The sequence below is a fragment of the Martes martes genome (assembly GCF_963455335.1).
Source record: "Martes martes genome assembly, chromosome: 9".
NCBI lineage: Eukaryota > Metazoa > Chordata > Mammalia > Carnivora > Mustelidae > Martes > Martes martes.
The window spans coordinates 115021763-115310120 of NC_137896.1; the positions used below are offsets into that span (position 1 = coordinate 115021763).

Sequence of the window (288358 nt, forward strand, 5' to 3'; positions counted from 1 at the left end):
AACTCTGGAGAGGCATGCTGGGGGGCAGGAAATACAGCATGGCCCAGAACTTCAAGGCCAAGCTGGAGCAGTCTGGACCTCTCCCAGGAAGCTTCACTTTCAGTCTTTAGTGGCTCGAGGAAGTAGAAGGGGGAAGAAAGCAGGACCGAGGCAGCTTTCTGGTCCTCCTGGGGCTGCCCTGCAGGCTTTGCTCTCTTACAAAGGGAAGTTGGCCAATGTGGAATACCTTCTCCCTTGTACTGCTCCAAGCCTGCCCAGAGTTTCCGACATCCTGGCTATGGCGTGTTAGCAGCCCCTCATCCCCGGGCATCTACCAGCAACGGAGGAGGTGGAGAACGGCTGTGGGTGTGAAGGCAGACTGCCTTCACCTGGGTCTGCACAAAGCTGATGTTTGCCACATAGCAGGGAGTTATTTGGGTGGCTGGGAAATTGGGCGAAGTCACCAGGCCACAGAATACCTAAGGGAGAGAGCTCAGAGCGCCTTGGGCAGAGGCTGGGGGGACGTGGGGTGCTGGTGTTCCTTTTTATATGGAAAAGAGAGGCCTCAGCCCAGTGGCCTCCCCTGAGTGGATAAGCTGCTCACCCCAGTTCCACTCTTAAACCCCTAGAGCCCACCCTTCATACAGGGCCAGTGCGACCTCTATTTAAAACATAAACCAGACCACGTTACTCCCCACGCCACTCTCCAGGGCACACACGATATGTCAGGGCATCTTACGCTGTGGCCTGCAAAGCCCATGTGAAGTGGCCTTACCTCCCACTCCCCCCACCCCCTACCGCCTTCTACACTGCACAGTTTTGTGCACAGTTTCTGGCCCCTGGGCCCCCCGGCCCCCAGCCCAGAGCAGACTTAGCAAATGCAGGGTGATGTGGGGAGTGAGCACATAGGCCTGAGCTGCTGACTGTGTCATGTCTGCCCCCTCCCTCTTTTCTTTTCCTCCGGCTCTATTGGAATGTTTGATCGTACAATGAAAATACAACACATGTAGGTTGAAGGTGTACAACATATGATTAGACACGCGTGTATATTGCAGGACAATGACCACAGGAGGTGAGTTAACACCTTCCTCCCTTCACACGACTGATTCTGCGTGATGTGAATTTACCATCTACTCTCTCAACAACTCTGAACTATATAACGTGGCGTTGTTCATTATTATCACCACGCTGCCCATCAGAGCCCCAGAAGTTATTTATCTTATGGCCAGGAGTTTGTACCCCTTGAACCAACGTCCCCCTAGGTCCCCTGCCGCCAGCCCCTGGCAACCACCATTCGAGTCTTGATTTCTATGAGTTCAGCTTTTTAGATTCTGCATATAAGTGCGATCATACTGTATTTGTCTGTCTCTGTCTGACTTATTTCACTTAGTGTGATGGTCTTCAGTTTCATCCATGTTGAAAATGGCAGGATTTGTTTCTTCCTTATGTCCGGGTAAATTCCACTATAGATACACCACATGTCCTGTACTTGTCCACCCACCGATGGCGTTCTGTACCCATTCACTCATCAACGGATACTTGAGCGGCTCTCACCTCTTGGCGAGTGTGAATAATGCTGCCGTGAATAGAAACTATCCATCCAGGAGCGAGTGTGGGTATCTATTCGAGACGGTGTTTCTATTTCCTTTGGATATAGATCTAGAAGTGAGAATGCAAATTCAAATGGTAATTCTATTTTAAATTTTTTGAAGACCCTCCCCCCCATACTGTTTCACACAGTGGCTGCGCCAACCTACACGCCCAGCAAGGGGTCCCTTTCCTGCATAGCCTCACCAGTACTCGTCGGCTCTTGTCTTCATGGCGACAGCCGCTCTGACAGGTGTGAGGGGGTATCTCACTGTGGTTTTGATTTGCATTTCCCTGACGAGGAGTGAGATCAAGCAGTTCTTCATTACCTGTGGGCCGTCCGTATGTCTTCTGTGGAAAAAGGTGTATTCAGGTCCTCCGCTCATTTTTAGTCAGATTGGGCTGGGGGGTTTGTTTTGTTTTGCTGTTGGCTTTGCATAAGTTCCTTGTATATTTTGCTGATGTAACCCCTTGTCAGGTAGATAGTTTATTTTCTCCCATTCAGGAGGTTGCCTTTTTCTTTTGATGATTTCCTTTGGCAGAAGCCCCTTAATCTTTTCCAACCCCTTCCTTCTGAGCAAAGGGACCTGACCTTGGGGACGTCCGGTTCTCCACTATTCTGTGACTAGTTTTGACCAAACTCCCACTCACTCTTCCCAGCATCTAGAAGCTCTTAGAGGGGCTCATCCTGCCCATTCTCTTTCATAATGCAGAGAGCGTTTGAGCGCTAGAGCCGGAAAGTGAGTCAGCCAGCGTGAGGGAGAGGCAAAGCTGCCCTTGGCCTTGGCTGCCGCCTGGAGGGCCTCTCCCCGAGCCGCCCCCTGGGCTGTGGGGCCTGGGCTGCAAGATCCGGGGAGCAGCCGCTCGTCCTCCCCGGGCCCCCTGCCAGGCTGGGACCCCGCATGGGCCGCAGTCTGGCCTCTGCGTGGCCTGATTGCTGCCAAGACTGCCTCTTGGCTGACCCTGAACCCTGCTGCCACCTGGGGCCTCTGCCAACATCTCGACTCAGCCCCAAGGAGGGCGGCATTACCGTCCCAGGAGCAAGAGGGGAGCAGGAGGGAAGCTGAGGAGGATGTTGGAGAGGGGAGGGCAGCTGAGCAACCTGTGCGGGGGGCCGGGGGGGCAGAGATGGTGGTTCCAGGGAGCAGTTCAGAGCCAACAGGAGAGAGGGTTCGGGGGGGGATCAAGCAGGGGCCCTGGAGCCAATCCGCCAAGGCTTCCAACCCCAGCGAGTCACTCAGGGACCTTGGCCAACTCACTTAGCCCGTCTGAACTCCTGTCCTCCCCGGCAATGGCACTTACACTGGAAAGCCAGTGCGGCACAGGTAACTGAGGCTGCGGGAGATTATCTGGGGAGCTGTGCTTTGCCCCTGGTGAAATCCCCTTCCAGGCTGACTCCCAGGGCGGCTCCGTGAGGAGCTCTGTCCAAAGGGACTGGCCCCGGGTGGTGCAGATGGAGGTCTGCCAAGCTCATCCCCCTGGAACATTCTCCGTAGGATCCAACCACCATGCCGGGAGCAAGCGTAGGCAAGCGTGCAGAGAGGCCCACGTGAAGAAGAGTCAAGATCCTGACCAACAACCCCCCCAGGCTCCCAGCCAGGAGCCAGCCCCATGCACCACCTGCCAGCCATGGGACTGAGTCCCCATGAACACCACGTGAGGCCGAAGAAATGCCTAGGCCGCCCACGGAATCAGGAGAGAGGATATACGTGTCGTGTCTAGGGCTGGGGAGGTTCATTGTACAGCAAACACCCAAACATCATCTCGTGGAGTTGCAGCGAGGCCAGCAAGTAGACAGCAAGCGCTCCATAAATGTCGCTGTATCAGTACCGGGGCCTGATCCTAACAAGCCATAAAGCGTGAACGCTTCCTGCTCTCCACACACAGACGCCAACAAGCAGCAGGCCTGATCGTTGGCAGTTTGCAAAGCCCTTTGAGTCTCAGACTCGATCCACATCATGGCAACACGAGTACCAACGGGATGACGGGCCGGGCCCAGGGGGACTGAGCTCCTGCGGGGCTGAGCCGGGGCCGAAACTCAGTCTCGCTGTTCCAAGCACAGCGCCATTTAACACAAGAACTTCCTCACAGGCGGCGGCAACAGGTTTTGGAATGAGAGACAACAGCACAGAGGTTTAGCAGTTCCCCAGAGAAAGCAGACCTGGGACCGCCTCCTCACCTGGGACCGCCCCCTCACCAGGTGGCCTGCAGCAAAATACTGAAGGCCAGCCTGGGTCCCACGTCTGGGAGACGGAAGTAATGCGCGTGGCCTGGCCTTCCTCCACCGAGGAACGCCGTGAGAATCCAATCAAAGAACAGGTGAGAAGGGGTGATGGTTTTTCCGCAGTTTCTGTAGAATTCTTTGACGGGTTCTGGTTCCTTCTTATCATTACAGTGGTCCTGCATCTCTCACAGGACCATTTGGGGTGCCCACTAGGCCTATACGCCATGCCCTCGGAGTGCTTGGAGTCTGGAAAATTCCGACCCCTGCTGGTGGCTGGAGAAGGGTGCTGTTGGCCTCAGTCACTGACTGGGCCCAGTTCTGGCCCTGGGCCCTAAGCAGGAGGAACGGTGGGCAGAAGCTGTCCTTTGTTCCTCCTGATAACATCCCATTTGGACAGGTGCAGGCCACATTCCAGACTACTAACCCTTGACCTCGTTTTCATCCAGTCAAGGAAGAGGACTCACTGGCCCGGCCTCCCCCACCCTCACTATTTTCCTTCCTGGTCTCAGTGGGAAGATTGCAGGGGGACGCCTGGGTGGCTCAGTTGGTTAAGCGGCTGCCTTCGGCTCAGGTCATGATCCCAGCATCCTGGGATCAAGTCCCACATCGGGCTCCTTGCTCAGCGGGGAGCCTGCTTCTCCCTCTGCCACTCTCTCTGTGCGCGCTCTCTCTCTCTCTCTCTGACAAATAAATAAATAAAATCTTAAAAAAAAAAAAAAAAAGACTGCGGGGATGTTTCCTCAAAAGTGAATGGGGCGCTCATGGCTTGGTTGAAGGTGAAAACCCGAGGACATGTCAGGCCTCAGCATGTCTGCGTCAAGACCAAAAGGGCACAAATGGATGGGCCGTGTGGCTATCTGGGGAAAGCGCTGTCTTGGAAGCAGGAGCCAGAAAGAACCACGCCTCCTCTAGCTCCCCCTCTGCTTACCATCTCCCAACACCAGAGCGCAGTCATCGAACTCAAGAACCGGACGTGGCTGCGAGGACATGAACGGGTTCACAGAACACATTCAGAATCGGCCGGGATCTGAGTCACGATCCCAACTTGCGTTCCGTTGTCTCTAGTTCCCCAATCTGCAGCCACTTTTTCGGTCTTGTCTCTTGTGACCTTGACAGTGGCCAGTGAGTTCGTAAAATGTCTCTCACTCTGAGGCTGTCTCCAGTTTGCTCGTGACTAGACTAAGGTTGTGCGTTTGTGGCAAACACGAGGCGGTCCCTTTCTCGGGGGGTGCATGAGATCAGTCCGTCTCAGGCCGGGTGATGGGAACCTAGGTCCCCTGGCTAAGGTGAGGTTTTCTGGACTTTTCTGCTACAAAGTCACTACTTTCCCTCTGTAATTACTGTCATATGGGGAGAGACCGTTAGGATCTACAGATTGTCCGTTTCTCATCACGGACGTTCTACACACTAATACCCATCAGGGAGCCTTACCTGTAGCAATGACTACAGTGTTTGCCAGATGGTGAATTGTTCTTCCCAACATCTCTTCCACATTTACTCATTGGAATGCTACTGTAAGGTCGCGATGCCTGCTCTCCTATGCACGTGTTTGATTATTTATTTATCCCAAGATGAACTTGAGGGTGTAACTTGACTCTGTGGGTTATCACCCTTTCCTCTCGGTTTCTCTGTTGCTCGAATCGCTCAGGCTTTGATGTCTGGGTGCTCTGAGGGGTCGGCCCCCCTGTGCTTTCACCTGCCACATGGGAGCGTGTGGCGGACGTCCTGGTGTCATTGTTCGGGGATGGGGCCTGGCTTTCCGACGTTCTTGCTGCTCTCCAGGTGGTCCCACCGTGCCGCCTGGGTTGAGACCCGCTGACGGAGGGCGAGGCCTCATCCGCCAAGGAGGAAGCTACGGCTCCGAGCGGGGAAAGCACTTGCTCAGAGTTAAGCCGTTGAGTCGGGGGGCCCTTGGGACCACAGGCCTGGGTTTGCCCACTCCTCCCTGGCAGCCAAATCCCATGCCAGAGCAACCAGACGTCCTGGACAATGGTGCTTATAGCCGGGGACCCCGTCCGTCCTTTCAGAGAGTCCATGGGGTCAGAGCAGAGTTACTCCCTGTCTGCCCTGCCCCCCGGTCGGGTGCCATCGTGGAGCAGCGCTAAGACACTCTTCACCTTCCTCGCTCCCGCTCTTGCCCACACACGCGAGTGTGCCTCGGGGCTTCCCAGAGACTACACGGCAGGGGCTATTCAACAGGCTGACTACAGCCGCAGATGGGGAAATTCAGTCTTCTGTGAGGCCGGGCATGAAGGAGATTCGAACAATAAAACAACACCGCACTTCTCACTAATTTCTGTTTTGGAAAATATAGCTATCTGTCATAAGAAATGCATTATATGGGTTTATTGCGTTAACGAATGAATACGTCTTAAGTATCTGTCACGGTAACTATTGATAGAGCTCATGCAAAGGACTTTGGGCTTATCAGTAATTTTTGAGTGTAAAGAGGCCCCAGAACCAAAATGGTGTTCGAGAGTATTCTAGAAATGGTTTTCTACTTTTCTAGAATATTCCAGTCCCATGGGATATAACATTTAAAAAAAAAAAAAAAAGGCCTACCCCCTACCACCGTCAAATTCTCTAAGCACTGGTGGGTTGTCAAAGCGCTCTCTCGTCCCCTGCCTCACCACGGTGTCAGTGACGAGGGCCCTTCTCTGTGACTTCCACAGCTTACCAGAACACCCACAAGCAAAGGGCAGCACGCCTCACATGTTGTGAAATTGATGGAGATTTCAAAAATAAATGACAATTTTATGTTTATGAAAAATAGTAGATAACTAAAATACCGGCTAATGCAGGGAGAACGGAGACATCCAGCTGGAAGCCCGAGTCCTCCTTAACTGCCCCGTGCTCTGACAGGTGGATGCAGTGGGCACTGGGGAGCATGCGGTGTCTTAGCCCCAAGGTTTCAAGAGGCAGTGATCCCAGTGCAGACCACAAGAGCGTTCTGAGTGCAAAGGATTTGGGGGGAGGAGGTGTTGGAGCACACGGGGTGTGTGTCGGTGCCAAGATCCAGTCTCTGCCTTCAGGCACACGTGGTGTCCGGGGAGACGGAAGGGGTGAGGCTCTCAGAACGGCGTGGTGATGCTACAGGGCTGCAGAGACCCTCCGTGAGAGAAGGTGCTCATGTCTCAGCTGGGACTTTCTGCAGGGCCACAGGCCTAGGAGAGCAGGCCTCCCGGTCTGCCTTCTGGGTCTCCTGGCTGTGCATGAAAACCACCCAGGGAAGCTTAACCCAGCGCTGATGCCCGTGCCGGACCCATGATGGGGAGGACTGGCTGCTTGTAGTTTTTAAAAAAGCATCTGGTGCTTTCCGTGTGCAGCCAGGGCCGAGGACCATGATTCGAATTTTCCTGGGTTTGCTTATGGCCTCCAGCAAGGACTGGCCGCATCATTCACAGGGCCCAGTGCAAACGGAAAATGTGAGGCCCCTTGTTCAGAAAACTATGAAGGGCTTCCAGATGGTGACAGCAGAGCAGCGAACCAAGTGTGGGACCCTCCCGAGCCCAGGAGTCCCTGCAGATGTCCCAGGGGTGCACGTCTGTGAAGCCACACCTGTCTCTGCCTGTTACTGCCCTAACCACTTCCTCAGAGGGACCCACAGCTGACTTGCCCTCCTCGGTGACAGTCCCTGAGAAGAATCCGGGGCTGGTTCTTCAAGGCAGCGGGCCCTCCGGTCCCGTGTAGCCTCAGAACAAATGAAGTCATCTCCAAAGCCGGAGGCAGGCAGAGGAGTGCGGGCTCTGTGTTCGCCCACTCTCCTTCTCAGAATGACCTCACTCTTCCTCAAAGCCCCATGTGTGCCGGCATCTGGCTGCAGGCCCAGCCACGCAGCTGTCACTGTGCGCTCACACCCTCTGAGCCGTCCGGCCCCGTCCTTGGCCCCCTCCCCGGACCCACTCCCTGGAACCGAGTCTGCTGCGGATTTCCCGGCAAGGGCCGGCCACCGATGGCTAGGTCCCAGGGTGCAGAGACGGAGAGGCGATGGGCTCTTTTTCTAGCAGGATGGAGAATTCCCAGTGTGGGCCGTGGCTGTCATTTCACCCCAGTTTCTGGAAACTGAACCACCGGCTGCCGTGGGAATCAGCTCCTTAGCCCCAGGCGGCGGACGGAGCGCTCACGGGGCTGGAGCCTTCCGTTGGCCGCCTGTGCTCAGGGAGCCTCCGGTCCTGTCTGTGCCCAAACTGGCACCAGGGACAGGGCCAGGCCTGGGACAGGGATGCCTTCTCTTATTTACCCTCTTCGTTTTTGTCTGGTTGGCTTCACACCTGGAACGTGGTGCTTCATAAACAGTGGTTTTGGGAAAGGAAAGAAAGCAAACATGCATGTGGTCAGGAAGGGCAAAGAAAAAAGCTTATTTATCTTGGCTCCCTCCCCAGTCCTAAGCCTGGGCTCTACATCCAGTAAGTAGTTAATAAATAATGACTGAACTAAATCACCTCATAAATCATCCCAGATTTCCGGAACATCTAAGACCAAATGCTCATTGTTTGGAGGAGGGCACTGGGGCCTCGAGAGTGGACGCACTCAGTCTGAGCTCGAAAAAGGCGGATGCACTCATTTCAGGCACCTGGGGTGCTTTGGCATCTCCTAATTTTCAGTCTGCACACCTGATTAAATCCAGTCTCGGGGGCGGGGCCCGGCGACAAGTATTAAAGCTGCACTGACGATCCAGGTAATGTGGTTGGAGAGCCCTGGTTGCAGAGGCAGAGGCTGTGCCTGGGGACCCCACCAGAGGGAGCACTGTCCGTGCGCCTGCATGCCCCAGGGAGTGGGGGTGCCTGGGAGGCCCCTGCAAGGGGATTTCCAGGGAAAGTTAGCAGGTGAATATCTTGAGGCAGAAGAGCTGGGTATATTAGTGCATATTCATCTCGTGTCTACCTAGCGTTTTGCTGGAAGGCCCAGGACAGGCTGAGGGGCAGCAACTTGCCCTGGGACCAGCCCTGAGCCTTAGAGTAGGGGATCTGCTGAGAGCCCCACTGCTGTGAAGAAGCTTGTACTACCTCGGGCCCCTGCACGACTCGTGCTGCCTTCTTCCAACCAGTCAAGGGAGCTGAGACATGGATGGATTTCTTGAGGTGGCTTGTCTAGCAGCCATTTCTTTTAATAGTCTATTATTCAAAGTGGACACAATTTAGAGAGACCAGAATGATGCACGCTCATACACCAATCACGAGATATATGACCGTCCTCTCAGGGCTCTGCTGATCCATTCATCATTAATTCATTCCTATTTCCAGTTCAAATTTAGAATGATGGGGATTTTAGTGAAATTTAAAATTTTTTAGAAATATTTATGTATTTGACAGACAGAGATCACAAGTAGGCAGAGAGGCAGGCAGAGAGAGAGGAGGAAGCAGGCTCCCTGCTGAGCAGAGATCCCGATGTGGAGCTCGATCCCAGGACCCTGAGACCATGACCTGAGCCAAAGGCAGAGGCTTATCAAACTGAGCCACCCAGACACCCCTAAAATTTTTATATTTATATATTTTTTTCTTTACAATGAAAATCTTGCTTCCTAACAACAACATAATTGTATGATTTATTTTAAAATAAATGCAATAACTTCAGGAAATAAGTATCATTACTACCAATACGACAACAAAAACAATCTGAGATTTTTTTGTAATTCTTTTTGTCCCTCGGATATATGCCATTAAGGATATACCCTATTACCTGAAGTAATTCCTCTCTGCAAAATTAACACACAAACTCAATATGCTATGTTCATTTGCTTCATGTTCCTTTTGATTTTTAGAAATTGCTTTCTTATGTTTTAATTTAATTTTATAATTATGTAAGACATCAACTTAGTTCCCAAGTCAAGCATACCGTATAAGATAAGATTTAGTAGAGAAGTCTAGGGTCTTACCCATCGTGTTCCCGCCCTCCTTCTGTACTTTGCCATTTTACTTCTGTGATTTATATTTTTAAATTATTTAGTAACTTGTTTTTAATGTCAGCATATGTGTGTGTATCTGTGTGGCCTCACCTTCTTCAATAAAAAGCAACATAACTATACGCATTGATCTCTACCTTTCTTTTTTCACTTAACATACTGTTCTAGAGAAAAGTCCCCTGTTGGTGTCTGTTGATGTTCATCATGCTGTCCTATAGCTCCCAAGAACTCAGTCATGTCATCACGTTCTACTCAGTCATTCCCTACTGTGGGCATCTAGGTCATTTCCAGTATTTTATTCTTACAAATGGAGCCACCATGAAGAGTTTTGTGCGTGCATCTTACCATTCCTCTTGGCCAGTATTTTGGGAATCAATTTCTCAAAGTGGGATTGTGGGACAAGGGTAAGTGCGTGATCATTATGTTAGACACTGGCAAAGTTTCCTCCACAGGTGTAGTTGGAGGAAGATAAGAGTAATTGAACATCTTCCTAAGGATGTTATAAGTTTCTCCTTGGAAGAGTTAACATGCTAATCTATTTTGGTAAATCATATCCTCAATCAAAATGAGTTGACTCTTGCTAAAAAAAAAAAAAAAAAAGTGGACAGGTTTGCATTTCAATTTTTTTGTTGTTATTTTAAGTTTGTAAATTTGTGCACCCAGCTTTAGTTTAGAACAGGATCCTTTCTGAATGACTTCCGAGGAATCACCAGTCAGAATTTATTGTGCAAGAAGAATGGTTAAGGTGATGGGCTAAAGCTGTTTGGGATAAGAGAAATGTGAAGCATCCTTATCTTGGCTTTCCAGAAGCTTACACTCCTGCTGAGGTGATCAGGCTGAAAAATAACATAACATAAGATAGGCTGTAATGTAGTCAAGCGTGAGTTGCCGAGAAATGTCTCTGTGGCGGGAGGACATGTCAAGCTAGACTGATTGGGGAACACTGCAGAGAAGAAATGGGATTTGACTGGCCGTGGGCTGGGGACAGAAGCACCTCTCGCATGAGAGGGCTCTGTGCAAAGCTGGGAGGGGGTGAGGCACTCGTGACGTGTGGGCAGCCAGGTTCATTCTTGTGAAAATGTTCACGCCTGGGGACCTGCTGGCTGGGTTGGGAGGAATTGGGAGAGGCTGTTTGGCAATCAGCCGGAAGCCACAGGGGGCTGTGAGGCACAGGTTCCGTGGTCAAACGGGGTTGGGTGTTCTGAGGGGGACGTGAGGAGAACTTGGAACAGGGAGAGTGGGTAGCGGCTCCCCAGGCTTGCCCGATCTAGTGCACCAGGAAGGAAGGGCACGCACGGAGGCAGGCGAGGGAGGGATGAGTCACTGCAGGTGAGGGGCAGAGCCGGGAGACAGAGGGATGGCAGAGCTGCAGGCTGATACGTCAGCAGATCTTGATGGAAGGACATCAGCAGATCTTGATGGAAGGACAACGTCAACACTGTCTTGCTTGTGTCTGGGTACTCTGAGTGGAAGTGGTGACTGGAGAATTCAGTTGGACCCGCTGTTGATGAGATGGTCTATGCACTGCTATGGAGAACACCAGGGTTCCCAAATACCCCCTAGGGTTGATAGAGAAGGGTCCCTCAGGGCAGGGCTTGGAACCCTGTCTTGAAACCATGTGGGAGGTTGAGGTGGACATCCCGCCATCCAGCATCATTCCATCCTATTCTCTGTAACAGTCCTCTTCAAATCTGTCCCTCCTCGACACAGGTCCTGGGGACCAGGGACCAAATTCCAACCCTGCTCCAGGAGGCGGCCAACAACCAGGGACACGACCCACATAGTATTTCTGGGCAAGTAAGTGGTTCAGGAATGAGCACCGACCCCTGGTTTGGGATATTTTTTTGAGCCACTGGGGCAACAGTCCCCTTCCTTGGCTCTTTCCCACTGGGGTTGCAGCTGAGAGGGTCTAGTGATGGAGGAACCGCAGGCATCAAGTCATTATGGGCACCTGTGGAACAGGTCAAACACAGCCAGGACAGCATAGGTTGCCTCTTTGTAATTTAAAAATGTTTTGGGATGAAGAATGCATTGCACAAGTGTAGGTAAGCTATGCACATTCCAGGGCTGGCTAGCTGGCATTTGAAATGCCTCATTGGAAAGCCACACTTCACAGGGAGTTGCTTAAACCCTTTATAAAATTAATCAGTGACATGAGCAATGTGGGAGATAGTGGGCTTCTACAGACTATGCTCTCCTCTCTCCCCTTCACATAAACTGAGTATAGAAATCCCACCAGCCTCCTGGCCCGGTCTTTGAGGCCAGCCCTCATCCTGGGCTCCTCAGGCCTTGTGTGCCCCTTTCCCAGAAAATGAAATTGTGGGCTCCTCTCAGAGTGGATCTTTCAAGCAAAGTGCTTGTTGTAGAAACTGAAGACAGAGTGGGGAGCATGGGAGAACATACAGATAGGTTCTGCAGGGGAGGAAAGATAATTTCTCTGTACCCTTCTGAGTTCTTGGTTGAGATTCTGGTAATAAAAGATTAACAAGAGGAAGACAATCAGAAATGTATTAACATGTATCCGCCACGTATACGTGGAGATATAGCCAAGGAAAAACGAGTAACTTCCAGAGGTGGCTTAGAATTCAGGACTAGAGAGCACCCTCCCTGGGAAGGTGGAGGTGGAGGGAGGCCTCTTAGGGGAGAGTAAATGACTTCGAGGAAAGATGAACTGGCCCTTAGAATAGCTGGGAAGCATGATGCTTTGTGACCACCTTTATGTGGGTGTGGTGGTCATTTTTGTCCTCTCTCCTATGACAGGAGTCCATCCTTGCTGGTTGATGCAACTCCCAGGGAAGGGATTTATGGCCACTGAGTTCTTTTTTTTTTAAACATTTTTTAAAATTTTGAAGTCAATTAATTAAAATATAATGTATTACGGGTTTCAGAGGTACAGGTCTGTGATTCATCAGTCTTCTGTAACACTCAGTGCTCATTAAATCACATGCTCTCCTTACTGTCCATCACCCAGTTACCCCATCCCTCCACCTCTCTCCCCTCCAGGAACCCCTCAGTTTGTTTACTATGATTAAGAGTCTCTTATGCTTTGTCTCCCTCTCTAGTTTCATCTTGTTTTTTCTCTTCTTCCACTATGATCCTCTGCTTTGTTTCTTAAATTCCACATAACAGTGCATTCATATGCTAATTGTCTTTCTCTGATTGGTTTATTTTGCTCAGCATAATATGACCAGTGAGTCTTTTTGGAGAACTGGTCAGCAGGCAGATGAGGACAGTTCACAGAAAGCCTTTCCCTCCAACTGCTGCTTTTCAAGTGCCTACAGCTCAAAGCCGTCAATATACCAAAGTGGCCTATTTTGGGTGGCACGTGCTTAACTAGTCATATTTTGGGGAGGCATATTCTGCTACCCTTCAGTTCCGTGATTCTCAAGTGCATGTGTGTGTGTTTGCTAAGCACATTTTCATGCATTTGTCAAGCTTTGTTAAAAGATGTGCTTTCACGGTTACATACTCCCTGACGGTGATGGGGGATGCACAGTCCCATTTACCTCTTGCAGCTAGTAGTGCTGGTGTTTGGCATTACAACCCCACAAGTGTGAGACCAAACTGCCCTCAGGGCTTAATTGACAGAAATGTTAGAAAACCAAGTTCTGATGAATTCACTGAAGCCTGAATTCAACTATGGACCCTAGAGTTTTCCAGTTAAGGAAGCAGTGTATTCTCTTTTTGTGTGGGCATTTGTCTTTTTTTCTTAAATACCTATGAAAGATTCCTAACTAATGAGCTCTTCCTTGATGCTATATTACCATAAGGCTGGAACAAGGTGGGAAAACACAGTAGCACTCACTCATTCCGGCAGAACCAGAAACAGGATACACGGGCAAACTTGATCTGATTTATTCCACGTTATTCTGGATGTAAATTACAGGTAACACTCATAAACATACTAGTGGACATTGAAAACTAAGGCCATTCTGTGAGTTATTTTTAAAACTTGTTTTGTACATAGTCTTTTAAAAAATAAATTACCAAAACCAAGATTCTCTTCTGAAATAAAAGCTTAAGGTTGGTACGAGACAACTTCTGGGCCATCTCCAATCTGAAGCTCATTGCGTGACAAGACCGTGTTTGTTTGCTACAGCATAAATAATAGCTCTAAGGCAAAGGCTACCTCAGCATCAAGCTCTCCTCTCCAGATGTCCCCACAAAATAGTGTTTACCACAGTGACCAGTGTTTACAAACCATTTTCCTCCCAGTGAGTAGCAAAAAGAGACTTTTACCTAAGAAACACATTGTAGAATTCTCGGAACAAGAAAAAGAAAGGGACCCATAACTAAGGCACTGAAAGCACGTTATTTATATAAAGAAATGTAAACAATTTAATACCAACAGGCTCCCTCCATTAGAGTCTCTATTACAAAAGTGCACAGGGGCATCGCAGTCAGGCCGAGAGCCTGCAGGCCGGGTGCAATGGGCACTTCACCCCTTCTGCAGAATTCGCAGAATTCTGGCCACCAAAGTCCAGCTCCCAGTGTGGTGCTGAGAAGTAACTAATGTCAAAGTGACACAAGCGGAAGCTGGTATTTCTTCCTAATCTGTGTGTTAGTAGTGTTGCAAACAAGGAAGGGTTTTAATAGGAGTTTGAAATTACAGGCTGTTTAACGTTTTCTTCTGGTCTTTTACCACATTCGCCCACTGGTTTGTATAGTGACTTTGGCCTCTTATCAGAGCTTTCTGGTGGTAAAACCTGGGACCTCATCAGCACCCTTCCTCGTAGTTTACTATTTTAAGTATAATGGTTCACGTCCCATGCAAACCACATTTGCTTTGTTTAAAACGTTTCAGAATGGTAAAGACCGAACAGTTGGACAGACGGTACTATAAACGTTTCACAGCCCACGACTAAGCTGATCTTCAAAGGACCGAAAGAGCGTTCAATGGGAAGAGAGTGGCTAGACTCAGAGGACTGACAGCTGCTCTGAGTCCAGAGTGATGAGGTGGGAAGGGGCGGAGGGCTCATTCCTGAGGCCAATCACAACACTGAAGTTAATTTTTACTTGACCTTTTTTTAACCAATTTACAAAGCTCTAAGTTCCAAATCCTTCACTATTTCTTTAAATTTCTTCTCTTAAAAAAGCCAAATATGTAGGAACAAAGAATTACAACTTTATAAGAAGCCTTACTGTGAAAACACAAGACCCCAAAAAACAAAACCAGAAAATAAAACAGAAAGAAGCAACTTCTTTCTCTTTGAAGTTATCGTTTCTGATTCAGAGAGCAGGTACGATGTCTGTACTCCCCAGTGTGGGTGCGTATGAATTTTGGGTAGTAAAACAAAGTTTGCATTATCTTAAACATGTCTTTATGATCCAAAGAAAACATTTTCTTAGAGGAAAGGAAAGAGCTTTCCTCTTGTACAGGCTTCACGCCATCCTCTAGAGGTTACACCACAAACAAGGAGCCGGGGAGCTGGAGGGCGCGCGGCTGGGTGGGCTACAGTACAAACACGTGTGGGGTAGAAGACGGAGCTCTTCTCTTGCCCAGGACAAATGCAGGGCTAATTGTAAAACTGTGTTTCCAAATATAATCAAGAGGAGGTCTAAGAGAAAACTAAATTAGAAACCTCTTTTATTAGGACCAAAAAAAAAAGGTTAAAAAAGAAAAACACCTTAAAAACCATGGGATTAAACAGCTGGGTCTGGAGCAGATGTGCACAGTAAGTAATTAGCGGCTCCAGGCAGGAAGGAAAAGGGCCTGGGGGTGTGGTTAAATATAGGCTGGTGCGTGCGCACGCACTCCTCAGTCCCCCTCCAGCAAAAGTGGTGTCAACGGTGTTCTGCAAGCAACCCGGTCCTTCTCCTCGGTAAGTTCGACTCACAACGTGCTTACCTTTCATGGCAACGCATGTTTCCATTGTTGGGTACAAGTCACCGCTGAGCAAAAATGGGCTGTAGTTAAGAAGGCATTCATGCCAAAACAGTACATAAAGCAGTAGCGTTTGAGGCCGGTGGGAGGCAGGAGGAAAGCGGGCAGGTCTGCGAGCAGCTCGAGATTTCTCACTGCCTCATGTTTTCTGCTGCTCTGACCAGCGTCCCTATCCTATGACAAAAACAGTTGGGCCCAGCTCCAGCAGGGTGGAGACAAGGACCACGCATCCCTTCTGCCGCAGAAGGAGACTGGTGCTGTTGGTTTGCTGGAATTCCCGTGGACTCCAAGCGCCAGGAATATTTAGGCAAACGACTGGCCAAAAGTCGATTTAAATTTTAGTACTCAAACAGGCAGCCTGGGACTGAAAAATGAGAGCGAGAGCCCTCATTATCATTAAAAAGGGGTTCATTTTCCTGTTATCAGAAATCCATCAGGGCTGCGAAGGCGGAACCGAGGCTGAGCCATGACCGCCCGGGCTGCACACGCTGTTGCTTTAATGCAGATGCCAGATACCCGTGCACGTACAGAAAAGTACAGTATCCTTCCTTTTGGGGGCAGGTTTAAAGAACTATTTCAACAGACACAACTTCAAGAGGTTCTGACCGCAGTGACAGACCCTTCCACGCATTCCTTTAGAAAGGTGAGTGCCTTGATGTCACAGAAAAAGCTACCCCTGCCGATGAGTGTCAAGGAAACCAGCTCGGAGCACGCAAGAGTAAGTAGAAGGGAACAACTGAACAGTCTTCATTCCTATCTGTACAAATCCAAACTCCGTTTCCAAGCGGAGAGCCTGTGGTTGCTCCCTGAGAAATGTCCAGGTCTTACTATCCATGGGAAGAAAGGGCACAGGCAGTCTTCTGGTGTCTAGGTGAGTGCGAGGCTAAACGTCAAGGTTTTATGAATGAAGGGCTTCCCAGCAAAATGGTTGGTTGGCTGAAGGACGTGGGGTTTCTGTTTTCTGGCCTTAGGAAAGAATGCAATGGTTTGACTGGCATAGAAATGAGCCGGGGGACAGTGCTGGGGGAGGGAACCCAGAGGAAGGGCTCTCACCTCCAGTGTCAAGTGCCAGCCCTTGTTCTGAGCCCCACATCTGCCTCTTGTCTCTGGAGTTTGTTAGGAAATAGGACTGAGCCTGTAGGAAAATCTTGTGTGTCCCTTGTCTGCTAACAGCCTAGTGGCTGCTTTAGGGACACTCTGGCCCGAGTTATTTTATAGTGATAGCTCCCTGCTAGGCGTATTGAAATTACATTCAGAGAGTTAAAAAAAAAAAAAAAAAAAAGTGTGCAGCAATTTCCCCACAAAACTAAGTGCAAAGTATCTTTAACAAATAAGGATGGTAGTAGAAATATTTGACATAGTCATGCAAAAACGGATCTCCGTTTACAAAGGCTCGACACATTTCCAAAATATCCCATTGGTCGTTAACACTGTGAACCTTATGATCTCACTCATGTTTCTTTACATTTAAATGTGGCTGTTTGTGAAAAAACCGGTAACATGCAAGTTCAACCATCTCCAGTCCGCCAAATATTCTCTCTAGCAGCACAAAGAGAGCCATGGTGATTATAAAATACCACCGAACAGGATGGTACAGATATATGAGGAGGCACATTGCAGGGCTGAACAGGGTCCAGTAAAGTATGGAGAGCAATTTGAGCACAAGGACCCTGAGCTCAGACTTGCAAGGTGGAATTACAGTCTGTCCCGTAAACTGAAAATTCTTCTGCCCTTGATAGAAGGCACGAAGCCTCTCTTCCTTTTCCTCCCAGCGCCGGTGGCACCAGAGCTGCAGGTCCTCCCTGGACACGGGGAGGGCATCTACCGGGTAGCGGTGCACGTGGAAGTGAATCTCCTTGGGGAAGTCCCCGAGGACGAGATGCTTCTCTGTCTGAGGAATGTTGTGAGGGTACGCCACCGTGATGTCGTGGACCGCGTCGAGGTTCTTACCTAGGTTTTGGAAAAGATAAAAAATACAGACAGAGTAATGATCAATGCGGGGCAGTAAGGCTGATTCAAACGACAAGGGAGAACCAAAACCAGGAAAAAAATCAGGACAGAGTGAGCCACGGTTAACAAACAAGGGCTATACACACTAGCGTTCCTAGATTTTTGGGTCAGATTTACCTGTCATTTTTAGTTTTTTTATTTGCTGCTAATCACCACAAAGACTTTCAGAAAGAAATTATTTTCACTCTCTATAGAAACAGTAACCTGTAAACAGTAAACAGGTTTGAGATAGAAATAATTTTTTTTCATTTAAATTCACTTTAATCAACATGGTTTCAGAGGTAGAATTTAGATTTGTCAGTTGCATGCAACACCCAGTGCTCTTTCCACCAAGTGCCCTCCTTAATGCTCATCACCCACCTCCCCGCCAGCAACCCTCAGTTTGTTTCCTAGAGTCAAGAGTCTCTTATGGTTTGCCTCCCACTCTGTTTCTATTTTTTCCTTCCCATTCTTAATTCCATATATTAGCGGAATCATATGATATTGGTCTTTCTCTGACTTATTTCACTTAGCATAATACCCTCTAGTTCCAGCCACGTTGTTGCAAATGGCAAGATTTCATTCTTTTTGATGGCAGAGTAATATTTCATTGTATGTATATACACATCTTCTTTATCCATTCCTCTGTTGATGGGCATCTGGGTTTCTTCCATAGTTTGGCTGCTGTGGACACTGCTATAAACACTGGGGTGTATGTGCTTCTTCGAATCACTTTGCATCCTTTAGATAAGTCCCTAATAGTGCATCTGCTGGGGATTAGGGTAGTTCTATTTTTAACTTTCTGGGGAACCTCCATACTGTTTTCCAGAGCGGCTGTACCAGTTCGCATACCCACCAAAAGCACAAGAGGGTTCCCTTTTCTCTGCATCCTCGCCAATGACTGTTGTTTCCTCAGTTAATTTTAGCCATTCTGACTGCTGTGAGGTGACATCTCATTGTGGTTTTGATTTGTATTTCCCTGATGCTGAGTGATGTTGAACATTTTTTTTTTTTCATGTGTCTGGTGGTCATTTGTATGTCTTCTTTGGAGAAATGTCTGTTCATGCCTTCTGCCTATTTCTTGCTGGATTTTTTTTTTTTTTGGTTCTGGGTGTTGAGTTCGGTAAGTTCTTTAAAGATTTTGGATGCTAACCTTTTATCTGATAAGACATTTGCAAATATCTTCTCCCATTCTGTTGGTTGTCTCTTAGTTTTGTCGACTATTTCCTTTGCTGTACAAAAGATTTTTATCTTGATGAAGTCCCAATAGTTCATTTTTGTTTTTGTTTCCCTTGTCTTTGAAGATGTGTCTACTAAGAGGTTGCTGTGGTCGAAGTCAGAGAGATTGTTGCCTGTGTTTTTCCCTAGGATTCTGATGGATTTCTGTCTCACATTTAGGTCTTTCACCCACTTTGGGTTTATTTTTGTGTGTGGTGTAAAGGAAAGGGTCCAGTTTCATTCTTCTGCATGTGGCTGTCCAATTTTCCCAACACCATTTGTTGAAAAGACTGTCTTTTTTTCCACTGGACATTCTTTCCTGCTTTGTCGAAGATTAGTTGACCATAGAGTTGAGGGTCTGTTTCTGGAGACTCTTTCCAGTCCCACTGATCTGTTTTTGTGCCAGTACCATGCTGTCTTGATGATTACAGCTTTGTCATAGAGCTTGAAGTCCGGAATTGTGATGCCACCAGCTTTGGTTTTCTTTTTCAACATTCCTTTGGCTTTTCTGGTTCCGTGCAAATTTTAGGACTATTTCTTCTTGCTCTATTGAAAAATGCTGATGGTATTTTGATAGCGATTACATCGAATGTGTAGATTGCTCTGGGTAGCATAGACATTTTCACAGTATTTGTTTTTCCAATCCATGAGCACGGGATATTTTTCCATTTCTTTGTGTCTTCCTCAATTTCTTTCATGAGTGTTCTACCGTTTTCAGAGTACAGATCCTCTGCCTCTTTGGTTAGGTGGGCTGTGTTCCTTTTTTAATGTTCTTTAAGTCTTCTGTAAATGTCCACTGTCTGTCTCCTTTACTCTGTGATTTACTTCAGTCCAAGTTTCAATTGGGTTTCATAGCTATCTTATAAATATAATCAGCCCTTGGCAAGGACTGTAGTCTGAGAAATGAAAATACCTGTGTCAACAAGGCTAAGATTCAGAATTGAAGGGACAGTCTCATTGGGAAGCTGAGCATTGTATATGAGAGAGGAAATGGCTGAAAGGTCCGTGAGGGACGGCTGTGGTGGAGGTGGATCTGAAGGCCTTGAAGAAAGGCGAGGCTAGGCTCTCTGATTCCAGCAGGGAGTCCACTTTGTCTCACAGTGGAGGAAATGTCACTTCCTGTCACTTGTCATGCCTCTTTACCTCTTAGAACTGAGTGCTCGTTCCACTTACTTTCAAAACTCCCCTGCAAGCAACATTTCTGCTTCACGTTTTGCCCAGACCCCTCTCTGAAAGGGCTGCTGGTCTCATCAGACTCACTGGTCCACAGCCTGGGATCAAGCCCTTCCCCTGGCAGCTCTCCCCACCCTCCTCCTTGGTCACCCCACCTGTGGCACAGCTCCTCCTGAGCAGCTGCTCATGTGAGCCAGCCTTCTTCCACAGGTGCTGCTCAGTGCTCACCAACTGCTATCAAAAAGGCTAGAGCTGGGGCGCCTGGGTGGCTCAGTGGGTTAAAGCCTCTGCCTTCGGCTCAGGTCATGATCTCAGGGTCCTGGGATCGAGCCCCACATCGGGCTCTCTGCTCCGCGGGAAGCCTGCTTCCTCCTCTCTCTCTGCCTGCCTCTCTGCCTACTTGTGTTCTCTGTCTGTCAAATAAATAAAATCTTAAAAAAAAAAAAAAAAAAGGCTAGAGCTAGGGCGCCTAGGTGGCTCAGTGGGTTAAGCCTCTGCCTTCGACTCAGGGTCCTGGGATCAAGTCCCGCATCAGGCTCTCTGCTTGGCAGGGAGCCTGCTTCCTCCTCTCTCTCTCTCTCTGCCTGACTCTGCCTAGTATGTGATCTCACTCTGTCGAATAAATGAATAGACTCTTAAAAAAAAAAAAAAGGCTAGAGCTATACTAGTAAGAAGCTAAACTTTCACTTTCTACTTTCTTCTGGACAACCCATAGGGAAGGGTGTATGTGCAATCATATGTCTGTTGAGGATATAAATGGCAACGTTTGAGACCATGTCCGTATCACTTACAGAAATGTTCCTAAGTGAAAAATTCCAGAAACACTGCTCTGTGGAGCACGGAGGGCTGTGGAAGCAGACTGCCCACATTCAAATCCTAGGTCCTGGGGTGCCTGGGTGGCTCAGTGGGTTGAAGCATCTGCCTTAAGCTTAGGTCATGATCCCAGGGTCCTGGGATCGAGGGTCTCTATTCGGCAGGGAGTCTGCTTCCTCTTCTCTCTCTGCCTGCCTCTCTGCCTACTTCTGATCTCTGTCTGTCAAATAAATAAATAAAATCTTTAAAAAAGAAAAAAATCCTAGGTCCTGCCTCTTACTGACCGACTAACTGGTCTCTGTCGCTTGCTTGGTTCCTGTATCTAAACTACCTCACAGAGGTGTTGGGGCATTAAATGAGAAAATACACATAAAAACACGTAAAATAGGGTCTGAGACATAGTAAGTACTCAATAAATGTTGGCTGCTAACATAGCTTACTGAATCGTAACACCAGCATTGTTGGGTTCTAATCTGTCCCTCTAACTTTAGCTCCTGTGAGCCCACCGGTGCCAGCACAGTATCTGTGGGGACTGCACTCACATTCCCTCTCTATACTACTCTCCAGGGTATTATTAGCCTGAGCCCCCATGACGCCAGTGAGGGACCTCATGCCTTCTACACAAGACAGCTACTCAAATTACTGTTTCACAAAATTGCCAAGAATATTATCTTTGCCTCAAATATACAGCCTGTTGTTTCCCTGAAATCTTTTCTCTCCACTCTCTTCAAAGTCTATCTCCAGAGTCAAGGAGATTGCATTCTAAGAAGAGCTTTCTTCAAGTATCCAGGCCCAGAGTGGTCTTGCCCCCTGACATGCTCAGGACATATATTCTGTGTGCTTGTTTGGGTACTCCTCTGCCATCCTGTCCTCGATTACTGAAAGCTCATGGAAACCCAGTCTCCCAGGGCATCATAAGTACCAGAAAGGGAAAGGACCATGTTTCTGCTTTAGATCTTTAGTACCTAGCACAATGCCTTGCGCTTAAAACAGGTTCCAGAAATGCTTGCTTGACCAAAATTTTTACGGTCTGATATCCTCTCACATAAAAATACAGGAGGGAATTATGCCTTCTACATGAGGTTGTCATAACAACACAGTGAACTAATATACATAAAGCCCTTTGCATAGTGCCGGGCAAAAAGAAAGTTCTTAATGTTAGCATGACTACAACTTCTACATACCGTTAGTAAGACTTAACAACTGCATGGGAATTTTTTTTTTTTTTTTAACTTGTGTGCTACAGATTCTTGGTTCTGAAAGAATTACAACAATCTTGGGTAATGGGGTGTCACCTTAAAAAAGGCAATATTCCAAGAGATTTCCAATAAATTGCTTTTTTTGGAATTTGGAACTTTGGACTAACAGAACTCAGCATAACTAAAATACTACTTATATTACAAATAAGAGCAACACTATAATGTGAGAAACTAAAGGCAATGAAGTGAGAAAGGAAGAACTGGGGAGGGGAAGGAGAGACAGCTTGTTGCTCATCGCCCTGAGCCGTACTGTATCCTTAAGTATTAGAGGGACTAAGAAATGCATTCAGGCCAGAGCAAGAGAGGAGGAAAGGGACAAAGGCTTTTATGCCCTGAGGTATCGTGATACTTGTAAACTTTATATTAAGTTTCTTGTCTCCAGACAACCCAAAGCCACACAGAACTCTTTATTGCTAATAAAGGAGCTCACTTTTCACATCACCCTCTCAAGACCTCCTGGCCCATGGCCTCTAGCCTAGAGGAGCAAACTACCAGAAAGTCAGTTTGCTCTCAGAAGGTAACAGGTAAAGGTGAGCAGGGCTTGCTTCGTTCCCAAGTGACAGTACTGAAATGGATACTCCGAAGTTGAAATGTGCCTTTATTCCATTAACCAGCTTTTAAGAGGGCTAAAATAATGTAATAACAGAATAAGAAAAGAGAAGTTCCTTCAAGGACACAGGATTTATAGCCTTGACATCTTTCGGTATGAAAACAACATCCTTTAAAATATGCAAATTGAGATGGCTGCCATAAGTAAAAGCCTTTTTTTAAAAAAGATCTCCTTTTTACACAGTTGAGATTACAAATCTTGACGTTATTTAGCCACCTGTCATCTGCCTCTGTGGTGCTTAGAAAATGATCTGCTCCTGATTCTCTGTCTTCTGGAAAGTTTCAAACTTTATTATTATGTTAAACTACCACTATGTTAGAACAACCACACTCATGTGGGCCCACAGAGGTTTCTTTTCTCCCGCTGGAAGAACAGGACAAACACTCACTTCACATCTTAATTTTTAGTCTAAGACTGAGACTAGGGGAATTTTTAATGTCAGGTTTAAGTAACGAACAGAGGCTTTAAAAGATATGACTGGAATTTACAAATGTAATATGCAGAAGGGAGGGTTTCCAAGCACATCAGGTCGAGCCCATGATTATTACAAGAGTCCGATTTCAATAGGAAAAGCACACTGGGAGTGGGAGAGAACCAATTCTTGACACATTTGTATGTTTCAAAGGAAAGAACTGGGTGAAGAAATCCTGGTTTGCCCACAGCTGCTAAAGAGCACACATCCAATTATATAGTTCAGTGTCAGAATAACCAAAAATTTTTTCTTTTTCACCCACAGTAGTCTTAAATTTCCATTTTCAACTCTATTTTCTTTCCCCACTCTATAATAAAATATACACGAAATGCACAAAAATATAATTTATTTTGGATTTCAACTTTAATACCTTAAAAAATTAAAAATATACATAGGCCTATTTTCTATTAGCCAGATCTAAAGCCATCAGTCTAACTGCATATATTGGAGGGTTTTAAATAGTTTGTCATCTAAGATGCATTTTTGTTAAAAGAAAATGCTGAGGCTGCTGGATTTGTGCAGTTTTTCAGATTTAAAAAAAATACACCAAGACGATAAAAGTTGGACTTAGTAACTCAACAGTCACTCACTGTCACTTTAACACTGACCTATACTAGAACCTGGCTAATACTAAGCACGACAAATTGGCACTGGTCAGTACACTTTGAAGCATGGTTTGGAATGGACAGATAGAGGTATTTTTTTCCCTACATATATCTAAAAGAAAGACCTCTTTCTGCTTCAAAATAAAAGGGCATGCATGAATCACTTAAAATCAGCTGGTATTAGGACTCAGAACCATTTTCGTAGGGAAAGAACTGCTTCCTACTGAGAATGTTATTCATCTGTCTTTGCGTATAGGTTGAGTACGTATTTAAGAAATGGAAAGTAGAGACAGACTGCTGCTGGTCCTGCCCCGCATCAGCTCTCTGACCTTAACATTTTCACCACAAGCCTCATCTATATATGCAGATAGTAACACTACCTACCCTCCCAGGGTTTTGTGAGGATCAACTAGGGGAAGGGCTGTAAAAATGCTCAGAGAAGTGCCTGGTGTATGGTGTGTGCTCTGATTCTTGCTCTTACTCCTCTGGGTGGGAGATCCCCTATAGTGCCTGTAGGGAGGTGAGGTTTACGCTGCTACGCTTGACCTTCCTTCTGTCTCTGGGCTTCCTCTTTCTCTGGCGAAGACTGTCTGCTGTGGCACACCTTGTGGTGTATTCTCTGACTGCACTCACGCCTCTCCCATAGCATGGAAGCAAAGCATTGAGGAGACTGGCCTTGCCTCTAGGGGTAGGCCCTGATTCATGACCCGATATGCATTTCTCTCCGCCCCTACCAACTCATCCTTAGACATTTTCAGTTAGGTGTAGATATTAATCCTTGGATGGCATTCAGAATTGGAAGGTGATGATCTGTGCTCTAGGGCTGTTGGTCTCCTGTCCCATCTTGCTTTTATTTTTTAAAAAAGTCAGAATTAGTACTTCCACTTTTTCTAAGAAGGAACCATCCTGTGCTTAAAACTCAACTTTTTGTTTGTGAACAGTCTTGCTTATCCACCCTGCATTTGGTTCTTACAGGTAATTTCCGGGACCTATATTTTCACATTCCTATCCTAAATCTGTTGAACTTTTGGTGTTTTGTATGAATGCAGGTATCTTTTCAGTTCTGAAAATCTCTCTTCTGAGGGGCACCGATTCTCTGAGGCTTCAAAATAAGCTTCTAGATAAAATGAAAACATGTTCACATTTTCTGCAATTTGCAGTATGGGTGTATTAATAGATCAAAGGCAAGATCAGAATAGTATATACTTGTTGAGGCCACGTATACGTGTATGTATACACACACATACACATATAAAACATGTCTTGAAAAAGAGATCGATAAACTTTTAACAAATTGGACCATGTTATACGTACTCTTTTATAACTTGTTTTTTTCATGTATCTTTCCATAAATGCCATTAAAGATTTTCTAAAATGTCACTTTATGGATGCATAATGTTTGCTTATATAGAACTCTTAAAAATTCCTTTGTTATTTAAGATGTTTCCACACAAACAACATTTAAATCGATCTATTTGTAACTAATGATAGTGGTTTGTCTAGGATAAATTCCAATAAACTGAATTGCTGGACCCGAAGATATGCAAACCACAACTGACTTTGGCTACATAAAGGAAACTGCCCCCTGGGATGAAATTTGAACACAAGAAATGTATGACACGGCTTTCTTTTCACACTTACTAATGCTTGGTGTTATAATTTTCTATATTGTTGCCAAAGTATACCATTTTTGTTTTAATCTGTAGGACTTTGATTAGCTATATAAACCTACTAGAAGTATATATTGGTTAGATTGCCTCATCTGTTTTTGAAAATTCAGTTTTTTCATCTTACGGTTGGTAAGAACTCTACCCTCTGCCATATGTTCTGTATCTTCCGCAGTGATTTTATCAGCTGGTCACTAGTGTTTCCCTGGCCACAGTGAACGGATTTTGTTGGATCTGCTGCTCTGTGAAAGCAGCTTCCTTTCTCCTATCCAGTCCCTACATGCTGTTCCTCTCTTTTTAGTCAGTTTGCAAAGCTCCTTTATCATGAATTACTAATCCTCTATATTTTTTGTCATAAATGTTCATAAATCCATGACCTATTGTCTTTATTTATGGCATCTTGTCCAACATTTGCGTGTGTGTCTCTATGTATCTATACAAGTTCATTTCTTTTGCTATTATAGCCTTTGGATGCCTATTTTTATCTCCTCCTGCCTCTAGATTATACTTTTTATTTTTCTGCAAGATGGAGAACATCTTCCCATTTAACTTTATAAGTTAATTTTCTTTCGGTAGATGTCAGTTTTTCTAGCATCCTTTATTACACGACTCCTTTTTTCTCCACAGTTCTGAAATACCAACTCGGTCACACATCAAATTCTCAAATACAGAAACACCCAGTTTCCCTTCTCCCTTCTGTTCCACTTAACCTGTATAGATTCCTGCTCCAAGGCCATACTGATGTCCTAAATGACTTATACCTGGTAAAACAAATCTGCCTGTTTCCTTTTTCATACTATACTTGACTCCTGCTGGCAACGATGTTTTCAAGATAAACTTAAGAGCATTAATTCAATTCTAAAATAACCACCCTTCCAACTTACTCTGAAATTGCATTTGCATTATATTTACGTTGTAACTTTGAAAGATTAGACGTTGTTCTATTGTCTTTTCCTCTAAGAAAAAAGTATGCTTTTCCGTTTGCTCAAACCTTATTTTATGTCTTTCAATAAGATTTTAGTTTTCTTCACACAGCTTCTGTGACTTCTTTTTAAAATTTATTCCTAAATAATTTAAGAATTTTTGCCATTATTGTGAATGGAACATTTATTCTTACTTCTGCTTTTAAGCAATCACTGCTTCAGTAGAGAAAAAATTTGTTTGCTGAATATTTGTATGTAGTCATCTGAACACACTAAATTTGGTTGTTTCTTTTTGACTTTTTAGATTTTCTATCAGCAGCAAAAAAATTTTATGTTCAACTTTCTCCTCTTTAAGGTAGTCTTTTCTTACTGCTTTCACTAGCATTTACTTTTACAAAAAAGGACAGTGGGTTTAGGTCTTCAGTAGGAGAACATTCCTGTTGAGTTTTGGTATGACAGTAGTCTCTTTTATTAATTTTTATTAGTAATGGCTCAGTTTATCAAGTATCTTTTCAGCATCTACGGATAAGATCAAACAAAAATTTGTTAAAGCAAAAACTGGTCAAACATCTTTATGAGCCAAAGTCATAAATGTAAAAGGAAAAACAGAAATGCAAAGAGAATTTAAAAAATTATCGTGTAGGCTTTTGTGCCTTTCATAAGAGGTCACCAGTAATAATCAATTACATAAAAGAACTGAATAACTACTGATAAATGTGATTTTAAAAGATTATATAGATCTATAAGTCTTTCAAAAATACCTCAGATGGGGTAGTATCCATGGAACACTGACAAATACTTGATTATTGGTGACAATATTTAGACACATTTTGTAAAAGTTAAGATATTATAATCCACATTCTCACATCATAAATCCCATATATATGTATCTCCCACTTTAGCAGAACACTTTTAGATAACCCTTGATGAAAGGTGAAATCAATAAGAAAATTATGAACTACTTTTAAAAGAATGAAAAATGGAATCAATGGGACAGAGTGAAGGCTATACTCAAATAATAAATGCTTCCTTACGAAAGAGGAAAAACGAAAAAGAAAAAGAAATTACTAATCTTGGAAATGGTGGGGGGTGGGGAGAATCCAAAGGGAAATAGAGGGGAAAAAATACAGATAAAAAGCAATAATTAATGGAACAAAACTAAGAAATAGTGAAAATAAATAAGTATAAAAGCTAGTTATTTGATGAGATCAATAAAATACTAAACTCTACGAATGTGATTAAGGGAAAAAGAGCATGTGTATTTAAGATGACAGCAAAGGAAACAATCAAATACAGAAGAGATTAAAAGAACGATGTGAATCAACACATGATAAAACTGCATAGATTTGCATACTATAGACACAAACTAGAGTATGCATGTGCAAATGTACTATGCTTGATAGTATAATACAGTGTTGGATAAAATTTTGTGTTCAATTAAAAAAATCATCAAATAGCATTATCAAGTCAACTTTCACCAGAAATGCAAACTATAACGTCATTACTGTGTAAGCGGCACAAAGGGCACAGGTGCTAGTTTTATAGGCAGCCCGACCTAGCAGCTGGCCTCACGTGCCATGCCTCCTTAATCACAGGGATTTTAGTGCAGAATTACAAAGCAAAAACAGACAGCAAGGAACAAAACAAAACAATGTGCTATGAAATAAAGTGACAAGAATCCTAGTTACAAATTCATTCCAGGACCTATTAAGCATGACTGTCACTTATACTTGCGCATCTGTAGATTGTGTTATTGATGACATGAACTTATTTTGCCTAATCTTTGAAAAATCCATACTCTGTCCATTATTCTTCAAAAGAAAAACATGTGCTAAAATAATGAGAAAAGACATTCAAAATGCAATGGGAAAAACAAGAGCAATAACAAAATACAATTTGTCACTGCTGAACTCAACAAATTTGTTTACATGTTCCAAAACCGCAGGACATGAATCAGTAACAGATTAAAAGATCCAAGGTGTCAGCACATGCACATCTACTAATTTGCTGGTCTTCAAATTAAATGAGACCAGAGATCACACATTATTAGTCTCTACGTTCTGATACTAGGATTGAAGAGGACTGATAATGCACTTGGATGTTACTGTTTACTGAGTGCCTACTAAGCGCCAGGCATGTTTAATTCAATGAGTTCTGTTTTGAGCACATACTCTCTATATCAGACACAGCTGTAGGCTTTGGGGTTACAATGGTGAACGAGAAGATCTCTGCCCTGGTAGAGCTTATCAGGATACAGTCACTTTACTATGATCTTTACAACCCTTGTGATTTTATCCCTCTTTTATAAAGAGCTGTGGAGACTGAGGCACAGAGAAGTTAAGTCACTTGCTGAAGATCACAGTTAATCAGCAATCAGTTGTGTTTAACTCAAAGCCTTTCCGCTACCCTACTCTACCTTCTAAGGACTGCATATTAAAAACAGGAACTACAGAGTCAGCCTGACCTGGTTTTATACCTAGGCACAGCTACTTATTAACCAAATCCCTTAACCTCCGTGGGCCTCAGGTTCCTTAGCTTCAGTCTGGGAACAAGGCTTCCCCTGGAGAGTTAGTGGTAACAGGAGGAGATGTGTTGGTCAGCAGTTTATAAAGGGAATCTACTGTACTCAGTAATGAAACCAATACTAAGCAAATGAAAGATCTTCAAGTTTTATTCAAGTTTCTTTTAATATTGCACTACTTTCATCTTTTAAGTACACCCTACACATGTTCTGATTAAGAGTTTTGTTATGGTTTTATTCAAAGTATAAACGACTAGATCTTCTGTGAAATTGTTATGCACTCCTGATGGCCCTAATCACAAGCCAGGCCCTACCAGCCACTTTGCAGCAGCTCTCGTAACTACAACAGAGTTATCTAAGTGACAATCCTGTAAATCTTTAAAAATTATGCAAATGACAATACAGCTCAACTTGGGAGAAAAAAATAAAGATGCCCACAAAGCCGAGGACAGTGTTACTCCTCTCCATCTTTATTGTGTAGGTGACTTTGCCCAGAACAGAGTCTTCTCCGCAATTTCATCCTTTTCTCCTCTGAGAGACAAAGTCTGGCTGAGGACAGGGTATTATTAACGGGGTGAGGGCAAGCTGCTGTGTGCAAGAGCGAGACAAACCGTAGAAGGTGACGGTCTTTGGTTGCAGCAGAATTCTGTCCTTTCCCCACCCTGGGCTCTGTGTCGGGAGCCACACGGGTCCGTCAGAAGTGGCTGCGAAACCACCTTAGGCTCGTGCCACTCTCCTCAGATGATCCAAGAACGAAATTACCTCATTTTTAACCCCCAGGAATCCGAATTCCCACTCAGTAAGCCTGACTTCAGTCTAAGGTTTAGGGATCGGAGTAAAACAAGGCTTCCCGGATCAACCGGGAGTGATCCAACCGCAGCTGTATGCACACCACAGCAGGGGCTTATTAAACCGCAAGACCCCCCGGGTGATGGAAAGCATTTCTGAGCACAGGGCTATGCCTGTGCCCACTTCGTTCCACCACTTGCTCCTACTGTATTCTCCCAAATTACCCGATTAAGTATTCCACTAAGGAATATATTTTAGGGCTCCGTGCTTTTCAGTACAAATAATCATAATGTGTTCTTTCTTGTCCTTGTAATTTAACAAGTCCTGTAAGCTAAAGTATAAAGCAGGGCGGTGGTGCTGGTGGTGAAGAAAACGGATCTATATGGGGAACACTTGGGGTGTCTGGGTGGCTTAATTGGTGAAGCATCTGACTCTGGGTTTCAGCTCAGGTCATGAATACGGGGTTGTGAGATCGAGCCCTCTGTCGGGCTCTGTGCTGGGCGTGGGGCCTGCTTACGATTCTCCATCCTTCTCTCTCTGCCCCTCCCTCCCCTCAAAAAAATATGAGATATACTCAAAACTTCAAAAGATAAATTCTCAAACACAGGCCTTCTGTATGCCCAGTTCCTCACTTGTGCAAAGGGTGCCACTACTGGGATGTAGGGATTAGCTTACAGGACTGTACTTCTCTACCAAGAGGATAAAGAATCCGGCTGTGTGTAGCTCAACCAAAGAACAGAAGTCTCCGGTTCTTCCAAGATGGCAAAAGAACAGTAGACTCCATTCTTATACAGTATATGGAGTATCTTCTGAAGTTTAAAAGAAAATAGCAAAAAGTAAATAGATTTTATGTAGTTCAGAAGGTGAACTACTGATAACACTGTCTACCATTTTCATACTTCTGGCCGAAAGAGGTTAAATTTATTTTTCCTTTTGGCACACATTGTCTTCCTTTTTGTACTTTCTTTTTTAATTGTATGTGGATAAAGCTCAGAGACAGATGGTAACATTACGCAGAACTGGACACTAACCCAAGTACTCTATGCCTTTTTAAATGATCAGAATACCGTATCAGTGGCCGTCTACATCTACAGACTTATATTCTTGGTCTTGAGTAACTGCAGCCTGCTGGGTGCTCTGCCAGGGAGAAAACTCATTTGCTTGCATCCCACGGAGTCTACTAGAATCAAGTACTGATTGGGGAAGGGAATATTCCATGTAACAATGTTCTTTCTCTGTATTTTAGCCTTAGATGAGAGAGATCAAAGCTTCTTCTAAATATTCTCCAAATTTCAACCAGAACTTCCTTAGTGTTGACCAAATTCTCGAAACCATACTCTACTCTCTAAAGCATCAGTGAATACTGGGGGCAGGGAAGAGATATTAAGAAATCTTAAGATACTAAGCAGTGAATTTATTTGCTAGTAAGTTTTGCAGAGCTTCCTCTGAAAGCAGAGGTCAGGGATGATAATCAAGCCCAGTTGTTTAGTAAATAACGACCACATTTGAGCAGCAGAGGGGTAGAATCAGGACTGGGCACCAATAAGGTAAATCCAGTATTAAGCAGATGCTTTCTTTGGAAACAGTCATCAGGAGACAGGAAGCAGAGGGAAGGAGAAAACGGATTCCACCTAGGGATCCTATGATTCCTATGAATCAGCACAAAAACAGTCACTGGAACTATAATTGGACTTTCTGTTTAAGTCCGTTACAAACACACTCATCACCAGGGAAATGCAAGTCAAAACTACAATGAGATTTTTACCTCACACAGGTGGAAATGGCTGAAATAAAAAATAGAAGCAACAAGTACTAGTGAAGATGTAGAAAAAAAGGAACTCTCACGCTCTGACGGTGGGAACATAAATTGGTGCAGCCACTGTGGAAAACAGTATGAAGGCTCCTCAAAAAATCAAAAATAGAAACATCATATGATCCAGTAATTCCACTACTGGATATTTACCCAGAGAAAGTGAAAACACTAATTTAGAATGCTATATGCACCTCTGTTTATTGCAGTATTATATACAAGGGCCAAGATATGGGAGCAACCAAAGTGTCCATCAATAGATGAATGAATAAAGATGTAGTGCATTTACATACACAAGGGAATATTATTCAGCCATAAATATGAGATCTTGCCATTTACGATAACATGGATGGACCCAGAGTATGTTAAGTGAAATAAATCAAAGAAAAATATATGACTTCACTTTTATGTGGACTCTAAAAAAACAAAAACAAGTGAATAAAGAAACAAACAAACAAAAAGAAACATACCCATAAACACAGAACTATTGATTACCAGAGGGGACAGGAGTAGAGGATGGCAAAATGGGTGAAGGCAACTGGACGACAGACTTCCAGGTATGAAATGAATCAAGTCATGGGAATAAAAGGTGCCGCCCAGGGAATATCGTCAGTGGTACCGTAAGAGAATTGTAGGGTGACAGGCCGTAGTTACACTTGTGAGCACAGCATAAGGCAGAGCTGTAGATCACTGCTTATACACCTGAAACTGACCTAACATTATGTGTCGACTATACTTCAATAAAAATAAAGTTTATAAGGAGAGTCAACATCTGGATAAACATCTACCAATTCTGAACTTTAAACTGGGAGAAAAACAATATATGAGGGAAGCAAATAAATATATGTAGTGGGATGAACAGTGTCGTCCTGAAAACTCAGATCCAGCAGAACTCCAAGCATAACCTCATTTGGAAATAGGGTCATGGCATCTTGGCAGATGTAATTAAGGACTGAGATGAGATCATACTGGATTCAGACGAGACTTAAGCCCAATGGGAATGCCTTTAGAGACAGAAAAGGAGATATGGAGAAGATTTTCATAAGAAGATGGAGGCAGAGATGGAGTTATGTAACCACAGGCCAAGGAGCACCAGCCGGCACAAAGAAAGCTGGCAGGTGCAAGGAAGAATTCTCCTGCAGAGCTCTGAGCGAGGAGTGGCCCTGCCAGCACTTGATTCTGGGTTTCAGGCTTCCAGAACTGTGAGACAATAAGTTTCAGGTTTATTTAAGCCACGGCGTTTGTGTGATTTTATTAATGGCAGCCTAGGAAACTAATATATAGTATACATTAAGAAATATCAAATGTCAAGGATTATTTTTTCTTTTAAAGTTTTATTTTTATTTAAGTAATCTCTATACCCAATGACCCCCAGATCAAGAGTCACATGCTTCTCTGACTGAGCCAGGTGCCCTTGTTTTTTCTTTTCTTTCTTTTAAGTCTTCATTTTGGGAAAGAAAAAACTTTTCTCTGAAGTTTCAAGTTCTGAGTTATGAAGTAGCATTTTGAAAACAAAAAGCAAAGTCACCTGTTAGAAACAGCTTCATGGAAAAGGAAGACTTTATTTTCTAAATTTGTCTGAATAGATTGACTGCAGGCTCCGATAGAGAATGCAGAGTTAAAATTGTATGGCACTTCCCTTACAAACTGCAGAGATGCGTTCCTTAGTCAAGGAAGAGAGGCTATGGCAATGGTTCTCCGCCTCTAGTGTAAGAATCACGTGGGGAACCAGGTGAAAATGAAGAGTCCTAGGCTTCTTTCCCTAAGATTGTCATTTAGCGTGTATGGGTGAGATCAAGAAATCCACATTTTAACAGGCACCCCAGGAGAGTCTGATCTGATGGAGAGGCTTGGAGGACCTCACTCAGGAAACACAGGGTTATAGGAATGATTCTAAGCAGAGGCGGCCATGGGAATTGTGTTTAAGACCCGGGTTCTAGAATCAGGTAAGACTGTGGGTTCTTTGTCTAATTACACTGCTTGTTAAACATGTGGTCTTGGAAACATACACTACCTCTGGGAGAATTATTTGAGGTCATCCTTAGTAAGTGATTAGTGAATGTTGTCTATTTCAGTTATTTTTAAATTAAGGTGAAATAGTTTGCTCTAATTCACATTACACAGTGACTTACTTATAACAGTAACTGCCTTGTGTCCCTATAGGAGGAGATTTGATTAGGGTATTGAAAAGAGTTTATTCCTCCTTTGGGGTACTGAAGAAAGATCTTGCTGGATGATTTCAGATAATTAGTGGACAGCGAGAGGGCACAAAATGACTGGGATTGGGCAGAAAAAATTTTAAAGAAAGAGAGGAAGAAAGCAAAGACCAGCTCTGCCAACACTGCAACTTTGCCTGAAAACTCTGGTGGCTCCTAAGTTTACCAAAGAAAATCCTTTCTCAATGCATCTGACCCAATGAGGCTGGCGGGACTAGAGAGAGTGGCCTGCCTGACCTCTAATTCAGCCTGGTTTCTCAGTCAATCCCAATACCTTCACATACCAGGAAAAAAAAAAAAAAGGAATTTTTTAAAAGCTACTCACACATCTTTAGTTATTAGGGAAATACAAATTAAAACCACAATAAAATACCACAGCACATTTATTAGAATGGCCAGAATTAAAAAGGGTTTTTGGTAAGGTTTTGGTGAGGGTGCCAAATAACGAGCTCTCCGGTACCACTGATGGGAATGGAGGAGAGTATGGCCACTTGGGAAGAGAGTCTGGCAGGGCCCTAACCATCACACTCCTTCTAACCAGGGAAACATAAGCCCACACAAAATTTTTTTTAAAGATTTTTGTTTATTTGACAGATAGAGATACTGAAAGAGAGAGAGGGAGAGAGAGCATGTGCACAAGCAGGGAGAGCTGCAGGGAGAGGGAGAAGGAGAAGCAGGTTCCTTACTGAGCAGGAAGCCCAATGCAGGGCTCGATTCCAGGACCTCAGGATTGTGACTTGAGCCAAAAGCAGATGCTTAAACGACTGAGCCACCCAGGTGCCCCTGCCCACACAAATTCTTATACACAAATGTTCATAGCAATTTTATACATAATATTCTAAAACTGGGGAAAAACCCCAAATGTCTGTCAGTCCATGAATGGGTAAACAAACTGTGGTATAGTCCATATAGCAGAATACCACTCAGCCGTAAAAAGGGATAAATTGATAAATGCCAAGTGAAAGAAGCCAGACACAGGAGACTACATACTACTTAATTCCACTTATATAAAAATCTAGAAAAGGCAAAACCAGTGATAGAAATCAGATAAGCAGTTTCCAGCAACTAGGGTTCAGGGCAGATGTCTAACTGTAAAGTGGGGAGGGCATATGAAAGAATTTGGGGGGTATTGGAATGTTCTAAAATTTGACTATAATGGTAGTTATGTTACTGCATTTATCTAATGCATCTAATTGTACGCTTAAACTGTGTTTGCATTTTACAGCAAGTAAACTGTACCTCTAAAAGCTGTTATTTTTTAAAGCTTCTCAAATATGTGCCCTAAAAAATACTGAAAAGTGATAATGTCATAAATTTGTAATATCTGCTAAAGTCTAAACAGAGCTTTATTTAGGCTAGTTGGATTCTAATCAAAGTGTTAGAAAACAAAGTATTTAAAGTTTGAAACACATCCAAAATTTATTCTCATGTGCTAATTTTTAATGTTGTTGGTTTTTTTTTGGTATTAGCATTTTGTTGGAAGCAGGACATTTTCCTATTCATTCAAATGAACATTAACATATCCATATGCTTTGCATTATTGTTTTGTACCACTTTTTCCTTTCCTGGCTAATACAAGATATAATTTCCTAATAAAAAGATTACTTTAAGTGCAACCTGACATTTTAAAATTCCTGCCACCCTAATTTCTTTCAGGTCCACAAATAATACCTAATGTGTTTTCTTGCTGCTATCCAGAAAGGAAAAAGATCAAATCAACACGCCTCTGAAAAAATCACAAATAATTCAATTAGGATTGACAAAGAAAAGAATAAAGATAAGACAAATGGAAGACAATGTGTCTTGAGAGCAATATTTTAGAAGCAGATATCTCTAATTCATTAGATTACTACAACAAGTTTACCAGATGAAACACACACACACACACACACACACACACACACACACACACACACACACACACCCACCCCCATCCTTGTACCTTTCAATATTATAGTAACAGTATAGCATCTAATCTGCTTAATAGCTCAGATTTTGGAGGATATACTTCTGCTTTTAACACTATGACAAACTTATAAAACACTTGGGAACTAGTTTAACATATCCCCTGTAACCTCCCCCCTCCCCAAATACTCCCTCCTCCACCATCCAAAACAACAGTCCCTTCAATCCCACAGCAACTCAATAGCAGTGTTATCTCTTGGCTGTGCACACGGTATGACACCTGTGTCAAAATGACCTTGCGTAGCTTCGAGAACTCTTGCACACAGTGGCTATGAATGAGGCTGGGCCTGGGCGGGCTGCGAAGAAGGTTCCTACTCTGTAACTAGCGCCCTTCCCTCCTCCACGACACAGGGAAGGTCTCCTTTCAGTCCTTTACACAATGATTAATGACTGATTACATTTTATTATGAGTAGATTTTAAGTCTTAACCATTCAATTAAGTCTTCAGACCTAGCCAGAAAGCAATCTGATTTTGTCCCCCTGATATTTAATTCACCATTCTTGCCCTGGTAAATATTCTCCACTGTATCACCACAAAGCAAAAATTGAAATGGAACTGGGATGCTCCGTTTCTAAAGTTTTATCTCCTTTCACTTCACCCATTTCTGTAACCCCTCAGGCTGCTGAAGGCTTTTGAGTTTGCTGCCTCCTGCTTCATCCAGAAATTCACTTGAGCCTATTAGGTCCATGTTTCAGTGGGCTCATTTTATTTGATTTTTGGCTGGGAACAGAGACTAGTGGAAGTCTTTGGTAGATGACTGATTACTGGCCAGAACTGGGCCCCCAGTACTGCTTGGCAATCCTATGTGTTTCCACAGACCACTCTACCTGCCCAGATTTGAGTGTTTAATGCCTTTGCTTTTCTCTCAAACTTCCATTACTTCCTCACCATCTCTCATTCTCATCCTATTTCTCTGAAAACAAGTAAGAAACTTCCACAGGCTCTTACCACTCTATCTACCCACCGACTTGCACTAAGTCCATGTACTTACTTTGCCTTTTGTTTGTATGGATGATGACACTTGGGTTTAGGCCCAATCCCTTCCCCTATATGCTTGTTCTTATCCTCTCTTGTCTACTCGATGATACTGCTCCAGCAAACTCCCCTCTCTTCTACATCAATTTCTCCTTTAATCAGTCATTCCTTTCTTATTAGGAAACTCATAATTTCTCCCATAATTCACTCCATGTACATCTCTTCCCAGCTACTGCTCATTTCTCTGCTCACCTACACAGCTAAGTTTCTTCTTGTCTATACTCACTGTCTTCAACCCTTCTCTCTCATTCCTCTCTTAAACCCAAGCCAGTTCAGCTTCTGCTCTCACCACTTCACCAAAACCGTTCTCATCAAGGTCACTGGTGGCCTTCATAGAACCAAATCCAATGAGTTTCTCCCTCCTTGAAAGACCTCTTTAATTGGCTTCCTGCCCAAATTACTCTTGGCACCTTTCCAGCCTCACTGGCCACTCTCTAGTCTCGTGCAGGCTGATCTCTAAATACGGGAGTGCCTCAGGGCTTGGGTTTTACTTTTTTCTCCACACTCTTTTCCTAGGTGACTTACAGCTTTAAATTCCAAATGTGTATGATGCCTCCTGAATCTCTATCTCCGGCCTGTCTCCCTCCCTTGCACTCACATCTTGGACTACTAACTTCACATCTCTTCTTGAGTATCTATTTAGTATCTCAAATCTACTGGGGCCTAAACCGAACTTCTCCCTGGTCTTTCCCCCAAACCTGTGCTTCCCAAAGTCCTTGCCTCAAGGGCAAAGCTGTCCTTCCTCCAGTTCAGGCCATCATCCCTGCAGTCATCCTCGTTTCCTCCCTTAAGCTCCACACCCAATGCATCAGAAAGTCCTGTTGGTTCTATCTTAAAATATACCCAGGACCCAGCCAATTCCTATCACCTTACCAACTTTATCTCAAGCCACTGCCTCCCTCACAGTGGCTTACTGCAATAACCCTTTTAATTGGTTTCTGTTTGCCCATTCTCCCTCCTACAGACTTTTTTCAACATAATGGTAGAAAACAGAGTAATCCTTTTATAATGTTAGTCCCTACATTCTAACCCCCTTCCTCCCCTTGCCCCAAAGGCTGACCACCTCACCCAGAGAGAACATCCAAGTCCTTACCATGCTCCATGCTCCACAAAGCTGTACACTCCCTGGTCACCTGTTACTTTTCTGGCCCTCCTTTTCTATGACAATGTACCTGCCTCCCTCTGCTCCAGCCACACTGAGTTTTGTGTCCTTCTTTGAACATACCAGGCACACTCCCATCTCAAGACCTATGCTGTTCTTGTACCTGAGATGTTCTTCTGTTAAATTCACCTTTTCAGGGAGGACCACATACCCCACTGAAAATGGCAGTCTTTCAGGGCGCCCGGGTGGCTCAGTTGGTTAAGTGGCCAAATCTTGATTTTGGCTCAGGTCATGATCTCAGGGTTCTAGAATGGAGCCCTGCATTGGGCTCCATGCTCAGTGGGGAGTCTGCTTGAAATTCTCTCTCCCTCTCTGGCAGCTTTCTGCTTCGAAGAGGCCTGAGACTAGAACCTTTGCTCACAAGTACAGGAGAGGGGCACTGAGGGACCACGGCTGGAGAGTATTGTGACTGATGGTCCTCCAAACCCCAGGCGAGCAGGCATACGGGAATCTGCTTCTGTTCTTCTGCAAATGCCAGACATTGTTAGGCCTCAGACACTCTGTGTTCCAGCCATCCTCTACCTCTGTGCAACAAATGCTATCTTATCGTTAAAGCACTGATGTTCCTGAGTTCGTCATGAGTTATTGGACAGATCTCATTATCATGAGATAATGAAAGGTTTCAAGTGATATACTGGGAAGTCAAGGTCATGAGTGTGGTAATAATAGGCCAAGGGAGAAAAGTGACCAACAGCAGGACTCATACAGGGTGCCACAAGGATAGGAACCTAGGGAGTCTATCCAGTGTGGACAGGTGCCGACTGCACATTTGAAGATCTGAGGGAGTTTGCTACACTCCCTCTCCCACTACCTTCAAACCCCAGATAAATATTTTCTAGCTGATGGCATATTTGACCATATTAAATACATACTGTTTTTAAACTGAAATTCTTTCCCGAAATTTGGAATGCAGTGCTGAGTGCTTTCTGTATCATTTCTCTCTTATAACAAAAGACCCTTCATTAGGCATGCTGGAATGCCGACTCTTCATTAAATGAGGTGTTATCGTAGAAGTATTTGCTTCCTAGTCAATTCTCAAAATAGGTCTTGAAATAGAAGCACCAACCTCCTCAAAGCCATGTAATTCTCGACTATCGTTCTTCTTTCTGTCCGTGAGAAACATGGGGTTCCCACGAGCTTGAGAACTCCGAGAGCCGGCAATTCCCTCGGTGCTGATGTTCTCCTGAACTAGTACTTGCTGCCTTACTTAGAGGGTGCTCTGTTTCTACTTTGACTGTTTCTGGGGGTGGGGTGGGGTGGGGTACTTTGCAAATGACCAGAGTATTTCAGCAGTTACCGTTTATCATTCCATTGGTTCACGTGGTCTGCTGAACGGTGCATCAACCGCCTCCCTCCGCTGACTCAGACGAGCGGACCCCCTTGCGGCTGCTGAGCGACTCACAGCTGTTTAAACCACGCCCAGACTCTGTGAAGACTCTTAGCCAGACTTGGTCTGAGAGCCCACAGCTTCCAGTCCTGACTCCAAAGCACCTCCCATCATCCTTCGCCCTACTGACTTGGGTTCCTCCTTGCCACTATTTATAAATGGGGGAAGAGCTCAGTGGGGCAGAGTGAGGGGAGCAGGAGGGGAGGAATCAACCACTCTGTCAGGATACTGAGGGCTGAAGGAACAGGCTGGTTTTTGGGACCTCAGAAAGCTCAGGGTGTGGAATGTCTGTCTTTCCTCTCATGGCACTCCCTCCCCCCCTCCAGTGACACTGGGTACACACACATTCTCTTTCACTCTCTGCTACCCCAGCCCAGGATTTCCAAAAACTGGAATGAAATTGTGATCAGAATGATTCATTTAGTTTGGGGGCACCTGGGTGGCTCAGTGGTTAAGCATCTGCCTTTGGCTCAGGGTAGTGATCCCTGGGTCCTGGGATCAAGTCCTACATCAGGCTCCCTGCTGAGTTGGGAGCCTGCTTTTCCCTCTCCCACTTCCCCTGCTTGTGTTCCCTCTCTCACTTTGTCTCTGTCAAAAAAAAAAATAAAATAAACAAAATCTTTAAAAAAAAAAAATCACTTAGTTTGCTTCATAATGGACTTTCTTGATAACATCAAAAGAGACCATATTTTCAAGATTTTTTTTTTTTTTTTGACAGCAATGAATTAGATTCTATGCTTTGGCTCCCCCTGATTAGTTCCTATATCTGTAATCCTATTCACATGCAGACAACAGTGCAGGCTTTTTCCTGCTCACATACCAGGGAAGGAGGAAGAAGTAGAATAACACAAATAAAGATAAGTTAGACAAAGGGATCAGAAGAAAAAGGTTAAAAGTGTAAGAGTGAGTGATGAGGTTATACTTGAATAAAGTATGGGGGAATGTTGGAGGAAAATCGTTAAAAAGAAAAGCCCCAAACAAAACTAAATTCAAAATTAATATCTATTAAATATCCTTCATTGAAAACTAGAGGAAAAGCTGAAGAAAGGTAAAAGGTGAGGAAGCGGTAAGAAGTCCAAGTAGTTAAAACAAGTTGCATTCAAGGCCATGTCCACCTTCATTAAGGGTACATATCAATGGTCTGCCTGTTTCTAATTAGTTACCCTGAAGTTCTGGTAAAACAGAAAAGGTACATTTGATATGTTTAACCAGCTACTTGGCGTGAAAATTGATTCCCAAACCTAAGTAACACAACAGTGTCCTAAGTCTAAGCTCAATATTTTAATACAAAATAGAATCAGTGTACTATTTTCAGTGGTCGCCCATTACCGCACTTGTGACACACAAAAATTTATTAGCAGGGACATCAGACCTAGGTGGACAGAACAAATCAAACAGCAAGGCCTTAAATACTTTGAAAGATCTGTGAACATCAAGATGATCTTAATATTCCTAATCCTCTCGTGTTAAAAACAATTTCCACCAGACCCCGATACACAAGTGGATAAATCACATTAAATTAAATCAGTCTGTACTTGGGAAGCTATCTTAATCAGAAAGAGATTTAATGAAAAGCCTTAGCTTAGATGAATACTCTAATTATTACAGGCTAATATTTGCCCACAAAGAAGAATTTGTTTCAGGATTAGTCAGAGACCAGGAGAAGCCAGAGACACCAATTCAATAATGGCATGCCTAATTCAATGATAATGGAATCCTAATTATAATGTATTGTTTTCCCTTGCACATGATTTATTTACCACAACTGCTTTTCGCTTGGTTCATTAAGGAAAACTAAATAAAATGCAATTACTAAAAATAAAGGAGAAGAAAAAAGAATTGGCAAATTAAAACTTTTTTAATATGGAGAAACTGAGATGTAACAAAAAAGTATAATGGTGGAAAAATCCTGCCACAGAAGATATGGCTATATTCAGTCAGTGCGTGTTGACAGTGTATATTCGTGCTCTGTCCTTTGTCAGTCAGTCCCTGCCTATATATGCTTAAGGTTCTTTTAAGGAGACACACACCCGTCAAAAGTACTGATGTAAAGTCCAGTGGTTACAGATTCTATGCTAGCTACAACTACGATAGGAGGTGCAAAGATGTGTAAGCAATCCTTGCCTTTTGCAAGTTTATAATCTAGATGGAATATGTCAAAGCACGTGAAAAGTTAAGTAACAACACAGGAAATAAAAGTTAATACAAGGGGGTGCGAGGGTAGGTCAGTCAGTTAAGTGGCTGCCTTTGACCCAGGTCATGATCTTGGGGTCCTGGGATCAAGAACTACCTTGGGCTCCCTGCTTGGCAGAGAGTCTGCTTCTGCCTCCCCACCACCCCCACCACCTGCTTGTGCAAGCTCTCTCTCCCCCAAATAACATTTTTTGTATTAAAATAAAAGTTGGGGTGCCTGGGTGGCTCAGTGGGTTAAAGCCTCAGGTCATGATCCCAGAGTCCTGGGATCGAGCCCCTCATTGGGCTCTCTGCTCAGTGGGGAGCCTGCTTCCTCCTCTCTCTCTCTGCCCGCCTCTCTGCCTACTTGTGATCTGTCTGTCAAATAAATAAATAAATTTTTTTTTAAAAGTTAATGTAAAATTTTAACAGAAGTGAAGTGAGGGTAACAGGAAAGGAACACTGCGAGTTCAGAGGACAAGATCACTGTGGGCTGAAATGCCTAAACAGTGAAAGCAAGGAGGCTATTCTGGTTTAATACATGCATAAACTAGTTCCTTGAGAAGAAACAGGGCCTTTAATATGGAAAATACTTTCTAAAAGAATCAATTAGTTAGGAAAAAACAAACACCAGATATCTCTTTAAAAGGGACAAACTTATGCAACAGAATAAAGTTCAAAGCCACTCTGATGGATGTGTGGGATCTTACACGCCAAAGGTGACATCATAAAGCAATGGGGGAAAGACCCACTGCTTAATGCCTGGTGCTGGAGAAAAACAGAACTGGGTCCTCACCACCAACTATGGAAGTTTCAAGATGGATGGAAACTACATGTAAAAGGTAGTTCCGTAATTAACAGAACAGAGCCTGTTTTTATCAGAAATATAAAAGGTAGTTTTATAATTAATAGACTAGAGACTGTTTTTCTGATAAGTAGTGATGAAGGTTTTCTTAAACTTCAAGAGCATAACTTATAAGGTAAAAAAATTATGATTTTGATTACATTAAGAATTTCTGTCCAATGAATATGTAACTGGAAACATATTTGCAGTGTCTTAACACGGGATTAATATCTAGAACATAAGAATTAGGTACAAATCAGTAAATCACTATGGTAATCTAAAAACAGGAGTTATAAACCTAGAAGAGGAAACCCAGAAACATAATAGGCACATGAAAATCCTCGGTAATCCAATAAAAGCAAATCAAACAACAGGATACCCACTTTACACATATTCAACTGTCAAAAAAGAGAAAGCTGAGTAAAACCAAATGTCTGCAGGAGTCCGAGCAGACGGGCACGCTCACAAAGATGGCCAGCAGGAGTTCAGAGGGCAGGAACCCATCAAGTTGGAGAGCAATCTGGAGCTAGCCGAATTAAAGTCTCACAGTCCTAGGACTCAGCAATTCCACTCCTGGGCATCTGTTCCTAGAGAAATCCCCACAGGGGCATCTAAGAGAGCCTTTATAAGATACTGCAGTGCTCTTGTATGGTGAGAACCGGGGGCTCCCTGGGGGTATGCCTTTGGGATTCTCGTAAATGAGATGTGCAAAGGGCATGCCATGGAGGAGGTGGCCAAGGATTAGACACACACATAGCAACATGAATGTGTTTTAAAAGCAAAATGCTAAGTGAAAAAAAAAAAAAAAGAAACCGAATGAAGTTTAGAAGCATCCTTAAAAATGTAGGAACTTAAAACAAAGTTACAGAAACATTTAGAAGCAAAAGGTACAAATGAAATATACCAGGATGATTGCCTAAGGAGTGCATGAAGAAGAAATGGGAGTAGGGTACAGGGATAAAGTGGAATAAATTACAACAAAAGAGAAGCTTTGCCCAAGACCAATATTATCCTCATAAACTGAGTATGAGTCATCTGAACCTGAGGTCTTCATTAAGTAATACAAATCTTAAACAGTTAACAAATACTAGAAAATACAAATCTGGCCCTTTAAAATACCACCACCCCCAAATCTTTAAACCAGCTACCCTATCCAATTAAATAACAGCAAAACATTTTTGAAGTAGAATTTAAAAGGTCAAGACTCACTGCCATGGAATGCTCTAATTTTAATACACATCATGGGAGGGGGAGGAGGGGATGGTTTGTCTTGGCGGGTAAAACCTGTTCTGAACTGGAATACTACAAATTCTGAGAACAAGATTATTCAGATCTCTTTGGTTTTTATGTGTATCATTTTATTTTCTGGTTGTGGGTCAAATGAAACCTGTCAAAAAAAATTTTAAATTTAGGAACAGCTTTGCTGTGACTGCTCAGCTTCTCTTAATCCTCCGGTATAAATCTAAAACAGATCTTTACTTGAGCTATGCGAATCTGCAAAGGATTTATACTATAAGGGTCCGTTATCTTGCTTTTCTTTTTTTTTATTTTGAATTAATTTCAAGCTTATAAAAGATATTGTGAAATACTAAAAAGACTTCCAGTGAACCTGACCTTATACACCTTCTATATGTTAACATCTTCTACAACCATAATACAATTAAGCAAAATTTTGAGACTTTACCATTAGGTAATCTAGAGGTCAAATTTTATTCAAGTTTTGCCCGCTGTTCCACTATTGTCCTTCTCCTGCCTAAGGATCCAATCCAGGAACCCATGTTGGTAGTTATTCTGTGGACTTTGGCTCAGTTTGGTTTGTCTGATGTTTCCTTGTGACTAAATCGAAGTTATGCTTTTCAGCATGAATACTTCAGATGTGATGATGTGCTCTTCTCAGTGAATCATGTCAGGATCCATTATCTTTTCAATAAAACCGTTACAACTCAGGATAGGCAACATCCACCTCTTACACACTGCCATGGTCTGTGTTAATAATCACAACATTCAAAGACCATGCTTCATTTCCCCACAGTCCTCTCATCTCCGGGATTTCATGATATTGTATATATTATATTGTCCTCCTTGTCTAAACCCCACAGCTCTTTCTTTACGAGGCCTTCTCTCATAGCCATGTAGCATTCTTCTAGTTTATACTAAGGGTTTATTCAAAACCAGAGGTCTTAGATTAGGCAATCTACTCCATAAGGTCAGGCTGAATGTCTTTCTCATCTTGTATTCTCCACATTGCTTTGAACATACTCTTCATACAAATACCTGTGAGAAAAACGGTTCCTCTGTATTACAAAGACTTTAAAAAAACAAAAAACAAAAACCCTACTGAATGCCAAGTGGTATGCTGGGTACTTTACCGTATTATTCAACAGTCATAATAACGCCATGTAGTGGGTCTTGAGACTCAGGTTACCCAAGTAATTTGTCCAAGGTTACAAAGCCAGTAAGGAACAAGATGATGGCTCTAACCTAGGTCAGTCTGATTCTAAAGCCCCGAGGTTGGGGTTAAGAGTCTAATATTGGGAGACGGCTGAGAATTTCTCATTGTCAGTTTGGTGAACAGAAGATGTGAGAGATTAAGTAAACTTTCAAATAGGCTTAGAGTTGGCTGAATAAAAGAACTATGTTTAGGGGCGCCTGGGTGGCTCAGTCGGTTAAGCATCTGCTTTCAGCTCAGGTCCTGATCCCGGGGTTGTGGGACTGAGTTCTGTGCTGGGCTCCCTGCAAGGGGAATCTGCTTCTCCCTCTTCCTCTACCCCCACCCCCACTCATGTTCTCGCTCGATGTCTCTCTCAAATCAAGAAAAAACTTAAAAAATTACATTTAGAAGCTAGGTTTTCTGCCTCCCAGCTGTAGTTAGAGCTTCCCACTGCATAAAAGGACCGGAGTGAAGGCCCCCAAATTGTATTTTGGTATTCTCAATAAGCACAGGTTTTAAAATCTGAAGGAATACAATTGGTCTTTACATTATCTTTTAAAAAGTCTCTTAAAATGTTAAGTTTGGCAGCAAAAGCCCTTTAAACAAACTTAAATATCTTAATTTTATTACATAGCAAATATAACTGAAATTCTTTCCATTTCTGAAACCTATTACAAACAAAACATCAATTAAGCAACATTTACCCACAGCAGAAAAAACACACTGTTCTAATTGAGAATGTGTCTAATGGAAAAGGACAGGGCTATGGTAATGCTTTCTTGCATGCGGTACTGAAATGGCCAAGTTTTCCATTACTCTTCTAGGTCTGATTATGAATACCTAATTCAACTTGAAAGAATAATGGGCTCACATGTTAAGTTTTTAAATGCTTTCTTCATGGACCTGTAATAAAGTGAGAAATGGTACGGTCTATCACATTCCTAGGGTGAAACAGGGTTAGCTTTTATTTCGGTGAATTTACTTTGCTTGGAGTAAATTTGTTACTTACTTTACTAAAAGGAGGTTTATTCATATTATCTTTTCCCTCCAGCCTGACAGAGAAAACTACAAGTTTATAAGTGAGGAGGGTGACTATATAAGTGAATATTCTCTTGTGGTTCATTTTCCTGGTCTAGAGTTTTATCTTTATGGTGCTATTACCATCCATCATTCTCATGAAAATCCGTGACTCTTGGGCCAACATTTCCTTTTCTCTCTGCAGACCTAGCAACAGCACTACTTTCCTGTAGTTCTGTGACAGCTGGCTCAGCTGGTGTCACAGTATGACTTCAGGTCTCTCTGACCTGACTCACTCCAAGACCCTCCCAGATGTAGCCTCCACACCTTTCTTCACCTTTCAGATGTGTAGGTACAAAACTGTTGTCCACCCTGTGAAAGTTAGGCAAACCAAATGGAGAGCAGAAGTACAGTCAGTAAGAGTCGCTCAGAAGCACTAGCTTGCACATTTAAAATGAAGGCTAAACTTGGGCTCTGGTATATCTGTCAGTCGAGAAAAACAGTTCATTTTTTTGGCCTTATACAGTGCTGTGGGTGCAGCTTTTAGAGACTCACCGTGTGTGTGTGTGTGTGTGTGTGTGTGTGTGTGTGTGTGTGTGTGGCGGGGGGGGGGGGTGTACTGCCCTAAATTGCAAGGTCAAAGTTCATTTCAAAGTCAAACTAAGCTGTCCCTGTTCTAGGGCGGGGGAGGGGCTAAGAAAACATCATTCCTGATGCTATTAGTGTTTAGAATGGCTTAAGGCACCTGGGTGGCTCAGTGGGTCAAGCCTCTCTGCCTTCAGCTCAGGTCGTGATCTCAAGGTCCTGGGATCAAGTCCCGCATCGGGCTCTCTGCTCAGAGGGGAGCCTGCTTCCCCCTCTCTCTCTGCCTGCCTCTCTGCCTACGTGTGATCTCTGTCAAATAAATAAATAAAATCTTAAAAAAAAAAAAAAGTAGCCCTTCAATAGATGACTGGCTAAAGAAATGTGGTATATATACACAATGGAATATTACTCAGCCATCAGAAGGGATGAATACCCACCATTTGCATTAACAACTGGAGGGGACTATGCTAGGTGAAATAAGTCAAGCAGAGAAAGACAATTATCGTATGGTTTCACTCATATGTGGAACATAAGGAATAGCACAGAGGACCATAGGGGAAGGGAGCAAAAACTGAATGGGAAGAAATCAGGGAGGGAGACAAACCATGAGAGACTCTGGACTTGGAACCAAACTGAGGGTTAGAGAAGCAAGGGAGGTGAAGGGGTGGGGTAACCAGGTGATGGGTATTAAGGGCAAGTGTGGTGATGAGCCTTGGTGGTTATATATAACTAATGAAATGTTGAACACTATATCAAAAATTACTGATATACTACTATATGCTGGCTAACTGAACAAAATAAAAATAAATGCCAACTTGCCAAATGGCATATAAATGTAAAAAAACTGAAAAAATAAAATCTTAAGCAAAAAAAAAAAAAAAAAAGGTAGCCCTCCAATCAGCTCTCCACCACTATAAATACACCTAAGTGAGAATTAACACAGGAGACTTCCAAAATTGTCACAGAGCATAGGAATTCATCACTGGGTCATATAGAAGCAGGAAACATTTAATCTTATAGTTTATTTTCAAACTCACCAACTAGTCAGAAATTCCTCAAGAGTAATGTCTGCATATTTGAATGCCTTTAGTTGTCAGATATCACTTAGTGCAATGCTATCTCATTATAGACATTCAATAAATATTTGTTGAATGAGTGGATAACTGTTACAATTGGCTTAAAAAATTGTCTCAGTCTTAACTTCATTTTCACTGAAGTATAAAATGAAAGAAGTTAAATTATATCTTAAAATAGTGGCTTTAAATTCATGGCCTGGATGTCCCAGTCATCTGGGACAATCACTGATAATGATGGCAGATGGACCAAAAAACTGGGTATACTCACTTTTCTTACTGCATTTGAATTATAAACCCAGTTGTATTTGATCCTTAGTCATGTACCTGAGAAAAGAGTTGCATGAGCCACTCATCCAAGAAACACAGAGGGGAATGTCACTTGCTAAACTCCTATTTTAGAAAGTAACTAGGGGAGATCTGTTTATAGCCAGTAAGTAGCCAACAGCTCTGGACTGATGACTGGGGTCACCCTTCATCTTACAAAGCTTGAGGACAGTGTGATTTCAGGACCCTCCAGGAATCCGGGACATTTTAAGTAAAACTTGAAGTAATTTAGAAACTCTTGATCAAAATAAATCCCTATCCTCCATGCCTAATGATAAGCACCATGTCTGCATGGTGGCCGTGGCGGAAGTTGAGGACACCTGAGGGCTAACTATAATCTCACTGGGTCATTATTAATGGAACAGATGATCATAGGTATGGCTGGGCTAAGAAGGACTTAATTCCATTCAACTGGCCTTCAACAAGACACATTTTTGGCATTCATCAAAAGGAGAAGATGAACTAGTCTTTGGTTTTCTACATTAAATCTTCATGGGCCACCTCCTAGAACACTTCTAGCTTGAGAGGCTGTTAAGAATGGTGGCACTGCTGAGAGAAATGAAGAAGATGGGACGAAAGTAAGGAGTTTGGCATTAGATAGAGTTGAGGTGATAGCGACATATCTAAATAAAAATTATCCAGTCCACTTACTGGAGACACAAGAAAGTCAGACCCAGGAGACTGTTTAGCAAGAGGTGTAAATTTGGAAATAGTTAGCAAACAGGTAATGGTGGCAGTCACAAGCATGGAGGTATATTCTATGGGAGATACTATAATGAGAGAAGAGCTGAAGCGGACATAACTTCAGTGGATGGTTTTTCCACTGGAGACCAGAAAAGGAAACGAAAACAGCAAAAGAGGCCTAAACGGATAAAACTGTTAGGAGGAAAATCAGCAAGATGTAAAGGTATTGGCAGGTAGGTGAAAGAAAGGTCCAACATACTCTGAAGGTCTACGCTGTAACTGGTTTAGGGGCACTGATTGGGAGATCCTTAGTTTGTGTCAGGGCAGCAGTGCATTCTAGGTTTTCTTTCTTTTTTCTTTTCCCTTAAGATTTTAAAAAAAATTTATTCATTTGAGAGAGCGAGAGCGAGTGCACAAATGAAGGGGGGAGAGGCAGAAAGAAGCAGACAGTTTGCTAAGTGGGGAGCCTGATGAGGGGCTCAATCCCAGGACCCCGGGATCACAACCTGACCTGAAGGCAGATAACCCAGCTGACTGAATCAGCCAGGTGCCCCTAGGTTATCTCCTTTGACTAATGTCCTCTGGTATGAAATCATTTAGAATTCAAGATTCTGAACATGGTATTTAAATTGGCACTTTCAAAACATAAAAAATAATTTAGAGGACTTCACATGACATAAAAGATTTTGTTCATCAATTTCTGGAACTATCCAGATTCATTCTCATCATTCACTAAAACCACTACTATACCTTTTCTCTCTAAAGGTGAAGCTTTGGGGCACCTAGGTGGCACAGTCTGTAAACCAAGTGACTTCTGGTTTTGGCTCAGGTTGTGAACTTGGGTCAGGCAGGCTCTGTGCTCAGCGAGGAGTCTGTTTGGGACTCTCTCTCCCTCTCCCTCTGCTCCTCCCCCACCCCAAATAAATAAATCTTTAAAAAAAGTAAAGGTGGAGCTTTAGAACTATTGGGGAAAAAAGAGATGTATATTTCACTCATAAAAGTAGGAATTATGTCACTGATAAAGAAAACAGCTTTCAGAATTATTTTAAAATAAATTTTGCTAGGCTGAAATGGTCTTAAACATCTAAATATTGTAGATATTTGAACATTTTTTGGAGGCCAAAGCAATTCCTAAGAATAGCAATACACTGAGAAATATGGAGAAATAAATATACCAAAATGCGACATGTAAATTGGTCTACTTTAGAATAAATCTGCATATAGAGTCCTGCAGTGGTACATTTTACAAAGGGAATTAAAGCCATGAAATTAACATTTTAATGAAGCAGACAGACTATTGACGTCAAGACTACTCACTGATTGCAGCTTCCAGGTGGTCTAATGAGATGAAAATGAAGTTTATACCTTCCGCTAGTCTAGGCTAGAGCTGTTTGGAGATTATGATTGAATTTAAATTAGAAAATACTGCTGTGTGCAAACATGTTTAGGCTAGCAAGTAGTCTCTGCAAACCTTGGCACCACAAGTGCTTAATTTAAAATACTTAAGAATACACACATACACACACACACACACACACACACACACACACACAGACATAACTTTTTCTAAGAACTGTCCTCAAACCCATGGGAAGTGACTATACTTTGGAAAACATTAGAACAGTTTTATCAGAATGATTCCTCTAAATTGTGTTATAGGGCTACAAAATGCAAGAATGAAAAGGGAGCTGAGCAGTCCTCTAATGTAACCTCCCACCTCTGTATGAACATTTCAAGCACAGAGACACCCCAAGGCAGGCTTTTTCACTGCAGGCAGCTCTAATTTGTAGAAATGCTCTCATTATGTGGGGAAATTTGAGGCTGAAACTGATGCCCCTGGGACTCCCACTCTTTAGTTTCGGTTTTGTCCTATGAAAAACAACAGTTGTGATACTGTTAGACTTCGTGCATAATAATCCTTTGAATATTTAAAGTGGGTCAGCCAATTCCACCTGTTTGTGTAGCCTGTAGGCTAGTAAGAATGGTTTTCCCCATTTTTAAATGGCTGGGAAAAAAAAACCCAATATATTTTATGGCACATGAAAGCTATATGAAATTCAAATTTCAGTGTCCATAAATAAAAGTTTTACTGAAACACAGACCCAACTTCTTCATTTGCACTGCAATGAATTCATATTTACTATCTGGCTCTCTATGGAAAAGTCTGCCAAATCTTCTCTTAGTCTTCTCTAAGAAGTCATAGTTATAAAAAACATAGGAAAGATTTCCAGACTACTGGATAAATTCCAGTCTGTCCTTGTACCCTCCAGGTTGCTGGGGCCTGGGAAGAAGGAGCTGAAGGGTCATGCTGTCACAGTGCTCTGTCTAGGCCAGGGCTGGTCATATGGCCCTGACTAGCCAGAGGGTGCTCAGACATCTATATGCTTCCATTTGCCCAGGAAGAGAGAAGACAGCAACTGATGAGTATTAGTTATGTCTGCTGTGGCTTCTAATCAACACAGGAAGCAATCACCTGCCTGATGCTTCTAATATGTAATGTCACTCTCCAAAGATAGGCATTTCCAACACTTTAAGCTTTTCTTCCTCAGGTTTACCTTCATATGGCTAAATGCTTATAATGACATTTTTTTTTTTTTTCAGTCTTCCTGTTATCAACTTCTTACTGGGAAAATAGGGATTTTGCTATCATAGCATTTTCTCCCCATAACTCCCTCCATGGCCCCAATATAGTTAATCATCATTCTTGGTAAGGTTAGTATTTAGTCTTTATATAATGAGACAGAGATTCAGTGTAGTTGTTAGTGACTATTACGTTTCTTTCTTGCACTACTAATCGTTTTCCCTGGAGTTTAATAATGTCTTCCAATTTTCTCTTTGCTTACTCTTCTAGAAACCTGCCACTAGTTTATTCCCAAACTCAGCGAGAAGCACAAATCTCTTTCTAGAACATTCATACACATCAGACAATCTAGCAGTTTCATCTTACTGGAGATGTTCTTCCTGGTACCTTCCATGTGGACCCTGCTCTGATCAGGAGTACAGCCCACAAGGCCTCTTGCAAAGCCTTCATCCTGGAGAACCCCTTCCTATACTATTTGCCTGGTTTCCCAAACCCACTATCTTCATCTTTTTTACTTTACTTGCTGGAACACCTCCTTCAGTAGCCCTCTAAAAAAGGTGCATGAGAGGTAAATTTTGAGATCTTGAATGTTCAAAAATGATCCTTCTGTTTTCACACTTGGTTGAGGATTTAGATATATCAGAATTCTTAGTTGGAAACCATTTTCCTTCAATAAAAAATTGAAGGACTTCCTCCACTTTTTCCACCAGTGTTGCTTTGGACAACGTGATGCCATTCTGATTTCTGATCTTTTGAAAGTTATTTCTCTCCTTTGGAAGCTTATAGGATCTTTGTTTTATTGCAAGTGTTCTGAAATTTAATACTATGATTATGTGTTGTGGTACGTCTTTTTCTTTTCATTGTATTGTGTACTCACTGGGCTTTCTCCATCTAGACCGTCACGTTTAAAATATTCGGGATCAATTCTCAAATAATTTCTTTGATAATTTCCTGTGGCAAAGACTGCAACATTCAGGAAACAATATTTGGAGTGATTAGTCTGTGCCAAGTACTATTTCTTACATACTTTGTTTCTTCTGTATTTTGCATGACATATTAACGTTAAGCTTCTTAAATATATTTTATTTTTTTAAATTTATTTATTTGACAGAGATCACAAGTAAGGAGAGAGGCAGGCAGAGAGAGAGGAAGGGAAGCAGGCTCCCTGCTGAGCAGAGAGCCCCATGTGGGGCTTGATCCCAGGACCCTGGAATCATGACCTGAGCCAAAGGCAGAGGCTTTAACTCACTGAGCCACCCAGGCACCCCTAAATATATTTTATTTTATTGAGGCAGCACAGTAAATGTTAGGTAAAGCTTTATTATTCCCATTTACCAATGATATGTTAAATAAATCACCAGAGTCACACGGCTAGGAAGATATGAAATTGCAATTCTCACCCAATTCTTTCCTTACTGAAATGCTCTCAATTATTATGTTTGACTGTCTCTGAAAGAAAGAAGGACAGTCTCTATTTCTAGAAACCTCATCTTTCTCTAAATTTTGTGATCAATCTAAAGACAAGAAATGGGAGACCAGGGCTGACCTTACACACTGAGTGAGTACGGCTGGAAGAGCACCACTCAAGGATCAACAGGTGTCAAAGCTCCCGAGTCGACAGCCATGATGCTTAAACTTTACACCACTCTTTTATTTCAGAGCATTAAAATAAAAGAGGCCTCTGTTACTGAAAGTGTATAATAATACATAGGACCCAAAAGACAGGCTTTTAGAAGGAATAGGTGATTAGATGAACTGGTCTGAAAAAACTTTTGAAGAGACAGAACTGATTCTTTTGGATAAGTCCAGAGGGCAGAACGATCCACGGTGCATGTGTCCAGGTAGAAGCCTCAGATGGCCAAAGGGATGGCAGGATCTCCGTCAAGGATGTGGAGTACAGAAACAGTAGGCGATACCCTCTGAGACAAATCTCAGCTCTTTATTTTACCAAAGGCTGGCTTTATGACATAACTTCTCAAGGCTCTCTTTAACTGTCAGAGTTGAAATGCTTCGGACCTGGCTGCCTGCAGAAGGAGTGAACTCTAGACTCTTCTGAAGGGAACTTTCCAAGCTGCTGGTAAGGTCCAGTAAGATCTACGGTACCAGGAAGTGTCCAGGGTCTCACAGGCTCAGCAGTCTGCTCTGCTGCACTATTAACACAGCTGCAAGGATGATCTCTCTCTAGCACTTACCAGCCCATTACTTCCTGGCCAAAGCCCTACAGGTCATCCACTTATCTGTTTGATGAACTCTAACTACCACAGCCTAGCACTGGAAATCCTTTTGAGAAAGAAGCTGGGTGGATGACAACCAACCAGTTCACTTGACCTAAAGAGAGGCCTGCCAGGTGCCTCCTGTCCCCATCACTTCTAGTCACCCTAACAGGCCACTGCTGGCATAGGCCCAAATTTGTCTTGTTCTCAGCTTCATGCTATTGCTTTCTCCTGTATTTAAAAGAATTTATATAGTTAAACGATCACTTTAAACATCAACTGAATTGTACTATTTACAAAGCACTTATACGTAACATTTGTAACATGCTGGTATGTCTCTGCCACTGCATTAAAAAAAAAAACAAGCCAAATAACAAATGCTTCATTAAAATGTATTATATATATAAAATATAAAAATTCTGTATCTGCTAACTTTGGGATATGCTTGCACCACTGATCATGATTAATAGGTCTGTGTTAGACTAGTCCTATTCATGTGAATACTGAAAAGTATTTGCTTGTGGGAATTAACTAGCCTACATGGGATTAAACCCACAATCTTGTTCTTATTGGTCTTTAACCCAAAGAATATACTGAAGCAAAGCTGGTGTTCCTCTTTGCTTGTTTTACCACTTCGACAATTATCTTCACTCACAGAGCAATTACGTGTTGAAAAGTCACCCAGAAACACTGTAACAGTTCTTGGAACATAGTAAAAATATTTGAAAAGTGATAGCATACCATATTCAAACTCAGAATCCCAAAATTCAGGTTCTCTTCTGGAAAACTATGCAGACCTATGTGAAACCTTTGGTATAACTATCACCTTAATATAGATAAATAAGCCTTTCTAACATACTATTTTTCAATGTACCTCTTAAAGGTGAAAGCTCAAACTAGCTGGGTCCTCGTGGATGCTGATTAAGAATGAAATGGGGTAGATGGGATCAGAATGGCACTGCAAACAAGGGCAAATGTTCTGGATGGGAAAGGGCACAGTACGTTCAGGACACACTGAGAATCCAAGCTGAGCAGAGCAGGGAGATAGGGTGGCGGCATCTTTGTGGCTCAAGATAGTCCTGGTACATAATTACTCAATATATTCGTGATTTGAAGGAATGGCTGAAGCTTGAGAGAAGAAACCTTCTGGGTCTATTATAAAAACCAGAAATAAGGTAGGCCTGAGAGAAAGAAAAGGAATGGGAAAGCTGACAAGAAGGGGAAAGGTCAGAGGGCTGTTATACACCAGTAATAAAGTATCACACAGAACAGTGTCTAGAAAGGAAATAAGTAAAAGATGAAAGAAATTCTGGGATAACAAATGAGTGTACACCACACAACACAAAGAAAACTGATTCTCTTTAAGTTTCGGAGAATAAAAGGAACATAGTAAACCTCTTATTTTTTAAAAAATGCAATGAATAAAACTGAAGAAACATAAAAAAGGACAAAAGATCAAGGCAAACCAATAAAATCTATAGGCAGTCAATTCTGAAAACTAGCATAATCAAGGTGATAGCCTTTAGGTTCATGATTTACGGAGGAAATATAGATTATATAATGTTTCTTTTATGCTTGATTAAAATATTGGAGGATTATAACAAGATTCCTATATAGTATAAACTTTGTAGGCAAATTTTAAAATATCCAGTAAAATTTGCTTCATTGCTTTTTTCCCCCAAGGGAAGCATTAATTATATACTGTTTCATTTCAATTAAAATAAAATTCCTGAGACAGAGTAGAAAGAAAAGGAGAGATCACAGTTTTATATACTGTGCTGAGAAGCAAGAGACCTTCCCACATGATGATTAATCCAGGAGAAATAATTGGCCACTTTGGTGGGAACTCTGGTGAATGTGTGCATTCACCCACACATACACACACGATCAAAGGAAATTAGTAAATAAGGCTAAATGAAACAGCAGTACAGCCTGATCAAATCAAGGAAAAAAGTAAGCCAGAAAAAGGAATTCATAAAAGAGCACTAATCAGCGATTACACTCAACTAACCAAGTGTCTATAAGATTATCTAACACATGTGATCAAGCAGAGGGAGATGTTTGGGGTAGCGTATTGATGGTGCCATATGGATGTTCACTGTAAACTTTTCTGGAACTGTGCATGTTTGAAATCCGTCATAATAAAACGCTGGAGCAAAACCAACTAGGTGAATCTGCAGGACTATCTGAATTCAGAGGGGGAAAAAGTGTATTCTGGCAAGAACAAGTTTATGAAAGTTTTGATTATTTTCCCTTAATGTTTATTAGAATAACACATATGAATAGATTAAAATATCATATAGTACAGTAAGGCTTATAATGAAAAGCATTAGACCTCTACTGTACTCCTGAATTCCAAGTCCTAAAGACACCAGTGTGAAACTATAAAAATTTCATAAAAAATATAAAACCTGTATTACATTTCTTATATAAGTTGTTTTGAAAATGAGTACGTGTGGTGAATAAAACGGAGAGTTCACAGAATTATAAAAACTTTAGAATTAAAATTTTACACATTCTGATGAAAACTCATGGGAAGTTGTCTTCTAAAATGTCAGAGAAATGTCTTCAGCATATAACTGGAGGGAGTGAAAAATCACAGGGAACCTACTATGGCAGGAGTTTCTTAGTGGGGCTTATTCCTTAGGCAAGAGAAAGAAGAAAACTAAGTTGATTAAGAAGCCATAGAATGACTTCAACATTGAAACCTGAACATTTACATCATTACCCAACCTACTGATTAAAAGCCCAGCCTGAGTGAAATACTACATGAGAGGAATGGACTGGTATATTTTCTTGAAATTAGATTCAAGCAAAATTTCCCACTATCTAACTAGATAGATGCCAGGATCAATCCCAGGTAAATATAAGGTCGATATGCCATTTTGCCAGATTTTGAAAAAGTTTTCACATGGACTCTGCAGACTTAATACTAAGATTTAAGTAGTATGCCCAATTCCTTATTAGCTAGTCGGGGTCACTCTTTTAAAAAGTGAGGTTAAGTTCTAATTCATTTATTCTGCCAATAATCAAAATGAACAATTTACCAACCACAGAAGAAATATTTTCTGGAATGTGACTAATTCACTGAAGTTTCAGTATAATATTCTCTTGATAGTTTTTAAGCTTAGACTTACTGCATTTTGCCTTCAATAATTTAAAAAACTGGAAATAGCAATGGATCTCTTGGCTATTATAAGAGCCGAAAGAGTTCAAGAAGATAGCAAAGTGGATGGGCAGGCAGAGAGACTAATACGCATTAAATAACATCAACAGCAGCCCAGGAGATCCAAAATGGATTCCAGCTTTATTGATTTTTTTCTTAGTCTAGTCCAACTCTGCCATATAAAAACACACATCATTTTAGTATTAAGTGTCAAATAACCATAATTTTCAAATAACAAATATAGCTGACCAGGAAAAATTTCCTAGAGACTTGAACATTACCTTAAAATATTTTGGCAATGTAGAATCATAGAAAGGGCAACATTAAAACAAAAATGAGCATTAAGTAGTAAATGTAATTCTTTCTGCTTAAAGGAATAGTAGGTTTAGTTTATCATTTAGTTGCATCTCCCAAAAAGTGGACTTTCAAGTGTTGAGAATGATTTCTGTATAGTAACAGTTTAATAATATATATCTACTAAAATCCTTATAGGTAAAGCATTCATTGGTGGTTAATTTCATTGTAAATACTGAATATTGAAGGGATATACAGAATTAATGATCCATATGTCAGAATATACAGATCTACTGGATTTCACTTTAAATTATGAAAGTCCTTCAACTAAGCATTTATTTTATAACCACTCAACACCAAGGATAAGGAGTTCAAAATCTCTTTATTTTGGATTAACTGGGAAGATATGGAACTATTTTCTGGTTCAGACTTCTTCAAAAATGGCATTTTTGTTGCTTCAAGTGTATTTTGTTAAAGGAAACTGCAAGTATCAGGCTGGCATATGATAGTTCCTATTGGATGTACTTAAACAAAGAAGCAACTCTTTTATTATCATTGTAATCAATGCAGTAACTGAATATAATCAAATGAGTGCTATTAAAATGTCTGAAATGGATTAAACAATCATCCAGCAGTTTTATTCACACTGTTCTCTGCTTGGCAACCTCCCCCACCATACATGAAATAAGTGATTTATTTCAGACCTGTTCTATAAACAACATAATTCATTCTGAATTGAGAAAGTCACATTAATAGGGCTCCACCATACATGAATACAACTATTAAGCCAGGAAAGAAAAATGTTCTTATCAATCAACTTCATTATTTAACATTCCTTTCTACTAATGGGTTTTGGTTCATTTTTTTGATGTTCCATCAAGGTGCATGGTGGAATATGGGAGAGGGATTGGAAGAGGGGAAGAAGAGTAGACCGTATCCATTCATCCACATTTATGGAACACTTGATAGATGCTAAGCGTTGTGCTAGGAGCTGGGATCACTGAGATAAATGATAACTCCCATGATAACAGTCCAGTAAAAGAGATAGGCATGGAAATAAACAAATTACCATCCTACTGATGTAAGAACATATGAGCTACAGAGACATTTGAAGAAAGGAATGAGTAACTATGGTGGAGGGGGTATGGCAGGGAAATTTCTAAGAAGGGCAGCAGCCAAGCCCCATTTTCATGGTGTATAGGTATTAACCTCTAGACTACAGGGAGTATTTCAGGCCAAAAAAAGGTGAAATGCTATACAGTATTATTAATTGCTCACATGTTTGTTTCCCTTAATAGCCTGTGGGCTTTAAGCTATTAGGGAAAACAAGTCTACGTTTTACTATTATAGTTTCAGGGCCTAGTTATAGCAGGTGCTTAATGAAATTTTTGTAGGATTATTTCTTCTATCAGTTACCATAACATTCCAAGCAAAACACATGAATTATAAAACATTTGTTTTCAACATTGGTAGACAATGATAACCTAAATTTAAAAACTGAAGAAATATACTATTTAACTTCATGTGGTAAAAATAGTTCCAAAAGGACTTCCATCTGTTGACCTTAGAGGATGCAACACAAATATTCTACTTCTTAACTTCAATGCTAAACTCAAAGCTGAGCAGCTGAAATTTGTACTTGAATAGGTAATTAGTAATAATTATGATGATGTATTTATGGAACACCAAGCATGGTCCAGGTACTGAGAGAAGCTTTTCACATAGATTATGACATTTATTCCTGATAATAAGCCCAAAAGGCAGGTATCCTTATTTTAAAGATGTGATGGGGAAGTTTGGCCAATTGATCATCACACTCTAGTTTGGAAAGTAACATGTTTTTCTCCTGTGGTTGTAATCAATACATTTCAGTTATACAAACTGTTTTTACAATGCCCTAAATTCTCAGTAGCATGCTTTCATGTGCTGATTGACAAATGCAAAGTAAACTGTGTATCAACTATCCAATTTTACCTCTAAGTTAAAGAACTGAAAAGAGGGCAAAATTTTAGCACATTAAACCTGTAACATCACAGCATGATTTGATGTTACAAATCATACTGTGTATTCCACTGCTGATGGCTAGACAAGTAATGGACAGCACATTAATTAGCCTTGGGGAGGCATATCCTTGCTGGTTTATTAGTACTATTTTTTTTTCTTGTTTCAATATATTATTTGGCATCTTCGAATCTTGTTTTATTTGTGTAAAAATAAATTGACCTGGCCCTTTTGCATGCTTGAGTATCTGAGTTTTCTATGTATATTTATTTCCATGTCACTACCTGCTGCTATATAATTAGTTCCTGGAACTCTTACTGAATTCCAAATAGTAAAACCCAAGATGATCTGTTTTAATGTCAAGTTGCCGTTGCAAAGAAAATTTTTAATTTGCCTATTAATTTCCCTCCTCTGTGCAGGAGTCATGCCTTATCACTCCCAGAATATAAATGAGGCCCACCCTGACATAAGAGTAGGTTTAAAAAAAAAAACAAAAACAAAAACAAAACAAACCCACAACAAAAAAACAGGTTTATTGCCTCTTGGTAGGGCAAATCAAATCTCTCCTTCTTTCTAATGCATTCTTCACTTCTTTTTAGAGACCAAGTGATTTCCTTGCCACCTATAAAGTTGCTTCATCTAAACTAGGCAACTATCTTTTTCCTCTTTAAAAAGCAACCTCTCAAAAGCCCTCATTATAGTATTATAAGGTCAATAATGGAGTTTAAAGAGCTAGCAAAAAGCTATTTTTAAGTGATATTTTAAGGTACATCTTTACCTCCAAAAGTTCTAGAATCTCTAGGAGTTATATGGACTTAGGCCTTCCCTACGCAGAAGGATCCAGAATTCTTACAGACACAGCAGGTTCCAAAAATCTTCTCTAAAGTCTAAGAGTAGAACAATTATGTAAGTGAAATCAAATGCACCAGAAGGGCAGCACTGAAAGCAGATGTCTTTGAACTCTTGCTCACGAGGAAACATAATTATCACCTCTGTTTCAAAACAAACAATTCAATAAAATAAAATTGAAAACACCATACAGAAGGTGGAAAACTTAGTTTGAACTGCCTCTTGGATGCTGAGTTTTATTACAAGGGGCCCTTTTCAAATGCTGAATGAACAGAAAGAATCCTGGCCCTACTAAATATTTGCCAAAGATAACAAAAGGGACACAAAAGCTTGGAAGAGCAGCAGCAGACCCAAAGGGAACTAAAAATTACTGGGTGAAAGTTCATCCCTCACCATTGGATGCTTTAATAAGGTTGCAATTAAAAGAAACAAACAAACTGAGAAACGTGTGTAGATATATATCTATATCTATCTAAAATAGCTTTTTGATAAGTTGTATCTATATATGAATATACATAGTTGTGTTTTGTTTTATCGCTTTGTGGGTTTTTGGGGGGGCAGTGTTAATATACAAATTTGATTTGCTCTAATACTAGCTTAAAAAACAGACATCGCTAGTTATATAATTTAGGAATTAGGTGAACAGGAGAAAAATACATTCTTACTCAATTGTAGGCCAAATTTAAATCTTTAGTAGATGGTAATACACTCTGCCTTTTCTCTACTTTTTCTCCTTTACACTTCAAACTCAGGTACCCCTCCTTTACACTTCAAACTCAGGATGAACACACATTCCAACTATCACCCTTTTCTCAGTTTGACCAATTAAAAATAAGTGAAAACAAGCCCAGCATCCAGCTATGCTGCAGAGTAGCCTAACTCCGTACCCTGGAAGAACTACTATAACTGGATTGCAAACACTGATTATAAACCCCAGAGAAATGACAACATTTTTGTTCTCAATAAAACTAAATGTGGAACAACATTTCAATTGGAAGACATTGCATACTATTTAAAAAGGGTTCTGAAGTCCACGGTCATGAAAGAGATATGGCAGTAGGAAGTCCCAAGTGAACTTGTGATTTAATATCTGATGCACTGCAAAGCAGGCCACTTTGCTAAGGATCAATTTGGCCAAATAACCAACCTGCAGTATTTACAAAACTTACTGTTCACCAGAATCTTGTTTAACTACCAAGTTTGTAGTAATTCATACTGGAAAGGAAAGATTATTTGACTAGACTGCTTTGGGTGTTGCATTAATTTGCTACAGCGGGACAAAATAGGGGTTGGGGGATTAAAAGGTTAGGGGAGAGTCTGAAGTCTCAGAACCCTGGAGTTGTCAGGCTCCCAGGAGCTCTAGCAAAATCTCCAACAGGACTTGCCCTCCACTCCCCTGCCCCTTGCACCTCCGTTTATATGCATGGCAGTGCCAAGAGGACTCTGCAGGGATGCTTGGGGCCCAGCCTCAGGGGCAGAAACTGCTAAAGATGGTGCAGAAAGGGAGGGCAAGGTGTTTTCCCCCAAGGATTAGGTATAAGTCCTACGGGGAGAGAAGATGCTAACTAAAAGCTAAGGGAACTCTTTCCAGGAGGGCCTTCAGTCAGATCTGAGGGAGCACAGGGACATGTGGCCCTTGCTGAGAGGTCAGGCTGGGGAGCTCTAGGCACAGAAGTTGTATCCATGGCCCTCGTCAGCCATGAGATGACCTGGTCAAGCAACTTCCAGACTTCCAGAAAAAATATTTGGAACTATTGTTGAGAAACACCTGGAGAGAAATGCTGAGGTTCAGCAGCTGGCGGGAGGGGCTACAGGACAGGATGTTAGTATTGAGTAATAGGCTCTCATCTGCATCCTTAGGGTAAAAAGACTCTGACATATTTAGAAGGACTACAATGCCATAAAGATTAGCCAGTTATCTTTTATGCCCTGCTCTTGGGTAAAAATCACATTGCTCCATTTCTAATAGAGTCAAACAGTTTGTCTAAAGGGAGAGTGGTTTAAAAAAAAAAAAAAGTTTACCACAAACAATGCAGTTCTTCATACTATGTTCTTAGGAAGAGAGGAAATTCTAAACTATTCAAGTTTTGCTGAACTCTATTATCACACTTAGTTTCCATTTTCTCTTACATTATTTTGTCATTTGATCCTCTTTGAAAAATTAAATTAGGCTATAAACTTATTTTCATAGATATAAAAACCTTATAATATTACAAGAGGACTTTTCGGACTTCAGAACTTCAAAAGATAACTTAATACATCAAAGTCTCTATCTTCAGATCTTAGAATTTTCAAATTCAGTTCAGATAGCTTCTATTTAAAGTTTCTCTAGTGTGTTTTCCATTTCTGAGAAACTTTACAACAACAAATACAGTTACTAAAAATAATCTCTTTGAAATTACAGTAACCACAGGAGAGGGATGTCGCATTCTGTAGTCTCTACTTTTTTTTTTTAAACACTACCATGTTTAAATAACTATAAACTAACTAGAAGTTCTATAAATAAAGAGAACTGAAGACTCCTAAAATCTCAGAAATCATCAGATCTTAGAATCGGAAGAGATCTCAGAAGACTTGTAGTTGTAGCTATGAATGGGGGAAGAGAATAACGGCATTAAGTGAAGGGGGATCTTAATGAGAACAGCTATGGGGGCAGTAACTTACAGATGGTTGTAATATAACAACTTGTGGCCAGAAAATGAAGTAGAGTTTAAAAAATTTTTAATTTAAATTTAATTTAGCTAAAATATGGTATATTATTAGTTTCAGGGATAGAATTAACACCCAGTGCTTATTCCATCAAGTGCCCTCCTTAATGCCCATCACCCAGTTACCTCCACCCAACACCCCGTCCCTCCAGCAACCCTCAGTTTGTTTCCTGTAGTTCAGTGTCTCTTACGGTTTGCCTCCCTCTCTATTTTCATCTTATTTTTTCCTTCCCTTCCCCTATGTTCATGTTTTGTTTCTTAAATTCCACATGAGTGAAATCATGTATTTGTCTTTCTCTGACTGACTTATTGTGCTTAGCATAATACCCCCTAGTTCCATCCACATCATTGCAAATGGCAAGACTTCATTCTTTTTGATGGCTGAGTAATATTCCTGTGTGTGTGTGTGTGTCTGTCTGTCTGTCTACCACATCTTTATCCATTCAACTGTGGTTGGACATCTGGGCTCTTTCCATAGACTGGCTATTGTGGACATTGCTGCTATAAACACTGGGGTGTGGGTGCCCCTTCTAATCACTATGTTTGTATCCGCTGGATAAATACCCACTAGTGCAACTGCTGGGTCATAGGGTAGCTCTACTTTTAACTTTTTGAGGAAACTCCATACTGTTTTGCAGAGTGGCTGCACCAGTTTGCATTCCCACCAACAGTGTAGGTGTTCCCCTTTCTCAGTGTCCTCACCAACATCTGTTGTTTTCTCAGAAAATGAGGTGTGTAGTGTTTCACAGATGGAGCAGCTCCAAAAGAGAAAATCCAAAGCATGAACTACTGTGGATAACAGGGAGATCAGGACACTGAGCTCAATGTGCCCGTGTGGGTGGGGAGGCTACTGGAGAGGGAGGCTGGCCCAGAGCTGGGAAGGAAGGCTGAGCCAGGTGTTAAGTCTCTTCCCTCCAGTGAAGTGAGGCCTGAGGCCGGGGATGGAAAGGCGGAAGGCTGACTAATATCTAAGAAGAATAAAACTGCTGTATTCAAAACAGAATTTTTTTAAAACTCCAAGATGCGCAAGTCAGAGGTGAAGAAAACATCCTAAGGTAGACAAGGAACAGCTTTTACTTGAGAGGGCTCCAGGACAGAGCATGAGATCAGGAGATGGCTGTGTTTTAATGAAGGCAGTAAGGCAGACAGAATGAGGAACACAAAGACGGTTTTTCAAAAAATGGTCCAACCCCCTGATGACTGAGATTCTTATTTACCCCATATTTCTTTTACAGAGATTGTAAACTTGACGATTAGGAAGTCATTCTGATGTCTGAAACTTTACTGTTATTCCTGTCCGGTCAGGAAGTCTAGAGATTCCGAAATACAGTAATGTTAGCTCCTTAACTGGGCAGCAGTTGGTTCTGCCTTTCCCAATCCCTAGTTCATGGACACCAAATAAGAACCAAAGGATATCACTGAAGTCTCAAGGGTTTTTTTGTTTTGTTTTGTTTTTTGTTTGTTTTTTAAGATGTATTTATCTTAGAGAGAGTGCTCAGAAGCGGGTGGGGAGGGTCAGGAATCTCAAGCAGAGCCCCCGCTGAGCTGAGAGCCTGACACGGGACTCGATCCCACAACCATGAGATCATGACCTGAGCCAAAATCAAGAGTTAGATGTTTAACTGACTGAGCCACTCAGGGACCCCACGAGATCTATCTTTCTGTAAAGATTTTATTTATTTGAGAGAAACATGAGCAGAGGGGAGAAGGAGCAGCAGGGACCCTGAGCCCAACATGGGGCTTGATCTCAGGACTCTGGGATCATGACCTGAGCTGAAGGCAGATGCTTAACCAACTGAGTCACTCAGGTGCCCCCCACAAAATCTTTCTCTTATAGTCTAGTAAAACAGAAAAAAATCAGACTAATTGTCATGCAAAGGTTTTTTTTAAATTTTAAGATTTTTATTTTATTTATTTGAGAGAGCAAGAGAGAGCACAAGTGGGGTGAGGGGTAGAGAGAGAAGCAGACTCTCACTGAGCAGGGAGCCCAATGTGGGGCTTGATCCCAGGACTCCAGGATCCTACCTGAGATGAAGGCAGACGCTTAACCAATTGAGCCACCCAGACGCCCCAGAAAGGTTTTTTTCTAAGCTGCATCAGCAACCACTGCTACTTGGCAAAAGAACACTGTCCAAATAAAGACAATGAACTAGAAAATTAAAACGAATCCAAAGAACCTTCCAGAATACTGTCAGTATGGCCATATGCCACCAATCTCTATATTATAATATACAAAGTAGTGATTTCCTGTGGCATCTGTACCTACAAAACATTTTATCCTCATTCTAGATATGAATTGGCTAACCAGAATAATTAACAACAAAACAACACAGCTATTGTTGGCTGTATGAATTGAAGGTTAGAGAAAAGGAAGCAAGCACAGGGTGACTGCTGGGCTAGTAGCACAGAAAAGAGAGGTTTATGTATACAAGTATGTTATAAACTCAAGTGTCTTAACAGAAGGAGAGTTAAAATGTTACAGGAATTGAGGAAAGGTAAAAAACTATTTCCAGGGTGCCTGGGTGGCTCAGTGGGTTAGGGCCTCTGCTTTCGGCTCGGGTCGTGATCCCGGGGTCCTGGGATCGAGCCCCACATCAGGTTCTCTGTTCAGCGGGGAGCCTGCTTCCCCCTCCCTCTCTCTCTGCCTGCCTCTCTGACTACTCGCGATCTCTGTCTGTCAAATAAATAAATAAAATCTTTAAAAAAAACTGTTTCCAGCTGACAGTGTTGGGAAGTTTCATAGAAGAGGTGGCCATGACTTAGTAATGACCCTTTTCCTTTCATCTTCAGATATCCCTATAGAAGAATTCCAGCAGGAAGAAAACCAAAACTAAAATCCTGAGCAATTTTCCAAACAAAGCACTATGAATGATCTATATTTATTTACCAGTATGTAGCAGCCTAAAAAATATGATGAGTGGAAATTTAACAGTGTAGGCAGAAACTGCCACAAAAATGATGGCACTTAGCTTGGCAAGATTTCTTTTCCTCTTTTTTCTGTATTTTCTTCTCTTCGTGTGATGACACATTGGCCCACCCTGGACAGTTCCAGCTGACAGATGTAGAACTGGAGGGTTTTATCTGTTTTCGCCACCCTCCCTTGAGGTAAGACTATGATGTTTTAGCAGTATCTTGCCAGAGGCCGCACGGGAGGTTGAGATGGATATAAGTGGGTGGACCAGGATCATAAAATAAGGAAAAATTCAAGTGCATGCTTTCCTGGCCTTGGGGAGAGGCAAGATCAGTCAGAGGAAGATGCTGCTGATTGTACTGGTGATGTCCAATACTGCTGTCATTCCCCCTCAATTAAACAATGAAGCCCACAATCTTAGAATTTACAGAAACGAAATCTGAGTTATGACTGCTATCTGAAACTCAAAATCCCAAATGGCAAAAGAGGCATTAGAAGTATCTGAGAAGCTTTTGTTGGTTTCACTCCTCAAATAAATAATGCCAAATATAGTTCTGTAATGCAAATTAAGATCTAAATACAGTGGACTCTTGAACAATGTACGTTTGAATTGAGCAAGTCCATTTGTGCATGGATTTTTTTTTTTGGATACAGTAGTATAAATGTATTTTCTGTATGGTTTTCTTAAACATTTGCTTTTCTCTAGCTTACTTTATTCTAAGAATATAGTATATATGTGGCATACAAAACACACATTAATTGACTATGTACGTTATTAGTAAGGCTTCCAGTGACAATTAGATAAGTTTTTCAGAAGTCAAAGTTATATATGGATTTTTTTTTTTTTTTTTAGTATGCAAGGAGAGTGGGGGCAGGGTGGGGGGACAGTGGCACCCTAACCCCTGTGCTGTTCAAGGGTCAACTATACTAAGCTTTATTCTAACAGGCCGCAATAATGTCCTTCTAGTTAATATGCAAAAATTGTGAATTATATCCGTTGACTAACTTAGTTATGTCTTAAATTTGTGTGGGTTGACACTTTAGGTAAAAACACCAAATAGTTAATAAAAGCATAAAATAAAATGAACTGGTTTATAGGGCAGGAAAAATGGTTATCAGAATACAAAGATCTGAATTATTAAAATTTCTGAAGTGATATAAAAGAGGATGACCTTTATGTGATAATAACAATGTGCTTCAATTTATGAAAATGTTATGAGTGCCCACCACTGGGAACCAAGGCTTCATAAAAGCAGGAATTCTCAGACATGCTCCATCATCCTTTGCTCTAACGTTGCCATTTTCTGTAATTGCTGCCTCTTTATTGTTTTTAGGGTGATTGTCCCTCTCCTAGCCAAACCCTGTAAAATGCTCAAGTTGGTACACAAAGTTCCTTCAGCATAGTACAGTAAATCACTGAGTGAGAAACTAAAAAGGAATTTAAAAAGGAAGCCTAATCTTTGGATGGATGGTATATTATGGCATTAGCATCCTTACCAATATAAAAGGCAAGGTAAAAGCTACATAATGAACAGTGGTGGACACATTAGAGATAATACAGGAGAATAAAAATAATCTAAACACTAAATAACCCCAGCCACCACGTTAGAGTGATCACCTACAAATACAACACACTTCACTGTTAGTGTGAGAGGGAAATTAACTATCTCGAGAAAATAGCATTCTCCAAGTTGATTAGCCTGGTAAAGAATTCTGACAAACTACCTTTCTATAGAAGGCCACCATTCTCTTATACAATTTGGCTGTAGTGGATCTGCCTTAATTTAATCATTCGGTATTTACTGAACAGTACAGTAGCACTGGAAGGGAGAGAAAGAGAAAGGGTGACAGAGACGGGGAGGGAAGGAGGCGCACACGGCACGCTGACAAATCCATGATTCTTATTCCAAAGGAACGTAAGACCTAGGAAAGAAGATAAAATATATTTGCAAATTACGTGATTCTTAAGAGTGGTTCAAATGTTGTAGAAGCCTGGAGGGACTGGTCTTCCAGCTGAAGAGATCCAGAAATGATCTACCTGGGCTGTATTTAACAGGTAGATCTGATCAGAGGCAGGAGAGACAGAGTGTTGCAGGCAGTAGGGAGGCGTGAGGCCAGGGCAGACAATATGAGTCATGGCTTCAGATGGACCTTAAGGCTGTAATGGGAAGCCAGATGGGGCCTATAGCCTGAGGTCAAAGAGCTCAGCACCGCTTTCAGTTGTTTTTATCAGCTTCCTTTTCTCATTTTCCACAGCAACTATTCCAGACTCTCATTAATCACCTCTGTGTCCCACACACCCAACCATCCCCCTCAAATTACCTAACCTCTCATCAGACAAAGAGAACCATCTCCATCAAAGCATGGCTCCATGTCTTGCCATCTATTCCCTAAACCAAAATAAGCCTCTCCTGCCTTAGCAGATGAGGAATCCCCTTTCCTCTGCTTGTACTGGTGATGTCCAGTGCTATGGTCTTGTGATTTCCAATACTACTGTCAAGACTACTTGTGATTTCTGAGAAAATCTGCTCCATGATGAATCCACTTCACTTTCCGCTTTTCCTCTACTGAATTTTCCCCACCTCTGAAAATATTTCCCTGGTCATCCTTGATGCAGCTTTCCCCTTCTTGTGACGACTCCTGCTCTGCCCTTTCCTTTAGCAGCGAACTCTTGGTAGGAGTCACCTACCTGCTAGAAACTTGCTGTCTCCACATATATCCATCTTCACTCCACTCAAATCTGGCTTCTGGAACCCCCATTACTGAGAAACTACTCTCACCAAGGTCAACATACACCACCTAGTTGTTGCACCCAAAGGTTCTTCACAGAGTCTGCAAACAAAGAGTCTATCGGCACCTCGAATTTCAGAGAAGTTGCAGATGTCTCAGAGAATGACTCAAAGTCCATGAACATCTGACCTTGCTTTTTTAAAAAGGCCAATTACTGCTGAAAAAGACTTATTTGGATAAATCAATATTTGCAAATATAAAATTATGTCCATTTACCGCTACATACAGAAAGGCCGAGATGTTTTTTAAAGTCTCAAAACCATTTGTAAAGACAAAAATAAGACATTTGCCCAATGAGTCCTAGGAAACAGCTTTGTAATTAGGATGAGTCATACTTTTTTCCTACTATATGCCATCATACAGCCTGTAAATACCTCACTCATGAATCAAGAGATGGGGGGAAAAGAAAACATGAGATGCAATTACTTTTACTGAGTCTTCCTTTAAACTGCACATAATTAATGCAGAAAGCTCCAAATAGGACTCTCTGGGATGACTATGACGATGACAATGCCAACAGATCTTACTTTACTGAGAACAAGTAATAAACTGCTTTCCAAGATAATCAATTCTTTTAGAATACTGAGAAGAGAACCATTTACTCCGCAGCTCCCAAGTATTTAGAAAGTCATAAATACTACTTTGAAACTCCCACTAGTTCTGATTCCCTTTAGTTTCCATTCTGTTAAAAGTGAGGCTTCATGACAACTAAGACAACCTTTCTAACATCAGATCTTACCACTTAGATGAACTCTGGCCTCCAGTCAGACCAGTCTCCACTGCTGGATCTCCCAACATTGACTGTTCTCTCAATTTCTTTACCAAATCAAATCCTACTATTCCTCAAGATCTAATTCAAGATCCAGTTCCCTAAACTCTCCCCCTTATTCTGTCAGCTCACTACAACCCTTCTCTACTCTATGCTCATAAATTGTTTCTGTGGTACTTGAACATACACTGACTTTCCAAATGTGAGTATAGGGATATGCTCATAATTTTTTACTCCGATGCTATCACCAGCATGCCTTGATCACATAGTATTAAATATAAAACACAGGCCTTACCTAAGATTCAGGTTACATACACTTATCAAAAAAGGACACTTTGTTTAGAATATTTAAATACAAACACCGTTAGTTACAATTTTAATAATAGTACATTACAGGACAAACTTTTTATGTTTCTCTTTGCTTGAACTCTATTAGTCTGTCAAGTCTAAACAAAAACCAGTCCATTCCTAATCTATTAAAATAGAAGCCTTCATCATGACTGATTCAATAACATAAGTGGTGGCTACAGTCTACCTGAATTACTAGGGAAACTAATATTGAGATCAACATATTAATTACATTTTTACTGGTAAGTAGGTTTATTAATAATTTCTTTAACAAAAATTAATTGGTAAACTATTTGGAAACCTCATCTGGATCTATGATGAACCTAGTGTGCTTATTAAAATTGTGTCCTCAAGGAAAGCAGAAAAGAACATGCAAAATAACTTCCACGTACTCCCACCAACACTGTGAAGTTCCGCTCCTGAGCTGAAGCACAGCATGGCCAAGTCGTAGACCTTCTATAACAATGACATCTAAGAGCAGTCTGCAAAAATAGGGTAGCTGGTTGTCCAGCTTTGAGGAGTGCTCTTTATCTGGTTGAGGAACTCAGATCTGCTGCCCAGGAGCAATGATAATTATGACTAGAAGAGGCACCGTCTAACACTTGTACTACAAATTAACTCATGACCATTGTAAATCAGCAAGAACTTCACCCCGAATGAGTAAGGTGTGGGAAGGCCCCTTGTGCCTTGACCTCTTGACCTCTAAGAAGGTCACTGCTAAAGTTCATGTTTGACTAGAGCACACTTTCTGTTTGGGTAATAACATGCCTTCCTTTCAAGGCCTATGCACACATATCCCCTAATACCTGACCTTGGCAGTGGAGGCTGTGTTTTACTTACCTGATCTTCTGCTAAAGGCCATTTTCAAGCTGTGAGGAAATGGGAAATACAAACCATAAACTATGAATACAGTATTTAAAAAAAAAAATTTCCCACTTGAAACCCCAAACTACTTTCAGACTACATTTATACAGTGCAGAATTAATCCAAAGAATGAACAGTGTTGGGTGATATAATCTATCACTTCAAAGAAAGCAGCTATTAACCCACAAATAAAACAACTCTCAACACAAATACCTCACGTGATTACCTGAGAAACTGTAAAATACCCTCACAGTATCAAAGGTGAGTTGTTTAGAATAAATAAGGACTCAGAGATAGATGTTTACTTAACAGTACTGAAATATTTGCTGGAGAAGCATTTTAGTCCCCACAACAGGCCTTTAACACGAACGAGAGAACAATGACGACAAAAAAGTGCACTAACAGGACACTTGCTGTCCAAAGATTTCAGATAGCTATTTTCCCGATGAAAATATTAGCATGAAAAGAATCTAGCATATCACGGATTACTGCTAGTTTATTACATTCAGATAAGACTGTAACTGGAAGAGCTACTTTATAAAAGAAAAAAGTGAGAAATAAATGTTAAGTCAGAAACTCTAGTTTCTCTTTCAATTATCATTTCCTATGAAAAAGATGACTGAGCCATGATGGAAAGTATTTGCATGAAGTTATTATCACAAAATAAGCACACTAAAATGGGCACGTGGAGTGTACGTGCATGCTCTAACAGATTCTCTACGTCAATAATCTTACCAAGTAGGAGAATACTTGGAATTTCCATTATGTGGTCATGTGTCTTATGCAGAGGGAATGAAAGCCACTGAGGACACACACGCTTTCCTCTCCTACATAACTGTGTTAGGAGAAACCAACTTAATTTTAGAAAGTTCCTAACGTACTTTCATCTCCCCCTCCCTGCGGTGCAGAAGAACCACCCCATGATAACTGCACCAGGAGGGGGCGCCTGGGTGGCTCCATCGGTCCAACATCTGCCTTTGGCTCAGGTCATGACCCCACTGTCCTGGGAGGGAGCCAGGTAGTGGCATCAGCCCCCTGTTGGGGGGGGCAGAGCCTGCTTCTCCTTCTCCTCCCTGCTGTGCTCTCTGTTGCTATCTCTGTGTGTCGCTCTCAAATACAGAGATAAAATCTTAAAAAAAAAAAAAAAAATTTTAACTGCACCAGGACTTGTTTTGCTCAGTCCAGATTTTATGGCAAAGTGAATTTGGGTGTTTGGAGCAAATGGATGATAAGTACAGGGTGTCTATATTATGAAATATATATAATGATGTTATAGATAAGTAAAATTTATATCACATATAAAAATATTGTATGCAGAAGAGAGGGAGAAAATGATTCATTCAGAAAGCTGTCCAGATATTTTTCAACATTACTACATAAACAGTTTCTGTATTTAGGTTCCATGTTCCTATGGGGCTGATTTTTTATCAGAATCTATTTTTTGAAAGGTGATGGTGCATGAACTTGGTCTGCAAGTGCACAGCACACACACACACTGTTGTTTTCACAATACCTTTGCGTTTCTCTAAGTCAATCAGAGAAGGACAACTATCATATGATCTCCCTGATATGAGGAAGTGGAGATGCAACATGGGTGGCTTGGTGGGGGGGGAGGAAAAGAATAAATGAAACAAGATGGGATCAGGAGGGAGACAAACCATAAGAGACTCTTAATCTCACAAAACAAACTGAGGGTTGCTGGGGGGAGGGGGTTTGAGAGAGGGTGGTGGGGTTATGGGCATTGGGGAGGGTATGTGCTATGGTGAGTGCTGTGAAGTATGTAAACCTGGCGATTCACAGACCTGTATCCCTGGGGTTAATAATACATTTTATGTTTATAAAAAAATTTAAAAATTTAAAAAAAAAGAAATTAAAAATAGAGTTTCCCTATGACCCTGCAATTGCCCTACTGTGTATTTACCCCAAAGATACAGATGTAGTGAAAAGAAGGGCCATCTGTACCCTGATGTTCATAGCAGCAATGGCCATGGTCGCCAAACTGTGGAAAGAACCAAGATGCCCTTCAACAGACGAATGGATAAGGAAGATGTGGTCCATACACACTATGGAGTATTATGCCTCCATCGGAAAGGATGAATACCCAACTTTTGTATCAACATGGACGGGACTGGAAGAGATTATGCTGAGTGAAATAAGTCAAGCACAGAGAGTCAATTATCATATGGTTTCATTTATTGTGGAGCATAAGAAATAACACGGAGGATATGGGGAGATGGAGAGGAGAAGGGAGTTGGGGGAAATTGGAGGGGGAGATGAACCATGAGAGACTATGGACTCTGAAAAACAACCTGAGGGTTTTGAAGGGGCGGGGTAGGAGGTTGGGTGAGCCTGGTGGTGGGTATGATGGAGGGCACGTATTGCATGGAGCACTGGGTGTGGTGCATAAACAATAAATTCTGATACACTGAAAAGAATTTTAAAAATTAAAAAAAAAACAATACCTTTGCATTTCTCAAACATCAAAGTATTTATAAACAAAAAAATAAGAAAAGGTCCTAGCAAATGGAAAAAGCCACAGAAAATATATGTATTTTTAAGATTTTATTCATTTATTTGACAGAAACACAGAGAGAGGGAACACAAGCAGGTGGAGTGGGAGTGCGAGAAGCAGACTTCCCGCCAAGCAGGGAGGCCAATGTGGGGCTTGGTCCCAGGACCCCCGGATCATGACCTGAGCCGAAGGCAGATGCTTAAAGAATGAGCCACCCAGGCACCCCAGAAAATACTTTCAATAAGGAAGAAAAAATCTATAAAGCTAAAAGAGAAAAGGTACAACCTTTTATAAACAATGCAATGGACACGTGCCCAGAATAAAGGAGAAACAAGGTAAAGCTTTTTTGGACAAACCCAAAAAAGAAAGATAACACATCCACAAAGAAATTACATACTACATAAACCAAAAGGCAGTCATAAGTGCCTGTTAAAATGAATTTCTGGATTCAAGGATCCAGAGTGTTTAGATTCAGGCTGACAAATGAACTTCTAGGAGAATAAATCTGATTTTCACACGAACAGGAAACTAAAGCATATTGTTACATACATATTGCATTTGCACCACAATTCTTCTCACTTGCTTCAGTTCAACATGATAAGGACATGACAATGTAGTGTGTAATGCCACCTGGTGATGGACGGAACTACTACTGTGTCCTCTATGGTTGCTCTGTGTCTCTCACTTCTGCCTTCAGAGGGAAAACTGACAGAATGTCTTAATGTATGTAACAATATTCTTTGCAATCAGGGTACAGTATGCAGAAAGTTCTCACTCAAAGGCAAGTCCACAAATTTTACTTACACGGCATCTTCCACCATGGTGAATTTTAAAATAAACAAATTTTGTAAGTGTCACAGTTATCAGCATTTTTCAGCATGTTACTCTTAAGAAAACAATATAAACACTGCAACAGAGCATCAATACTTAGGTAAAGACAAACCTTTCGAATGAGTAAAATACACCATGTATATCATTTTCACTTACCTAAGAAAATGATAATCTAACCAATACTGGAGTATGTATTTCAAGAATATTAATGGTGCCATTAGACATGCACTCATTATCATCCTGGCCTACCTTCACTAGCAGGAATTCATCACAGCTTACTGGTGTTAGAGAAATAGCAGATAGCCCCAAAGGAAGATTTTCCTCCTACTTAAAAGTCAAGCAGTACAAAAAAAAAAAAAAAAAGTCAAGCAGTACAGAAGGCCCTAGGCTGCAGTGACTGTCTCCTTAGCACCATCTCAGAATCTGAAACTCACGGAGGAGAGAAATACTAACAAACTAGGGGAAATCCTACTTAAGAACCCAATTCCATACTGATTCTTACATGATTAAATGCCAAGACCTTGTTCAGTTAAAAATAACATGTTCCTGTTATGCTCCTTATAAAAGCATAGATTATCCAAAAAGAAAAATTAACAACCAAGAAATCAGCCTTACTTTTGTTTTTTGGTAATTAAAAAAAAACTGTCTTAAGACAGCATTTATTATCGACTGTACACCTGCCTGCACACCCTCTAGCACTGTCATGAATCTCTCCTCTGTTGCAATGAAAGGGTCCATGTGACTCAGAATCTGCTGACTGATCACTAGACTGAAGGTGGGAGGGGCATTACTAATCAGATGTGCACAGATAAGCATATGCAACGCATAGTACATGTAAGAGGCTGAAAACAGGTCATCTACAAAAACTTGTACAAACCATAAATATACGGAGTACCTGTAATATTCATGACAGCAAACTAGGGGCTCAAACAGAAAAATAAATGAGACTGCTATCTACCCTAAAGGAGCTCAGTGTCCAAGGGAGAGAAAGACTGACAAAACACCTGATCATAGAAGAGAATGAAAGAAGTGATTAAGACAAATGCATAAATGAGAGTAAGAAGAGGGAACCCCAAGAACCTGGAGAAGTCAGGGGACTGTGAAGTTGACAAGTCATTTGAACCATTTTGAAGGATCAACAGGAGATACCCAGGTGACTGAGACAGTTTAGGAAAAGGAATAGCATGAGAAAAGTATACTCCACATGGCAGGACAGAAGAGAGGGCAAGGAGTCACACAGCAAGAAACAAGTCCAGAAAGGCCAGACAGGCAGGGACTGAGCTTTGGGCAATAGTTTTGTTACGCACTGCAGAGGACACAAATACACAAAAATCCTAACTGTCTTGTAAGAAACACACTGGCCCACCTCAGTTCAGAGATGAGGTTGCCTTTACTTCTCATGGGAGGCTTCACTCGGTAAGTTCCTCAATGTCCCTAAGAGAATCCTACTAGTGAAAGTCCCTGGCCCCACAAACACATCAACTCGAACTACAAGGTACCTGTAGAACAGAGGCTTTAGGAAGAGCTCTCAAACCCCGTGTGAACTAACTCTCCCCTGAATGTCAGTGAGTGAAATCCCATTAATGGAGAATGGGTAGGAGACGTGCAGTCTCTCCCAACATTTAGCGTCGAGACACTCTAAACCCAACGCAGCCTGATGCTCTGGCCTCTTCGGAGACTGCCTTCACTGAAGTGCTCTTTCTCATTCTCCTCTCAGCCAATGTGGATGGATGCCCTGAGGCTACGTGGGACACTTAGCATAAAGATGCTGTAAGGGCACTGGTCACAACAGGGCACAATGTCCTCTGAGAGGAACCCCAGGAGATCCTTCACCCAAGCCCTTCAAAAATGGTCATACTTTTTATGAGCATGTGATTTGCTCTAATCTTATGGATCTTGTCAATGATACGGTTCGGTTTCCCTCTAGAGAGGGTGCCAGAAGCCAATTTATGGACCCTTATTTTATAGGAACATAGAATCTTATGTATTTTATATATTAACCTTAGAACGCTATATTTTGTATACCAACCTCACATCACACCCTTATTTACCCTTTAATTCTCTAATATTGTGGTGCTGCTGTCATTGCAGCATACATACTTACATTGTACACTTTCAGTCTTCATGGGATCATAGCAGGGTATAAAACTACATCAGCCAGTTAGCTAATGGGTTCAAAAAACTTAAAGAGGATTATATACTAGGCCTATGCTGAAGCCTGGGGATCAAAATGGCGAACGAGACAGACCGGATTCTAAAGGTCAGGAAACTGAAAGTTAATAGATGAAAGAGACAAACAAGAATAAGACAGTAGTAAAAACATTTATGCAGGGCAAGTATAGGAGGGAAAGCACTCATCTGGGAGACACAGAAGTCTAAGACAGCTGGGAAGGCTTTCCTGAATGAACTGTTAACCTATGCTGAGACCTACAGGCTAGTAGGAAGGGCTGTGCCCTCGTAGGGAAGGTTCTGGAGTACTGTGCACTCTGGGAGTGGGAAGCAGTTCAGGAAGGCAAGGACAAAAAGGAGGACAAAGGAGATGAGACAGAGGCCAGAAGGGGTAAGCAAGGGCCAGGTCATGAAGATCTGGTAAACCCCGTTAAAAGAAAGTAAGTTTAACCTTGCAGCATTGTTAAACCCCAGACAAGTTTCAGCCAGAAGCTGACACAATGAGATCTGCACTATAACATTTACTGAGTGCTTCCTCTTTTCTGGATACTATGCTAAGTGCTTTACACACTGCACTGAATCCTTTTAAGAGTCCTATAAAGTAAGCACTGTTGTTATTCCATTTTACAGAGGATGAAACTAAGGCTCACTGAGGGACACACTGCTCATTCGGGTTATGCCAGGATTCTAACCCAGGTCTTTGGATTCCAGAGCCAGAACACCTCACTTAGCGTGCTGCCTCCCTCACTCAGAAAAAGGCCTGAAGTTCCAGTTCAATGTGGAGAAAGGCCTGGTTAAGGCAAGCCCAGAACTAGGAAGCCCTGCTGAGCCACCGTATGAAGAGTTCAGGGGAGATATGATGGCAGTGAGAAGGAAAAGAGTGAACTTGAGAGACAAAGAAGAGACAGAACCCAAAGGCACTGGTTGGGATTTCACTGTCTGTGAGAAAAGGGGGCTGGCCCAAGAATGACATCCAGACTGTAACTGGAGTAAGTGAGTCAATGATGCATACTGGTGAAGGCAAAGGCTCCCCAGCTCTGCCATTTCAAAGGTGGAAACCCTGGACTATTATTAAACTTCTCTTATCTGGGCTTCCTTATGCATGAAACGAAGATGATAATAAAACCTCTAAGAATTAAATGACTGAGTTCACTTGAAGCACTCAGAACACTCCTGGTATGTAAGTACTCCATCTTAGCCATTATTACCATTATCTTCATAACACCACCAGCATTATGTGCTGTGGGGCGTACAGGAGGAAAAGCTGTTTAGGGGAAAATGACAAGTTCAATTTTCAACACTGAAGATGAAGTGCCTATAGCACCTCCAAAGTGACAAAGGTCACACCTATGGCTCTGCACGAAGGAAGGGCTTTATGAACAGAAGACTCAAAAGCCATGAGCATATGGTTGATCATTTAAGCCACCAACCTGAGTGACATGGCCTGGGAGAATGTGTGCAATGAAAGAACAAAGGAACCCAAGAGAGCCTATGAAGAACACAGATACTAAATGGACACATAAGTAGGAGGAACCTGCAGAAGAGTCTTGAGAAGTGGCCAGAGATGCAGGAGAAAAAAATGAGAAGCCCAGAGGGGAAGAGTATTTCAACAAGAATCAACAGTGTCAGCTGTCACTAAGAGGGGACATAAGATAGAGACAGAAAGGTATTCGGTGGATTTAGAAATAAAATCTTTGCCCTAGGGGGGTTAGGGGGGTAGGAGAAGAATAAATGAAACAAGATGGGATCAGGAGGGAGACAAACCATAAATGACTCTTAATCTCACAAAACAAACTGAGGGTTGCTGGGGGGAGGGGGGTCGGGAGAGGGGGGTGGGGTTATGGACATTGGGGAGGGTACGTGCTATGGTGATTGCTGTGAAGTGTGTAAACCTGGCGATTCACAGACCTGTACCCCTGGGGATAAAAATACATTATATGGGGCGCCTGGGTGGCTCAGTGGCTTAAGCCGCTGCCTTCGGCTCAGGTCATGATCTCAGGGTCCTGGGATCGAGCACCGCATTGGGCTCTCTGCTCAGCAGGGAGCCTGCTTCCCTCTCTCCCTCTCTCTCTGCCTGCCTCTCTGTCTACTGCGATCTCTCTCTGTCAAATAAATAAATACATAAACCTTTAAAAAAATACATTATATGTTTATAAAAAATAATAAATTAAAAATTTTAAGAAAAATCTTTGCCCTAATGGTCTAGGTGACATGACCACTGCTGTCCTTTTAACAAATTAAGAAGTAAAATATATTAGAGCAGCTATTAGTAAAAGGTCCTTTATGTTGAGCCCTATTAGGAAAAAGAAAGATACTCAGTTCAGACTGACTGCCAACTGGGGAAAATAGGAATGGACTCTTAGAAGAAGGTCATTAAAGGAAGAACAGTATTCAGCGGTTCAAGAAAAGAGCAAAGCACTACAGGTTTTAGCCTGGACAGACTTAACCAGAGGCAAAATTCAGAAGGCATAAGGCACAGTCAAGAATAGTCAATTACTTCAAATAGGCTGGCTCACATGGCATAAAGGGGGGTCTGAGTGGTAAAATTTAAAAAGTAGATTGGAACCATATTATAGAAAGTTCTGACCGAGGAATATGGAAGTGCTGTAAATATTTAAATGACTTTCCTCCCTGGAAAATGCCAATTTTTCTTTAATTCTCAGCTCATATGCCACCTCTTCAGTGTCCCTTTAGGTAAAGACAAACTAACCTTTCTATACGTCCTCAAGATGCTTTGTATTCATATCTCTTTATGACACTGCATTATGATTGTTTTCTAAACCTTACGATACTCACAGGAATGGCTGTGTCTTCGTATCTCAGCAGGCCAAACAACATTATGTACCCAAAAAACCATTTACCGAACAAATAAACACATACACAGTTTTGTTAGAGTGGTATATTATGAACACTGACTGAGAGCTGAATGCAGTATGGCTTAGCAAAGAAGAAACCAGAGGCCGACCAGTCAGAAAGCCAGGAAGTAAAAAGGAGAAGTAGTGGGAGCCCCTCCATTCAGGCCACTGTGAAAACACAGGAAGGGGGAGATGTCTCTCTAATGACCAACATTAATAGAATTTGGTGGCCGAATGAAATAGGACAGAATAGGAATAAAATTTTTAAAACCTTAAAAAAAATGTATACTCTTTGACTCAGTAATTAGACTTGGAAATATATCCCAAGGGAAGAATTACAGAGATTTATGCATACTTTGGTATTATTTATAAGGGTGGTAAATTGGAAGCAGTTTTAACTTTGAACAACAGAGGACTAGTTTAATAAATAGTGGTCCTTCTATCTGATACATGCATATATTAACATATAAAAATCATCCAAGGGTAATGAGAAAACATTAACATAAGTTAAAAAAATTTTATAAAACAAAATATATGATGATTTAATTTTGTTTGCTATATATGAATACACGTGGGAAAACACAAGAAGAGTTTCTATCAAAAAGTATGCACCAGTATTTCTGAGAACTGACCAGACTATGGGTACCTTTTTCTGCTTTATAATTAATTTCCTAATTTTTAATTAAAAATATATTGTTTTTATGATAAATATCCCATTTTTTTAGGAAGTGAGCTAGTACTGAGAAAAATTAGGTCATTAGGCTATTTTTTTTTTTTTTTGAGAGTTGGTGGCAAGAAAGAAAAAAACAGAACCACAATTTTAAAGGACAGATAGTATGAGTGTTGTGTTTCTTTGTTTTGCTTTAAGGATTACAGAAATGGAGGGGGAGCCAGTAAATATAGGAGCCAGAATAATAAAGGACGTGCTTTACTTTAAAAAGGAAACCCTTGATATATTTTTCCGTTTACACAAAATGCACAGTATAAACCAAGGATACCAGGGAGAAGTCTTGGAAAGGGAAAAGAAAAAGAAAAAAAAAAACCATAAAGATTACATTTTTTAAGCACTTGGCATAGAAAAACTGTTAACTTACTACACAGTGGGAAGAACATGGGCCTTGGCATCAAATAGAGCTGAGCTGAAACCATGCAGCACTCAGCAGCCATGTGACCCTGGGCAAGTTGCTAAAATGTGTCTGTCTCCTCAGGGCTGGCATGGGGCAAAGCGTCGCCTAGTGCAGTCATAAAAATGAAGGGGTCTGTAGGACAGTGACTAGTGGGGTGGCTAAGAGCTCAGGACCCTACTTTCAGACTTTGATTCATGCAGCAGGTCTCAGCCCAGACCTGAGCATCTGTGTTCTAAACAGCTCCCTGGGTGTTAGCACTGCATGGGCAGGGTAGAGAAGCACGTGAACCACTCAGTGTCTGGCATGTGATAAGTACTGGTTAGATGGTGGTTTTTATGTACAGAGCATAAGGCTTCCATCACTTCTCAATAAAGCTATCAAGACTTTTTTTCATTAACACAATGCCAAGATCTATCCTAAATGAGCAGCTTGCATTTTTTGCTATGAAAGAACTAAAATGAATAAAGAAAAGAAATGCAGGATCTAAAGGCAGGGCCACCTGGGTGGCTCAGTGGGTTAAGGCCTCTGCCTTGGGCTCAGGTCATGATCTCAGGGTCCTGGGATCGAGCCCCGCATCGGACTCTCTGCTCAGCAGGGAGCCTGCTTCCTCCTCTCTCTGCCTGCCTCTCTGCCTACTTGTGATCTCTGTCAAGTGGATAAATAAAATCTTTAAAAAAAAAAAAAGATCTAAAGGCATATCGTGACATTCAGAGATTAGATCTGAGAGTCTCCAAAGGTCTTTGACATGAAGTCACATACAATTTTGCTGAGGCAAACTTAAATCCTTTCTGCTTTGTGATGTGTGGGACCAAGTCCCTTAGTTGATCCACGTGCTTTCCTACTGATTAGTATAATTTAGGTTTGTTGTGTTCTATTCATCACCGTAAATAGATAAAAGCTTTGTTCTCTGTCAAACAATCTCAAAAGAGGGTCAACTGCTCTGCTACAAAGATATTTGCAAATTTGGGGAAACGGAAAAGGTTTCAGAAAACATTCTAGCAAATGTCAGAGAGCTACTTTATAATTACATTTTTTTTTAACATAAGGGAAAGGTCTTATCCTTTTTCATAGTTTTCAGCAATAAAAAGTCACATGAAAAAGTCAGAGTGCATGGCATTTAATGCACCCAATATTTCAATAGTCTGTCTGTCTGCCTTTCTTCCTGGCCTCCTAAAATATGCCAGTTGTTAGGAAGGTCACTGAAATGAAGTCCTGGGGGAGGCTCATCAACGAGGATAAGGGCAGTGTCAGCCACAGAGAGTGGCGGCTTGTGCTGGCCATCTTTGGTCCCTCACTAGAACATTTCCTACAGGCAAGTCATGCTTACTCATGCACTAAGCAAAAAGTCCAAGAAATTAAAACAGTCCGAAAAACACTGAAGACTGAACTATCTACGCTATACTGCTTTTACTTTTTAGGCAATTGCCAACATTCTTGGAGCAAATGAGAACTACTGTAGACCAAAATGAGAGAGCCAAACACAGGACTACCAGATACTATAAGTAAACCAGGGGTCCAGTGAACAATTCTCTCTCCCTGAATACAGACTGAAGAGTTTGGTCAGATCGCTGATCAAAACTACCTAGTGGGAGTTTATTTTTTCCTTAGTGACTAGCCCTGTATCCCCTAGATTAGTAGAAAGAAAGCATCTTTTATATTCAGACTTTGGGCATATGAGCTTAACACAGATTAAAATATAGATTATTTTAGGGGTGCCTGGGTGGATCAGTCAGTTAAGCATCTGCTTTTGGCTCAGGTCATGATCTCAGGGTCCTGGAATCAAGCCCCACAGTGGGCTCCCTGCTCAGAAGGGAGTCTGAGTCTCTCTCTCCCCCGCCCCTCCCCTCACTCATGTTTTCTCTCTCTCTTTAATAAGTAAAATATTTTAAAAAGAAGTTAACATATGGATTATTTTACTTGGAATTAAAAATCCCAAAACTTAAGTATATTGATATGATGTTTCAGAGCCTTAATATATGAGATGATTTGCCTGAAATGACATCAGCTAGAAATGTATGACTAAAAAGATGACTATTTGGGGGTAGAAGGTAAGTTTTTCAACAATGGCTCCAAAGAGCCTTCTTAACTATTGTCTGTCATTCTACAGTAAAGGTCTTCAGCTCGATCGCATTCATTGTGCCTGTGTACTGCTCAGCCTCCTACTGCCCCAAAGTTCATGCCCTCTCTTGTACTCTTCCTACCCTGCCCTCAGCCATCATTGTTTCTGCCTATCCAAATCACACACAGTCTTCAAGGTCCAAGGGAGATGGAGCTTCTTAAAGAAATGAAGTGTTTCAACACTGTATGATATCTCTTTAGTGAACACTCCTATAATTATTCAGCAAAACATTTATATATAGGGCGCCTGGGTGGCTCAGTGGGTTAAAGCCTCTGCCTTCGGCTCAGGTCGTGATTCCAGGGTCCTGGGATCGAGCCCCACATCGGGCTCTCTGCTCGGCGGGGAGCCTGCTTCCCCCTCTCTCTGTCTGCCTCTCTGCCTACTTGTGATCTCTCTCTCTCTGTCAAATAAATAAATAAAATCTTTAAAGAAAAAAAGAAAAAAAATTTATATATAAAATTTAGCATGTAATTGTATTGTACAGTCTCATTTTGTTTTGGATTTTTCCATGTGTATTTTTATCTATCCATGAAGACTATAAACTTCTTGTAGGCAAGCTCATATTTTAAACAAGACATACCCTCAAACAAATATGAAGTGTTTTATTCTCACCCCCAACCACTTCAACCTAACTTCGTTGTTTCAAATGTACACATCTGTGCCGCCTAATGGTGAAAGTAATTATTGCATGGTTACAGCTCAGTGATTGCTTATAAAACATTTAACAAAATCAAGCAATGGTGGGACCAAATCTTTATTTAAAATCAAAGAAGAGTAAAGCTATCATTAAAAATGATGAAGAACCAGAGATGATGATGACATAACTAATTTTTGGTGAGAATGAATTATAAAAGGTTAAAATTATGTGATAAATTTATTATAGCTATCAATTTAAAAAAATTTTTCATATAAAAGCCTTTTTTCCTCTAAGTTAGAAAATTCCTTTTGTGGGCCACCTGGGTGGCTCGGCGGTTAAGCATCTGCTCAGGTCATGATGCCAGGGTCCTGGGATCGAGCCCTATACTGGGATCCCAGCTCAGCAAGGAATCTGCTTCCTCCCTCTGCCTCTCCCCCTGCATTGTGTTGTCTCTCTCACTCACTGTCACTCAAATAAACAAAATCTTTAAAAAAAAAGAAAAAAAAGGAAAAAAATTCCTTTTGGGTTTGGGCTAATCTAGTACTGAAAAACCTTACATAATCATACTGAAAAGTTAGAAGCACACCTGAAATCATCCGTGACCTTGATCTATCAGTGTAATATACGCTAAGGGGAACATGCTAGGACACTATGCTTGTCTTATTTTTTCAGATAAAAGAAAATATTTAATTCAACTAATACTGATTGGGTCACTATGTGCAGAACATTCCATACCCTTATGAAGGTTATGATCTAATACAAGTATAAAGCAAGTACATTAATAGTGAAATTTAAGGTACTCGGGGTAAATTTCTTGCAGTTACTACTATAGAAACGACACATCTGTATAATGTTATATAATGGGTGCTCTGTTTCAGGATAAGTGTAGGTTTTCTAAATGTTCTTAATCTCAGGGAAATATATTCTGAACAGAGGCACAGAAGCTACTATCATTTTGCATTTTCATTTACTCAGTCCTTCCTGGTAAGACTTCATCCTTAGCTTCTTGATGGTCCTAAACTTCTCATGAGCCCATTAGTGCTGACTGGCAAACAGATGTCAGAAACACTGAATTTAGTTATATGCGTGAGCAGTGAAGATGTTACTTTATGATAAATCATTTTAATATATGGTCTTTAGGATTCCATTGGAATAATTTATTTACAAGGGTCATTTGTTTTAACAGAGAGCTTCTTTTTCCTATAACTTGAGTACCTAAAGCAGATCTCAGGGACCTAAAGGTCAGAAAGTTGGGTTTGGTCCTTTCTGAGGCTTCAGTTTCTTTTCTAGGAATGGTACTCTGGACGCAATGGTTTCTAAGGTCCTCTTCACCTCTGATCCTTGATGACACTTTTTATGTTCACTTGACACCAGCCGCCGCTCCCGGGGAGTGGAGCTGACCTTGACTCTCCACCTGATGCCTCCTTAGGTGTGCCTGATACCCTAATCTTGGGCAGAACCATAACCTCCTCCTTTGGGACCACCATCCCTCCACGATCTGGCCATTTAGTTCCTTTTTTTTTTTTTCTTCTTTTTAAAGCTCTTTTTTGAGGAAAAGCAACCAGTTTACTATAGTTACAAAAGTGCTTTATGATTTGGAGATTGTTAACTAAAACCATACTACAAATACAAGAGGCACCGAGTTAGAGTAGAAAGAGCACGGGATATTCAGTCAGAGAAACCAGATTCCAGTAACTCTGACAAGCTTCCTCACCTCAGTTTCTGCTTCAGTTTTGCCCTACAAGTTCATTATTAGTAACAGTAACTACCATGATGGTTCTTGTCAGGATTAATTGACCTTATGCATATAAAATACTTAGCACAATGCCTGGTACTTAGTAAAGTACTTAGTAAAGGCTCAGTAAATGTTAGCTGTTACTACTATTATAATCATCATAATCCTATTTCTTTATTATAGTGTATAATACATTCTACTTTTCTAACTGAAGTAAAAAGAATCGTCTACCTGTGGTTCTCTTTTTTTACTGATATGGGGGGGGTGGAATCAGTGGGGTGGGGGTGGAAAGAGCTGCCAGTTCTAGCAGGAAAAATTACACACTGTGGTTGTTGACTAGTATTTTGAGTGACGATGACTAAGTAACACACATTCCCCGAAGTTATAAATCAGCTTGTTTCTAAAATATCTTCCAGATTTTAGAACAGAGAGGTCTATAGATACATCCTTATCCACGATAAGATAATCTAGTATCCTACCTACATTTAGGGAGATCTTTATTAGTAAAAGATGTGTTCCAATAGCATGCTTGTGTTTACAGAGAAATCTAGTAGATGAATGTGTTCCATGACGTCAGAAATACCTTTAAAGAAATCATTAAATACTATAAGCTATCAGATTAGTGAGAAAATAGAAAACATATTGTTGAACAAGAAGGGTGAGCCTAAGCTGGATGCCACAGTTAAGCAGTACCACATTAAAAAAAAAAAAACCAAAACAACAACAACAAAAAACACCCGCTGAATGTCTCAGTGCCTCCCTGACCCATTCCACAGGCATGAAGAACTATGTTCTTCAGGGGCTTCACAGGGTAGATGGACACTCAATATTCATGGGCAATAAGAGCATCAAGCCCACATGTCCATTTCATACCGGTTATGACCACAGAATTTCAAGAGCAAGCCAAACTAATAGGGATAACATTTTCCGTTACTCTAGCAATGCAATTTTGCAATGACTATACATTTTTTGTAAATCATGGGTACTTAGTTGTAAAGGTGTTTCGGCCTGGCCCAGTTCATTAATTGAGGTTGTACTTTGTATCTTAAAGTACATTAAACCCTAAAGGAACAACACTGATGCTACTCAGAGAAAGGCCCAAGAACTTTACAGCTTTTCTTACGTAAGGAAGTGCAACTTTTTTTTATGACAATGTAGCAATTATCAGAGGAGGGTGACAATTTGTCATAGATGTCATCATCATACAGTATGGCTTGGTAGAAATCAGAGTGACGAGCACAAACATGCAAAAAAAAGATTTTTCTTGCACTAGGTGACTCTCGGCTTTAAATCGTTCTTATAAAATCAGTAACACTTCGGCATGTTTCTGGATAGTTCCTTTTCCATATACATTCATATATGTTTTTTGTCTCAACATATGTATGGAGCAATATATAAACATACCAATAAGATGTATACTGTTTTACCTAAAAAATACGAAAATGTACATGTTTAAATGGATGTGATACCATCGATGGCATCACCTCATCCTGACATGCCTGTCAATAGACACTGCTCTTGAGGAAGTGTGAATAGTAGTACGAGCTACAAACTGGGAGCAGAAGAATGCCATTCTCTCCCTCATCTACAGAAATTTACTAACCTCCCTGGATGCCAGTTCTGCTTAACTAGAAAACAGAGGTAGTATTTGCCTTCCTACTAACCAGAATCATTTGTTGGAGTAAGTGGAATAAAAATTCAAAAATACTTTTTAAGCTATAAAGAACAACAGCATAGTGTTAAGATACTTTCGAGAAAGTTTTGGTGCTTCGAGAAAAATTTAAAAATGGAATGATAGTCTATCTCTGTCTATTCTGAGAGGAGAAAAATTTTTATAAGGAGATCTCTGATATTTCTAAAGAATACATAATAAGACATTTTAGCTCATGGGGTCAACTTCGTTTAAGAACAAAGTATCTTCTATCTTGAGAAAAAAGCCATACTTTGTAAAATTCTGAAGAGCTACATACAAAGTTTAACAATTGTTGCCACTTAACATAAAAACGTAGCCTTCTGAGATGGGTGCTTACCTTCTCTTAGACGTTCTACCACAAAAGTAAAGCCTGTAGTTCTTGGGTGTAAGACGTACTCATATTTCGGAAGTCCATTCTTTTCAGCAAACTCATTACTTCGAGCCTTGCTGTTTTCTAAACAAAACAAAAGACTATGAGAAGCTGTAAAATAAGGGAATGTAAGGGAGATAAGAAAATAGTGGAAAATTTTTTTGATAAAATGGCAGTTAATTCATCTGTAATTACTGAATGTAAGCATATATGAGTCGACTGAGAAGATATAAACACTTTGGTTCCTAACAAAGATCACAGAGTTTTTGGAATTTTGAAATTTTTATAATGAAGATTAATAGGACTTTTTATAACTGTTTCCTGAAATTCATATTGAAATTTTCAAAATTATTTAAGGGATTTCATAAAGTAGTCAATGTACAACAAAAACTGAAATACAAATCAAATGTGAATAAACTAAAATTTTCATAAAATAGTCTTTGCATAATAAAAAATGAAATACTAAAAGACGCTAATAAAACTAAGATACTAATAAAATGTAAGGACTGGGACACCCAGAAAAAATAAGTAGCCAATATGTCAAATATATCAACTCAACAATTTTTTTTTAACCCAGTAATTTAGGGCTTCAAGGCAAAGTGAAATGTCTGCCTTGCTCAGGCATACAGCATGCTGATATTACTAACCAAAACCACTCCCCACCAGAATGGGCACATGATTAGCACATCATGTACAAACATCTGAACATGGTTTGGCTGAATATAGTTACAGAGTCAAGTATATGTTCCAACTGCTGGCAAAAACTTCTTTTTCCATTCCATGAGGTAACTTTATAAGTTCCAAGAAGAACCAAACCCATTATTCAGCAAATATATTTGGAAAAAGTAGTGTTCAGAAATTTGGCCTCAACTGCTGGGAGAGATCATGAAATACCTTCTGATGACAGCAGATGTTAGAATCTGCAACTCTCAGCTGCATCCTGAAATTTACAGCCTATTCCAAGTCACAAGAAAAAAAAACTTTCTCTATATAAACCCAACCTTCTTAGGAATAAACTTAAGATCACGGAGTCCTCAAACCACAAAAAACCATATATGGATGCCACAACACTAAAATATTCAAAGAATATGCCTCTAAAAGGTGTCATAATATTTTTTAATTGAAGAACTGAGAACTAAATATTCACAGTCCCCGGCAAAAGTACAGGCTGTAAACATGAAAAAGGAACAGCTCCTCTCATGTTCATTTGAGGAGAATATCCTGGACATGGGACTCCAAAACAGTATTTGATAGACAGCTGGAAGGCCCTTCCACGGAATGAGGAATCCTAGGGACACGACAAAGATAAGCAGTTAACTACTCTTCAGTTTCCTCTTCCAGTTCATCACAGACTTTAGGGATCTGAAGACAAAACTGAACGCTGCTGTAGAATGGGCACACAAGTGCTAAAAACATACAGTCACAATGTGGGAAGGGAGAGATAATAATGAGAGACACAGAGATACAGATTTTTCCTCCTATCCCCACTTCATCTACCCACCCCCAGACTCTGATTATTAGACTGCACTAGCCTGCCTCTTTTTGACCACAGCCTCCTGTCTGGTCAGCTCACTGCTGGTTAACACTCCAGTGCCAGCACTCCATCTGCTCTGAAGAGAGTACTGGCCATTCTGTGTTCTCCAATCAGCTAGGCATGTTTTCACTTTAAGTTCTGTGCAGATGTTCTTTCCCCTACCCAGAATGCCTTGTACCCAGACACCTGCAACATTTTCTGCTTTGTTCAATTAGTCTCTACTTACACAGAAATTTAAGGGGCTTCTTTTAACCACTTTATATAAAAGAGTACTCTGTGCTCTATCTACTCCTCTCCCTGTCCTTATCTTGCTTTATTTCTCTGCAGAGCATTTATGAATATTTGACCCATTTCTGTTAACTGACTGGTGTTTTTACTCTCTTTCCTCATAGAATGTAAGCTTCGTGAAAGTAGGGGCTTTGTTTTATATATAAAGCTTCAGGGCACTCATTTATTACATTTATTAAATGAAGTTTTATGTACAAGAGTGTTTAATTACATGTAGTATTACAATTGTTAAAACCCAGAAAAGCTTTCCTTTCCCAATCACAGAAACAGAACTCAAAATTACAGTATACCAATTGTTACGATCAAGTTTATGTATCAAACTGGCATAGCCAGAGTACCCAGATAGTTGGGTCAAACATTAGTCTAGATGTTCTGTGAAGGTATTTTCCAATGAGATTATTTAAATCAGAAGACTTTATATAAACAGATTACTTGCCATATCTGATCACCTGAAGGCTTAAATAGAAAAAGACTAAGCTTCTCCAGCAAGAAAGAATTCTGTACCAGACTGCCTCCTGACTCAAACTGTTACTCTTCCCTGGGTCCCCAGCCTGCTAACTTAACCTGCAGATTTTTTAATGCCATGCCTCCACAATCATGTGAACCAACTCCTTAAAATAAACCCTCAACTCCCATCTCAATTTCTCTCAATCTCAAACTCTCCACACACACAAGTACATACACATACATATATGCACACACATCTTGTTGGTTCTGTTTTTTTCTAGACAACCCTACCTAATAAACCAATATAATATAGAACTGCCCAGCCTTCGAAACACATGTTTTCAAAGAATAAATAATGGTAGGAAAGATAATATAACATTAAGTGCAAAGAAATGTATAATTCTTTTTTACAACTGTTTAAAACTCTATGTGTGTGCTTAGGCACATGTGTGTGCACGCATGCATGCATTTGTGACCAAATGATCAAAAAGCAATGCGCCAAATTTTTAATAGTGTTTGTTTATGGGCAGTGGAATTACAGCAACTTTTGTTATCTTTTCTATGTTTCTAAATTTCCCAAGTTCACATATATGACTTCCATAGGCCCCCCCAAAAAATTAAACCAACAATAGCATATAAAGATAAAATATACGTAAAGTTATATTTAAACACACTACTTTGAAAATGTGCAAGCAAGTTGGATTCAGAATTTAAAAGAGGGTTACAGAACATTCCCCTTGGGCTTAAAAATCCCAAGTTTCAAGTTAACTGTGGTAAAACTAAAACACCCTTGAATTAACAAAGATAATCATTTATCCCAGATTAAAACTACCAGTATAATCCTGTTTAAAAAAAAAAAAACAAAAATGAAACCTTTTGAAAGCTTCAGGATCTGTTTTCTCTATTTGGCAAACAATCTAGCTTTTGAAAGTTGGCTTTAAAATGTAAATACCATTTTAACTTTAAAAATATGCAACTACATCATGTAATGGTGAGTACTCTGGACCCTGAAAATATGCCACTAGAGGTTAAGTTCATCATGTAAAAAAGACACTTGAGGAAAAAAATAGACTGAAAAAAGTTTTAAATATAAATTTTAGAGGCTTTGAAGAGCTAATATATAAACATTTTAATACTAATATACCAAAAAGTAGCAGTGATCCAGAGCTTTTCTTCCATTAGCTATTAATTACTAAATAACATCCAAAGGTGTCATTCTTTAGTGTCTGCTTTGGCATTCACAAATATCAATCCATCTATCATCTCAGTAAATTACTTTCTATAATACAGCTGGTATTTCAACAGCCAAATTTAAGTATTATATATTCTTTAGTAATAAAAGATTTAAATACAGCTGTCTGTCCATCAGAACTTCCTAATGATAGCTGAGTTCTAGGAATCAATTAATTTACAACCTATAATATATTTTCAAGCTTAAACAATATGCAGCCAATATTATCCTCAGTATTATCCTCTGTGATCCAACTACTTTTAGGATCCTCACTATAAAAATCAAACCTATACAGTAAGCATACATTTTAGTACATCATATTATTCAATAAAAATTGCCATGATTCATTTAGTTCAGTTCCATGTATAACGGATAAGTCAAAGAGTTCTTCCTTGTATCAATGGTAAATGTAAGGGCCTATTTAGCCAGAGCAGCTCCACCTCAGTTGAACAGCCATTTTGTTGTTTATGCAGTAAAACTTAAACTGACCCTGCCCCCCGCCCCCACCAGGGGACTTACTTAAAAGCAAGTCCGGGGAAACCAGGGAAACCAGTAAAATATGGTTGACCAGTCCCTGATAACAGAGCCCAAATACAAGGGTGGGTCAGGTCAGGTGGAGGTAACTGCCCGAATGCAGGGATGAGTCGGATGAGTCGGGCCAGGTGGAGAAATCCAATCAGTGGGGCACGCATACTGTCTCCCTAGCTACCAAGGAGTGTGGGCCCTGCCTTTTGGGCGCCAATTCTGACCAAGGTGATAGGCTAGTTCAAATAGCTACTATGGGGTGAACTATAATTCAATTCGCCACCCTTGTGGGACCTAGCATGACTGTGCAGCTTTCTCTGTGTGTTACAATCTCATTGGCCATCTGTGTGTGGCTGGGCTCAACCACATGGCCTTTGCTCTATAAAAGTTAGTCTGTAAGGCAAGGAGGGGTCGCCCTCTCTGTAAGAGGCGGCCCGGAACAGTCGGTTTGATCCTCGATGTCTGGTGTGAAATAAAGCTTTGCTTGACCTTTGCTTTGTATCAGTCTCCTTCCTTTGACCACGGACCTAACAGTAATGTTTCCCAAAATACCCAAATTTTCCTCAGTTGCAGAGTATGGCTTAGTTACCCATTCACTTAAATAGTTTGTAGTTTGTATTTTTCATCTTTAACTCTTTGTAGGTACTGGGTTCCATAAATTATTATGTACACACAGTGAACTGGTATGTTCTCCCCTCTGAAGCTCTAAGGGTTGTACTTCTCAGTAGCTCTCAGTTGCCTCCATCTGTTATCGAGGATTTGAAAGAAAGGGTCATGTTCTAGCCCTCCATACTACTGTGATTTTTTTTTTATATTTTATTTATTTTTTTTTTGACAGAGACACAGCGAGGGAGGGAATACAAGCAATGTGAGTGGGACGGGGAGAACGGGCAGAGCAGGGAGCCTGGTTAGGGGGCTTAATCCCAGGATCCTGGGATCATGACATGAGCTAAAGGCAGTTAACTACTTAATGACTGAGCCACTCAGGTACCCCTATTTGCAATTTTTAGACTTCAGTTCTACCCTGCTTCAGTCTGTCTTCTCTTGTACAGCAGACCTTTATCTACCAGATCCGTCTCAAGTTCTGCTGTATCTTTCTTGAAGTAACCAGGGAATTAACAGTTTTAGAATCTTGATCTTTTGAGTTGGATTCCATAGAACTCCTTCCTGTCCAAGCTTATCCCACCCTGCCAATATTCAACCACAACACTTCTTCAATCTGTCTTAAATTCCAGACTGCAATAGGCAGTTTCATCCGTAAAAACGACCCGTATTTTTTTTAAAAGTGTGAGAACCACTGATTAAGGATAAAAGACTGTATTTTCTTTTTAATCTTTAAAAGAATTCCTTGAGATCCAGTGGCATCTTGGCCTATATATATATAGTTTAATATCTAGGAAGATAGAAAAGTCCTAAATATGTCCTCCTGTGTCCTCTCCACAACTCAGTGGAGGCTGAATTTTCTTGAGGACAGGCCAAGTCTTTCCTGCTTAATTAGAGATAAGGCTTTAAAATACCCAGAGAAAGACAACATAGTAACTTAAAACAACAATAAATGAAATTGGTTACTATTATACCCTTTTCTTTTCTTTTTTCTTTTTTTTTTAAGATTTTATTTATTTATTTGACAGAGCGATCACAAGTAGGCAGAGAGGCAGGCAGAGAGAGAAGGGGAAGCAGACTCCCTGCTAAGCAGAGAGCCCGATGCAGGGCTCAATCCCAGGACCCTGAGATCATGACCTGAGCCGAAGGCAGAGGCTTATTAAGTGCCCCTATTATACCCTTTTCTTATGAAAAAGAAGTTGAGAAAAAAGGGTCTAGTGGATATATTTGTATCCTAAAAGAGGACAGAGAATATACAGAACAGGAAGGGGATTTCTTTTTTTTTTTAATTTGACAGAAAGATCACAAGTAGGCAGAGAGTCAGGCAGAGGGAAAAGCAGGCTCCCAGCTGAGCAGAGAGCCCGATGTGGGCCTCGATCCCAGGACCCTGAGATCATGACCTGAGCCGAAGGCAGAGGCTTAACCCACTAAGCCACCCAGGTGCCCAGGAAGGAAATTTTAAAATGACGTTTTGTTCTTCATAAGATTTCACTGGCTATTTGGGGGTTTAATTTTGTGGTTCCATAAAAATTATAAGAAATTATATAAAAGTAAAAGGCTGACACTTATAATATATAACGTGACTTAAAATATAAAGCTCTAGGATGGAAGGGTGAATAATAATGACCTCTTGGGGTTGCCCATCATAAAGTCTATGATCTGGAAACCAGGAATTCTAGGTTCTGGTGTGCTACTGATTCAGAGTGAATGACCTTAGTGGTGGACCATTACTCTTACTTGTTTCAGCGATTTCATCTGAAGAACAGAAGTTTAGACGGAGTGATTTCTAAGTTCCTTCATGTTTTAAAATTCTGTGATTCAATCCCAGGCTACCTACCTGTGAAATCAGTCCCTTCTGGGAATAGGAGGAGTTGCAGTGGTTCACGGATATCACAAAAATAATCAATTATGTCTTCAAAATGGCTCTGGTCATCCTTCCATTTCCTATGAATGAAGATATAGGCAGCAGCCTGCATGGCCCAACCTAGAATCAATTTAACAAGCATTTACATATAATTTTATTGTTAATATCCACATATTATTGAATTTTTCAATTTTTTATTATGAATTATCTACTATCCTAATAAGGATCTCATGATATACCTTAAATTCAGCACTGATCTTGGGTTAAGTAACACATACACCAGAAAATATTCTTGCTAAATTCATGGGTATGTAAAATTCTCAAAAACCTCTTTTCAAGTCAAACCTAGCTATTAAAATAGCAAGGAAAAAAACTTCCCTAATATTGGCAGTAACTCCTCCAGTTTTAATGATCCTAACTAGACATTTTAAACAAGATATCTACAAGAGATATACAATATGTTATCAGGCTTACAAAACAGTAAGGAAGGGATTGTTCTAATGTCATGTATATACAAGTATTTCCCCTTCTGTACTACTCAACCTATAAATTCAATGGCTATTTTCAAAGTTAGCCACTTCTTTAGATTTTATTTAAAAGGGAAAAGGTGTAATGGGTACTAAACACATTAACTAGAATACATACTGTGATCACGTTTCCTTTATATTTAGAGCAAATCAATCTTGCTACTGAACACTGAAGGAGGTCATTTTAGATGAGCCATGTTTCACCTAACCAGCCATCCCTCCCTGGCCAGAAATGACTAGAACTACTGGTATAGTTGACTCAGCCAACCTATAGTCTGTTCTATAGTCTATAAAGCATGAGACACTTAGCCCAAACACAGTAACTATGATGGCCAATCAAATGATCTGTCAGAAATTTTACCTGGGACCATGGAGAAAATACACTGGCAATATGAAAGCAAACAGATGGGCAAGACGGCAGATAACATGCCAGCAGCAGTTGAGGGAAGATAAAAACAGCACATTGCAGGGAAGATCTAAAATCTTGCTGCTGAGATGCCTATAGCTGATTTTAATCTGGAACAGAAGACATTTTTAGTCTCCACAAATGCTGGCCGGTCTATGGATCCATCTCTTGGATCTCCATAGGAGTCCGTCTCCCTTACGGCCATGTGTATCTTTACAACATACTTTCACTGTTTCAACTACAGGGAGTAAGTGATAGCTCCTTGCAAACAAAGAACACAACTAAAACAGTAACTGTCATCATTTGGTAAATACAATGGCACCCTGGGAATATATAAAATGATAATTAAATCATTTGTTAATCACTTAAAAAACTGTAAGACGATTTGATTTAAGTCCAAACTAGAATCCTATAGTCTACAAATATAAATGAAGGTACACTTGACAAGCCACTTTAGTATAGGTCTTGCGCTTATAGAACCAATTACTACTCACCCACTGTACTGTCAGTCATATCCATCAGTGTTAGACTAGATCCCCACACTTAGCCTTCCTACTCGTCTCTCTCGCTTCACCTGAGGACACCTAGGCCCACGGTGTTTGTAAGCAGCGTAGCTCTGGAGTGAGACTGCCTGGGTTAGAATCACAGCTCTGCCACAAAACAGCTGTTCAGTCTTTGTCCCTCACTGACCCAAATGTAAAAATTAGCACAACGTGATGGTAGTATTTACCTGATAGGGATTGTTCTAAGAAGTAAGACTGCTTAGCACAAAGTGTCAGTAAATAATAACTATTATTGTTATTGAGATTAAGAAGTTTTAATAATACTATTACATCAAGGAACATAAATATGTAACCAAAAAGTTCCCAGTCACAGTAGTAAAACAAAAATGTACAAAAATAAAAATAACCTGTAGGCATCACATGAAGACAACTGGGAGGAAATGGTGAGAAACACAATGTTTCTGAACTTTGACCCACATACCAATCATCTCCAAATTTTTAATTTATTAGTTGCATATAATTACAATCAAAATTCCAATGGCATGAGGGTGTATGAGAATTTGGCTATTTGAGTCTAAAAATTATCTATAATAATAAAGAAGTGAAAATATCCAAGATAATTTTGAAACAGAAGAATGAGTAGGAGAGACTCACACCATTAACTATTTAATGTATTATAAAGCAACCATGAGTAAGCCAGAACAATGCATCTACAGAAACAGGCAAATGGAAAAGAACGTAAGACCTAGGAAAAAAAGCCCCTGAGTGTGTTAAAAATTTGGCATAGGATAACGACACAATTTCGTAACAGAAGGTAAAACCTGAGTTGGGATTTTCTTTTTTAAATCGTTTTTTAAAAGATTTATGGGGCGCCTGGGTGGCTCAGTGCATTAAAAGATTTATTTATTTGAGAGAGAGGAGATAGAATCCCAAGCAGACGACCCATTGACTGTGAAGCTTGGTGTGGAGCTCAATTCCACAACCCTGAGATCATGACCTGAGCCAAAATCAAGACTTGGATGTTTAACCGACTGAGCCACACACATGCCCCCTTTTTAAACATTTCTACTGAGGTATAAGCTAAAGTGTGCAGATATTAAGTATGTAGGTGTAGAGCTTAATAACATGTGGCCACCATCCAGATTAAGGTGCTGAACATTTCCAGCATCCCAGAAGATTCCCATTTGCCCCCCTGCCAGTGAGTTACCGCCTCTGTTCCCTGCTTCCCAAGGAAACCATTATTTTGACTTCTTTCATCATAAAGCATATAAATGAATTCACACGGTAGGTATCCTTTCATCTTTGGCTCCTTTTGCTCAATTTCAGTCAATGAGATTCATCCGTGTAATTATAGGTAGCAGTATTTTCTATGCATTGCTGTTTAACAGTCCATTAGATGAATATACCCCAACTTATTTGTACTGCTGATGGAGAAATTTCTTGGTTATTAGGAATAAAGTTAGCATGGCTATTCTTGTATCTTTTGTTGAGCATAAGCACCTACTTTTCTTAAGTGAATACTCAGGAGTGAAGCAGCTACAGTACAGGATTTATATATGCCCAGCCTTAGTACACAGCTTTTTTTTTTTTTTTCTCAAAGTGATTATACCAACTGACATGCCCACCACCAACAGGTGAGTTTCTAACTGATCTATCTATGCCTTGCCAACACTAGATCTTATGGGACCTTTTAATTTTAGCTATTCATTCTTTTTAAAAGATTTTACTTATTCATTTGACAGAGAGAGAGAGCACAAGCAGGGGGAGCAGCAGGCAGACCCAGGAGGAGAAGCAGGCTCTCCACTGAATGGGGAGCCTGATTTGGGGCTCAATCCTGGGACCCTGGGATCACGACCTATGCTTAAGGCAGATGCTTAACTGGATGAGCCACCCAGGCACCCCAATTTTAGCCATTCTAATCCACGGATAATAGTGTGAGTTTGCATTTCTCTTATGATTAATGATGTTGACTGAGAGCCTTTTCATATGCAAAACAGCCACTGATTTTTTTGTGTGTGAAGTGCCTCTCCAAACTTTCTGCACACACAGACAGAAAATATATATATAATTCTAGGTTTCAAAGACATAATATGCCAAAGATCGTCTCTCAGTCTGAGGCTTAGTAGTGTCTTGCTATGAACCTAACATCTAATACTAATGAAGCCCAATTTACAAGTTGTGTCCTTGTGGCTCATGCTTTTTGAGTCTTGTTTAAGAAATTTTTGCCTAGGGGCACCTGGGTGGCTCAGTTGGTTAAGCAACTGCCTTTGGCTCAGGTCATGATCCTAGAGTCCCAAGATCTAGTCCCACATCCAGCTCCCTGCTCGGCAGGGGGTCTGCTTCTCCCTCTGACCTCTCCCCTCTCATTCTATCTCTCAAATAAATAGATAAAATTTAAAAAAAAAAAAAAAAGAAAGAAAGAAAAAAGAAATTTTTGCCTAGGGAACCCCGGGGTGGTTCAAGATGGGTAAGCGGCTACCTTTGCTCAGGTCATGATCCTGGAGTCCTGGAATAGTCTGCATCAGGCTCCCTGCTCTGTGGGGAACCTGCTTCTTCCTCTGCCTGCAGCTACCCCTGCTTGTGCGCAATCTCTCTGACAAATCTTTTTCTTTTTTCTTTTTTTAAAGAAATTTTTGCCTACCCCAATTTCTGAAGACATTATTCCATGTATTCTTCTAGAAGTTTTAGTGCTTTAACTTTCACATTTTGTTTTATAACCCATCTAAAAATACTTTTTGTATATCGTGTGAGGCAGAGGCTAAGATCCTTGTTTTCCATATGGATATTCAATTGCCAAGTATTGAAAGGACCATGAGATTGTTCATTTAAATAATCAAATGTTTGGGGCACCTGGCTGGCTCAGAAGGTTAGGCATCTGCCTTCGGCTCAGGTCATGATCCCAGGGTCCTGGGATCGGGCCCCGCATCTGGCTCCCTGCTCGGGCGGGGAGTCTGCTTCTCCCTCTCTCTCCCCATTGTCACCCCTGCTAGTGCTCTCTCACTCTGTCAGATAAATAAATGAAATCTTTTAAAAAAGAAAGAAAGAAAGAAAGAAATAATCAAATGTTTAAGAAACATTACACAATAAATGAAAACATACTGCTTTTAAAAAAAAGTCAAAGAAAATGTCGAACAATACAAAAGTATGTAGATTCAAACAAGAAAATACTCCATGTCCTTCAAGCCCAATCATCACTTCTCTTTAGTTGAACCACAGTTAACAGTTTGATATGAATTATTCTGCATTTTAAAAATTCATTACATATACAATTGGTGCTTTAAAAAAAACACTTAAAATCATATCTTATATACTGTTCTGTGATTTGTTTTCATTTATCATATATACATATGGATCTACTTCATTTTTTGATACCGACATTGTATGCTCTACCATTGCTTCTCAAAGCAGTTTTAATCTCTAAACCATTATTGACTAACAGTTTTGTAAAATGCAATAAAATGAATTACGAGAACAATGATCACACACTTGGAAGTTGTTAACAATGTCACAACACTATAAAAGTTTCCAAGTACTCTTCTTTTCTGCTCCCTTCTCTCAAGGTGGTTGGGTCCCAGTTTGCTAACTGGCTCTGTTATGGGAATGATCCTTCAGGTAGCCCTGTTCTGTTACACCATGACCTATTATCATTTAGAATGTACCCAATCTGAGAATCTGTCTTTAATGGAAAAGTTTATTCCATTCACATTATTAGGGGAACTGCTGTTTCTTTTACTGACATCATTTATGTTTCATGTTTGTTAGACTTCATGATTTCTGCCCATCTTTTTCCCCTTTTCTGTCTTTAGTTGAAATTACTAAGTTTTCTCCACCCCCTTTCTTTGTTCTCTAATGCAGAGGTCCACAAACTATGGACCAAACCCAGCCCACTGTCTCTGAATAGCCCACAAGTCAAGAAGAGTACTTTGTAATCTACGAAAATTATATGAAATTCAAATTTTATGTTTATAAACAAAGTTTGATTGGAGCTCAGCCACACCTACATGTTACAGAGACTGTCTATGGCTGCTTCTGAGCCGCAACCACAGAGCAGCACAGGTGTGGCAGAGAGACGGTATTGCCCACAAAGCCTAAAGTATTTAGTACCTAGCCCTTTATGGAGCAGTTTGTTAACCCCTACTCCAGTGGTTTGGAAATTATACACCCCATTTTGTTCTTTTAATGGACATCCTTGAAATTTTTTCCAACTTTTCATTTTTGACAAACATTTAAACTTCTATCAACATTGAGTTAAACAATAATCCTCTCCCCAAAAACCTATGCTTTCCTCTTGTGCTTTTCCAAATTTGCATAAATCATCCAATAGTTCCCCCAAAGTTGCTATTATTATTACTAACACATTCCTTATGCTTCACAGAAATAATTTTAATTGCTTGGACTTGACTCTAAGTTCACTGGCTTCCTTATCACTGTTTCTTTTATCTTATGGTCTTCTGTTAGTCCTCCTGAAGGAATTCCTTTCAAAACATGTTTGAATCTTTGCATTCCTAAAATCTATTTATTTGTTCTCAAGTTTTTGGAGGCTAGTTTGGCTAAAAACAAAACTTGAAATTCCAAATCATTTTCCCTTGAGATTTCAAAGCTATTTTTCCACGGTCTTCCATCATCTGACAGGGCTGCTAAGACATCTGACATCAATCTGATCTGTGTAGATAACCTAATCTTTTCCCCCCTCTGGAAGCTTGCATGGTTTACTCTTGGTTTCATGGAATGTTCCCCGTGTGAGTCTAGGTATGGGACTTTTTCATTAATTCTGCTCAGCAGGGGCGCCTGGGTGGCTCAGTGGGTCAAGCCTCTGCCTTCGGCTCAGGTCATGATCCCAGGGTCCTGGGATGGAGCCCCACATCGGGCTCTGTGCTCAGCAGGGAGCCCGCTCCCCCCCCCCCTTTCTGCCTGCCTCTCTGCCTACTTGTGATCTCGGTCTGTCAAATAAATAAATAAAATCTTAAAAAAAAATTCTGCTCAGCAGTTGCTACATTCTTCCAATATGAGTCTTTCTTTTAACACTGGGGATATTTCTTCCATTAGTTAAGAAAATACATTACTGTCCTCTTCATTCTCTCTATCTGGAACTTAGGTTAGCTAGCTAGCTGTTAACTTCTGGACCTGTCCTCTCATACTTTTCATCTCTTTTCAAATGACACTGGCTCAAGGAAAATCCACTGGTCTGATCATTCGCCTCACTAATTTGATTCTCAGTCTGGTCTACTAACAGTTTATTTCAGCAAGTGTCTCCTTAATTTTTAGGATTTACAATTTTTCTTTAAAGATTTATTTCAGAGAGAGCATACAGGAGACAGCATCTCATGCAGACTCCCTGCTGAATGCAGAGCCCAATGTGGGGCTCCATCTCAGGACCCTGAGATCACAACCTGAGCCAAATCAAGAGTCAGACTCTTAACCGACTGATCCACGCAGGCATCCCCAATTGGTTCTTTTTATAGCAGTCAACTGTTAGGACAAACAACAAAAAATATAAGTTATGACAAATATGAAGAGTTAATTTTTTTTAAAGATTTTACTTGGCTACTTGACAAACAGAGATCACAAGTAGGCAGAGAGACAGGCAGAGAGAGAGGGGGAAGCAGGCTCCCTGCTGAGCAGAGAGCGGGATGCAGGGCTCGATCCCAGGACCCTGTGATCATGACCTGAGCCGAAGGCAGAGGCTTTAACCCACTGAGACACCCAGGCACCCCAAAGAGTTAACAATTTTAATAAAAATGCTTATTGAAAATACATTATATGTTTATAAAAAAACAAAAAAATTTTTTTAAATGCTTATTGAATGGTTGCTATGTGCCCGATACCATTGTAAGCATTTTTCATTAATTCAATGAATTCTCAAGACAACCTTATGAATTAGGTAAATTGTCCTATTTTATGGATGAGGAAACTGAGGCACACTGCGACTCAAAGAGCAAATAAGTGGTAAAGCCCGGTTTCAGACACAAGCAGTTTGGCTACAAAGCTGATGTTTTTAACCAGTCACCAAACAGTCTCTCAGCAATATGTACTTGAATCTCTCTAAAATTAGTAGGTAAACATAGTTTAAGTTCTCCTAGGGGAATTATGTATTCCTCAGAGATTAAACTTCCCATTTTTTAATATTAGACTCTCCTTAAAGTGGTACATTTTCCACAAATGTTAAGTCTAGATTGTCTTCCTATGTATAAAGAATGTTCTAGACTGAGCAATACTGAGAGGTAGAAGCTATTTGTCCATTCCAAGTGAGACCATCTGTTGCTTCCCTGGGGGAAGGGCGCTACAGTAGCAAGACCTCTGGGGTTGTGCCATGAAACTTTTCTGAATAGTCTGTGTGTTTCAGAAATCACAGAAAGGGAAGTAAAATGGCTGCACTAGTCTAGCTCTTGGATCTCTCCTCTGAAGATGATTCTTCCCCTCTGTGCCCCCCTCTGTGCCTCTGTCTTCTCATATCCATTTATACATCACTTATGCATCTGAATCTTTTCTACTCCCTTGAACTTAAACATTTTTCTCCCTTTCATAAAAATCATAAGAACAAATTCAGAGTGAATTTCTTTGTCCATGTCACTGCCATCAATGCATACTTTGTGTTTAAAGCAACACCTAGAGTTTTCTTAACATTGTGGAGATCCTCAAACATATATTTTTGTGGTATTTATTTCATACATCTATGGCTGGATAAATAATTGAGCTACTAATCCTGTCCTCTGAAACTCATCTGTATTACTTGGGTGTTTTGTGTTTTTTTTCCCCCAAACTTTTCCATTGGAAGACAGTCCATCTATCACCTGAATTTCTCAGACAAGGGCTGGGAGTCTGGCAGGTTTATAAAGACAGATTCTGTGGATGCTGGCATGACTCTGTTACCACTGTTTTCTTTCTAAAACCTCACTGAAGTTATCAACATTGCCTTCTCCTCAAAGCAGACAGGAGTCATCCCCGAGCATCCTCTATTGCTGAAAACTATTGCATAACTTTAGAACCTGGTTTTCCTTGGCTTAAATTCTCTTTTATCAAGTTTTTGAGTTCTCAAAAACAAAACAACAACAACAACAAAATAACCTGAGTATTTTTGACATTATGCATTCTTTCTAATTAAAAAAAGTATGCTCTGGGGTGCCTGGGTGGCTCAGGTGCATAACTGTTTGCCTTTGGCTCAGGTCATGCTTCCAGGGTCCTGGGATTGAGCCCCATGCTACTCCTTCACCCATTGCCACTCTCCCTGCTTGTGCTCCCTTGCTCTGTCAAATAAATAAATAAAATCTTTTTTTAAAAAAGTAAGCTCTTGGGGCTCCTGGGTAGTGTCGTCAGTTAAGCGTCTGACTCTTAGGGTCTTAGGCTCAGGTCTGCTCTCAGGGTTGTGAGATCAAGCCCTGTGGTGGGCTCTGTGTTCAGCAAGGAGTCTACTTGGGTTTCTCTCTCCCTCTCCTTCTGCCCCCTCCCCCCAACAAATAAGTAACATCTTTAAAAAAAAAAATAAGCTCTTTATACATTTTTTTCTTTTTTCATTTTAGCGTAGATGGATATAGTTAAGGGAATCATAAAAATATCTGCAATTACTCACCTAGTGCTCTAAAAACTAGATTTAAAGATAACTTGATCTGATGTCTCCCTGTTGTCCATGTAGTCATTAATTCATATGGTATCTACTATGGCACTATACATGTGACACCAGAAACCAAATGCAATGTGGAACAGAAAAACTGTTCTCTTTACTTTATTTTCAATGCTGAATAGAGGGTATGAATGCAATCAAGGAAATGCTATCCGTAGGCCTCTATTAAATGAGAATGAGTGATATAAACAGATGCACATTTTTGTATAAACTTAAATCACAGCAATCATGAACAAATACTGTATTTACTGAGGGTGTAGTTATGCATAACAATAATTTACATATAAATCCAGAACAAGTAGTTATTCCTTAAAATTTCAACCTAGGTCAGGGTGCTAAACATTACACAAAGTTAGGGAAACCCTAAGCCCTATCTTCTTTGAATTCAACATTTTATATTATATAATGCTGTCTATATCCCTATTCTAAGTTGATTAACTTCCAAGATAAAAACAACCCTCACTGCAAATTTCATAGAGTCCACAAAGAGATTATCATACCTACCTGCAGAGAGCAGAAAGTCTTGCTTGGCACTGAAGAAATACCTAGTTACTGACAGCTTTTGTTGGCAAGGTAAGGCTCCTTGGTTGTACTTTTTGAGTTCACCCTATTGTGGGACTAAAACCTGTCTTTCATACTGTACAAGATTTGCCATTTATTCAATTTTCTAGATGAACTGCCATCTAAGAAATCCATCCCTATGGAAAATGAATTCCTCAGTAAGTACATTACTAGCTCTGCACGCTGACAGGGCTGGTAACAACTAGCATGTGGTGGGCAGAATAACAACCCCCACAAAAGACGTCTACATCCTAATTCCTGTGAATATGTGACATGGCAAAAAAGAATCAGCTGAAATTAAGATAGAAGATTATCCTAGATTAGTCTACAGGGCCCAGTATAATCATAGGGGTCCTTAAAGAGGAAAAGGGAAGCAGGAAAAGACTCATGTTAAAGAGAGAGGGACTCAACTGGTCCTTGCTTGCTTTAAAGGTAGAGAAAGGAGGCCAAAAGCCAAGGACTGAGCATCCAACTGAAGCCAGAAAAGTCAAGGAAAAGATTCTATATAGAATGTACAGAAAGAAACCAGTCCTGCCAGTGCCTTGATTTTAACCCAGTGGGTGCTACTCAGACTTGTGACCTCCAGAACTGCAAATGATAAATGTGTACTTTTTTTGTTAAGATTTTATTTGACAGAGAGAGAGATCACAAGTAGGCAGAGAGGCAGGCAGAGAGAGGAGGAAGCAGGCTCCCTGCTGAACAGAGAGCCCGATGCGGGGCTCGATTCCAGGACCCTGAGATCATGACTTGAGCCAAAGGCAGAGGCTTAACCCACTGAACCACCCAGGTGCCCCAGATAAATGTGTACTGTTTAAGCCACTCCATTCATGGTACAAGCACTAATAGGAAACTACTACAGAGCACCATCAGTGCCGAAATCTTAGTTTCTAATAGCATTCTTGAAAAAAATGGAACTAGGATTCCTTAGAGAAATGCTGAGTCCAGAGCTACGGTAGGGAAAATACAAGAATCTTGTACCGCTAGAAAGTTAAAAGGAAAAAAAAAAAAAGATGGAAGCCCAAAAGGACACAAGAGCCAACCTGCAAGGTACCCTACTGGCCAAAGTCATACAACGTCAACAACAAAATAAATAATACTGAATTATAACCCAAAGAAAAAAGTATCAACAAGTTCATACTGGCATAATTAAGTGAGTAAATAAATGAGAAGGGACAAATCTTCTTTACAGAATTATAAATAAATTATGTACATACATCTCACTGCAGGAAGTAAAGCTTAGTGCCCCCTCCCCAGCCATTGTATGTGGGCTGTTGTTAGTGAATTAAAAATAGATAAAAAGGAAAAACAGCAACTTCATAGTGGAGAAACATGGCAGGAACCACCTTAAACCAAATGATCACAGTTAGCATCATCAGTGATAAGCCATGTTGATATCATGGACCTCCCTGATGAGAAGAGCACTTCGTTTCTGTGGTGCTTTTCCCTAAAACCGATAACCCCCATCAAATCATGAGAAAATATATAAACTCAAATTGAAGAACATTCTATGAAATATCCAACCAGTACTCTTCAAAAATATCAAAACAAGGAGACTTTCATAGAATGAAGACTAAGGAAACATGGTGACTAAAAGAAATTACAGGATCCTCAACTGGATCCTAGAACAGAAAGGGCATCTGAAATCTGAGAGAGGTCTGTGGTCAACAGTACTGTACCCATGTTAATCTCTTACTTTGACACATGTCCCAAGGAATCTGGGTGAAGAAAATAAAAAAAATTTTTGTACTATCTTTGCAAATTTTCTATAAATCTAAAATTATTCCATATAAAAAGGTATTTAAGAATCAACTATTTGTTGATCCAAAGTTTTGCTTCATTTAAAATACATACATACATACACACAATAATGACCCCTTTCCATTCTAAATTCAAAGACATTAATATTCTTATCTGAGATTCACTTACTATACCATAAATAGTTAAAGATTATCAGTAACAACATTTCTAAGATACAGTTTTGGCATTATTTTTATTGTGGAAGAACATTTCTAATTCTTGGCTACATCATATGTCCGTGCCTGGTGTTCATTACACAATAGTATAACAACTCAGAAATATCTGACTTCAAGCACAAGGAAAATATTTTCTATGTGACTTATGATAAGGAATAAACAAGAGAAAAAAGGTTTTTTTTAACTCCCTTAATGATGACATATATAATAAATGTAACAGCCAATTCATTTTTTCTTCAGCACTGCAATGTTGCCTTTGTCTGTTAAAAAAAAAAAAAAAAAAAGACAAACATTTTCAATTGAGGGACACCTCATTTAGCCACAAGTTGAAAGGACAACCGAAAGCACTGGAGTCAAATTACCTACTGACATTAAGTTTACAAAACAAACTACGAAGTACACTGGGTCCATCTCTCCTATCTTTTTACCATTATTATAAAGTACCCTTTACAAAGTTGGCTCAAACTGATCACTGAAAGATTTATTTTGTTTGTGCTTCTCCACTAAATGTAAAACAGACACAAAACCCTAAATCTCCCCCCAAATTCTTTCCCTGCTCTCTCCTAAAAAATCACTGTCATAAAAGCATTCTTTTTAGATAATTTTTGAAGCCTCAGCAAAGGAATTCCTCATATTCAGTAGACGCAGGGGGTACTAAAAGGTCTAGAATCAAAATATGCTTCATAGCTTACATCTGGGATGCCAAGCATCCTGAAGCAATGCAAATCTGACCAGAGTGTTAGAGACAGTGTACATCAATGGGACATCCAATTTAGGTAACCGCTTGGATTATAACTTCAATAAGTGATTCACTGAATGACCTTAAAGTCCAGAGTAATTTCTCCCACCCAAAGAAACTGTAAACCTCCAGAGAGAACAGGGCTTGAGTTTTGCTAAGAAGTCAGCTAACAAATTCGAAACAAAAGCTTCATTTAAATTACTTGGGTCTCAAGGCAATTCTAAAAAATTCCTTGGTTCTCAGTGTAATCCTAGAAAGAAGTATAATCCTAGTATACTGCCTGGCACATGATTTAACTGAATTGAACCTTTGTTCCCAATAGGTTTCTCTCCCTCCCCAACAACAACAAAAAAAAGCATCAAAACTCATCTCAGCTGATCAAGTTTGGCAACTGAAACTATAAAACCAACAATTACAAGAACTTATTTTGCAACTAGCAAAACTGCTAAGATGAAACTGATCTTCACTTTGTATCTGAAAATACACAGATATGAATGCGATATCTAACCACAGAACTAAAATACGTTTAACATACTCTGTTTCATTTGATGGTTTTCATAAAGATCTTGATTCATGATAAGCATTTAATAAAATTTACCGAATGAGTAAATCAATCACTGAATACTTTTCTTTAAGAGCGTGGTGAAATGAGGAAAGCAAGTTGTCGGCTATAAATAACAGAATACTAATCTGGAAGCCATATAAACAATCTGGATTTATGTTCCTCACATAAAATAAAGCTGGCCTCAAGGCTGGTTCAGAGGCCAGGCTCTCACATTCTACTCCGCCATCCCTTGGACACAAGACAGTTGCAGCAGCTCCAAGTATGATGCGCTCTAACAGTAACGTCCCAAGTAGGAAAGGGGCAGTTCCATCCTCCCTTCATCAAATCTTGCCCTTGGATGGAAGGAGGCAATTTTCCCCAGAGCCTCCTGACAGATTCTCTCCCTTTGGTCTCGAGACTGGTTATTAGGAGGCAGAGAAAGCCAGAATCAGGTACTTTTATCCTGTCACGGGATGTGTAGATAAATGGTTCACTGTCAAAATTAGTGAAAACAGCATCTCTGGCCTTTAGGTGTTTAGTAATAAATGCAACCACACCGGGAAGAAGGTTGCTGCTGTGAAATCTTTTATCATTTAGATACAACAGGAAGCCAGACACTGATCAATTTCTTGCGGCTAAGCCACAAGAAAGTTTGCTGTGAGAGTAACAGCTACAGTATAGTTATTAAGTAGTTAGGAATCCTTGACTAGAAGCCCCCTTTGAAGAAAGGATCCCCCTTTGAAGAAAGAGGGAGCTTCAAATATGCTCGCTGAAGAGATGTGTTCCAGCAAGGGCCAACAAGTTGTTAGCTTGAATGATGAGCACACTTACCAAATATAGGTAATAAAACTGACAACTTGGTTTACCAAAGAAACTAGTGGGACTGGAGTGTTAGGGATACCAAGTCTTGGGAGATACTTCTCCAATTAGAAATTTATTCCCCTTCTGAGTCATGAAGCAACATTAAGAATTTTGTTAAGTACAGTTGACATATATTGTTACAGGAGTTTCACAGTGATTTGACAATTCTATTATACCGTGCTCACACAACTGTAGCTACCGTCTGTCACCACACAGTGCTATTACAATGCAACTGACTATTTGACCTATATGCTGTACTCTTCATCCCTGTGACTTACTCATTCCGTAACTAGAAACCTATACCCCACACTCCTTTTACCTATTTTACCCAACTTCCACCCTTCCCATCTCTGGCAACCACCAGTTCTATTTATGGGTCTGTTCGTGCTTGGTCCACTTGTTTTTTAGATTCCACATACAAATACAATCATATGGTGTTTGTCTTTCTCTGCCTGACCTATTTCACTTAGCAATATACCCTCTAAATCCATCCACGTTGTCATGAATGGCAAGATTCCATTTTTATTGGGTGAGTAATATTCCATTGTATATGGGCAATTGTCTTGCCGTCCTTTCTTGGCTGATGTAAATAATGCTTCCATGAACACAGGGCTGCATATATTGTTTCAAATTAGTGGTTTTGGTTTCTTTGGGTTAATACCCAGTACTGCAATTACTGGATCCCACTTTTTTTTTAATTTGGGGGGGAAGCCCCATATTGTTTTCCCCAGTGGCTATACCAATTTGCATTCCCACCAAGAGGGTATGAGGGTTCTTTTTTTCCCATGCCCTTGCCAACACTTGCCATTTCTTATCTGTTTGATAGTAGCCATTCTGACTAATAGAAGGTGGTATCTCTGTGGTTTTGATTTGCATTTCCCTCATGATAGTGACCTTGAGCATCTTTTCATGTGTCTGTTGGCTATCTGTATGTCTTCTTTGGAGAAATGTCTGTTCATGTCTTCTGCCCAATTTTTAACTAGTTTGTTTGTTTGTTCAGTTACATAAGCTCTTTATACATTTTGGATATGAACCCCTTATCAGTTAAATCACTTACACGTATCTTCTGCCGTTCCTTAGTTTGCTTTTTTATTTTGTTGATAGTTTCCTTCACCGTATAAGAGCTTTTTATTTTGGTATAGTCCTAACAGTTTCTTTTGCTTTTGTTTACCTTGCCTGAAGAGACATATGTAGAAAAGCGTTACAAAGGCCATGTCAAAGAGAGTCCTGTCTGTGGTTTTTTTCTAGGAGTTTTATGGTTTCATGTCTCACAATTATCTATTTTGAGTTTATGTTTTGTGTATGGTGTAAGAAGGTGATCTTGTTTTCCCAGCACATTTATCTGTCTTTTCCCTATTGTATACTCTTGCCTCCTCTGTCATAGATTAGTTGACTATACACCTGGGTTTATTTCCGGGCTCACTCATCTGTTCCATTAATCTCTATGACTGTTTTTGTGTCAGTACCATACTGTTCTACTACAGCTGAGTAACATATCTTGAAATCTGGGATTATGATACCACCAGCTTTGTTTTTCTTAAGTTGTTCTTTTTGTTGTTTTGATTTGTTTTGTTTTTTGGTTTTTTGGGTTTTTTTTGTTTTTTGGCTATTTGGAATCTTTTTGTGGTTCCACACAAATTTTAGGATTTTTTTTTTCTAGTTCTGCAAAAAATGCTGTTGGTATTTTGAAAAGACTGCATAATCTGTAATTTACTTTGGCTAGCATGGGCAGTTTAACAACATAAATTCTTCCACTCCATGAGCATAAAATATCTTTCCCCATGTTTGTTATTAACCTTAATTTCTTCTTCAATGTTTTATGGTTTTCAGAGTACAGGTCTTTACCTCCCTGGCTAAGTTTATTCCAGGAGGACTTATTTATTCTTTTGGTGTAATTTTAAATGGATTTTTTTTCTTAATTCCTTTCTGCTACTCTGTATAGAAATAAATGCAACAGATTTATGCATATTTTAAATTTTGTATCCTGTGACTTTACTGAATTCATTTATCAGTTTTTTTAGCTTTTTGGTGGACTCTCGAGGGTTTTCTATATATAGTATCGTGTCATCTGCAAGTAGCAGCAGTTTTACTTCTTCCTTACCAATCTACATGCTTTTTATTTTTTTTCCCTTAGCTGATTGTTGTGGCTAGGATTTGTTGAATGAAGGTGGTAAGACATCCTTGTCTCATCCGTGATCTTAGAGGAAAAGCTCTGTTTTTCACCATGTGAATCATCAGTATGATGTTAGCTGTGGGTTTTTCATATATGGTCTTTATTATGTTGACCCCTAAACCCACATTTGTTTATAGAGTTTTTTATCATGAATGGATGTTTACTTTTGTCAAGTGCTTTTTCTTCATCTATTGAGATGACTGCACGATTTTTATCCCTCATTTTGTTAACGTAGTGTATCACAGTGATTGATTTGTGGATACTGAACCATCCTTGTATCTCGCTTGATCATGACGAAAGATACTTTTAATATATAGTATGAAATAAAAAGAAGGGTCCAGGGGCGCCTGGGTGGCTCAGAGGGTTAAAGCCTCTGCCTTCGGCTCAGGTCATGATCCCGGGGTCCTGGGATTGAGCCCCGCATCGGGCTCTCTGCTCAGCGGGGAGCCTGCTTCCCCCCATCTCTCTACCTGCCTCTCTGCCTACTTGTGATCTCTGTCAAATAAATAAATCTTTAAAAAAAAAAAAAAAAAAAGAAGGGTCCACCAAACTGGATGAAGTTAAAGACTTTCATGGCTTAAAGATTATTTTAGTTTTAGTGAATGTCAGATTAAAGTAGGAGGAAGCTGGGTAAGAGAGGAATTTTCCGTCTCATAGGAGATAAAGTTCAGTATTAATAAGCTGCAAATGTAAAGTTTAATATTAATAAACTGTAAATATCTCAATAGGAAAATATCCATTCTTTGTGCTTAATACAGAATAGTTATAAAAGGTAAGGTGACATAAATTTACTAATTCTTAAAGCTGCAGGAGCAGCATCATCTTTATTTCCACCAAGTATACTTTACCAATCCTTAAAATACATTAATGAGAAATAGTTAAAATGAAAAGTTTGGCCACATAAAATGATTACCTTTGTATCAATACAACCCCGTGTTGCAGCCCTTGCATGTTTACTAGTAAGGTACACTATAATTACTGTTGCTATAGCGCACTGGCGAGGTGTACAACAGATTTTAACCAACTGTTTTTATTCACGATCTTTAAAAACAGAAATGCATATATAACACCAAAGGCATTTAAAATAAAATTGCATATAAAATAACTAAAATTAAATTGCAGTTATTTCTGTAAATCAAATTGAGCAAAAAATATTTAATACTTTGGCAATAGATTAATACTCTGGGAGAACAAACTTCTGAGAACCCCCCTACCCAGTTTCAATTATTCTGCTAAAGCAGACCACCACAGGAGCTTCTGGACATACACTCACAGTCTCTACAGGCTTTTAACAAACAATGCAGAGAAGCAGTCATCAGAGGCCAACTTGTCACTTCCACTTCTCCCTGATCTCATTCTGAACAATCATTATTTCACAATTTCACATATTTCCTATAAGTTTATGTCACAATTTGTGATTTTCCTAGTTTTCTCCATTCTATTCTGTAATTTTACAATTACCGAATTATATGACAATTTCCTGTGAAACTTACGTCAGGAAGATTTTATTTTATTTTTTTAAAGACTATTTATTTATTTGACAGACAAGAGATCACAAGTAGGCAGAGAGGCAGAGAGAGAGGGGGAAGCAGGCTCTCTGCTCAGCAGTCTGAGCAGAGAGCCTGATGCGGGGCTCAATCCCAGGACCCTGGGTTCATGACCTGAGTCGAAGGCAGAGGCTTTAACCCACTGAGCCACCCAGGTGCCTCAAGTTAGAAGATTTTAAACTTAATACACAACATGGCCACTTTTTAAATCTAAGTTTCTTTAATATTTATTCCTCTTTATACTTTGGAAAGACCTCAAACTCTTCTGCTACTCAAGTATAATTAATAACCCAGGAAAATCAAGAAGCCATGAGTTGTGTGGGCACAAATGGAACAGGAAGTCCATTTGCCTGTAATTCTGTACCAGGCAAAGGACTTTTTATGGCATCTTCTGATTAATATTTTATTAATTGTTACTAAGTAGTTACAAAGTTGGCTAAAAATAAAAATCTATGTGCATACCACCATTAGAAACAGCTAAAATCTAACTATAGGACATTATTTTTGGTTAAAATTTAATTTCTTCACAAACTCTAAACTCTTTAACTTTACCAAAATTCTTTATAACCCGATCTGGAATTTAAACACTGTTACTGATTTCTTTCCTAGCAAGTTACATTAGTCTATTACTTTTATACTCTAGGAAAAGGACTTCCAAATTCCAAACTTTCATTCATTCTCCAAACTGGCACTACAGATATAAAATATCATTTTTTATTTAGTCATCTGCAAATGAATTAAATAGACCAGAAAATTCTATTCTAAACATCTGGTAAGCCAACATTTATTTTAGAAATAATTATAAAGAGGAATATTAAATACTCCCTAAAGTCAAGCTCAACTGTTAACAAGCTAAGTCTAGCATAGTCTGAAGCAGGAGATGGGTGACCACTAAGATGTTTCCATTCTTTTCCCTTTCTTTCATTTCCTCCTGCAAACTCCAGATTTAATACTCTCATTTGCAAACTGTTCTGCTGGGGGTTTGGTTTGTGTTTTGTGTTTTGGTTTGGTTTCTTGCTGCCTACATTTTTGCCTTACTTAATTTTCTCTGCATTTCTTTACAGGTTCTAAAATCTTTTTCCTCTAATCCAAAATCAGTTCTCATTAAATTTTGCATTTTCATGAAATCTTACCAAGTCTACAAATTTTTAAGACACAACAATGTGAAAGACCCTCTATAAGGAGCTTATAACGCATGCGGAGGGGAAATGTACAAATGGAAAAGCTAAGAATGAAATACTTTAATAGGAACTCATGACAAGAGAAAAGAAAGTTTTGTGATGATAAAAATGACTATATCAGTGTACAAAGGAGGAGTAAAGATTAGGTGGTGAGAGAAATTAAAACTTCAGTTCTCTGAGACATTGGAAAAATGAGAGGTCTAATATGGACCTTTATAAGGCAAGAGGTGGAAGGGCAGATGTTCTCATTGGAACTAGAGATGTAACGAACAGCAGCAAATAACACTCTACTGGAACTTAATCCTCAGAACTACCCAATAAAGCAGTACTACTTTTTAAAAGTGAAATGTAACTGATACGTAATATTAGTGTCAGGTATAAAACAAACTGATTCCATATGATACATATCTGGAAAGGATCACTACAATATGTCTAGTTAATATCATTATAAATAGATACAAATGTTTTTCTGGTGAGAACTTTAAGTATCTACTGTCTCAGCAACTCTTACATGTTCAATACTGTATTATTAACTATCATCGCCGTGCTGTACATTTCATCCCCATAACTTATTTATTGTATGACTAGAAGTTTGTGCCTTCTGACCACCTTCACATTATTTTGCTCAATCTCCAAACCCCAGGCTCTGTCAACCACCAATGTCTTCTCTGTATCTGAGGTTCAGTTTTTGCTAGTTTTTGTTGTTGTTGTTTTATTTTGTTTTTAGATTCCACCTATAAGTGAGATCATCTTGTATTTGTCTTCCTCTGATTTATTTCACTTAGCATAATACCCTCAAGGTCCAGCCATGTTGTCTCAAAGGCAAGGTTTACTTTATTTATGACTAAATAATACTCCTCTGTGTGTGTATGTGTAATTCACACCATTTGTTTTTGTTTTATTTTTGTTTTCTTTTAAATCCACTGTTGCACACAGTATTATCTTCATTTCTGGTAAATAATATAGTGACTCAACAATTCCATGTATTACTCAGTGCTCATCATGGTTAAGTGTACTCTTAATCCCCTTCACCTGTTTCACCTGTCCCCACACACCTCCCCTCTGGTAACCATCTATTCTCTATAGTTACAAGTCTGTTCCTTGGTTTGTCTCTTTTTTCCCCTTTGTTCATTTGGGTTTTTATTTTAAATAAATTCAACGTATGAGTGAAATCATATGGCATCTGTCTTTCTCTGACTAACTTATTTCACTTAGCATTATATTCTCTAGAATCCATCCATATTTGTTGCAAATGGCAAGAATTCATTTTTAATGGCTGAATATTTCATGATATACTACGTATACACACACACACAATGGATTACTCAGCCATTAAAAAGTAGTATATGGAATCGTTGAACAGACTGATTTTGTATCATGTGACTTTACTGAGTTCATTTATCAGTTCTAGCAGTTTTTTGGTGGAATCTTTCAGGCTTCCTATATACAGAATAAATAAAAGTGGTGAGAGTGGACATACCTATCTTGTTCCTGACCTTAGTGGGAGAGCCCTCAGTTTTTCCCAGTCTATACATTTTCATACTATTTCCTTACAGTCCTTTGTATTTTTTTAAGATTTTGTTTATTTATTTGACAGAGATCACAAGGAGGCAGAGAGGCAGGCAGAGAGAGGGAGAGGAAGCAGGCTCTCCGCTGAGCAGAGAGCCTGATGTGGGGCTCGATCCCAGGACTCTGGGATCATGACCTGAGCTAAGGCAGAGGCTCAACCCACTGAGCCACCCAGGCGCCCCAGTTCTTTATATTTTTGTGATATTGGTTGTTATTTCTCCACTTGCATGTCTGATTTTATTTGAATCCTCTCTTTTTTATTTATTTTTTTGATGGTCTGGCTAAAGATTAACCAGTTTTGTTCATCTTTTCAAAGAACCAACTCCTGTTATCATTGCTTTGTTCTATTGTTCATTTCTACTCTAATCTTTTATTATTTTTTAATTTAATTTTTATTTTCTTTGCTTCTACTGGTTTTATGCTTTGTTCTTTTTAATAGTTCCTTTAGGTGTCGGGATTTATAGGTGTTTTTTTCTTTTTTTCCAGATTTTTCTTGCTTCTTGAGGGGATCGAGAAACATTTCTCATGCCAGTGGATATGAAAAGAAAGTTGGGGTAGCAATACTTACATCAGACAAAATGTCTATATGAGGTAGGCCCATACTGCTGTAAATTTCCCTCTTAGAGCCACTTTTGCTATGTCCCAAAGATTTTGGACTGCTGTGTTTTCATTTGTCTCCATGTATTCTTTGATTTCTTGGTTGACCCATTCATTATTCAATAGCTTCCAGATATTTTCTTGTGGCTGATTTCTAGTTTCACAGTATTGTGGTCAGAAAAGATGCATGGTATGATTTTAATTTTTTGGAATTTGTTGGGATTTGGTTTGTGGTCTAGTATGTGATCTGTTCTGGAGAATGTTCCATGTGCACTTGAAAAGAATGTGCAGGGGCATCTGGGGAGCTCAGTCAGTTAAGCATCTGCCTTCAGCTCAAGTCACCCCAGGGTCCTGGGATAAAGCCCTGCACTGGGCTCCCTGCTCAGCAGACAGCCTGCTTCTCTCTCCCCCTCTGCTGCTCCACCTGCTTGTTTGCTGGCCTGTTCTCACTCTCTCTCTCTCTCTCTCTGTCAAATAAATAAATAAAATCTTAAAAAAAAAAAAAAAAAAAAAAACGATGTGAAGTCCACTGTTTTAGGAATGGAATGTTCTGAATACATATGTTAAATCCCCTGGTCCAAGGTATCATTCAAAGCCACTATTTCCTTCTTGATATTCTGTTCGGATGATCTGTCCATTGATATAAGTGGGGTTTTAAAGTCCCCTACTATCATTGTATTACTATCAATTAGGCTCCTTTCTGTACTGTTTCATGTATTTGGGTGTTCCCATGTTGGATGCACAAATATTTACAACTATTGTATCTTCCTGGATTGTCCTCTTGATGATTTTATAGTGTCTTTGTCCTTTGTCTATTTTTACACTCTTTGTTTTAAAGTCCCTTTTGTCTGATGTGAGTATTGCTATCCCAACTTTCTTTTCATATCCACTGGCATGACAATGTTTCTCGATCCCATCACTTTCAATCTGTATGTGTCTTTAGGTATGAAATGGGTTTCTTGCGATAGCCTATAGATGGGTCTTGTTTTTTTAACCAATCCATCACCTTGTGTCTTTTGACTGGAGCATTAAGTCCATTTACATTCAAAACAATTAATATGTATTATATCATTTTGTTATTTGTTTTATGGTTATTTCTTTATAGTTCTTCTCTGGTCCTTTCTTCCCTTCCTCTTTTCTCTCATAAGCTGGCTTTCTTTGGTGATACACGTGGATTCCTTTCTCTTTATTTTTTGTATATCTATTACTGGTTTTTGATTTGTGATTACCACAATTTATAGATAACATCTTCTGCATATAGCAGTCTATGTTAACAGACCCTTAAATCTGAACCTATTCTTTACTCCTCTCCACCCTACATTTTAGGTATATAGTGTCATACTTTATCTTTTTTATTTTGTGAGTCACTTGACTGATCTTGACTGATTTTTTCAGGTATACTTATTTTTACTGCCTTTGTGCTTTCCACTTTTATTACTCTTATTTATGGTCTTTATTTTCTACTCTGAGAGTCCTGTATAACAATTCTGGTATGGCTGGTTTAGTGATGATGAATTCATTTAGCTTTTGTTTGGAAAACTCTCTCTCCTTGTATTCTGAATGATAGTCTGGCTGGACAGATTATTCTCAGTTGCATATTTTTTTCCTTTCAGCACCATAAATATATTATGTCACTTTCTTCTAACCTGCAAAGTTTCTGCTGAAAAATCCACTGATAGCCTTGAAGTTTCCCTTTTATATAACTATTTTCTTTTTTCTTGCTGCTTTTAAAATTCTTTCTTTATCACAGCTTTTTGCCAGTTTAATTTCTATGTGTCTTGGTGTGGACTTCCTTGGGTTGATTCTGCTGGGGGATCTCTGTACCTCCTGCATCTGAATTTCTGTTTCCTACCCCAGATTCACTAAGTTTTCAGCTGTTATTTCTTCAAATAAATTTTCTGCCCCCTTTTCTCTTCTCCTTCTGGGATCCCTATCATGCAAATGTTACCACACTTGATGGAGTCAACGAGTTCCCTAGGTCTACCCTCTATTTGCATAAATGTTTTTCGTTCACCTGTTCATCTTGATTACTTTCTATTACTGCCCTCCAGGTCACAAATTCATCTGTTTCCTCCAACATGCTATTTATTCCATCTAATGTATTTTTAATTTCATTTACTGTGTTCTTCACCTCTGTTAACATTTTTTTTTTTGAAATTTTTGTTACAGGTCTCACAGATGTCCTCCACTCTCCTCTCAAGTCCAGTAAATATCTTTATGACTATTACTTTAAATTCTATCAGGTATATTACTTATCTCCATTCCATTTAGGTCTCTTGCTGTGGTTTTATCCTGCCCTTTCATTTGGGACATATTCCTCTATCTCCTCATTTTGTTACCTCTCTGTGTCTGTTTCTATGTGTTAGAAAAGTCAGCTATGTCTCATGCTCTTGAAAGTAGTGGCCTTATGAAGAAGAGGTCCTATAGTGCCCTACTGTACAGTGTCCCTGTTCACTGGAAACTGGTGGCTCAGAGGTGGCTCCTATATGCAGTATGTGTGTTTTGGATGAGCTGCTTTTTCCTTCGGTTCAGTCATCTGCAATAGCTCTCTGCCTGTTTGGTCCCTATGGTGTTGGTGGGCCAGTACGAGGCCTCCCTGGGCTTGAGTTGAGTCAGACTAGGTGTTTATCAGAGATGCAGTGGCACCAAACTACAAGGTGCTATCCCCATGTTGTCCCGAGAAGCTTTCGTCAGTGGGTAGAACCAGCAATCAGACCAGCTGTCAGCCCCCAGCTCACTGCTGGGGCCGCAATCTAAGTGGTGTCAGGGAGGGCAAGAGTCACTTTGGACCAGTAGTGGTCCCTGTTGTGGCTGCTTGCACACTGCCAGTCTTGTGGCCCTGGTATGAATGGGCTCCAGCCAAGACTGTACTGGATGGGGCAGATCTGTAATATGCTAGGGGTGGGGCATGCAGTTTTAACAAGGTTTACACACCGGTCCTCCATGAGAGGGAACCTACTTCTGCTGTGGGTACCAAGGTCCCAAACTCTGGGACCAGGAGATGAGGTATTGGCAAGGTTTGTGCTGTGTTCTCAGGGAAGGAACCAGCAGCAGATCTGGGTCTGAGGCAAGTCTGGCTGGATGGGGAGGATCTGCTAAGCAGGAGGTGGAGCTAAGCAAGGTGGATAGTAAATTTCTGCACTGCAGGTGGTCATGTGTTTATACTGGGACATAGTGAAGGGAAATAACTCCTGTCCACTACTTTGTTTCTGGAGGAGTCTCCCAGTGATCTCTGTCCCGAATAATTCATCCCATACACCCAAGGCATTTTTCAAACTGTGGCTTCCATGCTGTCTCTCTCCAGGCTGTTTGTTATGCTGTCTCTTTAAGGGCATGGACTCTGTTTTCTCTCACCTTCTGCCCTCCAAGTTTTCCAAGAGCTGACCCACTGATTTTTAAAATTCCAGGCTTTAAGCCCTGCTGGTTTTAAGAACTCACAAAATTAGGCCCCTCTGGTTTTCAAGGCCAAGTGTTATGGGAATTCATCTTCCCTGTGAGGGCTTCCTGGTGTGACAGTCTGTTTCTCTCCCCTCTCCGTGCCCACAGGTCCCTCTCTCTCTCAGACAGTCCTGTGGTTTCCCTCCCCACTGTGTCTCTGCCCTTCCTACCCTCTTCAATGTAACCTCTTCTCTACACTTAGTTATGGAGTTTATTCTGTCAGTCTTTGGGTAATTTTCTGGGTTATTTACCCTGATGTGAGTGTTATCCAGTTGTATTAGTGGAACAAAGTGAGCTTAGGGTCCTTCTACTCCCCCATCTTCCCAGCGATCTCCTATCTCACATCTTTATCCATTCATCCACTGATGGGGATGGTAGGTTGTTTCCATATCTTGGCTATTGTAAATGATACTGCAATGAACATAGGGGTGGCAAATATTTTTTCAAGTTAGTGTTTTCCTTTCCTTCAGAATACTGTTTTTAATTTTTTGAGGACTCTCCATATGGCTTTGCATAGTGGCTGAACGAATTTTAATTTCCCTTTCTTCCACATTCTCACCAATACTATTTTTCATCTTTTTGACAGTATTTATTCTAACAGGTGTGTAATTATATTGATGTGTCATTATGGTTTTGATTTACATTTCCCTGATGATTAGTGATGTTGACTACCTTTTCATGTACCAGTCAGCCATCTGTATGTCTTCTTTCAAAAAATGTCTACTCAGATCCTCTGTCCATTTTTAAAAATTAGATTTGCTGGGGATTTTTGGTGTGTTTTTTGTTTGTTTTTATTTTGCTATTGAGTTAGAGGAGTTTATCACATATTTTATATACTAACCCACTGTCAAATACATGATTTACTAATATTTTACCCCATTTGGTAGACTAGCTTTTCATTTTTTGATGGCTTCCATCATCTGTACAGAAGATTTTCAGTAATGTCATCCCTCTTTTTGCTTTTGTTGACAAATCCATAAAATCATCACCAAAACCAATGTTCAGGAACTTACCACCTACGTTTTCTTCTAGAAGTTTTATGGTTTCAGGTCTTATATTCGTCTTTAATCCACTTTGAGTTATCTTTGTGAATGCTGTAAGATAGTGATCCAGCTTCACTCTTTTGCATATGGCTGTTCAGTTTTCCCAAGACCATTTATTCTTCAGTAATGTGTATTTTGTATTATATTCTGGGCTCCTCTGTCATAAATTAATTGAACATATTTGCGTAGATTTAGTTCTAGGTTCTCCATTCTGTTCCACTTATCTGTGTCTGTTTTTATGCCAAGTCTGGTAACTACAGATTTGTAATATACTTTGAAAGCAGGAAGTGTAATGCACCCAGGTTTGTTCCTTCTTTTGCTTTGGCTATTTGGGATCCCTTTTTGGCTCCACACAAATTTTAGGACTATTTATTTCTGTGAGAAATACGATTGAAATTGTGATAGAGATTGCACTGAATCTGTACATTGCTTTGGGTAGTATGGACATTTTAACAATATTAGTTATTCCAATCCACGAGGACCAATTATCTTCCAATTTGTTTCTTTTCAATTTCTTTCACTAGTATCTTACAGTTTTCAGTGTACAGGCTATCTCACTCTCTTAGTTAAATTTATCCCAAAGTGTTTTATTCTCTTTAATACAGTTATAAATGTGATTATTTTCTTAATATCTGATAGTTTATTATATAGAAATGCAACAGATATTTATATATTGATTTTGTACCCTATACTTTTACTAAATTCAAGGTTTTCTACGTCTAACATCATGTAATCAGCAAATAGTGACAGTTCTCTTCTTCCTTTAATTTGGATGCCATCCATGCATCCAACCATCCTATGTCTAGGACTTCCAATAGTACATTGAATAAAGGTGGTAAAAGTAGGCATTCATGTCTTATTTCTGATTTTAGAGGAAAAGTCTCAAGCTTCCAGCTTTTAGTATGATGTGAGGTATGGGCTTATCATATACGGCCTTTATGATATTGAGATACTTTTCCTCAATACCCACTTCGCCGAGAATTTTTATCATAAATGGATGCTGAATTCTGTCAAATGCCTTTTGGCATCTATTGAGATGACCTTATGATCTGTATCCCTCTTTTGTTAATGTGGTATATCGCACAGGTTGATTTGCAGGTGGCATACCATCCCTGCATCCCCCAGAATAAATCCTACTTGATCATGGTGTATGAGTTCTTTTTTTTTTTTTTTTAAATTCTCAGACTGCGGCATTTATTGAGGACAAAACTCTCATCCAAAGGTAAAATGATAACCAAAGGAGTCTCTTTTATAAGCATGACTCTTAATGAAAGTCTGGCGAATACCGAAGAGAAGAATATTTTGCTTTGAGAAACAGCAGTGCATTAAAGCAGCCTGAGGGTAAATACTACTTCCTTCATGTCATGTATTCTTTTAATTTATTCTTAAGTTCAGTTTGCTCATATTTTGTTGAGAATTTTTCACATCTGTGCTCATCAGGTATACTGGCATGTCGTTTTATTGAGGCATCTTCATCTGGTTTTGGTATGAGTGTAATGCTGGCCTTGTAAAATGACTTTGGAAGTGTTTCCTCCCATTCTATCATTTGGAAGAGACTGAAAAGAACTGGTATTAATTCTTTAAATGTTTGGTAGAATTCCCCAGTGAAGCCACCTGTTCCTGAACTTTTGTTTATTGGGAGGTTTTGGATTACCGATGAAATCTTACTAGTCTGTTCAGATTTTCTATTTCTTCATGACTCAGTCCTGCTAGGTTTTACACTTCTAGGAATTTATCTATTTCTTCTAAGTTGTCCAATTTGTTGACATATAACTATTCACAGCAGTCTTTTATGATCCTTTGTATTTCTGTGGTACCAGTTTTTAAATCTCTTCTTTCATTTCTAATTTTATTTGTGATCTCTTTTTCTTGAGGGATTCTAGCTAAAGGTTTGTCGGGTTTGATTACATTTTCCAAAATTTGATTGTTTCCAAATTGTCTTTTTACTCAGTTTTATTATTTGCACCTGATCCTTGTTATTTTCTTCCTGTACTAACTTTGGGTTTCATTTGTTCCTCTTTTTCTGGCTCCTTGAGGTATAAAGTTATTTGACATCTTTCTTGTTTCTTGATGTAGGCCTTTATCACTATGAACTTGCCCCTCTTAGAACTTCTCTGGCCACAGAGCCCAGAAGTTTTTTATTTTTTGGTATGTTGTATTTCCACTCGCCTCAAGGTATTTTTTTTTTTAAGATTTTATTTATTTATTTGACAGACAGAGATCACAGGTAGGCAGAGAGGCAGCCAGAGAGAGGAAGGGAAGCAGGCTCCCTGCTGAGCAGAGAGCCCGATGCGGGGCTCGATCCCAGGACCCTGGGATCATGACCTGAGCTGAAGGCAGAGGCTTTAACCCACTGAGCCACCCAGGTGCCCGAAGGTATTTTTCTTTTGATTTCTTCTTTAAACAACATACTCCTGAGAAACCAGTTTGTCAATGTCCACAAATTTGTGAGTTCTCCAGATTTCTTCTTATAATGGCTTTTAGTTTCATATTACTGGGATCAGAAAAGATGCTTAATATTATGTCAATCTTCTTAAATTTATTGAGATGCAAACCAAACAAGACTCTGAACTATAGAGAACAAACTGGTTACCAGATGGAATGTAGGTTGAGGGGATGGGTGAAATAGGAGATGGGGATTAAGGAGTGTACTTGTGATGAGCACCGGGTACTGTATGGAAGTGCTGAATCACTATAAAACTAATACTACACTGTGTTAACTACCTAGAATTAAAAAAAAGAAAGAAGACTTGTTTTCTGGCCTAATAGTTGACATATACACTGCAAAATGTTTCCATGTGTTACCTGAAAAGAATGTGTATTCTATTGAATTTGGATGAAATGTTCTGTTATATGTCTGCAAAGTTCATCTCGTCTAACATGTCATTTAAGGCCAATGTTTCCTTATTGATTTTTCTGGATGGATGATCTATCCATTGATAAAAGTGGGTTTTAAATTCCTGCACTATAGGGCGCCTGGGTGGCTCAGTTGGTTAAGCAACTGCCTTCGGCTCAGGTCATGATCCTGGAGTCCCGGGATCAAGTCCCGAATCAGGCTTCCTGCTCAGTGGGGAGTCTGTTTCTCCCCCCGACCCTCTCCCCTCTCATGCTCTCTATCTCACACTTTCTCTCAAGTAAATACATTTAAAAAAATAAAGTCCTGCACTATTACTGTACTGCTATCTTCTTATTAGATTGACCTCTTTATCATTATATAATGACCTTGTCTCTTGATTAGTCTATCTAGCTTTCTTTAGGTTTCCCTGTGCACGGATTATCTTTTCCATCCCTTCACTTTCAGTCTGTGTGTATTCTTGCATCGGAGGTGAGTTTCTTACAGGCAGCATATAGATGGGTCACGTCAGCCACAATGTCTTTTAATTGGAGAACTGAGTCCATGCACATCTAAAGTAAATATTGGTAAGCATGCACTTACTGCCATTGTGTTCATTGTTTTCTAGCTATTTTACAGGTCTTTGGTTCTCTCTTCTTCTCTGGTTCCCTTCCTTTATGATTTGATGATTTTCTGCACTGGTATGTTCAAATTCCTTTCTCTCTTTTGTGTTTCTAACTACAACGTTTTGCTTTGTAATTACCAAGAGACTTACACAGACTGTACAAATATAAGTAGTCTTAAGTTAGTAGCAACTTAAGTTAGAACACATTCTAAAGCTCTACATTTTTACTCTTCCCCTCTTCGCTGTAGCATGACCCACACATGCTCATCATGTTCATTTTTTATTTATATAGTTTAATATATGTTCTTAAATAAATTAAACATGCACCAGCCAATCAAGTTAAAATAGTATATACGACATTAAGAGAAAATTTAATGGTTCCTAAAGCCCGCCTAAACATGTTTAGCTCTAAAGTTAATTTCATAGTAAGAGATAAATATTCTGTATTTAGGTTCGAGTCAAAGTAATACCTAACTGGAGAATGTAGGTTTTAAATATATTACTTATTATATTAAACAGAAATAAAACTTTGGCATTAAGTGATAATGCAACTGCTTTTCTTGTACTTCAAATTCATTGTTCCTTCATATACAGATATAAAATTTTTATTTTACCAGCAACTTCTAGCTTAATTTGCTTTCTTGAAAACCACAGAGCCCAGTCATTGTATAATCAATATGAAATTACTCAAGTGAAGACAGTAAGGACTTGTGGAAGAAAGCCATCTAATGAGAAGCCAGAGAGGGAAGGAGGCATGTTTTTTCAATTGTACCAGTCTGGAGTGGAGTTTCTGTCTGACTAAACAGGGGGTGGAAGGAAAAGAAAATGTGTTGTTTCAAATACCACAGATTCTCATTGTTCTTAACAAATCTTGGTAATCTTTCTTGAATAAATGTTCATATGCTGTATGTCCTTGGGACCATCTCCAGAGACTTTGTTGTTTTAGAATTTTCACCATTTCACTGGGCAGTCGGGTCTATGGAGCTACTCAATGCTGTCATCCTGGAAGCCCCTCTCATGTCATTTAGGCAAATAAGTTTGAAAATTTATATGAAATCAGGAAATTACATACAGAAAAATGCAACTGACAATTCTTTCTGAACAGTGAAGAAAAATTAAAGCAACAGAATGTTGCTTTAAAGCCCAGAATGTTTTCTTGGGTTATACTTTTGCTTGTCTTCTTTAGGGACTCTAATTACATACATCCTTTGACTACCTTCCACTTCAACTACTTTTTGACAACTTTTTCCCTCATTTTTCATTCTCTTTGTTTTCCTATACAATTCTGATAGGATTTTGCCTTGTCCTTTTTTTTTTTTACTTCAATCGATTCCCCTTACATTTTTCTTGTTTTCTTGACCATTATTGTTCTTCGTTTTTCTCAAAGTGGTTTTTTCCCCCCATATTCTCAAATGTTTATTTGATGACATTTCATTCAGTTGACAGTATTGTGTTATAGTGTAGCTTTTGGATTTTTCAGTTCCGCCCTCCACGTAAGAGATTTCTTTTATAGATATAAAGTTATTTTATGGCAGTTTTTTGTAGGTTTATTGGGGGAGGGGTGAAGAAAGGCTATTATTTTTTGCTATTCTTTTTATTCCTGCAGAATACTTAATTTCCTCATTTTCCTCACTGCCACACCTCTATGGGGAGCTAACTCTTCTTTCTATAAATCTGACTCTCCTTCAAAAACAATGGTTCTCTGAAGCTGCCTCTTCACGTCCCACTGTCTTTCTAATCATTCCCCTATATCATGTGCTGAGAACCATTATGTCCTGACCTGTGTTCAGTATTCTGGAACTTAGTATTAGACTTTTCCTTTTTGAGGATGCTTTTGTTTGTGCTTTTTCTTAGTTGTCCATGCCCCTCTACTCTTAACCCTTTAGAATTTATTTCTCTATAAGACAATTAGAAGGTTATGATATTCTTTATTTCCTAGTCATTCTGAAGAGATGAGTGATACATGCTTTTATTTCCTCTGTTTATTTGATCACTTTTTTTTAACTCTGAGAAAAATCAGGCTGCTGCCATTGTCCTCTAAAAACCTTTGTAAGAAGACTTTTAATTATGGATTTAATCTCTTTATTCGATACAAGACTGCTTTAATTTTTCTTCACTGTTCAGAAAGAATTGTCAGTTGCATTTTTCTGTATGTAATTTCCTGATTTCATATAAATTTTCAAACTTATTTGCCTAAGTTTTTAATATTCTATTATTCTGTTTTATATATAATCAGGAACAATAAACAAGACATCCTCATTCTTGCTACTGGTAACATGTGCCTTCTTTCTTTCTTGATCAGTCCTTTTAAGGAAGTAGCAGTTTTAGAAATACTGGTAAGGTCTTTGACATTTCTGTTATCAAGAACTGAGGTCTGTGGGTACCTGGGTGGCTCAGTTCGTTAAGAACCTGCCTTTGGCTCAGGTCATGATTCTGGAGTCCCAGGATCGAGTCCCGCATCGGACACCCTGCTCAGCAAAGAGTCTGCTTCTGCCTCTGACTGCACCACCATGTTGTCTTTCTTTCTCATTCTCTCTCTCTCTCAAATAAATAAATAAGTAAAATATTTTTTAAAAAACTGAGGTCTGTGCTCTCCCCCTAGATCTCTGAAGGTAGTGACTGCTTCCACCAATAATATACCATGGGTGTGATACTATATGAATTCTGAGGTCATAAAATGCCTTGTAGTTTCACGTTAGTTTTATGAGATGTTAACTCTAAAGGAAGTTAGTTGCCATGTAAGAAATCGGACTGTCCTGAGAGTACAAACCTCCTTACTAGTTCATCCTGAGGCCAACACCTACCTTTTTGCCCTCACAAACCCTCAACCATTTCAGTACACTGACAAGGGCATAGTTTGGAAGGCAAAGAATTCAAATAATCAATGCTACACTGTAAACCACAGAAATAGAGATATAAGAGATAAAGCTGTCAGGGAGTTTTCCTATACCCGTATGTGAACAGCTGGTTTGAATACATATTTAGTCTGCTCCCTACCCCATTTCATATTAAGTGGAAGAAGGAGATTAAGTTGTAACATGCCATGCTGAAATATCCCTACTTCTCTACCATACAACATACAACATACAACATACAACATACAACTGCTAGGAATTTTAATATTGTATACAACCAGCAGAATGAAAACTTAGAAACAAAAACAAAAGAAGCTATGGATTAGGAAAGTTCAGAAAATCCCAGCAACTAGTATACTGCTAAGAACCAATAGGTAGGCAATTAATATTTGTTAGATGAATTTGAATGAGTCAGTTCATTTTTTTCTGGCCTAAATTACCACAAGCATGACATGCAATAAAAGGTTACTGAACTATTAATTCATATCCTTCCAAGTGTTGGTCTCTCTGGGACCATATCTACTTCCTTGAGAAGAGCTTCTTTTCTCAACATTAAATATTTCAAAAAAGAGATTAAAACAGTCTGTTGTGATTGATGTTTTTAGGCTAGGAAGAAAAAAATGGGAATAATTTTAATACTTAAGTGGAGTTTAACAAGTTATTCTATAGTTTTAGGGCAGGGATCAGGAACTAACATATTAAATGAATGACCAACTTAAAATAATTTGTGATAACCTACCAAATCCAGGAACACTTTTGAGACTAGCTTTGAGGCAAATTTTCTCCAATCTGAGGTAGCTATATCTCATCAGACAGTTCCACAGGAATAGCCAGTCCATTCTCGTCCGATGATTCATGATAATGACACTTCTTTCCCCAGGAACAAATGCATCACCTGTTATAATCACCTTCACACCAAACATGGTCTCCAACAATGCCTAAGGAATAAAAAATAGAGACATGTAACAATTTAAAGTTATGATTTCCCATAGATAAATTGTATCATGTCCTATAAATAAATCTGACTTCTAATAAGTCAAAGGCATACTGTTTCTCAAGATTATTGCTTTTAGGGTCACCTGGGTGGCTTGGTGGGTTAAGCCTCTGCCTTCGGCTCAGGTCATGGTCTCAGGATCCTGGGATCGAGCCCCACATTGGACTCTCCGCTCAGTGGGGAGCCTGCTCCCCCCCTCTCTCTGCCTGCCTCTCTCCCTACTTGTGATCTCTCTCTCTGTCAAATAAATAAAATTTAAAGAAAAAAGGATTATTGCTTCTATAATAATCTAGAAAAAGAAGTTAATCTCAAAGAATGAGAATACAAAGGCACTGTTTGTATTTTTAGTGTTATTAATTTAGGTTTCTGACAGTTTCTTAATTAAAGAAATGCTAACTTTCACTGAAATCTTCAGGCTCTATTTTTACCTTGAAAATAAAAAGTGTAAAAAAAGAAAGGAACAAAGAAAGAAAAAAGTGTAAAAGACAGGAAAGAAGATTCCACTGTGAATTTTTTAAGGTTATAGATACATTATTACTTTGTAGAAAGGATAATCAAGAAATTTAACACCAAGTATAGGACTGAGGGAACAGAAAGTCAAAATTTTCATTTTATACCTTTCTGTATTATGATCTTTTTAAACACATACACATATCTGTTTAACAATATAAAGAATAAAACAACTATATGTTTATAAACTTCTGCAGCCCCAGTACCCGGTACCTAGAAGATGCTCAAGTATTTACTGAATTTGGAACTTTTCTGATAAGCAGGCATTTAAATATTTAGAAGAAAATATATTACAGACTGTTTTGTGAAGGAAAAAAAAAACAGAAAATAAGAAAACCTGATTATTAATTTCAATCCCTTATTTAAATTTTCTAGTAATTTTTAGGTAAAAAATTTACTAGATAAAATATGACTTCACTATTAATGGAAAGAAGGGATTGAAAACCTTTGTGGAAGTACAGAGCACATAAACTGCAGTACAGCATATAACAGAATATGGAGTAACAATGCAAGTAAATGAACTACAGGTATCTACAACAACACAGATGGCTCACTAGCATAATGCTGAGAGAAGCAAAACAAACAAAAAGTGCCATATATAAAACTTCCTAAAACAGACCGCAACTAAGATATTTTAGGAATAAATATATGCCAGTAAAATTATAAGGAACAGCAAGGGAACGACTATCTTATAGGTCAGGTTAGTGGCTGCTTCTATCAGGGAGGATGGTTGTTACTTCTCAGCCCTCCGGCAAACCACCTACCTTCCAATACTCTAGTTCTTGACCTGGTTTATAGCTACACTTTAACAGATTATTTTAAAGTGTACGTTTATGTTTTACAAACATTAGCTATGTTTGTTACATCTCACAAAAATAGGACTTCAAAATAAACACACGACCAAGAAAAAAAAAGGTTAAGAGGAATATGAGCTAAGGAAAAAATCAGAAATGTTTTATGTCCAAAGAATTATGCAATCAGAGTGTTAATATCTTAACAGAGTAAAACGATATCCCGCAGATCCCATCAAGGTACTTTCCCAGAGCTGAGATTCACTTTAGGGCATGGGTGTTTAACCTGACATCAAGTCCTAAAAGGATGGCCTTCAGGGAGTAAATAAAAATGAACACCTCTTGAAAATGTATACACAGGTACTCTGCTCAATGCCTGCAGTTTTCATCTGATTTTCAAAACGGTCACTCAAATAATGATAACCCCCTCTCCAAAGTCTTGGGAAGGTAAGTCCTAGGTAGACTTCTCGATAGAGAGCCATGGCAGAGTCCTCTAGGCTTGGACTGGCAGCAGGAACTGCCTCTCTCTTTCTAAGTACACAGGACCATCAACTCCCAAAATGAATCACTGAATTACATGTCTCAGCCCAGAGGACATGTGTGAAGTCACCATCTATGGCTTATTAATTGGGTGCAGCTCCACTCCGCTTTCCAAATGGTACTTTACAGTTTTTACAAAGAACTAAAATGCAGGATGCCCTTCCCTTAACTGGTAGAAAGATGAAGTTGACTGTTAATTGCATGTTGTGCCACATAAAAGAGTTAAAAAATCTTAAAGCCTATAAATCCCAAACCTCAACCCTCACCTTTTAAGAGCAATTTCTAATACATGTATCCCGTTGATCCCAAATGTCAAAATAAATCCAGACTATTTGTCCAGGACCATATCATACAGCATTCTCTCCTTTGCCATCCAGCACTTCATCAGAATATGCCTGAAAGTTATATATAACCTTTTGGACAGCCTAGATCTCAAACTCGCATTAATCATTTGTAATACCAGAGAAGACCTATCTAGTCAAGTTATTTACAGCTCCTGCAAAGGCAGAACTACAAACATTTACTACATAGAGATAAGGTTATAACGTTGCAACTGCAGAATTCAAATAATCGGATTAAAACTGATTAATCAGATTAAAAACTGTTCCAGAAAAAAATGTGAGAATACTGTCTTTTTTCCTAGTCTAGAATAGAAACCAGTATAGAAGAAAACCTAATCTTACAAAATTTAATAATGGTTTATGGAAGCGATTTCTGAGGATCTTTTATAGACCACTAATCACTACCTCCAAGTGTTCTATCGTGTCTGAAAACACAAAGATGAGAGGTTCCCCCTCATGATCATAGAGAATCAGTTTTGCCATCATGCCCCAAGCTCTCATTTATCCTTCCAATGAATCTTTATTTAGTCTGAGGTAAAAGCAACTCTGTGGCGCTCCCCTTCTCCCAGTCTGCCTGGGCTTTTCAGACTTCACTTAGCTAAGGATTTGTCCTTAGCTATTTAAGGCCTTGCAATCCCAAGCCATTCATCAAACACAGTACCCCTTCTCTTAGTGGCAGTCTAGGCAGAAACTATACCCTGTATCTGTTGAACACCTGTTTTGTTCTAGGATTGGACTGGAATCAGCAGGCTGTGGAACAGACTTGTATCCTACGCCTGGGGAGTTATCAAATGATCTCTAAATTCCTAAGTCATGACTAGGGTGAAAGGACAGAACTCCAAATAATTTACATAATCCCAGGTTATTAGCTACAATTGGACCGTTGGAAAGACTCCTAACTTTGAGAAGCAAAAAGTATTCTGGGCACATGCAAAGTCTGATCTTGACAACAGTAATTATGCTGAACGAACTGTCCAAAAATGAAGTGAATTAAGACCTACACTCCCCGCTGTAAGAATGTACCAAGAGAGAATGGTCACTCTGCAGGCTGTTCTGGAAGGAATTCTTACACAGATAGGTTAGACGAGGTGACCTCTAAGTCTCACGTAACTCTAAGATTCTAGAAGATTTTACTGGGGGACCTCATTTAAAATGCAAAATATGCTCCTTAAAAATGGTAAGAGAAGAAAAATCTTGCCAATGAAACCATTTTAATGCACAAGAGATGCTTACAAAAAAGAAGATCGTCTTATGATTATTTCGGTGAAGCAGTAATTCGTTTAAATCCATTTACCTAATCTATTATTTGTGAACATTTTTTTAATTGTTTGGAACTGCTTAAAGTATGTGTATAGCTGAGAAAAGACTGAATTCCCTCTGATTAAAAAAGAAAAATCTATTTGCTTCAAAATAAAAACTTCTTTAGCGCCTTGTAAAAGTATGAAATAAAAGATACTGACAGTTTTTTTGTGACTTAGCTGTAAGGCATTCAACTAAATTTCTTTCTCTGCTTGATATGCCCTTACTCACAAGCAAGGCAGCGAGTTAAACAGGTAATAGAAGTTTTTTGAAATATATACTAATTTAATACTAGAGTGATGGTTGAATTCTGCCTATGTGTTAAGTTCTCAACTCAGGTAATAAAGCAAAAGTCAGGAATTGCTGAAACTAACCACTGAAAAATCTCACAGAAATGTGAGACCAGTACATATCAATAAATCCAGTTCAGTTTTTTTCTGAAGAAAGCTAGAACAGCTTTCTCCACCTGACTATCAGATGAAGTGACTGGTCTACATGCTATTTAAAACACAAGAATGACACTCAATACAGTACCACTCACATTTCCTCTCACTTTCAACAGGGGTGAGGGTAACCCTAGATTAAAAACAAAAGAAACACACACACACATTCTTATCTTTCCATTCTTCCCTCATCCACCCTACTACATGCAATTGGAGTTGTATAAAGACTTGTACCATAGTATACGGTGTAATGCTGTGTGATAGTACCAGTACTAAGAGTAACAGCAGAAGCAGCTATGGCAGAATTTGTCTAGTGAAATCCAGCATTTCTTCCAGAGTAACAGATTTTAGTTATGCACCTAGCTGCCCAGAGGAAAGATGGTATTTCCTGGATCAGCCGTTCCCTCCAATGGGGTGACCAAGAGAGATAGGTGCTCTTAATAATTCACTGATTTAAAGGAAAGCACCTGCTCTAGATTTCCTCCCAGACCCACTTCCTGAAGAGTGGGGTAAAAAAGTGGCAGTGACCAGTCCTGACCATTTAAAAGAGTATTATGCCAGGCTGGATGGAAGGAATCTGAGTCCCTGAATGACATGGGAGCAGAGCTACCCTGCCCACGTGGTCTTGAGGGTGAATAAAGTTCTACCTTACTCAAGCCACTGTATTCTGAAAAAGCTATATTCACTATCTCATTCACTCATCAGAATAACTGCCAGAGGGAAGTAGGTAGTATTAGAACCCGTTTTTCAAATGAAAAGATAACTTTAGGGAAGCTAAGTAGTTCCACCAAGTTCAAATGACTAGAAAGTTGTTAAGACCAGTACTGAAATCAAATGTCTGTACCAATAAGCATTCTACTTTTATTGCCTCTCCAAGGAAATAGATTGGTTGGACACTAGAGCATGGCAACTGCAATGATTCCTACCAACGTAGTAACTACAAGAAAATTCTCAAAACCCTTCAGGTTTTGGTAGAGAGGTGTAGCCAAAAATGTGATTCATATTCAAAAGATTATACACTGGAAAATTAAATAAAATGAAATGTAAAGCAATGTATAATCATTACCAAAAAATCATTTATCTCTAAATGTTTTAGAATCAGATACAGGGTGCTGCATCGGCAATGGCTCTCAAAAGATCATCTACTCCAATTTCTTTATTTTACAGATGATAAAATAAAAATCTTAAAAAAGTTATATAATTGAAAAAAAGTTAAAAGTTTTCAAAACGAAATGTCTCTGGTTTATAGTGACTATAAACGGAATTAGTTAACATTCAGATAGCTTGTAGAGGACTTTTTAGAAATATGTACTTATGACAGTTAAGCTTATGTGAGCTGGGTATTATGTGCTTATTTTACTTAATATAAATATGATGTTTTATGGAGAAATACTCATTTTGTAAATAGGTACTACTAGTGGGTAAGCAACACTACAAAAACGAGTATTCCATATTAAATGGTCTGTTTTAAAGCCACAATGAAACAATGGACTTCATTTTAAAGCTAATTTAAAAATCTACCTCTAAAAAATTCATGGCCCAAGAAGTCACCTTCTGTCCTCTAGCAAAGGAGGCAGTCTCTCAGGCGAATGAAAGACAAACTAGTCAAGCTGTGTGTATCTACAACTAGGCAAGATGGCTTAGGTAGAACACTATTACCTTCACGAGGTCAGAAGTCCTATCTGTCCTGCTCATCATCACCTTCTAGCAATAGGCTTGGCACATGGTGGACACTTAATAAATAGTTGCTGGATCAATGTCCAGGATCCTGCTGATTACTTTGGACATAAACAACGGTTAACAAAACTTACCAAAAAAGTCCTTCCTTCTATTATGAAAGGAAAAAAGAATTTTTACATAAATGTATAAGGAGTATCCATACTGATAATGTAAGAATATTACAAATATTTGATGCAAAGTACTTCCTACAGGAGAAAAAAAAAAAAATAGGGAAGGTGGCTGTTGCTTCCTGCCCTGAAAACTTACCGCTCAACTAAGTTACAGGAAAATAAGGTTATGATGAATTAAACAGATGAGAAAGCTCAGAATGTAATGAAACCAACAAGATCCCAATATAAATTCTAGAACTTGAAAGTATGGTATTTTAAATAGAGGCAGCAGAAGAGAGGGTCAGTGAACCTGGTGACTTGTATAGCAACGTAACTGTAGTCCCAGAAGGAGAGGGGAGAGGAAATGGAGCAGGAAAAAAAAAAAAAAATGTGAGGGAATAGGAGCCCCAAACATTCCAAAGTGGAAAAAACAAAGCTACAGATCTAAGAAGCCCAATGAAACACAGCAAAATAAACAAAGAAAACTAGGCCTAGCATATCATCACCAAACTGCTGAAAACAAGCAAACAAACAAAAAACAACACAACAACAGAGAGAAAGAAACCTTGAAAGCAGCCAGAGAAAAAGGGCTGCAACAATAGAGGATAGCTAACTTTTCATCAACAACAAGGAGACCACAAGACAGTGGAACTTTAAAGTACGGAAAGAAGAAAAATTGTCATCCCATTAATTTCACAGCCAGCAAACAGAACTTGAAGAACAAAGGCAAAATAACGAAATTTTCAACTACGAGAAAACAGAATTAATCCACAGGAGTCCTCACTGCAAGACAAGCTAAAGGAAGTTCTTCAGGCTGAAAGGAAATAATACCAGACAGAAACTCTAATAAAGGATAAAGAATACTATAAATGGAAAATACTTAAATAAATATAAGACTATATTCTCTCATACTATTTCTTTGAAAGACACAGGACTAGTAAAAGGGAAAAGCTGTAACACTCACCCTAGAGTTTATTGTGCAAGTGGATGTATCAGGCCAGCAGCAGCAGCACCAAGGAGGCAAGCGTGAAAGCCCTACCCGATCCCGCCTCTTCCATTTGACACAAGGTGGTAAATATGAACTTCAGGTGGACTGTGACAGGCTAAGGGTACATTATGTGGTCCCTAGGTTGTGACTCAATTGTGTTCACAACACACACATATCTCACATATATAAACATTTACATACATACATGTCATCTGCTTTCAAAACAGACGAGGACAGAATACTGCGCAACTCATTTCATGTACCCTGTTCCAGGCACTTCGTCAACCTCGGTCTTTGGCTTCTCGAACTTTGTAGGACTATTCCTTACCAACCTTCCTCTTTCACTGCGAGAAATCATCATGCCACTGAGACTGATTTTATTAGTAGTTACCAGTTTCTCAATTTTTTTTCCCTTGAGGCACTCCCTGGCTTGAAAGAACTTGAAACCTTCTTTTGAAACCGTCAGGAGGTCCCAGTGAACTTCTTACCACTGGAGGGTCAAGAGCCATGTGACCCTGACCAATTCTTCAAGGTTTTCCTATCACCTAAGGCTCTAACGGCAGCAAACTGGGTTTAATCTCAGCTCTGCTTAGGCATGTGACCTTCAGCGAATTATTTAATTTTGCAAAGCTTCTACCTCTTCTGTAAACTTGGGATAACAGTGGTGCCTGGAATGAAGGCGTCCTCAAGTATTTATTAGCACCGTATCTGCCACTGAAGCGCTTAACAGCTATGACCATCATTACCCTTCAACACAATCTTGCAATTCTTCTTCTTAATCTGGATTAAATACGCAACCATACCAGTTATAGTTATTTATCATCTACCAGTTATGCTATGGTCCCTTTATTTGTGCTCAAAGATTAAGTGCAAATACAGAAAAGGAAGGGGGAAGAGGAGACGAGGGAGGGACAGGGAGAGATAGGGGACACTACTTTTAGTAGAACGCTATCACATTTCATAAAACAGATACCTGGATAATCTTTTTAAAAACCTCTAACAAAGTACAAATACAATTCTTAAAACTAGTCACCACAGGAATCCTTTTGAAAATATGAAAAGTGTGCACTGTAAACAGCTCCTCATCAACCTCTGCCTGAGGAGTCCACAGCTTTAGTGGACTTTCCTCTCTGCAGATGTGACAAGAGCTGGCTGCCCCAGGGGAAATGTGCAACGCAGTTCAAAAGACAAGGGTGGGAAGAGATCCTTCAGCAACTGAAAGCAGAGGAGTCCCTCTTGGTATATCCTGTTCATCCCGACCATGACTGTCCATAAACCCAGTAACATTAAGTTCTAGCTGTTGCTCAGGAAAAAGAAGGAACAGAACAGCCTCAGGAAACAGAGCCTATTCAAGATATAGGCAATGCATGGTGTCACTCCACTTTTGGAGAAGGCACTACTGACTAGCAGCCACAGGGAAGAGCCAAAGCAGCTTCAGTCCAGACGAGGGAGGAGGATGGACTGGAACCCTCCAGGACGTTGCCAAGCTCAGAATCACGGAGATGCGCTCAGAGCTCTATGCACTGACCTTGCAGAGAATACCTGTCTGTTCCAAGAATCTACTATACATTTTGCACGTTCTTTTTACCTTACAGATGTTGTCACTCTAGCCCTCAGACGGGAAACCACTTTATTCTTAAATTCTGTTTTAACTGAGAAGAATTAAATCAATCACATCAATATCAAAAGTTCAAAAAAATAATGTATCTGAATGTTAATTTTTCCCATTATTTTGTAAAATAAATGGAAATACAAAACTAACGATGTAATAATTCTTCAATGAAGGAAAATCAACTTCATGAGGAATATAAAAGAAGCTCTTAATTTTGGAATATGGTTCTTAGATACTTTACTTCAAGGACATGAATTATATTTAATTTTCTCTAGTTCCTGTATTTCCTCCAGAAAGGATTTATGTTTATTTTAACATTTGACTAAATCCAACTCTAACAAAATAAAAACTGGTCAGCTGGGCTACTTTGGTCCCATCTCCTTATCTGGTGTGTGACTTACCACGGGCAGCGTGAGCCAGGTTGCCACAAGGCGGTTGTTGATCCAACGATACCAAGATGGGCTTACAAGCATCAAAGGTAAAAAGGGGCCCAGCATGAAAATGCTTCCAAAAAAGCTTCCGCAAAACAGAATGAGTATAAAGTAAATCCCTTTCCATGACACCATGATTCTGAAAGATATAAAAAAATGTATGTATTTTGTTATTATACATATAACTGCCCAAATTGAAAACACATAAAAAAATCTTTGAATACAGGGCTACAGAAAAGGCTCGAATAAAGAATATAAGAGCTCAAATACCATAAAGGTGACGCTCATACATGTCCTACAGATCTAACAAATTTCCAGGACATTAGAAATCAATATAATCAATATTCTCAGAATAAACGTCTAACATTAAAAAAAAAAAAAAAAGCCTGTCTCGCTTAAGCCACCTTTGTTTTTTTAACTGGTTATTAGTATTAACAAAAACCTGTAGAAGTTACTCAATACAAACCTTAAAATATTCCAAAATTTTTTATATCCAACTATAAAAAGTAGACTTAATGGACCAAGAATTACAGAACAGCTTCCTAAGACTGACTATGCCTAAAAGGGCTGGCAATTTTAGAGTGCACTAAATTTTTTTAAAAACCTAGAAATATTAATCCTTCACATTAGAACCTAAAAGTAGTATCTTTAGGCAACTCATCTTAAACTGTTTTTTGTTTGTTTTTTTATGAGCTGAAAGATAAAGCAGAAGTCAGCTCCTCACCTTCCTAAACTATTTGCCAAAAGATTACCTCCAGAGTCTTCATAACCAGAAACACTTAATATTGACATTTTAAAATAAACTGTTGGAAACACAGTTTAAAATGAATAATCACACATTTGATTTTATAACCTAAACCACCATAGAGCAAAAATATAGTTTGCCTCGGTATAATAAAACTGTTAGAATCATTAAAATTATGATAACAATAATGGCTTTAAAATTTTTATATTACAAAAGGTATTCCAGTGATCAAGACCTCTGATTCCTTTTAAATATTCAGAACAGGGAATAAATAAAATTTCAAATGTCAAAGTGCTTTCATAAATGTCAGACAAATAATAAAACAGGTCGAATCCCTTAACACAGACTCAAGTTTATCCGGGCATGGGGTAGTTTTTTAAACCTCTACCAGCACTTGACAGTATGTGTACAACATCCTTCCAAGTACAAAGAGAATGAGTATCTGAGAACTGGATTTCTGCTAAACTCTCCATCTGAACTTCTGAGTGAGGGTGGTGAGAAAGACTGCTGAAGAGCAGCGGCCCAACACTTGACTCGCCCGGGACCCAGGACGGTGTTTGATACTTCGCACCCTCAGCCTTGCTTTCTGAGGCCCTTTGCACGGAAAGAAGACACTTGGGCAGCTTGTTCCCAGTCTCTACAGGAAAGCTTTTTTTAAAACAGGAAAAAGAAAAAGACAATCCGCAGCGCTGCTCCTCTACCTGAAACCCTCTAAGGACCTCTTCTGCTCTGTTTGTCTCTGCCCACGAGCCCTTCACTAGCTGTCTGGACACTTACCCCTAATCTCCCTGAAAAGTTGGGCTCACACTCCATCTGTACATATCCAACAAAGCCTCAGACATGCTTTTTCCTTGCTTATTAAACTATTTGTCATCTGATGTGATTAAGCTCCTTTAACTATGTATATTGTATTTCCTTTAGATATTGATATCATCTAATAAAATCTTTTCATTTTATAGTGATAAAGCGGAGAACGAGAATTACGATGACTTGCTTTCCTAAGTCCCCCTAACCAGCTGATAGATCAAGTGTTTGCTGCCTTCCACTCTCTACCATAATACGATGCCACCTCTCTCCCAACTGAGGGGTTGGGAATCAGAGACCTGAGTCAGCTTCTAAACACATTTGTAAACAGACGCAGATATAAAAAGATGTGTCCCATGAACATACTGGGGTTACTCAGGCCAAGTCTAATCTAAAATTACTTTTCCACCCAGTTCCTGGTTTCCCTAGAGAGGTTTCCCTAACCTCTGGATCATTTGTTCAATGACTCAATAAACACACAAAGAGATTCCTACTGTGGGCGCAAGGCCCTGTGCTCGTCATCTGGGGACAACACTGTGGGTATGATAGACATGCCAAGCTCTCATAAACCTCGCAGTCTCTCAATCGCCTTCTCAGGAACTCTTCCCTGACTCTGTACTTAAATCCAGCTCCATTCTGCCTACTTCCAACTCTCACAGGTTTCACAGACAACCATGGTTAACAATTAGGACAGCTACACACTTACTCAGAATCGCTGAAGTCGAAAAAGACAAAACAAAATAGAAAAGTTGGCGATACCAAGTGCTAACGTGGATGCCGCAGAGTAAGAGTTCGCGCAGACTGAGGGCGGCAGGGCAACGTCCCATGCGCGCTCATAATACAACCCAGCAACCCCACTACTGAGTGTCTAGGACAGATGAAAATTTACGGCAACACGAAAACCTGTATACCACTATTCACAGCAGCTTATTCGTTTCATAACCGCCAAAAACTGGAAGCACCCCAAACGGGGAGCAGGGTGGGGGTGAGAAGATGGGTAAACAAACCCATAGCCCAGATACCTATAGTTTCTTGCTCAGGAAGGAAACTTCCTTTCCTTCATAAAACGTCCTTATGTAATCACCTCACAGGTGAAACGGTAACTAGCCTTGCTCCCAGAGTCTAACAGGTAGACTTAGAAACGGCTGCAATTCCACCTGCTGCACGCCACAACAGAGGTCAGAGCAGAGCATGCAGGGTGTGGTAAGGCTAGAGCAAAAGAAGGCCGGAGGAACTCTGTTAAAAGGGATTTAAAAAATTCATTGGATTGGGGCGCCTGGGTGGCTCAGTGGTTTAAGCCGCTGCATTCGGCTCGGGTCATGATCTCAGGGTCCTGGGATTGAGTCCCACATCGGGCTCTCTGCTCGGCAGGGAGCCTGCTTCCCTCTCTCACTCTCTCTGCCTGCCTCTCTGCCTACTTGTGATCTCTCTCTGTCAAATAAATAAATAAAATCTTTAAAAAAAAAAAAAAATTCACTGGACTCTTGGAGGATGTGAGGTTGGGGAAGGTAAAGATTATTCCAGGTAGTAAAACAAAACACAGAGTCACAGAAATTTGAAACAGCACCGCTTAAGCAGGGGACTGTAACTCATCAGATATTCATGAGATACAATGTACACAGTGGGGAGCTCCAAGAGTCACCACAGCACAGGTCCTAGGGACAAAGTACACACACCCAGGCCAGGAGAGCCAAGAACACCACCTCTGACATGTCACCAAGAAAAAAACCTAAGGCCTAGGACTCCTATTTGGGGATAAGTGCTAATGGTGCATATACAGGCATCGATGCAAGGAGTGAATGGACTGGTTTTGTTAAAAACCTTAAAGCAAAGAGCTTCTTTTCCCTTTAAAACTGGCAGTACATGGAATTTGTTGGCAAAAACCCTAGCATTGACAGATGCTGGTAGCAGAGCGGTCTGTGAGCCAAGACCATCTGACCCAGCTCCACAAAGCAAGAGTCTGATGATCACGACCATATCACTTAACCTGGATGCTTACAGATGGGGAGGCTGGAGAAAATTCTCGAAGGCCTACCTTTTGAGCACCTAATATTTGCCAGGCACTTTACAGAAGGCTCTTGGCAGTGACATATTCAATGCCTGCAGATTTAATTATTCATGAGCAACCAGAAGGTCCTTAACATGTAAATACTCCAAAATTTTCCTGAAACTCAAAATTTGATTACTCTAAGACTGGGTTAAAAAAAAAAAAAAAAGTCATTTAGGTAGTAATAATATCTGGTCAACGGTCCAGTATCCAAACCTCAGTGGCCCTTTATTCTGTTTTACTTACCTCATAAGCACATGGTGGGGCAAATTAGATGCATAATGGAGTTGTAAATTCGTATTTTAAAAGGACCTCTCTACTTTGATCATGTCAAGTATCTTAAAGTAGGCACTTTACATTTTCATCAAATCCAAACAAGAGCCTCAAAAGTAAAGTATCAACAATATCAGTGGTATTTCCAGCTAAAGAGGTAAGGGACTTGGTTCCCTAACACTGTTCATACTAACAGAGGTGAAGTAAAGAACCTCTAACCACGGGCTCTCCCAGAAAATGCAGTGGAGGAACTGGTACTAGAAAGATTTAAAAGCCAAAAAGTAAATGAGTGATGAAAGTGACAAAGAGTTATTAAGCATACTGTTTAGGCCTTACCTTTTCTGAAGAAAGTAAAACTAGCCTTCTGAACTAGGGGATACACAGTGGGATTAAGTGACCACACACATAGAGAACCCTGAACCTGAGACCCAGCCTTTCCTCATTGGGCTTTCCGGGGGCTGGGAACAAGATTTCAGTCCTACTCCAGCACTCTCCCATAAAATTTCCTGCAGTGATGGAAATGTTCAGTAGCTGTGCTGTCCAGTATGATAGTCACGCTCTATGTGGCTAATTCAGCCGAAGAACCACTCATTCAACGTAGTGAGCGGCTACTGGACCAAACAGCACAACTCTAGGCAGACTACTGGAGTGCACTTCTCTGCGGATCTGACCGAACTGTGAAAAAGATGAAATACAGAAGCACTGAGGACTCCTTAATAAATGGTCCACCTAAATCACCCTCCAGTGAGGCCGAGAGTTCATGGAAGCTTCACCTACATACAAACTCCTAATTGGCTTAAGTCCCCTATTTTTTATTGTGAGCAGATAATGAGCCATCTGAGAAAGGCCTTTAACATGACATTAAAGACTAAGAAGAAAGTATACTTGAGGGAAAAAACTACTCAAGAAGAAGAAAACTATCTTTAACATTTCAGAAAGACATATACTGCTTCTAGTAAAAAAAAAATGTTCTTCATTAAATAAAACAAAGAAAGGAAACATTCAGAGAACAAAGGAGCTACTGGAAGTTAACAACATAGCGATGTTTAGGAAAAATTAAACACTCAAGAGTTGGAAAATAAAGCTGAGGAAATCTCCCCAAAACTCAAGATGATAAAGAGCTGGGAAGTAAAGAGAGTATTAGAGGACCAAGACAAGACAGGAGGTCCCATATGCAAATCATGAGTGTTAAAAAGAGAGAAGCGAGGAATTGAAGAAATCAGCAATAAAATAATTCAAAAACTTCTCCCAAACTGGTGAATGTGACATTCCACATTATCAGGGCCTGCTGATGAAAACAGATGCTCACCAAAGGACAGCACTGTCACTTTCAGGACAGGGAGACAAAAGGACACTCTACAAAACTTCTACAGAGGATGTAAACAGGTGCAAAGGATCAAACATTAGATTGGCTTTGGACTTCTCAGTAGAGATCGATCTCAACAGCAATACCAGAAGGATGAAAACAGAACAATGCCTACAAAATTCTCAAGAAAATTATTCCATCTGGTCATCTACTAGCCAAATGTAGGGCTAGTAGAACAATATCATCATACATGCAGAATCTCAAAGTAACCTCCCATACAATCTTTTTTCAAGAAATTATTTGATGATGAGTTTCCAAAACAAAGCAGTAAACAAAGAGATGAAACATGGGAAATAAGAGATCTCACAAAGGTGAGAGATCAAGAGAATCTCCAAGATGAAGGAAGAGCCTAAGATGATAATCATGCATAAGACAGAGAAGGTATCCAGTCCAAATAAGGGATGGCTGACTCAAAAGAAAGACCCTCTGAAAGCTGTTATCACCAAATTCCTTGCTCCTAAGCAGACTATCTTTTTGAACCAAGGACAAAATGCCCCTATGAACCTTGACACAGATTCTAATCTACACTTGGCTTCTTGAACACATTCTGATAAAATTCCTACAGGCCAGCTGATGACGCTCATTTTATCTACTTTAAGTACTCTGCTTTGACCTACTCCTGAGAGACAGAGGGAGGGCATGGAGAATTAGGAACAGAAAATATATTCCTACCCAAGAGCCAGAACCTGCAGAGTCCAGCCAGATGCCATGACTGTGGTGAGCCATGGACTGTGGTTTTTCAGGACTCATTTATGCATGAATTTGCCCACGACCTTCCCTAGAAATGGATCTGGTCAATGCTCTGGAACACTCAGATCAGACTACTACCCAGAGATTCTGTACCTCTAGGAGCCTTCATCTAATGACAGATTATGCTTACTTCAAATGCATACATACACACACACACACACACACACATATTGAAGAATATACACACAGGCGATGAAATTTTAAAGAAAAATAATGACTAACATAAAAGGATAATAGCTGTCATAGGGGGAGCACAGGAGACTTCTAATACTGGCAATATTCTATTTCTTAAGCATCGTGCCTACTTATATGTTCACCAATAATGACACTTAGAATAATGTTCTTTATCCACTACTCTTGCAAGCTAGATGAATACTTCACACCCAGACACAATCACACTGATTTAGTTCTTTCATAAACATAAGTGGAAATGTTTGAGCTGATTAATTTCTTTTAAATCCAGCAAAATTTTTAAATCCCTGGATGCCTGTTAATTTGCATGACCTGATTCTGATGAACATTTCTGCATTTTTCAGAATTTAGTAACATACACACATCTGTCTTGCTTGATGAAATGGTTTGCTGCTTAATTCCCCAATGAGAACTGTATTTGTTCTCTTTTCGAGTCTCAAAAGACAGACACTCATGGCTAAATTTAACATTCAATTCCAGAAGCAAAGATTTGTGTTATTATTATCTCTTTCTCCTCTTATAATCTTTTTATTTATTCTTACTGGTATTATCATGTATGTCTTTTATTCTTTTAGGAAGCAGACTACTAAATAAAAATAAATTTAAAAGACTGTCACCTTGGTAACCTTATTCACCTTTTTACTTATTTTACTTAAAAAATTGGTGTCTACTATAGTGTCAAGAAATCACTAGATAACTTAAGAATTTATGTTCAAGATAAGCTGAAGATAAAAAGGTATACTTTTTTTTTTTTAAGATTTTTCTTTATTTATTCGACAGAGATCACGAGCAGGCAGAGAGACAGGCACAGAGAGAGGGGGAAGCAGGCTCCCCGCCGGGCAGAGAGCCCGACGTGGAACTCGATCCCAGGACCCTGAGATCATGACTCGAGCTGAAGGCAGAGGCTTACCCACTGAGCCACCCAGGTGCCCCGAAAAAGGTATACTCCTTTAATAAGCAAATTACCAAAAGGCACAAATTAACAAAAATAAGCCAAAGAGAGAGAACATAAAACACCTTTCCATATCATCTAAGCATTCATGAGGCTGGCAGAGGAAGCTGAAAGGATAACATATAAAGTTTGCTCTGGTACCTTTACCTGTTTGGGAAAAGGACACAGATGATAACAGGAAAGAGAAAAACTACAGTTTCACTCTTCCTAAAGCAGCTCAAGACAACTGATACTCTCCCAGATACTAGAAGAAGGTGCAAGGTAAGCAAGCATTCTGGTTAAGATCATCTAGTTAGATGAAATAAAACCACAGTTTACCAATTCTAATAAACACAAGAGACCAAGAGCAGAATGGGGTCAAACCTCAGTTAGATGTACTCAAAATGAAGCAAGAATAACTTTCAACAATCAACTGGATTTCAGTAAACAAGTCTTTTAACTCCCTTTGGTGGGCAGAGGGTCCACTGAGAGTTGTTAGCACCGCACAAGGACATCTAGTTAAAATAATACAATTTTCTCTTGTTAAAGTTTAGTGAGAAGAAATTATCTGTGTAAATACTCAAACATAGTTCTCTAAATCCTGATGCAATTCATTTACTTAAAATGTATTTAAAAGTTAACACCTAGAAAGAAGCAGAGAGTACATACTGTATGATTCTATTTGTCTAAAGCTCAAAAACAGAAAAAATAGTCTATAAGATTAGAAGAAACATTAATGGTTATCTGGGAGGTACAGAGCAGTAGTGACTGGAAGGGGTACCAGAGGGCTTCAGGAAATTTAGTTATACTCTGTTTCTTGATTTGGGTGCTGGTTACATGTGATGTATTCACTTTACTAAATTCAGTGAGCTATACATTTGTAACGTATGTATTTTTCTGTATGTATATTTTAATAATATTTACCAAGAAATATTTACCAAAAACTGTTATATATGCAGTAATTTAGATACCTTGTAGGTAATCGTTTCTATGTATGCATTCCTCAGAAAGAAAATACAAATAGTCAATACACATAAAGAAATGCTCCGGGCCCCTGGGTGGCTTAGTCAGTTGCTGTCCAACTCCGGTTTCAGCTGGGATTGTGATCTCAAGGTTGTGGGATCAAGTCCATGTGGGGCTCCCTGCTCAGGAGGGAGTCTGCTTGAGATTCTCTCTCTCCTCGCCTCCCCCAGCTTGTCCATGCACACGTGGGATTGCGCTCTCTCTCTCTCTCTCTAAAATAAATAAATTTTTAAAAAAGAAATGCTCAACCTATTCTCAAGAAAATGCAAATTAAAACAAAATACCATTTTCTTCCTCATCAGATTGGCAAAAATGTCTAAGTTTTGCCTCTGATATTCTACAAATCATTTGTTGGTGTCTTTCCTCTTATCACTAGAAGAAGTATAAATTTCAGAGGACAAACTGATGAGTTACAGTAACACATATAAGCTATAATAATTCTGAATATACCTGCCATCATGAATTCCTTCTCAGTATTTACCCCAGAGAAATACTAAACTGCATGTACAAAGATGCTTCACCACAGCATTGTCTGTAAGCAAAATATCAGAAACAGAAATGTCCACTGACGGGGGAAGGGCTAAACAGTGGTGCAGCCAACATTAGGAAACGCCAGGCGGCAGGTAGAAAGAATGAGGTCAAACTGTCTTTTCTAAATTGAACAGTTCTCCAAGATGTATTGCTAAGTAAAAAAGACTGTGATACCATTTTTGAAAGGGAGGAACCACACCCCTAGAAAAAAAAAAAAAAAACTCCAGGCTATATGGTTTATATAAATAAATGTAAATACACATAAGTCTGTCCGTAAGGACACAGATTTCCATGGCCATCTCTGTGAAGGTGGAAGAGGCTGTGACTAAGGATGGTAGTCAAAGAGAAATAGACCTTTCTGTAATGTTTTAAAAAGAGACATTTCCATTTGATACTTACATACAAAAAAAGGAAAGAAGGGGGAAAGGGAAACAGAAGAGGAGGAAGGAAAAAAGCAGCAATGTCAATGTCACGGTAGCCAAAGTCAGTCACCTTGTCAGTCATGTCAGTAATGCCTGGTGCACCATGATCCCCTAATCAAAGTTAAAATGATTAAATGCTGAGGTAGAAAAACCTCTTAGCATTACTGCTTGTCATACTTCAGACTCAAATTTTCACAAATTAAAAGCCACAATTAAAAACATACATTGAGATAGGAATGATAAAGTACCCGGGTAAACTAGAACAGCACAGGGACCCCCAAAAGTCACTCAAAACCATCTATTTATTTTATAGCATTTATCTTTGTTAAGTTGAAGTTTAAGCTCCTCTTCTGTTGTTCTCTTCGTGAGACACAGAGCTAACCAGTAAAATGTGCAAAGAACTAAGCGATGGAGGTCCACAGCTGTCAGAAAGCAAGCAAGGAGTTTCCTGAAACTCTTCATATACACAAAATACGAGCCCATGAATATATGTGTATAAAAATCTCATGAGGATGAAGTTCTTGCAGAAAGCAGCTATTTTAAAAGTTTCTAAAAACAGAATGTTCACTTCTGACTCTCCCCATGGCTACTTTAATCAAAAGCATACTCTTAAAAAGACAGAAAAAGGAAAAAATTAAAATAGCTGTCTAAATTTACCAAGTTATTTTGATCATCTAATTCTGATCATTTAAACAGGAATAAGTACCAATTAGAGTCATTCCACAGTCATTAAAAACTCATATAAAATAATATATGCGCTATTAAACACTAACCATCTTCAGGCAAGGTAGTACGAAGAATAGTGTCTTTACCCTCCTCGGCCCTATCATCTAGGTTGAGAGAGAGGACACATTTGAAAAGGAGGGAGGGAAGCAATACAAGGAAGTATATACTAAATGCCAAATTCATGAAAAATCAGTAAATTTGACAACCAGTTTGTAAAATCTTAGAAGTCTAGAGCTAGACTTCAGATCGCTGAGCTTTAAACATCTTTCAATTTCACAGATGATCCTCTTGCTATACCAATGAATAAAGTGGGGAGCAGAAAGGCCTGACTTGCTCTTATAGTGGCACAGCAGGTGGTGCTGGAGCTAGGCTAAGACCTTCCATCTCCAGTCACCAGCTCAGTGTTCTTTCCATTAGACGAGAATCATAGATGGCTAAGGCAACCAACTAAAACATGAAGAAGGAATTAAGGTGCAAACGAGGGCTGGGCTTAGAGGAAGGATACCGGTCAGTCAAGCTAGGACAAAAAGAAAGGCAAACAAAACAGGCTACCTCTCAACAAAATTCTTCATGGTGCACACCGTGCAGTGACTGGGTTAGTCATGAGAATGTTTTCGAAAGTCTCAGGATTTCTGTTGGGTTTTGTTTCTTCCAAATTGTTTCAAACAAAATGAATTATTAACAGCAAGCATTTTTTTAAATGAAAATGCCACTAATTCTTTTTTTGTGTAAATGGCAAGCACACTTATCATATTTGAACAGCTTCCTGTTGTTATATAAGCTTTCCTTGTAAGATGTAAAGTTAAAACCACATACACCCACGCTAAGTGGAACATTACTATATGAAACCATTTCAGAAAGACTGGTTAGTACAACTCTCTTATACCTCCTACCTGATATTCAGGAAACTATCTTCGGGTCAAATTACTTATAGTCCTCAGAATGTTACAGTAGCACATAAGCAGCAATTCCACTCCCAGATATATATACACCTACGTGCAATGAAAATATATGGCCACATAGAAACAGACGCATGACTGTTCACAGCAGTGCCATTCGTAAGTCAAAAGTGGAAACAACCCAAATGTGTCCTTCATTTGATAAAGGGATAAACAAAAGGGGTTTAGCCATCAACAAGAAAAGAAATGAAGTACTGGATACATGCTACATCACAGACAACTTTGAAAATCTTAATGCTCAGTGAGAGAAGCCAGTCACAAAAGTCCACATATTTTATGACTTCATTTACACGAAATGTCCAGAAGAGGCAAATCTATTGAGATAAAAAGTAGATTAGTGGTTCCTAGGGCTGGAGGCAGGTAGAATGGGAGTGACTGCTAATGAGTATGAGGTTTGTCTGACGGGGTAGAAGAAAGTTCCAAAATTAGACAGTGGTGATGGCTGCACAGCTGAACATTCTAAAACCACTGCCTTGGGGCACCTGGGTGGCTCAGTTGTTAGCCTTCTGCCTTGGCCCAGGTCATGATCTCAGGGTCCTAGGATCGAGCCCCACACGGGGCTCCCAGCTGGGCGGGAAGCCTGCTTCTCCCTCTCCCACTCCCAATCCCGCTGCTTGTGTTCTTTCTCTTGCTGTGTCTGTCAAATAAATAAATAAAGTCTTTTTTAAAAAATAAAATAAAAAAATTAAAAAGAAATGAAACCACTGCCTTGCATGTTACCCTTGAAATGGGAGAACTGTACAGTATGTGGATTATTAAAAAAAAAAAAAAAAGGTTATTAGCTGGGAGATTACCAAGATACGAGTAACTCTAACCATTTTATCCTAGCAGCCATGAATGTTGAAGGAAAAGAGAAATTACAAGAATAATTACCACCTCAGAAATTAGAAAAAAGAGCATATACAAGCAAAGCCAGAGTACAATAGGCAACCAAAATCTAGACAGACGCACGCAATCACTAACAGAAAAAAGCCTCGCAGACACAAAAGAAAATGTTACCAATGACTATCCTTGCATAGTGACACTGTGATTTTTCTTCCTAATTGTGCAGTCTTATTTTCACACTATTAAAAAAAAAAATCCCAGTAACGTTTATTTCAAAAGGAAAAACGAGCCAAGATTTCTTATACTAAGGGACTGGAGAGGTCCCATTAATAATAAACCACTGAAGATAGTGTCAGCCACTAAGAAGCAGCATCAAATGGGGATTTCATAATATTGAAACACTGGCCCAGGGCTTTTCATATGTAAAAGATGCTGACATTCTGACATCAGTAACTTGTCTTTTCTAATGTAAATTACTGGTATTCACTAGAACGTATAAAATACCACTGTTCCAGGGCAGCATCTACCAAGTGTTTTGACTGGACAAGGAATAAGATGTTTTCCTTCCTGTTTCACACATTACAGTTCCTCAAAAAAATGCAAATCAATCACATTATTTTTAAAATGTGTAGTTAATTATCATCTTTAAGACGTTTTACAAATTAATATAAACTAAATAAAAATACCACCATTTTGTCAAATAAAGTCAACTATTATTCACAGTATTTTCTTTTGATACAAGCAAAATGAAAAAGAAGAAAATTAAATGTTTCCTTTCTTCAATTTACTCTTCACAAAACAAAGGGCAGTTTACCCAAAGATGGTTCATGGGATGTATTCAAAGGTTCATAAACCCCCTAAAATTGTATGCTAATTTACATAAGTGTGTTTTTCTAAAGAGACGCTCCCTAATTACTATCAGAGGGGTTTGAAATTCAAAGAAAGTTAAGACACTACTGGTTTAGAGAAACAACTGAAAAGCAGCCTAAAATGGTCTTCTGTTGTAAAGGAATTCTGGAGACATTCTTAACTCTCCAGAAACTATACTGTGTAATTGTCATCTATGAAAACACATTTATCAAGTATCTAGGCAATGAGGCAGAACCAAGGATAAATCATATAACACTACTACTCTAGAAAAAACTAAATTGTTAAGTCAAAAAAATCCATAAAACACTGTAAGGAAAGGCAGAAATATTACATATTATAATATTATTTTATTTGTACTTATTTATACCAGGCTTTATTTTTAAAATATTTGAGATATCTTTATTCTTTAATACTTTAATATGAATGGAATCAAATAATCTTGATTGAAGGTATTTCAGACTGAATTTCATAAACATGGCTATTATTCATATGTCATGGAATTCTGAGTGAATGTTACAAATGTATAATACATTTTTTTCTAACTTCTTCTGAAAGAAAATGAGATTTGGTTCACGTGTAAAAGTCTATTTTGTACAAATAACAACAGGGTTAATATCTGGAACATCTGTTTTGCTATTAAAACATTACTTCTGTGACCTTTTTTTCCCTAGACTTGCAAAAATCAAAATAAATAACAGATGGAGAATGACCCTAGAAATCTCTCCATGTATTTTAAAGTGTTTCATGTAGCATGTTCTTGCCATTAATAAAAACACAGGTGGAGAAATTAATATGAATGCCAATAAAAATATTTGATAACAGAAGCTCATGAAGACTTAAGATCAGCAATTAATATTTATAGGATTTTTAAAACTGTTTGTAGAACTACTCTATCTGAAGAACAAGGAGTAGTTTTCAGAACAGTATAATGCATAAAATAATATTGAAAGACATCTCTGAAAACCACACCGCCTATAAAATCACCTATCATGGAAAAGCACAGTTATGAGAGGCTTTAGAGATCATTTGGTATACTGGTTTAGAAACCTTTTTGGCTACAGGACCCTTCATTCAAAAATCTCACCAAAAAGTCTCATATAAAACAGCAGAATGGCCATGGTTCAGGGTTGTCCTCACCCCCAAACCCACCCCTCACCTTCACCAGGACCTCTCTGTTGTAAAAGATATTAAAGAACATCATTTGGAACCAGTGGCCCAGGCAAACCTTTATCTTAGATGAGGCAACAGAGATCACTCTTCCTTAGTGCTAAGAGAACTTCCCATCTATACTGCCTAGTGATCAGTTTTCTCTTCAGATGACCTTCAGTCAGTCACAAACTCACATGATCTTTGAGACAGAAGGGCCCTCGGGGCAGGCCAGGACTCCTGACACCCAGCTGGCCTCTCCTCTATTCCATTCAGCCTCTTTTTTCAGAGACTGTTAAAAGACACAAGGAGAGAAATACTCTATCAAATGCTTTACATACAATATTCTTAATGTCACAATTCTGAAAAGTAGGTAAGTATACCCTTTTCACAGTTGAAGAAAGTGAATCAGAAATATTCACACATGCCCAAATTTAACTGGCAGGTAGCAGAGCTAGGATTTAAACCTGCATCCATTTAACTCTAAAGTGTGTGCTCTTTCCAATTAACCATTTTACATTTGCACAGGACAAATGCCAGACTGTAAAGCAAAGGAAAAAATCAACGGTCCAGGCAGAGAAAAACACCTATATAGTCTCCAGAACAGTATCAAGGTAATAGACATCCACTAACATGAGCGCCCTAAATTAGCAGCACTGAAGTGGGTTTGTGAAGAATATGGTTGACAAGGCTTTAAGAAAAAGGAAAAACAAAATAAGCGTAAGAGCAACAAAACAAAGCCAGATTTAGATTAATGAGGCATAGCTGCTGAGTGTAAAGAAAGATTCAAGAACACATATTCAGGAAATCAACAATAAAAAATGAAATTGTTGCACTCAAGCACAAGCGTGGAGTCCAAAAAAGAGAAAGAAAAAAATTACAAAGTCAGAAGGCTGCCAGAAAAGAGTAAGTTACACTCTACTTAAAACAAAAATATGCACAGAAGAGTAATATGCCTTTCAGATGCTTAGCAAAACTCTGCCAAAGTATTAGTTCTTAACGCAAAGCCTAACATGAAATAAACAAAATCTCAGTTTTTCCTCTGTAACATAATTACCCTTGATTACCCGGAATCTTGATGAAAAAAGAACTCAGTGTACAGTCTAAAGTCAAAAGCAGCAGTTGAGTTACTACAGAATTCCACATAAAACTTCAGAAGCAACATTCCAGAAGTTACAGGGGACAGTGCTCCCTCAAGAAATAATGACACTGGGGCACCTGGATGGTGCTGCTGGTTAAGCATCAAGAGCATCCAACTCTTGATTTCTGCTCAGGAGATCCAGTTCCGGCTCAGCAGGGATTCTGCCTGAGATTCTCCGTCTTGCCCTCTCTCTCTCTGTCCCTACATCCCCCCCCCCCAAAGCTCTCTCTCTAAAATAAATAAATAAAATCTAAAGGAAGTAAGGGAGGGAGTTAGGGAGGGAGGGAGGGATGAGGGGAGGAAATGAAATGAAACTAGTTGGTGCTGGGACTGCTCCCCATTGTGTTCTACTGCAAGGCCCTCTGGAAACACAGATGACTTTAGAGAGGGTTGAGACTGGAGGATAAAGACAACACATTTTCCCTGAGTGTCAATTTGACTATATTTTGGAAATATCACTTTTACCTATAACACAAGCATATAGGGTAAATACGAAATTCTCATGGAACCCACAATCCAGCAGGGGAATTAATACTCAAAAAAGTAAGCAGTGATACTGTAATAAAGGTTATGAAACCTTTGGTTTTGGCCGTGTGTGTGTATACACCAGGGGACAATCAGGTAGAGACGGGAGCTGGGGAAGGCACATGTGTGGCATCCCAGGTCTCACAGGCAGGGAGGTGTTTGTTGGGTTCGAGAACTGAAATAAGATTCAGATCAGAGTACTTATTATGATATATACCAATAGCAGAGTATGAAAAAAGGACCATATTCTCTGTAATCTTGGAGGGGGAGGATGCGAGGCTTTTAGTTAGCATGGACCCACTGTATCTGTTATACAGTTTACCACCTCCCTTGATACCTCTTCATCTGACCCTTGTGACAACCTGTGAGAAAGAAAAGGTAGGAATTTTACAGATGAAAAAACAGGTTTGTGCCCCAGGCCAAAAAGCCAGAAAATGGGAGCTCTGGCAGTATCTCTGAACCTACAGGATGTCCTCCCAGTATTAGACACAAGTCCACATGTCTATTACCTACATGCCATCCAGAAGAAAGACCCAGAGAAGCTTTATGAAGGAGAAGCTGCTCCGTGCGGGGGCAGGGCCAGAGGTTAAAGGCACAGTGCGCGGTCACTCCACCACAGGGCTTCCCTTAGCCAACCGCTTAGTACCTCCAAGCAAGCAACAAGTCAAGAATAAAATGCAGTTAACTACCTCACTTAAAAATGAAAAATGTTTTCATACAAATTTTTAGAAAAACCATGAAGCAAAGTTTTTACCTAATAACTATATCACTGGGCTCCTTGTCCTCTTAGAAGTCAGGAGAAACAAAAGAGCAGCACAGCAACTCACAAAACCTGGGATTCCTGTTCAAGCTCTGCGGGTAATCCCATTCTGCCATTCTGCAAAAGTGACACCAAGCTCAGGCCAACACTGCCCTCTGCCCCTTCATTCCGCCCCCATCTTCTTCACCTGTGAATAAAAAAAGACCAGAGTCCAGATACCCTTAAGGCCATTTTAGAAACCTGTTCAGCTTTTTTCTGTGGTGCGTTCTGGTTTTGTCTTGTGAAATAATCATACCCCATACTATATTTTAAATTATTTTCCTTTTATTTTGCTTTATATTACAGTTAGGGAATTAAATTGATTTATTTTAATTATGTGACTAAAATTTTTCATTTACTATTAATTTTATCTCAGGACACTAAAGAGAGTATTACAAAATATTTATTATGAAAAAGGGGGCTCTGGGTTAGATAAAATTAGGAATTAATTGTCTAGAAGATCTCAAAGGTTCTTTCCAGTTCTATAATTCACTGATTCTAATAATATTTTGAACACTAATAAGGAGACAAAGAATAATGACAAAGACAGCATACATGAGAATTTGTAGGCAAGAACAGAAACTTCTAAATCTGCTTCTGCGCTTGATTAAATAATTAAATTTGTAGAAAAGCAATTATACCCTACTGCCTAGGATGTTATATATCAGAATACTATGCACTTCACTTTTAAGAAAAAGATTAGAACGTCTCCAAAAATCACTATTACATTAGGGGCTTAGAAATATGAGCTCTAAAGGAAATACTGGGGTTAGCAAAGATTCAGTCCATATGTCCCAATCGTCAATTTCAAAAATCATATTCTATGAAATGGGCATAATGTAAAAGGAACCCTGAAATACTATGATAAAGTTAAATAGATTTGGGTACTTCTCCCTCCAAACCAAAACAGAGAAATTGCTGACACATTTCCAAAAAACTTACCAGAAATTACTAAAACACAAAGATAATACTTTGAGAATCAACCTTCCCACTCTAAAAGCTTTGGCTGAGGGGGTAGGAAGAACATCTAGATATCAAAAAGACACGATATTTCATTACCAAACTATTCTAAAAGTAACTGTGAACTATATTATTTATAAAATATAATCTTAAAATATTGACAGAGAAACCTACTATGGGCCAAGCCACAGACACATATGCGTGTCTATGTATTTATATTCAAATATATCATCACATTTTATTATTTTAACAACTCTTCAAGGTAGGTATTATTCACTTTTTCTCCAAGGAACAGGAGGTTAAAAGACATTAAAACAGAGATTTCCAGCAATCAGGATGCTATGGAACAAAGCCTAAAAGCCTAGTTTAGCAAGCAGAAAAAAAGCTATTAAAGATTACACAAAGTTGACTCGATAGAAGGTTCACCTGTTGACCTAATATTATATATAATATTATATATAATATATAATTATACATATATTATATATAATTATATATTATATATAATATTATATATAATATTAGGTCAACAGGTGAACCTTCTATCGAGTCAACTTTGTGTAATCTTTAATAGCTTTTTTTCTGCTTGCTAAACTAGGCTTTATATACATATACATATATGTATATACATATATACATATACATATATACATATAATTATATGTATAATTATATATTATATATAATATTATATATAATATTTTATTATATATATTTTTATTTTTACAATAAAATATATAATAATAAAATAAATAAAAAATAATTAAATAATTAAATAATTAAATAAAATATTTAATAATAAAATGTGTATTTTTATTTTTAATTTAATATATTTTAATTTAATATATAATATTTTTAATTTAATATATAATATATTATATATTATATAATATATATTATATATAATATTATATATAAAGCGATTTTTTTTAAGTACCTGATGCCTCTATCTGCCAAGCACTTTCACATACACTATCTTACTTGATTTTTCACATATTTTATCTCAGTTGATATCATATTTGATAAGGTATTTACCATGTGATAGACTCCACTAATCCATCCATTAAGGAAGAAATGGAAAAGAGAGCAGCGGTTGCCAGGGGTAAGGGAAAGGATGTGACTATAAAGTGGTAGCACAATGGAGTTTTTTTGAGTGATGGAACTCTTCTGTTTTCCTGATTGTGATGGGGGTCACACAAATCCAGACGTATATTAACACCCATATACATATACCAAAAGAAAAAAAGGCAACTTAAAGGGGTACCCGGGTGGCTCAGTGGGTTGGGCCACTGCCTTTGGCTCGGGTCGTGGTCTCAGGGTCCTGGGATCGAGCCCCACATCGGGCTCTCTGCTCAGCGGGGAGCCTGCTTCCCCCTCTGTCTCTGCCTATCTCTCTGTCTACTTGTGATCTCTGTCAAATAAATAAATCTTTTTTTTTTAAAAAAGGCTACTTTAAAAAAGTTTAACTGCATTTCTTTAACAGCATGATGCAGAAAATGGCTATGATAAAGAATATTTCTCCTGACCTGCATTTCCTTTTTTTTTTTTTTTAAGTAGGTTCCACGCCCACTGGGAGCCCAATGTGGGCCTTAGAACTCATGACCCTGAGATCAAGACCTGGGCCGAGATCAGGAGTCAGACACTTAACTGACTGAGCCACCCAGGTGCAAGGTGCACCCTTTGCTTTTTTGTTTTGTTTTGTTTTTGGGTTGTTTTTTTTTTTTAATTCAAATTCCGATTACTTAACATAGAGTGTAATATTGTTTCAGGTGTACAATGTAGTGATTCCACACTTCCGTACAACACCTAGTGCTACTCATAGCAAGTGACTTCTGAATCCCCATCAACTACTTCACCCAACCCTCCACCCATCTCCCCCCTGGTGACCATAAGTGGTTCTCCATAGCTGAGAGTCTGTTTCTTGGTTTGTGTCTCTCTTTTCCCTTAACTCATCTATCTGGTTTCTTAAATTGCCATTATGATTCACTCATATGTGGAATTTAAGATGCATTTCCTTTCAATGCCAAAGAGTATGCTTTTAGTTCATAAAATAACATTGTAGAAACCCCTTAGTCCTTTGACAGTTCAGGGTTTTATGGAGATTCTAACTAAACAACTACAAATTTACCTTTAATAAAACATCAGTAAGTTCTCTTGGTATATCAACATTTGAAAAATTTAAGTTATTATAACAAATAAAGTCAGATTTTAAAAAAGTAAATGCCTTCCAGATTCTTTGAGTCCTGCTACACAAGTCCATATTTAAAGCATATACAATAAGAAGTCTCTAGTCACAACCATTTCCAAAACATGAAGGAGGGATAGAAAATTTACTAAGTACATACATCCAATATGTCCAAACATTACTGCATTCTCTTTAAACTGTCTTATCTCACTGAACAATCTCTCCATCCCTGAGAGACAGAGATCTTCCCAATTTTACAAAAAAGGAACACGGAGTCAGCAGCCCGCAGTTGCTGGGCTAATGAGATAATGGAGCCAAGATAATAAGCCTGAGCTTTAAAATAAAAGCACGTTTTAGTGTGCCTATAAATAAGGGTATAAATTCACAGCATGTGGAAATTATACAAAATACTGATTTGTCATCTCTAAAAAACAGACAACTGTCAAGTATTTGCTATGTGAAACATAATTCTTCCAACCACGAAGTCTGAGATGATGCTAACAAGCCAATTTTAGACAATGGATTTGACTAGTAACCAAGAAAGCAAGCTCTTCATTATTTCTCGTTACCAACAACTAAAAACATCTAGCATGTTAAGTCAAGAATATAACATTAGGGATGTCTATCACATAAGCAGTAACTTAAGGATAAATGATCACATAGCCAAAGCTTTCTGTCTCCCCTCAAAGTCTGAACTTTCTTTTTTAAGATTTTATTTATTTATTTGACAGAGAGAGAGAGATCACAAGTAGGCAGAGAGGCAGGCAGAAGGGGAGGGGGAAGCAGGCTTCCTGCTGAGCAGAGAGCCCGATGCGGGGCTCCATCCCAGGACCCTGAGATCACGACCTGAGCTGAAGGCAGAGGCTTAACCCACTGACCACCCAGGCGCCCCAAAGTCTGAACTTCTTAAGAAATTCAAACTCTTCCACCTATAATTCAAGGTTTTTTTCAATCAGGCCCAAATTAACTTTTCAAAATCTCCCTGAGTATTCAGCTTCCTAAACACTTTACTTTAGCCACGGCTGAACTCTTCCTGTTCCCCTAAGCCCAGTGTGTACCGCCTCCAAATTACACCCTCTCCACTCCACGTAAGGAAACTCAACTCACCCTACAAGACCAGCTTGATTCTCTCTCTCATCCTCTAACAACCCACTAGTTCAAAACAGTTTCTACCTTTCCTCAGAACTATAAAACTTCTTTATCCATTCATGATATACCTAGTGTTATTTTGTTGTTTTTTTAAGATTTTATTTATTTACTTGAGAGACAGAGTGAGTGAGTAGTGAGGGGAGGGACAGAGGGAGATGAGACGGGAGAAGCAGACTCCCCACTGAGCAGGGCGCCACATGTGGGGCTTGATTCCAGGACCCCGGGATCATGACCTGAGCCAAAGGCAGATGCTTAACTGACTGAGCCACCCAGGCATCCAAAAGCTATATTTCTCCCCTGAAAGTCTAGGCAGATCTTTTATAATATATAAAATTTATGGAGCACTACCACAAATGCAATTAAGAGGCTAAAATTAAGGCACAAACCAACCAACCTTGAAGTGGAAAATGTAAACAAAAATTATTCACTTTTAGGAAATTAAAAAACAAATCTACAAAATATAAATACAAGCTGACACTAAGGCCACCTGCTGAGCTGGAAGAAAAATTCCAGTGGGTTATCCATGCACACACTGCCACACTAAAGCATAAGATTCAAAAACACAGCAAATCATAAAGCCTTATGGCTTAAAGAGGCAATACCTCCCATACCTGAAAGTACAACACTCCTAGGAAACCTTTCATAAGCCAAAATGGCATAAAGCAACGAAGTAATCACCATTACTTCATTATGAAAAAATTTTTGAGCATTCCCACAGCCAAAAAATAACCTCTCTCAAGCTTTTCTGATACCTCAAGACACAAAGTAAATCAAGAAAAAGCACAGATTTTCACAGACACACTTCCAAGCCCTGGAGGTGGGCGGCTGAAATGCTGAGTGTACTTCCCCAGGACGGAGCTTGGGGCGCCACACTCACTGCCTGGGGGTGCACGCCCTCTCTGTAGGGGTGCGCTGCCAAGCAAATGCTGAACGCTAATTCTACCTTCTCCTTCTTTTGATTTCTTTCAGCTAGCAAAAACAGGTACTAGTATAGGTCTTTGGTAAAAGTAAGGTGATATGACATGAACTTTCAAAAAGCAAGGGACACCGTTACACCACAGGGGTTAAGAGCAATCTCTGAAGTCAAACTGTATGGACTAGTACTAACTCCTTTTTCACTATACCACGTGGCCTTAAACAGGTAGCTTAACCTCAGGGTGCCTCGAATCAGTAACAATAGTGCCCACCTGGTGGTGGCAGTATCCCTACCGAGTTAACATAGACGTACAGTGCTTAGAGGAGTGGCTGATATACTTAAAAGCTCAATGGATACGCCTATATTATGCATGGTACAAACATATCTGTTCTTTCCATTCATTTACTTTATCAAATATGCTTAAGTTATTATAAGAAATATATATTCATCATCCATAGCTAAGTGGGAGACAACATACTTACCCAAGCACTTAGGTTTACCAGATATACACTAGCACTCCTATCTACCTCACTAAATTAGTTTCCTACCCAGAGTGACCAGACCTTCTTTCTCTCATTTAGGACTCTCTACAACAGTATCACCTGACAGAAAAATAATGTGAGCCATGTACATAATTTGAAATTTTCTGGCAGCCACACTTAAAATGTAAAGAAAAAGACAAAAATAATTTTAAAAGATTTAAATTTTTTAAATTTTTACGTAAATCTTTTTACATAAGTTATCATTTCAATGTTATCTAAAGTAAAATTATTAAGATACACCACAATCATTTTTTCACACGAAGTTTTGAAATCTGCTGTGTATCTTAAAACCTACAGCACATCTCCGTTCACACTTTGACACAAGTGTTCAACGCCACAGGTGCTGAGGGCACAGTGCAGCTTAGTACCCTGCGGCGCGCAGGGGCGTGTGCGGCATACTGACAACTACAAGGTAAGATCCAATCTGTAATGAAATTTTCTTGCTGTATTAACATAGTGTTTATGTACTATACTTTGTGAGTTCAAAATCTTAAGACTTGTCCAACAGGTAGCACTTCAAAGACCTTGTTTCTTGAAACTCTTCATTTCACAGATGCAGAAACCTAGGCAAGTGAAGTAACTTGGTGTTATCAGTAGGGGCTCCCTGAAAAGGCCCCTTTTTGAGTCCTAGGCCTCGTACAATAAAACTTACTCTTCTTCTGTATCAGGCTTGCCCCTAAGTTAACCCAAGCCTTGTGGTAAGACAGGCTGTGGGTTTGAACCCCAGCTCTGCCACTTAATAATTATGAAACTTTTAACCTATCACTTCCACAATTGTAAAAATAGGGGTAACAGCAGTACCCACAGGTCAAAGGGATGTTGTTTAAAATCAGGTGAGTTACCACATGTAAAGTGCTTGCAGCAGCAACCCTGCACAGCACATACTTAGTAAATACTGGTTATTACTGTTGTTACTCAACGCTGAGTGATGGTAGCCAGATTCAGATGCATCTGTATGAATTTAGATACAAATGCTTCATCTGAAAAGTAAGTGTGTTACCACCTTTTTGTAATGTTTTATGAGCAACAGTGGGTTTCCCTGTGTTTTAAGATGCCAGAGCCTTGAGTGGCTCTCTTCAGACCAGGCTGACTTTATAGAGCACTCCCCACCCCTATTTACACAGACCCGCAGGGCAGAACTGCCCTTAATCCATAGAGCCACAGGACACAGAATCGGGTTCTTTCCCCACTGCACCCTGCTGTGTGGTAAAAAGCTGGGACGCTCTCTCCTTCCCCTTCCTCCCTTTCTCCACACTGGGTCCAGGGAGGTGAAACACACATTTCATTTGTTTTCTTTCATTTTATTCACACCTTATGAGTTCTATTCTCCATATAAAATCCCTTCATTTGGCGGTGGGGAGAGATGGGGATGGGAAGTCTAGCTTACCAAATCTACTTCTGAAATACGAATTTTGTCTTTGGTCAGATTAAGCTACTTGCCAAGGTCACAGAGCAAGTGAGTGGTAGAGCCTGGCCTAGAACTACAGGGCAGGTCAACTGTTCTCAACTTGACAGCAAAGTGATTTGATAACTGAATCAGCACAAGGGAGAACTGGTCCTCTGGCAAAGAATTAATTACAAACTGAGAAAAATTATTTGATGATTTATTTAGTAAGATACAAATTCTAAGTCAATAATTTTAAACACTGTAACAGAATCTAAAGAATCTCCTTAGGGTCAAGACAAAGCTGCTTTATGAGCGTTATTTGATAATTCCTCATGGAAATAGAGTCATGGTATTGGAAAAAGACCTCAAGGACAAAATTAAGGACTGGTAAGAATCTAATACAAGCTCTGCACTGACTATACTGTAACGCTGAACTTTCTAGCTCTAACAGTCTAAGTATCTAAGAGGAAAGATCTAAATCCATGCTGCCAAGGTGGGCAGAATCTAGGCAAACTTGTGATATAAAGGAAACAATATGCTAAGAATTATTTCCAGAGAAAAAAAATGAAAGATAGTATCTAAGAGCCAGAATCTGGAAAAGCAAGATCCAGGGAGACAGTCGACTACAGTCAGGCTGTTCTGAATATAAACCATCAAAAGCAGACAGAAGGCAAGCATGATTCTAAAGGCAGAACTCTCAGGCAACTGTCCTGCAGAGTCAGCAGTCTCCATCCCAAATCAGTCATTACTGAGCACAAAGCCAACATTACACTTCCCCCCAAGATATTATTAAAGGGACAATAATCAACTATTACTTTAGCAGCAAAACATAAAACTGCACATACATGACCAGTTTAAGTGTTCGGATTTTTTAAAACTTACAGCCAAAGTCCTCTGATACAAATTTACTAATATTCATAACGATTATTGTGCTTCACACAGTATCTGGGTCCAACTGAAACGTAATTTGTGTGATTTACTGTAGTAACTACTACTCTATAACCAAGCATTTCTAAAGAGAGCAGTAGGAGAAGGGTTCCCCCCTGGGTTGCTGCTCAAGACCTCTCAAGCTCTGATGTTTTCTTTTTAACACTGTACTGAGATGTAACTGACATACACAACATTCACGCATAGGGTGGTGCAACATCACACGGTCAATTTTAGAACAGTTTCTTCACTCTCACCCCAGGCTGAAGAGCACTATGGTCTATTCACTCGCTCTTTTTCCAGTTAGTCACATCATTTCTATTCACCTGGTTCAGGTCTTAACTCAAAGGTCACTTTCCCAGAAAGGTCTTCCCTGACACCCCACTGAACACGCTAACACCACGCACATGCAGCCCACACTTCGGGCATCGAGCATCATCTCACTTGCTGCCCGCACCCTCAGCCCCCAACCCCGCTTTTTTTTTTCTCCAGATACTGATCACATTTAGCATTCCAAACATTTACTGTTTATTTTCTGTAAACTCCAAGGGGAGAATGATTTTTGTCTTACTGCTGTACCCCCAGGGCCTAGAACATGACCCTGCTGTAAAAGTTTAACAGATTATAGAGGGAAAAGGGGAGGGAGAGGAGAGCAAAGGGAAGTAGCTTCACTACTACAAATTTCACTAGCTTGTGAGATCTTTGTCCTAATTTATTAAATTATGGGTTCTCTGTAACATTTTTCTCCTTTAAAATGAAAGTCTAACTAGAGAAAACTAAAATAAATGAAGTTAACTAAATTTAACACCACTGCAGATGCCAATATCTATACCACACTGAAAGATCTGTTCTCAAGTTTTCATTCCTTGAGGTCTTTACTGAATGCCTAAACTGGGTACCATGGAGAATACCAAAGAAATATGACAGCCATTTTCTTCTAAAAGCCTACAGTATGTGTGAGCTATTCGTGTGCAAATTAAATACAGGGTGCCTTTGTTTTTCTGCTTTTCCTTCTCATTTTTTAAAAAAATATGTGAATAGCAAACACCTTCTAAGCACCATAGAATGTGGGGAGAAAAAACAATAGTCTGTGTGAACTGGAATAGTCAGAACTGCCTACCAGGGGAAGTAGTGTTATCACAGTCAGTGAAACCAAGGTAACAACAGAACCAACATGCAATGGCTTCCCACACTAGTTTATTTCTTGCATATACAGCTGTAGTAAGGTAAGGAGGAAGGTTCAGGTTGGCAGACAACTCTCTTCCAAACAGTCTTTCAGGGATCCAGGTTGCTTCCACTGTGGCTCGGCATCCTCCTGGTTCCACATTATGGTATACATCCCAGCCAGCAGAAGAAGCAAAGCACCAAGAACTGCAACACATCATTTCTACTCACATTCTAGGGGCAAAAACTCAGTCATACGGGAACCAAGAGCTAGCTCTGGGCTTAAGAAGAGGGGAAGAATAAATTCTGGTGGACAGCCAGGAGTCTCTACCACAAGGAGGATTTGAAATGAACCATGAAGGACAAGTGGCATGAAACCAGAAACAAAGGAACCACATGAACAAAAACAAGTCAAAACTAAGCAACAGTCAGGTCAGAAGAGCAAGAGGGCAAGGCTGGCTAGTTCTGCAGAGCAGTGAGAGAAGATGAGGTTGGTGAGATCAATGGCTCCCAAATGTAAACTGAAGACAAATCCCAATATATGTCAAAGTTTCTACCACTCTACAGTGAAGTGAAAAAAACAAGTACAAGGAGATAACCTGTTAATAATGCTAAATTAATTACAGCGTGTTTCTAATACAATTTTCTATGACTTACATAAAATGTGGTATCAAAGGGGCGCCTGGGTGGCTCAGTGGGTTAAAGCCTCTGCCTTCGGCTCAGGTCACGATCTCAGGGTCCTGGGATCGAGCCCCGCATCGGGCTCTCTGCTCAGCGGGGAGCCTGCTTCCTTCCTCTCTCTCTGCCTGCCTCTCTGCCTACTTGTGATCTCTCTCTATTGAATAAATAAATAAAATCTTTAAAAAAAAAAAATAAAAAAAAATAAAATGTGGTATCAAAATTTCATGGTTTAATTTTTGTATTAAAAATGTTTTAAAAAATGACCATTAAGGCTATCAACAGTTCTTTCTAAGATAACGCCCTTTCCTGTCTATAACAAATTCAGTCTTTGCCTTGTAGGCAATGGGGATTTACTTGCACTTTCCAGTTCATTATATAATTTTAATGCTTGATATCTTCTAACAAACCTTTATTGCTTTGCTAATTAGAAAAGACTTATTATTCCTAAATAACCATAAGAGTTTAAATATAAAAAAACAACAGTTACCTGAGAGTATGGAGAAAGTCTTACATATATAAAATGTACTGAAATCACATGACCCAAAGATTGAAAAAAAAAAAAAGAGTTGACTCTTCTGGACCCAATTTCAAACTCCTACATTAACATATAACATATATGACAAATATTAAACTCAAAAATGGGGGCTTAAGAAAGCAATAGATTGGCAAACTAAAAAACAATCTACTATAGAATTAACAAAGAATTTCCTTTTCTAAAATAACTACTTTTAATCTAAAAATGATATAATACACTATTCTAATTATTTACCATAGGCCAGAGGGGGGAATATTAGTTACTATTAAAAATAGCAATAAAGGATGTAAAATGCTCTCTGCTAGAGAAATTCAAATGTCATCATTCAACTACAAGATAAAAATAAGAACTATATTTGGAATAAAAGAGTGTTCAATACTAAAGAAAGCAAACACTTAGAACTACTTATGACCAATGGGAATATGTGCTTATTAAAGACAGAAAGCTAATTCTTAGCCTCTAACAAAACCAAATTCTATTTTAAAAAATTACTTTTTCTACCTTATCCCCTATACACCACAAGTGGCAAGGTTTGAAAAAGACACTGCACATCATGACTCCTTAAAAACAAAGAGGAGGAAAAAACCTATTAGAGAAATATAAAAGGTGCAAAGTCCATTTACTGGAAACCCGGTATATGTCTCAGTAAGTTCCAAACATTTGTGCAAACGTTCGCCATGCATCTTTCCGGTCATTTTAGAATGATTAAGCTGAGGAGTGACCAAACTAAATGAAATCAACCATGCAAGGAAAACATCTGCTGATCATTTCTAAAGTTAATGGTTTCCAACAGTCATATGTATCTCTTATCACAATGCTTTCCATGGAAAATACTGAAGTATTCACTGAAGAAAGATCAGCTTAAGTCAAATTATTGTCAAAAAATACTTCTACTACACAGCAGTCTGTTAGTTTGGATAATTTAATTAGTCAGGTTCTAAAGAACTTTCTGCTTAACTGAGAGCTACTGCTTTTTAAAAATTTAACACACGTGTACCATTACTGTGGCAAAATTATTTCTACAAATAGAATTTCAGTTTGCTAAAATTTAATTCACCACACATTTCAAAAAATGTAATAGTATTTGGTAAATACTTCAGTTTAATTATTTAAAAATGAAATCACTTTTTTAAAAATGTCTGGCAAATATGTTACTAACATATATACTTAGAAGGACATGTACATACTTACACATGCTGATCATACCAGTTTTAGTCATATTAATATTTGATGGCTGAGATTCATTAAATGTATGGGTCGGGTAAAGCTTTCCCCTAAGCTTGTGGACAAAGAAATAGAAACTAGATCTGCACTAGGGATTTTATTTTGCACAACACAGCTCTTGCCTAACATACTCTTCTAGTCCTACTATCTTGAAATTATAATAAAAAATATTGGTTAATAGAAAACCTCAGAGTTATACGACATTGAGTAAACACTGAAAATTTAAAATAGGAGTCTCAAATCTAGAGTCATAGAGTACAATGAAAGTCCCATAAAGTAAATCAACTTAAAAAGAAATACGAGGGGCGCCTGGGTGGCTCAGTGGGTTAAAGCCTCTGCCTTCAGCTCAGGTCATGATCCTGGGGTCCTGGGATCGAGCCCCGCATCGGGCTCTCTGCTCAGCGGGGGGCCTGCTTCCTCCTCTCTCCTCTCTGCCTGCCTCTCTGCCTACTTGTGATCTGTCAAATAAATAAATAAAATCTTTAAAAAAAAAATAAAAAAAAAATAATAATAAAAAGAAATACGAGAAGTCATTATTTCCAAATGAGGCCTGTATGCTTCAAAGAAGATGGACTTAGGAGGCTATAATACTTATTCCAACAATGCTATAGTTAAAATATTTTTCCAGATCCTTTTTGGAAAATCCCTACAGAACCTTTAGAATATTCTAGTGATTATCCTCAATAAATGGCAACAAGTCTTCAAACTTGGAAAGTGGGTTTGAGGTTTTGAAACAATTACGGAGTCACCTGGGGTCTGCTGTAGAGAATATGATGAATCATCAAGAAAAGTAATACACAGTACTATACAGTAATATACAGCTGATTGAAAATGAGACATAAACACAAGGCAATGACAATTTTCCTGTGAGGCACCCTGGAAGGGTAAAGCCTCCCAAAGAGCTCTGAGTGTACTTCTCAACTGGATGTGAATATAAGTTAACCTCACAGCTATGCACCATTTAGTCCAACTCTCTCATTTTACCAATGAGAAAACTAAAGTTCTAAAGGTGAAAGAAACTGTCCCAAATCTAACTATTTGAAGCCAAAGTTGGAACTAAAAGTAAGGTCTAATTCCTCATTCAATATTCTTTCCCATGTCTATGATCTTCAAGGTCTGAGAAAAGGAAAACAGAATTGCCTTTAAAATCCATTAAGGGTTTTGGTTTTAAATTCAAACTAAAGCAACTGGGAATCTCCAAAATTCTGTAAGAATATGCAATTAGATTTTAAAACACATATACATTTAGTGATGCCAATTCCAGCTACTACATGGAGGAGGCAGGCACAAACTGCAGGAAAAATCAACTAAGAACGGCCGATAAAGTAGTTCAGGTTCAAAGTGGTTAGACCTTATATTAATTCTAATTTGGCAAAGCCAAACTTCTTCCAACCACCAAATGTATGAAATGTTTTTCTTATGCATTTAAAAATGTTTTAAACGAGCTGTCATCATTCATTACTGTTTAATAGCATTTGTTGAGCACTTCCCATGCCAGGCACTTGCATTACCTCATTTAAACCACATAGCCTTATGGAGGCAAGTACTATTATAACCCCATTTTAAAGATAAGGAAATGGAGATCCACCAGGGTCATAAAAGTGTGATGGGCTGTATTTTCCAACAATGTCTATAAAAATATTTCCTATCCCACGTGTTTTTTTAATAAACTTTTTGCTCTACAAGTTTTAAATTTTCACAATTACACTGATAGTATAGAACTCCTATATACCCCATAGTTTCCCACATTATTAATATCTTATGTTGGTATGGTACATTTAGCACAATCAATGAACCAACAGACACATTTTTATTAACAAAAACCTAGACTTTATTTAGATTTCCTTAGTATTTATCTAAGGTCTTTCTTCTGTTTCAGGATCCCATCAGGATACCATATTAAATCTAGTCATCATGACTCCCTAGGCTCCTTCTGGCTATGACAGTTTTTCAGATTTCCTTATTTTTGATAACCCAGAAATTAAAAAACTCAGACCCCAGATGTATATTACTCCAGAGAAGATGCTTCTTAACAACTCTCTTGAACAATAATCCAAACTACCTGTCCTTAGAATTTAAGAAAGTCTATGTGTTGGTCAGTGCAGTGGGCCTGAATTGGCAGGACAATCACATTTGGAAAAGTAGATCCTACAACAATACTTTTCTTCCGGGTAACTGCATTAATGCATGATAAAACCAAGAAAATTTATGAATGAGCTCTCATGGTATATAAGACCATGTGACTACAAAACATAAGTTACATCATTCCCAGTGACAGGACCAAGCAGGCAATGTATTAACTTCTTTTTAAGTAACCATACTAGCTTTCCACACTGTTATGGGGGGGGGGGGAGATTTTTTTAAATATTCAAATAATTTCTACTTGTTTTCATTTAAAGGAAGGAGTACTTATAAAATATCAAATTTCTCATACACATTTTAGGATTAAGTTGTAGCCAGTGCTAATTACAACGTACTTGGAAAAAAATTCAACCTTCATGGATTAAAATTCTATTTATAAAAGAAAAGTTTAAACTGCAGATACAGTGCTTAGTTTAGAACAAGAACATGTACATAACTGCCAAATGCAATCCCTGTTTAGATGTCTCTTTCTGAAACACTGTAATTACAAAAAACCAAAATGAATTTCTAAGTGTTTCAAGATGAAATAGCCCTTGAATAATTTCTAAGGCTTATAATTACTTTCCTGAAAAGGTAAATACTCCAAAGTTTTAATTTAATACTAACTCTACAAGCTAACACAGATTAAACATTTGATTTTACTCTAAAATGGAAGCCACCTATGAAATTCAGAAGCTTTTAAAAATGAACAATCAAATGTTAACCAAAGGAAAATTACTGGGAGGCTAAACGCCAATGCTAACTTCCTACAGCCATTTACAGGGAAAGCAAACCCCAAAGTTTACTGAATGGTTTTTAGGATTCCTCATATACCTTTAGTGACTACCCAACAGAGAAATACATCATTACAACACACAGACTCTCACTTCCCATTCCCTCTTTAGTCCAGCTTCTTGCCTCTACCATTCCACTAAAACTACTTCAGAAAAAAAGTCCACTTTCACGTTGCCAAATCCAATGGCCACTTCTCTGTCCTCATTTCACTCGACCTCTTGGCAGCATTCCACATGAATGGCCGCCACCTCCTTGAAATGCTAGCCTCTCCTGGCTTTTGTGACATCACCTTCCTGGTTTGCCTCTGACTTCACTGATCTGTCTTTCCTGGTCTCCTCAAATGGCTCCTGCTCCTCTTCTGGACCTCAAAATGCTGGGCCTTCCTTGCACTCAGACATTGGTTGTCTTCTCTCCATCCTTTTGCTCTTCCTTCCTTCCTCTCCATCATTCTCCTGCTGACCTCTCCAAAAGATATTTCCAACACAAGCCTCCCTTCTGAGCTCTGGACTCTCAGATTAGCTGATGACCTGACACTTGGGTGTTTCAAAGTCCTATCAAACTGAACACATGCAGAATAAATGTCATCATTTCCCTGGCCTTCCTCCACATCCATTCAGCCCTCAGTTTTCTCCAGCTCCATGAAAACATCAGCATCCACCCCAATTCTCTACCAAGAAATCCAGGAGTCATCTTTCATTCCTTCCTTTCCCTCATGCTCCCCAAATCTAATAAAATCAGCAAGAGATCTATCAACCCCATCTCTAATATCCATCCTAAATCTAACATGCTGCACCGAACGCCACTGCCACCACCTTACCCCACACCATCATCATCTTGTGCTTGAATCATCACTGACTTCCTCTCTTTCACTCTTGGCCAAACCATACCCCCACCCATAGGCAGTCCTTTCCCCTTACTGTTAAAAAATAAAGAAAGAAAAGAAAGAAAGAAAGGAAGGAAGGAAGAAAGGAAGGAAGGAAGGAAGGAAGGAAAAGAAAATAAAGAAAAAGTAAAACGTCAACCTGATTATCATTCCCCTGGTTGTAAGACTCTAAAAATCAAATCCCCACCTAAAATCTCCAAGTCCTTTATGAGTTGGCACCTACCTCTTCTCTTTCCAAGTATATCACTTCCCACTCCCCTTTACCCACATTCCAACCACTATCTTCTGTCAGGTTCTCCTAGAGGCTACTTCCTGCCTCACTGTTTCGTGCAAATTGTTATAATGCCTAAAATGGTCCTCCCAAACTTGCTGCTTACTACCTTCCTTTCTTCCTTTTAGGTGTTGTTTAGTGCTGTCCCCTTAGAGAAGCTTTCACTAAGACTGACCACTACTTAGAGCAAGTTCCCCTTAGTAAATACTCTCCCCTGTCAATCCTGACTGCTTTCTTTATGGCTCTCATTACAACCTGCAGTTATTTTGTTCCATTGTCTGTTTTCAGCCTATCACTCCTTCCAGAATTTCAGTTTTACAGTTCTATGGTTGTGAGAACCATGTTGATATTGTTCACTATTATAGCCTCAGCATAAAACCCAGCACACCTAGAAAGCAGAAACAAATATGCTTCAGTTGATCACAGTATCTTTCAATTCTTGGTCCTTTTACTACTTCTGAATTTATATGGGGTCCTTTCTATTTAAGAGAATAATAATACAACAAACACAAAAGTGTAATAGAAATAATGTCACCCAAAGAGCATTTTCTAGTCTCTAATGTGTTTTCAAATGTTTATTACCTCAACTGAAATAAAGAAAGCAGGTATTATTTCCATGTTATAGAATCATTAAGACTCAGGGAGGTCAGGGCGCCTGGGTGACTCAGTGGGTTAAGCCTCTACCTTCGGCTTAGGTCATGGTCTCGGGGTCCTGGGATCAAGCCCCGCATCAGGCTATCTGCTCCACGGGGGGCCTGCTTCCCCTGCCTCTGTGCCTGCTTGTGATCTCTCGCTCTCTGTCAAATAGATAAATAAATTTAAAAAAAAAAAAAAAAAAGACTCAGGGAGGTCCATGAATTGCCTAAGATAACAATTCTTTAGTGGTAGAGCTGAGATGTTGAACCTTGTTCAAACCCTGTTTCTTCTACTTTTTTTCTTTTTTGTGTTTTTAGTGCAGTTTCAACCTTTTTTAACTGAAGCATACAGTAAAGCAGACAGTGAAATGTACAAATCCTAGGTATATAACATCATGAATTTTTACAAAGTGAATATACCCAGATCAAGAAAGAACATCACCTGCAACCTAAAAGCCTCCTTCATAAATACTCCCTCCCAATCATTAACTACTCCTAATTGGACTGTAACCACTATTTGGCTCCCAGCACCATAGTTAGTTAGTGTTACCTGTTTTCTAACTTTAACAAAATGGAATCAACAAGTATATACTCTTCTGTATTTGGTTTCTTTAACTCAAAACTATGTCTGCAAGATTTATCCATATTAATACCTACTGTGAGGTGGTCCGTTCTTTTCTGTTACTGTACAATATTTAACTATAAAAATATACCAAAATTTATCTATTCTGTTAGAGTATTTTCCAGGTTTTAGCTATTATGAATAATGCTGTTAACGAAATTCTTATTTTGTAGATGAGGAAGCTAAGGCCCAGAAGGGGAAAATGACTTATCAAAGAAACACAACAATGGGGCAATCCAACTAGACCCCAGAAGGCTTGATTTCCCCTCTCCTACATGACACACTCAGCACTCAGAAGCCATTTGAATCCTCAGAGATATTTTTTTTTAATGCTTGCATAATACAAAACCAAATCTTATGTTACAAATAACTATGCCAAACATTATTGTAGCTTCTGGTTACCAAAGCTACTTCAGTAAAAACTTTTTAAACAAATGTCATCTTCTCTAACTTGTGGCATTCAATTAAGATTATGATGTTTGGGGGTAGAAGTCACTTATTTTTACACATATCATTATTCCACAGGGGTTTATCTAATTTGCAGTCAAATAAAATTTTGGTTTCCAGATTAAAATTTCTCAAGTTGGGAGTTCTATCAAAATATGGACAAATACAACAGTGCCAAATTATGAACAGGTAGCATTCCAAAACTCTGCATTTAAGTCAGCAGTTTAGAATTCAGAATGCACTTTCTCACAGAAATTGTGTAATACACTGTGATCAAGCTTTCAGATCAGTATGCAAAAGCCAACCGGACCTAAACATACATAAAACAGCACTAATAATAAGTCTCTAACTGCTATGAACACACACCTAACTAGGAATAATAATCTATAGAATTGTATCTTAATACCCAGAATCTCTTATGTTAACCCTCATAAACCATGAGAGACCCCACTCCTATCTTCATCTTTTCAGATGCCTCTATGACCAGTTTATGTCTATTTTTTTAATCCCTCACCAATACTCTTCATGTTCCCAGATCATGAGCCACAGAATTCAAACCACAACTTACCCCATAATTTCTATTCCTTAAATAACCCCTTGAGATTTTCAATGCTATAAAAACCAAGACAGAAATAGAGGGGGGAAAGGGGGAAATCATAAAATCTCAAGAAATTCTAAAAAGTAGGGGTGCCTGGATGGTTCAATTAGTTAAGTATCTGTCTTCAGTTCAGGTCATGATCCCAGGGTCCTAGATTTGAGCTCCATTGCCTGGCCCCCTGCTCATCAGGGAGTCTGCTTCTCCCTCTGCCCTTCCCCCGCCCAACCCTGGTTCACGCTTTCGCTCTCATTCTCTCTCTGAAATAAATAAACAAAACCTAAAAAAAAAAAAAAGAAGAAGAAGAAGAAGAAAAGAAAAAAATAAGTCCTAAAAAGTAGTTCTTCTATCTTCACCAAAAGGCACATGGAATTTTTCTAGATTCCTACATTCACTGAAATATTCTTTACTAGACCCATACTCACACCTTCTAAACTTCTTAAAATCCTAGGCTGGGCATTTCTGAGCATCTCCCCTTGCATTAGGAAAGCCTCCTGTTTCATTACCTCTCACATTCTCTCTCATTTCTCACTTAGACTCTAAATGGAAAAATACAGAGGCATGATGATAAACATCAAGTCTTTAGGTCATAAAACTAAAATAAAGGAGAGACGGTACTCCAGGTGTAGTCAGGCCATTAAGGTCACCATTAATCTATAACATGTTTTTTTTCTGTTTTGCTTTTGTTTTTTGTTTTTTTTTTAATAACATGTTATATACAGGTTAGGAACTATATATAAAAGCTTTGGAGCAAAGAAGTTTCATGAATGGACAACAAAGTTTCCAGAAGTGAGAAAAATCTATCTTAAACATCACAACATAACATTCCTTTGTTCTTGTGGCTCACCTTTATTTCCAATAATTACAGTGAAGATGTATGCCATTCTGTCTCAGTACAACTAACACTGACCCCAGTATACCACAAATAGGTAGAATCCAAGGTAACAAAAAACCAGTTCCCAACCTGATCAAATTATTTACCAACAAATGCAGAATAAGTCAATTTCTACTTACTCTAGGTGATGAAAACCAAAGGACAAGAGCTATATTAGCCTTAAAATCCAATGAAGACGATGGTAAATGACTCTGAAGGCCAAAAGAAATTTTAAAAATCAAAAATGTCCTCAAAGAGTTCCTAAGCACAAGAATGAGTAGAGGAGTCTCTAAAATCTGAATTATGGATATTCTACAGAAAGTAAACTAGGAAGATAAGACTACATTATTCTGTCAAATAAGTCCTTAAAATAAGTATGTTATGGGCCAAAAATCTTAAATGGACTTAAAACTTTAGGTACAAACTATAAAACTACCACCGAAGTTAACAAGAAGCCATACACGTAAGTGTAGCAATGTAGATATTATACCCAAAAGTAATCTGAGCTAGCTTGTTACAGACAACTAAATAACCCATCAGAGAGCTGTCAACCTATAAACAATAAAAATTTACCTTTCCCTACCCACTATTATTTTATATAAGCTGGTCTTGGTTCCACCACTTACTGTATGACTTTAGGCAAATTATTTAACCTCTCTGGGTCTCAATTTCTGCACTAGTAAAACAGAACTAAAAATGCTACCTACCTCATGATTATTGTGAAGATTAAATACCATAAAGTGAATGGTGACTAGCTCCAGGGATAAAACAAATATTCCACAGTGGTTAACTACTACTGTTTTCTCCAAACTGATGTGTTCAAAAGTTACTTGAAGTCACATCCATGACTTAAGTTACTTGAAGTCAGATCCATGACTACCTTTCAAAACTTCACAACCCTCAGGACAGTGCTAAACACCATGTAGATGTTCAATATTTACTGACTGAAGACTAATAACACACATGGAATCTAGAACCTTGAAGCTGAAGTAGGTTTTAGATGTCATCTGGAACAGTTTCACTTAATTCAATAATAAAGAGTCATTGGAAATTATCAAATCTTTGCTGAAACATTCCCAGAGTCAGAAACCTGCCATATCAAAAAGGCATAGAGGAACAATTCTAATTACCAGAATATAAGATTTCATTGTACTGACTACTTTCATAAACTTCTTATCTGAAAGGCTGAATTCACTAGAGGGCATCACAATATTAGGAGAAATCAACTATCAGAAAGAATCAGTCAGTATTTATTCTAAGAAACACTGCACCCAGTTGTATAACATATATATGTTAATTTTTAAATTATTTGTTTAAATATACATTAACATACATGTACAGAAAGAATTTTTTTAAAAGGTTATAAAATGATTACTTACAAGTCCCTGTGAATAGGGTAAGTAATTCAGATTATCATAAATCCTGGGTTCTTTCTGATCCCATAATAAGGCCTCCTAACAATTTTAAGCAATTTTAATAATTATAGGTTTATAAAGGAAAAGCTTGCAAAACCAGATTACATTTATTATTGTTCCTTGCAGCCATATTCCAAGTAACCACCAGCTTTCCATAAAAGGACCCAGTGCCAAAGAGAAAATTATCAATTTCTCTTTAAGAAATCCAAACCTGGACCCATGTATAACCAATTATTTAAAGGATCTAATACTAAAATGTTCACATTCATTACCAAAATAATGGTACAACTCTAAAAGTTCATCAGGCTCCAGGATGGTCCAAGAGAACTGTCTTCAAAAATCCTCTAACTCCCACTCATAATTTATAGCACCTGCTCACTGTGTAATATGCAGAAAGGAAAACAAAGGAATTGTCTACAGCACACTCTTCCACCTTATCACATTCCAATTGTATGTGAAATTTTACAGCTCACATGCAGATTCTATCAAAATTCCAATGGCCTTTTTTTTTCAAAGTAAAAAGCTGATCCTCAAACTCACAGAGAATTGCAAAGTGTCTCAAGTAGCCAAGCAGTACTGAAAAAGAAGAACAAAGCTGAAGGATCACACTTGCCAACTTCAAATCTTACTACAAAGCTTACAATAATGAAAACACTGTGATACTGGCATAAGGAGAGACATGCGGACCAACGGAAAAGAATCCAGAAATAGACCCATGCATCTATGGCCAACTGATTTTGAACAAGGGTCCCAAGACCATTCAATGCAGAAAGAATAGTCTGCAACAAATGGTACAAAGTGGACACCCACAGGCAAAAGAAAGAAGTTGACCTCTATACCATACCATACATAAAATGGATTAACAACTTGAATGCAAGAGCTAAAACTATAAAACTTTAGAATAAAACATGCAGGTAAATCCTCATGACTTCAGATCTGACAACAGATTCTTAACTATGACACTAAAAGCCCTAGCCACAGAAGAAAAAATAGGTAAGTTGGACTTAATCAAAATTTAAAACTTTTATATATCAAAGGACACTATCAACAAAGTAAAAAATACCCCACAGAAGAAAATCTTTGCCAATCAAGGGTCTAGCATCCAGAATGTAAGGAAACTCACAACTCAACCACAAAAAGACAAACAACTTTTTAAAATGGGCAAAGAATGGGGCATTTGGGTGGTTTAGCTGGTTGAGCATCTTGACTCTTGATTTCAGCTCTGGTCATGATCTCAGCGCCTCACGTCCAGCTCCACACTCAGCACAGAGCCAGCTTGAGAGTCTCTCTCCCTCTCCATCCCCCCTGCTGCAGCTCATGCTCCCACCTTAAATAAATAAATAAATAATCTTTTAAAATGCACTAACAATGTAAATAGACATTTCTCCAAAGACAATATACAAATGGTCACTAAGCACATGAAAAGATGCTCACAGTCACTGTCACTAGGGAAATGGTAATCATAACCACGGTGAGATAGCACTATATACCCAACAAGGATGGCCAAATTTTAAAAATGGAAAATAACAAGTAATGGTGAAGTCATGGAAAATGTGGAACCCTTAAACATTACTGGTGAGAATATGAAACACAGCTGCTATGGAAAACAGGTTGGCAGTTCCTCAAAAAGTTAAATATAGAATGACTAAATCACCCAGCAATTCCATTCCTAGGTATCTACCAAGAAGGACTGCAGAAACAGGTACTCAAATACTTGTCCACAAATGTTTACAAAAGCAGCATTATTCACCATAGCCAAAAGGTAGAGACAACTCAAATGTCCATCAATGGATGAATGGCAAAACCAAGTGTGGTATCTACATAGGAAATACTACTCGTCCTTAAACATGCATCAAGTACTGATATATACTACAATGTGGATAAACCTTAAAAACATTATGCTAAGTAAAAAAAAAAAAAAAAAAACCAGACTCAAAAGATCACATATTATATGATTCTATTTATGTGAAATATCCAGAATGGGCAAATCCAGAGACAGAAAGCAGACTGGGGGGGCTGGGGAAAAAAAGAGAAGTAACTGCTTAAAGGTACAGAGTTTCCTTCTGAGTTAAATAAGTGTTTTGGAACTAGACAGAGAGGTGGTAGTAGCACAACACTGTGAATGTACTAAATGCCACTAAATGATTTGCTCATTTTAAAATGGTTAATTTCAGGATATGTGAATTTTAATCTCAATTAAAAGAAAAAATCAACAGAAAGCTACCAAAGGTCACAGCCTTTTTTCCAAGTATCCAGAGTGGAGGTCATTCATAAAAACTGATTGTTAAGCCATAATGGAAATCTCAATTTTATAGGACACATTTTCTGATTACTATGCAATAAAACTAAGAATTTATAATAAATTCAAAACAAAGAACCCTAATGATTTAGAATATTTAAACTCACCTAAATAATGAAAAAAAAAATTAAGGATAAACAAAACTTGTAGTTCTCAAACTTTGGTGTGTATCCAAATGACCTGGGGAGCTTGTTTAAAACTAAGAAGTTCTACGTATATATGTATATATAGTTTCCCACAGCTGCTATAACAAATTACCTGGTAGCTTAAAACACCAAAAATGTATTCTTTCACAGTTATAGAAGCTAGAAGTATGAAATCAGTGTTAGTAGGCCAAAATCAAGGTGTCAATGAGTCTACCTCCCTCCAAAGGCTCTAGGGGAGAATCCATTCCTTGCCTCCTTCAGCTGCTGGTGGCTGCCAGAAATCCCTGCCTTGTGGCCCCATCATTCCAATCTGTCTCCTTGGTCATCACATTGCCTCCTACTCTTCTGTGTTTGTGTATAATCTTTTTCTGCCTCCCTCTTAAAGGATATATGTGATTGTCTTTGGGACCCACCCAGATAATCCAGAATAACTTCCCACTTCAAGATCCTCAACTTAATCATATCTGCAAAGACCCTTTTTGGCCATATAAATAACATTCACACGTACCAGGGATCAGAACTTAGATCTCGTTTTGGAGTCGACCAAAGCGCATCTCCTTAAAAACATATGCCAAATCTTTTGATCAGGAATTAGATAATCTTATTAGTCTCTAGATTTTATAATGCAACATCACAGCCTTCTGACCCTCAGAACTACAAACACTATCTGAAATTAACTCGGGAATCTATCACAAGGTGTGCAGAGACTATCACAGCGGCACCCATTTGTCTCTCGCGAATATGTTTCTTTTTTTTTTTCTTAAGATTTTATTTATTTATTTGACAGAGAGAGAGATCACAAGTAGGCAGAGAGGCAGGCAGAGAGAGAAGGGGAAGCAGGCTCCCTGCTGAGCAGAGAGCCCGATGTAGGGCTCAATCCCAGGACCCTGAGATCATTACCTGAGCTGAAGGAAGAGGCTTAATCCACAGAGCCACCCTAGTACCCCAGGAATATAAATCTTACATGTCTACTTTACTGTAAATATAAATGAATTATTCTCAAATTTTGTACTCTCTCCTGAACAATCTACATGCACACATCTGGCACGCATACTCAACAATAAATTGAGTTTTCTTTCACTTCTACATTGGTAAGGAGGGGTCTTTTTGTTGGCAGGACTTTCCTTATTTCTCAACTCATGTTACAGAGTTGGGTAATAATGAATTACATTTTTTAAATTAATTTGAAATGAACTACTTTCCCAAAACAGCAAAATTTATTTTTATCTTCTAAATTTTTCCAGACAAATGATTTCAAGGCCTACTAGCCCATGAATCTCCTCTAGAATCAAGTAGTTTTCATTTCATAGAATCAAAATAAACTCCAGATGAATTAAAGAGGTTTTTGTAAAATATGAAAGCATTAAGAATTAGAAAATATAACAGAAAAAAAATGAGCAAAGAATCAAAACAGTCACATACATAAAGAAACTAAAAAAAAAAAAAAAAAGAAAGACAAATCAAATCAAAGCAGTGTGATGCCACATCTCCCACTACTACCTTTTCATTTAGGACAGTGATAAGATCTAGCAAAAGCGAAGGCCTGGAGAAACAGGTACCCTTAATACATACAATTACCATGAGTAAAACTGACAGAGCTCTTTTGAAAAGGCAAATACATTTTTACCTAATAATTCTACTTCTAATCCTACATAAGTGCTCATACAAGTAATATGTGTGTGTGTGTGTGTGTGTGTGTATATATGTGTGTGTGTGTGTATAAAAATGCTCACTGAAGCACAATTCGTGGGTAATAAAGTCAAAATAATATAAATGTCCACCAATGGAAAAATGCCTACATGAGGGTCTACGCCTACAATGGAAGGTAGGCAGCCAGTGAAAAGAATGATGTATACCATTCTAAGCTCTCCTTTAGAAAGCTAGCCATGGGGGGACGTGGGTGGCTCAGGTCACAATTTCCAGGGTCCTGGGATCAAGCCCCATTATCGGGCTCCCTGCTCACTGAGTCTGCTTCTCCCTTTCCCTCTCCCTGCGCTCCCCCTGCTTGTGCTCTCTGTCAAATAAATAAATAAAATATAAAAAAAGAAAGAAAGAAGAGAGAAAAAAGAAAGCTAAACATGACACATTAAGTGAAAAAAGTACTTAAAACTGGGAACTAAATTATTCTAGTTTTATTTAAGGAAAAAAATAAAACGAGCATAAATGACTACATATTAACAGAAACTGTATTTTTAAAAAAAAATCTTATCACATGGGAAAATCCTCTTAACGTTTGGTGTAGACTACAAAATTGTATAAGCAACTACATAAGCAAAAGTAGGGCAAAAGGGTTTTGAGCTGTATTTTATACATTTCTTTCTTTCAAAAATGCATAAATGTTACTTATATAATTGAAACAAAAATCAATTAACATTTTTCTATTTTACATGGGGACCCAGATGACCAATAAATCATTACTGGTCAGGAACCAACAGGACCAATTCGAACTCTACAGAATACAAGAAATTGATGTAAAATGATGTAGTGAGTTCATGTACAAAGAAGAGTTTTAAAAACATAGTCACCCAATCTTACCCAACGTAAAAGACGCTATTTCCTTCAGCTCGGTTACACTTTGAATATATTTATTCCGATGTTGCACTACTAAATATACTTTCAGACTTGTATAGTTTGAAATTTCCTTTGGTCAGTTCAGGTGACAGATAAAAAGGTAATTCTAAATTGTATTTACACCTTATTTTTAAGTGAAATTGGTATTAACCAACATGATCACCTGTCCTGATCATCTAGGTTGGCCCAAGGATGACTAATTTCAAACAACTATAGCTTCAAAGACCAGTTTTAGCACAAGTTCAGTTAGTTAAATCAATACGCTGAAGCTTTTGAGGACATATTTTAAGACACTTAGCAGATACTGGCTTCAGAAAACAGAGTTCAGATGAACTGAAGTCTTCACCGCCATCAACACCACCTTTCAGTATGTGTCCATCAACCTCCTCCATTCCTTTTAATTCGTGGGCATCGTGCCTAGAAGGATCCTCTTCCCCAGCCAATTATCAAAATCCTACCATCTCTTCAAGACCATACTCAAAATACATCTGCTCCATGAATTGCTCTTTTGAATTCTAGAAGCATTTCATTATCTGTACTGCTCATTTGGTCATCATGTGCTATTTTTATACTGACATTCTTTTCATATATTCTGACTTCTCAACTATAGTTTATAAGGAACTGGAAGATATATCCTCTATTTCCAATGCAATACACTGGACCTACACACTGAGTGGCCAATCCAGGAAACACAAGAGGTGTTTGTTTTCTTTTGTTCTATATAAAGACTGGGACAGTGTTATTAGTTTGGAAATGATGAACTATAGTGAATCTTGAACAGCTAGCCGCCTAAGGAGTGTGGGTTCCATCCTACCATAATGGAGAATTGCAAGTGCCTAAGCTCAAAAGTGATGTAGAAAAAGCAGTCCTCAGTCCACAGCTCAAAGACTGGGGGAGTTGGTAAGGTTCTAACCCTCCAATCAAGAGGGTTAGAAAAGGTTAAGTAAGGGTTTACTTTAAGGGTTACATAAAGGGTAAAGTAAGGACTTAAGAATCAGAAAGCACTGGGTTTGCCACATCTAGCTCTATTACTCTGAACAAGTTATATGACTTTTTAACAATTTCACAATTTCTTTATCTATAAAACAAGGAGATAAAACCAGAACCTACCTAGCTATAGTGAGTATTACATAAAATAACACATATCACAATGACTGACAAAGAACAAATACTGAATTCTGACACCAATTCTCTTGACACCACCTGGGTATCCTACAGTTTAATTCAATTCTGGCACACTACCTGGAGCTAGCATCAGATCCCACAGTTAAAGGGCAAGATACTCAATAAGGCTGCCCTTGCATCACACATCCCCAAGCTATCAGAACTTCTGTCTAACTTTGCTACAAATTCAAGGGCTCCCACAACCCTCCTTCAAGTGCAATAATTTGCTAGAATGACTCACAGAACTTGTTGAAAACACTACATTTAAACAATTAACAGTTTTATTATAAAGTATATAACTTGTAGGAAAAGCCCAGTGGAAGACACACATAGGACAAGGTCTAGGGGAAGAGAATGGAGGAATTCAGAACTTCCAGACCCTCTTTTTTTTTTTTAATTTATTTGACAGAGAGAGAAATCATAAGCAGGCAGAGAGGCAGGCGGGGGGGGGGGGAGCAGGCCCCCCGCCGAGCAGAGAGCCCGATGCGGGGCTCGATCCCAGGACCCTGAGACCACGACCCGAGCCAAAGGCAGAGGCCCAACCCACTGAGCCACTCAGGCGCCCCCCAGACCCTCTCTTGGAGAAATTCAGGCGTCACCCTTACAGCAGGTCCATGTGTTCTCCAGCCTGCAAACTCCAGTGGTCCCAGAGTTTATATAAGGGGTTTCATTACGTAGGCATGGTTGATTAAATCATTTATGCATGAATGAACTCAATCTCCAGTTGTCTCCTCACCCCAGAGATCAAGAGGTGGTAAAGTTCCAACCCTCTAATTGATAGCTAAGTCTTTCCCAGCCCCTCCCTTGAAACTATCTAAGGGCCCATCCTAAGTCACATGATTAGTATAAACTCAGGTAAGTTAAAGGGGGCTCATCATGAATAATACAAGATACTCCTACCACTCAGGAAATTCCAAGTGTTATTGAAGCTCTATGTCTGGAACCAGGGACAAGAACCAGACAGTCTTTATTGTATCACATGCACAATAAATGGAAGCTATTATTTCAGAAACCTAGTAGTAGACTATTAAAATAATGCAAGCATAAAGATGAGAAGGGGAAAAAAACATCAAAAACATTACAAAAGAAGCAATAGAAAAAAGTGGGGTAGGGGGCTTGGGTCAAATTGAGTAGTATAATGATTCAAACCTGGACGACTCAATGGAGAGAAACACACATCCAAGGGAACTGAGGATGGGATTGAGGATGAACTTAGTGTTAGCCAAGTTGGGAAGGAAGGCAGCAACCAGAGATTTTGAATGGACACAGACAGATGAACGTGCACCTAGAGACAGAGGAGGACATAGCAGAATCAGTTCTCAAAGTTTTCCCCATAGATAAGATTCCCTACTCACCCCCCAAAGGAAGCCCTCATTACTCAAGGGAGGATACTTGTTAGTGGTGTCACATAACCATCTACAGGATTTAAATAAAAGCAAATTACTTCACTCAGCAGAAAAATTAATGGCTGAAATCTACAACATATTCCATGGTGGCTCAGTCCGTTAAGTGTCTGCCCTTGGCTCAGGTCCTGATCCAAGGGTCCTGGGATCGAGTGCCGCATAGAGCTCCTTGCTCAGTGGGGAGCCTGCTTCTCCCTCTGCCTGCAGCTCTCCCTGCTTGTGCTTGCCAACGCGCGCGCTCTCTCTCTCTCTCTGACAAACAAATAAATAAAATCTTTTATAAAGAAATATTTTGGACTCAAATGGTACTTCATTTTTAACATAAAGATTCAAAAAGAATCGCATTACCAAATAGCAAACTGAAATGCTGGTCTTGTTCTTCGACAAAAAAGGACCATTTTTTTTACCTAACAACAGGAAATTTATAATGCATCTCACAGAAGTGTTTATTTTTTCAAAGAAAAGTTTATGGAACAACCATAGAACATTTCAACAACACAACATAAACAGAACAACTATCATCAATTCAGAAAAGCTTAATGCTCAGATACATGAAGCAAGATAAACACTTCAGGCACAGACACCATTACACAGACTTACTCAAAGCTTTTACAGCCGGTCCAGCTTTTAGAAAGTACACTCAATACCTACAAACTGCCATGTTAATGACCCATAGTTCAAAAGGATCACAATTTATTCTTCCATACAATGTACATATTATAGAGGCTGTTTTTAGGCAGTTAGGCTTGAACAATGGAAATGTGATCAAGGCAAAAGGGCCTCCGGTGGCCCCCTGGCTGAATACAGACGGGCCCATAATGGACCCACCTCAGAAAATCCACAGGCCCTAACTGAGGGCTACTTACAATCAGACAGTTACCAAAAAATTTCTGTAAGTCACCATACCTCCTCACCCCCTTGAGAAACAGCCACCCTCTGCCCAACCACCAGCACCTAGTGGCAGACAGCCTCTCAGTAAACTTGTCTCCTTTGTTCTGTCTTGGGTGAATCCTTTCACTGCTTGGGCCACCGGCCCCCACCCAATCATTGCGGCACATCTGGAGACCCCCAACCAATCCAGAGAGACACCATACGTATCATCTCATCCTCTTGTTGCTAGCATCCTGGAACAGAGTCCCAACTCTTTTAGCCAGTGAGGGTAACAAATGGGAGAAGAAAGGGAAAGCAGAGTTTGGGAACATACCGGGCTAGTCAGATGGTTCATGGTATCAAAAGGCTATAATGGGCCTATGGAACGGAGATATTCCATACTGACTAGATTAATGAGCAGGTTTATTGACTCGGGAATCTGGGAGGACTGTGCTGGGTACAGTACTAAGTAAGGACGGGAATGACAGAAGAGTGCAGTAAGAGCCCAATGTGTCCCATGTCCCCAAGTTCCAGACTGAAAGCAAGGCAGCAATGTTACAATCCTCCAGGTCCTCAGAACTTTGGTTTTTCCCAGACAGCAACAGCCCCAGCCAGAATATGGACAGTGAGGACAAAATCTAAGCCTAGTTCCCAACATCCACGAGGAATGGGATAAGGGGCAGCTCCCCCTACCCACACTCCATAACACTGGGTGTATTCAAGTTCCAAAGATGGCTAAAACCTTCCTAAAACCTTCCTAAATAAAGCAGGCATGACACACTCTCCCCACTTCCTGGACTCTAAGTCTAAAGTCAAACTACAAAGACCATTTTATTTTGCATGAAACTTTAAAATATATTTGCATTAGGCAGACTGCTACTTTTGTTTAGAGTAGTACTTAATTCCACTATAATATGTAAACCAATTATAACTATAGATAGTTATCTACCTATGTATAAACTCCCTGTTCAGATGCAAGGCATTTTGCATTGAGGCTTATTTCCATTATCCTAAGCTAAGAGTAGCTGAGGATGCTCTTGGCTTGAACCATCCCCCAACTTGCTCCAATTACATAACCTACAAAAAACCAAGGTCTTCTCCCAAACCACTGCTAATTTTTGAGGGGCTTAAATTCTCTCAGCCTCTGAAGAACCCCTCTTCTAACTCAACCAATTCACCAAGTCTACCCTGTTCCCAACAACTGAACCCCCCCCCCAAGCTCCAAAAAATTCTCAAGTAAAACATTTGTTAAATACTGAGGGTCAGAGGGAACGGTCAATTTAAATAACAGATATCTTCGAGCCATCTTTCCAGCTCCTGCCTCTTCTTCAAACATCCAGTGTCCATACTCACCCAAAAATTACCTTTGAAACGCCAAACGGTTATCCTGAGGTTAAGCAAAATTCAGCCCTTTCACCTCTACTCGCTGGCGAGCACACCCACATCCATCAAGGTGCTGAGTTCTAAATTTAGCCTTCCATCTATCAGAATCCACCCTCCACATTTTTTTAAGGCCAAAGGGTAATATTTCTGTTACCTTGTTAAGCCATATTTCCAGCCCTAATGCTGCTTCTTAGTACAAAGGAAGGCAGAACAGGGTCTCCTCAATGTTTACTGAATTGAATTACCAGGCCACTTTCTGAGTAATTGCTCACCAGATCAAACTGTATATTTCCCTCTCTCCGAGCAGAAAGGTCACTTGCACGTTAAAAGTACCCTCAATTCCAAAGCAACTATTATTACCAGTTGCTTTGCTGCATTCTTTCCAACTATTGCCAGTGAAATCTATGACCTAACAACCAAGTAAAAAGTCCCCTCATTTTTTGTTGTTGTTGTTGATACAAATTAAGAAATTAAGTCTCAGGGGCACCCGGGTGGCTTAATCACTTGGGCATCCAACTCGGGTCATGATCTGGGGGTCCTGGGATCCAGCCCTGTGTTGGGCTCTGTGCTAGGTACGGGGTAGGGTTGGGTTTCTTTCTCCCTCCCTCTCTGCTCCCCTCCTTGCTCATGCTCAGTCTATCTCTAATAAATAAAACATTAAAAAAAAAAGAAGAAATCAAGTGTCAGGGAAGTAAAATTAGTTATCCATAGCCTTCTGATAACAAAAAGCGGAGTTCTGAAGATGTGGGAGGTACTGTAAGAAGTGTTACTTGCGACATCTCTTTTAATTCTCACACCTCCCAACTGCCATAGGAGAAAACAGCACCATGACCCCTCACTGCAGTGGGTAAACAGGTTAAAAAATAAAATCCCCTGCTCCAAGTCTCTATGACAGTAAGTGCTACCATGGGATTCAAGCCCAACAGGCTAAATTCAGAGTTCATGCTGTTAATGGATAATTTAAACAAACAAAAAGATAACACTGAGCCTTCCCTACAAATATAAATTAACATCTATGATTTTATTTAACTCATTAATTACAGAACAAATAAAATGCTTTATTTGGGGGCGCCTAGGTGGCTCAGTGGGTTAAGCCGCTGCCCTCGGCTCAGGTCATGATCTCAGAGTCCTGCATCAGGCTCTCTGCTCAGCAGGGAGCCTGCTTCCCTCTCTCTCTCTCTGCCTGCCTCTCTGCCTACTTTTGATCTCTCTGTCAAATAAATAAATGAAATCTTTAAAAATAAGTAAATAAAATAAAATAAAATGCCTTATTTGGTTCGAAAGTGACTCCAAAGAGCACAAACATATAGGCAATCACAAATAGTGAAACAAATCTGCTTCACAGATCCAAAACTGCCTTCTTTCAGAAAAGAGGAAAAGAAATCAATTGTATCTCTAACCAAAAAAAAAAATCCACTTGCATGTCTAAGGACAAGAATAACCTGTATTGCTGTCAGGTACTCACAATTCTCAAAGTTGTAAAATAAATGAAAAAAAAAAAACAATAAAAACTGAAGAAAAGTGCTACAGGAAACTACAGGAAAAGTGCTCTAGATATCACCTAATTTCTAAAGAAGACCCCCAGTAATCCTTTTGGTTACTCAAAGATTTTCACAGATTTTTCTTACATAGCTCTCAACCACTATCCATAATGCCTATTCCTCCTCTTAGAAAAGAATCCACAGCTTCAATATCTCTGACAACCTCCAGAAAAACTGAGGCTTCTCCAGAAACCTAATTTTTCAATAAGATACATTTTTCTCTATCACACACTAGTCAGAAATTTAGATTCACTATGAATTTATATATAAATATGTGTGTGTGTGTGTGTATATATACACACACACACACACGCTTATATATAAATACAGAAATAATCTGTTGGATTGCCAAACTTCTTAGAAGATCTAGAACTACTGAGAGTTTGGTTTTACTGAACAATGAGACACAAAATTATTCTCTGGAGAAATAAAGACCCAGTTAAACTATCACTTTCAAGTAACTGACCTAAAATTAACTTCTTAAGTATCTTACTGGCCAATTTATATTTCTTAATTTCCACCCTATGTTTTTCCAAAAAAAAAAAAAAAAAATCCCAGTCCAACTTCTGCCTCTGGTAAAATCAATAAGATATACTACCCCCCTACTATTTCCAGCTAAGTGTAACTAAAAACCCTGGACATCATATAGAAGACAACCAAAAGAGGACTCTGAAGGTGGAGAGAGGAAGGCACACCAGCTGGGGACCAGGGACCCATGGAACAACAGGGTGCTGAGTTCCCTGGGTTTTCCTTTTGCATCGTAAGGACGTGGAGGTGAAGAAGCCCATTATCCAGAAATGCCAAAGGGGGTTAGACAAAAAAGTCTCTGCTCTTTCAAAGGACCAAGAAAAGAGCAACAGAGCAAGACAGAAAACTTTTAGACGATAACTACTGCACTCTAGCCAAAAAATCACAGACATAACTGTGGCCCATCCCTACCCATGACAGCACAGGCCAGGTAGGGAGCCTAAACTTTCCCTCTCACCAGGCTGTAATGTCGTGCCTCAACATGACCTCCTTCCCTTATACAATCCCTGGCCCCTTCAGGGATCATATCAAAGGCTGGACCTTCTTCCCTGCCAGGTGGGTTTAAAGACCCCCTTCCCCAGCCACACAGTGTCTACGGAGAGCATCTGGAAAGCCTGGACATATATTCCCGTGACAGTTACAAGGCACTCCTTCCCATCCCCATGGAGGTGGTAGATGAAAGGCCGGATAGAGAGGTAGGACTTTCACCACCCTCCAGGTTAGGAAGGCCATCCCCTCCCAGCAGTGTCCAGAGATCCATGGAAGGGGGGAGGGGGGACAGTGAAGGATACAGAGTAGTATTCAGGGGTGGCCTAGAAGGGAGCTGAAATGCCCACCTCTGCCAGCAGCAATGAGGAATCCCACTTTGTGTGTCAATGGACCAATTCCTGGAAAGCATACAATTCACCCAAAATGAAATAGATCATTTATAGCCCTGTAACTGTTAAGGAAATTGAACTCATAATTAAAACCTCCAGAAAAAGAAATCTCTTGGCCCAGATTGTTCCATCAGAGAATTATACCAAATTTTTAAAGAGGAATTATCACTTCCAGAAAACGCAAGAATAGGGAGTATTTTCCAATTCCATTTACAAAGCTAGTATTACCTTGACACAAAAACCAGAAAAAGATAGTTAAAAAAAAAACTACAGACCATTACATGAATATAAACACAAAAATCCTTAACAATGTATTAGCAAATAGAATTCAGCAGTACATTAAAAGCTGAATTTAGGGCGCCTGGGTAGCTCAGTTGGTTGAGCGACTGCCTTCGGCTCGGGTCGTGACCCCGGAGTCCTGGGATCGAGTCCCACATCAGGCTCCCTGCTCCACTGGGAGTCAGCTTCTCCCTCTGATCTTCTCCCTTCACATGCTCTCTCTCACTGTCTCTCTCACAAATAAATAAATAAAATTTAAAAAAAAAAAAGCTGAATTTAATCAGAGATACATGGTTAGTTCAATGTTCAAGAATCAATCAATGTAATCCACAATATTAACTGAAAAAAAATCCACAAGGCCATACTAATCTATACTGAAAAATCAACTGATAAAACTCAATACCTGTTCATAAGAGAAACTCTCAGAAAAAAAAGGAATAAAGGAGAACTTCCTCAACTGGGTAATGAGCATCTACAAAAAACCTCCAGTAAACATTACTACACTTGATGATGAAGACAAACTGTATAATCCCTATTACTGGGAACACGGCAGGGATGTCCACTCTCACCACTCTAATCCACCACAGTACTGGAAGTCCTAGTCAATGCAAGGAGCAGGAAAAGGAAATAAAAGCCACAGAGAAAGAAGTAAAACTCCTATTTGAAGATGACATGAGTTTTCCAGAGAAAACTACTTTTAAAGACTCCCAGAACTAATAAATGAGTTCACCAAAGCTGTAGATACAAGATAAACATTTTATTTTTTTTTAAAGATTTTATTTATTTATTTGACAGAGAGAGAGATCACAAGTAGGCACAGAGGCAGGCAGAGAGAGAGGGGGAAGCAGGCTCCCTGCCGAGCAGAGAGCCCGAGATGCCAGGCTCGATCCCAGGACCCTGAGATCATGACCCAAGCTGAAGGCGGTGGCCCAACCCACTGAGCCACCCAGGTGCCCCAAGATAAACTTTTTTTTTTAAAGAATTTAATTATTTATTTGACAGAGATCACAAGTAGGCAGAGAGGCAGGCAGAGAGAGAGGGGAGGAACCAGGCTCCCCACTGAGCAGAGAGCCTGATGCGGGGCTCGATCCCAGGACCCTGGGATCATGACCCGAGCCGAAAGCAGAGGCTTAACCCACTGAGCCACCCAGGCGTCCCCCGCCCAAGATAAACATTTTAAAAAGCAACTGCATTTCAAGTGAAAAGGCAACCTACACAAAAAAATTTTCATCATTTATCATATATATAATATATATACACACATATATACACACACACACACATACACATATATATGTATATATATGGGGCCTGGATCAAGAACATAAAGAACTTTACAACTCAGTAGTGAAAAGGCAAATAACCTAATTTAATATTTTATTTATTTATTTGACGGAGATCGCCAAGTAGGCAGAGAGGCAGGCAGAGAGAGAGAGGGAAGCAGGCTCCTCGCTGAGCAGAGAGCCTTATGCGGGACTCAATCCCAGGACCCTGAGATCATGACCTGAGCTGAAGGCAGAGGCTTAACCCACTGAGCCACCCAGGCACCCCAGCAAATAACCTAATTTAAAAAATGGGCAAAGGATCTGAATAAACATTTCTCCAAAGAAAATATACAAAGTGACTAACAAGCACATGAAAAGATGTCTGACGACATTTGCCATCAGGGACACGCAAATCAAAACCACAATGACATCACCTCACACCCACTAGGATATTATAATATAGCTTCCCTAGAATGTCCCTATAATCAAAAAGACAGATAATAATAAGTGTTGGTGAGGCTGTAGAGAAATGGGAACACTCACACACTGCTGATGGGATTGTAAAACAGTAAAGCCTGGAAGAGTCTAGCAGTTCCTCAAAAGAATAGAGTAAGATGAAAACAGAGAGGGAAGCAAACCAAAGAGACTCTTAACTACAGGGAACAAACTGAAGGTTGCAGGAGGGGTGGTGGGTGAGGGGATGGGGTAACTGGGAATGGACACTGAGGAGGGCACTTGAAGTAACGTGCACTGGGTGTTACATGCAACTGAGGACAAACTAAATGCTACCTCTGAAACTAATAATACACTATGTTAACTAAACTGAATTTAAATAAATTTTTTTAAAAAAGATTAAACAGGGGCACCTGGGTGGCTCAGTGGGTTAAAGCCTCTGCCTTCGGCTCAGGTCATGATCCCAGGGTCCTGGGATCGAGCCCCGCATCGGGCTCTCTGCTCAGCAGGGAGCCTGCTTCCTCCTCTCTCTCTCTGCCTGCCTCTTCATCTGCTTGTGATCTCTCTCTGTCAAATAAATAAATAAAATCCTAAAAAAAAAAAAATTTAAAAAAAAAAAAAAATAAAAAAAAAATAAAAAAGATTAAACATGTTTACCATATGACCCAGAAATTTAACTCCTAAGTATATACCAAAGAAAAATTAAAACGTATACCTATACAAAAACTTGTACTTGAATGACCATAGCAGCATTACTTGTAACAGCCAAAAAGTGATCATCAACTGATCGATGAATAAATAAAATGGGGCCTATCCATACAATGGAATACCTATCAGCCATAAAGATGACGCACTGATTCATGCTACAACAGGGATGAACCTTGAAAACATGTTGAGTGAAAGAAGATAATCACAAAAGACCACATACTGTATGATTCTACTTACATGAAATGTCCAGAATAGGCAAATACATAAAGACAGAAAGTAGATTAGATCTTATTTAGGGCCAAGGCTGGGAGAAAGGGGAGTGTCACTGCTAATGAACAGAGGACTTCTTTTTGAGATGATGAAAATGTTCTAAAATTAATTGTGGTGATGGTTATACAACTCAATGAATATATTAAAAATCACTACCAAATCCACGGCTGAAGTCTTTGTAGAAATTAACAAGGTGATGTTAAAATTCATATGGATATGCTCGGGAACCTAGATTAATCAACACAAACTTGAAAAAGAAGAACAAAGTAGAAGGACTCATACTTCCTGATTTCAAAACTTACCACAAAGCAACTGTAATTAGGACAATGTGGCACTAGCATAAAGACAGACATATAGATCAATGCTATACAACTGAGAGTTCAGAAATACACTCATTTGTCTATATAACCACAATATGACCCAGCAACTGCACTCCTGGGCATTTATCCCAGTGAAATGAAAACTTAAGTTCACACAAAAACCTGTACATGAATGTTCTTAACAGTTTTTATTTAACAGCCATTCACTAGAAATCACCCAACATGTCCTTCAATGGATACATCTACACCAAATACTAAGGCTCATGAGGAATACCAAGCAAGAAAAAAGAAGAAACTATTGATACATGGAACAACCTGAATGAACCTCCAGGGAATTATGCTAAGTGGAAAACGACAATCCCCAAAGGCTAAATACTGTATAATTCCACTTACATAACATTTTTGCAATGGAAGAATTCTAGAAATGACGAATACATTAGTGGTTGTCTGAGAAGGGGGTGTATGGCTAGACCACATAAGGAACCTATATGCCAAAACTCTTCTGGATCTTGGCTCTATCAATGTCAATATTCTGGCTGTAATACTGTACTACAGTTTTGCAAGATGTTACCATTGGGGAAAACTGGGTAAGAGGTACATGGGTTCCTTTTGTACTATTTCTTACAACTGCAAGTAGCTCTACAATTACCTCAAAATAAACCATCTTAAAAAGAAGGCGAAGGAGGGGCACCTGAGTGGCTCAGTCGTTGAGCATCTGCCTTTGGCTCAGGTCATGATCCCAGGGTCCAGGGATCCAGCCCCGAGTCAGACTCCCTGCTCAGCGGACAGTCTGCTTCTCCCTCTCCCACTCCCCCTGCTTGAATTTGCTCTCTCGCTGTCTCTGTCAAATAAATAAATAAAATCTTTAAAAAAAAAAAAAAAAAAGGAAGGAGGAGGAGGTAGAGGAAGACTGGACCACAGAAGAGGAAAAGGCAATGTGGCCACAGACGAAAGGACTAGAGTGCTGTGATCACACCAAGAAATGAAGGCAGTCACCAGAAGCCAGAAGAGGCAAGAACATATTCTCCCTGGAGCCTCTGGAGGCGGCACAGTCCTCCCACACTTGGACCTCAGCCACTGATTCTGATCTAAGACTTCTGGCCTCCAGAGCTGTGAAAATGTAAACTGCTGCTGTAGTAAGCCACCAAGTTTGTGGTATTTGTTACAGCAGCCACAAGAAACGAATATAAATACTCATCTCCTAGAAATGTAAAGAATTAACAAATAGGTATGGAAAAGGCCCTTGAGAAGTCTGAATTGCAACTGCAAAAGAAAACCAGATACAATTTTAGATTTCTTAATTCAAATAAGAATATTAACACCTCTAATTTTTGAAAGTTAAAGAAATCTAAGATAAAGAGAAATAAACAGCTTTAGGAATATCTCTGTCCAATGCAGACTGAGTTCCCTGAAGATTAGCCCACTCAGTACACAAGAACTATTTATAACAGTAGCTCTAGGAAAGATTCAATCTTGATTAACTCTGACTTCCAAGGTATTTCTTCTCAGAAGGAAAGAAAAGGTAAATTGAGCTGGTTTCATTACAACCATAAATAAACTAAGCAAAATAAGGTTACTCCAGCACCCCCAGACTACTCTAGATTATTTCAGTCCTGCTTCTACACTTCTCTTCCATTCTTACAGAGAACAAAGCAAACATTATTCTCCCTTTAATTTAATCAACTGGTCCTAATTAGCAGCCATGCTGAAAAAACAATTTAAGTTTAAATTTAAATTTGTAGTTATTCACATTTAAAGTATGTTACTCCCATAATTCACAAACTTTCCAGTTCGAATACATCATAAAACATCATTATGTGTATGTTTATAACACAAACAATAAAACCAGTAATACGTTTTACTGAATTTTAGATGATATAATGACACGTGTGAGACTATTAAGAGAGCCAAAACAATCACCACACAGGAAAGGAGAAAAGGGCAAAAGGATCTCTCATTTGAGACTCCCACATAGGGTGCCTGGGTGGCTCAGTTGGTAAAGCGACTGCCTTCGGCGCAGGTCATGATCCTGGAGTCCCCGGATAGAGTCCAGCACCATGCTCCCTGCTTATTAGCAGGGAGTCTCCCCCGACCCCCCCCCCATCTCATGCTCTCTCTCCCTCTCTCGCCTGCTCTCTCTAAAATAAATATATAAAATCTCCAAAAAGACAAAAAAAACTTCCACATCATAGGGTAGTTGGATGGCTGTCAGTTAAATGCCTGACTCTTGATTTCAGCTCAGGTCATGATCTCAGGGGCATGACATTGAACCCCACATGGGGCTCCCTGATGGGCATGAAGCCCAGAAAGAGATTCTCTCTCTCTACCCCTCCTACCCCATCCCCCCCCAAAAAAGAAAAAGCTCCCACATTACAGAATCATCCTAAGCAGCTACAGCAAACTATGTTCAACATGGATATTCAGAAACTTTGAGCATAACTTGTAATATAAAGCACACTCTTATTCAAATAATAATCTTACACATAAAACCACATAAATAGAGTATATTTTAAATTTAAAGTGAATTAAAACAGGCATTACAGCAGACCCTGGAACTAGACTGCTTAAATTCAAACACATGTTACTTCACCTTTCTGGCCCCAGTTTCCTCAAAGGTAAAATGAAGATTATAATAGTATTCATCTCATAGAAGAATTAAAGGAACCACAAACTTAATGCACTTGGAACTTAACCCAGTATGTAGTAAGCACTCAACAAATATTACCTGTATATAATTATTATTAATAACTACTAGAAGAGACTGTCACCATGACTGCCTATGGGCCTCATGTTTCACAGATGTCATGCTTACCTTTCATTATAGAAAATCTAGAGGTGACAAGAGATGACTCTCAGTGATCTTTGGAGAGAAGGCACTAATTCACCCCCCCTAGACAGTAAACTCAAGGACAGGAATCATGTCTTATATGACTCTGTCCCCACCACCAAGTTCATGGTGTCCAAAAATATTCAAGGTAAATAAATAAAAATGTTGGTGTTCAAGCAGCTCCTAGTTACCATCATTTTCTTCTGTAAACCCACATAGGCATTTTTTTTTTATTTAAAGGCTACACAATAAAAAGAAAACATAATTCTAAGAAAACATCCGTATGACAACAACAGGATGGCAGAAATAATAAGAGCCACAGACAAAGCTGGCTTCCCCAAGGTACCTGAACACTCCTGTGGGGAAAGAGTTGCTGTCTGAGCTAAAAATCACCTTTTTCCCTCCACACTCTGGGTCACACAGAACTCTACGAATGGCTGCCACCACTCTCTTCTCCCCCTCATTCTCTTATTCCTAATTTCCATCATTTGCCTTGTGACACCTATGGAGAGCAGCTCACCAACACTCAAAATTCCTGCTTCTCCCAAGGGGATTAACTATAAACTTAAAACATAAAGTGGAGGCGAGCTCTTATTTGAGTTGGAAAACAATGGGTAGCTTAAGTCTTCCCTTTACTGTCCCCAGAACAGCAATCTACTTCCTGGGAGGAAGTGAACAATTTCATTTTTCAGAAACCTCAACTGTGAAAGACTGCTGATAAAGTGGTTAATCCCTCCAGGTCAGCTTTCACTGATGGTGCCCCTCAGATATTCCTTCATTTGCCTCCAGGGTAATCACAGTAGGATCGTCATGTTCCCACTGCCAGAGAGAGGACTAGGTAAAGGGGCAATGAACACTGTCAAATCAAGCTGAAGTTCACCACAGCCTTTTGTGAGCTTTACCCCATGACTACAGGGAACTCACCACAGGCTTTCCTCAGCTCCACTCTTACATCCAAAACCTTGCAGCCAAAGGGATCACAGTAGTCCTCATTATCCAAGAGCAATTAGCACGGAATGGAAAAAAACCACACAGTGATTTCTCTTAAACAGGGGCATTATACAATGATGAGAAAAGAGTGGGTTTGGGCACCTGGGTGGCTCAGTGGGTTAAGCCTCTGCCTTCAGCTCAGGTCATGATCTCAAGGTCCTGAGATCAAGCCCCACATCAGGCTCTCAGCTCAGCAGGGAGCCTGCTTCCCCGCCGCCCCCCCAACCCCCGCATCTGCCTCTCTGCCTACTGGTGATCTCTCTCTATCTCTCTCTGTTAAATAAACAAATAAATAAAATCTTTTTAAAAAAGAGAGAGAGAGACTAGGTTAGAATTTCCCCCTCAAAAATGAAACACAATATAAATCAATTTATTTTCATAATGTATCCGATATTAACGAAAATTTAGGTTACACTTGCAAGTACACACCAATTCTTAGGACAAGGAATTAACAAGGAATTGGGACGTAACTTTGTAGCCAAATTGTAAAACTGCATGATATGAGAACCTTGATTTCACATTTGCCTTTTACAAGACAATTAAAACAAAAGAAAAATTCTAGGTTTCATCATTAATTCCTGTGAAGCCTCTCATGCTTTTTTCAATTCTTAGAAAGCATTTTTTCCATCATTCCTGATGGGTTTCCTCATCAAAATTGGCTTAACATTGCCAAATTCTCACTAGCATCCCTTTAAAGAATAACAGAAAGTGCAGAAATATTAGGTGTGCAACTTGGAATTTTACATATACATACACCCACATAACCTCCACCCAACTCAATATACGGGACATTTCCAACACTCCAGAAGGTTCCTGAATGAACCACTATTCTGACTTCTATCACCAGGAAATAGTTGTACCTTATTTCTGGACTTCATTTAAATGGAATCATGTGGTATGCAATCTTTTGTCTACAAAACCCATCCATGTGGCTGTATCGGTAGTTCATTCATTAACTTCTTTTGTAATGTCCTCTTTTATAAATATACCACAATTTACTCATCCATTCTGCTGCTAATGTACCTGAGGTTTTATCTAATTTTTAGTTATTATGAATAAAGGTTGTATGAACATTTTTTTACCTTTTTTCTGGTAGACCTATACATCCCTTCCTCTTGAGTATATACCTAGGAATGGTATATACTCAAGATGGATGTTTTAATGGGTAAGATTAGACACAGCCACAGTTTTCCAAAATGATTGTACATTCCCACCAACATATACAAGATTCAGTTGCTCTACAATACTGGCATTAATAATCTTTTTAATTTTAGCCATTCTGGAAGGCATGTAGTAGCAGGTCACTGTTTGAATTTCTATTTCTCCATTGGGAGTCTCCATCTGGGACTAATAATGTTGAACACCTCTTTATATGCATACAGACCATTCAGAGATCCTCTAGTAGAAAGTGCCTGTTCGGAACTTTTGCACATGTTTTAAATTGTCCTTTTATTAATTTTATACATACAAACACACACACACACACACACACACACACACACACACACTCTGGGTAGGAGTCCTTGGGCTGATATATGAATTCCAAATTTCTTTTTCCAGTCCGTATCTTGCCGTGCATTCTCTTAATGGTATCTTAAGTGGAGAGATGTTCTCAATTTTAATGAAGACTGACATCAAATTTTATCAATCATTGTTACAGTCATTGCTTTCAGAGTCCTTTTTTAAAGAAATTTAGTCTAATAGTACTAGAGTACTAGTTCTCTGAGTTGTGCTTACGGTTTGAACAGTTCTCAACCTTGCTCTGAACGCATGAAATCCTGCATCTCTGCAAGGTTTCCAGCTTCACCTTGCAGTCCATTTAGAATGCATTCATTTATGTTATGTTGTCAGATGCTAGACAACTCTAGTGTTCTGAATGATCAGTTTTACAACTAGAGAATTCATTTGTGATTATTTCCATATTATAATGGACTTCTGTACAAGTGTATTAAAAACCTAACATAAAAATAAATGAAAAAATCCTCTAATACCTATTATTCTAACATTTTACCCCAACATACGTTAGATGATTCTTCCCTGTCATTTTGAGTGGCTTTGCTCCAGTGGAGCCAACCTTTTCACTAGACCCTGTTGACTTTTATGACATAATTGAGTTTTCTGTAGTCTATGAAACCAGAAGCCTACAGGAAGTTATAAGCCTGGTTCTATTAAATCTTACTGACCCCAAAACCTCAAAGAGTTTACAATCCTCCCAAAACCCAGTAACAAAGAACTTTCTGCTCTATCCTTTTCTTGAATTAATGAACAGTATCTCCAATCTGCAACCATATTGTTCCCAAAAAAGCAAAACAAAACAAAACAAAAACAAAACACCTGACTCTTTACTTGCTTAGCAAGTGTTCCACTCTCCCACCCTATAATTCTTCACACCCAATCAATCTTCCCTTCTGCTTTCAAAATGCATGTGGTGGACTCTGAACTCTACTCTGGCAGTGGATGCCCCAGTGCACTCCCTCGCCACCTCTTGCTTGGAGTACAGAAACTGTCCTTAGCTAATCTCTTTACATTCTTTCACCCTGTCACCACCAGTCATCTCTCCAGAACATAAATCTGATTGTATTACTCATTTGATTAAGATTTTTCTACAGGTCCCACTGCCCATGTGATAAAGTCCCTCTCTCAGCTGAGAATTCACTATCTTTCCTGTGTTCTTTCTCAGCAACTTCTGTAAAACTCTGGTCTCACCCTTGGACACCCATGCTCTCTTTCACCCTGACTCTCCGCTGCTAACTCCTTTGACTGAAAGCACTTTCTCCTTTACCCTGCAGTCAGCTCCCTTCCTCTCTTGGTCAGGGCCCCCACAACAAAACCAACTGTTCTCTCGTATGTGTTCCCACAGCTCTCTTTACCCACCACAACTACATTTGAGTCCTTCTCAGACTGCCTCAGTTAATTATTTATTTGTTTGTCTCATTCACCAGTCTACAAATTTCTGGACCTGGGACTTCTCCCTGGACTTCCTGAATGATAAGGTCAGGAATTAATCTTCACACGCCAAAGACTTGGCAGGACAATTCCATAAAGGTTCAAAGAATGAATAAATGTCCAAGCCGCTTTTATTCATATCCTTTTATTTTTTCTATAAATAGAGTTGACTACTGTATGCCAACACGTCAAAGCAATGAACCTAACATAAGTTTTCTTTCAAAAGTAACCCACCAAGTTAGAGTTTAATAAAAACTAAAATTTTCCTTATTATTGCTTCCTGTTAGAAATTAATCAACTCTTTGTTCTGAAATGCTTTTTTAAAATAAAGGGCATTAAATAAATAAATAGATAGATGGCATCAAAAGTAGGTTGAATATACCACTTAACCAAAGTAACTGTAATCATCACCATATAAATCACTATTGGATGCCAATGGAATGAATGAAACATGGTTATTACTTATACAATACAACCAAAGGATCACAAACAAAATACTTCATTGAAAAATGTGTTCCTATGTATCCCCTTAACACATAACAAATCCGAATGATACAGGAAGATGGTATGCACAGTGGTTAAGAACACAGTTATTTAATTTGTGCCTCAGTTTCCTCATCAGTAAAAACAAAGAGGAGAAAGTAAGTACTTCACAAAGTTGCTAGGTGACTGAGTCTGCACGGACAACGTCCTTGGCTGAGTAACCGTAGGGTAAGAAATGTCAACTGTTACCCCTATATTTTTCACTTTTGTAAGCCCTTTCATATATATCATCTTGGTTTTCCTCACAAAAGTACAATGAGAGGAGCACCTGGGTGGCTCAGATAGTTAAGTGTCTGTCTTCTGCTCAGGTCATGATCCCCGGGTCCTAGGACTGAGTCCCATATCAGGCTCCCTGCTCAATGGAGAGCCTGCTTCTCCCTTTCCCTCTGCTTCTCCCTCTCCCTCCTCTGCTCCCCTTGCTTGTGCAAACTAGCTCTGTCAAATAAATAAATAAAATCTAAAAAAAAAAAAAAAATACAACGAGATTGTCTGGACAAGTAATGCTTTGCCCATTTCAGAGGTAAGATACTGACAAAGAGGTTATATGATTTCCCTAACATATTTTAAGTGGCAGAGTAGGAACTAGAAACCACTCCTACCGAAGCCCCAGGCCAAACTGACCAAATCACCAGGTAGCAGTGTGGAAGAAAGTCTTTTGGGTCCCCCCCCCATTATTTTCTTCTGATGGCAAGCAGCAGCCAGCCTAAATAACTGGTGGGGGCAGATGAACTAACCCACTTGCTCGGATTAAAAGGTAGGAGAAGCCTCACTTTCACAATGCCTGACACACAGTGAGCACTCCAAAGGCAGGAACTACTGATGACTGAAACACAAAGTGCTACTGTGCTTTCGCAATGACAGAACAAAGCACTCCACAAAATCAAGCCAGCTATCAAATAAAAAGTCACTTGATATTAATCTTATCTGTCACATCAAAGTACAATGTGGGAACAGGAACTTTTTAAAAAACAACTTTTATAAAATAGATAATTTTCTTTTACTCTCAAAAATCAACTGATTTGCAAAAAGGACTTCCATTAAGACACTTTTTGAAAACTAATTATATTTCATGACATATCTTTGCCCAAAAAGTAACACGAATAGACAATATTTCATCCCTGAAAGGCCTTCACCCTACTTTCCATTACTTCCCTAGGCTTAATCCGAATCCTAAACCTCAGCCTTATCTACAGCCACGTGCACATGAATACAGTTAATGAGCTTCGAAGGCAGAGGCAATATTCCAAAGAGCCCATCTAAGCAGGAAACTGTACAAGCACAAGGAAAGATAACGTCTCTAAGACACTCAAGTGCCCTTTTTATTTCTCCTCTTCAGTGAGACGGTCGAAGCTAAGATACACCTTAACAATCAGACTCGACATCGGTTCCTGGCTGGGGCCTACCTTTTCTTTGGTGGCACTGCCACTCTGGCACCTATGGGCAGGCATCTGGCGCCTGAAGATGCACAGATTAGGGCTCGACAACCCACGCTCAAGCCTCGCACGTGGCAGAAACTTTGGGGCGTTTGCACATGTGATTCAACAATGGCAGAAACAGAGCTACGTTCAGGGCGAGACAGCTCCCAGACCCGTCCAGGTCTGGAGCAGGAACGTCTTGACATTAACCGGGAACAGGGATGGCGCTCCTGGCCCAACTAGCCCCGCAGTCGCCTAGCTCTCGCCGAGTCGGCCCGCGCGGCCCCGCGGCCCCGCGGCCCCGCAGCCCTCCCACGCCTCAGCTTGCCTCTGGGAATCGCTTCCCCCGCCTCCCCTCACCTGAGCCGGCGACGCCGCCACCTGCGTCGGGCCCCCAATTCCTGGTCAAGCGACCGTTATCGGGGTCGCAGCCCGGGGACGCCCGCAGCTCAGGTGGAAGAGTCCGTGGGGTTACTCCCCCTCCGCCACCTCGGGGATCCCCCGGCCGCCGCCGCCATTTTACCGGCGCGTAACACCTCCCCCCCACCTGACAGTTCGGGCCTCCCACCTGTGACGAACAGAGGACGTCGCGCTTCGCCGTGGGGGTCGCGTGGACGAGCTGGAGAATCGTGGGGTCACAACCTCCGAGCAGAACCCGCCGCTAATTCATCCCGAAGCGTGGAGGCGTCCGGCCCGTCGCCCTAGTAATGCGTCCAGGCAGGCTCCACCCTGATTGGCTGCGAGCGCCGTGACGCGACGGCGTCCCCGGCTGCGTGGGAAGCCCGGGTCTCCGGCGGCCCGCCCCTGCTCTCCAGCCGGGGGCACCCCGGGCGCTGGCCCGTAGTGGAGGGCTCCCTTAAAGGGGCCGAGCTCACTTCCTCGTCTGGCCTGGGGGCCATGCAGGGGCGAGAAGCAATAGCAATAAGGAGCTGCGGAGGGCCTTGTCCCAGGGAACCTAATCGTCCAACCGACCCTTAGAATTTCAGAGTGGAAAACAGAAATCTGGGGAATTTAATTTACAAGCCTAATTTATGGCCCTAGGTCCCTGGGCAAATCAGTAGAACCAGTTCTAGAACTCAGGTTCCTGATGGGCATACCAAGTGCTCCCCAGCAGACACAGTATTTCTCCACTACTAGAGAAACTCCCTCCTCTGAGCTCCCACATCCCTTACATGACACAGATGAAGTTTTAGAATATAGGTGAGGTTCAGTGGGGTGGAGTCCGGAGCCAAGGACCAAGAAAGAATTCTTGAGACATCTTTGGTGCACAAGGGTGGTCACGACCCACGGGCGGAAAGAGCTGCTACCCTGGGGTTGTGAGGGGTGGCGGGTTATGTACCATTTGGGTGGGGGAGGGAAAAGGGAGGCTTCAATAGAACTTTCGTATGCTAAAGAGGACTACAAGATACCGGAGGCCTTATTGCCAAGGTCATTTTGCCCTTTTTAGCAAGCTATTAACATTAAGATAGTTGGGAGATTCCCCATCCAAGAGTGGGGGTGGGGGGAGGTTGGAGGGTGTCAACTTTTGCTTTGTCCTCAGCCAGCCTTCTGCTCCCTCATCAACACCCCTTGTGAAAGTTGTTCATTGATGGAGGAAGATCTTAGGGTTCAAAACCTACTGCCAAGAAAGAATTCTTGGGATGTCTTTGGTGCAAAAAGGTAATTTTATCAAAACACGGGGACAGGACATGGGCAGAAAGAGCTATAGTATGGTCATGAGGGGCGGTGATTATATACCTGCCAGTTGGAATGGGGGTTAGGGATAGCGTAATTCTCTAAGGAATTTTGGAAATAAATTCTCCAAGAGGGAAACTTGAGGGGACTAGCTATTGTTAGGAAAAGGTCATTTATTACCATCAAATAAAACCTTAGTTATGAGACCCTTTAGATATATATGGGTGGGTCATATGCCTGAGAGATGATTGCCAACAGGTATCTTAGGGAGGTTAGAGACAAAGGAAATTTCTAAAGGCATTTTTATATATTAAAGTAGACTTACAGGATGCTGTGGGTCCCTTTCGCCCTTAGCAAAGTATTAGTAGTTGAGTAGTTGAGTCCCTACTCTGCCTGTTTCAAGGACTTGCTAATAGGCTGTAGATAGTAAAGAAATTTAATAATTTTTCATCTGCCTTTGTTTCTCACACTATTCATCACTTTCCACTGTAATATATCTGCCCCCCAACCTACTACACTCTAAAGCTCCTTAATGGCGGGGACTGTGGTTAAACCTCTTTTCATTTCCTACACTACCCCTTCCTCCTGCTGGCCTGCAACAAAAATTCATACAGTTAAAAAAATCTTAAAAATAATAAACATAGCCACTTACAACACACATAGCCACTCAAAAGTCATTCATGCATGTTTATGTATTTTTTTCATTTATTCAACAAGGTGGGAGGTGGCTTTTTTAAGAAGAAGTTTCCTGTCCTCAAAATATTAAAATGTAGGGGCACCTGGGTGGCTCAGTGGGTTAAGCCTCTGCCTTCGGCTCAGGTCATGATCTCAGGGTCCTGGGATCGAGCCTCAAATCAGGTTCTCTGCTCAGCGGGGAGCCTGCTTCCCACTCTCTCTCTGCCTGCCTCTCTGCCTACTTGTGATTTCTCTCTCTTTGTCAAATAAATAAATAAAATCTTTTAAAAAATCTTAAAATTAAAATGTAATAATAATGGACATCTAGATTTGGGGTGCATAGCTTCAGCACAGCTAAATTATCCCCCCAGTTTCTTTGTGAATCAAAAGTTCCTGAGCTCCTTTCCTAAATCAGCTTTACAAACTCTCCAATTTTGTTCAGAAATATTGAAATATTTAAGATGTGCTAAAATTGCAGCAGAAATGATGAAAAACAGCAGAGGGAAACACAATACAAAAGCCAACCCTGCCAATTATCTCTATAATCTCAGGCCTTATTTTTATCTTTAAAAAATAAGATTGCCTGGGGCGCCTGGGTGGCTCAGTGGGTTAAAGCCTCTGCCTTCGGCTCAGGTCATGACCCCACGGTCCTGGGATCGAGCCCCTCATCGGGCTCTCTGCTTGGCAGGGAGCCTGCTTCCCCCCTCTCTGCCTGCCTCTCTGCCTGCCTCTCTGCCTACTTGTGATCTCTGTCAGTCAAATAAATAAATAAAATCTTAAAAAAAAATAAGATTGCTAGAATAAAAGATCTCAAAATTTTTTTCCCCACTCCTACAAGTTTTTAAGTTTCTTGGTGTCAGAGATCAGGGGAAAATCCCCAAGACACTAGAGCTGGGTTTTGAAAGCAGGGACTATGTAAATAGCTTATCTTCATATCTCTCTTAACTCCTAGAACTGAAGAACAGAACTCTGTATTTGCATACAGCAGATGTTGAATAAAGATTAACAAACTTGAATGAATCATCTAGGTTTGGTTTTTTTGTTTTTTTTGTTCACTATTTCACCTTCTAGCCTTTGGCCTTTCTTGGAGGTGAAGGTGGGACCTAAAGGAAAGGATAGAAACTGTGGAATCTGAGGGTGTTCACTCTTTTACCCAAAATACTTCTGACACACACCACATTTGTGAGTTTTCCACACCAAGCAACTATCCCATGCTCTGTGGACACCAACAGGGTGTCCTCCAGTATAACTCCATTCAATACTAACTCCTCGGAGTTAGTGCAGACCCCACAGGTTAAGGGTCCCACAAGACTGCTCCCCACTTCAGACACCAATCAAAAGTTGGGGGCCTCCACTACCTCTGACCACTCAACTATTAGCTAGGGGTTCCCACAACCCTCCTGCTCTGGTTCTTTTCCTTTTTTTTTTTTTTTTTTTTTAACATTTATTTATTTATGTGACAGAGAGAAAGATCACAAGTAGGCAGAGAGAGGGGAGGAAGCAGGCTCCCTGCTGAGCAGAGAGCCTGATGTGGGGCTCAATCTCAGGACCCTGAGGCCATGACCTGAGCTGAAGGCAGAGACTTAACCCACTGAGCCACCCAGGCGCCCTCCTGCTCTGGTTCTTATTTGCTAGAACAGCTCACAGGATGCAGGGGAAATACTGTACTTCCATTTCCTGGTTTATTGTACAAGAGACAAACTCCGGAAGAGCCAAATGGAGGAGATGGATAGGGCTAGATACAGGTAGTGGACATCAACCCAGAAGCCCTCAGAATCCCATTGTTTAGGATTTCTTAATGGGGACCTCATTACATAGATAGGATTGAGTAAGTCTTTGGACATTGATGATCAGTACAACCTCCAGCCCCTCTCCCAACCCTGGAGTTAGGTTCCAACCCTCTAATCCTCTAATCACATGATTGGTTCTTCTAGCAGCCAGCACCCACCCTTTAGGAGTCAATCATTAGCATAAACTCCTGTAGAAAGGGACTTTTTGGGGTGCCTGGGGGCACTCAGTCAGTTGGGCATCTGCCTTCAGCTGAGGTCTTGATCCTGGGTTCCTGAGCTCGAGCCCCACATCCTGTTCCCTGCTCAAGGTGGAGCCTGCTTCTCCCTCTGCCATCACCCTCTCCTCCATCCCCCACCCTGCCCCGTTTGTGTTCTCCGGCTCTATCTCCCTGTCAAATAAATAAAATCTTTGAAAAAAAGACCCTCCTATTTCCAATCAGTCAACAAAGTATGAGGGTATTAGAAGTCTGTGCTAGGAAAGGGGACCAAAGCCAACTATATAGTTATATCACAATATTACAGAGGATACGAGGAAAAAGATGGAAGGACAAATCCAAGGAATATGACATTCAAGCACCCTGGCTCAGTCACACTGAGGACATTAAAAGACTTGAGCCCAAACCATCTCCTTGCAATTTTGGTAAATTTGTGCTGCCGTCATCCAGGAAATTAGCACCCCCTCCCCTTCCGATAAGTGAACTCCCGCAGCACACAGTGACCTTCAGGACGTTTCTTGGAGTGTGTCTCTGCCAGAACTTTCCACACTGACCATTCTTGAACCGTGTGCTCAACTCACTGCTTAAAATACATGAACCTTTTTTTTTTTAAGATTTTATTTATTTATTTGACAGAGAGAGATATCACAAGTAGGCAGAGAGAGAGGGAAGCAGGTTCCCTGCTGAGTAGAGAACCCAATGTGGGGCTTGATCCCAGGACCCTGAGATCATGACCTGAGCCGAAGGCAGAGGCTTAACCCACTGAGCCACCCAGGTGCCCCGTACATGAATTTTTAACACAGTCGGGCATCACTGATCATAAACTTTACAATTTAGGTAAACACCAAGGAAGAAGAGAGTTCAAATTGTATAGGGGGCACTTCTGTTCTACTTTAGGCTATCGTCCTATTAATAACTTATTACTCTTGGTAATGAAGGTCTTTTGCACTAGGAAGGAGGCCTACTAGGCTAAAACCATTCTGGAACCCCAAGCCCTACTGGAATTACAGTTTTCTAAGATCCTCCCCGTAGGGTTTTCCTAAAATGAATCTCATCCCCAATCCTGTCTTGGTAAAAGAACATGTTAAGTAGTACAGAGAAGCTCAAGTACCAGCTTCTCTCATTTGCTAGTTAGGTGGCCTTAGTTGGGTCATGCAATCTCTCTGACCACAGGTGCATTCATCTGTATAATAGGGAGAATAATCTTTCACTTTAGAATTGTAAAGGAAAGAATTCATCCAATAGCAAGCTCTTGTCTTGTATCTCATTTCTAAGTCAATTCCTCCAGCCCAGAGTAATATTAAAGCCACCTATGAGCTTGGAAGCCAAAGAAATCTTCATTTTTTCTTCATTTTTTTAAAAACATTTTATTTATTTGTAAGAGAGAGAGAGGGCACAAGTGGCGGGAGCAGCAGGCAGAGGGCAAAACAGTCTCTCTGCTGAGCAAGGAGCCCGATGTAGGACTCGATCCCAGGACCCTGTAATCATGACCTGAGTTGAAGGCAGATGCTTAAACAACTGAGCCACCCAGGTGCCCCTGGAGATCCTGGAGGGTTAATCAGATTAAAGCAGCACCCCCCCCCCACCCCCGCCACAAGCCCAAAAAACCCCTAGATCTAACTACCAGATCAGCAACCCTCTCGGGTCCCCTCCCTCTTTGGGGGTCTTTTTACTATCCCTCAATAAACTTTGCTTTACTATCACTCAATAAACCTTGCTTTGCTGCCCACCACTCTGTCTGGTCTACCTCTTCATTCCTTGAAGAGGTATGACCCAGAACCATGAGCACTGAAGAAAAGGAAATCCTGTAACAAAAACATCCTTTTGATGAGTGGGGATGATGAAACCCAGGATGAGTAAGCCCCTTGCCCAGGAGCTCATAGCCAGTGGGGTAGAGTTGAGGATTTGAGTACAGGTCACTCTGCCACTGATGGCCCTTGTTCCCAACTCCTCTGCCCAGCTGTACTGAACATTCTTTGGGGATAATTAGCATATGATTCAAAGATCCTCACAATTTGCACTGACTCCCTTAGGAGAAAGACCCCAGTCTTTCAAGCTTGCCCCCTGACCAGTCAGCTAAGCCGTTTGCTACTGCATTTGTGCCTCTACATCCTCCTCTTGAGCCCGTTCTCCCCCCTAACAACATTAATGGCTGGGAACATAGGCCTCACCTGTGCCCACTAGGAAGATTACTGTCACCCTGAGTAGGTCTGCAGTGAAGTAGCAGTCCCTTTTCCTCTTGCATCCACAGACCAAGCCTATCAACCTTCAATCACTTGGGGTTTTCCTCCTCTTGTCATCTGGTCAAGGGAACTTCCCCCGGATGAAGGAAGAGGCATGGGTCCCACAGCAGCAGGAGAAATGAGGATCCAGGCCATCTGTTCATGCAGCTTACGTGTGTCCTCTGGGCCTACTCATACTCAGTTCTGGAGGTACCACTTCCAATTTCAAAGAGCCGGTGGATCTGATATTGCCCGATTCATGATGGGCAGTTGGAGTTGCACAGTCATTGGCCCAGTGGTCAGAGGCTCAGAGAGCTGGAGCTCAGCAACCGGGAGATGCTTTCTAAGTACACGTGGCTCTCAGGGTGCCTGGGCTCAGTGGGTGAAGCGCCCACCTTCAGCTCAGGTCATGATCTCAGGGTCTGGGATCGAGTCCCACATCCTGCTCCCTGCTCAGCGGGGGAGTCTGCCTCTCCCTTTCCCTCTGCCCCTTCCCACTGCTCATGCACACACTCTCTCGCTGCTCTCACTTGCTCTGTCTCAAATAAATAAAATCTTTTTTAAAAATAAAATAATAAATAAACAAATATGCGTGGCTCTCTCCTTCGGTTGGCTTGACCACCCTCTAGAACCCTAAGGGGCTGCCCCGTGATTCTGGTTTTGGACTTGCCAGAGGCTCCACATGCTCTCAGCTCTGCAACAGATGCCTCTAGCTCCACGACGTGTGTCAGGTGGCACAGCCTAGGGACGAGGCCGCTGGTACCCGGGATGGACATCCTGCTGCGTCTTTTCTTGATCTGAGCCCTACTTAAAATAAGCTGCCTTCCATAATCTGAGGAGACCTAACAAGTCTTATGCTGCTTTCTTAGAGGCAGAAGGTACAAGGTGCAGTTAATTGTCCTTGACTTTGGAGGAAATGTCCTGACAGTGCCCCAGACCAGTGGACCACTTCACTACCCAGATAAGGTCTATACTTTAGATAATAGATAGCATTGTGTCAAAGTTATTTTCTTTGTTTTTATATATGTTCTACACTGATGTAAGGTATTAACGTGAGGACAAGCTGGGTTAAGGGCATAGAGAAGTTTTAGTTCTCCCTCAGCATCTCTCCTGTAAGTCTAAAGTTATGTAAGAAAATTTTTTTAATAATAACTGTTATTTAAATTTACAGCAGACTTCTGAATTTTTCTGGGGTTTATCCACTCAGTGGAAAGTATTACCTCATCAAGGCATCCAAAATATTTGCATTTCTGCTCATCAAATTTGGCAAGCACGGTATTTCAGTGATAGACCAATGGCAGTCATGTGTAGAATGGCCAGATCCTCCAGGTCTCTCTGGAATATAATATGAAAGAAAACAGGAAAATGAACAGAGCCCTAGAGTAAGATTATAAAAGTGTAATACTAGGAGCGCCTGGGGGGCTCAGTCGGTTGAACGTCTGGCTTTGGCTCAGGTCATGATCCTGGGATGGAGCCCAGAACCAGGTTCCTTGCTCAGTGGGGAGTCTGCTTCTCCCTCTCCCTCAGCCCCCCACAAATAAATAAAATCTTTTTTAAAAGAGAGTAATATTGTCTGTCCCATAGGAGTGTCATTTCCCTCTGGATGTGATACTGGTTTTATTGTCTTTGTTCAGGGAAGGGGAGACGTACCAGGGGATTTGTTTGGCTTTTCCTGGGACAATAGCTCCCACTCGTTGGGTTGAGAACCAATATGAGGGTCCTGTTAACTGCTGAGTATGTCCATTCCAATTATACATTCAGAAATCAGGGAAATGATCACCAGATTGGTAAGTGGACCCAGTGGACCCACCGTGAGATAGACCTGAGTGGAGACTTCATTTATTATCTGATTCCAGTATGTCCCAACTTTAACAGGGGACCCATGCTCGTGCTTTGGACCCCTGCGTATACTTGTCAACTTGACCCTGAATCCAACATCTCTCAAAAGTTCAGGGTATCTCTCTTTCCCCCGTCAATGGTTATCCAGGGAATAAGCATAAATTACTTTGGAGGAGGATTGAAGAAATGGAAATATACTTGCTGTTGCTGTTCCAGGTCCTTCCTCATGGACACCCAGCCTCTCCTTCAGTCCTTGTGCTCTAGGTCTGAGAACAGGCTTAGTTCTTGAAACCAGACAAGAGATCATGACTTAATGCAGCGACATTGGCCCCAGCCATCCACTTATGCTTTCTTAATCTTTCCTGATTATATATTGAGCAGTACCCTTTCTTGTTACTCATCTACTTCTCGTCCCTAGAAAAACATCTCAGGGCACCTGGATGGCTCAAAAGTTAAGCATCTGCCTTAGGCTCAGGTCATGAATCCAGTGTCCTGGAATCAAGCCCTGCATTAGGCTCCCTGCTCAGCAGAAAGCCTGCTTCTTCCTATGCCTCTGCTGCTCCCCCTGCTTGTGCTCTCTCTCTCTGTCAAGTAAATAAATAAAATATTTAAAAAAACAACAACAACGGGAAATACTGTGTTCTCATTCATCTCCATAGATCAGCTCAGTCTCCCTGGCTGCCGCAGGGGTCTCTGCTATTCTAGGATCCCGTTATCTCCATTGTTCTAGGGGCTTCTGTTCCATAACAGCATCTTCCACCCTCAGCCCTAGTCTACAGAATCAAACACCACTGCACTTCTCAGTGATGCTGGTGCCCCCTCTGGAGCATTTGCTATTTGACCTCAAGCATAAGCATTTGACCTTAATAGCCATCCAGGCTCTCTTGAAGAACATAGTCAGCCGAAGGTTTTCTGGTCTTACTTGATGGACGTATTTTAGCACACTTCCTTCCCGAAGCTTTTTGATTTCCATGTCTGCCCTCTGCCATGAGAGTTCTGGCATCCCTACTTTATTTAATGTTGTTATTACTTTCTCCAGTTTACAAGAATCAGCCCAACAGTGTATTAGAACTGGTTCCAAGAGCTCTTGCTATGGTATTAAATACTGTGATGGGAATGTACCTCTTATTAGCAAATTCCCCTAAACCAGCTCTTTATTCCACCCCCCCTTAATCCAATATACCCATGATCCCACACCTGGACATAAATGCTCCTACTGTAAGCTAGGTCCTGCAGGCCCTGTGCATATAATCTTTTCTCCCCTTTATAGCCCCAGAACCTCCCCCCATCAGATCAGGGTGAGATTTGACCCATTTTAAGAGAGGGTGGCTTCTACGTTCCAAAAGGCAGAGAGGCCCACTTCCGGATGGTTCCGGGAATCTGAGGGTTCAAGATTCTCCAGGGCATCTACTCAGATATCCCAACCCTAAGTCTCAAGTTTCCTCTTTTCCCCGATTTCACTGAGATAAAATTGACACATAATGTTGTGTAAATTTAGGATGTACACGATACACATGTATCATGAAATGCTTACCACAATAAGGTTAGTTGACACATCTATCACCTCAGATAGTTACCTTTTTGTATGTGCGTGTGGTACTCAGGAGCATGAATTACACCACAAGGTTATTCGACCTTGAGACAAGGGGCCCAGCCACTTACATTCCTGTATCAATCAGTGGTTGACTGCAGGCTGCCTAAGAGTAGGGGAAGGGGTGCATAACCAGCTGGGCAAGGCAGCTCTTCTTTGGCTGAGGGGAATCCTTGAGGAAATGGGGAAGCTGTGAGCCATTGGGAATCAATGCTCACAACAGCAGGAGCATGGCTGACCCGTCTGGGATGGGCACCAACAGCATTCACTACAGACACAACATAACATTAGCCTATTCTTCTCATCTCTTCTCTTTTCTGTAGGCTCCATGCCCAATGTGGAGCCCAATGCAGGGCTTGAACTCACAACTCTGAGATCAAGACCTGAACTGAGATCAAGAGTCAATACTCAACTGCCTGAGTCCCCCAGGCACCCCAATGTTAGTTTTTTTAAAAGAATATGTATATGATCATGAATGTCTAGAATATTGGGGAACCCACTGCAGTAGCTGCCTCTGGGAAGAAGAACTGAACACCACTGAACCAACACATCAATGCATTACCCTTCGTACTGTCTGAATTCTAACCAGATGCACGAATTACCATTTTAATTTGGGAAGGGAAAAATTAAAAGCCCCTTTAGGACACGCTATGGAGCCGTTCTACTGACCAAAAGGTTAGTTTTCCCCAGGTTTCAGAATCCTTCCAGCAGCCTTCACCAGAGTATTACAGCTGATGAATTGTTCAAGCTCATGAGCCATTGATTGGATAGTCACATGTAATTGAGCACTCTCAGCAAGGCTCAGGGAAACACTCCGACACGGAGGAAATCCCAAGTCCTCGTTCTGACTGCACTTTTGTTATTTGGGGGGTACTCTATGCCCATGTAATTGCTTCCACTTCAAAATGGGATAGTAATGAAGTTGAATATGGGTGTATTAATGGGTATCAGAAAGAGGCAAGAAAGCCGCTGCTGGTGCAACTGGAGTAACTCTCAGTGGTAACACGTGGAAGGAACACGCAGCCCAGTGCTGGCAGAGACCCCTGAGAGCTACGCATTCCTTACAGCTCGGATTCCCTGTTTGCAAAAATCCCTATGACTGAGACTTAGCATAATCTCGGCCACCCGGCGATATTCTGGCATTCAAAAGGTATTTGAAAGCAAAAGTTCTGAGGTCCTGAGAAGGCACTATGTCTTCTGTAGTTCAGGAGTCTCAGTGCTGGAATGAATGGCTCGGAAAATGCAATCCATTGATCGTAACAGAAAACAGTGGTGGCATCTAATTCTGATAGTTCTCTTTTTGCTCCTCTAGCTCTAAAAGGTGTGTGTGTGTCCCCCTACGGCACACACATACACGTTTTGCTGATTTGTCCAGCTTGTCTCTCCCGGCTCCCTGGGTCTTTGTCTCTGGCGGAGTTCAGCTCATGGCAGGCACTGACAGGTGTCTGCACGATGGACTGAGAAAGAGATCAAGGCATTGGTTCCCTGGGCTCCCGCTCTGTGGGACTGTGGCCTGACAATGGCTTTTATACTCCACGTAAGGCCTTAGCTCCTCCCCTACAGCCCAGCTCTCCTTGAGTCCTGGGACCCATTCCCTTTCCCTATCCCTTCAGAAGGTGTGGCCTTCCTAATTTATCAAAGCTAGCGCTGGGGTGCTTCATCTTCTATCAATCTCCCTTAATTCCACCTTGATAGTAATCCCTTCTGAACATTCTATTTGTTTCTTGCCAATACCATACCTGATACATCAATGGACCAAAATTTCACTTAGGCTAAAAAGGTTAAAATGCCAGAAAGTAAATTTAGAACCCTGGTGATAAATCACTCAACCAGCACAGACATAAAACATTTGTCCTCCTGCTTTTTGACACAAACCTTCTGGTATCAGTAAGAAATGCTTTCAGCTATAAGTAATAGCCAACTCAATTTACAATGGCTTAAACCAAGGGGTATTTATTATTAATTACTCAAGGGACAGATGTAAGCAGTCTCAGAATCGGTTTTTATAACTCAAGGAGGACAGCAAGGACCCTGGTTCTTACCACCCTTCTACTTTGCCTTCCTTAGCACGTTGGTTTTAAATGTTCATGCTTGTTGCCTTATAGCCACAAAATGGTTGCCACAACTCCAGGCATCGAAGGCAGGAAATAGTAACCAGAGAAAAAGTTGTTCTCCTTATGAGGCTTTATCTTTTTATCCAGGAAGAAAATCCTCTCCAGAACCTTTCCCACAAATGTCCTTGATTATCCCATTGGCCAGAACTTAGTCACATGGCCACCTCTATCTGTAAGGAGTGTGGGAAAGCAAGTATCTGACTTTCCAGAATCTATAGGGGGAGGTGACAAAAGAAAGGGGGGTTGGGAGTTGAAATTGAGTAACCAACCAACACTGTTTATCACATCCTATGCTGCCAGTGAACCCCTCATTCCAGCTGTCCCTCTCTGAGAAGTTACTTATGCTGTCTCGTAATAAGAAGTGTCTGTTACCTCTTCCCTACTGTTTCCCAAAATGGTAATGAACTTTAAGGCCCAACTCCAATTCCTTCAGCATCTATTTTTAACCTCCATTGAATCACCCTGACGTCTACATCATCTGAGATAGACATCCAGAAAACTGTACTAACTCTATTTTCTTAATTTCTGTATTCTTGCTGCGCTGGTATCTGGGGCCTCATTCCTAGAGAGGGCAAACAACTTGCTTTTCATATGTACACTAACCAATCCAGAACACAGCCCCCATCCCACCCCGCATCCCCCGACACCTCTCTTCTCTGGCTCTTCTACGCCAGGCTAATTTCCCTGCCCTAATCACCCCAAGGCCCAGTACCAGACGACTTGGGACATCCCCTCTACCCCAGAGCCTGCTTAAATTACTCAAACTAACCAGTCGGAAGCCTGCTAACTCCACCTTGCCTGTCCCTTCCCATGGAAACCACAGAAAAGGCTTTGCCAATGTTTTCCTCCCACTGCTTCACCTCCTGACTGAACCCGGTGCTTTCCCATACGGCCTCTGGCCTAGGCAGTGTCTCCTCCTCTTGGGAACTATGAATAACAGTTTTTTCTATGGCAGTCTTGTCTGTTGACCTCACCTTACCTGAATAATAATAAAAGATACATTTTTAATGAGGTTTTAAGATTATATTTATTCATTTCGTTGAGAGAAACAAAACCCTTCTCAATAATCTACTCCCCTTGGTGGTTCCTACCCATTACCCTTTCTATCCGGGGACCAGCTCTGTAGGGTTATTATTCCTGGACTACAGTTGGTCACATCTTACTGTCCTTCCCTAGACTAGGCACACATTCCCCATGGTCTTCCCACCAGAGCTCCTACAGGACAGACCCATCTTCCCTGCTAATGTTGCCACTACTGGGAAGTATAATTTAAGATAGGTCAAGGACCACGTGCTTTCAGCATTGAGGAGAAAGACACAAGGGGCATTATAGGAAAAGAATGCCATGTGCTACACATTAAATTATTTAATTTTATTATACTATATATTATTATAGTATATATTATATATTATTATACCCCCAGAAATATATTATATATTATTATACCCCCAGAAATGCTAAATTGTTTTCATTTTACAGCCTTAAAAATGAGACTCAGTGTGTAAGTTTCCTACCGCTGCTGTAACAAATTACCACGTGCAGTAGCTTAATACAGCACGAATTTATTCTCTTATGGGTGTAGAGGTCGGAAGTCCAAAATCAGTTTCACTGGGCTAATGTCAAGGTGTTGCCAGTGCCGGTCCCTCCCGGAGGCTCTGAAGGGAGAACCCACTTCCCTGCCTGTTTCAGCTTCAAGTGGCTGTCCTCATTATGGGTGTGTGATCTTTTCTTCCATCTTCAAACATATCAGTCACTAATCTCTGCTCTCCACATCTTGTCATCTTCTCCTATTACTATAGAAACATAGTAAAATGTCCCTCTGCTCTCCTTTTAATTTTCTTCTTTTTAAAAAAGATTTTATTTATTTATTTGACAGAGAGATCACAAGTAGGTTGAGAGGCAGGCAGACAGAGAGAGAGGAAGCAGGCTTCCTGCCGAGCAGAGAGCCCGATGCGGGGCTCGATCCCAGGACCCTGGGATCATGACCTGAGCTGAAGGGAGAGGCTTAACACACTGAGCCACCCAGGCACCTCTAATTTTCTTCTTTTTGTTTGAAGTGTAGTTGACACACAGTGTTACATTAGTCAGTTACACCATAGTGATTCCACAAGTCTATACTTCATGATGTGCTCCCCACAAGCCTGGCTGACATCTGTCACCATATAATGTTATTACAGTATCATTGACTATATTCCCTGTGCTGTACCTCTCATCCCTGTGACTTATGCATTCCATAACTGGAAGCTTGTACCTCCCACTCCCCTTCACCCCTACCTCCCTCTTATAAGGACACTTGTGATTACATTTAAGGCCCACCCAAATAATCCTGGATAATCTTCCCCTGTGAAAATTTGTAATTTAATTGTAATTGCAAAATCTCTTTTGCCATCTAAGGTAACATTCATGGGTTCTAGAAATTAGGACTGCATAGTTTTGAGGGCAATTACTCGGCCTATCACACTGGATTTCACTGAGCTGAAATCGTAGTGTCAGCATTCCTATATGCAGCAAGGACTGCACCTTCTGGAAAGTCTAGGGAAGAACCCATCCCCTTGCCTTTTCCAGCTTCTAAGGGTCACTTGCATTCCTTGGCTTGCGGCTGCTTCCTCCTTCTTCAAAGCCACAGTGAAGCATTTTCAAATCTCTCACTGACTCCAAGCCTGCCTCCTTCATGACTTTGCTTTCTTTGACTTGACCCTCCTACCTCCCTACCTCTTTCCCTTATAAGGACCCTTGTGATGACACTGAGCCCAAGAAGACCTTCCATGCAAAGTCCCTTCACCATATAAGGTAACGTATTCATACTTAGGAGTTTAGGACCTAGGTATCTTTGTCTTTGATGGGGCCACTATTTCTGCCTCCCGCACTCAGGCAGAAAGCAATGCAGTGGTTGCTGGGGACAGGGCTGGAGAGGAACAGAAGGGAGGGCCTTCAAAGGAGCAGGAGAAAACTTTTGGGCATGATGTTTGTGACCATAATGATTGGGTGATGGTTTCACGGGTATACACATTTGTCAAAACTTATCAAATTGTATGCTTTTAAAAATATGTTCAGTATGCTTTACATCAGTTATCCCTTAATAAAGCTATTTAAAAATTAAATGTGAAAAAAAAAAAGCAAACCTCAGAGTCTTTGGCCAAGTGTAGGAGCTAGATAGTCATGAAGCCAAGATGCACCCCAGCCCTTCTGATGTCAAACCCCATGCCTACGCTAGAGCATCACTTCCTTGATCCTCTCTTCTGTATGTTTGGGACGATAATGTTTGCCCTTTAGGGTTATGAGTACCTGGTACTTACTCGATAAATGGTCACTTCCTTCCCTTTCTCCGTTTAGGTTTACCGACTGGTCAGAGTTTCTGAGTATTCTGGCCCATGTTCTAGGTCAAAGAACCAGAAAGTGGACGTTTCCTTTATGAGAGAAAGATCGGTATCTGAGAAAAAAATGCCAAATGGTGCCAACAGGATGGCAAATAGGCTTATCTTCAGGGATTCTCAGCCACAAATGCCCCAGACTCTAACACACACACCCATGCCAAGGATCAGATGTAGTGTGTTATTCGAGTCTCTCGGAAATGCAGGCTGGTTCTTTCTGGTGGCTGGTGGGGAGAGATAATTCCCATGAACAAAGACGGGGCAGCAAGCAAGCCCAGAAGGCACCTGTATTACAAACAAACAATGGCATGAAGAATGCTTGCTGTACCAAGGTCACAAAGCCCTCCGCACTTGGTCCATGGGGGTGAAACACAACAGTCAAGATACCCAAACCCACTTCCAGGGTTTCCACAAAAGAGGAAACATCAGTTATGTATTTATGTGTTTAGGACTCACGGTATCCTCAATTCCTAGGTAAATGAAACTGTTTTGAAAAAAAGGCCCACATTTCCATCTTCCCTTGGAATTCTTCATGGGACACTATATAGCACGGGCCACCCCACCCTTGATGGCACCTGTCATGGGCTTCAGATCCAGGTTGTAGATTTCACCTTGGATCCATTTCCCGAGTCTCTGTATCTCCCATTTCCACCCGAGGCCATGCGTGTCCGATGATCATATTCACCCTATATTGGTCATAGTCATCAATGTAGGGAAATAGGAATAAATAAATGAAAAGAGTGATGGGGAAGAGGGGAGCCAATAGGAGATCTGCAGTCCTCAGTTTACCACTGCAACGCACCATCCACAGACCAGCAGGCAAGCTACTACCAGACAACGAATACGAGACGGATAGTTCCGGTTTCAAAATTAGTAAATATAGTAGAGAGCCAGACGCGGTGATTGAACTCCGCTGCCACTTGTCAACCCTACGATTTGAGGCAAGTGAGTTTAACTTCTTGGCGCCTCAGTTTCCCCATCTGTTACATGAGAGTAATAAGTAGTTTCTGGCTGTGGAGCTGTTGCGAGGAGACGCTTAGCGGATAGAAGTTGCTTCCTCTTCCCTTCTTTTCCTTCTATCCGCCTTTATCTAATTTAGCTTATGAATTTGTTCCAGCTAAATGCCTCCGGGGAGACCAAAATGTGAATGTCAATCAACCCAGAAGGAAAGTGCTAGTACACTGCGACCCACGGCGAACCATTACTCCTCAAAAGCACTGAGAGTAGGCAGTTCTGGCCGGCAGCCATGCTTTGGCACTGAATCATGTCCTGTTTTGCATTGTGCTCTAATTGTTTCAAGTCATTTCCCCGCTCTTGGAGTCAATTTCCTAGCCAATTGAATCCTGAGCCTGAATAAGATCTTCCGTAAGCCCCGTCTAGTTCTTTTCTCTTCCCCATCCCACCCATCTACCTCTGCTTGCATCATAAAAATGCTGCAGATAGTAATGGTGACAGAGAGCTAAGCAGATCTCCCCCCGCCCACCTTTGTTTAAAATTTATGTATTCATTTGAGACAGAGGGATCCAGAGAGAGCATGAGCAAGGGGAGAGGTAGAGGGAGAGGGAGAAACAGACTCTCTGCTGAGCAGGAAGCCTGATGTGGGACTCAATCCCAGGTCCTGGAGAGGATGACCTGAGCAGAAGGCAGATGCTTAACCATCTGAGCCACCTAGACACCCCTAACTCAGAACAAGTTCTCTGCAGTTTAAGGCTGAGACCGTCCTCCAGGCCTCTGGTTGCTGCCCAGAACCCCAGCTATCCTGGGCCATCCTAGATGAGTCATGGCCCACTACACTCAACTCAATGTCCACCCCTCCCAGAGGATCCGATGACAAAAGAGGAACCTCTGAGCTCAGGTAGTTCAAGACCAGCGTTCGGAAGGGTCCTGTTAGAATTAGGTGGTTGGCAAGTATTTGCAGCTTCTGTTGTTTCCCCCAAGCTAGCTGAGACGGTCACGCTTTGTGCTCACTCTCAAGAAGCATGGTTCTCAACTTTGGCTACACATTAGAACTCCCAGGGGGAGCTTTAAAATTTTTTTTTAAAGATTTTATTTATCTATTTGACAGAGAGAGAGAGAGAGAGATCACAGTAGGCAGTTACAGGCAGAGGTGGGGCGGGGGAAGTCTCTCCGCTGAGCAGAGAGCCCAATGCAGGGCTCCATCCCAGGACCCTAAGATCATGACCTGAACTGAAGGCAGAGGCTTAACCCACTGAGCCACCCAGGCGCCCTCCCAGGGGGAGCTTTTAAAACAGCAGAGATTATAATTGCATTGGTTTGTTGGGGTCTGGGCCTTGGTGTTACTCCCGAGGCAGTTCTAAATGCATTCAAGGTTGAGAATCACGGATCTAGGTCAGAGACTGGAGTGTAATTATGAGGGTCCATACCTGATTTTCTGAATACATCTGTGACAGCCTAGTGATGAGCCGGTTGAAAGAGTGAATGATTTTGTGTCTGAATTCCCAATACTTAGCATGGGGCCTTCTGCACAGTAGGTGCTCTCAGTAAGAGTTTGTTGGATAAATAAGTGGGTGAAAGGACAAACAACTTTGAGACAGTATAATGGAAAGAGTATTGGACTAGAGGCCAGAAATGCATGTTCCCTGCTGTGATTTTGTGGTTCATAATAAGAAATATATATTCAGTCTTCCTCCCTGTTCCTGGTACAGAGTTCCTAAAACCCTTGGAATTTCCTAAGCAATGATGGCAATGTTGTAATGTTAGTGAGGTGATTTCTGGAAACCTCCTAGGTCACCTTTGGCTGGGGGCTGGTTGCCAGGGCAACAAACCACAGGGTCAGAGGGTTGGAATTTTCAGTCTTAGCCTTCCCTCCTGCCCTACTGCGGGGGAGGAGAGAGAGGAGCTGGAGATTGAGTTCTATCGCCACTGGACAATGATTTAATCAATTATGCCTGTGTAATGAAACCTCCGTAAAATCCCAAAAGGATGGCGTTTGGAGAGCTTCCAGACTGATGAACACGGGGACATATGGGGAGCATGGCATACTTTGAGATCATTGAAGCTCTGAGCCCCTTCCCATACACCTTGCCTTTGATCCTCCTGCGACTTCCTGTTCCAGAGCTCTGTCTTGCCGCAGAGCTGTTCTTCTGGTCCCCCATCCGATGCCGGCATGACGGCTCTTCTTAGGGATCTGGAAGCCACTCGGGCTGTCCCGCATCTCAGCCCTGCCAGCAAGCCTGGTACAGCAGGTCCTTGCCTGGGTCCTCCCCGGTTGCCCTTGCCCCTGACTCACTGATTCTCAGCACAGCACTGACCCGAAATGGGTGCTCAGTGGGTCAAGGAACCATTGAGCCCGCATTTCTGTCTCTGAGTGCAGCTTTAACACATGCCTCCGTCTCTTTCATCAGTTCTCTAACCACTCATCTGATGGCTGTGGACTTGGTTTCTTGAAAGGGGTGTGAATGTGCCGGTTCCTCAGTTTGAACCTGGGACAAGCATCCGCTCTACCACCCACAGCTCTGTGAGCCCCCCAACCAGCCAAGCCAGCCCTTGGCCCTTCTTGGAGGGTATTTGGAATTCAGACAAAACACATGGTGTCTGCCCAGGATCTTGCTGTTTTTATTTATGTTTTTAAATAACTTGTTTTTCTTATTATTACAAAATAACACATGTTCATTTGAAAAAAATTGGAAAAACCAGGCAAGCAAAAATTAAGAAAGTACAAATCTTTCATAAATCGCTCAGTCTCAGAGAATCGCTGTTAGATGTTCCTAGCTGTGTATGCATGCGTGCACACACATGTGCACACGTTCTTACCTATTTAGAATAATGGGTTCATCCCGTCCTTACTTCGTGATTTGTAACCTGCTTTTTTTCACTTACCAAGGTCTCACTGCTTTCAGTTGTCACCTTGCACTATTTATACCCCCCCCCAAGTGTCTCCTCCTGCTGTTGTTAGTTGCTTATAGTCTTTTACAAAATGGGCACCCTAAATCAACACAACCCAGAGCAGTTGGCAATACGGAGGACTTTTCCAGCTACCCAACTGAGGCAGTGGTAATCTGCTTTGACCAGTGGTGTCTACTCAGAGGGAAACCTTACATCCTATAAAAAGTTTCATCCAGAGCTCGGGGGCTCAGGCTTTAATAGAAACAAAGAGTTTACTGAGCAGCCTTAACCTTAAAATTGCTACAGTTTCTATGAAACTGGAAAATTCCATTGCCACAGCCAATGTCAACAGCACAGGCAAGAAAGGAATGTAGGAATTCAAAGGAAGGGAAGAATTTGATTAACAGCGACTACAGGTAACTGGCAAAAACTGTATGAAAATGACCAGAAGGTGCCGGCTTCAGCATAGGAGTCCAGAAATTAGATTATAGGCACTGACCCTCCCTGAGGCAGGTAAGGTGGCAGGCACGGAACGCGTGTTTGTATAAAGAATGAACCTAAGCTGCATTTCAGGCTCTGGCAGATGAGCAACTATTGCCCAGCATCCCAGGAAGCTCCTCCTCCAGGGGGACTCCAGGTCCGGTCGCCTTGTGACTCCCACCAACCCGGTGCCTTACATGGACAGCCTGATGGCTGGCAGGGAGCTGGGGGTGGCGGTGAGAGCACTAGGACTCAGACTGGAAGAGAAGTAAGGAGGTATCACTCCCATCCCACATAAGAGAAGAAGAGCTTAAATTGCCCTAGCTTCCAGGTCGGTCCTTCCCACCGACAGTAGTGCAGAGGACTCCAGACTGGGCTCCCTTCTTCTCTGACGCCGTTCCTACACGACCCACTCACCAACATGCCTCCCAGAGTAATTTCCATAGTCTAACTCTACAGTTTCTTGTCTTAAATGTTCTCTGTTCTCTTTTTTTCAGTTACCAAACATTTTTCCAAGGAGGATGTTAAAGATGTACTCTATCCCCTTTCAAATACACAATTCAGTATTATCAGCCAGCTGTACATGACATGCACTCTCCTAATATTTATGAAAAGCAAGGAATGCTTACGCACTGTTTACAAATCCAACAGAACCAAAAAGCCCATGGTGGAAAACATCAGTCACTTGCTTCTGCTCCCTACCGGTTCCTTGCCGCCTTGCCTCCATTGTGGCTACTCTGTTGGAGCTGTGTTTCTCTTCTTTATCTTCGAATATTTTTGTAATATAGTTATATCCATAGGCAACATTTTCTAATTTACCATGTGCCAAGAACTGTGGATTATTTAAAGATTTATCTTTTTAATTTATCTTAGAGGCAGAGACAGACAGAGTGCACATAATGCATGTGAGTGGGGGAGGGGCAGAGGGAGAGCATCCCTAAGCAGACTCCCCTCCCTGCTGAGCACGGAGCCTAATGCTGGGCTCGCTGGGCTGTTTTACAAATCTGAGATCATGACCTGAGCAGAAATCAAGAATCTGTCGCCTAGCCAACTGAGCCACCTGGGAGCCAAGAACGGTGGATTACTTAATTTATATCTTATGAAACCTTACCAAGTAGGTACTACTATTATTCCCATTTCACAGATAAGGAAATGGAATCACAGAGGTTGAGTGACTTGCTCCACATGGCACAGCTAGTATATGGTCGACCCAGCATCCCTTTTTATTGCTTTTATAATTGTAAAACTAGACTTTGTGTGTGTTCTCCATATCTAATCACTCTAAGTTAAGCTTTATTAGGGCAGAATCTCACTAACTGCGTCCATCCCGCCAGCTAGCTCCAGCATTGCTTAGAAGAGATAACCAATGGAAGAAAAATTCAAGAAACTGAGGAAAGATTCACTTTAAAAGAAACTGGAGAGGCGTCTGGGTGGCTCAGTTGGTTAAGCGGCTGCTTCAGCTCAGGTCATGATACCGGGGTACTGGGATCGAGCCCCACATCGGGCTCCCTGCTCAGGGAGGAGCCTGCTTCTCCCTCTCCTGCTCCCCCTGCTTGTGCTATCTCTCTCTCTCTCTCTCTGTCAAATAAATAAATAAAAATCTTTAACAAAGAAAGAAAGAAAGAAACTGGAGATCAGCCCCTATGCCTGGTTTGCCTGTAGAGAGGGCCCCCTTGACTTGGGGTGGGGGGCTGTAGCGTGAAAAGGTGGTTTCTTTTCTTTTTCTCTCTCTTTTCTTACTCAGGGATTTATGTTTTTAGATATATCTGTATGTATTTAATGCTTCGGAGATGGCAGAATTGATAAGACTATTTTTGATTTGGGGGAACAAAAGAGAAGCTACAGAGCAAAACTCTTCCCTTGCTGACGAGGCCCCCGTGGTAGCTGTTATCTCTGAGGTTTTTAGAACACCTAGCCCTGGAGATGGCTTCCGGGTGTCATTTCAATTCCACGAATCCCCTCTGCATTCTAGGGTCATTCCCCACAAACAAGACAAGGAGACTGAAGAGAGGAAATTGACCTCCAGGGAGTCCTGGAAATAGAAACTCCTTGCATGGAGAGGGCGTTCTTTACAGAGTCAGGTTGGACACGCAAGCACCAGCCTGCTCCTGAGTTACTGGTACACAGAGGGTGCACCCTGCCTGCGCCCCAGCACCCCGAGATTCAGGAAGGAAGGAGCACATTTGGGGGCTGCTGAAATTTACCATGACTTCTATCTGATTTAGAGAAGCGGAAAGTTCCAGTCTCTGTCGGAACACCCTCACGGGGACAGGAAGATAGAACTGAGCTTCGTGTTCTGACAGGATACAATTACTTCGCAGATACTGTCTGGTACTCGGCTCTTAAGACCCAAGCGCTGGCTTCAGATTGAAAGGAGTACAGAGAAAAAAGCAGGTTGGGACCCCTTGGAGATTTCAGGTATACAAAACAAAAGCATCACGCGTTGCTTCTGAAAATCAAATCAGAGAGGAGCGTGAGTGAAAGTAAAGCTCTGGAATGTCTCCATAATTATTTCTCATCATCCCCATTGATAGGTAAATAGCCGAACAGTTCTTTCCTGGTTCATCAGACTTTGAAGCGTACAAAAACAAAACTCCAAAAATCCTATCAGAGAGAATCTGAACATGAACTGGGCACCGAGCGTAAACCAAAGCAGTTCTACAAGGAATGAAGATGGAAGCCTCAGATAGCATGTGCAGGCTCCCTCATCAGGCAGACAGCTCTGCGTCGAGATAAAGGAGACAGGGTGGTTGTGCCTGGGTTCGGGCATCAAGATAAAGGCTGGCAGGGACACCGGGAAATTGCAAGCAAGATATTGAACCTCACTGAGGGTCTCTACTGGAAAGCAGGCAGGAGCTTGAACAAAGTAATAACCTAGTGACTCACATAGACGGACCTGAGATGACAATGGCCTGTAAGGTTGGGTCTGAGGAGCAAGAGAAAAACTGGCACCAGTAGAACAGGGACTGGCCCAATGGCAGGAAACAAAGGGGAGCAATAAAACCAAATGTTTCAAGGTAGGAAGAGATCACTGGTGATGACTGGCGGAAAGAGATCTGTGAGAGCAACATTTTATTACTTTTGGATGCCCACAGCCGATGTATCATATCCAAGTTTCCTGATGGTAGAGTAACAACAAAGGCAAAGCAGTAATAAAGGACAAGGCAATCAAATAAAAAAAAAAAGATTTATTTTACATAGTCACTAGGGTTGGCAAAATCAGACGTAGTACAATGCAAACGAAAGGTGGAAACCAGTGTCCCTGGAGAGAAGGCAAAAGTGTGTGAGCCACGTTGGAAATCCAGTTACTTGAAGCGGAATGACAAAAGAGAAGAGGTTAGAATGGGCAATCTGGGAAAGGAATAAGAAAATATTTTTCAGACATCGGAAAATTGGAAGCATTCAGAGATCTTGGTCCTTTTCCAGAAAAGAACCCTATTGTTCTGTATTGCTATGTCTGTGAACACATGTGGGACTCCCAGAGCCAAGGATGAATGGCCCACAGGTTCCAATGACAGCCGTGCCAGATGCCACAGAGGACCAAACCTTTCCAGTTCCTGTGCAATGACACAGAGGAACTGCTTGATCAACCTCAGCAGGGCGGAATTAAAGTTGGACCTTTTTTTTTTTAAAGATTGTATTTATTTATTTGACAGAGAGAGATCACAAGTAGGCAGAGAAGCAGGCAGAGAGAGAGGGCGGGGGGGAAACAGGCTCCCTGCTGAGCAGAGGGCATGATGCGGGACTCGATCCCAGGACCCTGAGATCATGACCTGAGCCGAAGGCAAAGGCTTTAACCCACTGAGCCACCCAGGCGCCCCAAAGTTGGACTTTTTTAATCCCTGGATATTGAACATAGGAGACTTCACACGGACTTGAACTCTGTATATATCTGACTTGGTGTCTTTTTATATTCTGACCGTCTCCTCCTTTTCATCTAGGTCATTGTTGGGCCCCTGGCTGGACACTGGATATGGCCTCCCCACACAGGCCCTGGACTCCATGCTTCTAATCCTGCCTTCAGACTCCACTCTCACTGGACCCACTCCTGATGTATCCCAGGGTCATCACTTCAGCATCTCCATCACCATTGAGTATTCCCTGGGCGACCACAAGGTGCAAGACCTTACTGTTTGTACTCTGAGCTAGAAGGAAAATAACCTAAGGTTAGGAAAAGAATGTATTTGCAAACAGATACTTCTCCCCATGTTCCACAGAAAATCAAGGACTTCCCCCTCTTTCCATCATCATTGTCATCATCGTCATCATCATCATCATCCACATTCTGAGCACTTATGGCTCAACTGGGCTAAGAGATTTATCTTTAATACATCATGCGATCTTTATCTCACCTCTACGAAGAAAGGACGGCTATCAGTCCCATTGTTCAGATGAGGCAAGTGAGGTTTAGTTTGCCCAAGTAAGCATCTGGGGGCTGGCAGATCTGGTGGTTATATCAAGAACCTGCACCATATCCATTAGCTAACATTCCTGCTCATAACTTCCTAATTCCCTGTATCATCATCTTTTTCCTAGTGAAAAAATGTCCTGAATTCCCCTACAGGTTTGACCTAGGTATATAGTAGGTGCTCAATAAATGTTCAATTTAATAGAAACCAATGAGCCCTGAGCTCATGATACTCAACAGTTGCATTATGAACCCATTGGTCCCACGGACCTTGCTTTTGAGGGTTTTATCTTGATTACTTCACCCATTAGCTCATGCTCTGCGGTCGGCCAGCCAACCTTCTGTTGCATGAAGTAACACTTTTCAAGCCTCAGGACTTGGACCACTGTGGGCCCAGTGAGGGCAGAAGCACAGGGTAAATTCTCGTTATGGCAGTTCAGTATTTTATCCAAAGTGGGAGGGGAATGCTAAGGCACACATGCTGGGAGACAGCCAGCTTGACTCTGTGTCTTGGCACCGTTAGCGATGGTTGTGGAAAAGCTGAATCCAGAATGAACATCTGCCCAGGCTAGTCAGAAAGGAAACAGCTTTTGGTTAGCTAATTAATAGCTTTTTGTCCGCATCAGATGATTCCATTTGAGCATAGTGGCTTGAACAAAAGGGTCTGGGAGCCTGGATTCATTCTTTTTATATTTTCTGGGTAGTGCTAGTAGGTCATTGTGCCTCCCAGCCCACGTCCCATCCTGTCTGGCCACGGGCTTTAGAAGAGGACCTTGCCTGGGTCCGGGTTGAGTCCAGGGCTGACTTACTCTTCCATAAAGGCAGGCGCATCAGACCCGGAGGCTTTTCTAAGAAGCCTGCAGGTTTGGGGAGTAGGGTCCCTATGTGCTTCTCACTAGAACCAGATGATTTCACCAGGCACACACCAGGCGCACATCACACAGTATACAGCACAATGCAGGTGCTCCCTGCTCTTCGGGGGCTTTCAACCCAGTTTGGTGTGTGTGCACGTACATGTGTGAGTGTGTGTGTGTGTGTGTGTGTGCATATGTGTGTGCATGTAGTTGGGGGTAAGGCATGGTGGATAAATTAATGTATATGAAACCATGTGCCATCAAGGGCCAAACTGTTCTACTGTCATTCAGAAATAGGAGAATTCCGTTTGGACTGAAAAGTCCTTGAAAGATGAAGGAAATTCAGTGAAGCCAAGAGGACCTTCCTGGAGGGACGACGAGTACAAAGGGAGGGTGGTAGCAGAGAGAATCCTGGGTGCAAAGAAGGTTCAACTCTATGGTACAGTACAGGTGGTTGGAAGACCCAGCTGCAGTGGAGCCTGGGGTTCCTATCAGGGGATCTGGTTTCCTTCCTCCCAGCATCCCTCCAGAGCCCCTGAGGTTTACTGAGCAGCACGCCCATGCGCCCTGCGCATAGTTCTCTCAAGCTACTTCTGACACCTTGTTACTTTTATCTCTTTGTACCTGTGTTCCCATTTCTAGACAGGGATCTCTTCAAAGCTGAAGACTGAGGCTACTCTGAGGTGTCTTTGCGTGGCACCTAGATATGCTCGATAAATTTGTGTCGAATAAAAAAATGAATGAAGACATCATTGGAGGTGAGCTTGAGTAAGTGGGTTTGTTCTAGAATGAAATGGGCTGTCGGCGCCCCGCTTTCTAATTGATGCTGCCTTCAAAGGACTAGGCATGGTGACGGAGGCTTACATTAATTTACGCACTCATTTATTTATTCAAATAATATTTATTGAAAGCCTTCTATGTTCCAGGTGCCGCACAGCCGCTTAGGCTACAACAGTGATCCACACAGACAAAATCCAGCTTGGGCAGAGCTTACCTTCCAGTGTGGGAGACAGACAGTTGGATCTGGCGACATTGTTTGTGGGGCCCAGTGGAAATGTGGGGCCTCTCTTCCAAAGAGTAGGGGAAAGGTGCCTTCAGAGGCTCTCAAATATAAAGTTTTTTCCTTTTATTTCTACATTCTCCCTCTCGACTTGTCATGGCATTTTTAATTTACCATCTAATATCTTTCGAAGAAAAATGATCGCTTTAAAATGATCAGGAAGAATTTCACCATTGCTGTTTATCTTGTACACTGCCAAACTGAAATCCCAGAGCGTTGAACTCACGTGTGTACTCATGAAATCGTGTACTGTGTATTTCATAGCTCACACTTGCATATCTACTTAGTTCTTCCAGAACAGGGGAAATGGGGCATAACTCTAATGCAATTGTTTTTATTTTGTTTCTTTCTTTTTTAAAAAGATTTTTATTTATTTATTTCACAGACAGAGATCACTAGTAGGCAGAGAGAGAGAGGGGGAAGCAGGATCCCTGCTGAGCAGAGAGCCTGATGCGGGGCTCAATCCCAGGACCCTGGGATCATGACCCAAGCTGAAGGCAGAGGCTTTAACACACTGAGCCACCCAGGCAACACTTTATTTTGTTTCTTGACACGTGACATTTTGCTAACATGCTCTCCCTTCACCTTCCTGGTGAGTAAGGAAGGACTCTAAGGAGAAAGGACTACAGTTTTCCCTAAGTCACCCTTTGTCAACCTGCATGTTATAGGAGGGGGAGAGAGGGCTCTGACAGTCCCTAGAGACCACACCAGAACCGGCTTTGAATGCAGAAATAGGCAATGGTGTTCTAACCAACACAAAAGGCCAAGAAACCCTATCATATCCTTTCCTACTCGTGTTATTTTCCCATATTAGGGAAATAGCTGTATTAGGATTGGGTTGGAATGTGCTTTTCCAGAAGTGTCGTATACTGAAAAAGAACCACAAAACCTTTGACCTTTTTTCCACTTTGTCTTTTCCATTATGCTTTCTCACAAAAGGGAGCTCTGTAAAGCTCATGACAGACTTGCAGATGTGCACCAGAAAAGCTTAGACCCAGAATATGTGCTCACTCCCATGGCTCAGTGGTGCAGGAAATGCAGAATTCTTGATTAAAATGTTTGTTTGCCTCTGCGGCGACATCACTGGGGTGACGCTGGAGGATATGCAGGGATGTGTGGGTGGTGAGCGTGTGGTGTGTCTGTAAGGTTTAGACGGGGTGGTCGACGTGTGTGTGCGCGCGCGCGCGCGCGCGCGCGGTCTTTGTGGCACATGTTTTGTGTGTCTGTGTGATTTGCATGTAGGGTTTGTGGCGTGTTTGTGTATGTGGGCAATGTGAAATGAATATTAGTTTAAGTGTTCTCAGCAAACTTCTCCTCTGGGCTAGAGAGCACATATCTTTTGCTTTCCCCCCTGAAACACCAGTCTGTTCTCATGTTCTTCTAAAGTAAAATAACATGCAGCTTTTTGACATTCACAAACAAAACCCAGTGGTTTTATCTGAGTCAAGTGCTCCCTGGGGCTTTGTTTTTTTTTTTCCCCTCCTCCTTCCTGTAAATCCATTTTATGCGTTGGAGTCAGAAGATGACATCTTGTTACATCATGTTAGACAGCACCATAATTTTTTCCAGCAGACCATTTCCAATCTGGCGAAGCAGACAGAACTGAACAAAGACAGACAACCCAGCATAAATAAAGGATCGGTTCATGGCCCTGCAGGATGGACCCAGAGGAGCCTTGTCCCTGAATCCCAGGCCGAGTTGCCATTTTAAGTTTTAACTCCTTACACCGGAATGGAGAAATGATCCGGGCTCACTGCTCTTCCAGGGAAACTGTGAGGTCCCCCTGCTGGAATGAGGATGCCTGTGGGGGAGGGGCATTCCGCAGCGGGAGGGAGCAACAGGGCGACTGATGCTCTGCCTGAGGTCCTCTCTAGACTACTCACAGGTCAGCCCTGTCTTTTGCTTTCCAGCTGCAGCAGCTAGTCTTAGCCCCCTCCCGTTTGCCATTCTGCTGGTGACCCGTGGTCAGCTCAAGGCCCGTGTTTAAACAGAGCTGTTCTATGCTCCAGTTCAAGTGCACCGTTCTGACTCTCCTTCAGCAGTCTGCCATCCGAAACTCAACGATGAGGGCTCCCCGGGTCCTCCCTACCCCTTGGTATGTCGCGTATCAGACGGGGTTTCTGGCTTCCTTCAGCCCTGCCCTGCCCCGTACCTATATCCACAGCTCATGCTGTGGTCAGAACTAGTTCTGGGTAGGGAACGGTGCTCTCTCAAATCTTAGTGGCGGGGATCTGCCAGAATGTTCTTTCTAAGCAACATGTCACTGTCAGCTTTTGGCCGGAAAATACTGACTGGCTCACAAGCTGTACTGCCTAGGTAACTAAGGCACACAGCCCTAGGATCTCTAAAATCAGGAGGTTGTAAGAACACTGGACTTAGAACAGGATGATTCAGGTTTGAGTTACAATTCCATGCTGTGTGACCCTGGGTAAGCAGACGAAACTCTCTGAGCTTCCCCTTCCTCCATGGAAAAAGAATGTCTGCCCCTTGTGTATGTTGCGAGAACCAAAATGTGATCCTGCCTGCGAAGCTGGTCTGGAAACTTGCCTGCTCTCGTATTCTGTTATTTCAACTTTTCACACTTCTCAAAAGAATGTGGCAAGAAATGAAGGTGGGAAGGAATTGAGATGCTCTGGAGAGAGTAGAGAAAAAGACTCTGTGCTGTCATTCAAGTCCTCCAGCAAAGAGAGGTAAAAATTGATTTTTCTCTAATTAAAAAAAAATGCTCTATATTGAAATTTAGGATGGTGTTAGTATATAATATGAATTCAATACACATAAAGATTAATTGAACATATACTACATGCCAGTCAATATAGTTGGCACTGGAGATACTAAGAAAAACAAATAATCACAACGGTGATTTTTATCATTAAATAGGGAAAAGAGATAACTCAGAAAAAAAGAGAAACCAGCACTCAGTCTCACTATATAAATGTGATATGTGACAAATAAGAGAGTAGAAAGAGCTCCCCAGTAACTACTGTGGGTATCACTGATCATCAATTTGGAAAATGTTTTATTTAGATCAATACTTTATATCATATTGTGACATAAAGGAAACTCCAGCTGGGCTAAGAATTATTAAAAAAAATAGACAATTTATAGGGCAAAGCTACACACAAAAAATCAGCATAGACACTTTGCTGAAACAGCAGAGAAATAGCTTTCTCAATTTTGAAGCAATAAAGGAAATCATTGAGACACAAATAAATATTTTAGGAGTTTTAAAATAATGAAAAATGGTAACTCTAATATGAAATGCTGTGAGAAGGCTGGAGAAATATTTTTAGCAATCAGGGCCGAGAGTATATACTTAATAAGTATGTGATACTTTATAAATTACTCATTAAAAATTTAAAACAAAACATTAAGATTTCCATAGGTGAAGAGAACAAAATGAACAATTAATTTACAAAAGAGAAACTATAGATTGCCTAGAAACTGAAGGGAAAAGGTTTATCTTTATACTTAAGGGTAGATTAAAGCAACATTGAATCAGTGATTTACATTGTTAAACTGGGGGAAGTTAAAATAAAATGTAACATCCAATGCTGGTCAGGTTGTGAGTGACATTGGCAATTTGTACATTACTGGTGGCAGCCTAAACTGTTAAAACCCATTTGGAAAATACTATGACAACCCATATCAAAACCTCTAGAAATATTCATACCCTATAAGATAGATACTGCTCTCTTAGCAGTTTATCCTAAAGAAAGGAATCAATAACAAAGAAGCTATATGATTGATGTTACAGTTTTGTGCCATAATCAAAATTGATAATAAACATGATGACCATGAAACCTTAAGGATACTGTGCAGGTATTAAAATAATGAAAATAAAAGATTGATGTATGGAAATGGAAATGTTTGCGATAAAATGACAAAAATGAGAATATAAAATTTAATATCATAGCAATAGAATAATTGAATTCAGATAGTGAATTATATATTTTAACAAGACGGAGAAAATATATAGGTTTGTGTTTTAAAGTGTTAAGATTTTGACTGTTTTTTTTTTTTAATTAAAATAGTGTTTTAGGCTTTGCTGTATTGATTTTTGATTCAGAAAAAAGAATATTAAAAAGAAGAGAAAAACCCTCCCCATGCTGATTGGAACTTCAGGTCGATTCTGAGTTTAGTGCTTGCTCCTTCTACTTTGACCTGCTGCTTGTGGTCAGAGCCCCCACTGCCCATCCCACTACTTCCTGAAGACCCCCCCCACCCCTCCCCGCCACCACTCATCTACTACAGGGCAACCTCCAAACACCTGGCTGCCTATTGGCTTTCTGATGTTGCTTTTTTTTGTGGGTTTTGTGTGTGTGTGTGTTGCCACTTCTCTGGCAGGAAACAATGAAGGAAATGTTTTCTATCAATCCCAGCCCAGACTGCCCGGTTCTATTCTAGAGCAGCAGCCCCCTTGGCCTGACAGCCTCCGCTGACACACATGCATCTACTCCTTGTAATGCGCCCAGCTGTCTCGCTATAGTGAGAGTAAAGCTCTGGCTAGCTGATCACAAGCACAGTTGTAGCATATACAGTTAGCTTGGAACAGGTTGAGTGAATTAAGTGCTTCCCTTCATTCCTCTCCCCTTCTACTGTGTAGATCCCTTCTTAGGGCCAAGCCCTCAGTCACTGTTTGTTTCTGTAGGCTGACTCTACATTCCTTGCAATTCAGTCTGGCCGTCTTTCAGTGTCACAACACAGCTCCCAGGCCATGGCTTACAAAGACGAGGAAGACAGGGCCCCTGGTCCCAGGGAACTTGCTATCCAGTGCAAAAACACACAAATATACCCTATAGTAATGGGCTAAGTCCCAACTCTGACATCTGGTAGCATTCTCTGGAAAACATTAAGAGGGTGCTAGCCCAATCTGGAAATTCAGAGATGGCACGGGTGGGTTAGGTAGACAAGGAAGGACGAGGTGATCCAGTAGGGTAGGGTGGGATGAGGAAGAGGATGCTTGAGACAGAGGACAGAGCGTTAACCACAACTGGCCTAAAAGACAGCAAAGCACAGCTGGCAGAAGGAAAGTTACCTTTCAGCTTCCTGGTGCTTTTAAAGATTTTATTTATTTGAGAGAGAGAGAGGAGAGAGAGGGCATAAACAAAGGGGAGAGGTGGAGGGAGAAGCAATATCCCCTCTGAGCAGGGAGCCTGATGCAGGACTTGATCCCAGGATCCCAGGATCATGACCTGAGCAGAAAGCAGATGCCTAACTGACTGAGGCCCCCAGGTGCCCCATCCTGGTGCTTTTTAAAAAGCAAATTATTTCAGTGTCCAACATCCACCTTTTTAAATCATCAAGTACACTAGAGAAGCCCTTCTTTCAAACATCACACTTGGGAAGCCCTCAGTTCTTGGTCTGCTTTTTCACTCCTGTTTTCCTTCTTATGACTTCTGTCATCACTCTTCTCTCCTCTCCCAAGGGGTACTTGCCTTTGCTACACCTCCATCTCTAGCCCCATGTCCCACAGCTCCCCCAGCCTCCCAACCCCGAGATGTACCTTCTCACTCTCTTTGGTTTATATTCTTAGTCTAAAAGATCAAGTGATTCCCACTTGTGAAAATGTGCAAACTTGGATGTTGTCAACTTTTCCTGGAATGGATTCTGAGTGTATAGGGGGAAGATAGGTCGATGTGATTCCTGTATTAAAAAAAAGTATCTTGACATTATCAGGTTTTTCAAATGCTAGGACTGAACCAATGACCTTATTTCAAGTGATGATTTTAAGGAAATAACAGTGCAAAATATGAATGAAAAATTGATTCCAACAGGAGTGTAAAAACCACTCAACTGGGAAAGAACAGTCTTTTCAACAAATGGTGCTGGGACTAGATATGAACATGCAACAGAATAAATTTGGACCCATACTTTACACTATGCACAAAAATAAATCAAAGACCTCAATACAAGACCTAAAGTTACAAAATGTAAAGATTTTTTTTAAAGATTTTATTTATTTACTTGACATCCAGAGAGATATCACAAGTAGACAGAGAGGCAGGCAGAGAAAGAGGGGGAAGCAGGCTTCCCTCGGAGCAGAAAGCCCAACGTGGGACTCGATCCCAGGACCCTGAGATCATGACCTGAGCCGAAGGCAGAGGCATAACCCACGGAGCCACCCAGGCGCTCCTAAAATTACAAAACTCTTAGAAGGAAATATAGGTATAAACTTTAGGACCTGGGATGAAGCAATTGTTTCTTAGATATGGCAACGAAGGAAAAAAATAGATGAATAGGACTTCATCAAAATTAAAACTTTTGTGCATCAAAGGTCACTACCAAGAAGGTGCAAAGAAAACCCACAGAATAAGAGAAAATATATGCTGGACATATACCTGATAAGAATCTAATGTCCCGGATTAAAAAAAAAGACAAACATCTAGAATTAAATAACAAAAAGACAAATAACCCAATTTAAAAATGGGCAAAGGACATGAATAGACATTTTGCTAAAGAAGATCTACAAATGGCCAATAAGCACGTGAAAAGATGTTCGACATCATTAGTCAGTAGAGAAAATGCAATTCAAAGTCACAGTGAGATACCCACTTCATACCCATGGGGACGGCTATAACAAAAAACAAAAATAAAACAACAACAAAAGAGAATAACAAGTATTGGCAAGGACGTGAAAAAACTGGAGCCCTCCTATGTGGCTGGTAGAAATGCAGAATGATGAAGTTCCTTTGGAAAAATTTGGCGCTTCTTCAGAATGTTAAATATAGAGTTAACATATGACCTACCAATTCCACTTGTAAATGTACATACCCTGAAGAACTGAAAACATATGTCCACCCAAAGACATGTAAACAGATATTCACGGCAGCATTATTCAGAATAACGAAAAGGTAGAAACAACTCAAATGTCCCTCAACTGATGAATGGCTAGATCAGATGTAGTGTATCCGTACAGTGACAGAGTACAAATGCATGCCACAACGTGGATGAACCCCGAAAACATTATGTTATGAAAGAAGCCAGTCACAAGAGGACATATATCGTATGATCCCACTTCTATGAGATGTCCTGAGTAGGCAAATTCATAGAGACAGAAGGTGGACTAGTAGTTCTCTGGAGTCCAGGAAGGGGATAATAGGAAATGACTATTGAGTGGGTATGAGGTTGCCTTTTGGAGTGACAAAAATCTGCAATGAGTGCCGATGGTCACACGACGCTGGGAACCACTGACCGCTACATGTTCAAATGATTCAAATGATGAATTGAATATTTGCAAGACATATACCTGATAAGAATCTAATGTCCAGAATAAAGAACACTTGGAATTAAATAACAAAAAGACAAATAACCCAATTTAAAAATGGGCAAAGGATTTGAATAGACATTTTGCCAAAGAAGATCTACGATCATGGCCAATAAGCATGCTCAACGCCATTAGTCAGTAGAGGAAATGGCTGCTGGTCTGAATAAAGCCTGGGCTCTGTCCTTGGGGGGCTCACCCTCTGCTGGAGGACAGACACATGCTTCACTAATTAGAACACGAACCAGAAGATAGAATACATCACCACAGAGAGAGATGGTTCTGCTGGAGTACGAGGGATGGAAGGGATCCTGGAAAACCTTACAGAAGAGGCAATATTTGGGCAGGATTTTTAAGGATGAGTAGGAGTCTGACGAGTGGAAGAGCTGGTTCATTTCGGGCAGAAGAAGAGCTTGAACAAAAGCCTGGAGTTGTACAAAACATTCAAAGATATGCCAGATGGCATGATTTGAGTTATGGTTCCTCCTTCTAGTATTTTGCTACTGCTTTTTAAACTACACATCACCACCATTTCCCCTTTGATCCTTGGTTCTTGGCTCCTAGAACATGAGCCTTCACTCTAAAAGTGGAGACACAGAAAAGGTGGGTGGGGTTTTTCAGGTCCCCTCAGTTCTCCTGCTCTGTCCACATCCTACCTGGAGTGTATTTTGCATGTGGCTCTGCTCCCGCCCTCTGTTTCTCCCAAGTGGGGGCCCCTCTCTGTGGCAACAGCAAGCTTCACCCGTCTCCAGATGCACGGGCCCTCACTCCCCCATCAAAAGGTTCTTGCTTGATGACGGCTTCTTCACTCCAGCCCTGCCTTCCCTCTGGTGCATCTAGAGGAGGAAGCCAGGGAGGAGGAAATGAGAGGCCCATCCCATTCCTCTGGGAAGTGTCTTCCTGTCTGGTTCCTTGGGTAGCTGGCACCACTTGGCTTCTACTTGTGTTGTGGACCCATTGCCTGGAGGGGAGGTGGAAAAAACCAGTGCTCAAAACAAGGGCCCCGTGGAAGGACTTCGGTGCTTAATGAATTATTCATCGAGGAGTGCAAGCACAGAGCATTCTGGAAGAAAAAGATGTTTTGCCTAGGAAGCCCCCGAGACCCTGGGTGCCTCCCAGATGGAAAGCTAAACACATCTCAAGTGTGTTTGACTGATATTTGCTCCCCGATGCACTAAGCATAAGCCTGGTTTATTGTGTTGACAATTTCGTATCTTCAGAGCATAACGGATTTGTGGTAAACATGAGCGCCCTGGACAGGGGAGACGTCGCTGAACAGGCTTTTCCCTAAAGCCAGGAATAATCCCCTGTGCAAGAGATCCAGTTTGATGAACTAGTCAGTGTTCCCAAACCTCTGGGCTTGGGGGAGATCAGGATAGGGAGACATCTGGCCGGAGACAGCTCAGCACAAGATAGAATACTGTCCCTCCCAGGAGTGGATCGTGTGTAACCCGTGAGGCCTGTGGGGCTGTCTAAGACTGAGCCTCCTGCCCTGGGATGGATTCTGAGGGCCAGACGGCATTGTAAATATGCTCCCCCAAACTCCAGATAAAAAGAAACATTGATTTAACACTGATTTCTCCTTGAACCAGTTGCCTTTTTTTTTAACCAACTTGTAGTCCATTGTCTGCAGTCCTCCCAGGCAGGAGAGCACTGACACTGCAGACAAGGACCAGCTGTGCGGTGGGAGGGTCAGCCTGGGGGTGGGGTGGTGAAGAGAGAGGAGGGGAAGCAGGCCTGAATGTCCTTACTTGGAGGGGTCAGGGGGTCAGTGACAGTGGCAAGGAACAGATTTTTCCAGCCGCTTTCAGGCTGAGATTTGCACTGCATAATCTGAATGCTTTTATCTGTTTCTGAAAATAGACAGGAATTTTTTCCACAGGCTGCTCCAATCTGGCCGTGGAGACGCGAGGGAGGATCATGGGGAGAGAGTTGTACCGAGTCCAGTAAGTACGTTGTGTGACCCCTGACCCGCAGCTAGCCCTTCTCTGTATTGGCTCTGTGGAGCCACACTGTCTTAAGGCCCCTTGAAGTAGGGAGTCGAAGATGCTAGAAATACTTTCCATCCTGAATTTTATATAGCTTCTGATATATATAAGAACCTCACGGTTAGTATAAAAGGCCTCTGTGAGGTCATACGTACCTATCTGGAGAAAATGGTTCATTGAGTCTGTCCAGGATGACATACGTGGGAAACGTAAGCAGGACAGAGAGAAGAAAATGGTTTGGCCAGAAACTATAGTTTATGGTGGTTACCCATTGCGCAAATCATATTCTCCACCTTTGTCCTGGATTTAGACTACAAAGAAGCACCACAAATTATCTACAAAGAGCTTCTGCGAGGTTAACTCTGGATTAAATCAGACTCTGTCTCTCAGCAGCTGGTCCCTCTCATCTCAGATCAAAAGGATCTTGAACCTTCTAAGTGAACTGCTGTCAAGCAAACAGCAGGGGAATCTCTAATATTATTTACATAACATTTTCTCTTTTCCAGTCATGTATTGGTTTCTTCTTGGTACAAGCCTATCTTGTAAATATGGAAACCAAGGCACAGAAAAAGAAAACAAGGTTTAGGGTCACACAGAGAGTCAGAGGTGGAACTGGGAAGAAGATAAGAGCCTTTGAACTTCAGATCAGTGTATCTAGGTACCACCTCTGCTTATTTCAACAATCCTTTATCATCACTATCCTCCCACCTACCAAGCACACAAAGTTATTTGTGTTGAGCATGCAGGAAAGCCTGCCAATTTTACTGGTTTCTCAACCTGGGGAGTTTCTTGGGGCCAGAGGTAACTGGGACGTCTTTGAGGCCGGAAAGGTTTTGGGGAGCTCCTCTGCAAGATTCCTCTGAAGTGAATCCTGTTGGGAATGGAAGCAAGAGAAGGATGCCAGTTGGTTCTGAGATGCTGCCCGTGTCTTGTGTCTCTGGGACCCCTCTGTTGTCCTCATGACCAAAGAACCTCGTGGTTAGGTCAGGTCAGAGAAGGAGCAGAATCTCTTTCTCTGAGAAAGAGTGAACTCTCCCTGTCCCCTACTGTAGGCTGAGATCCCCTCTTGGACCTCTCTTCTGTTGAAGGCCGTGCCTCGGAACTGGAGATCGTGAATCATGTTCTGAGACCACGTTGAGCATCAAGGGGAGCATCTCCTTTGCCAGCTCCCAGGAACCTCACACTGGGTACTGCTGTTGTCAGTCAGGATTGCTGCCGTCATGGGAAGGCAACTGCAATTGGGTACAACCTTGTGTGTCTGCCCAGTGGTTAGCTCCTGGTCACCAAGGAGAAGAAGTATGGGAGGAAGAAGAGGGATGAGGTCCAAGAGACGTGGGAGAGTGATTGGAAAAAAGAAAGCCTGAGTAGAACATCATTGGGAAGGAGCATTGCTAAGAGGCCTTTGAAAGTCACAGGAGATGCCAAAGATCAAAGGAGAAAAGGGGCAGCAGAGAGAACTGAGGTACAGCGGTGCTTCTGCCGGCCAGCACCGCAGAGCTCGTGACGGACCCGGACAAACTGCCCACCCTCTCGGACTCTGAAGCACACCACCATGCACTGGGCTTCAAAAGAAAGAAAAGCAGGAAGTTGGTGGTTTCAGGTCCTTGGAAAAGAAGTGGGCTGGCGGCTGACTCAGCCTCCTGTGCCCCAAGAACCCAGCACACACACAAGCTTTCCGATGCGGTCACTTGACCACCACTTGTAAACTACTCTGATTTGGTGGCGTATGGGGCCTGGTGCTTTATCAACACGATTCCTGACTTTCCCCAGTGCAGCTCCTGCGGAAGCTGTGGGCAGCACCTCAGTTGTTTTATAAGACTTTTATGGAGTACAGGGAAGGGCCAGACTTTTTAAAGAAGATGCTCAAAATAGAAAAAGGAACAAACAGTAACGATTCCCGTTGATCCACCAAGAGGCGTGCGTATGGTGTGATGAAACACGTGGGCTTTGGTATCAGAAGGATGTAGGTTGGGATCCTGCCTTTGCCAGTTTGTGACCTTGGGGAATTGGTTTAGTTGCTTGATCTTTAATTCTTGATCTTTGGTTTTATCATCTATACACTGAGAGAATAACATGTATTTTGCTGGGTTCTTGTAAAGTTTGGTGGTAAGATGGGCGCAGTGCCTGGTGTTTAGGGGATCAATAACTGCTGACCATTGGTACTCTCTACTCTGCTAGCTCCTACCACCGGCATGAGGACTAACTTCTCCAAGGAGCATTTTTCTAGAAGCCCCACCTCCCCAGTTATATATGTTTTTGTGCTACTTTGGAAAGGAACCGCGATCATTTTGTCTAAGCCATTCCTTTCTTTGTCCAGGGAGAGGACTGCTTGATTCGAGATCACAATGGATGCAAACCAGTGGCCAAAATGGGATTTGGGCACCTGGCTGCTTCCTCCTCACCTGCCGGCCTGTGTCTACAGGAGATCCTGATAGTCCTTGAACATGGCCAAGTGCATTTATTTCCTGCTAAGTTACTGACTGGATGGTACTTCTTTGTGAAGACTCTTCAGAGGAGAAGACACAGGTGAAAAGAAATGAACATGCTGTCTCCTCCAAGTACCAATTTCTTCCCCATCCCTTTACCATCCAGGCCACGGCGCAAAGCAGATAAAGCCTCCATCTCTTGGGTGCTGCCAAGGGGCAGTGGGGAGACTCTTGCTTACAGTGTGCTGGAAGCTCCCTCAAGACTTCACACGAGCCTCCCCTGCTTTCCGGGGAGGAGTAGCAGTAGGCACTTGCCACCACGGGATGCTTTGTCTGGCAGCCTTGGCTTGTGGGAAGCCATCCATGGCTGTGCAGGAAGTCATCTAAACTCTTTCTGCTGGTAAGAAGGTACCAAACTGCCCAGAACCTTAGGGACAGCTGAGCTACTAATGGCAAGTGAATGAGCTCTGAGGCCCATGGAGTGTAAACTACATTTACATAGTCCCTCCGGCCCATCTAGAGAGCTTTGGGGAAAGAAGGAAGAGGTAGCCTCATCCTTAGCTATTGATGTCAAGTCTCATCCAATGGAAAGTTTTGGATTTTTTTTTGATTTTTGGTTTCTTTTGGTGTGTGTATGTGTTATGTTAGTCACCATACAGTACATTATTAGTTTTTGATGTAATGTTCCGTGATTCATTGTTTGCATATAACACCCAGTACTCCATGCAATCCGTGCCCTCCTTATTCCAATCACTGTGCTAGCTCATTCCCCCCACACCCCTCCTTTCTAAAACCCTCCATTTGTTTCCCGGGGTCCACAGTCTATCATGGGACAAAGAGGCAACACAGAATGGGAGAAGATATTTGCAAGGGACACTACAAAGGGCTGATATCCAAGGTCTGTAAAGACGTCTCAAACTCAACACCCAAAAAACAGATAATCAAGTCAAAAAATGACATGAGCAGATGCTTCTCCAAAGAAGACATACAAATGACACATGAAAAAATGTTCATCATCATTAGCCATCAGGGAAATTCAAATCAAAACCACCTTACACCAGTCAGAATGGTAAAGATGCAAAAAACAACAAATGTTGGAGAGGATGTAGACAAAGGGGAACCCTCTTACACTGTTGGTGGGAATGCAAAGTGGTGCAGCCACTTCGGAAAGCAGTGTGGAAGTTCCTCAAAAAATCAAATATAGAGCCACTACCCTGTGACCCAGCAATTGCACTACTGGGTATTTACCCCAAAGATACAGATGTAGTGAAAAGAAGGGCCACATGCACCCCAATGTTCATAGCAGCAATGGCCACAATAGCCAAAATGCACAAAGAGCCAAGATGCCCTTCAACAGATGAATGGATAAAGAAGATGTGGTCCATATACACAATGGAATATTACTCAGCCATCAGAAAGGATGAATACCTAACCTTTGCATCAACTTGGATGGGACTGGAGGAGCTTATGCTAAGTGAAATAAGTCAAACAGAGAAAGTCAATTATTATACGGTTTCTCTTACTTGTGGAGCATAAGGGAGAGCATGGAGGACATGTGGAGAAGAGAAATATGAAAGGGGACAATGGATAGTTTATGCATCATTTTAGGGCTGAGAGATCTGCAGAGGTGTAAGTTGGGAGGACATCCCTTCTAAGATGGAAGGAGAGGAGAAGACTTGTGACAGAGAAGGAGCACAGCCTGGAGCCACACCCTGGTCCAATCTTGCCTCAGGGCTGAGTTCAATGCAGCCCCCTCTTTCCCTTCAGTAGGAGAAAGAGAGCCAGAGATGGGTAAAAATGAGGGGGAACCTCTTCTCTGTCTCTTGCAAAAAGGATGTGTGTGAGGGGGCTAGGTGGGTGCCTCTTTCCATGGTCGGGAAAGATTTTGTGTTTTAGGAAAATGGGTGCTTACGTGCTGAGTGGAGCAGAATCTATTTCCCAGAGGCCAGCGCACCTGGGCACAGAGACCTTCGAGCGGCCAGATGTTTGCAAGGCTGTGATAGCAAAGCCAAGGGCACCTGCAGCCGGCCAACATCCCCCGGGGTCTAGGACACAGGCAGCTTTGCCCTCCACCTGGGAGGAGGGTCTGCGCACATGTGAAGGGGAGGTCAGGCCACCGTGGGGATGGGAGGGGTACTTCCAGAGCTGAGGCCCCACTTGAGTCCCAGGCCCTTTCCTCTCCCTCACCCATCACCCCACGACTGCCTCCACGCTGCCTCCCACCCGCGCACAGAGGAAGCCTGGCTCAACGCTTGCGGCTCTGGCAGGACAGGGCCAGCCCACCCCTCCTCCTTTCCCCACGGGCACACACACGCACATGCATGGACGCACACAGCGCACACTCACACCATGCACATGCATGCACACCACGCACATGCATGCCACGTATACCAGGTATCCCGAGCACACGCACACCCATGCACACACACACTATTACATACACACATACCGCATGCACACACCACGTACACCATGCACAAGCGTGCACACGCATCACACACGCATCATCCATGCACACATACATCATACACATGCAAGAACACTCACACACGGCACACCACCCATGCACGCCACGCACGCACACACCTGCATGATCTCCACGCCTGACTGGCTCAGTCACCTGACCTCGGTGCCTTCCATGGCGGGGCCCCCAGAGCCAGGAGCCCCGAGCCCAGCACTGAACTGGCGTGGGCTCTAAAAATAGCTGTGTCCGACGTGATGAATGGGAAGGCATTGGCTCTCCTTTTCCTGCCTCAGCTTCGGGGCCTGAATCATGTTGGGAAATGACATTCTGTTAACACAAGCACTTTTGTTTCCTCCCGCGCTCTCTCATCATCCGGTGGGGCCCCAGCCAGGACTGGGTTTCAATGTTTAAATCCTCCCCGGGGGTTCATCAACACCCCCAAACACTGACATTAAGAAAAGCCATAGATACAAACAGAGAGAAGCATCCTGGGCCAGGGGAGGGACTGCTGGGGCCCTGATACATTGCTACCCCGACTCCACCAAGAACCCCCAGAACCCAGACACCAGGACCAGCAAGGCCTCTGGAACGGGGGTTCAGGAGCAGCCCAGGCTCACTCCGCACGGGCTCAGGGGATCACTCAGTGAGAGTCAAGTGGATGGCACTGAGACGGATGGCTTCGCCATGCTTCCACGACGGGGGCTCTGGTGCCACAGGCAATCGGACGTGCTGGCGAGCCGACTTCTCAGCAGTGCAGGGAAAGAATTTGAGGAAACTTTTTAAAAACTTCCCAAACTTCTGCAGTTCAACTTTTCATGACCCTTGTTCTAAGTTCTGTGAGGCCAGGGGCCCTGCTCCGCTGATTTTTGCATCCCCGTAAGCCCCAGCCTGGGTGTTTGGCTCAGAGCAGGTGTTTGTTAAGTTCTTTCTTTGGGTTGGAAAGAAATAGCACCTAGAGGGGTTCAGCGGGAGAACTAGAGTCACATACGTTTTAAAGAGTAAAAGGTGGGACCTCTAATATCTGGAGATTCCTGTGAAGCCTGACACTTGACCTTGAGAAAGGTCATTTCCTACAGCCTATTCCAGCCTTGTTTCCATCCCAGCTCAGGGCTACTTGGGAGCCTGTGGCTTTCCTAAGCGCAGGATTTGACAGCTCATTCCCACTCAGACAGAAACCAGTTCCTCCTGCGAAGCCTCTCTTCTGGTCCCTACATCTTGTTTCTATTTTTCTGCTTGGATGTGTACAGGGTCTGGGGCTAATGGAACCTGCTTTAGAGGACTTTTTTGAAACATCCTCTTAACCTTTTAACCAGTTCTCAAGCAAAGTGACAAAAGCTTTGGGCTTCAGCAGTAAACCTGTAATTAGAGGCCTCGGAAATTCACGTTTCTCAGTTCTGAGAGTCTCACTGTTCACTGTTTAGACTAGGGCAGAATGTCACCAGCATTCAGACATGCGTAACCCGTAGGTCCGCATGTGATCCTCTCTCCCATCTGTGTTTGGAAATGTGCAGGGACAGCGGTCTTAGTGGCCGCTCACATCCTTCCCCGCTCCCTCTACTTCCACACCCCACCCCACCCCTCCAAATCACACACATGCCTGTCCTGAGTGGAGACGGAAAACTTGTGCACCAGGAGCCAAGGCGAGGAGAGTCTCCGGGGCACGCGGTGAAAGAGAGCCACCGGCAGGCCCAGGGCGGCTGGCAGAGGCTTGCTGCACACTCGTGAACTCTGGGGACACAGATTTGCTACCTGCGGCATGAGATTCACATAAACAAGAGGCGGAGATGGGAGGATGTCTAGAGCAGAGAGATAAGCAGACCCGAGAGACTCTCAGATTCCAAAAATGGGGGCACAGAGTTATGCCCTCTCTGGGTGCCTGAGATTGAAGGAAGAGTGGAAAGAATTTGGGCTGGGGAAGGAGGGGCTCCAGCCGGGGCCTCTAACGCCAGCTTTCAGGGTGACCTTAGGTATCTTCGTCAGTAAAATAAGGCAGGGTTGATCTCTAACTCTGTGATGCTGACACACTTGTATTCACGGGTGTGGGAGGAATTCATCAACAGAAGGAAGAGAATAGCCTCCCTGGCTCACCAGGTTGGTGGTGGGATGTTCCAGGTGGTCCCTAAACAGAAGGCTTCCCTTTGGCTTTTTAATTTCTGGACTCTTTCTTCACAACCCTTTGCAATAGGTCAAAAGTGCCTGAACACCATTTGGCTTTTCTTCAGAGGCGCGTTCCTAGTTTAGGGCATCCCTCCCTACATCAGCTTCCTCTGAGGGTCGCTGTGCTCTCGCTCGCTCTCCAAACTTCTTGAAGACCTTTCCTGAATCAACTCATTCTCACGCTGTCCTCCTTATTTCTTGTTTGGACACGGAAGTCTTTGCCTCCCTTTTTGGTCTTGGGTGTTTCCCAAGACTTTTGTTTTCTATTCTTTAGCTCTTATACTGATCACCAGGGGGTATGTAAAAGGCATCGCCAAGAGGAAAAGACCATGCAGACCTGACTCCCCCAACCCCCCCTCCAGTTGTCTCTATGGAGATAGGGTTACCATGCAATCTCTGAGAGTCTAGGGAACCTTCCCTCTTGCAGGTTAAGATGGCTAATAGATCCCAGGGATTTTCTAAAGTGGACCCAAAGCTCATCTTCAGGATATTTACATAGCTGACCAGAAATCTCCAGCACTGAACAATGCAATGCATTTTCGCATAGTGTGTGTTCACTTTTGCTAAATCCTCTCTATTTGTAGATGTCACTTCCTTGCTGAGGGTTAACTGCTCAGGAGGCTTTTGATCCGTTATGTGAAAAAGCAACCAAAGTTGACCCAGCAGGCAGGCCAGCCGGCTGGCTCTCTCCTTCTTCTCCGTTTGTAGATGACATCCAGATAGCCCCATTCTGGCGGGTGCCGGAGAGGTAACTATTCTCAAATTAAAGGGGAAGGAAGTCTTTTCAAAAACGTTTTTTTAAAAGTTGGGCCCTGTAACTTACCCTTTCCCTCAGTGAGGCATGGCTGGTTCCATGCTATAAAGATAAATGGAAGGGCAAGTAGGTCTGAGAGCCCTCCGGGGGCGTGGCTGGGCACTGGACAAGTCATTTATTTCAGGGCATAGCCTGGCTTCTTGCCGGGCGCTCCAGTGTAAGCTCAGCCAAGGAGAAATCCGAGGGGGGGGTGGATGACCCCCAGCGTGGGTCTTCTGCTTCCTAGCTAGGGCCTTCCAGCATCTGGTGGATGTGCACAATTAGTAATGCTTTTGAGGATAATGATTTGGTCTCATGGAAAAAGGAGGATTGGTCCAAGATAATGTCTGGTAAACTTGGACATTCCACCCTCAAGTGATCTTGCACTCATGTAGAATCACTAACCAGCTGCACGATCGTATTACAGAATCTTCCTCAAGGGCCAACTTGCTGTTGACTCCATCCCCACATTCCAGATTTGCTCAAACAAAAGGAGCCGTGATGTGGAAGGAGCTGCAATCAGCCAGATGGAAGAGAGGTGGAGATTGCCAAGATTCCAAGCACCCTCTTAGCTGTTTTGGCCCAACATCCTCCCCCACCATTTTGTACATGAAGAAAACTGAGATTCAAAGAAGAGAATTTCCTAAGGTTGCCCAGTGGAAGAAGGGGGACAAGAGAACAGAACGCTCAAACCACGGAAGCCCCAGGCCAAGGTGCTCACTCACTTCTTAAGGGCTGCCCAGCCCTCCTTGACCCTGTCCTTTAAATTACCTGTACGAGTGAGGCTGTAGGCCAGAGAGGTGGTGGTGGATTTGCTTCAGTGCAAGGACACGACACTGTGTTGATAGAGTCTGCCAAGAGGAGAAATCTTGATGTTCTCGAGGGGAGAGGAGAAGGAAATGGTGGCAAAGTCCTGCTTTTCCTAAGCCATACACGCAAAGTTAAACAAGATGAAGCAAGTTGTTTGGGTCCATGATCCCACCAAGAACCCGTATCAGCGAGGTCTTTTCAGAGAATCATACAGAAAAGAGCAAATAATGTTAGTCATCCAATGGCAGGTCTCTTTAAAGCACCTACTCCGTGCAGGACATCGTGCTCGGTGTTACAAGGGACAAAGAGAGTTAAGTGTGGCAGAGAGTTACAGCCTCAAGAGCCATCCAAGTGCTTGTCAATGACCGTGTCTTTACAGGTGCACAAACACATGCATGCACACACTCGTGGTAAGGGGTGAGTCTTTCTCCAAACTCAATATATTCTCTTTATTCTGAGATTGTGTCTTATCTCTTTGGGCTGTTGTAATTTAACTTTCTCAGTTTTCAACAATATCCTCCCAGTAAAATGCTGGCCACCCAATCAGGGTTGTCTTGAGTATTTTTGTTTTTTGTTTTTTAAAAGATTTTATTTATTTATTTGAGAGAGAATAAGTGAGAGAGAGCATGAGAGAGGAGAAGGTCAGAGGGAGAAGCAGACTCCCCAAGGAGCCAGGAGCCCGATGCGGGACTCAATCCTGGAAGTCCGGGATCATGACCGGAGCCGAAGGCAGTCGCTCAACCAACTGAGCCACCCAGGTGCCCTGTCTTGAGTATTTTTGAAACACTATTGGTTGATGAGATCCAAAATTTGGCAAATGGAGATGTGGTTAAAAGGACATGGGCTCTAGGGACAGAGACGTGTTTAAATCAGGGTTCAGCTATTTATTAACTATGTGATCTTGGGAAAGTTTCTTAAAACTGACTTTAAGTTTTCTGCCTGTGTTGCAAAAAGTCCCCAAAGCAGTGTGGAAGTGCATACCTATGGAAGTATGTAAAAACGTGATGGCCCATCTCAGAAATAGTTCGTGTGTGTTTGTGCACACAGGGACACCTACATTGTACCAGGTGCTGTGGGGCTAACAGGAGACCTTTAATAGTCTTTGATGTCAAGGAGTTAAAAATGTTGCTGGTAAGACAGTCTTCCTCACCAGAAAGCATGGGAGAGATATAAAGTCTAGTATATCTTTCTCCTTTCCCTGAACAGTTTCTTTGGTTCGGTAACAGTGACAGAATTTTCAACTATTGCTTTCCACAGTTCACATTATATTGTTTTTCCATGACTGGTTTCAGTTTATACTAAGGCTCCCTCAAAACTCATAAAGTTCCCTTTAAAACCTCGTAAAATTTCACCTGTGGATGTTTATTGCCCACAGGATGTGAGCTATGTCCATTTGGTTTTGATAGATTTACCATTATTAAACTCGGGCCCCCATTTTCCACCAGTCTTTTGAAGATGGCTGCCTCCTTATTTAGCACAAGGGGCTCTTCCCTTTGTCCTCCAGTGAATACAAATTTCAGCTCCCTGGGATTGAGCTGGGCTCATGCTCAGTGACTCTTACTCTTAGTCTCTTGAAGTCCAGGAATTTGCTCCAGCTCTGGGAAGTGGATATCGTTCATGAAGGCACACTCCAAGCTTACTCCAGCCTCCCCAGTCTCCTCCCAGGTGTCGTTGCCCGAAATCCATCCAGAAGTGCTTGCTGAACTGCCCAGGGACTGGCATTTCAGAGATGACAAGGATGTTGAAGATGTTCTTGCTAAAGTCAAGGGCATTTCTCAAGAGCATAGAAATAATCCAAAATAATTTCTTTATTGACTCTAGATTTATCTCCTTGGGACATTCACCCATGGGTTCTAGTCCCATATGGTAGTTTTATAAATATATGCAGAAAGACACCATGTTTCTCCTTTAGCCTTCTTTTTTCCTGGACAGATGCAACCATTTCTTTGCATCTGAATTTAGAGACCTGGTTTCTAGACTCCTTGTCATCCTGATTGGTCCCTTTTTGACTTCCCATTTGGGTGTGTGTCTGAATCATACTGAAGTCAAGGAGGGTCTTTAGGGGTAGATCTCAGCCTTCGTGTCTCAAGATCCTTTTTCCCAGGATGGAGCATAGACTTGGCTGTCGGGGTGCACTTCAGAGGTAGCCAACAAGTGCTCAAAGTTCACAGTAAGTTCAGACCCTGGCCAGGTACAGATCAATTATGGGACGTCCAAACAGATAGGAAGAGCCCCAGACCAGAGAATCCAGAGCAATCTGGTGGTGTGGGCCACAGAATCAGAATTAAAGAAGAACTACAGAGTTACCAACTGGGATAATATGTAAGGAGGAAGGGGTCACCTACAGCTGGAAGTAACTCAAATTCTTAAGCCCAGGGGGATTTTGGGTCCTGGGTAAGTTTGCCATGTGGGATGATCAGGGAAGAAGCTGGAGAAACAGTCTGAATTAAGAATTGTTTTTTTAATTCTAAGCTTCAAAAGAACGTAGGGTCAAAGCTATTGACCTTGTCTGTATCATCAAGATTCCTTTTTTTGGAAGGGCAGACACCCAACTCATCCTGTTTTAAGCACAAAGGAAACTTACTGGTTCATAAAACTCCAAGGTACTGATCTGAGGGTAAGTCCTGCTTCAGGAGCTATTGGACCAAGGTGACTGCATCTCTTAGCTCTAAGTAGATGTTCCTCTTAAGCCGATGTTTCCAAGTGGTTCCTTCCAGAAGCTTTCATTCACTTCCTCCTAGTTTCAAATTCAGCTAAAAATGAATGTTTCCTAAGAATTGTAACAAAAAGTCCCAGAACTGGGTCATGCACACATTTTTGGAGCTCAGAGGTAGGCAGCTGACCATGTGAGGCAGAGAATGGTGGAGGGGTAATTTCCCAGAAGGAAATGAGGGTGGACCTAGGGAAGCTCAGTGGGTAGATGTCCAACGCTCTGCCCCCCTCCAGATTAGCTCTGGGGATCTGGGGACAGGAGGCTGGAGATGGGGCAATGAAAAGAGCTGGCAGTGGCAATGAGTTGAGAGTGTCTGTTGGTTAAAGACTTCTCCTTTGTGAAAACTCAGCCCAGCAGTTCAGACACAGTCCAACCAGTGAGAGGTACAAAGGGGCCATCTCCATATTCCAGGCTCTGTGCCTTAACAAAAGCCCAACGCTGGATTGCATGGGCTATTCTGAAGCTTCAGCACTCCTACTGGATCCTCTGCACATCAATTGTCATTAAGGTGCTCCATGTCCATCCTTTCTCAGCTGTGGTGGTGTATGTTCGGGAATTTACATTTAGCTTTGTCCTTTTCCAACATCAGGGGACATGTTCCAGGATGAAGAAAGAACATTTTGAGCCATTTTGCTTCTCTTCATTTTCTCTTCCTCTGGAAATAATCACAACAAAGCCTCATTATAATTTTAAAATTCAAGGCTTTGCTGGGTTTGGTAAGCCAGGGTCTGACTTGGATGTCAATGCCAGCACCAAACTAGGCTCAGCCTGGATCCTTGCTGAGTTGTTTATCTTCCTCTGATCTCAATCTCAACATTCTTGTGAAGGCATTTTTGGGAGAGGGGTACCCCCCTTGGAGAGGCAGGGTGACTTCATCCCTTACCTCCGCCTCTTTTCTTTTCTTAAGTTCTTTCTTTCTTGCTTGCTTTTTTGCTTGCTTTCTCTTTTTTCTGGACAACAAGAATCTTGTCCTTTCCTGTCCTCCCTTTCAACTCTTCTTCTCTCTGAACTGGGAACTTTCCTGACAAAGTAATGTTGGAGGTGACAAATCATATATGGGTCACATTCCCCTGTCTGTCCCTCCTCTTGGCTACTTCTAAGCTAAAAAGTCTGGAAAATGTCAGATGATTTAGAAAGTGAGCTGAATGTGTTCTTCATGCTTCTCATTTGGTGCCAGGGAGCAGAGCAGTGGCTGATGCAAGAACTGGGCAGAGTAGGAGTTGAGCTTAAAAAATAAATGATAGGGGCGCCTGGGTGGCTCAGTGGGTTAAAGCCTCTGCCTTCGGCTCAGGTCATGATCCCAGGATCCTGGGATCGAGCCCTGCATCGGGCTCTCTGCTCGGCAGGGAGCCTGCTTCCCCCTCTTTCTCTGCCTGCTTCTCTGCCTACTTGTGATCTCTGTCTGTCAAATAAACAAATAAAATCTTAAAAAAAAAAAAAAAAAGGAGAGCCCAAAGAACAAAATTGTGCAGGGCTCTTCTAGCATTATTTAAAAAAAAAAAAGAGAGAGATAAAAAAAACCCAACCATAGCTAAGGACTCCTACACAAAGTACTTAGGAAGAGCACTCAATGGGGAACCATGGGTCTTCTGTTAAGGAAGGATGTTCTAGGTCAGTGCTTATAGGATCTGCACTTGGGGCCATGGAAAAGGGAGTGATGACATGAGGCAATTGGAGCAGTGGGGATAGGGCTCAGCAAAATCTTAGTGTATGGACAGATGTGACACTTATATGACATCCACAGGTGGAGAGAAGGCAACTATGGAGAAAAGGCCCTCATGGGACAGTGACTTGCACCCCTACTGTTCAGCACATTCAATAGGCTGGTCACACTCCAGTGGGGATGGAAGCCTGCAGGTTTGGTCTTTGGGAGCATGCTGCCCTTGTCAATGGTGAAGACTCACCTAGTTACTGCTGACTCCACTTTTCTCCATGAATCCCCCCAAATCATCTTTCTACCCCCACCTCATACCACCCCAATCCCCTGGTTTCCAGGGTCCTGCTCCATCCTGCTCCCACCCAGGAGATCTCCTGTGGTTTCCAGGGGTGGGGGTGGGGGTGGGGGAGCACAGTGGCTGAAGTGAAATGGTCTGGTCTTCCCCCATGCTCTCCCAGTCAATGTTGAGCATAAACTATCTTGTTTCCTTCAGGGCTGCCTGTTTTGATGTCATGAGCCTTTTCTTTCAACAAAACCCTTCTTGTATAAATAAAAAATTCAGTTTTCAACATTTTTAAATTTGGAAGGGAAGAAAAAAACATTGGCTTCCCCCCTTTGCATTCCTGTTTGAATAATCCTAATTATCACCAAATGACATGGATGTCTTGAGCAGAATTAAGACCAAGAAAGCGTAGAAAAGCACAAAGATTACTATTTCAATACATAATTATATTTCATTCTCATTGGTTGTTTGTAGACACAAAATTAGGTAGCAGAAAACTGACCTCCACAGATAATCTTTTTGAATAATAACCACTGTGTTGAGATGTCTTTCACATACCATACAATTCACTCATTTAAAGCATATGATGTAGTGAATTTTATTATCATCTTCACAGAGTTGTCACAAATAATCTTTCAATATAAGCAGTGCTTTGAGAGAGTAGATAGTGGGATAATGGTGTTTTGTTTTTTTCCCCAAATTCTGCAAAAAGTCCAACTCAAACATACTACTGTCTCCCCCGTGTAAAAGCCAGTCCAGTGTATCTGGGGGTACCAGCCCCACACCTGCTCCACACTGGGTTAGGGGAAAGGGAGCTTACCTTTGCCGATGAGCCCCTGACATAGATTCTATTATGTAGTTTTCACAAAAAGATTTTTCCTTTGGGGGGGGTATTTTATCTCCAATTCTCAGATGCAGTAACTGAGATCAGAGTCACCCAACTAGTGAGTGTCAGAGATGGAGATTTTACTGAAAGTCTGCATGAACCCAAAGCCATTCTGTCCAAAGCTCCTTCTGCTGCCTTAGATTGCCTCACAGGGTAAAAGCACAAGAGTGATCTTGGAAAGTACCTGAATTTAGATTCTGAAATTCTCTACTGTTCAGGAAACTCATCACAGAAAGCCGTGCCACAGACTGGTGTTCTCGAAATGTGGTTTTGAAATCACTGCTGTAGCCCTAAGTTGAGACTCCAGAGGTTTGGAGAAGACCTTGCCATTGGCTTCCTTCAAAAGGAACAGATGATATGGTCTGGTGGTCCAGTGCTGTGGGTTCGGATCATGAGACCCTGGGCAATGGATACTTCCAGAACCATTCCGGCACTGCCCTTAGTGCTGGAGACCCAGTCCCCTGGGCAGAGGGGCAGACTCCTAGGGTTTGACCAGACCAGAGTAGAGACAGGTCTGCCTGCACATGGGACGGTCAGCCCTCTGCTCTCAACCTCCCTCTCCTTCCTTGGACTTCTCAAACCTTCGGGTGTATTTTCTTTTGCTTCCCTGCCTCCCTCTTTGGACTTGCTCTTGTTCCTTTCTGTTCCAATAAAGCCCTCATGGAAAAGATCTAAAAGACTGGTGATGCCTCAGGTTGGTAGGTAGAGGGGAAGTCTCATCTACCAAGGCTGGAAATTTAAAGTGGTGTGCCCCATTTGGAGGGCAAATGACCATTATCTGTGAAAGACTCTAATAGGCAAATTCACAGTCTCAACAGTTCCAGCTCATGAAATGGAAACACTTGCACAACTGTGCAAAGATGTACATGCAACGTTGTTTGTTAGAGTTTTATTCATAGTTGTGACTATTTAGAAATAATCCAAACGTGCATCAAAAGGGGACTAGTTACGTAAATTGGCATGGCCACATCAAAATAGTATGTAGCCATGAAAGAGGCCGTGCTCTCCATATTTTCATGGAGATAAACAAGCTGATTTATATGTAAGTGGTTGAGAACAACATGCGTATGGTAATGGTTAACATTTATTAGGCACTTACTGTATGTCGGACCTCTCTGCTTTCATTTGTTGTCTTTTTTTTTTTTTAAAGATTTTATTTATTTATTTGACAGAGATCACACGTAGGCAGAGAGGCAGGCAGAGAGAAGGAAGCAGGCTCCCTGCTAAGCAGAGAGCCGGATGCGGGGCTCGATCCCAGGACCCTGGGATCACGACCTGAGCCGAAGGCAGAGGCTTTAACCCACTGAGCCACCCAGGTGCCCCTCATGTGTTGTCTTACTTCTCAACGTGACCCTATGAATACTATTGTTGTCCCTATTTCAGATAAGGATTACAAAAAAATTGTTAAATCGTGCCCCAGTGCCATACAGCTAATAAGTCGCCAACCCAAGTTGGAAACCTGGATCCCTCTCTCTCCTGAATTTCCCTGTACAATCACATTTTTGTAGAGAATATGAGGAAAGTCTATGCACCCGTTGATGTTCGCCTGAGTGTTGAGTACAGAAAAGTTTGCTTGGCGGACTTGATCTTTCGAGACTCCCTGCGCGTTCTTTCCTTCCATCCCAGGCAGAGTAAGTCACTCCTTCTGGGGGTTTCCAGAGCCACTTCTGCATACCTTGAATCCTCTTCACTAACCTCCACCTTAAACTTTGGTTTCTATGTTTGTCGCCACTGTTATTATGCTCTGTCCTCAGGGGCTGAGTCTGGGGGTTTATGCCCCCCATTCCTGGCATAGAGTAGATAAATGGCCTCAGAACATCTGTTGAAACTGTACAAGGGTGTCATGCACACTGAGCCAAGGTCAGGGGATCAGGTTCAGGGTCAAGGTGTCAAGATAGATAGTCACTGCGGCTATTCTGGGAAAAGGGCCTGCTGAGCAGACCAGGAGCTATGTCTCCAGCATGCTAGGGTTACCTGAGCAGAACACGGAGTGCCACCATGAAGTCTTCCATAGGCTGGGGCAGATTTGCTCGGAAGCTAGTGAACCCTAAAGCTGCAGGACCTACCGAGGTCTGATACCTAATTTTGTAATCTTTACCTTAGAAAGGACATAAGCTTTGAATCTGGATCCACCCTTTCCAGAGATGTCTCCTTCCTTCTTTCTCTGGGGTGTACATTTCCCTCCCCTTTTCCTGAGCTGATCTGATTTTTCTGAAGCGCACCTTTCAAAGCCACATTTCTCTATTGAGTGTCCCCTTCATCAGTCACCTTAACTGTCACCTTCTGCACCTCAAAGCAATGTTCCCCAGGAAGGCAGAGTGCATGTCTTGGGTCTCCAATGGTGTTCAAACATTCTGAGAAGCCCAGGGGAAGAAGCATACTTATCTGCCATCAAACCTCAAAGGTCAACTGAAATGTCAACTGGCCTCTGGCACCAAGCTGCAATTGTGCCTCCTCACGTGGGGACACTGAGTGCTTGCGCCCACTGGAAGCCTGGATGGTAAACACACTCATCTATGATTCATTAGAACACGGAGAAATGAAGTCATCTTAATAGGTCGTTTAAAAAAGTCATTTAATTGGTTGGAGACCAAATCTTTCAAAAGCAAACGTTTAGGGAGAAGCACCTGGAAGCAAAAATACAGGGACTCGCTCCCGGACACCTTTAGTCTCCAGCATGATTAGACAGCTCCAAAACAGAGAAGATCCTGGAACTGGGAGCGGGCAGTTCTGAGCAGGTCAGGTGAGCATAAACAGAAAGCCCATGTCCTCACCAGTGCAAGCCTGTCACTCCCAGTGTGGGGCTCCCAGAAGTCTCCCTCCGAGCGAGACTTTTTATTTTAAGGAAGTGATTACTGAACGAAAATCCCTTCAAGGCCCTGTTCACGTGGCCTACCCCTCACGGTGGTAGACAGGAGAAGCCGCCTTTGAGACACAGAGAGAGCATGAGCAGGGACGCTTAGGGAGCTGGAGAAGCAGAGCCCCTGTGGAGAAGAGAACCGGTTGCAGGGCTTGATCCCAGGACCCTGGGATCATGACCTGAACCAAGAGCAGATGCTTAACTGACTAAGCCACCCAGGCACCCCAAGAGCGGTTCATCTTTTGAGAAATCTCCCCTCTTAGCCCAAGAAACCCCCAAAAGACAAGGTCTGTGCAAGCGAGGTGGCTACAAAAGCAAATCACAGATTTCAGAAACCCTCAGGAAAGGAAACAGTTGCCTTCCCTACAAATGGCAGATGCCCCCTCTACCAGGTGTTCTCTCCTGTCCCGTGGCCACAGCATGACCTTCCTTTACTTCTAGAACTGACTTCTCCAGCATAGGATTGGGGCTTCCTCCACCACAGTCGGGGGCTCCTGGGAGGTGACTCGTGCCTTTCAGAGTCCTGATGGGACTTTGCAAACCCCAAACAACATGTAGCAGAGCCATTGCTCAACTGATTCCTTAAATACCACCACCTGGGGTAGACATGGGCCAGCTGTTGAACAGCTGTATCACTTCGGCACTCAGCCCCAGAGGTGGAACAGAGATGCAATAAAATAAGATGAAGAGGCACCTCCCGGGCAAGACACGCTCAAGGAAAGGGCAGCAGAGCCCAGCAGTGTCAGCTTAGCCCCTTGGCCTGGCTTCTCCTTCTCTTTCCAGTTTTATTATAAATACACTCGTATAGAAGTAAGTACCACTCTACTTTTGTATAACACTATATAATTTAAGCATTTCCCATGCATTATCTCCTTGGATCCCTTAGCACTTAAAATTGTTTAAAAATTAGCTAAATTTTTGGGGCGCCTGGGTGGCTCAGTGGGTTAGGCCGCTGCCTTCGGCTCAGGTCATGATCTCAGGGTCCTGGGATCGAGTCCCGCATCGAGCTCTCTGCTCAGCGGGGAGCCTGCTTCCCTCTCTCTCTGCCTGGCTCTGTCTACTGAGATCTCTCTCTGTCAAATAAATAAATAAATAAATCTTTAAAAAAAATTAGCTAAATTTTTAATGCATTTATAATTTCTCCCATCCAACCCATGCGTTCTTTGCAAACGTTGTCTATCACTTTCTAATGAATGCCATGTACACACACAGGCACCCACACACAAATCCCTTTCCCCCTTTCCCCCCTCTCTTCTCTAAAGTTGCCATTCCTCCTCTGGCCAGTTCTCTTAATATCATAATTAGAGGTTTTGGCAATTTTTGCTTTCCTGTCCAAATCTCTAAGATGGTAATCCTTTGTTCCTTTTTCCACTCACCTCTGGAAAAAGTGTATTCTTTGTACCTGTGACTCGCTCCTCAACTCCAGCTCCCACACTAGCTTAGCCGATCGTCTACAAATTCTTTCATGACCAGAGGACATTTAGAGACACAAGGATGATGGCCACCGAATCACCTCATCCCTACGTCACTGTGTGGCAGCTGCCTTTCTGCCCCCAAATGATATATTGCCCTGAATCCAGCTCTTCCACTACTCACCAGGTGGCTTTGGAAACGTGCCTTAAGCTCTCTGAAGCTGTGAGTTTCAGTTCCCTCAATGTAAAGTCAAGACACTAGTCGAACCAACCTCAGAGTCTTATGGTTAAGAATGAACGAGATAATGAGTCCTCCGTGTCACAGAGACCCATGGCCGGTGTGGCCTCGGTACCCACGTGCTTGCATCTTAAGCTGTCCACACACTGAGCGTGGAGCCTGATGTGGGGCTACGATCCCTGGACCCTGAGATCATGACCTGTGCTGAAAGCAGACTCTTAACCAACTGAGCCACCCAGGCGCCCCTGGAGATCCTGGGCGAGACTTTGGGTCTTCATTCTTGGTGATGGGCGGTGGGGGCAAGCATATATAATAGAATAGGGTGTCCATGGTGCTGAGAAGCCAAAGGAGTTCCAGCGGCAGATACCATTCAATAGCTTATCAATATTCATTAAAAATTATTTTCTCTTGTGCCTTTTCCAGTGTTGAAGTAAAAACACAGTTCTTGACTCCCCAGCTTCCTTGCTGCTAGGCATGACCATGTAATGCAGTCTGGTCACTGAAATGTCCACTGGGGCAGACTTAGCTTCCAGAGAAAAATACAAAACCTTGGAAGGAGAAAGTCCTTCACCACTGCCCATCCTTTTGCTTTGAACGAAGATGCAAGGCTACAAGGAGCATAGCTATCTTGCAACCATGAGGCAACAAGCAAGGAGTGAAATCCGGAAGGCCAACCGTGGAGGAAAAGACCCCACTGGAATGACTGAGCAATGGCTCCCCTCAACCTGCCTATGTCCCCATGCTTCAACCGTGACTCTCCTATTTGCTTAAGCTATAGTTGGGCTTTCTTTGCAGTTGATTATAATCCTAGCTGGTATAAAAGCAGGGATATTACAATTGAAAAAACTAATAACTATCCCCTGAAATGGGGTCCTGTGAGGCACTAGGTGATGTAGGATGAGTTGGCTACGTGAGCCGTGAAAAACTTAGGTGATTATGGAACTGACAGAGAGAACACTCTGTTCACCCAGGGGCTGTGAGCTGCAGAAGAGGATGAGAAGAGTGTCTCTCATGCAAGACGTAATTTGAGGATACGATGCTCCATGGAAGATGCCCAATGTGATCCTGGGTGAGAATCGGCCCGAGACAAGTGTAGAAGGATGGATGAGCCAGCCAACCCCGGGGCTGACAAACTCCTGACTATACTTCAGAACAATTGGACAAGTTGGAGTTGAGTTGAGCTGTGGATAATTCAAGGAGCTTGCATGCTCATGAAACATGTTTTGGTTATCTATTTTCATAATTACTGCATTTTGAGTATTTGGGGAAAGAGAACTATCTAAATGTCTAATGCCGGGCATGCTGTCTCATGTCTAAAATGGGTTTATTTTTCTCAAATATTCTTGATCTTTATAGGTTTCATTTGAGAAGTGTCAATTATATCTTTTTGCTCTGAAGATGGGCACGGTGCTGCTCATGACTCTCCCAGGTAAAGAAGTAGAGAGAAGCCAGCCGAGCTAGAGCAGAGGTATGGAAACTCTAAGGACAGGGAGGCTGCAGAGACACTGTGTCGGCCTCAAGTCTTCACAAGCTCTCCCTCCTTGACCCACTGATTTCCTTCCCAACAGCCCTACATTGCTTTATTTTTTTTTTAAGATTTATTTATATGAGACAGAGAGAGAAAGAGAGAGACAGAGAGAGAGTGAGAGTGCAAGTGCACAGCGGGGAGGGCAGAGGGAGGTGGGGAGGGGAGTCTCAGGCAGACTCTGTGTTCAGTGCAGAGCCCGATGCAGGGCAGCCTCCCACAACTGAGATCATGACCTGAGCTGAAACCAAGAGTCAGACACTTAACCAACAGCACCACCCAGGAGCCCCTACCTTGTTTTAAATTAACACCACTTTGGGGTACCGTTGGTCACTTGACTATTTTCCCATACTTTGCTAGATGTGTAGGACGTTGTAGTCAGTGAAGTCACTAGGCTCAGGAGCATGTCCCCTGTTGTCAGGCTGATGGGTGCTGCTTTCTGGATCTGTTGTGATCATTTGCAGGGCTGTCACCTGCGTGGCTCTCAGGAGGTAAACTGCGATCTGGCCTTCTCCCCACTACACGCCGCAGTCATCTTTCCCTTAGTCCTCTGATGTGTCAACAGATCTTGTCCTTTTTTCTTGATTAACCGTCTTTATCTTCACCCATCTCCATGATCCTGTTGATGGAGACGTTCCTCATCTGTTCTTTGATGTTTGCTATTTCTGCTTCACTTCCTTTGCCTTTACGGGGGGAAAAATGCTCCACACTGATGGCTTCTGAGCAAGGGGAGAGCTATTCTGTTAAAGTCCTTGGCATGGTGCCTCCCTTTGAGCATTTTTTAATGTATTTTTAACATGTCCTATTTCTTCATGGCATCTTGAAAATGGAGTAAGTCTCCTTTCCCCTTAATAATCTTTTTTATAGTTCTAATTTCTTCCTGTTCCACTAGGAATTTGCATATTCTCTATTTGATCTTGCCAAGTTTCTAAGACTTTGAGAATTCCATTTTGATCAGGCGAGAGAATCATGGTCATCACCCCACTTTCATGAGCTTGTGACCTTGAGTCAATCACTTAGCTTTTGTGCACCCATGGTTTTCCATTTACATTTAAGGATAAACATCCTTACTGATATTTGAGGATAAATATCCTTTACTGAAAGGCAAGGGATGAACAAGATAATCTCTCACGCTTCTTTCCTTCTTTAACACCCGGACTTCTATGGTCAGAAAAGAGATGGTTTTCATTTTGTAATAACCTTTATTTCATGCATGTCCTGTCCCTTTCATTAGCCTGTTACTCTCTCACTTTTATTACATTTCTGTCATACTGTGGGGTTGATAAAATTTATGGAGTCCTTACAGTGTTCAGATACCTTTCAGATGTAGCATCTAGCTTTGTTCCACGGCTAACACATGCAACTAATGAGACCTGAATTCTGTATCCTTAAACATGGTCACACAGGGGCACCTGGGGGGCTCAGTCAGTTAAGCATGTGACTCTTGATGTCACCTCAGGTCATGATCTCAGGGTCATGAGATCAAGCCCGGTGTTGGGCTCCGCACTGAGTGTGGAGCCTGCTTGGGATTCTCTCTCTCCTTCTCCCTCTGCCCCTCCCCCACCTCCTGTACACATTCTCTCTCAAAAAATAAAATAAAAAGATTGTCACAGAGCGTGATTGGCTATGTTTCCTCTCTGTCACTCTACTTTCCCCCATATAACATTATATTAGGAACTCAATGCAAAGTTAACATATGCAGCTTTACTTTATTTTTATAATTGGTTGTCTAATATTCGACTGTATGGATTACCATAATATGTCTAATCATTCTCCCACTGACTTAATTGTTTTCAATTTTTTGCTATCACAAATAATACTGCAATGAATGTGCTTATCATACATATATATTCATGCAATTTTTTCTGTAAGATATTTTCCTAGAAGTAGGATTATGACTTCTAGGATATGCTCACTCTTAGTTTAATAGCAACAAGACCTAAATCATTGTATCCATATATGACTTTTTAACATTTGGCTTGGCTGTGTCCCTTTTTGTCATGAAAATTCAATTCTTTTCTCTACACTTAAAATATGGCACTGTCCTAAAAAATATATATGCCCTCCCTTTGATGCAAAAATTCTAGAAATTTATCTTATAGAAATAATTAAGGATGAGTACAGAGAATAGTTACAAGGATTTAAAAAGTTATCACTATTAAGTGCCTTTTACGTGCCAGGCATTATATAGTATTTTAAATATATTATTTCACTTAATTATAACAATAGGTTCTGGTGTAGGTTCTATTTTTAAACTCATTCCACAAATGAAGAAACTAAGCCTTAATGAGATTAAGTAACTTTCCCAAAGATATGTGATTTATATACAGGAAATCTGGGAACTGACTTAAAGTTTGTCATCAGAACCCATAGGATTAACCACACACAAACTCCTTCTAGCGTAGTTTGCAATAAAGAAATGTTGGAAATAACTGAACTATCCAAAAATAAAGAAATGGCTAAATAAGTAGGATATATTTATGCAACAAATATTATATATAAGCATTAAAATTGTGTTGCCCAAATTTCTTTCTTATTAAAGAATGAATATGACAAGATATTCCTGACTTTGGATTATTTAAAAAGAGATATTGCAAAGTGATGTGATGATGATCCCATATTTGTTTTGTTTTTAAAAAGGGAGTAAACCCAGTTCCTTCTATATGCAAGGAAGAGCAGGGAGAAGATCATATTGGTGTTCATAGGATTGAGAGTAATTTAATATTTTAATATTACCTTTTGATTTTTAAATTTCTCCTGACTTTTTCTATAATAGTTATATATTACTTTTGTAAGAAGATTAGATTAAAACCAAGTCTTTTTAAAAAGATTTTATGTATTCATTTGAGAGAGAGAGTGAGAGAGAGCATGAGCAGTGGGAAGGGAAGAGGGAGAAGCAGGCTGCCCACTGAGCAGGGAGCCCGACTCAGGGTCCGGTCCCAGGACCCGGAGATCATGACCCCAGCCAAAGACAGTTGCTTAACCAACTGAGCCCTTAGATGTCCTAAAACTAAGTCTTTTAAAAGTAACAAAAAGGAGATCCAGTTTTGTCCAAGTGGTTCTTTGTTTCTGTTTTATGTATTAGAGAAAGAAGTTCAAACCCACTTCAATTATATTATTGAAGTGGGTTTGAATTTCCAAGAAACTTATTTCACCTATTTTATATTCTAGCTTGTTTTGGCTATCATTCATAAACTGACATAAAATAATCAACCTTTCCTTTGTATATTTGCAAGTCTGTTTTTTTTTTTTTAACTTTTGCTTTATTCTTTCACTTTCTCTTTTACATTTGTTCCTCTTTCCAACCTGCTCCCATAGCTTCTGGAAAACCCACATTCCTTTCAGTGCCTTCCTTCTGCTTTTGGAGATGTTGGGCTCAGACACAGCTTTGGCCTCCTGCCCCTGTCTCCTGACCCTGTGGCGTTTCTGTGGAACCTTTTAGTTCATTCCATAGGAGGTTAACTCCAACAACTGCGCTTATATAACTAGGGTTTTACAGTTTAAAAGTGCCTTCACATGCATACACTTATTTGATTTTTCCCAGTGGGTCTGTATAAGAAACAGGAAAAAACCTTATAAATCCCATTTTACGGAAGAGAAAACTGAGATTCAGCAAATTTCACCTCAAGAAACCCACACATCTAGCAAGTGGCAATGCTTAAGGAGCAAAATCTAACCTTTTGATTCTAAGCCCAGTACTCTTTCGACCACCCCGTACAACTTCCGAAGAGAGTTATCAAAGACCATCAGATAGATAACTATTTCCCAGATCTAAAACCTTATAGCTTAGGGATACTTAGGTGACTCAGTTGGTTAAGCCACTGCCTTCGGCTCAGGTCATGATCCTGGAGTTCCAGGATCGAGTCCCACATCAGGCTCCCAGCTCCTTGGGGAGTCTGCTTCTCCCCTCTCATGCTCTCTCTCCTCTCTCAAATAAATAAATAAAATCTTTTTAAAAATAAAAATAAAAATAAAAACTTATAGCTTAATTGGGCAAACAGATCCTTTTAATATCCAAAATGGGACCTCGTCAGTGTTTCCAGTCAAGGTAACTCTGGGTTAAAGGGCACACTTGTCTCAGACACCACAGACACAGAGCTATCCATGGTCCTGAGATCACTTGCCTTGAGCCCACACTGACCCTCTCGCTCTTGCCCATCTGACTTACTCATTACTCTATCATCACAACACCACTAATTCTTTCGGCTCTCAGTGACTATTCTATCTCATCTGGCCTCTGTTTCTCTTCTTGGTTATTCATTTCAGCAGGCCTCTGGATCAGTAGTGTCTTCTGGTCCATAGTTGCATGCATGCTCCTTAAAAACTTTTCCTTACATGGTTGTTACCCTTAAATCCAGGAGTAAACCCAGTTCCTTGATGGTGATTTTCTCTACTCATCTTCAGCCTTGAAAAATGAATATTGGGAGCGCCTGGGTGGTTCCGTGGGTTAAAGCCTCTGCCTTCGGCTCAGGTCATGATCCCGGGGTCCTGGGATCCAGCCCCGCATTGGGTTCTCTGCTCAGTATGGAGCCTGCTTCCCCCTCTCTCTCTGCCTGCTTCTCTGCCTACTTGTGATCTCTCTCTCTGTCAAATAAATAAAATAAAATCTTAAAAAAAAGAAATATGAATATTAATCTGATTCCAATTTTTCTTTTTAGACTTCTTTGTATTTTTGTCATGTGTTTCATGTGTATCTGTCTTCAGTTTTGCTTTACCTATATTCAATAATGTCTTTTCTTATGTTTGTATTTTTTTCTCTTAAATTTAACTTGTCTCTTCCCTGCCTCCCCAGGTTTTATGAATGATTTGTTTCTATTGCCACTTTCCTACTCCTGGGGTTTCTGGTCCAACAGTAGTTAATCAATATGCTTCTTAGTTTTAATTTGTCTGATCTCAATCAGTATCTCTCAAAAAAATGGCCCCCAGTCTGTGTAAGTCAAAACCCTCTGTGGCTATCACTAATATTTAGATTTCTGGGCTCCATCTCCAACTGATTCTTCTGCTTTGGCCTGGGGCCCTTCTTCTTCTGGCTTCCCTTACTATGGACTGTGATGCCCTTGTTCCCAACAAAGCCCAGGCCCAGATGACAAAATCAATCTGTGCTCTGCTCTCCAAGACCTCATGCCATCATTTCTTTCAATGGGTATTTTTGCTCTGCTGCCCGTTGCCCCCATTGGACTCTGTGTGGTTTTTGACTACACCATGCTCTCATGTCTCTCCTCTCCTGCTCCTCCGTCCTCATCCTCCACCTTAACTCTGCTTTTCTTCATTCTTCTTCATGGGTAGCCTATTGGCATTGCTCTGGATCTCCTGTAGCTCTAGTATTCCTATAGTATTTCCTCACTCTTCTCTCTCTTTTTTCAATCATTTCTGAGGGACATGTGTTGTCATCTCAGAAGCTGCCACCTATAAGGACAAATTTGTTCCGTTGTAATGATAAAGTTGTGAGTGAAGTTGAAATAAGTATTATTACTCCTTTCCAGCCAAGGGTACTGAGATCTAGAAAACATTAGGTTCAAGGTCAGTGACAGAGGTGAAACTAGAAACGTGGTCTGAAGACTTTTGTATAGCAATTCAATTCCACAAATACTTCCTGAGTCTCTATTATGGGCAAAGCACTGAATCAAGCATTAGAGATACATGCATGGAGAAAAACTGTCCCTATGGTTTCATGAAGCTTCCAGTGGTCATGAGGAGGTTAAGAAATGCCCGCATAACATAGCATCAGCAGTTGTGTGCAGTGCTTCAAGTTCTAATACATTTAATCATGAAATAGGACTTAAAGAAAGGAAGGAATGCTTGAATGCTTTAAACTAGGAGCTAAGGAGTGATGGCACAGGAATTCTTGGCTGTGTGGAGTTGATATGGGCATTAAAAGCCATGTAGAATTTCTAGTGGAGTACAATGCATGTTTGGCAAGAATGCCCTGGGAACTTCAGGCTTGGGGGTTAAGAGATTTGAGAAGTAGGTAAGTCTAGGGAGGTAACTTGAGGCCACATCATGTAAGGACTTCAATGTCAAACTAAATTGGAAGTGGGAAAAGCCTGTAACTCTTATCATTAGACCAGGCTGTCTTCACACATGTATGGGAAAACCGCAGAATACTAAATATTATTTTACAAATGATAGTACAGATTTGGGCATATGAAATGGAGAACTTCAGCAAAAACAGAAAATGAGACAAGCAGAGAGACTCAGAGCAAGATGGTGACAGCAATTCTGAGCCTCACATGAGGGACAAACACTCAAAGAGTAGCCCTGGAGAGGGCAGCCCTCTGTGTCAAAGAGCAAGCTGACTTGGGCTGGCTTCCTGATGAGTGTTCTGAGTCTAAAAGATAGCCTGAATCTTGGGGTCTTTGTGATGTCTTTCACATTGTAGTAACGGTAAATAAATAAAAACTCCTATAAATGCCTCAAGCCACTAGGGTGGTGAAATAGGAGAGTGTGGGAAAAGGTGAAGTTTAAGTACGAGCTAAAGGCTGACTTTTCTAAAGCATGTATTAGCCGCATGTGGCTAAAAATAGCCACCTGTTCCAGGTCGGATTGCAGATTGGGAGAGCTCTTCACATACCATATTCAAAAAGCATCTGTCACCCGGTAGCCATGGCAACAGGCATCCCTGAATAGATGTGGAGAGATGTTTTTGGAATGAAGCTGGAAAAGGAAGTGGACATAATAGTCTCTGGGTAAGGGGTGAGAGTTTCTGGTCCACCCATGAATTGAAGCCTCATCTTTCTTTCCTACTTCCCAGCCCTTCTCATTTTGCATAGCCATTGGTTCTTATTTTTTCTGAAGAAGTAACCTCTAGAATTAGTTAGTACCTTTCAATGGACTGAATAGGGAGAGAAGAAGGAGAGTGGGGAGGGACATCTACTGACATGAAGAGATGGGATGGGAAGCCAACCTGCATTGGGTGAGTTTTGGGAACTCCTGGAGAAGGAAGTAGCTCAGAATCCAAGGTGCACTATATAATTCTGCTATTTGCATATGTCCTTTGTCAATGATCCTCTTAAAATGTATTTGTTGCTTCATGTTGACAATATTAAAATGTCATGGATCTGTCCTTTTGTTTCTATTGCTTTTTATTCTTTGTAAATGCCTTGAAAGTAGGGAGCCCTCTTGTAGCTCCCCACATAGCACCAGAACACTCCTTCAGTCTGTCTGTGCTGCTTGCAAGATACAGCAACATGAAGTTCTCTTAGGGCTCAGAAGGTCTACCCGAAAGTTGTGTTTTGCCCTCCATCTGTCAATTCCCAAGAACCCCAATTCTGACAAATGGTTGAATGTGTTGAGTGGGACTCTGTTGCATAGGTCTTCCCTGAAGACAGTCATAAATTATGAATGAGACCATTCCAAATAATTGTGCACAATAAACACTCTTAAGTGCATGAATACACATAAATGACTGAAGATGCTTGGGATGACTTTGGTGATAAGGGCAGAAATTTGAGGATGAAAAAGAGCCAGAATCTCTTGAGTGTGTTCTCCAGGTGACTGACAGCCTGAATAAGACAGACATTTGACCTCCAGAGAGACAGGACCAAAATCAGATTACTAGTCAGATGAGGAGTCAGCATATATTTTCTGAAGACACAGTCAAGAGTCCTTGTGGCAGATCTGCTTGAGATCCGCACTGGATAAGATCGGAAAACTATCTGGGTTCCTCTAGGAAGAGCGCTTCGCAAGCACATAGTTCTAAATCCTGACTAATAAGGTTGCTGAGGGTCACTTTTCCCTAGTATCCTCCTCAATGCCCTCTTGCTTACCTAGTGAAGAAACAAACACCTTCATTGAGCACCTAGGCCTATGTGTTCTTCATAATGCACAAAACTCTAAGCTCAGCAGGCACAGGACCATTCATTCATTAATTCATTCAACAAACCCTTCCTGAGTGCCACTGTGTGCTGGGTGCTGCATGGTCTCTGTGGGACATTGTTGTTGTTATAATGGTTCCAGGTGATGATGATAACCATTCCAGCTACGGCAAGAGCACAAGGCAGCCCAGCTTAGCACACAGTGCATTAGCTACAGTTGACCCTTGAGCAACACAAATTTGACCTGCATGGGTTCACTTACACTGGATTTTTTTTTTCAATAAATACAGTAAAGTACTGTAAATGTATTTTCTCTTCTTTATGATTTTTTTAAACATTTTCTTTTTTTCAGTTTACTTTATTGTAAGAATACAGTATATAATATAACATACAAAATATGTGTCAGTTGACTATTTATGTTCTTGCTAAGGCTTCTGGTCAACAGTAGGCTATTAGTAAAGTTTTTGGAGGCTCAAAAGTTGTATGTGGATTTTTCAAAAAAGTTATATGTGGATTTTTGACTGCAAGGGGGTTTGGCACCCCTAACCCCTGTATGGTTCAAAGGTCAACTGTATATTTTTTCTATATTCTTGGTGCTCCAGCATAGGAGGTCTTGCTAATCCTGGAGAGATGCTCTCCCAGGGCTAATTCCCAGAGATAGCAAATGACTCCGCTGTGAATCAGTTTCATATGCAAACCAACCAACTCAGAACCTGTACTTGCCAACTACTTCCTTTATGGAGCTCTCACAGGTTGAGCCACTAACCCCTGCCACAATCACGCCAGGGCCAGGTACCAGGCAATGAGGGGAAGGCCCTATACCCTGGGGAGCTTGTTAACATCATTCAAACTAGCCAATCCTAAACCTGTATTACCTGCTTACCTTGCCTCACCCACTCTGTCCTAGGAAAACCACTCTACAGGCTCTTGTCCATGTTTCCCATTCACTCCTTCTGCTTCCTGACCAACCCTCATGCTTCCCTGTGTGGTGTGGAGTGTCCCTTCTCTTGAGAACCATAACAAACTGTCTTTTCGATGGCAATCATTCCCTGATCTGTTGGCCTCATTCTACCCGAATAATAATAAAGCTTACATTAAAAAAAAAAAGTCTTATTAAGTAATCTCTACACCCCATATGGGGCTCAGACTCATAATCCCGAGATCAACAGTTGCATGCTCCTCTGACCGAGCCAACTAGGTGTCCCAATAAAACTGACATATGAAAACAACAAGAGCTCAAGGGCTGGAGTCAGATCGTCTGGATTCGAACTCGTCTTCATCATTTACTGGCTGTGAGACATAGCCTTAATTTCGTATCTCTAAAATAGAAACAGCATCTAACCTATTATGCTCTCAGAAGAGTTAAATGAGATATTCCTTAGGAAGCACTTAACCTATAGTAACTGCCGCACGTGAATGCTGAATAAACATGAGAACTAGATATATATTTGAGAGGAAATAGAATGCAGCACTCATGCCTCTTTGAAGTCTATCATCAGGTGGAACTTTCTAGAATTTCCGAAGAGGCGTCACATTCCTTATCTTATTTCATCCTGACAGCTCTGTGAAGGTAGATGGGTAGGTAAGGCACCCAGGTTTTACAGACAAGGAAACTGAGACAGAAAGTGAACCAGCTAGTCAATGGAAAAGGTTGGAATAGGACCGAGCTGTCAACTAGTTCCTTCCACCAGGCCTTTCTGTGGAGAGGACAGCTGTGGTGTGGATGAGGACTTGGCAGTCAGGCGGACGAGGCTTCGGAGCCCGCTCCACCACTTCTTAACTTGCTCATGCTGAGAAAGGTTGGAAGCCTCTGATCTTCCATTTTCCTAACTGTTGGAAAGGGGGAAAGGATTTCTTCAATCAAACTTTTGAATTTAATCAAAGCTAGCTGGGGGTGGGGGGGAACGCCTGGGTGGCTCAGTGGGTTGAGCCTCTTCCTTCGGCTTGGGCAGTGATCTCGGGGTCCTGGGATCGAGCCCCACGTCTGGGTTCTCTGCTCAGCGGGGAGCCCACTTCCCCCTCTCTCTCTGCCTGCCTCTCTGCCTACTTGTGATCTCTCTCTCTCTGTGTCAAATAAATAAATAAAATCTTAAAAAAAAAAAAAAGCTAGCTGGGGTATGGGGTAATGAACACAGACCTATGTAAAGCACTCTTCTTTCTTTTTTTTTTTTTAAGATTTTATTTATTTACTTTGACAGAGAGAGAGAGACAGCAAGAGAGGGAACATAAGCAGCGGGAGTGGGAAGGAAGAAGCAGGCTTCCTGCTGAGCAGGGGACCCGATGTGGGGCTCCATCCCAGGACCCTGAGATCATGACCTGAGCCAAAGGCAGACGCTTAACGATTGAGCCACCCAGGTGCCCCAGCACTCTTATTTTCTTATAAGGAAATCTCAAATATACAAAAAGCTATCTGCGCAGGGTTGCTCACCACAATACTATCTGAATACAATTTGGAAGCAAACAACATATTCAACAACAGGGAGATAAATAGATTAGAGTATATTCATGTGACGGGACAGTATGCAGCCATCAAAAATGATGTTTCCCAAATTCATAACAAAAACTATATTGACTGTTAAGTCAATAAATCATGCCTTCTCTCCCATTTTGATATCACCTGATATTGCCTCAGGAGTCTCCCTGAGGCAACAAGAGTGTTGCAGAGTGAAACTGTTGGGGAAGAAACAGATCCAGAGGGTGGCATATGAACCCAGAGACTGGACACTTGCTACCCAGTATTCCAGTGAGTGCCGTAGTGAGACCATGGAAAGGTTACCATTGGTCCCTTGTTTTCCTCATGTTGGGGCCATCGTCCCTCCCACTTACATCCTTATGCTTCAAACTGCTGAGGCAGCACTTTCTACCTCAGCTTCACCTATTAGACCTGCTTTCCTCAGCACCTCTGAGTCTGCCCTGCCTGGATCTTAGCTTTCCCTCATGTGGCTCAGCTTAAACTTCCCCTTCCTGGTCTGTAACCAGATTGGATGCACCTACGGCACGCTTCCCTGTTGGCTGAACGCTGGGTCCTCGGACTCGTCAGTCTCCACTGGAACTCCGGGGCCGATACCCTTCCTTCCCACCAGGCAGAACGGGCCGCCAGGGCAAAGCCAGGCTCGTCTTCTTCCTCACCATCGTGTTCCTCATGGTCCCCAGGCAGAAGCTCAATATACTCTGGTAGATGAATGAATGAACGAGGGAATGAATGATTTATGTGTGTATGCAGGCATTGGTGTATAAGGAGGATTTCGGCCTTGAGTTTCTAGAATTCTGAGTACTAGGCTGCCACCCTCTGCCAGCTGACAGCTCTCCCTGTCCCTGCTTTTGTTTTTCTCCCCAATTCAGGAAATGGCCCAGTCAGTAACACCCTCTCCCCCCAGGACAGTACAGACAGCCTTGCGAGGGAAAGAGGGTTGTCACTCCCCTGTTCCTTGCTCCAGCCCAGCAGAAGTCCTAGGACAGCCCTCCAGGGGCTGTGCCCTGAGCTGCCAGTACCCAGCAGTGCACCCAAAGAGGCTCTAACAGGGAGGCTTTGGCGGGTCGTGCTCTCTCCACAACTTCCTCCCAAACAGCACATCCCAGCTGGATCCTAAGTAAGAGAACAATATAGCCACATATTTATAGTCTCTGTGAATCACTGGTGACTAATTTTTCCCATTTTGTAACCCCAAATAGTTTTCTCTTTAGGCTCCTAGTGAGGGCAAGAGCCAGCCAATCATTTAGATGACAATGCACATTTCTATTAAAAATTTTTTTTAAAAAGTCCCTTTCTTAACATGGGACAGAAGGTTGGCAAATACAGATATTTAACTGGTGACTGCTTTTCTTTCTCTAAACATGACATTCTTATCTATACCCGGCTCAGGAAATTTTTCACTGAATCCAAGAACTTTTTCCACTGAGTCTAGGCTATACCAGGGCTTTTCAAGGCTGTATGGTCTGTCCTCTAACACCCAGAAGAGACTGAAAAGTGAAAAAACCAAAAACACCCCAAACCCCAAAAAACAGAAAACAACAAATCCCAGAGTGAAAGGTATCACTCCTGTTTTTCCATTGTGTTTGTTGGCTGGGGCTCCTTAGCAAAGAAATGGCCTTCTCGTATTTTGGTTACATATCATTATGTTCCATTTAGTAAACCCAACACAAAAGAGGCAGGGACAGCCAGTTTCTAATGCCCCAGTGCCTCTGACATGTTTTTATTTAATGCTAATTGCTCCCTGTAAAATTTGGCCTCTTGAATTTTGTTTTTCCACGATCAGCATTCTTCAGAGTCTCCTACCAGAAGGCTCTATCAGTCATGCATAACTTAGATAATTTATTGCCTTGCCTATGAGTATTTATTTCTATGGAGTGTTTCTAGAAAACTCATCTGACTCTTAAATCAAACAATGGAGGGAAATGGGGGTTGGGGAGAAGGGTTGAGAGAGGCAATCTTGAGTCAGAGGAGAAAATATCTAAAGATGTTATTTAACCAGAATCAAGATTACTGCGCTCAGGGGTGCCTGGGTGGCTCAGTGGGTTAAGTCTCTGTCTTTGGCTCAGGTCATGATCTCAGGGTCCTGGGATTGAGCCCCACATCGGGCTCCCTGCTCAGCGGGGAGCCTGCTTCCTCCTCTCTCTCTCTGCCTGCCTCTCTGCCTACTCATGATCTCTGTCTGTCAAATAAATAAAATCTAAAAAAAAAAAAAAAAAGATTACTGCATTCAGCATTCTAAGTGATTGAGAAATCAACTGACGAAGGGGTGTGGCTTACAGGGAGCCCGTGTGTGCATAGAGGTGACAAAATGTGGGCTGAGAAGGCATGGTCAGCTGAGTGGTGGGGCCCAGGCAGGAGCCGGTGGCTGGAAGGGAGGAGAGTCGCGAGGCCCCTGGGCTTCTGCAGGACAAACGAGGTGGGTTCTAGGGAGTCTTGTTCAATTCCAACCTGACTGAGGTCCAATTGTAGTGCAAGTCTCGAGTCCCACAAACTCTGGCTAGGGCTGGTTGCCTCTTCTGAATTCCCACGGCAGTGAATGTGCTTGTGAAATAATTTAAGCCGGCCCCCTGTAGTAATCTGAGACATGCAATGTCATTTTGCCCTAGAGAGCTCAGACCTGCTCCTTTGGGTTTGAGTCTGTTTCGGGTTCCCAGAACCAAATGAATTTTTACTTCTGGATCTCTACCCAAGGCATGTTTTGACCGTGGAACCAGGCAGGCTTCAAGGAGCCAGGTTTTCCTGCCTGCCAACTGAGATTGGCCAGTGCTGATTTTACACATTCCTATTAGTTTTTAATGAGTATTTTGTTTTAGCTATAAAATCGCAACTGCAAAGCCATAAACTTACAAATCATATGATTAGAAGTGCATGCATTTGTTTCCCAAGGGTCTCTGCATACAACGAAGTTCCTAATCTTTCATTTACCTCTCTCCTTGGTCAACTACTCCACAGGTATTAATTGAGTACTTACTGTATGCAGAGCCCCGTTCTAGATACCATAGAGGGCACGAAGAGAGTCGCAGCCCTCCCTCGGGATTTGAAGCTAGAAAGGAGCAAGCAAGTAAGTACTAAGCAATCAGCTCCATCAAGCCAGGTGCGCGCACCCTCCTATTTCTGGCGTCCACTTCCCTCTGAAGCCTCACTCTCCTCTCCCACATCGCCCTCTGTGCCCCAGCCATCAACGTCTCTCAGTGTCTCTCTCTCCAGTCTCTGGTCACTCACACCTGCCGTCTTCTTGATAAAAACTCCAGTCTCCCCATAATAGTCAGCTTTCCTAGGAAGCCTTTCCTGAATAGCCTAAACCCTCCCTGTCCCTCACCCCTGACAAATACTCCCTGGGTCGCGACACCCATCATCCTCCATTGTTGTTCCTTATTTCATCACCAGTCACTCCTGCGAGCTCTGTGAGGGCAGGGCCTGCACCTGCCTCCCACATCTCTACTTCCAGTGCCCAGCTCAGTGCCTGGCCCTTGTAGAAGGGACCCAGTAAGAATGTACTCGAAGAGGGAGAAAGCCCCCCCCCCCACACACACACACATAGATGGAGAGAGTCCTGGAGGAGCTCACATCCTCCTGCTTTGGAGGAAACTTCCATTTTTGTCTTACCCACTTTGAATTCAGGATGGTGACAACACACTCCCCTCTTCATACCCCATGGCTTTGGGAACCCCAGACAGATCTTCTCCAAGCCTGGATGGGTCAAGGCTGTGAGCATATAAGACCCCACCCATTGGCTCAGACACCCTGTGACCAACCCCCTATGAGAGTTTTCATAGTTATGCACAAATCTTTAGTTCTGTGGACCAGACAAGGCCTGACGAGTACCAAGGCTCCACCAGCCCTCTGCTTTCCCAAAATACAGGCAAGCCCCTCATCATGGCTCATGAGTATCTTATTTTAGGACTATTAGGGCAGATAGACAACTCCTGTCTTCTTTTCTCCCAGAAAATAGACAATTGTTGTTTGGCTGGCAGGAAATGGTGACTGTCACCCAGAATAAGTTTGCTCGGGTTGGCTCTCATTTCTCTGCCATATTCATTTGGGGTATTTCAGCAATCTTGAGAATACACACACAGATATTCACTATAGCATTAGTCACACAGGCCTGGACAGTAGGGACATGGGGCACTAGGACAGGGATTAGGATCAACGTAGGAGTGGGGACAGCTTAGAGCCAAAAGTTGAAGCCAAGCTGGAGAGCACAGATAACTCCCACTTGGAAGGCCAGAGGTAAGACCTGAGGTCGGAATCATAGATCCAAGAGTGGGAGTCTGGTGGCAATGGGACCAATGCACAAAGAGGCTGAGAGTGAAGGGGTGGCCCTGGGCAGCCACCTGGAACACTGAGTAGTGGTTGGTGAGCCAGCAGGGGTGTGGTGCAGGAGTGTGGTGCAGGGGTGGGTCAGGCTGGTTGCAACGGCAATGGGCAAGATGCATAAAACAGGATAAGCTCATGCCTACAATAAACTTAAAACCTTACAGGTGGGAGAGGAGTCATGGGCATGAATAGTTCTCATATGAGAGGGGCCGGAAACCTCATGCTGGTCCCTGGAGTGCTTCCTGGAAGTGGTAGCATTTTAAAGGAGGCTTGGTGGTAGAAGTTAGATGCAATCTATCCTGTCTGCCTTAGGAGAGAGAGAGACGCGTGAGTGGAGCAAAGCTGTGAAGACAAGGCTGTGCTCCATTGGCTGGAAATTGGGTTGGAAGAGACTAAGGCCCTATGAAACCCGCCATATGCCAGGTTCTGTGCTAGAGTTTACTTCTAGTTAAGTAGAAATCTACTAACTTATAGATTAGAATTCTCATCATAGCACAGGGAGAGATGAACGATTAACCCTATTGTGGAGTTAAACCAAGGCCTTGATAAAGGAAATTCGTCCCAAAGCCTGCGAGATTACAGTTAGGAGAAGACGGGGAGAAAAAGGGGGTAACCTTGAGGAGGAAAACCTGAACGTCTAGATGAAGGGTTTGCACTTTGGACTGACTGTGAAGGGTTTTGGTGGTTTGATTTGATTTGATTTTTTATTTATTATTTTTTTTTGGACACCAGCATTTCCAGATGATTGTCAAAGGCAGTCCAGAGCCCAGGACTAGCTCTGAGCCTTTGCCCACCTTTTTCAGAGGCTTTGATAGGTGTATGTTAATGCTGTGTGATTATTTCCCACTTAGACAGTAAAAGGGTAGTTGTCTTAAAGGAGTGAGACAGCAAAGACACTAAGGGCTTGGCTCTGGAGGCCCGACCAAGTATGAGGACAGGCGAAAAGATGATGAGATATAAAGCATGTATACTTTTTGGGGTGCCTGGGTGGCTCAGTGGGTTAAAGCCTCTACCTTCGGCTCAGGTCGTGATCCCGGGGTCCTGGGATCGAGCCCTGCATCGCATTGGGTTCTCTGCTCGGTGCTGAGCCTTCCTCCTTCCCTCTCTCTGCCTGCCTCTCTGCCTACTTGTGATCTCTCTGTCAAATAAATAAATAAAATCTTTAAAACAAACAAGCAAACAAACATGTATACTTTTGTTTTGGACACTCCTCTCTACGTCCTACCCCAATCCCCAGATCCATAGCCTGTAACCTGGAGAAGAGGAAGAAAGTTTAAAAGGCAAAATGTACCCCCAGGGCTTTATGGGGCCCCGTCTCCTCCCAGGGCCCGGGTGGTGGAGGTGGCAGACCCCACTCTAAGTTTGGAGGTCAGGCACCGTGAGTACTTGTGCCTCACTGCAGGGAGGATGGCGAGCCTCAGGGGGTCCCCTTGGCCCCCAAGGTGTGCTCCAGAGACCCAGAGCAGAAGGGGCAGAGTGACATGCCTAGGCGGAGAGCCCCTTCAACCCCACCCACCCTTCATCCCTCTCCCCACACCCCTGCACACACAGGTTTCCCATGGCTCTTGCAGGGGGAGCAGGAACAAGCTTAGAGTGTGGCCACAGGGAAGCTCGAGCCTGAAAGGAGCCTGGGCAGGAGAGCGCGGAGCCCGAGGATGGAGCAGCCTGGAGCAGCCCAGCGGGGGGCCAGGCGAGGTGTGTACACAGGCATGGGGGGGTTGGGGGGGTCGGTATCCTGGATGACCAGGCGGAGGCACCTTACATCTCACTTGGGCTTGGGACAGAAGGAGCAGAGCTGTCGCTTCGCTGCCTGCACAGCTGTGGCAGGGCCTGCACTCGCTTCTGGGAGGAGGTAGAACACAAGCCCCCAGCACCGAAATGATCGAAATGATCGAGACAATGATTCCAGCGACCCATTCACCTGGAAACAGCTCTGCTAGCTTTTCTGCATCAGCCAGAAAGGGGGCTTGAGACAGAGAAGAAATCCAGGTACGGAAAGATAGAGAAAATGACTTGGTACACACCGGTCCTCTGAGTGGGAGAGCCAAACCCACTGTGCTGGCTTCTTGCCTTCCCTCTCCCCTCCCCCAGCCCTCACCCCCTCCCATCCGCTTCAACATGCTAAACTGGGTCTCCTGTCCCCAGCACACTGTGGGCTGGTGAGAAAACCAGGGCTTGATAACCTGAAAATCAGAAAGCTAGAAGGGCCGTAGAGATGGGGCTGTCCACTGCCTTCGCTTCAGCAGTAAGGAGACTGGGACCCAAAGAAAGGACGGGCCTTGTGTCAGGTCTCAACACAGCTGAGTGGCCCAGCTGAGAAATCGGGGTTCTTAAAACTTTTCCCACCACCTTTTCCCACCCCGCTCCTGTCCCTGCTGGTCACCCAGCGGGGGAAGCACGCCCTGGCCCCACGGCCATCGCTTCTTCAGTGCAAGCCACCTCTCTCGCTGCCTGGATGGGTGATTCAGGGCACATGTACCCCAGGACAGGGGAGGGGGCGTGAGGGACGAGGGGCGCTGCCCAGCATGTAGGCTTATGGGGGACCTCCTACAAACTGACCTCCTGGCCCCAGAACAAAGCAGTTCTGCAGCACGCCGTGGATCATGCCTTGTGGGAGATGACCTGGCACATGCTGGGGATTCTTCCCAAGCCACAATTGCTTCAGAGTCCTGGCCGGCAAGTCTCTGCCTGCTGGGGCCTGTGAGCTCCCCCAGGCTAAGGGGCAGGAAGGAAAATCTCAGACTTCACCGAGGTAGGAGTGCCAGCTGCCAGGAGGCTCCCCCAAGCACTGAGGACTCGGGGAGGATGAGCAGTGGGGCCTCCCTGTCCCAAGGGTCAATTCCAGATCACTGCCAGCCTCACGCAGAGCGCCAGCCCTGGTGTTGTGTTAACTCTGCCAGCGCCGGGCCAGGACGTCTTGCTCCCTGTCCTCATTCACGCCTCCCAGCCCAGTACACAGGTGTTACTCTCTCCGTTTTAGAGATGAGAAAAATCAAGTTTGGAAAGGTTAAGCAACTTGAGGTCAAGGTCACACGGTTCTTAAGGAGAGGCTCTGGGATTAGATAAGATAGATCCTCACGTGTCTTCAGCTGCCGAGCCTTCCCCAGCCTCTCTCCTGGGAATCTCTTTCCTGGAAGTCCTTCCCACCAGAGTCGAAGGGGCAGAGAGCGAGACTTCGAAGAGCCCAGCCTCGCAGATTAGGGGCTGGGAGTCGGGACACTCCAGCGCTTGGCTTCAGCTCTCACTGGCCACATTCCCTGACCACACACACTTCTCTCCCCGGGAGGCTGTTCCCCGGGCAGTGACTGCCACTGGTTCTCAGGATCTCCCACTTACCCCTTACAGCTACTTTAGGTTGTGAACCCCGCAGCTCTGTGTGAGGAGCAACACTCCGGGAAGGCTGATCGCCTCACAAGCAGAGCTTACTGTAATCCAACAAACCTACAACAAAGTCAGACTTAACACACGCTACAATGCCAGGCATAACCATTATTGACCCTGGGGCCCAGGCCCCTTCTCACCAAGTCTCAACCTTGGAAATCCTAGAAATGAGACCTCAATGTTGAGCAGTTTTTGCCATTGATGGAGTGTTCTTTTACACAACTCAGCCACATTTTTACTTTTTCAGTCGTCACTCGGTTGCCTCTTTAGTTATACTCTGCTACGGGGCTTGCAAGTTTCCCGTGGGGTCATGATTAGTTTTAGCCTCACTCCCCTCCCACCTCCTCCTACCACAGGCTCCCTGATCCCCACACATATCCAAAGCAAACGTAGAGGCTGGTGCCTCCACTCGCTGATGGCGGGGTCCTTGCTAAGCCTCCCACAGTCCAAGGATGAGATTCCTGGGTCCCCTCATAGAGGTACAGATGATTCTAGTTTCTTCTGCACCCACATCCTTGCCTGCCTCCCTGTGCGCTTGTACACACGCACACACACGTGCATGTAAGCATGCCCAGGAGGACGAATCCTTGAAACGTCACCGATTCCCCCACCCCAAGCTTTGGGTGCTTGATGGACTCAGGTGCAGGATTCGGGCCCTGAAGCTGTGGACAGTTGGACGGATCTCCTGGACCTTCCCTCCGGGCCTTTAGCTGTGTCTGCTCCCGTTCCCTGCAGTGTTAAGGTGTCCCTGGTGACTAAGTGGGGTCAGAGGCTGGCTCCCACCCACCCCTGGTGGCCTGACTCAGAGAGCAGTGTGTGGTCCCCTCTGCCACGCCCCTGTCGGGAAGGATGTTGTTCCCTGTTTCCAAGGACCTGCTCTGCTACCCAGGCAGGCAGAGGAAGCGAGGAAAGGAGACACCCACGGGGTTTATAGAGAAGCCTGGCCCCTGGCCTTTTCCTTGTGTGGTGGCTGCAAGCCCCAGGAGCAGGGGGAGCTGTTGGGGAGCCCTCCTGGGGGAGGCCAGAGATCAAAGGGAAGGTAATTTGGGCACATGCTAAAAATAGGCCTGGTGGCTATTTTCGAGCTGTTTGGCTTGAATCGGAGAAGTAAATTTTGGATTTTGCTCAAACTTCCTGTTAATTCCCCTGGTCTCTTCCTCCTCCACGTACTCCCCAGGCTGGTGGCATTCAAAGGGTTTTGACTACGACCTGTGGTCATTTTACCCCGGGCTCTGTACACACACACACACACACACACACACACACACAGAACTGAAAAGAACCATGAAGCATTACTTCCCTTTACTAGATACAAGGCACTCGATGTTCTAGCCTGTCCTATTTCATTTTTTTTAAATGACTGGTTATGACCCACTAATGAATGTAATGACTGGTGAGAAGCACCCGCAGTTAGAAAAAACATTTAGACAATCTATCCTTTCTTTTCTCCTAAGCTGTCACTCGTCAGTTACGTGGCTTTGGGCAGATGGCCTCAACTTTACAGAACTTTGTTTTGTTTTTGTTTTTGTTTTTTTTCATCTATGTAGAGAGGGTTGGTCAAATCATATCAATTCCCTGAACTTGTGTGGATTTGTTCCATTCTTTGTTTAAAGGGAATCAATCACCTGTGGCATTTTCTGGGCAGGCCCAGTTTGGAGCTTAAAGCGTCAAGTTTGAAAGGAGGGGAGTTGGGTGTCCTTCCTCCATCAGTTTAGTCCTGGTTTTGTGAGGCGTTGAGCTCTGGAAGTGGATAGATCCATCCCCAGCTCCCCAGGGGTCAGTGGTGTAGCCTCCTGAACCTCTCTGTGCCTCAGTTTCCTCCTCTGTAGACAAGGATGACTATCTCACGGGGCTATGTGGGGGTTAATAGGACGACAGTGAAATGCTCTCCCTTCCTCCCCTTTCTCCCTCCCGCTCCTCCCCTCCCCGCTCAGATTTATCAAACTTCCTCATGGAGCTACTTCATCAACACCACTTCCTTCACCCAGAGCTGCAGAGAGGTGCCCCACACTGTCCCCTTGGTCCTCCCAAGAATGCTGTGGCTTGGTTGGGTAGGGTCGTTGCCCATTTTATTGATCAGAAAAAGCTTCTAAAGCAACTTGCTCAAGGTCACTCAGCTAGTAGAGGTCATAGACTCAGGGCTTCTCCTGGCTGATCAAGGTGTGCCCGGCAAATCTGTTAATTTCATGTAGCCGTGGGGAGAGCCCTTGACCTGGGAAAGGGCCATGGGCATGATTCCATGGGCGACCAGATACGATCACAGGTATCTGACTTTACATACAGGTGTTAGTTGTTTTTGTGGACAAGCACCCCAAATCACTGACAATAAGCATAGAAAAAGTTTTGACTCATTTTGACCTTTACTATTGTTTCTAATCATCATATTTGTTCATTTACTTGTTTTTGTCTTTTTCCCTTTCCCAAACGTACAATCCATCTAGACAAGGACCATGTTTGCTTAGTCATCATTGTATCCCCAACACCCAGCATGGTGTCTGGCAAAATAAATATTTATTGCTTGAAAAATATTTGTTGAGTAAATGACTAAACATGCCACTTGTGGAGAGACTGGGCTGGGGACCTCTATGTTTACACAGCTTATTTCATATCTGTGCTCTTTGACCTGGATGATATTAATGTTATGTCTTAGACACAGAAAGGGAGCGGGGAAACAGAAGTGACGACATGGGTTATTTGAACAAGACGGCCCATCCACCTGAACCTTGATGGTAGGTAGAAGGAGTTTCAAACCCAAAGAACTGAAATAATGGCCTAATTTCTCCATTGCACTTAATTCTTGCAGTCCTTACTGCAAACAGATGTGGAAAGGCTTCCTCATTAAGAATGGCCCAACAGCAGGCACAGAACACGCGGCGTGCGCTCACACACGGGAGTGCAAAGGGGAACAGGAGTTTGAGAGAGAGACAGGAAAGGGAATCCAGGAGGCTCTCCTTGCAGCAGGAGAAAGCCTCCATGCCCCGCCCTTCTGCAGAGCTCAGTTTCCTCCCCCAAGTGTGCCTTGCGGGATCCCAGGTAAAGACTCCTTGACTTTGGCAAACGAGACTAGCTCCAAGCTGGACCCTCATGGGCAGAAAGGACCGGGCTGACAGGCGGAGTTCTAAGGAGATACATTTTTCAACTTTGGATTTAAAAAAAGAACAGAAAAAATTCAAGCCTAAGCCAAGAAGTTTGGCTTTGTCACGTCACTAGTATTTAAAGATGTTATTTGGCCAGACCTGGAAACGGCGAATGAGAAACAACTTGGCCCCCTCTCTCGTCTCCCGTCCCGCCCTCTCCCTGTTGGTTCCCAGCTGTCCTAGCTCCCCACTGAAGCCCCACCTCCCGAAGCAGTCTAAAGGCGCTTGGAAAAGGAACAGGAGGAGACAGAGTTCTCACTGCCCACTGTGCACGAGGGCAGCCCCAGCCCATGGCTTTAGGGGATGATGTACTTGAGGCTCAGAGGAGGCTGGGAGATGGCTGTTGTAGGTGGGGCCATCCCCGTTTTATCGTCGAGAACATTGAAGCTCAGACGGGTTAAGTGATTTACCGAAGGTCACAATGTTTAGTTCGTGGCCACATCTTTGGAATTTCCAAAACCCACGCTCTTTCCAGCATGTACAAGGAAGTGACTGGCACTAAGTCCGGGAGCCATTTGAGGAAACTAACGAAATGTCATCCGGCCTCCCTTTGCCCCTTCGTAAAGCTTCCCTCGCTTCTCCAAGCCAGAATCAATCTCTTTCTCTGTCCCCACAGTGGGTCTGTTTAATGACTCCTGTGCCAAAGCGTCTGCGTGGTTCTGCCTGGTGCTGTGGCTGCTGGGGCGTGAGGGTGCTGCTTCGCGACGCCCGGACACCCTAACCCAGCCTGGCGTCGGCTTGAGAAGGCACAGGGTGGAGACAAGGTGTGGAACACGGGGCAAAGGAGACCCTTCTCGGGTCCCAGGCTGCAAACCCGCCCTCCGCTGGAATTTGCTGCACTCACATCACGCTCAGGTTTCCCGAGAAGGCCTCCTCCATCTTGCTGAGAAATGGGGAGAACAAGAAATCTTCCAGGGGGGATTGGGATATAAGCTCTGAGCACCCCCAAAGCAGGATACAGTAGATCTGCTTCAGGAATGGTTGTTAGGTGAATGAACGACTCACTTAATGAGTCAACGTTGCCACTCTCAGGAGCCACTCAGCTTGGTCCTTGGTCAAGAGAGCTGGGGGAAGAGGATTGCAAATATCACTCCCAAGTGCTTCTGGTTTTACCCCAACCGTGCAGGCATGACCTGGGCACTGGCTGGTCTTCCAACTTCTTCCCAGGCAGAGCCTGGCATTTTGCTCTCTCTTGGGTGCTTCTGGGGGTGTGGAAAGCCAAGGCCCCACACCCCTGCCTCCTGACTTGCCTCAGGGCGGGTCTTCCTCCTCCTCCTCTCTGCTGCACCCTCCATGGACCCACTCTCTACCTCGCCACTGGAATGGTGCAGAGACCTGACCAGAGAGTGGCCCTGGGCCTCAGTCCTTCTCTCAACCTAATGGAAGCGGCCAAGAGGCACCCGAGCCTGGAGCCCGAGCCCATGGCTTCCCACAAACACCAGGTCCTTCTAACTTGGGCTCCGGGAAGAAAATGTGTGTGAGCCACTGTGCACACATGGGAGTGGGCACACGCATGCGTGCAGAGGTGGTTTCTCAGCCTCAAGAGATCTAGAGACGCTGGGTTGTTCTTGGAATTTGAAGTTCAGCCCATCCAATCCTTTTGTTGTATAATTAGCTTATTTGGGTTTATAGGAGTCTTTACCTGAAATGTGGGCCATTGAAAGTGTGCGGGCAGACCTCATGGCCACCCAGGAGGAGGGACAGACACCTGCTCATTCTGACCTCCCCGCTACACCACCACCCTGTGTTCTAGACCCTTCTTCTTATAGGGAGCTCCTCTCCTTTCCTCGGGCTCTTTACTGGAAACAAAACAAGCAGGAGACATTGTTGAGGAAGCCAGGATCTTTTTCATTGTCTGGGACCTCCACCTGTCCTTCCCTGCCCCGCCCTCTGTGGCTCAGTCTCCCCATCATAGGCCACCCTCCAGGACACATGTTTGTACCTTTTGTCCCTTTTTTCTTGTAACCTTGCAACAACCTTGTGAGCACGGTGTTAATATCCTACTTGACAAGTGAGAAGACCGAAGCCCAGAGACATCCATGGGCTCGTCCGTAGCACTCCGCTGTCACGCCACAGGAGGGGGACGGAAACCTCCGCCTTCAGGCCCCCAAGTTTGTGCTCTCCACCAGCAGACCCGAGACGGCTCTGGGGCGCATGCCCAGTGTCCTGTGACTCTCAGGGGCCTCTGGGCTGCAGAACTGCCTGGGAGGAAGCCTGCTTCTCTCCCTCCACCCTCTCGCCACACGCGGGAAGCACTCAGCCTCAGCTACTGAGTGTGGCAGGTGCCTGTGACATGGCTCTGACACTGTGGGAGTCCTCAGTGAGGCTGAGTCTGGAGCAACCCTCCCCTATCGCTGTACCCCCCAAAGCGCCCCCCTTGTGCTAGGACCACTGGTTCCCCACACAGCGAACGGCCTCAGAGGCCTGGCTCCCAGCTGTCAGCAGCGGCTCTCCTCACTCAGGAGCTAAGCCCTGGCACTTCCCAGGCTTGCACGAAGCCAAGATTTCCTTCCAGAGAAATACTTCATCTGCCTTCCAGCCTAGGGCCTTGTCCCCCGTCCAGTGTCTTCACAGTTCGGATACCTGTGACGATAAAGAGGCTGGCACCCATGAGCAGGCATCCTTCCAGCTGAGTTCCATGAGACAGGTGATGCCTTGTCCATGAAATGCCAGGCTCTCTACCCCTTTTGGCCATTATGGGATTAGAAGAACCTCCCCCAAATTCTGGTGGCCTCTGACCCAACCCAGATACTCCAGGGGTCCCCTGTGATGGAACACTTGGCTTACTGTCACAGGCAAGGCCTGGGGTGGGGTCACAACTTGGGGACGAGGGTCTGGAGCTGGATAGAGAACAAAGATTGGCAAAAAAAATGCAGCAGAAGTGGGAGGGTCCTACAACTTCCAGGGAGTCACATTTTAGGGTTCCTCTCGAAAATCGGCCCACGAGGAGAGACCGTGTGAGGCCAAAAGCCCCTTGAGGCCTCCTTCTGAAGGCACCAGGAGACTGTCAAACTGTCTCCCATTTGGTTTACCAGCTGCTGTCTCCGTCAGCATGGGACCAGATGGGACTTTGGCTGAGCACGCACTGAGGTGGCTGGCTTACATTTGGGGACCGCACCGTGTGCAAAGCGTGTACTTGGAGCACTAGACCGTGCTCTCAAGGGACTCGGGCAGACTCACGCCTTCTGGCACTCAGGGTGTACGCTCCCGACATGGACAGCTGGCCCAGTGCCCCCCCAGCTGCCCCCAAACTAACACGACGTGATCTCACAGCATTCCACGCATTTCCACGCGGGGCTGTGTCTGGTTGGGCAAAGCAGCAGGACCAGGGTAAACAACACTGAGAAGCCAGGAGACCCTACCCCCACCCCCCAGAGGCTTGAACCCTGTGCACCAATCCTGCCTTCACTTTGCTTTTCAGGAAGTTGCTATTTTGAAGTGTTCCCTATTGCTGTCTCCTCACGACATCACCCGTCGGGACAGCCAGGCTCGGGGCCACGTTGGGGTACGGAATAATAACGTTTCTCTAGCACAGTCATATTTTTGGAGCTTCTTCCTCCTTCCCCCTCCTGCCCTGAGAATTATCATTCGGTGAAGGGGTAATCCATCCCACACACTGGAGGCAGGAGTCTTCCCGCCATTGAGGCTCGAGAGGTGACAGGTGTGAGTCTCCAATGTGACTGTAGCCGACAGAGCAGCGAGTGTGGGGTGGAGAGAAAGGCAGGGGGCGGTTTGGACAGCAGAACAATAGTAGGGACAGAAGCTGATGAGGTCTGAAATGCTTCCTGCTCCTGGGAGAGCCGAGGGTCCCCCAGGGCTAGGGAAACTGGCCTTGAGAACAGCTAGGGTAAGGGAGAGGGCACCAAATCGCGCCTCGGTTGCAATAATTTAAAAAATCTTCCTCCAAAGGACTGTTGTTTCCCAAAAGTCCATTTGAAAGTGTGGGTAACCGGTTTTCTGCAAATATTGATGCAGGCTTCCCCCCGTTGTCTGAAAGCAGAACCTTCCTATGAAATCTTTCTACGACGCGCTGGCGGGAAAGCAAAGAAACCATGACCGTTTTTTAAAAGCGAAAACCCTCTTCGAAGTTCTTTCGGTTAGGAAAAACAGGTACTAGCACAGCTCTTTCGTAAAGTGAAGTGGCGTAACGTGGGCTTTCGAAAAGCAGCGGGGGGATCTTATACCAGCATCTAAAGCTTTGTTATTTATTGTAACAGAGGTAGTGCAATGGTCATTATGGAAAAGCTAAATGCCAGAGAAACCGATGACCAGGAACGTGAAAGCCCCCATCAGTGCCCTGTGCTGGAAATAAACACCGTGAACGGTTTAGGATATCGACCCTAGGGTTTTAGTCAGCCAGTATTCAGAGAGCTGAGGCACCTGCAGGAGGAGAAGCGCGTGTTTTACGTTGCCTTTCAGCTGTCCCCAGCCAGGGATTCTCTAAGACAAAGCCCCTTTGTCCACCTGGTGGCACCACCTGCATTTCCTGGTAGGAGGAGCGGGCTCTGGGCAGACTTTCCAGCCAGGTGGCAGCCACCTCGTCAGGCTGCCTCCTCCCTCTCCCTCCCTGCTGATCCGTCTGGCATCTGGGTCCCTCCCCAGGACTCCTGGGCGCAGGCAACACCTCCACGGCCGGCACCCGAAGTCCTGCCCTGTCCTCAAGTTTCAAGGATGGTCAGATTCTCGACGCTACCTTTGCATACCAATTCCTCTGTCTTTTGTTCTACAGTAGAAAGTAGGATTGGAGGTTAGGGCTGGGGCGGGAGAACACTTGAGCTCCCTGAACACTCGCTGCACCTAAAGCATTTAAACACGTTTTAGTCTTTCATCATGAGGTTAAATGACTGACTCGCGGTTACGCAGCTTGTCGTTGGGAGAGGCGGCTGGGAAAGTCCGTCCTCGCTGGTGGAGAACGAGAAGACCTTGCTTGGGGTCCTCGCTGGTGTGATGAGCTGCACAGGCATGGGAAAGCTGCTTCACCTCCCCGGACTCAGTGTCACGGTCTACAGAGCAAGGAGACTGGTGCTTTGACCGTGCATTGGAAGCACCTGGGAGTCTTTAGCAAACGGATTCCTGGGCTCCACCTGGGGATGCAGAGGTTACCCACACAGGATGGGTCTGAGCATCTCGCCTTCAGTGGGTCCTTGGGGGCCTGCTGTGGCAGGGCCAGAGCTGGACCGCCCTTCACAGGTGTATGGGTATTGCTTACCCCACTTTATTTTTCTCTCCCTACGTCTGCTTCCCCAGACTCAAAATGCTCCCGCCTGAGACGGTGTTAGAATCCAAAAGCTGCGGGTTCACGTCCCAGTTCTCTCCTGGACCGTAGTTCCCTTTCCTGACCTGTAAAATGAGGAAGAAAATAGTGCTCGCCTCACGGGACTTCTGGGAAGATGGGATGAAATGGGCCAAGCCCCCTTCAGCAGGCCCAGCGCCTCGGCTCACCGGGATGACTCCCATTCGCTCTGTACCTATGAGGTCTGAGTTCGAAGGATCACACTGAAGAGTCTTGAATGCCCCAAAGAAGGGAGAGCAGGAGAAGGTCCAGAGGGAAGGCAGGCAGAAGTCCTCAAGGGAGATGAACCTATTCTTTGGCGGCTTGGGGTGGGGAAGGGGGGGTTGCTTTTGTGACCTTCCTCATCCTCGGGGGACCGCTCCTTGCTGCATCCGGCCTTTGGCAAAAGCTGGAGGAGTCACTTCTTGAAGATCCAAGGAAGCCCCTTAGCGTCTGAGCTCTTCTGCCAGGCGGCAGGCAGCTCCTCGGTGTCTGGCTCCCGGAGAGGCCCTCCTGGCCACCCCCTCACCCCCACACCCTGCCCTTTTTTCCTCCTAAGGGTTGGCTTCCGACTCACTGTTTTTTTGTGACCCTGTGGTTGGGTTTTCCAAAGTTTGTCTGGGGGGAGGCCCGGGTCCTTCCTCGGGACTCACCCTTCGGAAAATCTCTGGACTCATCCCTGCCCGGTGTAGCAGGAGCTCCGCCTCCAGAGAGGGAGGGAGCCCCGCACTGCAGCTGGACCCACCTGTGTTCCCTCCTCCCTTCATCCCTTGTCAGCTCTGTGATCTCAGGCCTCTCGAGAGGTCTGAACACACATTAGCCTGTTTGATTCCATCCTCCTCCTGTCGTGCTTGATCCTGGAGGACGGTAACTGCCTCATGACCAGGAAAGGGAGTTGAGGGGGCAAACGGGTCATGACCAGAGTTTCATCTGTGGTCCTCCCAGCCCAGGACCTTGGAAATAGCGGGGCACTCAGCGTCTGCGAGCCTGACCCTGACGGCATCCCCGCCCAGCCACCAGCTGACTGCCACCTCGGGCAAATCGACGGTGTCTCCTGACCGCATGCACACAACTGTGCTAGAAGGCAGTTGCTTTACATCAGTCATTCCCAAAGTGAATTAATCGGTACACTAGTTTTTTAAGCTGCCTCTCAAAAAAAAAAAGTCTCAAGGTCAAATAAGCTTGAGGACCACTGTAAACTCTGCTCCCCAATTAGAACATCGTAAGACACACATTGACCCGTTTAAGGTGCCAAGAGAACCAACGACAAAGAAGAGGCCAGTTTGGCTTGATTCAACTCATGTTTTCCTAAACTCCTTTGACCACGACATTTTCGCATTCCTGTGAACACCTTGGAGCACTAGTGGTTGGAGAAGACCACGTGAGAAATGATGGCCTCAGCCGGAGCCGGGCTTCTCAAACCGGAAGGTGCAGACAGAACCCCAGAGACTCGTGTTGAAAGGCAGATTCTAACTCAGTGGGTGTGGTGGGGCTTTAAGCCTGCAAGCTCCCAGGTGACGCACATCACCTCTAGAGCCCCCGAGGACAGATTCCCAAGGAGTTTTCAGCTCCCGTATTGGAAGTGGTGCAGAAATGGTGACTGAGGGACCCTAGGCTCCTAGAGACCTGGGTTAGGGTCCTGGGGCCATGACTTTGCAGCAATGTGACCTTGAACAGGACTCTTTCCCACACTGAGCATTAGTTTTCTCATCTGTGAAGTTTCGATATAAATAGCACCGGCTCCATAGGATTGTTTGAGGATTAAATAAGACTGTTCAAATAGAACACGTTAGCCAGACCGAACCCGTGATAGGAGCAAACTGCATACTGGCTGTCATTAATTCAATAGAGTCTGCGAGGGGCACCTGGGTGGCGAGGTCAGTTGGACGACCGACTCTTGGTTTCGGCTCTGGTTGTGATCTCACGGTTGTGAGACCAAGCCCTGTGTTTCGCTCTTTGATCAGTGGAATCTGCTTAAGACTCTCTCTCTCTCCCCCTCTCCTTAGCCCTCCCCCCTCAAATAAATAAATAAATCTTAATTTAAAAAAAAAAGTCCAAGAGACTGTCCTGCCCATAGGCTGTTACCATTTTTACTTGCACAGCTCCTACTGCCCCCAGACCTCTCTCCTCCTAGCATAATGGCACTGCTATCTGCCTATGGGCCTTTGCATGACCTCTCTTCTCTAGCCCATTCTAGTAACTTCTCTGGCTTTCAGGGCATCAGACGAGCAGAGAGACAGTGGCTCTCCTCAGGGGACTATAGGCAAACCGTGCCAACAGGCCACCAGGAACAGCACAACACACTCCAGCAGAAACAGAAGCAGGGTCACAGGTTTTTTGTGACCCTGTCCGAAAGGGTCGGCATTGATGGGGGAAGCATTGTCCCTTCACGCTATCCTGGGCCTGGCCCCTGCTGACTGTCTGGAATTTGTGTGTCACATGGACAGCTGTGCGAGAACAACCCTCCTTGTACTCATCGTATTCACCTCTGTATTCCTTGATAAGTGCTTTTGCAACTGAATCACATGAAAACCTCTCTATAAATATGTCCTCGTGCACTAGCAAGGCCAGTGTTTGGGCTCTATGCAACTGCTTTCTGGTGTGTAGACAGTGCCTTAGGACCCCATCACCCTGGCCGCCCAGATCTTGCTTCGTCTCGGAAGCTAAGGAAGGAAAAGGCAAGAAGGATCACCACTGATCACCACCTTTCCGTATTTGGCTCCTGGTGGACATCCTCATTTAAGCCTTGCAGCAACTCCGCGTGGTAGGTATCATTGTTCTTATCGGGCTCAGAGAGGCTAAGGAATTTGCCCAAAGACACACAGCCAGTAAGCAATGGAGCAGGGATTACAGTTCAGGATGATCTGACTTTATTCTCACGTTGCTTTCTCTGCTCCCAATCCTCATGGCCGAGGATGACTACCCACGGCTTCCAAGTTTTACGTGAATGGGAACATCTGGAAAGAAAATAAGTCCTCTCGCAATTTGATCCCTGTCTGAAATCAAGTTCTGTATCTGGATCACCACAGGGACAGTGCCACACTGTGCAGACATGGCAGCTTCTGCTCTGACCAGGTGGGCGGGAGTAGGGGCAGAGGAGAGAGGGTTGGTCCGTGCCTAGAACAGGGTGCTAGCCAGGGTCCACTCTAGTGTGCCAGTCTATGAAATACCTCTTATTAAGGGTAGTCACTGGAAACAGTGGCATTTAAAAGGCAGATGAGAAGGGAAATCTCGCCTTGAGCAGATCCAGGCATCACGCTGGTCATCGTCTGATGTTGATGTGGGTCAACATGGCCAGCCACACCCCCTGCAGCGGCTTCGTCCCCAGAGGTCCCCAGGGGGAGAAGTCAATCACATCCTCATGTCCGACCTCTGGCCCAACCCTAAGTCATTCCTCTACCTGGTCACAGAGACTGGTGCGTAGAGAGGTGTGCCGGGCTGACCATACACAGTTGCACACATCTGGGAGGTTCCGGACCTCAGGATCCCTGCCACACTGTGTCTCATGCTTTGCTTCTCTGCCCCTTGATGTGTTTGGCGATAGAAGGAGGAGTGATCAGCTCAATGTGTCCGGTGATGGAAGGGGGAGTGAACATACGACCCATGTCACGGGCTCAGGGGAGAAACCGGCGAAACCAAGACTTTCTGGAATCTCCCTGGAGTTGCAGGGTAGAACCAGGTAAATCACAAGTTGTTTGACAATTCCTCCTCCAGACTCCAGAAAACTGACTTTGGAGAGCCTCTCTGACCCCCATGGCCAACAAGTCATGGAGATGCACAAACACTGTTAAAAGCTGACAGCTACCAACTCGACAATTATCCTCGACCCCACGCAAATGTGAGTGCGCTTAATTAATAACCTGGATGCCCTGTCTGCTCTGCGCTCAGTGCCTTTTTCTCGGTAACCGCTGCCAGCTGATTTTTCATCATCTTTCAGGACTGTCGCCTCTTGGGACTCTGGGAGAGAAATGCTCACCCCAGCTGGGCGGGGGCCAGGCCTGTTGGAGAACACTGTCCTCCTCCATGTCCATTCTGTTTAGCTTCTGGGCTGGAACGCCAGCCCTCAGACGGAGAGGAGTGCGGTCCTGCAAACCAAGAGGGAGAAGCAGTCTGGTGCCTGGCTGGTGCTTCTGTGGGCTCCGAGCTGGCAGCATGCAAGATTCCAACCTCTTTTTAAACTCTTAAAACTGGGCCTCTGGGAGTGCACCCTTGACCAAGGCAGCTGGAGTCTTTTATTATTTTTGTTAATCACCACTGATTTGATTGGGTTTTCTTTCCCCAAGAGCAGTCGGTGTTCACTGAGCGCCTACCCTGCGACAGGCACGGTGTTTCATGTGCGTTGCCTTAGTGAAGACTTGCAACTGGGTGAGGCGGGTGCGTTTGCTACCCCCACTTTATAGAGGAGGAAACTGAGGCTCAGAGAGGGTAAGCCCCGCCTTCCCCATCCCGGGATTGCACACAGTGGCAAGAAGATAATACTGGCATGCGAGCCCAGGCAGTCAGGCTCCAGAGCTGACCCTTTAGCTTGGAATTGGGTATATGCTCAGCACTGTGGACCTGCAAGCAGGTGATGGGAAAACACCTCAAACACCCCAAGCTTCTGCTTTATAACTTCAACCTAGTTCATCCCAGCAGCCTGCGCACACCTGCTGCTGAATAACGGAAGGGCTGTGTAGGGTCAAGGTGCCATTTTCTCCCCAGTGCAGTGAGGGCTAAGTTCAAGTTCTCAGGAGACAGACGCAGGGACAGATGTCTGTTTCCAGGACAAGGTGGCCAAGGTCCTAGGCTTATAGGCTCCTGGATGTTCTCTAGCCAGCTCCATGGGATGTCTTAGGAAAAGAGATGGTTCCTTTTGTCTTCATCCAGAACAAAAGAGTCTGGGATACTGCAAAGAGGGAAGGAGTGAGACATGGGCGGGGATGGGGAGCGAGGGACTCCAGATGGAAGGCTTTTTTGCCTCCTGCTGTTTTTCCACTACGCTGACCCTGGGGTCTGCGACCCTGCCCCTTACCTTCTCTTTGACCTTCCTCTCTAGCATGTTGAAAGTCACAAAGCTGACAAGCCAGAATTTTAAAAAGTAGTCCCAGGACAAGTGCAGTAGGTTGAATTGAGTCTCCTGAAAAGATGCGTGCGTGTCCTAAGTCCTGTCACCAAGGAACGTGACTTGATTTGGAATTAAGGGGATTAATTAAGTTATGGATCTCAAGGTTGGGCCCTCACTCCAATGATGGTGTCCTTATGAAAGAAAGGGGAGGAAGCCTTGAGACATAGAGACACACAGAGAGGAAGAGAGAGAATGTGTCACCCCTGTGAAGGTGGGGAGACAGGAATTGGAGATATTCATTCCACCACGAGCCAAGAACTGCCTGGAGGACCTGAGGAAGGATTCCCCTCTAGAGCCTTCCGAGGGCGGCCCTGCGGGACACCTTGATTTTGAACCTCTAGCCTCTAGAGCGTGAAAGAGCTCAAAATACAGTTTTGTCGTTTTTACACCAGCCAGTTTGTGGCAATTTGCTCTTGCGGCCCAAGGAAACGAACATACCAAGGCAAGAGTTTCTGTCATTGTCCGGGTCGCTGGGAGGGACCTGTAGAGCAGTGCCCACCCTCTGTGACAGAAATGGGGCTCGCTTAGCCCACAGTCAGCTTGCCCGGGTGTATGTGTCTGAGGACAGGGACCAGGGTCAATGGCTGGAAAGGGGCGTTTGAGCCCGCTGACCAGTCAGAACTGCCCTGGAAAACAAGGGTCTGTTCGGAAAGCAGCTGTCTCTCCTGCTTTCCCTCACCCTGACCCCCTCACCCCCACCCAAACCAGGCACGGCCTGTCCCATGGCTGGGTAGAAGAGGGTTGGAGAAAAAAAATGGGTTAAACGACTCCGTATAATACCGTAACAGAAATGTGTGAAGAACCCTTGGAAGCTCCAAGGGAAAGAGGCTTGGGCCTCCTCTGAGAGCTGGCAGAGTCTGGAAGAGGGTAGAAGGAGGGAGAGGGAGGGGATAGTTCTTTGGCAAAACAGCACCACGGGTGGAGCCGCGAGGACCTGAAGGGCTGACTGGTGAGAAGTTCCCTGACTCGGGATCGGCCAAGGGACCCTCCTCTCTCTCTCTCTCTCTCTCTTTTTTTTTTAAAGATTATTTATTTATTTATTTGACAGACAGAGATCACAAGTAGGCAGAGAGGCAGGCGGAGAGAGAGGAAGGGAAGCAGGTTCCCTGCTGAGCAGAGAGCCCGATGCGGGGCTCGATCCCAGGACCCTGAGATCATGACCTGAGCCGAAGGCAGAGGCTTTCACCCGCTGAGCCACCCAGGCACCCCATCCTCCATCGTAAGCTTGTCTTTCTTCTCTGTTCTGTCGCCATCCCCCCATTTCTACCAAACAGCAGAAGTCAGTTACGCCAGCCGTCTTGTGCTTCCTTGGCCAATGCAGGCCGAGGGACGTGAAGCCACACGGAGAGCAGGTGGCGGCTACTGAGGACAGATCTATGAGGGTCAAGAATCCGGAAACAAACTGCACAGAGAGACATGCACCTGCAGGATCCCCAGGGACTGGACAGAGAGGATGGAGGAAGACCTGAAATTCTGACTCCCCGTGGGGTCCGAGAGGCAGGCAGGTGATCTGGACATTGGAGGGAAGGGTGAGCCACCCTTGGTCGACTCAGCCCACGTTTGACTCAGCTCCCCTCCCCCTACAGGCCTAGCAAGGTGTGTGGCACAGCGCAGATTCTCAATCAACCCCTCTTAAATGTACCTTGCGGGGTCCATCCAGAACCAGAACACTACAGACTATGCACGGGGAGCTCCCAGGCTGCAAAGCAAAATCAGACTATGCACAAGGAGCTCCCAGGGATATGGCCTTCCGTTCAGTCCCTCCTGGCTCTAGAATTTCTTTCTTTTTCTCTTCCCCTAAACAAATTCTCCCCAGTGATTCAATCTGTAAACTTTCTCCTCCCCCTCCCCCCACCATGATTGTTCCCTACACTCTAGAATTCTCATCAAGCCAACCATCTGTGATTTCTTCTTTTCCTTTACAGCAAATTCTATTCCTTTCCACATCCTGGACTTGGGATGTCTCTCTCATTCTCTTCCCCTCTCAACAGCTTTATTGAGATATGATTTACCTATCAGGAAGTTCAGCATTTTAAGGTGTACATTTCAGTCATTTTCAGATCATGTAGAATTTTACAACCATCACCATTATATAAATCCAAAATGTTTTCACTGGCCGCCAAGGAAAAGCCCACACCCATCAGCCATCACGCCCCATCTCCTGTCCCCCGAGTCCCTAGAAACCACTAATCTACTTCCTGTCTCTGTGGATTTGCTTATTTGGGACATTTGACATAAACTGAACCATCCACGTCGTAGCATACCCTGGTACTTTCTTTTTCTGTTGAACGAGTACTTTTCCATTGTATGGATGTACCACTTCTGTTTATCCATTCATAAGTTGATGGACATGGGGTCGTTCCCATTCATTAACCATTAGGAAGAATGCTGCCACAGACATTCCCAGAAAAGTTTTCATGTGGGCACCCGTTTTCATTACTTGTGGGCAGGTGCTTGGAGTGGAATTGCCGGGTCACGTGGTAACCTCATCTGTCACATTTCGGGAAGCTTCTAGACTGTTTGCCCCAGTGGCCGCTCCAGTCGACATTTCTCCCAGCAGCGGAGGATGGTTCTGATAGCTCCGCATCTTCACCAACACTTGTCTGGCTTTTCCATTTTAGCTCCAAACCTCCTTCAAAAGTTGCATTACTCTTGTTTACTCTTCCTTTCTGGCTTTTTGACCAAAGGATTGTCATACAAGCCAAGGGTTGAAACATTTCCCCCTGCAATCAATGTCAACATATCTAAACTTTCATTTGCAGGACAGCGGATCCTGTTTGCTCCAGCCATGCACAGACTCAGACCTATTTCAGAAAGGCGTTTCCCTCCACCTTGGTGGGAAAGAGAATAATATGGAGCACATGCTTCTTCTCTGGGTTCCTAGAGAAGCTACACGCATGAGGTGGGTGTGTTCCCCGATCCTTTAAGAAGGTGAAGAAGGACGATCACTGGTTATATGGTACTAACTAGTGCCTTGGAGATCATGCAGAGATAGCCGGTATCGCACATCTCATGGTTCCATCATTTTATTTGCCTTCTTAGAGAAACCCTGGGGCAACCATTATGAGTCTGTCCATCTTCCGGATGGTCACCCAGCTAACGGATGGTGGAGCGGAAGCTCCGGCTCAGGCTACGTCGTGCTCCTCTCTTACTTGAAGGCTGTTCGAAGGATCTATCCATCTTGTCATGGACTCATTGGGAACGTCTAAGGGAGCCTTTCCTCTAGCTCACATTTCCTGCTGGTCAACCAGAGACCTACAACCTCAGTCCGCTGCAGGACTGACCTGGGCTTCCAGGGCCTGCCCAGGCTGCATCGGGCTGGTTTGGCAACAACTGGGCTTCTGGAGTTTGCTTTAGCTGTTTTCTTTTCCACTTCATTGTTTCCATAGGATGTCTGCCTTCCCAAAATAGCAGCGGGGCATTCCAGGTAAACTCAACATCCGACCAAAATCCCCATTGAGCGGCAAGTCTGAAGGGTTCTGGCTTGCAACGGTTTTCTCACTTCCTTTGATCACGGTGGCCCCAGAGGAGTAAGTCTGGGGCTCACCGTGGAGCCTGGACAAAGAAGGAAGGGGGAGGAGGGGAGGAGGGCCTGGCCAAGCTCTCTCGGGAGCTGGTCAGCTGACACTCCAGCCTTCTGCCCCAGCACTAGAGGGTGGCCATGCCCCTGGCCTGGGGAAACGGAGGAAAGAATTGGGCAGGGTCATGTGGCAGAGAAAGGAAACAACCAGTGTGGACCCAGATTCTTCCCTGATTCCTAGAGGCAGCATGGTGCAATGAAGAAACACTGGCTTTGGGTTAAGACAGACCTGAATCCTGGAGCTAGCGCTTATCAGCTATAAGGCATAAAGCAGCTGTAAGTTGCATTAGAAACTCTTTTACCACTCTGAGCCTCTCATTCCTCTTCAGTAAGATAGAGATTATAATGTTCATCATCAGCAATAAAGACTGATGGATGCAAAGCCCCTAATAGGGGCCAGGTTTAGTAGGTATTCAATCAATATAGATTAGTCTCTTACCAACTTCCTGGAGTTCAGGGGGAAAAAGTTACTTTTTCATTGGCTTTTTTTTTTAAAGCTTTTATTTATTTGTTTGAGACAGAGAGAAGGAGCATGGGTGAGGGGGGAGGGACAGAAGGAGAGGAAGAAGCAGACTCACTGCTCAGTGGGGAGCAGGGAGCCTGATTTGGGGCTCTGGTCAGGACCCGGGGATCATGACCTGAGTCCAAGGCAGACGCTTAACTGACTGAGCCACCCAGGCACCCTTACATTGTTGTTGTTGTTGTTGTTGTTTTTACCTTTTGCTTTCACTAGTGAGAACATTAAAGCTCTCTTTTAGCAAATTTCAACTATACAATACTATATCATTAACTACAGTCACCATGCTCTATGTTAGATCCCCAGGACTTACACATAACTGAAAAATATACCAATGTCCCCCCAACACCTGCCCCACATCTTCATTTCCTTTTCATGTAATTATTACCCAAGTTTTGAGAAAGTCCTAGGGACCAGTTTAGAGAAGTAAAAAATAGCACAAAATTTCATCAGACTGTCAGGGGCCGCAACCTTCAACTTTGCTCGCTCATTTAGGTACCCCCGACATTATTTCCTAAAACCATCCACTCCCTGCCTCCAGCACATTTTAAAATTGAAATCTAAAAATTGTTTACCTAAGTTTAAATAGCTGCAAAGAGGGGCGCCTGGGTGGCTCAGTGGGTTAAGCTGCTGCCTTCGGCTCAGGTCATGATCTCAGGGTCCTGGGATCGAGCCCCGCATCGGGCTCCTTGCTCAGCGGGGAGCCTGCTTCCTCCTCTCTCTCTGCCTGCCTCTCTGCCTGCTTGTGTTCTCTGTCTCTCTCTCTCTGTCAAATAAATAAATAAATAAATAAAATCTTAAAAAAAAATATTTTTTTAATAAAATAAATAAATAAATAGCTGCAAAGAGTGTGATTTCTGGTGTGTTGTGAATGTTGATAATTAAAACTAACTGTTACATCACACTTTTAAACTTATCCAATGAAATAGAACATCTATGATTTCACACCAACTGCGATCCATTTTAAAATGTATAAAAAAATCTCGTTTATCATTTAGAACCTTTACATTCTTTTACCTCCTTGAACGTGTGTTACTATTCCTACTTCCTCTACAGACTTCTGCCTCGATATATTTTTAATGCTTCAAAGTATTTTCTTGATTACATTTAAGTAGGTGGAGAAAGCCATTTCAGCAATGAAGACTTGTTCTCTTCCCCCATAGGACTCTCCCTCAGGAGTGTGCATTCTTTGATGAAAGCAGGAGGAAAGAACAAAGTTATTAAATGAAAATTGTTATTCTTCCCACCAGCAGTACAGGAGGGCAGCAGACCCTGCGGGGATGGAATTCTCCAGGCAACTCTCCCCCAGATTGGGTCCCCCTTCTTCTGTAAACTGGAGGGGGGAGCCCTAGTGTGTGAATTCTCTTGTTCACAAGCAACTCCATTTTAGGAAAGAGGGCTTGTGGAAGCCGAGGGTCTGGAAAGTGGTTTCCTGATTCCTATTTTTGCCTGATGACCCCCTGGAATGTCCCATGGCTCCCAGTTAGCGGACAGTTCAGTCTGAATTTGAAACTCAGCTTTGCCACTTACTAGGTCAGGGAACTCTCGACTAGTTATCAAACCTGTGTTTCCCCAGAGGATTTTTCGATTAAAATGAGATTAAAAGAAATTAGGTGACAGAGTAGGGTTTCAATACATAACATGGGTTCTCGGGGGCCAACTTTCTTTTTTAACCATTTAGTATCGATGAAGTTTGGATATATATTATAATCAGTTATAATATTATAATCAGTTATAATCAGTTATAATATTATAATCAGTGTACAGTTGATGGGATACGGTTTCCCCCAACTCAGTTATAAAATGAATGGCCTGTCTTGCAGTTGACGGCCACTCAGAAGTCAAGGTCTGGGACAGCCTGCAACCCTGCAGCTTGTTCTCAGCCTGACTTCTTTTGGGTTGCTGGCACTTTTCCTGCTAACGTTCAGATCGGGCTTTCCGGGGTCTGGAGCCGACTCTGCAGCAACAGTGTGGGACGCCTGCTGGAGCCTCGCCCGGGCTGTCAGTGTGACTCAGAGCTCATCAGCTTGGAAGTTCTGTGGGTCTATTTGTCGATTTTCTTTCGGGCCACCAGTCCCAACCACGAAGACACTGAGCTCCATCTGACGTCTGTTTCTCCCTCCACAGCTTTGTGCACATTTTCGGCAATTTTCTTTGATCGGTTTGACAGATCATTGTCCTGAGGAGATTTTGGGCTCCTCCGAGCTGGAGACATCA

General features: G+C 42.0%; 1 protein-coding gene across 2 annotated transcripts; it reads right to left on the reverse strand.

Moving 5' to 3' along the window:
• Positions 1-13525: 13525 nt before the first annotated feature.
• LCLAT1 (lysocardiolipin acyltransferase 1) lies at positions 13526-195642 on the reverse strand. Of its 2 annotated transcripts, XM_080814867.1 has the most exons (7): positions 195500-195611; positions 177462-177597; positions 133700-133868; positions 124691-124889; positions 92332-92478; positions 85834-85950; positions 13526-17526 (listed from the first exon to the last, which is right to left on the reverse strand). In XM_080814867.1, exons 3-7 carry the CDS (start codon positions 133862-133864, stop codon positions 17024-17026), a joined length of 1131 nt encoding a protein of 376 aa, XP_080670993.1. In that variant the 5' UTR covers positions 133865-133868; positions 177462-177597; positions 195500-195611; the 3' UTR covers positions 13526-17023. The 2 variants fall into 2 exon arrangements, with proteins under 2 accessions (XP_080670993.1, XP_080670992.1); XM_080814866.1 differs by lacking the exon at positions 177462-177597 and having other exon boundaries at positions 195500-195642.
• Positions 195643-288358: the final 92716 nt, after the last annotated feature.

What these genes read in the sequence shown, in the direction of transcription:
- LCLAT1 (XM_080814866.1), bottom strand. Translation starts at nt 133,864, where the DNA reads ATGGTGTCATGGAAAGGGATTTACTTTATACTCATTCTGTTTTGCGGA. An exon ending in CCTGGCTCACGCTGCCCGTG is followed by an intron (nt 124,890 to 133,699) that starts GTAAGTCACACA and finishes TTTATTCCTTAG; the next exon opens with GCATTGTTGGAGACCATGTT. An exon ending in CAAAAGTGTTCCTGGATTTG is followed by an intron (nt 92,479 to 124,690) that starts GTAGGTTATCAC and finishes AATTGATTCTAG; the next exon opens with GTTGGGCCATGCAGGCTGCT.